The sequence below is a fragment of the Microcaecilia unicolor genome, chromosome 12, assembly GCF_901765095.1.
Source record: "Microcaecilia unicolor chromosome 12, aMicUni1.1, whole genome shotgun sequence".
Lineage (NCBI taxonomy): Eukaryota > Metazoa > Chordata > Amphibia > Gymnophiona > Siphonopidae > Microcaecilia > Microcaecilia unicolor.
In genome coordinates, this window is record NC_044042.1 from 56248870 (window position 1) to 56468841 (window position 219972).

At 42.7% G+C, this 219972-nt stretch overlaps 1 protein-coding gene across 4 annotated transcripts; it reads right to left on the bottom strand.

The window, feature by feature from the left end:
* Nucleotides 1–289: 289 nt before the first annotated feature.
* On the bottom strand, nucleotides 290–133869 carry APLP2 (amyloid beta precursor like protein 2). Of its 4 annotated transcripts, XM_030221604.1 has the most exons (17): nucleotides 133720–133868; nucleotides 85985–86158; nucleotides 83327–83456; nucleotides 74038–74150; nucleotides 59950–60122; nucleotides 55530–55732; nucleotides 53130–53297; nucleotides 33218–33354; nucleotides 24416–24490; nucleotides 18025–18183; nucleotides 16278–16406; nucleotides 13458–13557; nucleotides 12795–12968; nucleotides 6692–6774; nucleotides 6147–6221; nucleotides 4376–4531; nucleotides 290–1688 (listed from the first exon to the last, which is right to left on the bottom strand). In XM_030221604.1, the coding sequence occupies exons 1-17, from the start codon at nucleotides 133789–133791 to the stop codon at nucleotides 1587–1589; spliced, it is 2223 nt and encodes a 740-aa protein (XP_030077464.1). In that variant the 5' UTR covers nucleotides 133792–133868; the 3' UTR covers nucleotides 290–1586. The 4 variants fall into 4 exon arrangements, with proteins under 4 accessions (XP_030077464.1, XP_030077465.1, XP_030077466.1 ...); XM_030221605.1 differs by lacking the exon at nucleotides 6147–6221 and having other exon boundaries at nucleotides 133720–133869; XM_030221606.1 differs by lacking the exon at nucleotides 53130–53297.
* Between the last annotated feature and the right edge of the window lie 86103 nt (nucleotides 133870–219972).

Below are 219972 nucleotides of genomic sequence, written 5' to 3' on the forward strand. Positions count from 1 at the left end.
CACTGCTTTGTAAAGGGAGCCCAGAGCCATCAATGTTTAAAGATTTGACCAACCTAGAGATCTGCTTGTGGTAGAAGATTTCTTACATGGAAAAATCAGTGTAGTATCATTTAGGCTTGATGAGAAAAGCAACAGCAGATAAATAAATGAATGGCTAGTCAGAAATGATTCAGTACAACCTTATCAAAGAAAATACAGAGAGGCTATATCTTTAAAAAGACTGAAAAAAAAAAAGTCAAAGCAAAGATCCCCCCCCCCCCCCCCCAAAAAAAAGAAAAAACAGACTTAATGGAAGTTAAAGTGTTTATTGATGTGTTTAAACTTTTTACATTCCCCACAGACTACACAAAGGAGCTTGCAGGTTAATAATCAAATCTGTGCATAGTGGGAGAGAAATGGGGAAGAAAAAAATAACCACTCACAGAAAAATAGAAGAAAAAAAAAAAACCACAGGTTACCAGAACCTCCAGATTTAAAAAATAAAATAGCTGTGACCATTACCACCACCTATACAAGCATTACATAGACATGATTGTTAATGGAACGAACCTCATTGCCCTCCTTGTTTCTGTGAAGTGAGCAGTAATCCTTTTTCAAACATTGTTTCCCCAAAGGGCTTTCAGAGATCAAAACATGTGAACAGTTATTTCAAGACCACTAATCACAAATATCAAAGCCCACCACTCTCGACTCGAATCATCCACACTTAAGGTAAAACTAACAGCATGTGTTATTTATTGAATAGAGTTTAAATGGTACCATATTGCTTGGGCCCCAATGGCTTAGCTGCACCACACTGAGAGACACTCAAGTTTTGTTCTCAGACCTGGAAGGGCCAGCAGTGACATCTACTGGAACATGCAAGGACACTTGTCACTTATAATGGCTAAATACAGAAAGGTCAGGCTAGGTCAAAACTTGGGTAGCCTTCAATTAAGACCCATGCTGCCACAGGCTTGGGTGGGACAGCTCGGTTTGATAAAGTCTGGGGGGAGGGGCTGCCAGAACAAAATATAGCAATTGTAACAGGTGTTTTTTGTATTTACAAAAATCAACCAATTCATATTTAAAAAAGGAATACTGCTCAGTTTTTCTCTGCATTTCATAGTATATAAAAGCCAAAACCCATTTGAAGAGACACATTTCTCATTTTTACAAGACAGTTAGTACAAATGACTTTCATATACAAGCAATCAGAAATAAAAATCTTATAATATATATCTATACATCTATAGATATATATCTATATATATATATATATAGGTGGATGAGACCACAAATACAACACAACCATACTTTCAGATTAATTTAATAAAAAAAAACTACACCTCCATCAAATTTGAAATATATTCATCATTGAAGATTTATATAACCATATTTTATTCACTCATTTAAAAAGAAAATAACGCAGTAAATCTACAGTAGTAATTATAGTCTTAATTATTGATTCAAGAGTTCTGAATTTAAGATGAAGCCCTCTTGAAAGCAACAGTTGGTCAGTAGTCGATCCAATCCTATGGATCCTCTCCTTTTCTTTTGGCCCTCCTCTTCCCCCTGGGTTGGTAGTGCTGCCTTCATCACAGTTGTTAGATCTGCATTTGTTCCAGGTACTTGTATGTGGGGTTCTCATAGCCGTGGTTCTGCATCTTGTTAAGATGGCGCTCCTCCGGAGTCAGCATTGGATCAACCTAAATGAAAAAAAAAAAAAAAAAAATCATAAAACGAAAGCTGGCGAAACCAATGCACACTGGATAATAGAGCTCAGATGGCCGAGGGAAATCTAGCACCATGAGGTGGAGCTTGTATAAACCACAAAGTTATCAAGCTTATAACAATGACCAAGTACTTCCACAAAATTTGAATGAAATTGTTTAAATTACCATCCAACTTTAAAAAATCAACACTAATTAAAAAAAAAAAAAAAATTTCAAGTTTAAATTTCAGACCACAAGTAAAACTAAATTAATACAATTACTTAAACATCCCATAAAAATGACAGGCCTTGACAGATTTTCTTTGAATCTAGCAGCCAGTGGCTGACAGCTCTCATGCCCCTTCACTACTCAATGAAACGGAAAGGAGGTCTCTGAGGCCAATGCAGAAAGCAACAGACTTGCACAGCTTCTACCACAACTACAATACCATGCAATACAGAAAGTATATGCAAATATTATGCACATAGAACTTGCATGTTAATTTGGGGAGGGGCAGCCAGACACATGCACACAAAGGTTTCCCATAAGTGTGGCTTCTTGTGTGCATATTGGAACAAAAAGGAAAGTGTCGGCCCCTATCGGCACCTGTACAAAGAAGTCTTGCGAGACTGATCTCAGTCTCGCAAAACTTTCTTGGATGTAAGAATGCAAGTCTTTTAAACTTGCAAGCACTTCTTTCTGATTGCTGAAGACCACAAAACTGGTAGTTAAATCTTTAAAAACTGGCATTAAATCCTCTCGTGCTGCCTCATTACCATACACTTTGATGCAATGTGCGGTCATGTTTTCCTTGTGAGTTAACGCCCATGTTCAACCCCTCTCTGCACTGCTTGTCTATTAATGTGTGTGTACACAACTCTTAGGGGCATGGTTAGGCTTACTGCAGCCTTCTGTATCAGCCCCTCCGACACTGAAAAGCAGAGGGGGCTGGGTCCCTGCTAAGGTGTGCATCTGCAACTCCTTTAAGGCTTGATTTAGTAAGGATGTCTTACCATTCTCACTCTAGAAAGAGAACAGCTTTTCCCTTCCAACTGGCACCACATCATGTCCTGCTAAAATGCAGCTAACCTGACGCTGACAAACAGCTGTTGTGGTGACATCAAGGCAGAAAAATCCCGAGGGCCACAGCAATATTTCTGGGCATCACAACAACCTGGGGTTTGCAGAGCCCTATCATTTTATTCAAGTTCCTAACCCCTCTAGCATGCCTTGATGTTACCCATCCTAGAGCTAACCTCAACCGCTGTTCTTCGGCACTTGAAAAATTGTGCACCATTCTTCTCGGGCAAGTACTGCTCAGAAACTCACAGATATTAGTTACGTTAGATACTGTTTAGTTATAAGGAAAACAACTCCAGAACACTTATCCAAATTTACAAGAAAAAGGAAGAGTAAGAACAGTTTGAACAAACACCACAATAAAATGTAGGTGTAAAAAATACTTTACTAACATAGCTAAATATGTTCCTCTAAGCCAGAGCTTTCCCAATCTGTGGGTCACAGAACCTGCATGTTGGGTTGCAACCTAGATGGGCATGCCACAGGATACCACTGTCATGCACTACAGGGGGTAGTGCTCTTGTGTAGCGGAACAAATTGAGGTCACTTTTGCAGAAAGACTGGTGAGCACTGCTCTAAGCGAATAGTTATTTTAAAAATGGAATTTACCAATGCAACAATTAAACTGCTCGCTGAAGTTATAAAGGATTAAAAAAAAAAAAAAAAACAGCACTCTTCTGTAAGAGTACACACTTGTCTCAGTTATGAACGTTTAGGGAGTTTGCAAAATATTTTTGGTTTGTGCTACTTCTAAACAAGATTCACTAAATTATTGTGCCTTCCTTTCCTAATCTTCACTAAACTCCTAATGTCATCTACACCAATTTATTTAAATATTTATCCTAAGCCATCCAAGACTTCACACAAAAAAATAAACTAAGCTGACAATAAGTAAATGATTTCTTCCTTGCAGAATTAATCCCTTGCCACCTGCAGGTTCACTACTGTGCAATGTATAAAGTTTGTTAAATAGGTATCTACACTGCCTCTCCTCACAAATCTGAGGATCCTGGTTAGAGGGGGACTGAAACCGAATCTAGAGCCAAAATTGTAGCCCTGCTCCCTGCCCAACCCCCCCCCCCCCCCAAAAAAAAAATCTTCTGGGCTGCCCACCAACTTTGCCTTCCCCCACCCTTCACCTACCAACCAGCCAGGCCTACTTATCCCCAAGACCTGGTGGCTTCGGAGCAGGAGCGATCCTGCGTCGCTCCTGGTCCCGCCCGTTGCATAGTAAAAATTGCAGCAACAAATTCCCGCAGCAGCCTTGAGAGACTGCCATGGGAGGTAGCAGCCGCCATTTTGGCAGTGGCAGGAGCAATCTCCAGTTGCTCCCATTCATGTCATTCCCAGTTTGGTTGACCTCTACTCCTGGTGCACAAATCCTACTACTACTATAAATCACTTCTATAGCGCTACCAGTCGTACACAGCGCTTTACAATTGAACATGAAGAAAGACAGTCCCTGCTCAAAAGAGCTTACAATCTAAATCAGGACAAACAGACAGGATCAATAAGGATAAGGGAAGGACAGACAGAAGGACACAAGGATAAGATAAAAGTGACAATCCCTTCCCTATAGCTGAGCCCAAAGCCAAACTCACCTCCACAATTCCATGACTGATTGTTCCATATTGTCTCCTCCGCAGTAACACTAAGCTGATGACAATCACAGTGGCTATAGCAACTGCAATCACTAGCAGCCCAATCAAGGCACTGCTGCTGAAGCTGAACTCATCGCGCATTGCTCTTTCCGATTCCTGAACGTTGGAAAAATAAGAAAATAAAAAAAGAGAGAGATTAAATATTTAATGGCTGTTCCACTGCACAGGTAAACTCAATATGCTACTGCAAAAAAACCTTATTAGCCAGCTCAATAACTACTCTATGCCAGACTTAAGAGAGGCAGGTGGCACCTATAGATTAAGCAAGTGGCCTCTGGTCCTTGAAAGCTCATGCCTCAATAAATTGGTTAGTAAAGGGCCCTCCTGCCTCTGTCAATTTTTTGTTACCCCAGATAACAAGGCTACTCCCTTTTAAAGCGTCTATGCCAGACTAGAATGCATAGGTGAGTGTGAATCATTCTATGCTTGAGAAACATGCAGCAATATAAAGATAAAAAAAACTGCTAAACAGCCTCTATCCTCCCCCCCCCACTCCACCAACCCCCATTTCCCATGCATCAGCTTTTTCAAGGTAGGAAAGAATGATGAGAGGGGTAATTAAAAACACCCTCCTCCAAGAAGCTGAACATACCAAAGAGTATTGCAATTTGTGACATCAGCACATCAAGTGTCCATTGATCAAACATGGTCTCAACCCAGACTGGATTCTACGTCCCTCACCTTAACTGTCAATAAAAAGGGCATGAGGAAACTTGGACACTCTTATTGTTATCATGATTCTTTTAAAGTGTTGGTTTACTGAAATTTCACTGTCTTTTATTCCTATCCCTTGAACTATGAACTACAACGTGTGTCAAGTCAGCCCCCAGAACTCAGAATGCAATCCTTCACATTTTCTCTAAAGGGAAGTAGGGGGTTGCTAATGTGGAATGAAGAATATTCTAATGATATTGCAAAAGAAATCAAATGGGCAACTGAGCTGCAAGGTCTCCAATATCATCCCCAATATACAAAGTCTGAGCAAGCTTCAGCCTGTCAAGAGTTGCAACACCACCAAAAAATGACATGGTACACTTGCCACCAAACCACAAGACTTCTGATCTGCCAAAATATTAGTATGGAACATATTCTGAGATTCTGTATAGCAGTTTCAAAAAGACATTTTCATCGCACAACATGTAAACATTTTTCCTTACCTGAGTGTGAACTGAACTCTAAGCAGGCAAACAGAATTCCAAAGAAAAGCAATACTCCTTTTTATATAATCCATTTGATGAAGCAACTTTTTCCCCCAAACACTTGGCACTAAAATATTCTATTACCCTTTAGATTTATATCCTCCTCCAGTTGACAGCAACATATACCCAACACACACGATGCACATCAAACACTCCTAGGTTGCTTAAGGTCAAATTTTACTGGATACAGGGTAAAATTTAACTACCCAATCAATACCGAATGCTGTCCATATTTTGGGCTACTTTTCCACAAGACACTTTATAAAAAAAACAAAAACAAACCAAAAGACACCCAAAAACAGTTATTGGCCTCACTTACAAAAAATAAAATAAAATATATATATATATATAAATCCCCCCAAATAAAAAAGTACTGGAGCACGCTACTACCTCCATTTTACCACTCAGTGCTACATGCTCTTATAAGATCACAACACAGAGCAACAAACACATGAGAAATCCAAGCAAAGGCCAAAACCACCAATGTCCTTTTTGGACGGCTACATACATACCGGCTCTTCCACCAGTCCACTGACTCTCTCTGCATTGAAAATCATTTCCTTCACATCAAGGGTTTCATCAATTACCTGAAAACAGTCATGAAGGCATTTTACACAAAGAAACTAACCACAAAGCATAAAGAGGAAGAGTCAAGAACAGGCAGACTAGGAAAGTAAAGGACTAGGCCCTTCTCAACTGCCTCATCAGTTAAAAGTGCAGAAACCATTACTGAACCAGTCAGCCTAAATCCACAATAGCTCTTTCAATTAAGAAAACACACACACATACAAAACCTCCAAAACAAAAACCACACTTGCAAGGGCTTACAAGTCTGAATCATTCAGCACACTGAAAAGAAAGCATACAACTACTTTAATCATTTTAGCGTTTAGCTCCCATATGCTGAAGATGCTAATTCAGATAATTAAGAGTCTGCATTTTGAGAGTACAGAACTAGAATCATACCATATCATTTCATTCAGCCTACAGAGGGGGGGAAAAAAGGAAAAGAATTGCCACAAACCAAAAAACATTCCTCACAGAATAAGTTGCTTACCGCTTTCTGATTTGCCTTGCTCTTGCTGTTAATCACTTTCTCTTCAGCACCTATCAGCCCATCCAGCTTGGCAATGCCAGAACCTGCGTGTATAACACAAAGCAAAGCACAGTTTACAGTTAGGCTACACAACTGAAGGCCAAGCTTCCTTTTTTTTTTTAAAAAGAAAAAAAAAAAAGTAGCCTCTTCACTTGTGCCAGATTTTCCCTAACGTTGTTGAAGCCATAAATGGTAGCCACTGCACAATTTGGTACTATTCTATTAAAATATAAAAATATAATCAAACTGGGATTTCCAAGGATGCAAAAAATATAAACATTAATAAGATTAGGAGTAGATTAGGCCCCATCTCACAGCAGAAATAACTGCAGGCACATAAAAACACTTGAAAGCATGGGTTCTTTAATGAAACGAGACATAATAATCAGAACCTGAGTTTCCTGTAACTGGTTTCTAGCTTACACTGAATCTGAAGTAGCAAATTTACAGTATATCCTATTTGTTCCAGGAACATAGGGATTATATGATGTAGACAGGAGGAGACTGGGTGTTAAACCACTTTTGACTTATAGCTAGCCGTACTGAACACAATGCCCCTGTAATTCGCTTCAAGCTTTCAATACCTGTGGGTTCTCTCCAAATAAAAGGAATACCTGGATGGTATTAACTAAATAGTTGCTCATTTAGGATGATTTCCCAAAGCTTTGCTCCAACTATGTGGCTGATGTCATAATCCATGCTATTCTTTGGCATGCAAGTTTACTGTTGATTTTCTCGCATTAACCTTACTCCCGATGCACTCAAGGTTTTAGCATAGAAAAAGCCACTGTCGTGCTAAAAGGTAGCATTCTGGCATACAAATCCACCCAATCAGGAATTGCTCTGGTGAAAGGAAGAGAGAGAGAAATAAAGATATTCTAGAATGGCTTTTTACTTCTCTGTTAGGGTAGGGCTGAAGTAATATGGGAGCAGAAAGGTTATCTGCAGTGAACTACAGCACTTCCAACTTGGAGAACTCAATGGTCTAGATGGGCCTGGTAGGCACTCCTGCATTAAGGCTGTTCAGCCAGGACACCAGACCAGTGAGTCTTCATGCTGCTGGACTTCCTGTGCCAGGAAGGTGTCCAGAGTCATGCTCCTCTTATCACTGTCATCTTAGAAAATGGCAATGACTGACACCATGGCAGTGCCTCAGGATGCATCACTAAGGGCAGAATACAAGGTTTGTAAGCCAATCCCCACTCATACACTGACAAAAAAAAAAAAAAGGAGATTCAGCTAATCCAGCAAAACATGGCAGATCACCACAGTCCTATATATACTGTATGCTTACATTTTTGACACACTAATTTACATGACATTATTTACTGCATTGGGAATAAAAGATTTTTCAGTGCATGTACAGAGTGTTGTGCACTGCAGCTTAGCATATGGTTCTAATACATGGCTTACCATGTTTGGTCCTCTGCATCTATGGGGAAACATTAATAAATCAAGTCCTTTATGGAATGTAATTGCTGTATAAAACTCTTGACATGGCTCTGCTGTGAACTCCTCATTAGCTACATAAAATAGGCTTAGGCTAGCAGCTGGAAAGGACACATCCAGCACACTTACTTGAAACTGGAAGAATCTCTCTTCCCTCCAAAGAACTTCCCTCCCATCCAAGGCCCAGGCACAATTTAATCTCACTTCACGTTAACTCTTCCAATAAACCAAATAGCAAGTACTTTCCATAATGCACAAAGCTTTCATTCCAGTTACCACCGCCTTTCCAATCTGAACAATTTTCTTTCAAATATGAGTTGGATAAGATCTAGTAAGTCAGTAATTGCACACTGAATAACGCAGCATACTAAATGCAGAAATGGAAATATATATGGAAAAACTCATTATGTTTTATTGTTACTTATTTTGCAGAATTTTATTATTTTTTTTTACTGTTATTCAATCAAGATCAGGGGGTTTGCTTTTTCTTCTTCTCTTTCCTCCTATCCTCCCCCCCTTAGTTAGCAGTGGTTCTTTCACCCTGTAGTTTGACAAGGGCACCAGGCTGCTACATATAGTCTTATTTCTAAATCCTCAGCTATAAACTTGTTATCTCTTAACCAAAAGTGAAATTTTAATTGACTGGGCAACTAAGCTAATTTCATCCTTCAGTTAAGACTACGATCAAAATAAATCTGACTGCTGCGTTAAATCCTTGCACATACAAATTTCCAGCACGTCTAGGATGACAAAACAAATTCCAGATAGTCAGTCTCAAAAAACTCCAATAGCTCAAATTTGTAATGGCTCTCATATGGTCATTCCTGGTGTAGTGAAGGAGGACTACCAGTGAATAAAATACAGCGATATAGAAGAAGCATGCAATCTGGTCTGTAAACATTTATTCATGTTTAAAAATATGTGAAATGAGACAAGACCATGTATCGGAGTATGCTACAGTTGCCTGGTTCACTCTGTAATGCAGATCTCTCCAGAGGCAGCTGCTACTGCTTTTACAAGTTTGTCACATTTCAGCATGAATGAGTCACACAGAGACCAAAGGAAATACATGGCCGGTGAGAGCTATGATATGAAGAATGGGAGGGTTCCACTACATGGCAGCATTCCAGATTTCTGAAGCAAGTTCTTTCACATGGCAATTTGAACTGAACATGAGCTCTCTGGCTCCACAACTGGTTAGCTCCCTAGCTGAACTACTAAAATACTCACTCATCAACTTTCAGTCTGCCATTCTCCTGCTCTTACTTGGCTCTAACCAGTCAGATAACAGCAGCACTCACACAGGTCAACAGACCAGACCCACTTGCAGCTACAGAATTATACTGGCATAAGTTGTGGTTTAAAGAATGATTTATTCTGTGGCACTGAATCTCATTCAAATTCTAGATGCTGACAAGAGTTCCATCATTTTATTGCTTCCCTAAACATCTCTAACAAAGCACACTTGCTGTGAAAGTCACTGATTTTTACAGCCTTCAGAAGAGACATCTGCTGAAATGAAGTAGACCTAACGGAGCAATGCCCTTTATAATGCAGAATTAGGTCCACTGAACTCAGAGATAATTTGATGCAACATTCCCCAGACTTCCACTGTACAAGGTCAGTGAGCAAGGGATTAATATGGCTGGAGTAACACACTGAACATAGGTTGCACAAACTTCTTGCAGAGACCTGCTAATGCACTTCACTATTCTGCAGGACCACCTCCCAAATCTCTAAACTTTCCACCATTACAATCTTGTGCTATACATTATTATTATTATAACACTTCTGGTTTCTCAATTAAAACAAAACAGATTTCAACATTTTTGTGAACCAAGCCCTTATATTCTGCATCATTCATCCTTACTCCATTTCCAACACACACACTCTTGGGCCTTTCTACCCAAACCTTAGCTTAACTCTGCTGTCCCAAACTCACAGATCTAAGATACCTGTCTCCTGACCTGCAGCCAGCTGTTTGCTATGTTATTCAGAATCCCCTTTGACATAGCCACTAATTATAGAAATGTGAAACACTACTAAAACAAAGATAACACTTCTGCTACTTGTGACCCTCCACAACCTGTATGTAATACGCAAACTGCTTTGGTTGTACCACAAAAAGGTGATACATCAATGATCTAACACGTGAAATTAGTGCCCTCTTCACTGACTCCATAAATATCAGTCAGAACACTGAAGTCCATGCCTCACGTTTGTGCTTGACAGTTGACCATTCTTTGGGCATTAACAACTTGTAACTGAAGAAAGGACCCTGTGAAGTCTCAAAAGCTCCCGAAACAGTCACATTAGTCCTTAGAAAAGGTATCATAACCTGAGACTCCATGCAGCTGACCTGCACAAACTTGTTACTGTTTTTATTGTTTTTCTCCTTTGCTATTTGTTATTGTTTTCCTGTGGCAACAAGTTTCCAAAGTTTTAGGGGAACTCAAGCTTCCATACAGAAGGAAATTATAAACAAAATCCCATAATTGAGCAAAACTAAGTAGCAGTATATTAGAGAAATCTAGAAGATTCGATTCATTAAACAACTTCCTGGCAACAGGGTCATGGCAGAGAACAAGAAACCTTTCAGTCCAGCAAAACTGGCTTATCTTTAGCTCAACCACCACAAAAACCTCAAATCTTGACTAACCATGAAACAGAGATAATCAAGCAACCACAGTAACTCAAGTCTTTTGGGAACTTCTGGGGACTTAAATTTAAGTGAAAACACAAATGAACAAATGAGACACATGAAGCTACAGAAAAGAGGTACACATGAGGGTGGATATGATAGGATGCTCACAGATGCAGCAATATAAAGAACCAACCTTTTCTCACTGGAAGGTGTAAATCCGACTGCATGTCTAGCAGGAGGGAAAAGAAAAAAAAAAACAACAACAAAAAAACCCAAACAGAAAATAGAGAAAAGGAGGTTTAAGTAAAGCAAGCTTCAGTTTTTAGCCTTGTGCCTCCAGTCATTTTTTTTGTAGCACTTTCAATTAAATGGTTCCCAGCTTGCATAAACACAAACAAAAAGTCCCATTTTTGGACAAAGTAATACGAATAAGTGTTGAAGAAAAACAGAATGAGAAAAAAAGTCTTAACGAATCAGGCTCTTTGGAGGACTCAGCTCTCACTGTTCAGAAATGCTAAGATCACCTTAAGGAGTAAAGGTAAATACACTAAGCTGACAAAGGAAATCTAATGACTTTTGCCAACACTTGTGACTGCCTCCTTTCAGGGCCGTGCCGATACAGTAAGCAGGGTAAGCACCGCAGGGGGGCGCCGACCTCTGGAGGGCGCCGCCGCGGTGCTTACTTTCGCCCCTTACCTTCGCTCCGCGCTGCCGAGGCCTTTAAATCTTTTACCTCCGGTCGCAGCAGAGTCAGTGAAAGCGCTGCCGATGTCTCCCTTCCCTTTGCGCTCGTTGGTTCCCTCAGTGTCCCGCCTTCTTCTGACGTCAGAAGAAGGCGGGATACTGAGGGAACCGAGCACGAAGGGAAGGGAGACATCGGCAGCGCTTTCACCGACACTGCTGCGACCGGAGGTAAAAGATTTAAAGGCCCCAGGGCGCGGAGCTGAGGTAAGGGAAGGGCAGAGAGGCATGGATGGGAGGGCAGGGCCCAGGGAGAGGACAAATTGCTGGAAATGGAGGGGAGGGGAGAGAGGAGGATTGCTGACTATGGATGGAGGAGGGAAGGGCAGAGAGGGACAAGGATGGACATGGATGGGAGGGCAGGCCCCAGGGAGAGGACAAATTGCTGGAAATGGAGGGGAGGGGAGAGAGGAGGATTGCTGGCTATGGATGGAAGAGGGAAGGGCAGAGAGGGACAAGGATGGACATGGATGGGAGGCGGCAGTACCCAGGGAGAGAGGAGAAATTGCTGGAAATGGATATAGAGCAAGAAATGAAGAAGAAAGGAGGAAACTAAAGAAATAAATGGAAAGGAAGCCCTGGAAACGGAGTTAAGAGGACAGATAGCAGCAGAATCAGATACTGGGCCAGCATGATCGGAAAAAGAAAGTCACCAGACAACAAAGGTAGAAAAAAATCATTTTATTTTCATTTTAGCGTTTGGAATATGTCCACTTTGAAAATTTACATCTGCTATCTTATTTTGCAATGTATAGCAATTTGTTTCTAAGAATATTGCTGACAATTCCTTTCAGTGTGGCAAGTGGTGAGCGATCATTTTCATGGTTAAAAATCATAAAAAATTATGTGATCTATTTGTTGAGCAATCCCACAAAGATGCACTCCATCTTTCAGCTCCTATTTCTTTTGCATCTTGTGCCACAAGGGGGGGGGGGGGGGGGCAACTGATAGTCTGCAGCGGGGCGCCACAGACCCTAGGCACGGCCCTGCCTCCTTTGATCGGTGTGTCTCGTCTTCAACATTCTTTTAACACTTCACAGCCAGTTTGGCAAATTTTGGAGATACTGTGTTTAATGCGCAAACATTTAACTATTTAATACACTGCTGTCTCTGCATACCAATACAATCAAGGGAATAAGAGGAATTGATTAAATGACTGTCTTGGGCTCCAAGCCTTGAAAAACATTAAATTCTACAGATAATGTGTCTTCATAGTCAAATCATACATACCTTCTGGCTCCTGGAGAGCAGAGAAAGACTTCACTTGGAATGGACTGAAAGAACTGCCGTCTGTGAGGGGGATCTCCTCACTTTCCTCTGAGCTCACCTTGACATCTAATTGAGACTCGGAAATAGAGGATGTGAACTGGTCCATGTCTGTATGCTGCTCCTGAAGCAACTCATCTATATAGGAAATAAAGGGGACATGAGCAAGACAGCTTTCACAGCTCTATAAAGTACTGCTATGCAAGGGATGTGCAGACTCCTCAGATACATGCGTGTCATTAAAAAAAGGCAGAATGAAATGAAGGTTGAATTTTATTATGCTAGAACATTGCAAAGACAAGCACAGAAAAATGTTATTTGCTCATGGTGAGAAACTAGACTGATTCAACTCTTACAGCCCCAATTTTTTTTTTACCTATTAGTTTAACACCAGCTTCAGTATCAGACAATTTATACCAAGGCAATAAACCCTAAAATGGGCCTATGTTTTAGCAAGCCATATAAAAATAATATGTTCTGCTTTTTACCTTCCATTTGGAAGTGGCTGCCACCCATTTCAACTATTCTCGTCAGTACATAAGCAAGCCACCTGATAACCAGCAGCAACTAATGTTGGACACACAATCTATTGCAAAAAGACATCACTGATTTCAGATAGATACTGACCAATTTCATTCTGAATCTCCTCGGCCACATAGGGGACTTTGTATAGCAGAGAAAGGCTCTGGTTCATACGTTCTTCAATCACACGGAGATGTGTCACCACCTGCATGACAAAACAGTTTCAGGAAAGGAACCAAACTAAACTGTGGAATGGGAGATTAGTGCCTCAACTGTGGTCCCAAAAGCGGGAGACTGGTCTGACAAGGTGGCCTTGCTGTGAATAGATGAGAGGAATTAACAAGTCCATGAAGGAACCTACATCACTATGTGAACACAGATGCCATATGGACACAAGTATTCAGTTTAGAGAGATTTTGCAGGTGTGCCCAGTCAACATTTTGTTCAAACTATTATGTTTTTAAATAAAGATTTGAAAAACTCCTCTTCATGATTCAGACTACTAAGTCTATCAGAAGACGAGTGGTCTGCAACCAATAAATCTGAAAACTCCAAGTCATCCCAGAGGTGAGGTACCCTGTATAAAATTACTTCAAGCAGCAAGCAATTTATAAGCTGCATATACCGAAAAGACAGTTTACTATACCAAGACTCTACAAGACTAAATCCCACTTCTCAGTACATAATTTCTGAAACTCTGCTGCGTCCCTTGCCTTCTAGGCCAGTTCCAGCTGGGAAGCAAAGCCAATTTGGCTCCACTCCCCCAATGTCATCTTCTGGGCCCCTTTTCTGCTGGCTCATTGGAGGGCAGCAGATTACTTCCAAAGGAGCAAACTAACCTTTGAAAGCAACATGGAAGACTGGGACTGCAGATAGGAATTTTTTGGTATTTTATTTGGATCTTGCTATACTTTGATGAAGGGAGATTTTAGGTTAGGGAATGTAAAAGGGTTTGTGTGTTTACGTTGTAGATTTTATGTCATACACCACTTTGGGACTCACTGTTAGAGACAGCATCTAAACATCAAATAGACAGAAAACAGATCTTTTATACATAGCGTAGTGTCCTATGAAAGAAATATCTAAATTCACAAGTGATATTGCACCGAATCTCTTTTACCCTCTAGGTGCTACAACAATTTAACATATTCCAGTTACATTACTGGAAAGTCTATTAACCTCTGACAGCCATCTTTTGCTAACTCAGTATCACTGCAACTGTAACTTCTGAAAACTGATAACTCTGGTACTACCTGAACTATACAAAGCAGCAGCTGCACGACAATGACTAAGTAACCAGCAAAAACTTAAATCCCAGGGAGAGCCTTAGGACTTGGTACTGTCAGATGTTTAATATCAAAACGTGTTATGTTTAAGCTCCAGGGCGAGGGAAGGATTTGAAAGAAAAACCTGCTACTGCTGCTCTAATTCCTGGGAGCATTGGAGCAGTACGGAGATATTCAGTCAAAAGGGGGAGGGGCATAGGAATCAGACATGCCATCTGGGAAAAGATTAAACTGAAGTCCCACATTCTGGAGGGAAACACTGATTAATATATTTAAGCAGTTCTGTGTCAGGCCTCTAGAGGGAGTTCTATGACACAGGATACCAATGAAAACGCAGTCGCCAAACAAGTCTTTCCCACCTTTGAGCCAAGGCACACCTACATTCACAAGAATGTTGTGTAGAAAAACATACCTCATAAAGATGGCAGTGAGGGCACAGAGAGGCCTAAAATAAACAAACGATCTAGAGAAACTGAAAAATCCTACCAGGCGCCGGCAGGAATTAAAGGAAGCAGCTCAGAAGAGAAACTATGTTGTGCAATGTGTGCTGTAGAAAGTGAATCCTGGCTCCCCATAAATTCTCACATACAAAAGGCTCATATCGAGAGAAGAGGGGCATGAATGATTACACATGTGCTCAGAAAAGAACTCCTGCATGTTTAGCCACGGTTGGTGTATCTTGGTGCTGTGAGGTAGGGAGAGCACAGCTCAGAAAGTGGTGATGAATTTCTATGGTGTGGACTAGACTGCACTGGACATGTTTAACAGACCAGCAAGCACAGAAGAAAACTACCAAACACTATAAAAGTGAATAAAAGCACTTTTCTATAAACAAACCAGTGTTGGTGTGACATTCAAAAGCAGAGAATAAAGCCATTTCATTTTTACATTTATCAACTCGCCTAAGCGGCAAACTGATTCTGAAATTCAATATGTGGAAGTCAAAACTATGGAAATTTAATGTACTTTCCACACCGATGTCACTGCAGATTTCAAAGTCAGAGAAGAGATGTGTGTTCAAAATGAACGTATTGTACTTCTACAAATGGTTATGTGGATTGTGAATCTAGATGCTATTTTATTACACGACCTTCAGAAAAATAGTCACATAACACGTTTGTGCTGAAACTTCTCTAAGACTCAAGTTCCCAAAGCAGGTGTATATGACAGTCCAACCATACCCAGGTTTTGGCTCAGCTTTGAAAATCTCTTGTAAAAACCAACACACAAAAATAGCCATGACCTACCCTAATTGCAAACAGTAAACGTGCCAAGATACATGTACCCATAAAATAAAAAAAATCTTTGCACTTGCTATAAAAATGATTTTGTACTTGCAACAAATTTCTTAGACCTAACAGATGCAAAACAAGAGTCTGCTTTGGGAAATTCATTTACAGAAGCAATTTAGCCAGTAATGTAATACAACACAAAGCTGCTAAAGACTTATCTATTATGCTGTTATCTATTTGATTGTATTTTATTCTTTAGCATATGGTTATTATGTCTGCTGGTTATATTATTGTATTGTTGAATGTACTGGTGTCTGCCTGGAGCCACTCATTTGAAAGAGGCTTGTAGATTTAAATAGAACATTTTATTCAGATTTTCTGGTGCAATCTTGAAAAACACAGTATACCTGGGATTTCATTTGTGCTGCCTTCTCTGGGTCTACAACGACAACGTGCTGGTAATGGCGGATAGTGTGGAGACGGTCTTTGTTTTCTGCTCTGACATAACGCTTCAGAGCCTGCAAGATGCGATGAGGCTGGATTTAGAAGAAAAAAAAAAAGCTACTGTTTAGTTGATCTGAAAAAGTCTTACACGTGGGATCAGGAGAAAGTAAGAGTGGCTTAGAAACTCTAACCTAATCGTTTGAGGTTTTTCTAACGCCAGACCACTTACTTTGCTCTGTTTCTTTTTGGCCCCATAGTTACCAATACTCTAGTGCAGGCTTGTCCAACCTAAGACCTGTGGGCCAGAGTCCAGCTCACCAAGTGCTTTTTTTCTGGCCCTCGTAAGTTTGGCAATTCTTGTGATGTTTATAGCGAGATTCCTGCTTCCTCAACACAACTCAGTACTCTGTGGGCCTGACCCACATGGAGCCGGAAGTTCAGGTTGGTCTTGTGGTTTCAAGTCTCACAAGACTAACCTGAACTTGCAGCACCACACAACCCCAAACTGCAGGGAACTGTGCTGCAGTGGGGAAGGAGGAATCTCACTTTCTTCTACAACTGAAGCCAGGTGAGGGTAAAGAGACTGGGTGAAGCCTGGGAGGGGGGTGGGGGGGTACATGAGAGAGACTGGGTAAAGGCTTGGGGAGGGGGGGCGGTACCAGAGAGAGAGAAAGACTGGGTGAAGGCTGGGAAGGGGGACAAAGCACAATTTTTTGCCACTATTTGATGAAAACATATAGCAAAATATGACAGTGTAGGTTTTGGTCCTCCAAAAGTTACAACATATAAAATGTGGCCCCCAATAGAAAAACGTTAGAGAAGCCTGCTTCAGTACCCGAGCTCAATCCTCATCTATTTTTGACTCAATCTATTATAAGACTGCTGCAAAACAGGAGGGGCACTGTAATTGTCCTTCTTGCTACAGATTTCTTTTGGGGACAATAAAGACCTATCACAGCTAGTGTAAGCAAAATCCATAATATAAAGTATGAAACTATAGAACATGAAAAACAGCACTGCATAATCCAACTTAGAACACTATCAAAACAATGTTTCAAGGGACCACAAATTCCATTCTATTATGCAATGTGGCTAAAACACAAGAGTTTTTATAAATATCACAGCATACCAGACGTAGAGAGCTACAAAACCACAAACCCTGTTTACTGTTCATGGACTGACCTTGATCAAGAGTTCCCATTGCTCAAATTCACACTGTAAGCTTTTCCAAGGAGCACTGCAACTAAGTGAATTATTCTGCATAGCAGTATAAAAATGTTGCAAATTTTTAAATAATTTATATGGGCCAGCAGCAATTATAACAACAAGGGAGCAGTTTCCCCATTCCAAACTAAAATGATTCCGCCCACACTGAATTTTAAGCTACACTGTATATTTGTAAAACATACCCTGATCCTCCACAAACCATGCTGTTAAATTTAGAAGTACATAAGTACATGTAGGTTATCTGATGTGGATGTCTCCAAATGCCATGATGACACCTGAACTGTATGATAGATGTACCTCATTCAGTTCTTGAAGCTAAGTCATAAAATGTCAACAGCAACTTGTTCAAGGCCGCAATGTAGCTAAAATAATAGGTCCTTCCTTCCCCCACCCTCCCTCCCATCCCAACTGAAAGGCTTATTTTAACCATCAGCTTAATGTCTTTCACAGGGATTAAGAAAATGATTTTCCCCTCAAACTCACTCTTGGGGGATCAGCCTGTAGGGCAGCCAAGTAATTCTCCAGGGCAATACGGCGGCGGTCGTTCAGCATGGCTTCCACACGGGCCAGGTGAGTCTCCACCAGCTGCTGCTTCTCACTAGCTGCCTCCTTCTCCAAAGATTCGACTATTGCTTCAAAATGCTAAAGAAAATTTAAACAGCAGTTGCTGAGAAATGGTTACAGTTTTTTACAGCAGGTATACCTTAGGAAGACACTGCTCCCATTCCTAAATGAACCCAGACTGTTCCTGACATTTTTAAGATGTAAAAGCAGCATAGGGCCTTTAAAATTATGGTGCTCTAATATAGAGTATACTACAGAACAGAGGTTTTCAATCCAGTCCTCGATGTACACCCAAGCCAGTAGGAGTTTTTAAGATATCCAGATTGAATTCAATGGGGATATCTTGAAAAGCACGACTGGCTGGGTGTGCCCCGAGGACCGGGTTGAAAATCCCTGATATAGAATATCAGTGTGAGCTAATGCAAACAATTTTACAGAGTGCTTCTAGTTAATGTTGTGTGCACAATCAATTTTGACCTGGTCTGTATCTAAGGCTCAATGTGGAGCTAAAAACCTTCAACTGTGATAACATTTCATATAGTACATTTAATGCAAAATTGGTCCACCACATGATATGGTAACCAGTGAACTCTTAGAAAGAGTTAAAAGGAAAATGAATGTGACATTTATACTCTGAGCAACTAGCAATCAGTCCAAGGCAGATTGCAATAGTGGAAAACTTAAAATATTTATAAAAGCAGCAACCCCCCCCCCCCCCAAAAAAAAAAAAATATCCATGAAATAATCTGGCATCTAAAATAAAAATCAACACCCAAATGCACTGTAGAAACAAATACAGAATACAACCCAAATACACCAAAAGTAAACATCAGAATAAAAATTTCAAAGAAAAATAATTTTGTTCAACCAGTGGGGCTTTGGCATCCACATCAGCAAAGGTATGATATGTAATGGAGGGGGAGAAAATGTGTGCCCCCCCCATGGGCCGCTGCCTATGCCCCACCTTTAATCATGCAATTAAAATTTTTATCGAAAGGCAGCCCTATATTAAACCTATATTGGAAGCTAGGCACATGCAATTGGTTAATCTACGGTTTTAATGCAAATAGATTGGTTATGCTATGCCTTTAGAACCGGGAAGAGGCAGGTGTACCACAACCAAAAACACAAAATTAAGTGCACACAACAAAAGAAAATTGAAAAGAAAAAAAAAAAAAGTTGAGCTGTTTCTTAAAAAAAAAAAAAAAAAACTAAAAGAAAAACAAAGGAGAACTGTTTATTAAAAAGAAAAGAAAAAGAGCAATAAACCTTCAGACACACACACAATCTGACACGTTTCACTTAACAGCCGCTTCAGGGGTTACAACGATGTGTATCAATTGAGGAAAAAATTAGGAAGGCTTCAGCAGTCTAAGAAAATTTTTCTTAGACTGCTGAAGCCTTCCTGTTTTCTTCCTCAATTGATACACATCATTGTAACTAACCCCTGAAGCGGCTGTTAAGTGAAAAGTGTTGGGTTCTGTGTGTGTGTCTGAAGGTTTATTGCTCTCTTTACTTTAACAAACAGTTTTCATTTGTTTTTCTCTCTTTCAGTTTTTTTTATAAACATTTTTATAAACATTTAGTTCTTTAAAAAGATGTTTATAAAATTTAAATATATAAAAACATGTTTTTAAACTTACAAATAAACACAATATAAACACTTTGCTGTTTCCTACTCATAATTATCGCTAAACCTAAAAAAGCAAGCTGCAGGACATTTAAAAATCTGTAGAAATTTGAGTATGGAGGCTGCATGCTGAAAATATCTTTGACTGACACTTTGCTGTCTCCGATCCTGATAACGCCCAAACACTTCTCTTGTTCCTATCATCAAGCTTCCCACTCCCTTGCAACATCTTCTCCAAACTTCTACATTTCCTCCCCGGTACAAACTTGTTCTTACTTCTCCTACCTGCAACTCCCCCATCTTCAAAAGACTCAACTTCTCTCTAGAAAAATCTATTTCCCGAGAATTTCCCCTTCTCTCTCCACCGAAAAGCATTTCTCATTTTCGCCACTCACAGACTCCCCTCACCGGCCAAGGGAGCTCCGAAACCAACAGAGCCCGGCTCAGCATATTGAGATGAACAATTCTGAAAGTCCAGGTGGGAAATACTGGCAGAAGGAGCTAAGCAGTCACCAACGGTGAGAAACTAGCAAAAGTGGGAAGGGGGGGGGGGGGCGCAGCACTGCTTGCTAACTACATTGCAGCCTCTCATGCACACATCCCTGTGAAAAATAAGGAAATGCACAGGAAAGGAGAGATTAAAAATGGGTAAATGGGCCATTTTGTTGGGAACTAATATGTCGGGGGCCATTAAGTGGGTGGGCAGTTTTGTCAGACACTATTATGTCACAGGCTTTTTTTGATAAGTTTTTTTTTTTTTTTTTGTCTGAGCTGTTTTGACCAGGTATCCAAACAAACTTAGATACTATTCTACCTGGATACAATATTTTGCACACTCCTAGAGAATCTAAAAAAGGTGGTAGATTAGGGGTGATTTATAAAGAGTTTTTCTTGTTTGTTGTTTTTTAAAAATCTGTTAAAATTAATTTTTACTTAAAATCAGGTTTAGAGATGCTAGCCTGCCAATTGTCTGGAGATTCCTCTAACTCAATCTTTTGCTCTGATTCTTACCTACAGAACCCTCCTGGGCTTTGGGATAATATTTCTCCTCAATTCTATAAATTTGTTTTGGTTATATAAGATTTCCCTCAACACTTTTGTTTGCAGATTGTAATTTATATTTGGAACATTCTATGGATAGGGATGTAATGGAATTTCTGCAGTTTTTAGAGACATTACATTTTATTATTCCTTCTTTCCCCCCCAACACATGAGAAAAGGTCACTGGCTGGATCTGGTGGTGTTCACTATTTTCTCTTTCTTTTTTTGTTGTGAATGGATTCCAGTTCTATGGGCTGACCATTATGTATGTAATTTTACTCTGAATTTTAATTGCTCTTCTTTTCCTCATCAAGAAAATTAGTATTTCTTATATCGGGGCAAAATTAAGGCCGATTCCTTTTGGAAGCAAGTTTCTTTGTTACTACCAAGGATAAAACTGTGGATTCTTTGTTGAGCAACTGGTTTGAGAGCATTGATAAATCCAAAACAGCAAGTCTAGTTTTAGAAGTAATAACCACCCATGGTTTTCAGAGAAGTTGCAAGATTTAAAATGAGAATGTTGCTATGGTCCTGCTGATATTCAACCTAATTCTAGTCGACTTGCTTTATATTTTTCACAGGAGACAGATACAATTTATCTATCTTTGCAAGGAACATCTAGTCATCTTTTGTCAGATAAAGCAATTATTGTTCCAGATGACAATTTCTTTTGCTAGTCAATCAGACAGGATCTGGTTGTCTTTACAGAGGCTTCTGAGAATGAGGTATCTGTTATATATTATAGAAGTTAGCGACTCCTAATTGCACTTCAGATAAACTTCTGACATACCTCTTCCCAGAACCTCGAGCCTTTATCATTCACTGGTTGGCAGATTTGGTGCACTTAAATCAAGGTTTCTTTTCTGTGTCAATGGGAAATAGTGTATTAACTCTTATCCATAAAGCTACTGGTCTTTATCTTTCCTTACCAAATAGCTTTAGGTACACTGTAAGCATACTCTTATTGACTAAGGAGCCGCTCAAAGCTTACTGTGCTAGCAACATCTGATTTAAACTGGTTCTAGCCAGTCTAGCAATCACGTTATTCAGCGTCTAATGCACAAAGGGGTTCTGTGTGGTTTTTACCATTCAGAGTAGCAGCCAACAATAATCCTAAGCAAATGTATTACAAAGAGCTCATTAATATTAAAATGGGCATTCCAAGCAATGCGCGGACATTTCCAAGTGATGCACAGAAAGGAGTGCCTACCACTAATGTATAAAATTTTCCATCAGGTCTGGAGCTGTCACGTGAGGGAGACTTCTGGGGGGTGCAGTCTGTTTGCATTTTTCAAAATCAAGCACTGTCAGAGCAAAGAACAGCTGGGGGGGGGGGGGGGTGACTTTCAGTAAGAAGGAAATTTTTTTCAATAGCAAACAGTGTCTGAGAGCACAGAACAGCTTAAGGGTAGAGAAACAAGAAGAGCCAACCAGCTGGGGAAAGCCCCTGTGATGTCAGCTATGATGTCAGCTGGAAGGTGGAGAAACGAGCAGACAGCCAATCAGCTGGGGAAAGCCACAGTGATGTCAGCTGGTGGGGCTTTCAGGAAGGAGATTCCCAAGCAAAATCATCTGGGGGGGGGGGGGGTGGAGGGACGGCAAGTAAGCTGCAGGAGGAAGTTGGAGCCAGGATCAGAGCACTGCAAAGGGAAGGAGATAGGGGGACAGTGAAGCCAGCAAGTACTGCAGGGGAAAGGAAAGGGTACACCAGCCCTAACACATGCGCAGAACAGGGACACTTACCGAAAGACTGTTCTGCGCATGTGCACTTTCCCTACCAAGATGATCACTGAAATTGCGTGCAGCTCATTTGCATGTGATTTCCTTTGAGCATCGCTCGTTATTTCCAAATCGGTAAGTTCTACCGAGGACCTAAACGCACGCAGTTTTTAACGGGGCCTTTTGTGCATCAGGCACTATTAATAGAAATTTTGGTCAGTTCTCATCAAATTATATATTGCAATTTGATCTATTAAGCTCTTCCCAACATGGATTCCAAAGTTTCTATAGTACTGAAACCTTACTAATATTTTTAACATCTAAAAATCAGGATATTATGGGGTAAGGGCTCCAAGAAGTTTTGTTGCAAATTTGACATCTCAGCAGCGTCTGACACTCTAAATCATGAAATATTACTTTGTAAACTTTCTGAATTGTGGATCTCAGGTCAAGTTTTGAACTGGTTTGAAGGGTCTTTTTTTTTTTTGAAAATAGACACTACCAGGATCTTAAGGATGGTGTTTTTTCTCAGGCCTGGTGTCCATCTTGTGGAGTTCTGCAAGGATCTCCAACTTCTCCTCTTTATAATCTTTTTATGAATACTTTGGAAATGATCATTTTTAATATAGAGTTCTTCCCTATGATGACATTTTTGTTTTAGTTCCTAATGAATTTAATTCATCTTTTTCTTTTTGGTTATTAGTAATACTGTTAAGAAATTAGTCTCCAAATGTTCATCTTAAATTAAACACAGATAGGGCTTGATCCTGAAAACAGTGTCCTTCACAGATGGCATATCTTTGAAGTTTGAGACTACTTTTAGGGGATGCTTCTCAATTCCTGCATGAGCATGGATCCTCAGATCAATATCAAATCGCAAGAGAGTTTTTTTTAAACGTAGGCAATTCAAATTAGTTTGTTTTTGTTTTCTTCAAGACCATTTTAGGTTGATGGTACAGATGGTGATTTTGTCTTCTTTAGATTATTGCAACTCCTTATATTTAGGAATCTCACTTAAACTGCAAAGGAGAACATGTTTAATTCAGAATACGGCTATGATACCAGAACCAGTGGCTATGAGAGCTTGAGCGATTATACTGCATATGCAAAGGTGCATTGACATTTGTTGCTATATGAGAGCTAGAGTGCTAAACACATCCATATTGAAGAAACTCCTGAGGCAGGTCTTTGAGGCTGAAACACGATTTGTGTCGAGTCCATTGGAAGTTTAAATACAATTTTTTATATGACCTACACATCATCTAGCTCCTAATTTCTGGTGTCATCTTCACTGTGTTTTGCTTGCTTGATTTGTGCGAGGGACTTTGTTCTTCTGCTTTTGTCCATTTTATCATAATCTAAAACTTTACATCAGATACAAACTTATTTTAAAAGGGACATTTTTCACATACTGTAAATGATATACTTGTACTGGACATAAAATCTTTTGTAATTCGCCTAGAACTCTGGTTAAGCTGAATATAAATATCCATTTTGAATTAAACACAATACTTGGACTGTTTCAGATCATACTGATGCTATCAAATGAAAAAAAAGTCTTGTTTGCTTGCCATTTGATAGTTATTTGAATTTATAGCACCATGCTGGACTGTTTATTTGAAAACTAGTTTCTGAATTCCATACTTTGTTAGACCAGCACAGAAGACAAGTGGAAATAATAACAAGGCTTTCAACAGCACACAAAGCACGCACATTCATAGCCCATGCTTCCGAAAAGAAGGCAGGATTTGGCATTAAGTGAATTAAAATAATTGCTCGATATTCCAACAGGAGCAACAGGTTAGGTGACTCAATGCCATGTTGATAGAATGAAAAAGCTGGAATTAAATAATAAGAAATGTGGAGCTGCTCTAAATACTGCTCTACATAAAGTACAATGTGTAGTTCCTTGTGCCTTACCTGAATGAGCGCTTGCCTTTCAGCCTTTAGCAGGTTCTTAGACTGCTCCTCAGCCTCCTCCCACTCTTTCTTTACCTAATTAGAAAAATAAAAAGGCAAAAGATTTTATTAAACAGTTTCTAGACTGCACAATTTCTAGTTCTAGGGATATGAAGAGAAACCAGAGATAAAAAAAAAATAATGCTGCTTATAATACACTCTTGAGAATCAAAAAAGGGGATTGAACTAAGCCGAAGCTTGAAATTTATGAACCTTACCATTGGACTTTAACAATTAAAAAAAGAAATGAGTGGCTTTAGTTAGAGTGTTTGCTCAGGAATATGTTTCAGAACAAGGTATCTTCAGAGGATACTGTTATAACAGAAATCAGAATGTCCTAATAGGATGAGATACAAGATTTAATCAAAGAGCACACAAATATGAAGACTTATCTGAATTAACTACTAACAATAGGCAGGTTGTAAATAGGGATAAAAACTGATATAGTTGTAGGTATGCAAATGCAAGCCATCTGAGGAAGACAGAGAAGTTGGAGTGTATGACATAAGCATTTCAGGAGAGCTGCTGGAATGAGGACAGCCACTGGGTCACTGATACTGAAACTATGGTACCAAAAGAACTAGTGGTGGAGTGGCACTATACATTAAATATGGCACAAAATAGGATAAGAACCTAGCAGGATAAACTGCACAATGTTAATAGGTTCCTGAACTGGCAATAACAATAAAGGGAGATGTAAAATTACTTTTGTATTTAAGTGAATGCCTCATGAAGGCATGCTTGGAAGGTAACATTTCTAGATGCCAAAAATGACCACTTCATGGAGCAGCTGGCTCTCAAATAAAAAGGAAACACTGAGAACTAGACCTAAAAGTAGACTGAAGAGGTGAGACCATAATACAATCACATTTGTTATAACCACTGGAGGAAGAATATTAAATAAATCTACAGCAGCAGCATTCAACTTTTTTTTTTTTTTTTTTTTTTTAAAGGAAACTGAAAACCTAGTTGCTTACCTGTAAGCAGGTATTCTGTGACCAGGAGGATATAAATCCTCACAATACGGGTGACATCATCCAACAGAGTTCACAAAGGAAAAAAGCTTCTACAGCTTTGAAAAGACCTGAAAGCTTTTAAAATGCTCTACCATGCATGTTCAACACTTTGTCTCAAGTTGGACATCCTCCATTTTTGAATCAATTAGTTTGGAAGACAATTTTTTTTGTTTTTTTTATTTTTTTGTTACATTTGTACCCCGCGCTTTCCCACTCATGGCAGGCTCAATGCGGCTTACATGGGGCAATGGAGGGTTAAGTGACTTGCCCAGAGTCACAGGAGCTGCCTGTGCCTGAAGTGGGAATCGAACTCAGTTCCCAGGGAAGGTAGAAAGGAATGTGAGGATTTGTATCCTACTGTCCAAACAGAACATCAACTACAGGTAAGCGCACTCCCTGATAACAAGCAAGACAGCAAGTGCTTGCAACATAAAGGGGATGGATGGGACTTGATATACCGCATTTCTGTGGTTACAATCAAAGCAGTTTGCATATTATATGCAGGTACTTATTTTGTACCTGGGCAAGTGGAGGATTAAGTGACTTGCCCAGAGTCACAAGAAGTTGCAGAGTGAATTGAACCCAGTTCCTCAGGATCAAAGCCTTCTATACTAACCACTAGGCTACTCCTCCACAACAAAGGATTCCCTTGCTACTGACTGCCTTTAAATAAAAGGGGAGGGAGGACAAGATGCTGCCAGCAAACAGAAACCAACTGTCCTTTTCTGATAGCTAGTTTTTTTTTTTTTTTTTGGGGGGGGGGGGGGGGGGTAGGCAAACCTGGAAAACAAGAAAATGGGAGTTGAATTCTATACCTAAGAGATGACAAAGGATAGACTGACCAAACCTACTGTCACATCAGAATTACCTTTCTAAACAATGATGGCGTGTGACTATATGGACCAAATCTAAACTTGTAGCCCCCACAGAATTTGACTTCAAGTGGGCTACCGACACATCCTTAGCTTGGACTTTATGAGCTTTGACATTATCTTCAAAGGTCAGACTTCCCTGGGCATAAACTACAGACACTGTATTTGGATCTGTGAAGCAATTATCCCTCTCCCCTTCTCATCTATTGTAGTTCCTTTCCTTAGCATTAGGTATTTGTAATTTTAACCATTGCAAACTGCTCAGATAGTCTTACTTATGAAGCGGTATATCAAAACTTTAAACTAGTCAGATTAAGTACACTTGGCAACAGCAGCGCCCAATAGATTAAAAAAAAAAACTGCAAAAAGCTGAGTGGTTAAGGGCTTTAGCCCACTCCAAGCAGAAGACCAAGCTCATTTGCAATCTAAAATGTGTGGGATATGTTCACTGCTGGGAAGCGTGTGGCTTAAGGAAAAACGCTGGAAGGACAACTGACTGATTAAGGTGGAAATCGGACATCACTACCTTAGTAAAAAAAAAAAAAAACTTTATATGGGTCTAGAACCACTCTATTATTGAAAAGCTTGGTATACGGTGGGTAAGTTAGTAGTTTCTTCAGCTCATGGCCCTGTATTCAACAGGTATTTTAGCTCACAGGAATCTAGTGGCTCAAACATATCTGGTCCAGAGGGCAGTTACTAAAACCGTTAGTGGTCATCATAAAGCATATATGCAGTGGGTCTCACTGTCATGCCCCCTCCTTTTGCGTGACAGCTATTTGTTCAATAGTCCAAAGCTATATAATGCTGTGGTATTCATTGCTGCCTTCTGTATGTATTTCTAATGTGCTGTTCTGATTATTTGTCTGTCCATTCCTATGTTTCAGTGACCACTTTAAGATTGTAAATCACCTTGAAATCTATGTAATGGGATGTCATATCAAATTCTGAAATAAAATAAATATGTGGACAAAACTCAATACCTTGGAATATAGGCAGAAAAGGGAAATATGATAGAGACTTAAATATTTCCATGGCATAAATGCACAGGGCGCAGGCCTCTCAATTGAAAGGAAGTTCTGGAACCAGGGGGCACAGGATGAAAGTGAAAAGTAGATAGGAATAATCTAAGGAAATAAGGTAGCAAGATTCATGAACAGCCTCCCAGTGTAGGTGGTGGAAACTAGGACTGTATCAGGTATCAAAAAAGCATGGGACAAGCACAGAGGATTTCTAAAGGACGGGAAAAGAATAGTAAAGATTAGTATTTGGTATGGAAGTGAAGACTGGATAGACCATAATGGTCTTTATCTCAACCCCATGCCATCCAATTGGGTTTAACTCCCTTCACTTGGACCTCTCTCATATATGGCCTCTCCTCAACCACAGTCTCCAATCGGGTGAAGTCCCAGCTGACTGGAAGAAAACCTTGGTTCATCCTTTCCTCAAGAAACCATCCCTCAATCTGACCATAGGCCAATCTCTAATCTATCCTTTCTATCTAAAATACTAGAAAATTAGTCTTTGTGCAACTCTCACACTATGCAGAGATGAAACATCTTCTCTACCCCTGTCAATCTGGTTTCTGTTCAGACCACAGCACAGAAACCATTCTGACCGGCCACACCATATTTTATAGTGTTGAAGTGTCCTGGCTTTCTCACTAGACTTATCCTCTGCTTTCACTCTTGTAGAGCATGATCTTCTCATACGTCTTCATGACTTTGGTCTCTCTAGGATAGTACTTAAATGTTTTTTTATATCTTCTACTTCATTGATCATTCTTTCACAGTTTATCGAGATTAGCCTCCTTTATGAAGAGATTCACCCAATTAACTCGTCTTTCTTCTCCTCATTGCCTTTCAAAACTGTGCTATTTACCCCTTTTTTTGTCTTTTACCACATATCCAATATGGGGGTAACTTTAACAGGTGTATTTTATAAAGGCATTGTACAGCATCCAAATGAGATGTAAATCAATATATAAACAACTCTCTTCACTCAAAATATACACTATATAAGTGTCTCTCATGTTGTAAAATTTGAACCAATATGGAACTATTTCTAACCCAGCTTGGTTTGTCACACAATGTCAGTTGCTTATGTATAGTATATTCTGCAAAAGGAGGCATTCGATATGACAAAGCAAATTCATGGCAGAATAGAAAGCTTTTTGCTATGCCAAGAATTTTTATGCTCTAGCAGAATAATGTTTGGAGATCAGTTTTTTCATTGGTGTTCATGAAGTAGCTATGGGAGCAACTTTTGCTCAATTGGTGGCTATGCTGTATATGGAGAATTTTAAGAAGTATATCTATTTGGCTCCAGAATTTAAATACCTTGAGTTTTGGTATATATTTTTGGATAACATTTCCCTCTGGCTCAGAGTAAATACTTTGAAAGACAAATTGAAATTTACAGTGACTAACAGTCAAGCCTCCATCTCATTCTGGGTCTACAAATCCGGAAATTGTGTGGGAATGTGACGACAAAGTATCGAAAGAGCACTGATCATAATAATTTGAAGTTTTCTAGTTTTCATCCCCATCTTCTTAGTCAATACTTTAGAATTGAAAGAAATATTCAACACATAACTTCAGGGTCCAGTCTGGTCGGCTAACTAAAATATTCCTGAAGTGAGGGTATCCATCTATAATACAGAAGCAAGCTAAACACGCTATGCAAATGCACAGAGAATAGCTTTTCCAGTAGTGAACTAGAGAGGAATGTGATTGTTTGCCCTCTATTTTACAATATATGATTGGGGCTTCTACAGTTGTTAAAATACAGAAGTAGTTTTGGTCAGTGGTGTTTTAATCATCGCATCCTCTCTAATTTTCCAAGGAAGGAATTTAGGAAAGCACCTAGCTCAGGTAACCAGATTAAATATACTTGAGATGAGTGTTGGTCATTGGCCATGCACTCATTATGTTTGATGCAAACATACTATTGAAGGAGCTACATGGTAATGCCCTTTGAATGGGCATATCATAAGCAGCAGCAACACTACATGTGACCTTTGTGATGACACACCTATTCCTGCTCTCTGGTCTATGTGAGAAAGGACAACTATTCAATTGCATTTGATATTACACAGAGTGTTGCAGATGTGGGGCTCTTAGCCTGCGGTGGACATCGTAACAGATGTTTGAATTACCATGAACAGTTTTGGATCCATAGCCTTAATATAATTCACCCCAGAGGATTGACTGAGGGGGTGGAATGGCAAATGCTGATCTGATTGGTCACATTACAAAGATCTATGTTTTCATTGGCTATTTGCAGTAAAGGTTTCTATTCGAGGTCAGGAACCATATTGATCTGTTTACATGCCAATAAGTTGTTGGCACAGAAGAGTTGAATCTCAATAGAAAAGGTTCCGCAGGTTAATTTTTACAATAGAAATTTGCTGAAAAACTGTTTTTTTTGCTAATAAATTTATATTCACAGAAGTATCTCACCCTGACACAAAGCACTGCTCTAAATGTGATCATGTTAATGATAAGCCCGTACGGGATTATTTCCTTTTGAAATAATGGCAATAAGATAACATAGGACCACTGTATCCTGAAGAAATGTCTGGCACTACTGCATTTTTAAGCTAAGTACTAATTTTGAAAAAAAAAATTGTGATTTTGGAGCATTTCATCATTTTCACCTTGCATTATTGAACATAAATTTGATGGAAGATTACCGTATTTTTCGGACTATAAGACGCACCTAGGTTTTAGAGGAGGAAAACAAGAAAATTTTTTTTTTTCCTTTTTCCCTCCTCTAAAACCTAGGTGCTCCGGTGCGTCTTGTCCGAGTTCGGGATCGCCCTCCCCTACTCACGTCATGCGATGTTCCCTGGTGGTCTAGTGACGTCGGGGCAGGAAAGAGCCCCCTCTTTCCTGCCCAGTGCGCTGCTCTCCATCCTCCTGTATGCTGCCTGACGGTCTCGGTGAGATTCAAAATGGCCGCCGAGAATTGAAGTCTCGGCAGCCATTTTGAATCTCGCCGAGACAGTCAGGCAGCATACAGGAGGACGGAGAGAGCAGCGCGCTGGGCAGGAAAGAGGGGGCTCTTTCCTGCTCCGACGTCACTAGACTACCAGGGAACATCGCATGACGTGAGTAGGGGAGGGCGATCCCGAACTCGGACCTCGCTACCTTCGGACTATAAGACGCACCCCCCATTTTCCTCCCAAATTTGGGGGGAAAAAAGTGCGTCTTATAGTCCGAAAAATACGGTAGCTCCTTTATTAATATTCATATTGACAGACCTAGATTACAACCAGAATTAAAGACTGAGTAGAGTGATCTCTGACCACTAGGTATATGATAGTCAACTAAATTTCTTGTTTGAGAACTTTATATCAGCGATTCCAAAACCTGCCCCGGGAAAACCCAGCCAGTCAGGTTTTTAGGATATCCACAATGAATACTCATTTGATCAAACTGCATATACTGCCTCCTCGGTATGCAAATATCTTTCTTGCATATTCATTGTAGATATTCTGAGTACCTGACTGGCTGGTGTTCCCCAAGGACAGATTTGGGAACCCTTGACTTATAAAGTATATATTTCGAATGAGATGTTTAAATAGAATTGTTATATTTTATAAAAGTCAACATAGAGGGGCATTATCGAACGGTGCCGGCGAAATTGATCGCCGGCAATCTATTTTGGCGGCGGCGCAACAGCTGGCCGGAACCGTATTATCGAAAAAGATGGCCGGCCAACTTTTGTTTCGATAATACGGTTGGGGCCGGCCAAATGCCACAGATCGCCGGGTTTGAGATGGCCGACTTTGTTTTTCAGCGATAATGGAAACTGGAACCGGCCATCTCAAACCCGGCCAAATCCAAGGCATTTGGCCGTGGGAGGGGCCAGCATTCGTAGTGCACTGGTACTTCTGGATGTTTAGATCTTGCTGATGTTATGTTATGACTTACTTGTTCAGGAGTGCTGTATTTGTGATACTGTTTTGAGAAATGTTCAAGAAAGACTTCATACAAATGAAAAAAGTCCCTGACGTGCACTTCCCTTAATAGCCGTCTTTCTCTCCGAAAGTGCACTTCTCTTAATGGCCGTCTTTCTCCCTGAACAGGGAAATCAAAAGTTTTTGCACACTACTTTTTTGTAGTAACAGTGGGATTTGAACCAGCCACCTCTGCATTACAAGACCAGTGATGGTACCACTTGGCCACAGCTCCACTTACTTGGGTGTCTCTCCTTTTTGATTATACCCCTCCAAGTCTCTCTCAGCCACTCACAGACAGCTTAACGCACTGTGATTGGCTGAGAGAGACCTGAAGGGGTATAATCAAAAGGGAGGGTCAGCCAAGTAAGTAGAGCTGTGGCAAAGTGGTTACATCATGGCTCTTGTAATGCAGAGGTGGTTGGTTCAAATCCCACTGTTACTACTAAAAAAAACTGTGAGCAAAAACTGTTTTGATTTCCCTGTTTGGGTTGGCCATTAAGAGAAGTGGACTTTCGGAGAAAAAGACGGCCATCAAAAGAAAGACGGCTATTAAGGGAAGTGCACGTCAGGGAACGGCCATCAAGGGAAAATGAACGGCAGGGATTTTTTAAATTTGTATGAAGTCTTTCTTGAACATTTCTCAAAACAGTATCACAAAATACAGCACTCCAGAACAAGTAAGTCATAACATAACTGATCAGCAAGATCCTTTTTTTTTTTTTTTACGAGCTGGCCAACTGGCTTCCCCTCCTAAGAAGGAAATGTTTTAAAGTTTTTTTTGGGTGGGAGGGGGTTGGTGACCACTGGAGGAGAATGGGGAGGTCATCCCCGATTCCTTCCGGTGGTCATCTGGTCAGTTTGGGCATCTTTTTGACACTTGCTCGTGAAAATAAATAGACCAAGTAAAACCGGCCAAATGCTTGTGATCGCCGGTTTTCTTTTTTCCATTATCAGCTGAAGCCGGCCATCTCTTAAGCACGCCCACATCCCGCCTTCACTACCCTGCCGACACGCCCCCTTGAAGTTTAGCCGCCTTCGCGACGGAATGCCGGCGAGTGTGTTCTAAACTCGGCTTTCGATTATACCAATTTGGCCAGTTTTAGGAGATGGCCGGCCATCTCCCGATTTGTGTCGGAAGATGGCCGGCTATCACTTTTGAAAATAAGCTGGATAGACACCTTTGTGCTCTTATAAAATGTAACCATCTCTGGGAAAAGGTGACTAGAGTCACCAGAAACAAAAATGAGGTTTGAATGAATTCTGTTAAACCAAACAATCTGTAATACAACAGTCCAAACCCCATCCTTTTATGTGACAAAATAAAAGTTACAGAAATTCAAATACTGTGACTTTTACAGACTGCTTATTAGACCCATGACATGAAAACTGGCCAGTCTCAACAGTTTTTGGATCTTCTACTTTAGTCACTTTTTCCCCCAGAGACGGTCACAAATAGTTCTAAGCGGCGATGATCCCTTGTAGTCCACAAATTATCAGGTACAAATTTACACCTGCTTCAAAGAAGCACATATGTTTCTTGCATATGTTTCACACTAATGGACATCATAAATCTTCCACGTGACATCCAAATTACACATCCAAGAATGCCCAAATGAAATGTGCATGTTATGTGCACATATTCAGACATGCAATTTTATAGGATCCTTTTTCTGCATATAGAACATGATTTAAATGTAGGAAATACTTTATAAAATTAGCTCCTATCTGTAAAGAATTTCCTTGTGAAAGGAATTTGATTCCTTTTTGTGTGCTGCAGATATACATATTAACCCTTTCTCAATTAAACATGTCAACATTATTACTTTGAAAATTTTAGAAGTAATTCTCTTCATTAGACAAGAGTTTTAGGAGATTAATTCAAGATACTGAGAAAAAAAATGTTCCTTACTCTGTTCATGCGGTTGTGGTGTCTCTCCTCTAATTGCTCCTTGGCCTTCAGAAAACGGGCATGCTCATTCTCATCTGCAGGAGTCTTGAAATATACATCTACATCATCAGTGGGCACAGGAGTCGGGGGAACAGAAACTAAAAGAAAATAAGTCAGATGGGTTTTCTTTCCTTTAGACGTACATTTGTGGTCCTATATTATATCAGACATATAAACGGCAAGTGACCGACTCACCTGCAAATGCGCAGTAGAGACTTCCCTCTCTGTCCCACCCTCGTGTCTCAAGACGTGATGACGTCAGAGGGTGGAACAGAGAGGGAAACGGAGTCGGAGTCACTGCCGGACGCTGCTGCCTGGAAACGAACATCGCGCGCACCAATTTCCACCCTCCCCCCATCCCCACCGCCGCTCCCGCCCTCCTCCGCATCGGGCCCCCTGCACTGACCTGACAGCGCCTCACCTCTGTGTGAAAGCGCTGCAGGCAGCAGCAGATCGCTCTGCTGCTGCCTGCAGCGCTTCCACACGGAGGTGAGAGGTGCTGTCAGGTCAGTGCAGGGGGCCCGGCACGGAGGAGGGCGGGAGTGGCGGCAAGGAGGGTAGCTGGAAATCTCGCCCGTTTTTACGGGCTTAACGGCTAGTATGCCACTATGAGGCCACAGAAGACTACCTTGACACAGCTAATCGCAAAACGTATATCTATGTTGGTAGAATAGCGTCTCCAGTATAACAACACTATCTGGAAAGCTAAGTACTTTTGTAAAGAATTATCTCAATATCGAGCATGTGAAATGAAATGAAGAATTAAGAATTTAAAAGTGAAACTGAATTTGATAAAAAAAGAAAAAAAAGATATGAGGTTCGATGAGGATTGCGGTGGTGCCCCTTGAAATCTGCATGGCTCAGTTAGCCAAAACGGAAGCACACATGCTAATCTGATGACCCTATATATATATATATATATATATATATATATATATATATATATATAAGCCTATAAAAATTTGTATTGTATGTTATCTTGAATGATTTGAAGAAGAGCAACGTTTGAAGATACTGATTAAAAGCTCCCTTCTTTATACTTAATTATATATGCCATTTTGTTAACATTTATTTTGAGAAGTGAACATCACAGGTACATGAAAACAAGTGGAGAAATCATGTGGAGCATGGCTCAAATTCTTTCCAAATCCTGCGTGGAGGAGAGAGGGGTGGGATTGCTGCTGTTAATTCTATGGAATTCAAAAGGTTAATAAAATGAAAAGTGAGGCTACTTACTTGCAAACAGGGTGTTCTCTGTGGACAGCAGGAAACAGCAGCCATGACAATGCCAGAGCAGATATGCTTTCCCAGAGCCCACAAAAGCCTAAAAGGCTTTCTTGGGCATATACAAGTGCCCCTATTTATGTTCCCATTTCTCCTCCTCAGTCTGTTCTATAGCAGCAAAACGTTTCAACCATAAACAGAAGCTGGAATGTCGCAACATTTTCTCTCAAAAGGTTCCATTTTATACTTTGCCTCTCAAGAGGGCACAGAGCAAAAGCAGAGGAAAACAGGTCAAACATGAAAGTTTCCTCCCGCCAGGCTCTCCTTAGTATTATTTTTCGTTAGAAAACTAATACTCTGACTCTTGTTGATAGTCTCCTAACTAAGAATGTAGTTATGAGATGGCTACCATCTGTCCCAGCTCCTGAAATAGCGAATGTCTCTCTTTACCTTGTGCCAGAGCCCATTCAAGTTAGAAAGGTGTTTCTCCTTGATCTGTCTGATAAGTTTCCCATGCCCTTGGAGTCAGCTTACAGGTTCTTTTGGATCCGACGTGATTAGTTTCGTGCCAATAATGTTTGGGTTCCCAAATACTGTATTCAGATTGTCATTTAGCTTAGTTTGACTTTGTTGAAACTGATTTAATAAAAGCATGACTGCTGCTATAAATATGCAGTTGCAATAGCTTCTCTGTGAATGTGCAGTTATCTCCCTGCAACTGATTCCCAGCCTAGTCCCTTTGTCTGCAGGATAGCTCCAGCTTGTCAGGTTTCACTAGCAAGGGAGAATATGATTATGTGTGTTAGGGAGGGAGACAGCTAGATTAATAATAGCAAAGGCAGCAGTTAAACGGCTCAAAAAAAAAAAAAGAATCCAGCAGAATTTCTAATATTTCATATGCTTACTTTAAATCTTCACAAAAATTCTTAACATGTTTTCTTAATCAATATACTTGAGCTTTACTGAAGTTGCAGATTTTTTTTAAAACTAATATCCTTCCACTTTGCTTGCTCATAAAGCCCTGCAGAATACATTTACACCTTCTTACATTTGCTTGCAAATACTTACAGAATATATTCTGTACCTTTACTTTTCTGTCCACATATCACGTCTTTCCAGTGCACTAGAGAGCTAAATCAATCCAACATTCATGGAAGAGAAACTCTGTTTCCAACAGTTTAATACAGAAGTGAAAAAAAAGAGAGAGACTTACTGCATGAAGATCAAAGTGGAGTGTGACAGAGCCCGTCTGTATTAATTGTCCCAGTTCAGCAGCCACTATCAGGATGGACTACTAATTGGTTGGATGACCTCCATAGGAAATGGAAGTCAATGCTGCAGTTGATGAATACTGAACTGGTTAAAAGGGGTATTGAGTTTGCAAGGTTGAAAGAGGGGAGAGAGGCTCCTGACCGTGCCTAGCTTTGCTGAAGAGAATAGAAAAGGTTTATCCATCCTATCATGAGCCAGGATCTGTGCCTATGACCATGTTGGAGAGCTTGGAAAAAGAACTTACAGCCAAAGGAAATCTGTTGACGGGTCCTATGATCAGTGGAAGCACTGGGGGAGAGATGTCTAGCAAGATTGCTGCAGTGAGTCAAGGTGACCATTTCCTTAATGACAATGGAGCTGATACCTTAAATAAATAGTTGTGTCTTACCAGGACACATCAATAGACCAAAGCTATCCAAAATCCAGAAACAGCACAGCACCTCAAGACATCTCAAAAGCTGCCTACAACTAATTTGAGAATGGCTATCCCTTCCCTATATTGACAGCTGCCCTCATTGTAGGAAGAGGAAGGCCTGACTTGCAGAAATGGGACATAATCCTCAGGAGGAGAGTACTGGGTGCAGGGATAGCCTTTTCCTTAGCTACAAGCTTTATAGAGATTATACTATTTATTTATTTATTGCATTTGTATCCCACATTTTACCACCTCTTTGCAGGCTCAATGTGGCTTACAATACATCATGGATAGTGGAAATAAGAAAAGAATAGACATTTGGTGTTACCAAATTAGTACCTAATGTCATACTTCTTCCCCACCCAAAGATATTACATCAAGAGCAAAGAAGTTCAGAGCCCTTCACGACAAAGCTCAGATTCTAAGTAAACTGTACAAAGTAGGAGGTAGTGCATGCTTGACTCCATGTTTCCCTTTCTATATGCTCTGTAGCAAGCAAACCTGAGTTGCCTTCAACCCTGGACAGAAGGTATGGATCTCATAACAAAACAAAAAAAAGTCTCCAATGCAGAACATCCCCTCCAGCAGCAGAAGCTTGTGTGCCTTGGAAATTTAGAGGACTCCTTAGGATCCACTGGTCCCTAAAGTGACAAATGATGGCCTGGATGAGAGATGGCCTCAAGGGCTTTGATAACAAGCCTGGAAGCTTCAATTCTCCAATATCCACTCTATTCATCTTATCTGTTCCTCTGAATCCTTCCCGCTTCTCTCCCCCAATGTCCCCTCCAGAGGAAAACCAGTGGAATTCAAAGAATTCTCCCAAGTTCCCTCTTGCTCCTGCCCCAGTTTGTTTTCTCAGAAGAAAAGCTCCTGAGATGGAAAGATACCCCATATCATCAGGGAAAAGGGTCTTTCTGAATTCCATCTCTGTTCAATGACCTGGAGACAATGCAGCACCTGAGTCTAACTGCTATGTCATACTGTTCACACAAATTTATTTATTGCATTTGTATCCCACATTTTCCCACCTATTTGCAGACTCAATGTGGCTTACAATATTACATCTTGGCAGGCGCCAATCAAGAGTAAATATACAATTAGATTGCATACAAAGAAATGAGTGTAACATAATAATTATAATCAATTCAGTAAATCAGAAAAGTCAAACTATCAAGTAAGTAGTGAGGCATTGGAGTTCTTATTATTGATTATTATGGTAAGTCTTGTTAAAGAGATACGTTTTTAGTGTTTTTCGAAAGTTAATTAATGAATAGTTTTAATTGCTGCCATGCCTTCCAAAATTAAACCCATCTTTTCTCCAAGCTGAAGAGGCCTAGACGCTTCAGCCTTTTCTCATAGAGAAGTTGTCCCATCCCCCTTCTCATTTTCGTAGCCCTTCTCTGTACCTTTTCTAATTCCACTATATTTTTTTTGAGATGCAGTGACCAGAACCGATATACTCATATCACCCCTCTCCTCAGGTCACTTCACTGGCTTCCGATCAGATACCGCATTCAGTTCAAGCTTCTCCTTCTTACCTACAAATGCACTCAGTCTGCTGCCCCTCACTACCTCTCTACCCTCATCTCTCCTTACGTTCCCGCCCGAAACCTCCGTTCACAGGACAAATCCTTCCTCTCAGTACCCTTCTCCACCACCGCCAACTCCAGTCTCCGCTCATTGTGCCTCGCCTCACCCTATGCTTGGAACAAACTTCCTGAGCCCTTACGCCAAGCCCCCTCCCTGCCCATCTTCAAGTCTTTGCTTAAAGCCCACCTCTTCAATGCTGCTTTCGGCACCCAACTCTTACCTTTCAGGAAATCTAGACTGCCCCAATTTGACTGCCCCTATCGGACTGACTGTTCACTTGTCTTTTAGATTGTAAGCTCTTTGAGCAGGGACTGTCCTTCTATGTTAAATTGTACAGCGCTGCCTAACCCTAGTAGTGCTTTAGAAATGTTAAGTAGTAGTAGTATTAGAACTGAACACAATATTCAAGGTGCGGTCGCACCATGGACTGATACAAAAGCATTATAACATCCTCACTTTTGTTTTCCATTCCTTTCATAATACCTAACATTCTATTTGCTTTCTTAGCCGCCACAGCACACTGAGCAAAGGGTTTCAACATCAACGCCAAGATCCCTTTCTTGGTTGGTGACTCCAAACGTGGAACCTTGCATTACATAGCTATAATTCAAGTTACTCTTTCCTACATTCATCAGTTTGCACTTGCTCACATTAAACGTCATCTGCCATTTAGACGCCCAGGCTCCCAGTCTCGTAAGGTCCTCTTGTAATTTTTCACAATCTTCTCGCGATTTAACTTTGTGTCGTCATCAAATTTAATTACTTTACTAGTTACTCCCATCTCTAGATCATTTATAAATATGTTAAAAAGCAGCAGTCCCAGCACAGACCCTTGGGGAACCCCACTATCTACCCTTCTCCATTGAGAATACTGACCATTTAACCCACTTAAGTGGCTGCCCCCGAAATGCCCCCAATAGCCAGCTTTGAGTTCAGTGCTACCTGCGATATCCAGCAACACTAAGTTAAGTGCTGCCAAATATTTATTTACTCATACATTTTTATATCTCAATTATCCAAAAACAAGTTTTGGTTCAATATGGCTTACATCTATCCAATTAAGACGATCCTAGAACCGTCCTGTTAACCTTCAAGATCCTCCCCCCCCCCCCCCCCCCCCCCCCCGTTCTTTATGTTCAGTCAGAAATTACTTCTGTAGAGCTTCATAAGAGAGACACAAAGAACCTTGCCTCTGAAGCCTGGAGAACCTAGCACCACAATCAGAATAGTTTCTCTCTTAGAAGAGAGCCTTCTCATTTCCTACCATGGAAGTTTTGTTCATGAAAGCTTCCACCATAGCACAAAGATTCAGAATCATCTTACTACAGCCCAGAAATAGGTAGGAATCAACACCAGAGAGATCTGAAAGGCTGATGAGTCAGGAAATGGGGAAGGACAAAAGGGAATGGGGAAAGACAAAAGGATCTGAGAAGATCAGATCAGTGCTAGCTTGTAACTCCAAAAAAGCAGCTACTACTATCAAGAGGGATAAAAATATCCCACTTCTATAGTTTGTGTTCTTTATTCAGGGTGGCATGCCTTTGAAAGAAACATTGGTGTTTCCTGCCATTCATGTTACAGGCAAAGAGAGAACAGACAGAGCCATTAGCTCTAAGAAAAGAGCCCGAGAACTTCACAAAAGGAACAGAATGAGCTTGTTTCAGTAGCTTGCAGCCCCGCTGGTAACTCTGCTGTTTCCACCAGATGGTATTCCAAGTTGGGGCCTTCTATCACACAGGACAGTGTTTTCCAACCCAGTCCCCAAGACACTTAAGTAGACTGGTTTTCAGGATAGCCACAATAAATATGATAAATCTGCATAGATTTGACACCTAATGCATGCAAATATTCTCACACACATATTCATAAGTGATAAGCTCAAAACCAGACTAATTAGATGTTGCTTCCAGGTTTGGGTTTGAAACCTTGTATAGGTACTCAAGAGGTATAACTGGCCTTAACTAGTGGGACAACAGCCACAGAGACTCTACTTAGATGTCTGGATCTAAGGCAAATGCAACAGAATTAAACTGAATATTCTAAATATAAAAGCACAGGCTTTACCTGCTGTCATTCTAACAGCAGGGACCTTCTAAAAGCAGATTGCCTGGAGCTCCAGAGATGCATTTAGGTTCCGATTTCAGCCATGCTCTTACTCCAGGTGTAAATGGTAGGGCTCTACTGTATTTTGTTCCCAAATAGCACAGTTCCAGGAATCCCAGCTCAATAGACTTCTGCTGTTTCACAGACCCAACTACTCCATCAAAGCCGTGCTGTCATGTGTATTTCCGGACATTTTTTGCTATATGGGATACTGATACTGGAAAGAAATAACCTTAGCAAATCAGATCACACAGCATCATAGAATATAAAGGGCCCTGAAATTCTTGCAACTGGGTCTGCTGCTGCTAGTGAATATGCACAGATTATTATTATTATTTTTTTTTTTTTTTTGGGGGGGGGGGGGGGGGGGGGGGGGCACCCAAAAACAAAACTGCATATCTAACACCAGCAAAGAAGAAGTTTTCATTTCAAAAAAGCAACCGTTTGTCCAGTTAAATAGAAAGAAAAAAGCTCCCCGAGCTATTTACATTGGAATGTAACCTAACAGAAAAACCACAAATAAAATGACTATAAACACACCTTTTCTTTCATACCACACTTACAGATCATAGTAACATGCATCAAACCATACCACCTTAACATCAAAATTAAATACACAGTTAAAAGAAATACAGATTAGGAGGAAGTGACGTCACGGAGGTGAATGGCTGCCTAGCCTGTTAGCTCCCGCACTCCCCCAACGTTAAGCAGCACCAAAAGCGCCATTCGCAAAAAAAAAATAGACCAGCACCACATTTGGGGACGAGGTATAAATCGAGCTCCACAAAATGAGCAAAACCGCGGCGGCGGCACAGCGGGTAAGCGAAAAACCGCCGAAGAAACAAGCCGGGAAGAATCTCTCGCGCCCAGCTTCACCTGGCATGGCGGACTCGGAAGCGCCGGCTAAACACGTGGCGCCGAGTCCCGCGGCTAGAAGGGAGCATTCCCCAGCGGATTTGGCGAAATGCCTGGACGCGATTAGAGAGGAAATAAAGGCCTCCCGAGTTGAAATACTGGAACACGTCGACGCTATAAGCCTGGACCTTAGGGAGCTGGGTGGCAGAGTAGAGACCATAGAGGAAAGGCTTGATGAACAGGAAGAGCAGCACAGCTTGATGAACTCACGCATTCTAAAGCAGCAAGAACAATATGATGAACTTAAATATAAAATGGATGACCTTGAGAACAGAGGAAGAAGACACAATTTGAGGTTCCGGGGAGTCCCCGAAAGCGGAGATATGGAAGATATCCAACTGCTGGTGAGGAACCTATGTGAAAAAATTATGGGTGAGGCCTGGGACCCTAGTGCAGCAGCCATGGACAGAGCACACAGAGTGCAGGGCCAGAGACTTGAAAATAGACCCAGAGACATACTTGTGAGATTCACCTCTTATACATTTAAGGAGATGCTGTGGCAAAAAGCCCGGCAGCTTTCAACCCTGGAATACAATGAAGCCAGGATCTCAGTATTTCAAGACCTTTCGGTGTTTACACTGATGCAGAGAAGGGCTATGCGACCAGTGACTGAGGTACTGAACAAAGAAAAGATCGCTTACAGATGGGCCTTTCCATTTGCTATCTGCTTTGCGATCAAGGGGCAACAGTGCAGGATAAGGAAGGTGACAGATGCCTGGAAAAGCCTACATGAGGCTGGGTTGACAAAGTCGGAGACGGTGCCCACGGAGATGGCGGGGACAACAAAAGCACGCATGCAAAAGTGGAAGAGAGTTCCGGTGAATGAGAAGACAGCGAGACTTCAGACTTGAAAGCACAAAGAGGACTTTGGTTAAGAGTGGACTGTTCACAAGGTTTAACTTGAGGTTGAACGGAAGAGTGAATGCGTGAGAATGAAAGTTGTTTAATATGAGGTGAGCTGGTAGGGAGGAGGAGGAGGTGTTCAAATGCTGTATAATTGAATGGGGGGCACGTGTGAAGGAGGGGGACGGAACTGGGTGGGGCGTTGGCCTTCGCGGCCGCTTTCCTCTGGTTACCCATGCAATGCCAGAGGGTATTGTCTGGTGAGTGGATGTTAAAGGGGGGGGGAGGGAGGGAGGAAGAATGTCAGAGGGGAGGCTGGGGAGGGGGGGTTGGGTATACACCTTTCTTAGAACATGCTGACAGAACAGAATTGTTAAATGATGGGCTATAAATTTTTCACTTATAATATAAAGGGCTTAAATTCTCCTTATAAACGGCACGCCCTTTGGCGTGAACTGCGTCTCGCGCAACCACAAGTGGTGTTTTTACAAGAAACACACCTTTTAAAAAAGCATGAGAAACTATTGTACTCTAAATGCTATCCACAGGTGGTGTGTGCTTCAGATGCCCTAGGAGTAAAAAAAAGAGGGGTAGCCATAATGTTCCACAAAAATACTACAGTCCAGATCTTACACACTAGAAGAGATAGGGAGGGCAGATTCCTGTTTTTACATATTAGGTTGGAACAGGAGGAGTATACGCTGGTTAGCGTATACGCGCCCAATGAAAGACAGGAGCGTTTTTTCCGGCACCTTCAGAAGGAGCTGCAGGCCTTTGCCAGAGGGAAGCTGATAGTGGCCGGGGATTTTAACGCGACCATGAAGCCTGGCCTGGATAGATCGACTCCTCCTTCCCAGATAGACTGTAGAATTGCTAGAGCATTAAATAACCTTGTTGAGGGGATGGGGCTGTACGATGGGTGGCGCTTGAGGAATCCTAGAGGGAGAGACTTTACTTTTTTTTCCCAAGTGCATCACACTTACTCCAGATTGGATTACATTTTTCTTGACAAAACGTTATCGGAAGGGGGGGAAGAATCTGAGATGGGTCATATCACAATATCGGACCATGCCCCGGTCTGGCTTGCTGTTCCTTCCCTGAAGGAGGAGGAGCGAGATAAAAGATGGACATTTAACAACAACTTGCTGCAGGATCCTGAAACAGTAGCTAGTTTTATCCCCTTACTTAGAGAGTACTTTGATATCAATCTGGACTCGGGGCCTACATTGGGTACCGTGTGGGATGCATTCAAGGCAGTCTCAAGAGGACATTTCATTAAGTGTGCCAGTCAGAATGCCAAGGTACATCGCCAGAGGCTGGTACGGTGCATGGATAGACTGGCTACACTGGAAGATAAGTACAAAATTTCAGGTTCAGTAGCTGATTATCGAAAATTACAGGAGGTGAGATTGGAAATAGCGGGGCTACATGAGGATAGTTTGAAGTTTGTGAGTGCAAGGATGAAACAGGTTCACTACGCTTGCACTGACAAACCTGGACGACTGCTAGCTAACAAATTGAGACAGCTGAGAGCAGATCGACATATTTTAAGAATTAGAGATGCAGGGGGGGGCATAACGCACAAATCAGCACAGATAAGGGATTGCTTTGCCCAATACTACGAGAACCTCTATAGAGAGGATGCCACAGTACAGACGGGGGAAATAGAGGGATACTTACAGGCTAGGGGGCTAGCGGCTCTCTCTGATACACAAAGGAGAGAGTTGGAGGACCCAGTAGCGGTAAAGGAGGTGATAGAAGTAGTCAAAGCATTACCAAGGGGGAAGGTGCCGGGATTAGATGGCTTCACGAATGAGTTCTTTAAGGCATACGTGACGGAATTGGCGCCTTACCTGACGATGATAATCAATGCTGTCAGGGAGGGGGCACCGTTCCCCAGGTCTATGATGGAAGCATGGGTGGCGGTAATACCAAAACCAGGCAAGGATCATATTGAATGTGCCTCATATAGACCCATTTCGATCTTGAATACGGATGTCAAAATCCTGGCCAAGGTGCTGGCTAACCGTCTGGGGAGGGTGCTCCCCAGTTTGATCCATCCGGACCAAGTGGGATTCATAGCCAAGAGACAGGCCATGGATAATATACGCCGCACAATAGACCTTATATACACAACGCAGAAAAAAGCAAGGCCCGCAGTGCTACTCGGTCTGGATGCAGAGAAGGCGTTTGACCGGGTGCACTGGGGGTATTTGGATAGGGTCCTGCATAGAGTGGGAATTGGACAGCATTTTAGAGCCTGGATCCAGGCCTTATACTCCTTGCCGAGGGCTTGTGTGCGAGTAAACGGGGGGAATTCAGTGACATTCGCTTTGGGGCGCGGAACTAGACAGGGGTGTCCGCTGTCTCCATTACTGTTCGCCCTGGCGATGGAACCTCTGGCAGCAGCTATACGTGAGAATAACGATATTACTGGAGTGCAGGTAAGAGGGCAGGAGTATAAAATTGCGCTATTCGCAGACGATGTGCTGCTGTCACTTACCAACCCACTGGTCTCCTTGCCTAACTTAATGAAAGAAATAAGGGACTATACACGGGTCTCGGGTTACAAATTGAATGCCAGCAAGTCTATGGGCTTGGCTGTGGGGGTCCCACGGGGATTGATGGAGACATTGAAGACATCTTTTGCATTTAAATGGGAGAAGAAGGCAATATGTTACTTAGGAGTCAGGATTACGAATGACCTATCAGGCCTTTTTGAAGCTAATTACCCAGCTCTGAAGAGGGAGGTGCAAACAGACTTAGACAGATGGGCTAATATGGGATTGTCGTGGTTCGGGAGGATCGCGGCGATTAAGATGAACATCTTGCCCCGTCTTTTATATTTATTTCAGGTTCTTCCATTACAAATACCCCGAGCCTTTTTTTCTGGTCTCCAAGATAGGTTGATCCGCTTTATTTGGAATCAGAAAAGACCAAGGTTATCACGGGCTCTTCTTTACAAAAGTAGAAGGCTGGGGGGACTGGGTGTGCCAAATCTGTTCTGGTACTATTGTGCAGCACAGACCAGAGCGGCGGTGGACTGGTTTAGGAAAGATAGTTATAAATTGTGGATTGACATTGAACAGGATTTAGTGGGATCACGGAAATTAGCCCATTTAATGTGGCTACCTCAGAAATATAGGGGAAGAGTTGACATGTTCCCGCCCACAGTACAGGCCACGTTCTATTACTGGGATCTTATGTTCATAGAACGTCGACCACCGGTATCGGGCTTAGCTCCCATAGCAGAAAACCCAATGTTTGAGCCAGGTATAGGAAACAACACCTTCAGGAGATGGGCAGATCAGGGACTGGATTTGCTGGGACAGATGCATCAAGAGGAGAAAATAGTGCCTTTTGTACAGCTGGTGGACGATTTTGGGCTCAGGGAAACGGATCACTATGCTTACACACAAGTACAACACTTTTTGACAGCACAGGCATACAAAAGTAGTCTGAAGCGGGATACGCACCCACTGGAGGAAATATGTGTAGACTCTAAGATCGAACGAGGGCTGATATCCTTCTTATACGCACACTTGATGGCTACTGCCAGACCATATGTACAACATAGGAGGAGGTGGGAGCAAGAACTACATTTCACATTACCGGAGGCGGACTGGGTCACACTGGAGAAAAAGATTTTGAAATCAGCTCGAGCAGTGAATATGCAAGAGAACGCTATTAAAGTAATGTATAGATGGTATCTGACCCCGGTTCGATTGCACCACATGTATGCTAAAGTGCCTAAGGAATGTTGGAGAAACTGTGGGGGAGAGGGGACAATGGGGCACATTTGGTGGTCTTGTCCCAAAGCAAAGGCTTACTGGAAGGGGATACAAGCACGTACTCAGAAGTGGGTAGGTAAATCTGTGAGGTGGCATCCTCTAACCTTCTTATTTGGGCAGCGACCAATAGGTCTCACCTCAGATCAGTGGCTTCTGTTGAGAGGATCTCTGCATGCAGCCCGTTTGAATTTAGCACAACACTGGAAGTCACCTTTAGTACCCTCAATGGTGAGGTGGAACACTAAGGTGCGCTACATATGTGAAATGGAGAGATTGACTGCCCAGAGAGCTAAAACATTGCCTGCATGGGAAAGGGTGTGGGAACCCTTTCTAAAAAATTGTTCAGACTAATCAGTATGATGACAGAGCATTCGGGAAGGTGAGGGGGGAGGGGGTAGGGGGAGTAGAATAAGGGAAGTTATAAGTTTAAAAAATTAAAAAAACTTGGAGTAGAATTGGTGTTTATTCTAACATTGTCATTGATTGGATGGTATTACTGTTACACACTCATGTAAAGCTTGTTGGATACTGTACAATTGTATTGAGTCGTGCATTGAGTGATTATTGTATTGCTTTTGCAATGTTCAATAAAGACTTCTATAAAATCAAAAAAAAAGAAATACAGATTAGGCAAATAAGCAGTTTCAACCAGTTTAGCTAGTAAAGTATCAAGACAAACTCAATTTTGACCCAGATAATTGGAAAATGCAGCTTCAAGCACCAGCAATTCCCACCGCACAACAAGAGTTACTGTGTAAGATGGTGTCCAAGTAAAAGGACAGATTAAAAAGTGAACACAGAGAGGAAAAGAAGAAAGTGTGTCTTACCTGATAATTTTCTTTTTAGTCAGCAACACTGTTCTGAATCAATGGATGTTATCCCTTTCTACCAGCAGGAGGAAGTACAGAAAATTGAATTTTACCAGTGACATCACCAGCATAAGTTAAGATGCTCCCTGGAATAATCCAGTATGCATCTGCCCAAGCAGAAGATCCCTTTGTAACGCATCTAAATCCCCATCAACCACTGCAGCTGCAATTATAATCAAGCGAGTAAAACACCACAGAGACACTCAATACCCTGCATAAACCAGGATATAGCCATATCACAGGAATCTGTACGGCTGCCAATCACAAAATGATTTTTTTTTTTAAGCAGTGAGAAGAAAGCAGAGCACACTCAGGAACCCCGGGCTAAGGTCTTTTAAGGGCAGGACTTCAGAAGTGTCGCTGATTAAAGAGAATAAAATTATCAGGTAAGACAGTTTCTCTTTCTTATCAGCTCTACTGTTCTGAACCAATGGGATTTACCAAAGCAGATTTATTGGGCAGGGGAAAGACAAGGCCCCCTGAATGACAGCTCTGCCAAAGCACAAGCAGAATCTGGCTAGCAGGTCCAATCTGTAGTGCTTAGCAAATCAATGAAGCAATGACTAAGTAGCCACTCTGCAAATCTCAGGGGATACCACCTGGGCCTCTGCCCAGGAAGCAAAACAAGCCCTAGTAGAGTGGGTTTTGAGTCCCTAAGGCACTGGACGATTCTTGCCAATGTAAGCAGACTCAATAGCCATCTTAATCCACTTCGAGGCCACCTGGCCCTTCTGATGGCCATGGAAAAAATACAAAAAGGTAGCCTGATAGACTAAACTCGTTCATCCCAGCTTCTGAAACCTCTGACCACAATCTCTGCATCACCATGGAAGGCAAACAAACCTCCTGTTTCACATGGAATAGACACCACCACCTTCAGAAGAAAGGATGGTACCATGCACAAGGATATGCCCTGCCCTGCTTGTTGATACATGCCACCGCCATGGCGTTGTCCGATAGCACTCTGACCACTTTCCTTCCAAGAGCAGCTGAAATTCCTGCATCCTCATTGGTTAGGCCGAGAGGCTGCGGTCCTGCCTGAGGGACTAGCTCGCTTGGGGTCTTGAAAGGACCCCTGCTCAAAAGACCTACTCTGCTCCCCAAGTGGGCCTTAAGTAGCTCGCCCCCCTTGAGATCAAGGATTGCTGCACAGTCTTGCATAGCTCAGGGAGATGGAGATCCATGACTCCCCCATATCTTTCACCAACTTGTACTTTTTGGGGATCTTGCCAGGTATTTGTGACCTGAATTGGCTGCTGTTGGAAACAGGATGCTGGGCTTGATGGACCTTTGGTCTTTCTCAGTATGGCAATACTTATGTACAACTTGGCCAAGTCATCATAAGAACATAAGAATAGCCATACTGGGTCAGACCAATAGTCCATCTGGCCCAGTATCCTGTTTCCAACAGTGGCCAATCGAGGTCACAAGTACCTGGCAGAACCCCAAATAATACCAATGTTCCATGCTACCAAAGAAAAAGTGCCCCCCCTAAGGGCAGCTGCCTCAAAAGCTTCTTGGAAGCCGCATCCACACCCAGTGGTGAAGCCATAATGGCAACACTGCGCGGGAAAGCCATACCATACTATATAGAACGTCCACGCAAAAAGGCCGTCCCAGAACCCAGGCGAGAAATCTTCGAGGACTCCGACAGAATATTACTGAGATCTGCACAGCTAAGAAAATTTACTTTTCTAAGCATATTCAAGATGCAGGAACTCCACTAAGCAGCTTTTCCCCTCCATCTGTTGATCTTCCAACGGTTTATATCGCTTCTAAAAATCTTGGCCTTTTATTTCACCTCCAAAATTAAGAGACTTCAGGCTACATTCTCGCTACTGTCCAATTCTGTCCCCCTTCTGCTCTTTTATTTTGTACATCTCCTCCTTTGGCCAACTCAGTGTCATGGTCAGCATTCAACATCCCATCTCCCAAGCCTCTTTTCAAGCTATCTCATCTTAATATGACTTTTTGCGTCCTTGATGCCTTTCTATCACTCTGGCTGAGACAGCCCTCCTTAGGTTTGGTGCTAAAAGAAAGAATATTGAAGCTGTCCCACTGGAGATCAAGGGCATCAAAGATAGCCCAAAATGGGCAAAAATGCTTTTTATACCAAATTTGAACGCTTATAATTTTTCAACCACTTGAAGGAAAGTGCTGCAAATTGGAATGCCTCATAACAGCCGTGCATTTAGTACACCTACCAAAAATCAACCTGAAAGGCCAACTAGTTTAGAAACTACAGCAGCCTCAACATCGCTGTAAATTGATTTTTGCCATTTTTTTGGCAAAGTTTGAGCCTAAACCATTCAAAACGTAAGAGGACTAGGAACATGGGGTTTTGCCAGTTCATTAAGCCCTAAAAGTAGTGCAGGTTCTCCAAATATCCCCCTTGTACTACTAAACCTTCCAGTTTTACAGCTTCTGGAAGTTGGCCCAAAATGTCATTTTTGCTCAGGCAACATTTTGCAACCCTTTACTTGAGGTCCCCTAGAACCTCCAATTTTTAGTCTTTTGAACTAAAAGTTTGCAGAGCTTAGTTTTTTATCATAAAGAAACTATGTACCAAATTTCATCAAAATCTGAGATGGTGAAGTGGGGACGACCTTTAAAATTGGTCCACTCGACACAGAATGACTCAAGTGCCACTCTCCTTCATTCCCTTATACCTCATAGTCTGACCTTGGGTATAGTTCTATTACTCAAACATGCTCTTATTAAACCCATTTTTAAAAAGTCTAGTCTAGATCCACAACCACCAAATAATTACCATCCTATCTCTAATATACCTTTCTTGTCAAAGATTCTTGAGTCTGGAGTTGCTGAAGGACTACAATCTTACACTGAGTCAACAAACGCTTTAACATACCCATCAGGTTTCAGGACTGGCTACAGCACTGAAACAGTCATTATTACTGCACTCCTTGGCAAACTTCATAGTAATCTGGAGCAGGGTAGAATTGCACTATTGGTGTCTTTAGATCTCTCAGCTGCTTTCGATCTTATTGATCATACTCTCCCTCCTTCAACATCTGTTCTCCTTGGGAATTTCAGGAAAAATTCTTAAATGGTTTACTTCTTTCCTAGAATTTTGTTCCTTCACAGTTCAATCTACATCTACTTCAACTTCTCACACAATTTTTGTGACGTTCCCCTGGGCTCGGTTCTTTCGCCTTCTCTTTTCAATCTGTTTGTTAGTCCATTGGCACTATTTATTCAGACCTTCAGCATTATCACCTACTCATATTCTGATGATTTCCTTTTAGTTCATTATGCTGATTCAATGTATCAATCTGCGTCCCCGTCAGGATTGTTTGTGGGAAGTTGCAATCTGGATGGATAAGCATCATCTAGTTCTCAATCCTGATAAAATAGTAGACAGCTGGATCACTGCTTCCGCTTCTGTTCCTTCTGTAATGCCCATGGTTTTTGATAGAGAGGTTACTCCTGTCACTTCTGTCAGATACTCTGGGATAATTCTTAATTTGGCACTCTTTTACACCTCAGATCTCTCAGGTCATAAAAATTGGTTTCTATTTTCTCCACCATCTCAGAATCTATTCACAGCTTGGTAGGCTTAGCTTCACTCTGCTCTTTGTTCTACGCATGCATCAATTCTCGTTACGATTATTGCAACTCTTGTCTATGCAGGTAATACTAAAGCTAATTTGAAGCATCTCCAAACACTTCAAAATACTGCTGCCCGTATAATTTGTCACGCAAAATGTTATGATCATTACTGGCTTCCCATCGAGTATCACAAAGTACAAACTTCTAGTACTAATGCACAAAATACTCTAACACACTTTCCTATTTGACTACTTTGATCATTCCTCACACACCCTCCCATACCCTTTTGTTTACTCACTAATAGGCTCATTTTACCACACCCCTCAAAGGCTTGACAGAAAAAACAAAAAGGAAAAAAAGAACCAAACAGATGACCAGGTAAACTCCTTTCTTGCTCCTGCCCTCTAGAACTCACTTCAACACTTGTGACTTGATTCCTATTCTTCATTTTGAGCATCACTGAAAACCTATTTCTTTCAAGTTACCTTTGGACTAATGTCCATTCCAGCTGGTTTTTCCTGCAATGAGGGAAGGAAAAACTCAGTTTATGACAATATCAGCTTTTAATGGACTACTCCTTGTAAGCTGTGGTTTATTTAATCCAAATTGAATTTTGAATGAGTAACTGTTTGTAAATTTGTTTGACTGGACTTTCCTATATTTTTTGGCATTCCTTTTTATTTTTGTTTTTATAGCAACGTAAACCGTTTAGATTTGGGTTCATGAGAAGCAGTACAGCAAACTCAAACAATAAACCAACACAGCACGGAGCTACCTAACCGCCATAAATAGCAGCCCGAAGCTGGATCCCCTACTGAAAAGGCCAGGTGGAACTGATGCTCCAGATTCTTTTCATGGAGCTCCCTGAGGGCCAAGCCTCCTTGGACAGGTACAGCGATCACCTGTGTAACCACTGTAGCCAGGGCGTCAGTGAGACCCAATACTTCTCAACCTCCTGAGAGAAGGCACAGAGGAGCAAAAGCCCTAGCGATTGCAAGGGGACCATCCAGAAACTCCCAGTCTGCCTGCATCAAGCGGATGAGGGCCTTATGGAGCAGAAAATGCTTTGGGGGCCCATGGGAAGCTTAAGCATAGCCAAAGCCCCCGCAACCTCATCTAAGAGATGAGACAGCACCTCATGACAAAGAAACTAGAACCCATTGGTCTAATAATCTGCGTTTTCTAAATTTTCCTAAATCTCCTCTCATTCCAGCCCTAGAGATGTTGAAAAAATATGTTAGAGAAATATTGGGAGTCCCTGTTGAGGGTTTCCCACCCATTACCAGGTTACAATACATCTCTGGTACTGGGGGGAGAGAATTACCAAATGAACCACAAGTCGCTTTGAATCTAGCTGACTTTTTAGAGAACTCCATGGAGGTTATTACAGAGAGAACAACACTGTTGGTCACATTTGCTCTGCAACTTGACCGCAATAACATATTCAAGCATTACTTCCGCCACATGAATTCTCCCTTCCTCGGATCAAAAATACAGATTTTTCCAGATCTTTCTAGAGACACTCAAAGAAGAAAAAATTTTCTTTTGTTAAAAGAGAGAGTTCTTCGAGTTGGAGGGACTTTCATATTAAGATTTCCTTGTAAATGTTATGTTTCTTTTAATTCCACGAATTATATTTTCTTTGATCCAGGGAAATTAACTGAATTTATTACCTCTAAAGAATAATGCTGCATAATTTAGGATTGCAAGTGCTTATACCCGGCTGTGATTTCAACAGCTCCTTCAGCTCATGTTTTCTTTCTTTATATTGAGTATAAATATTACCTAGATCTTGGATCTATTATTGTGGACTAAACAATTGGAAATTTTCCTGATAACAGAAAAAATATATCAAAATAGGAAATAAGTTATCTGGATTTATGTTATATTGCATAAATGTAAATGTACATAATTTACAAATAAAAAATTAAAAAAAAAAAAAAAAAAGAACCCATTGGTCTGTTCCTCTCCAGCCTCACAACAGGGAGGGTCCACAGGGGACTGGGAGCCCAAGAGGACCTCAGAGTACTCCTCCACTCCCTCCAAAGCACCTAGACCCTCTGTAACAACCATATCCATTCCACAGTGCCAAGAATCCAAAAAGGGCCTCTCCCCCCCCCCCCCCCCACTAAGAGGATGAGTGTTAGGGCTAGGACTAGATCTCAAAAGGGAACCTATGCAGGGCTTGCTTAGCTAATTGGGTCAGGCTCTGGAGTCAAAAACCACCGCCTCAGGTCACTTAGGGTGGACAGACATGAAAAAGTCCATCACATAACCAGGGAATTTTTCTTCAAGTAATTTGAGAGAAGAGGGGGTTCTGTCAATTTGTCCTGGGACAAACTGTGTGAAAGCAATGTAACCATTTTAGCTAAGGGGGGGGGGGGGGGGGGGGGGAGGGGGAGAAAACAGCACATGTAAAATGCTCACAAAGGAAGCCAGAGAGACTGAATAAGCCACATTTCAAAACTTGCCACATAGCAGACACGTGCTAGCCTGCCCGACTGCCCTGGCCCAGGGCTCTAGCATCTGTGCTGTCCTCAGATCTCTGGGTGCAAAGGGAAATTCCTACTTATTACTTTCCAATAGCATTAGCCCCTGACAAAGAGCAGAAAGCCAGCCAGCCCAACTGAAATTTTTTTTGTTGTTGTTGGGTGGGGGAGTATATGTGCTGCAGGGAATACACCCAAACAGGGCAAATGTGCAAGAAGAGTGGGGGGATGGGGATTCACACCTCTCAGGCAAGAGCCTCGCACAGTGGCATTACGAAGTCCAACTAGGAGCTACACAGCCAAGCTCTGAGCTCAGATATGGCTACAAGACTGATCTGGGAGCAGGCTCGGCCACACTGTGTGGCCATGGCCAGCACAGCAGGGAGCCAGGCCACAGACAAAAGCACAGTCAGCACAACCTACCACCTGCTGAAGGTAGAGAAAAATACTAGATTGTTCCAGGGAGCACCTCTGCTCATGCTGGTGATGTTGCTGGCAAAATTCAGTTGTCCACCTCCACCTGCTGATAGGAAGGGATAACACCCATTTGGTTCAGAACTGGAGCAGACACTAAGAAATGTCAATTTTGGATAGAGTACAGAAGATCTAGAAAACAGATGGACACAAGAGGAAAACTGCTGAGGAAGACAACACCAGAACATGGTGAGCTACACAGCTAAAATGCCATTTGGACTGTCTAAGAGAAGACATTTAAGCATAGGACAAGACAGTGCTGGCTTGCTGTGAAAAAGCTAGTGGAGGACAGAGGAAGCAGGGGTGGGCAGAACTTACTCATTTTTTTACACACTGCCATACAATAGTCCTCTGACTCAAAATTGTTCCTGTTGCCTCCGCAGCCTCCATATATAAAGCGAACGCACTTTTTCTTGTTGAGGTCGAAGTACCAACGGGGCATCGCAGCCCGGCAAGGACCTGTCATGGCCTCCATGGAACAGACAGCTGTGTGGAGACGGGTTAGAATTATAAGCAGTAGCGAGTGCCAAGGCCTTAATTCTAAGTAATTAACCTCCTGCTCTTCCTCTTCCCTCTCCCCTATAGAATGTAACACTAAGAAAACACCCAATAAACCCCCATGTGGTTAAGCATTTTGCATGGAATATACAATCACTAGTGGTAATACGGTGTTCAATATTCCATACCCCGACATAAAAGTGAGGTTCATTCCTGTTATAGTATGTGCAAAACTAATTTAGAGACACTACCCCTCAATATTCTAACCTAGAAATAGATTAATATTATAATTCTCTTTTTTTGTCTCTCTTGACCTAAAAAAACTATCTGGCACTTTGTCAACTGAGCCAACATTCATTAGCTCATTGGCACTTCTGCAAATCAGTTTGGGCAGTATATCAAGTTTTAATAAACCATAAACTTCAATGTATTTGCCACAAAACAAATTTGCCTCTATGCTGAGCTTGCAATTCTTTTTTTAGATTTTCATCCATATTCCCATTAAGCTGTTAAGGATTCTCATCAAGGATAAAACTGGTGCAAGAAGTGCTATGCCACTTCAGCTGTTCAAGCTATTTTGGCACTTGATTTATATCAACAATACTAGAATAACTTTTCATAGAGAACAATGAATGTAATATATTTTGATCAGTTCTATGAGGAACTTAATTTCCAAATCCTTTCAACGTTGCATCACAACAGATCAGAAGTTAAAAGTGTCTCTAGATGTCAAGTCTCATCCTTTTATTGTTCTTGGTTCAAACTATTTGCTGTCAACCATCTATACATACACACACCTCATTAGCATACTTAAGATACATTATACAGAAGTTATATTGGGGAGTGGATGATGATTAAAAGGTTGAAAATAAAATCTTGCTCAACACAGGGACAACTTCTAGAAGTTTTACAGAACTATGACCAACTCTCCATGGTTTAAGACCCAATTTCCAATCAGTAGCATTCCCGTTATGTCCACCTCTGTCCCAACCACCAACAGGAAGAGATCTACCTGCAGAATACAAGGACTACTTGCAAAGAACCTGCTATCTAGAGTTGTACTTTTCCAGGTATCTCCAAATCCTAGCTCCAAACCATTTTGACAATTTTAAACGTACCACAATGTAAGACTTAAAGGAAAACACATGCAGATATCCTTAGTTCCAGCACCCGCTTGCTGCTTGACAGAACTAGAGCAAATATTTATTCAGTTAAACAGAAGACATTGGGTGATTTTCCCCTTTCAAGAACAATGTGCTTAGCATGTATGTGCCGATTTCCAGGTCAAGTAAAGGGAAGAACGACCATTAAAAAGACAAACACAAACAACCAATAAGAAGTATTTTATCCTACCTTTCGTTTAAAAACAAAAGCACACACCAGCAAACTATGCGTTTACCCGAACTGTTAAAAAAAATCTAAAGAGGCCAACATCCAAGAACAAGTTAAAGGCAGTTCAGTTTAATCTCCCTTACATAATCTGAATCGAACAAAATAGAGAACATCTTCCCATACCAGCCACAACTCTATTTCCCATTGACTTCAATGAACTAAGAATCAATAGAGCAGAGCACTGATTCCCATAGCTCTCCTGGAGAACCTCAGCCAGTCAGGTTGTTAGGATATTCACAATGAATATTCATGCGACTGATTTGTAACTCTCTCATGCATATTCATTGTGGATATCCTAAAAACTTGACTGGCTGGGGTTCCCCCCTGCACAGGTATGGGAATCAATGGAATACAGAGAATGTTCATCTGTCTAGATAAGCTGTGTTTGTCCAGGTGATCCACATCTCTGTGGATGTGGGGAAGATGTAAGACAAGGTGAGTGCACCACTATGAAGCGCTTGCTGACCACAATGCCTGATCGTGCTACCGAAAAAGCCATGTTCATGCTCTGAAGAGCATACTATCTTTCACACAACGCTCCATTAGTATTTACTTTCAGACTAAATTGGGAAATTAATGCTTTCAAAGTAAGGATTTCAGACGGATTCAGATACCCATTTGGTAATACATATAATGGCATCCTGCTTGGCACAAACATGTGGAGTTCATTTTGGCAATACATGTTAACAAGGGCTTATGCCACTGAACTAATCAACCACAGATCAACTGATCCAATGTACCAGGCGAATAGGATCAATAACAGTTTGTACGCAAATAGGCAACTACCCAGAAAGACTGAGACCCAGGAATTTTATAAGTTGCAACTACCTTTCACATCACTGACGATTTCTTTCTCAGACAGCGTCCTGTCATTGGCTTCAGTTGGGACCTCTTCATTGTAATCCTCTTCCTTATAGCTGTCATAATAGTAATCACGGTCTTCTGCAACATCCTCCTCCTCTTGTTCCTCCTCCTCCTCATCTTCAGTTGCCATGGTAAAATCATCTACATCTGCTTCTGTAGGAAACTCACTTAAGAGCCAATCAGAAAAAAATATGTTAAATCAATTCAAATCAACAGTTTATAATTTCAGTTAAGCCTAAGAATATTTGTGTAAATGAATACAAACATTTCTGCAGATAAACAATGAGGTTATTTTATAAGGGTGCCTATATTTAGGTGCCATGAATGTGCCTACTTAGCTCAATTCTATAAAGACAAAAAGTAGCAATTTTATGTACATTTGTCTCTAATCTTTTCTAGTTGGGTGCATTTACACCAGCTCTATGGCAGCAGCTGGCATAACCAACTCCCCCTTCATCATCTCCTCAGACCCTTGCTGAATTCTTTCACAAGGTTCAAAAGATAAACCTTGCTTTCTCTACCTCACCACCTCTCCCTCCACTAGTCCGTTCCCCTCTCTCTCCTCCTTTCCTGAAGTTACTATTGGGGAAACTACACTTCTCCTTTCTTCCTCAAAATGTACACCTGTTCCTCTGATCCCATTCCCACCCACCTTCTTAATGCCATCTCTCCTGCTCTTATTCCTTTTATCTGTCACATTCTCAACCTCTCACTTTCCACTGCGACTGTCCCTGCTGCCTTTAAACATGCTGTGGTCACACCTCTCCTTAAGAAGCCTTCACTCGACCCTACTTGTCCCTCTAATTACCGACCCATCTCCCTCCTTCCTTTTCTCTCCAAATTACTTGAGCGTGCTGTTCACCGCCGCTGCCTTGATTTTCTCTCCTCACATGCTATTCTTGACCCACTACAATCTGGTTTTCGCCCTCTCCACTCAACCGAAACTGCGCTTACTAAAGTCTCCAATGACCTATTACTGGCTAAATCCAGAGGTCAATATTCCATCCTCATTCTTCTTGATCTTTCCGCTGCTTTTGACACTGTCGATCACAGCATACTTCTCGATACCCTGTCCTCACTTGGATTCCAGGGCTCTGTCCTTTCCTGGTTCTCTTCCTACCTCTCCCTCCGCACCTTTAGTGTTCACTCTGGTGGATCCTCTTCTACTTCTATCCCTTTGCCTGTCGGCGTACCTCAGGGTTCTGTTCTTGGTCCCCTCCTCTTTTCTATCTACACTTCTTCCCTTGGTTCATTAATCTCATCCCATGGCTTTTCCTACCATCTCTATGCTGATGACTCCCAAATCTACCTTTCTACCCCTGATATCTCACCTTGCATCCAAACCAAAGTTTCAGCATGCTTGTCTGACATTGCTGTCTGGATGTCTCAATGCCACCTGAAATTAAATATGACCAAAACCGAGCTTCTCATTCCCCCCCCCCCCCCCAAACCCACCTCCCTGCTCCCCCCGTTTTCTATTTCTGTTGATGGCTTTCTCATTCTCCCTGTCTCCTCAGCTCGAAACCTTGGGGTCATCTTTGACTCTTCTCTCTCCTTCTCTGCTCATATCCAGCAGATTGCCAAGACCTGTCGTTTCTTTCTTTACAACATCCGTAAAATCCGCCCCTTTCTTTCCGAGCACTCTACCAAAACCCTCATCCACACTCTTGTCACCTCTCGTTTAGACTACTGCAATCTGCTTCTTGCTGGCCTCCCACTTAGTCACCTCTCCCCTCTCCGGTCGGTTCAAAACTCTGCTGCCCGTCTCGTCTTCCGCCAGGGTCACTTTACTCACACTACCCCTCTCTTCAAGACCCTTCACTGGCTCCCTATCCGTTTTCGCATCCTGTTCAAACTTCTTCTACTAACCTATAGATGTACTCACTCTGCTGCTCCCCAGTATCTCTCCACACTCGTCCTTCCCTACACCCCTTCCCGTGCACTCCGCTCCATGGATAAATCCTACTTATCTGTTCCCTTCTCCACTACTGCCAACTCCAGACTTCGCGCCTTCTGTCTCACTGCATCCTACGCCTAGAATAAACTTCCTGAGCCCCTATGTCTTGCCCCATCCTTGGCCACCTTTAAATCTAGACTGAAAGCCCACCTCTTTAACATTGCTTTTGACTCATAACCACTTGTAACCACTCGCCTCCACCTACCCTCCTCTCTTCCTTCCCGTTCACATTAATTGATTTGATTACTTTATTTATTTTTGTCTATTAGATTGTAAGCTCTTTGAGCAGGGACTGTCTTTCTTCTATGTTTGTGCAGTAACCAAATGAGCAGATACACCAGCCATAAAGCTGGCATTAATGCTTATATCCAGAATGGACAGAGAAACACAAATTAGAGTTTCACAATTTTATGCATATGACACCCCACCCACACTGCACTTATGTATGCCATGTGCAAGGCACACACAGAACACAGGGATTCAGTTACTGGTGGGTATCTGCAAGAGGAAACAGGTTACCCCCTTATTCCTACGATGCCATTGGCTCCCTAGATTATAGGGTAAAATTTAATATTTTAACAATAGCCCATAAGACATTTTATGTTGGGACACCTTCCAGTCTCACATGCAATTTGTTCCTATATCCCAGGACAAACCTTGTGCTCCTCTAATGCCTGCAGGCTAGCAGTCCCAGCTTCAGCTAGGGCTTGTTTATTTACCACTCAAGAAAGTGCCTCTTGTGGTGCACACCCACATGGTGAAATTCGCTTCCTTTAGATATTTGGGCAGAGAATCTTATAGGAATTTAAAAATCAAATTAAAAACGTTTTTTTTTTTTGGGGGGGGGGGGGGGGGGAAGCTTTAGGACTGAAGCTCCTTTGCTCCAGTTTTTCTAGCAGACTCCTAAGGGGACTTCCGTGTATGTTTCTTGGAGTGTGTTTTTTTGCTTTGTTTTTGAATTATGGCTTTCCTTTCTGTTCCTTTTTATTATGTATTGTGAACTGCCTAGACCTTTTTGATGGGGTGGTTTATCAAGTTTTTATTAAACTGTAAACTGTATTGAAAATAGATGTGTACAACATGTACTTACAAAATAGCACACAGCTGGATTACCATTCATGCATGCATGTGTTCACATACGAGCCTAAATGACTACAATACTAGCATTTATGTGCTTACTTGCAACCTAAATATACACAGCTCCTTAAAGAATACATATATGTCCAGTCCTGGTTTTACCTCATGGTATGGAGAAAAGGTGAATCTAGGAACGTTTACGTCCATGGAAAAGAAAGATTACATACTTCCTGTTTCAATCTACTTGAATAGTCTATACACAAGTTAAATGCATGTTTAGACTTGACAAGGTGACCTCCCTTCTCTGTACCTTTAAAGGTCTCCAAGATTCTTCCAAGGAACATCACTAAACAAACTCTCCCCAAAAGGAAAATCACACAATGTGACACCCATCAGCATGCCTTCTCAGGAGTAGAACCCACATTCCGGAATACACTCTCAGTAAGACTTTGCCTAACGCCTCTCTTTCTACTTCAGGAAGCAGGTGAAAGCCTGGCTCTTCTCCCAAACCTTTAATGGAAGAGGCAGTTAACTAGCTAGTTACACAGACAAGGATTAAAACTGGCAAGCCCTACTGCAGCAGGATTTGCTTACCATATTATGTATTCTCGCTGACCTCAGCTGCATGCACCTTTTCTGATTACACATGCAATTTTTCCTCAAGTTAGTCAACCTTATCTAAACTCCTTCTACTCTCTTATCTAAAGACTGATTGTAAGAAAAGTATTCTGTTCGAATGATCAGGTTATATGATCTCCTGCCTACTGAACAGGGTTCCCAACTCCATCTTTTTTTTTCTTCATTTTAGGACAGGCTGATCCAGTCCTGATTTACCCCACTTCATGTACTGATAGGTTAGATTTCACTTAAAAAAAAAAAAAAAAATTACTAGCGTCTCCACACAAATGAGGTAGAACCAGGACTGGACAAGCTTGTCTTAAGTAAAAACAACTAGCTGATAATCCTCCCACTGGAGACTGTTACACCAATAAACACCTGCAGGACATATTAATTTCCAGAGCTTAAGGGATACCAAAGGCCCAGTGATGCAATACTTCTCTAAGTGGGGCAATACTTCAATATACAGTCAGATAAAAGACTGATCCAAACAAGTTACTTCCCTTAACTACAATTTAAGCATGCAAGGAAAAAGATTAAGTCTAAATTAGATTTTGCATGAAACAAACACCAAGCTTAGGTACAAAGTGCTGACTTGGTGCATACTGCCTCTTTCCATACAGCCCAGAATTTCTGCTCTAAACCAATCCTATGATCTCCAAATAGAAGCATTAAAAAAAAAAGAATTTATAAATAGTGGTGCAAAGACTAGCAACAAGTGAACTGCCTCACCTTTTAAAACTGTCATAGTCATCTTCATTCTCATCTTCCTCCTCCTTGGAGAGAGCTTCATCTTTGATTTTAGTCTGGGGACAGCACACATATTCTGTACCATGGAACTGATCAATTCCACAAGGCAGCAGCATACCATAGCTATGTAAGACCATAACTTCTGAAATACAAGCCTTAAGGGAAGAAAAAAAGGATAAGCCATCACAGTCGGCTCTGGTGTTCATGAATACTTTTTCATATTCTCAACTAGCAATATTAAATACAGAGATAAGATTTGATCTTTAGCATGGAGAAATTAGGTCTTAACTAGTAATTTTCTTTTCATTCCAGAACCTGTGAGATAGATCTGTCCAACCACCAGCAGGTGGAGATAGAGAACTGAAAACCAAGCCAAAATCCAGTCCAGCTCCTCAGAATTTACTTAGACAAGCAGTAAGGAGAAACTCAGTAGACCTTATACAACTCGCTAACCTAACAATAACCAGATGAGCAAACGTGGATTCCTCTCATCTCTGGACAACTTGTAGAGTACAAAACATATGCAGGAAGCACCATGCAATTCGTTATTTGACCAAATTACTTCGTATCAACTAAACATCTCAAACCTCAGGTACGCCTCTGGATGGAAAATGGAAAAACCAAATTTCTGCATCCATTATGTAGCTTCCCACTATTCCAGAACTTGTGGGATATTCAAAAGCAATCCCTAGAGTAGGTGGGATCCAGGTGCTGCCACCCAAGTACTGAAGCCCCAAAACTGGCTTCTGAGCATGCTGCAATGTCCACCCTGTAGTGCTTGGCAAAGTCATCCGGGTGACCTGCAAGAGAGGTACTTCTGTAGTCGGCCCCTAAAACAGGACAAAGCCACAACATGAACTTTGAGAACCTAAAGCCAATCCTTTCTGAAGGCCTGCCTGGAGAAACACTAGAATTGGACAATTTGAGTAGAGAAGGGAGAAAGTCCACGCTTGGAACATCGGGCCCTCGAATGTCCTCCACACCCTTGCATACACCATGGATGTAGAGCGTTTCCAAGCCTGAAGCAAAGTAACAATGATCAAACCAGAATACGTTTTTGGCCTCAACTGATCCCTTTTGATGGCCAAGCCATAAGACCAAAGAGGCACGGATCCTCCATGAGCATCGGGCCATGTATGTGCAGAAGATGGAGAGAATCCCTGTCCAACAGTCAATCTCAGGTCTGCCTACTATAGCCAATTCTGGATGCGAATTATTTGACCCCAGTGCAATGTGATCCTTTTCAATACGCGGCCCAAGGCCAGAAGACACACAGTAGATAAGTCTTTGCCGGGGATGCAGTAGGGAATCTTTCCAATGGCTGAAGAACTTGGGCACTTTGGCGTTCCTTTTCATTGCCATCAATTCCAGAAGCGAGAACCCCCATCAGTCCACTATCAGCTGAAACCCCTGGCTGTATATTTACCCATTCTCCAAGGTCCAAGGAGTGCCTGCTGAGAAAGTCCGCCTTCGCATTCCAGGACCCAGACGTGTGAGCAGCCGACAAGCAGAGATTTTTCTCCATCCAACTTGTGAGGGAGGCTGCCCCTACTATTACTGGATGGAACTGAAACATCGGATTGGAGCGCCAGCAAGGAATCTACGGTGGCATGAACCTTGACCACCTTGGTTCCCTTTTGACAAGGAGAGAGGAGCAACCAGGCGGACGAGCTCCAACTGGTAATCTTCTGTAATAATAGCCAGAACTCACTGGTCTGATGTGATTCTGGCCCACTTCTCCAAAGACTCCTGGAGACATCCTTCCATCAGAGAAAAAAAAAAAAAGAAAAAAAAAAAGAGTGGAGCAGCCTCACATCATTGTGAATTTGCAAGGCATTGGGCACTCTAGCTAACTGACAGGACGTCTCATTTGCATGAAAGGAAGATTGGCATACCTGGAAGCAGGACTTCTGACCATATTGCTGACTACCAGCCTGGTACCATCTGCTGTCTAGAAATGCCCCTGAAGACAGACAACCAGAGGCTTTTGGATTATCCTCCTGCAACTCCTGTGGCTTAGTTTCCTCCAGTTCCTGAGATCTTCTCCAAACAGCCACTTGCCCTGAAAGGGCAGTTTAACTAGATGTGACTGACACTGCTTCTGTTGTCAAATGCCGCAACCAGAGCTGCAGAAGTGCCATGACAGCCAAAAAGACATACTGCGGGAGGAGTGGCCTAGTGGTTAGGGTGGTGGACTTTGGTCCTGAGGAACTGAGTTCGATTCCCACTTCAGGCACAGGCAGTTCCTTGTGACTCTGGGCAAGTCACTTAACCCTCCATTGCCCCGTGTAAGTAGCATTGAGCCTGCCATGAGTGGGAAAGTGCGGGGTACAAATATAACAAAAAAACAAATAAAAACATGTCATGAATAGCATTGCCAAGTAGGCCAATCCTGCTTCCGTCTGGGTGTTATGGTGTCTGCCTTGTGTTGCCAACTACTGATGCCACTTCAGGCATGTTCTTGCTATGAACGACCTGCACATTGTCACTTGAAGGCCCAAGGAGGCCACTTCAAAGGCTTGTTTCAGCAAGCCTTCTAGCTTCCTATCCTTCCTGTAGGCCTTTTAGGGGAATGCCCCCTTCCACCAGCAAGGTAGTCTTCTTAGTCACTGCTTTATCAAAGAAGTCCACCCTAGGAAGCTGCAATTTATCTTTCTCCTCTGGAACCAATGGGTAAAGGCAAGTCATGACTCTTCCCACGCTCAGTCCTGCATCTGGTGAGACCCATTCTGCTTTAATCAGGTCCTGAATGTATGGATGCACTGGGAAGGCCTTGAAAGGACCTCTAAAGCCTGCTCCTGATCGATGGAACTCCCGACACTAAAGCAGAAGGCTCCTCAATGGAAAGCAATCCAGTGCCTCAGAAATAAAAGTATTGTGCTCCTCTTTGTGAAAACTTAGTACTTTTGGACCATCTCCCTCCCTCAGGGGGGAGTTCTCCCTCCTCTAACGGCTCCTTCAACAATGGTTCCTCTTAATAGACCAAAGCCACACTGGGGGGGGGGGGGGGGGCGGTAAATGAGCAATTCACTCAGAACCAGAAGCTGAAAAATGTGTGCTGGAGATAGAAAATACTAAGGAGCTGGACTGGATGCCAACAGAGATATCAGCTCAATTTTCAGTTCTCTAGCTTCATCTGCTGGTTGATGGACACAGGGTCTGGAATAGTGCGAAGCTATGTTATAAAGTTATTTTTCTCCTTTAGTTTCAGAAAACAGTATTGAGAGTGATGAACAGAGATTCACTTATCTCATGTCCGAAATTGATTTTGCTCTACTAATAATTTAATATCAGAACCAAGTAATATTCCACAGATGAAGTGACCTACTGCCATGAACTGCCAGAAAAATTAGTTGAGCCGCAATTAGACAAAAATTTCATAGCTTGCATAGTCTCTAAAATGTTAAGCTAGACCACAAAACTCACATGGCAGACTTTGCAAAGATATACACAGTAAAAAAATGAAACAGTTCTTACAGAGTAGCTGGCACATTTTCTACCAATGTCATTTTTAATCTACATTTTGTACAACTGTCAGGACCAGAGAAGCCAACTAAATTACATATATGTTAGGCCACATGCTTCCACATTCCTATGCCTTTTTTTTTCTTGCACTTTATAGCTACTAAGCCACTTTTTATCCATATGTTACATAGTTCAAGCCAAGCATTATTTAAGTGAATTTCTTATTTGTTAAGATTCCAGAGAAAACTAATATGCTCTCTATTTTAATTTCATAATGACCAGTTTGTGGAACCTGGGAAAATGTGATGTGGAACTTCCTCTGAACCTAGCACACATACATCTTATCTAAACAGGTATGAACTACTTTATTAATTTCCATCCATACATCCTCAATATACATCATTTTCCCAGATATCCACAGCACCATTATTTCTTCTATTGTGTCTTTGGCTATATTTCTAGCTAGTGTTACCTTTCTCAAATCTTGAACTCCCTTCATTTAATTAACTTTTTTCATAGTCATTCTCTTTCTCACTCAAAACATATCATCAACACGAGTACAAAAAAAAATCATGTCATCCAATCTCTCGTAGTATAGAAAAGGGTCTGCCTTTCTTCTGAGATTCTTTTCTAAGGACACTTTTGTGCTCCACCCTTTGGTAGTTTGCATAACTTTGTATATGTGCTTTTGCACAAAATTTTATAGTTATCTAGTTTATATTGTATTGGCTGTTCTACGCTTTCATTTACATTCCCTACTCCATGCTTCACTGCTGGGAGCAAGCATCACATCAGAGCCCCTCTCCATAATTTTTCAAATTAACACTGAGCAACAAGTAGAGCCTTATACTGCTTCATTTTGCCTTTTGCAGTAAATTTTACATGCCCATTTACATTCTATGATTTTTGTTCACTGCTATGTATTGGGATTCTTTTCCCATATACCGTGTTTCCCCGAAAATAAGATACTGTCTTATATTAATTTTTGCTCCCAAAAATGCGCTAGGTCTTATTTTCAGGGGCTGTCTTATTTTTCGAGGAAACATCGGGGTTGGATAGGGGTTGGCCCGTCCGCCCTCCGTCGTTTCTGGAACTAACTTTAAACGCCTCCTTTCACCTTCGCAGCAAGCAGCAGCAGGGCAGGCCACTCCTTCCTTCCGTGTCCCGCCCTCGCCTGACGTAACGTCCGCGAGGGCGGGGCACAGAAGGAAGGAGAGGTCTGCCCTGCTGCTGCAAGGAGGCTTTTAAGGTTAGTTCCGGGAGTTACGGAGGGTGGGTGGAGGGGAGTCCCGGCGACCTTGGGTGGGGGGGGGGGGGGCGGCCTTGTCCGGCTCTCGGCGGCCCTGCTTTCAAACAAAAATTTACTAGGTCTTACTTTTGGGGGAGGCCTTATATCTACCAATTCAGGAAAACCTCTACTAGGTCTTATTTTCGGGGGATGTCTTACTTTCGTGGAAACAGGGTATTTATACAGTAATCACAGCAAATAAAAACCTTTACGGTCCATCCAGTCTGCCCAACAAGATAAACTCATAGCATATGTGATACTCAAATCCATGAAACTTCAAGAACCCTCAATATCCTTCCCAGTAATTCACCCCTACTATTTTGAAGTGCAAGTAGCCTGTGATAATATCTGTTCACCTACTGTTTCATCCTTGTTTTTCATGACACACATGACTATGTATGTTGAGTAATCTACAGAAGTCACCATGGTACCTGTTCCCTTCTAAGTGTGAAACCATACACAGCACCGTGTATGAGATCAAATGGTTTTGTGGCTCAAGCTTGACTAATCTTTGGAAACGTCACCTCTGTGGCTTTAAACCCCATACCTCAATTACCACACATGCTAATAGTGCTGAGTTTTGACAGCTTTTTTCTTCAGACTTTCCAGTTGTATGTGATTCAGACAATGACAGATTAACAGTCATTTGCTTTGCCAATTTTCAACAACTCTCACATACTCCATTAAATGTGCTCAGATGATAGAGATGCCTCTCTGCAAAAGGTGCTTACTAAGGGTCAGTTCCACTTAAAATGTGCTTTTATCAGTTGGAATCAAAAAAACAATCCACTTGCTACAGTGCCCTTTTAACAGATTGAGTCCTATGTTGCATCCTCGTGCCTTTTGTGTCTAAGTTTGTGCTGTATGTCCTTTGTCATAGTCCCTGTAATCCTACATTTTTGAATTAGCTTGCCTTTCACAATATTAGTTTTGCTGTAGGCCTTGTCAAGTGCATTGATACTACATAATTATCTTTTATATCCCCTTCATGCAGTTGCGCTACTACTGCCTGCATGGCATTTATGCATTCCTGAATCTTTCCCTCTGCCCAATCTCTTTTTGTAGAGTTTATTCATGAAAACTCATGTTACTTGTCTGTAGCAGGTGTCCTCCATGAAACAACTGGACAATACTATCCAAAGAGATTGAATGGGGAAAGTTTCTTCTAGCTTCCATGAGCTTTGAATCTACTGTGCATGTGTCCTCCCTTCTAGCCCTGTGTTGGCACACAGGGCCTCCCTCAGTTTTTAAACAGCTGACTTGAAAAACACTACCCTAGAAGAGCTGGAAGGATAACATAGGAAACACCTGATACAGATAAGTAACTTAATTTGCTCCAAGGCAAGCAAAATGACAAGTCCCCTCAACTAGAACTTCTTAGCTACAGCTTGCTTTAAAGGGAGGGGGAAAAATCCCAAAAGAGAGGCAAGCATTCTATTGGTGGCAACAAGCCAACGTTCCCTCTAAGCTGCAAAGCCACGCACCTTTTGGTAAGAGGCCGAGCAGTCGGCACAACTGGGACCTCTCGCACCACTCTGCCACTCTCCGGTACATACTTCCATGGCTGACTATGTACAAGAAGGAACATACTCCCAGCCACCGCGGGAGTATGCACCTTCCTGTACATACTCGTGGTTGCCAGTCCACCCCCCCCCCCAGGTCACTTCTTGCTCCAGGGCAAAGCCGGCAGCCGCGGGTATTTACAGAAAGGTCCCACAACTGCTGTATTTAGTTTGTCGCTACTGCTGCTGGTTTGGGAAAGCAACAGCAGTGGTGGGGATGTCAGGGGACCAACGCTAGATGGAAGTAGGGAAATGAAATAGGAGAGCCTGGGTGAAGGAAGGAGGTGGAACGCTGTAGGTAGATGATTAAAACAGGGACCAACGCTGGATAGAAGTGGGGAAGAGAAGAGTTAGTGAGATCCTGGGGAAATAAGAGGAAGTGAAACAGAGCTGGGGTGAAGGAAGGAGGTGGGAAGCTGTAGGCAGACAATTAAACGAGGGAAATAGAGGACTGAATAGTAAGAGAATTAAATCTAGACAGAGGCAGAAAAACTGAAGAAAGCTGAAAGGAAAAAGGAGAGAAAAATGACAAAAGGACAGGAAATCCTGGCAAGAGAGTTGAGAAGACAAGGAAAGCTGAAACCAGAGTCTGGGACCAACATAACAAAAACAACAACAACAAAAAAAGCTAAGTAGAAAAAAAAAGAATTTTATTTTCCATTTAAGATAAAGCTGTGTTAATAAACAAAAACAGAAAATAGAAATAAGGAGTAGCCTAGTTAGTGCAGTGGACTTTGATCCTGGGGAACTGAGTTCGATTCCCACTTGTGACTCTGGGCAAGTCACATAACCCTCCATTGCCCCTGGTACAAAATAAATACCTGAATATATGTAAACCGCTTTGAATGTAGTTGCAAAAACCTCAGAAAGGTGGTATATCAAGTCCCATTTCCCTTTCCATTGGACTAATTTTAGTACCTTTTTGACTAACATTCAGAGACCAAAACATCCTTCCTCAGGTCAGGACAGGATACCATTAACAGCAGTATACCTTCTTGAGTTGAGGAAGGCAGCTTTGGCCTCTGAAAGCTAGTTGAAAAGTGTATTTAGTCCAGTAAAATGGAATTATTTTCCATTTTATTAATTGTATTTGTTAATTTGCAATGCAGTGATTGTAATATGCCAGTTTTTGAAATTTACATCTGATATATTTATATTTTGCAAAGTAAGGTGGGGGGCATGCATTGCTTTCTCTTTGGCTTCTTAGGGGTTCCGTTTAATTTTTATTTCTATTTTTAGTTCATGGTCACTTATTCTATACTGGGTGAGAGGGCCTGTGTTCTGCATGTGTGAAAGAGACATGCAAGCTCATTTTCAAAGCACTTAGCCTCCCAAAGTTCCATAGAAACCTATGGAACTTAGCCTCCCAAAGTGCTTTGTAAATATGCCTAATGGTCTTCTGTTAGAATTGACTGCAGGGTCAATCTGTACTACCGGTCTACTGATGTTCTAGTGCCCACTGCAGTACTGTCTTTTCTTAGGTAGGTCCTTGTTGTGCAGCTTCTGGACGTTACTGCTATTATGGTATTTTGGAATTGCTCTGTAGGTCCTGAGTGATGTACGTAGTGTTTGTATTTCTTCACTTTATGCCTGGTATTGGGATTTATTTATTTATATTAATTAGGATTTATTTACCGCCTTTTTGAAGGAATTCACTCAAGGCGGTGCACAGTAAAAAAAAAAAAAAAAAAAAAAGAAGATCAAGCATGAGCAATAGATTACAGCAGTAAAAATATTCAAAAACAATACAAAGTATGGCATGGTATACTAATTACAATGTCAACACAATACGTAATAGAACATTATAGGTGATAGCGAAGGGTAAAGCAAAGATGTAACATATAGAAGGGTAAGAAAGTAGGAAGAGTTAGAAAGTAAGGTGATTGATTTAAAGAAAGTTGCACATGAGGTCAGAGAAATGGTTAAATGTTATCTCAGCTAGAGTACGAGTGGATAAACATATCCTGCTCCAGTATATGCAGACTGAGTACTCCTTGTGTGTGTGAGTGAGACTAACAAGTTGGTTACTTCTTCCAGTAAAGGTCTGGTTGAACAGCCAAGCTTTCACCTGCTTCCTGAAGTAGAGATAGTCTTGTGTTAAGCGCAGCCTTTCAGGCAGTGCATTCCAGAGTATGGGGGCTACTGCGGAGAAGGCTCGCTTGTGGGTATCACATCGTGTAATGTCTTTTGGAGAGGGTTTGGTTAGTGAAAGTCATTGGGAGGACCTTAGTGTCCTTGGCGGTGTGTGGAGGATCATCCTATGTTTCAGGTACTCAGGGCCATGAAGATTAGACAGTTTTAAATTTAGCCCTGTATTGTACTGGTAGCCAATGAAGGTTTTGAAAAAATGGTGTGATAAGGTCACTTGCAACCTTTTATGAGTCTTGCTGCTACAGGCCCTTTGTATTCACACCATTGCATAGTGCATTGCAGTAATCCAGTCTTGATGTTATCATGGCATGCACAACTGGGATAAGATTTACCTTCTCGATGTAAGGACAGAGGCAGCGTAGCTGTCGCAAATAGTAGAAGCAGCTCTTGAAGGTTGCTTGGATTTGGGGAATCAGAGTAAGTGTTGAATCTAACTGTATTCCAAGGTTTCTGACTTGTGATTTGAGGGGGGAAGTTCATACTTCCCAAAAGGGATTTTGATGTCAGGTAAGTAACCACTTGTGTTAGGGACCCAGAGAAGCTCAGTTTTACTTGGGATCAGGCAAACCTTGTTGTGTTTAGCCCGTTCTTGAATTGATGTTAGACAGGTAATCAGTTTATTCAAGGCTGTAGGTAAGTCAAGTTCAATGGGTATGAGTAACTGCACATCATCCGCACAGATGTAGAACTGAGTGTCCATTGACAGAATCAGCTCAGCTAGTGGTTTGAGGTAGATACTGAAGAGAATAGGTGACAGTATCAATTCTTGTGGTACCCCGCAGGTCAGTGTCCATGGTGGTGATGAGTTGCTGCCAAACATTATGGATTGTTGCCCTTCTGATAGGTAGGATCTGAACCAAGCAAGTATTGTTCCATTGATACCTGTTTTGGTCAGTTGTGCTAGCATGATATCATGATCCACGGTGTCAAAAGCTGCAGAGAAATCAAGCAATGCTAACATCGAGGCGAATCCCTTGTCTCGGTTCCTGTGAAGATCATCTAGTAGGGATACACTGACCGTTTCTGTACCAAAACCCGGTCTGAATCCAGACTGACATCGATCTAGCCAGTTTCTCTTTTCTAACCAGTTTGTTCTGAGTTTCCCTAGAAACAAGATGTTGGATACTGGCCTGTAATTTTCAAGTTTGTCCTGATCAAGGTTGTTTTCCTTCAGCAGAGGGCGAACCACTGCCCTTTTTAATGCTGTTGCTAGCTGCCCATTAGAAAGAGAGGTGTTCATAATTTTTGTGGCACCTTCTATGAGGCCCATACTTGCCTGCTGCACTATTTTTGATGGGCAGGGATCGAGGCAGCCCCTCTCATTAATAGCTCAAGGCAAATTACACTCAAGTACAGTAGGTATTTTCCTGTCCCTGGAGGGAAGTTTTGCATTTGAGGCAATGGATGGGTAAAAGACTTGTCCAAGATCTCAGTGGGATTTGAATCCTGGCTTTCCTAGTTCTCAGCCTGTGTTGTAACCATTAAGTACAGCTAAAACAGATACCTAATGTTGCTCACAAGGTCATGTAACAGAAAAATTTCACTCATATCAACTCAGTCATTTGCTCACAAAGAAAATTTTTTACTCTTTTAGAGGGAGCATTTCAACAAGCTCTTTCATTTTTGTGCCTTCCCCCATCTCCCCTCAACCCGGACATCAAAAAAGGCCTCAGAAGGCAGAGTGTGGGGGAATCAGCTGGCTTAGAACATCAAGGGCCCAAAACACTGTGGGTGGCTTGACTGGAGGCTTCGGTAGAAGGTGGTCTTGCATAAACCAAAACAAACTGTAGAGATAGCTTACCTTCTACATGTTGTTAAGTACCAATCATTCTTAAGTGAACCCTAATGGAATCGGTCTTGATGTCCGACTAAGAAATGTAACAGATGCTAAAGTAGTTTTTGTGCAGGACATAAACAAGGATCCAGGGCCTGTTAGTCACAAACCGAAAACTTCCTCTACCTGAAACTAAGACAGTCTAATGGAGTCTGAGAAGCTTGATGTGCAATCAGGCTGATTCAAGGCAGCCATTACCCTCTCAAGCGAGCTATGAAGCCTACAAACCCTTGGTGCTGGCATATAAAAATCCCTTGCACTAGAATTACCAGCATTGCAGGTTTCCCCAACTTGAAAGACCTCCTTATAAATAGACTGCCAAGAGAGGAAATCAGAACTGCCTTGGTCAAAAAGGAGCTACAAGTATCATAATTCCTTGACTCTATTTTTAGCGTTGTCTTCATTGCAAACTGAATTGGAGGTTTTCTGTATGACATTTATCTACATAAGAAGACGTCATTCGAGACTAGTTTGCTATGAATCCCTATCCTGGGATGAAACTGTCCCCAGAACTGGAAAATTACTCAAACAGATCTAATGATGTTCTTGGTGAAAAAATATTTTTGCTACACCTGACTCCAAAATAATACCAGCAGCTGTTTTCCATATCACAAGTGGCACCTTAATGAACAGCTCTAGTCTATGCGGCTCTTCCCAAGATTCTCAGCTCCCAAACTCAAAAAGAAATGCAACTCTTGGTGAGATGGGAAGGATTTTGGTATACCTGATTAATCCTGCTCTCTGTGGAAAAATACCTATTACAGGTGAGACAAACACATCAAAAAGAATTGAGTCAGGCAGACAAATGGATGACTCCCAAACTCAGGGCTGCTCATTTATCTATATGAGCTATCCATTGTTCACCAGCAGTTCTGTCAAAGAAAAATGAGAGTTGCCAGTGTTACAAAAAGGCTGGCCAGCATAGTCTCCTATTGTGGATTAACCCAAACAGTAGTGGGGTTTGAAGATACAAAGTGAGGACTAAGTAATTGCTTTACATATGGTATCCAAGAAAGCAGATTTCAAGAGAACCATGACAGTGCAGTGGCTGATTTGATAAGGTTTTATCTTACAGGAGTACCACCAACTTGTTCATAATAGAATTGGATGCAGGACTTTAGCCAATTTAGCAAAGCACTCATGGCTGCTGAAATGTCGACTTTTTTATTTTATTGGGGGGGGGGGGGGGGGAGTTTGAAGGAAATAAACAGCTACATTAATTATTCAAAGCTGTTAAATCACGGGAGGATTATGAAAAATTACAAGAGGACCTTATGAGACTGGGAGTCTAAATGGCAGATGACATTTAATGTGAGCAAGTGCAAAGTGATGCATTTGGGAAACAGGAACCCGAATTATAGCTACGTCATGCAAGGCTCCATGTTAGGAGTCACGGACCAAGAAAGGGATCTAGGTGTCGTCGTTGATAAGTTGAAATCTACTGCTCAGTGTGCTGCTGCGGCTAAGAAAGCAAATAGAATGTTAGGTATTATTAGGAAAGGAATGGAAAACAAAAATGAGGATGTTTTAATGCCTTTGTATCGCTCCATGGTGTGACCGCAACTCGAATATTGTGTTCAATTCTGGGCGCCACCATCTCAAAAAAGATATAGTGGAATTAGAAAAGGTGCAGAGAAGGGCGACAAAAATGATAAAGGGGATGGGACGACTTCCCTAAGAGGGAAGGCTAAAGCGGCTAGGGCTTTTCAGCTTGGAGAAAAGGCGGCTGAGGGGAGATATGATAGAGGTCTATAAAATGAGTAGAGTTGAATGGGTAGATGTGAAGCATCTGTTTACGCTTTCCAAAAATACTAGGACTAGGGGGCATGCGATGAAGCTACAATGTAGTAAATTTAAAACGAATCGTAGAAAAAAGTTTTCTTCACTCAACGTGTAATTAAACTGTAGAATTCATTGCCAGAGAATGTGGTAAAGGCGGTTAACTTAGCGGAGTTTTAAAAAGGTTTGGACGGCTTCCTAAAGAAAAAGTCCATAGACCATTATTAAATGGACTTGGGGAAATCCACTATTTCTGGGATAAGCAGTATAAAATGTTTTGTACTTTTTTGGGATCTTGCCAGGTATTTGTGACCTGGATTGGTCACTGTTGGAAGCAGGATGCTGGGCTTGATGGACCTTTGGTCTTTCCCAGTATGGCAATACTTATGTACTTAAGTACATAGATTGTGATGGATTCAATTGTTATTAAGTCGTGAGAGCCCTTCTGCAATCCTGTATGTGAAGGGACTTATGTGGATTCTTATAAAAATTCACTCTTTTGGGTGGGGGGGGGGGGGGAGAGGGAGAGAGGAAACATCTCATGTGTTATTACCTCATAGAAAGGAAAAGATGCCAACTACCTTTGGCAAGAACTTATGATTTAAACTACAAGGCAGTACTTGTTTTCATCACAAATATACAGCTCAAAGGTACAGCTCATAGGTAATTAAGGTTAGAAACTGACTTATTCTTCTAGCCAAGATACACTCTACTAAAAAAAAAAAATAAGGTGCCTTTCAACTGAGGCAGATTCCAACAGCTCAAAGGGCTGCTTCCAGAAAGACCAAAAGAAGCTGAGGACACAGGAGGTTTCTGCAGTGGTAGTTTGACATGTTAATTCTGTATATTGTAAAATTAGATTTTTGTGTGTGACTTATTGTGTATGTTTTATTGTAATCTGCTTAGTTGTAGACTGAATATAAATTTTTAAATAAAGCTCAGAGCTTCACAGTATTCTATCAATGGGTACATTCTATTTTATCTATCTAAAACCTGACTAAATCAAATTCCCATAACTCAGAGGTCAGAAAGCATGGGGAACTTCTGTTATAGCAAGATAAAAATATTCTGATACCAAAACGATCAAGCAAGTAACTCCATATGAGCTTGCACTGGCAAGCCAATGCAACTGAACCATCAGAGCAGTTCTATCATATTTATGAACACCAAACATTAGTCTGGTGTTGTATTTTGTAATAACTGAAGTTTGCAAGTTTGAAGAAGTTCTAAGATCAAGAGAATTACAGCAATCTGAGGAACTATTAGGGACTGGAACAAAGTTTTAAAATGGTCTTCATAAAAAAATAAACCAAACAGATTGCTCTTCTTCTACCTAAGCCTGAATAAAATCTTTTAACAAGACTATTATACGTGTGGCTCCATAGACAGGCTGGAGTTTAGACCATACCAGGGACTCAAGCAAATGTATCAATAGGGAGAGGCTCGGCACAATGTACAGAGAGACCTGCATTTTTGCCATCTCCTTGTCTGCACTTCTTCTGGAAGATATGTATCCCAATGTTGCATGCTGCTGCTGCATCCACGCAGCTACTTCAAGCACCTCAGCCACCTACTTTGTGGCTGCACTGGCCTTCCTTTGTACTGTTGCTTTTTGGACTTGGGCTGCCACCTCAAACTGTCTTGCACTTTCATCTACCAAATCTGTGGATGCCTGCCAACCACACTGACAGTTCCTGCTCTGTTTTACAGCCAAATTGTACAAAGTACTAATGTGCCAGTCGTGCATGTGCCAACGCCAGCAGTAAAACAGATCAGAACAAAAAACTGCCTTACATATAGAAGATAATACTTTATCTTGGTACAGCTTTTTCCTCAGAGAAAAAGTAACCGCAGCTGAATAAGGAACTAGTACAACATGCAAAGGACATGCTATTAAAAAAAAAATTCCCCTTTTTTGAACCCTTAAAAAAAGAACAGTTCCTCCCTATGGCCTTACAATAGATAATAGGCTTTTATTTGTGTATTCTTACCTGTTTGGCTACAGTATGCCAGTGCTGATAACTTTTACATACATTCATTGTGTCTTTGTGAAAAAAACGGCACTTCTCTGGGACAAGCAAGACATCACTTACAAATTCACCTTCTGAAAAATAAAATTGAATATTGATGGATCCAAACTGTTACAGATTCTAAATGGCAATCAGGATTTAACTTCACCCATTTCATTTTTGTACTTAATTTACCATTTGGGAACATGTCAGATTGAATAGTAAAAACTTTCTCCAGTCATCCACAAAATAAATATATAGCACAGGTACTGCAAGTTGCTCCACAATAATTGTACACATTACCTTGTCTAGAACTCCCTCTAGGAAAAATTCAGCCTGTCTCTCTGAAATCTTTAATTATGCAAGACTTCCAATGAATGTATTAAATTAAGGATTTAGCAATTTGGATGCCTATCCATTAGGGAGAAAGCCTAAGACCATCACACAAGCATTCCACACAGATGCAAATCTTTTGGCCACTAGCAACCCGGGTCAAATTTCAACCGGTTATCTTGAAGTGAATGGCTCTAATTCTGTGCTAACTCATTTGAGCCAATTTCTGTGCCTAACCTCCCACCTATCCTCCTCAAAATTTTGTGTAAAGCGAGTCCATGCCGTACAAAATTATTTATGGCCTTACAGTTTATATTTATAAAAACTGGATTAGTTATAAAAGAACATGACTAACAGTATCAGCACTAATCAACAGTGAGATAAATACAGAAAAAGGAGAAATTAGGCCTTACCTGATAATTTTCTTTCCATTAGTAGTTGTGTTCATCAACCACCAGGTGGAGATAAACTGAAAACTGAAAAACTGAGCAGAGACATCTCTCTTGGCATCAAGCAGTAAGAAAACAGAACAACCTTAAACAATTCACTAACCTAACACTAACCAGATGAGCAAACACGTGTGGGACTCATCTCTGGACAACTTGTAGAGAACAAGAGATATGCAGGAAGCACCATGCAAGGTGACAGCCCATTACTTCTCACCAACTAAACATTTAAGAAACCTCAGTCAGGCCTCTGGAATAGTAGGACTAATGGAAAGAAAAAACTCTAATTTCTCCTTCCATTACGTAGTTTCCCACTATTCCAGAACCTGTGGTAAGTTCAAAAGCACTGCCTAGAATGGGTGGGTTCTTGGCACCGCCACTCTGAAGGCTGAAGCCCAAAACTGGCTTTGGAGCACTCTGCAAAGTCCACCCTGTAGTGCTTGGTAAAGCTATGCAGCATCGACCATGTTGACACCTTGCAAATACCCTCCAGAGACAGTAAGGTAATCTCCGTCCAGGATGTCACTGCATGCCTTGTAAAATGAGCCCTCAAGGACCAAGGAGCCTGCTTCCCTGCATGCATATAAGTTGATGCAACAATAGTCCCCTTCAGTTATCTAGCAATCGTGAGTTTGGAAGCCATGAAGCCAAGCCTCTATTTGTCAAAAAGCACAAACAGTCCATCCAATTTTCTAAACTCATTCGTGACTTCCAGATTTCTAATGAGGACTACGCACATCAAGAAGCTTCAAGGAAGAATACAGATCCTCATCCTCCTCCTTGCAAAAGGACAGAAGCTCCACAGATTGGTTCAGATGAAATGACGATGTCACCGCTCCTCCAAAAAGTGAAGAAAAGGACCCCGACAAGACAGAAGCTCCGAAATCCTACATGCTGACACAACAGCCACCAAGGTACCATTCCAGTGGACAAGGCATACAAAAAGCAGGCTGCAAGCGGTCCACTCAATGAAAGGATCCAACAACATCTGGGAGAGCCGCAAGAGAGATCTTCTGTAGTCGGCCCCCGAAACAAGCCAAAGCCGCAATCTGAACTTCATGAAAACCCAAACATCAATCTTTTCTGAAGGCCCATCTGGAGAAACACTAGTATGTGTGCAATTTGAGAAAGGAAAAAGTCTGCACTCAGAACACCAGACCTCAAACGTCCTCCACACCCTCGCATACGCCATGGATGTAGAGCGTTTCCAAGCCTGAAACAAGATAGGAATGACCGAATCAGAATAATCTTTCCGTCTCAACCAATCCCTTTCAATGGCCAAGATGTAGTACCAAAGGGGCATGGATCCTCCATGAGCACCAGGACCTTACTTAAGTAGACCATGCACCTGCGCCTGGTCACTTGCCTGCCTGGTGCGAAGGTGGTTAACCTCATGTGTCACCTAGATAGGATTTTAGATAGTGCTGGGGAGGAGTTGGCTGTCAGTACATGTGGTTACCAATGACATAGGAAAATGTGGGAGAGAGGTTCTGGAAACCAAATTTAGGCTCTTAGGTAGAAAGCTCAAATCCAGAACCTCTAGGGTATCATTTTCTGAAGTGCTCCCCATTCCACGTCCAGGGCCCAAGAACCAGGCACAGCTCTGGAATCTCAGTGCATGGATGAGGCAATGGTGCAGGGAGGAGAGTTTTAAATTTGGAAGGAACTGGGAACATTCTGGGGAAGGGGAAGCCTATTCTGGAATTATGGGCTCCAACTTAACCAGGGTGGCATCAGGCTGCTGGCATCAGCATTTAAAAAGGTGATAGAGCAGCTTTTAAACTAGAACATGGGGGAAGGCAGACAATCATTCAAAAGCGAATGGTTCGGAATAAGGTACCTTTCAAAGACATCACCAAAAGAGGGAAGATAAGGTATCCTGATAGCAAGGTTGCAGTAGAGACCATTGTAGACCAGGGGTCTTTAAATAAAAATCAGACGAAAGATTGCAAATTAACACCGTCAACTGCTGAGCAAGATGTAAGTAGGAACAACAAACAGTCTGAAATGCCTATATGCGAATACCAGAAGCTTAAGAAATAAGGTGTTAGAATATATTGCAGTAAGTGAAAAATTAGATATAAAATAGGCATCTCGGAGACCTGGTGGAAGGAGGATAACCAATGGGGGCATTGCCATACCAGGGTATGTTAAGTAGTAGTAGTATATCGTAGTGATAAGGTGGACTGAATTGGTGGAGGGGTAGCATTGTATGTTAATGAGGGCCTTGAATCAAAAATTAAAAATTCTGCAGAAAACAACACACATCTTGGAATACCTATGGATTGAAATTCCATTTGTAAAGGGCAAAAGGATAGCGATAGGAGTGTACTACCGTCCACCTGGCCAGAATGAACAGACGGATGTAAAATCATTCTAGACTTAGTCCTTAGTCGAGCACATGATCTGGTGCAGGAGGTAATGGTGATGGGGCCGTTTGATAACAGTGATCATAATATGATCAGATTTGATATTGGCTTTGGGGTAACTACACACAGGAAATCCAATACGTTAGGATATAACTTTCAAAAAGGGGACTATGATAAAATGAGAAGAATGGTGGTGGGGGGGGGGGGGACCTTAGAGGAGCAGCTGCAAAGGTCAAAAATATACATCAGGCATGGATGCTGTTCAAAAATACCATCTTGGAAGCCCAGGCCAAATATATTCCATGTATTAAAATAGGAGGAAAACCAAACAACATCCAGCATGGTTAAAAAGTGAGGTAAAGGAAGCCATCAGAGCTAAAAGAAAATCCTTCAGAAAATGGAAGAAGGATCTGACTGAAAATAATAAGAAACAGCATAAGGAATGGCAAGTCAAATGCAAAGTGCAGATAAGGAAGGCAGAGACAGACTTAGAAAAACACACACACACAGTAAAAAAAAGTTTTAGGTATATATTAAAAGCAAGAAGCCAGCAAAAAAAAAAAAAAAAATCAGCAGGATCCCTAGATGACCATGGGGTAAAAGGGGCACTCAGGGAAGACAAAGCCATAGCGGAGAGTTTAAATTAAATTTTTGCTTCGGTCTTCACCAAGGAAGATTTGGGAGAGATACCAGTGCTAGAAAAGATATTCAAAAGCTATAGGTCAGAGAAACTGAATGAAATCTCTATAAACTTGAGAGATGTAATGACGCAATTTGACAAACTGAAGAGTAGCAAATCACCTAGACCGGATGGTATTCATCCCAGAGTACCAATAAAATTGAAAAATGAACTTGCAGAATTATTGCTAGTAATATGTAATCTATCTTTAAAATCAAGCATGGTACTGCAAGATTGGAGGATGACCAAAGTAACGCCGATTTTTAAAAAGGTTCCAGAGGTGATCAGGGAAATTATAGACCAGTCAGCCCAACATCTGTGCTGGGCAAAATGGTAGAGACTAAAGAACAAAATTACTGAGCATATTCAAAAGCATGGATTAATGAGCCAAAGCCAACACGGATTTAGTGAAGGGAAATCTTGCCTCACCAATCTATTACATTTCTTTGAAGGAGTGAACAAACATGTGGATAAAGGTGAGCCAGTCGATATTGAGTATCTGGATTTTCAAAAGGCATTTGACTAAGTAACACATGAAAGGCTCCAGAGGAAATTGGAGAGTCATGGGATAAGAAGTAATGTACTACTGTGGATTAAAAACAGGGTAAAAGATAGAGAGTAGGGTTAAATGGTCAGTATTCTCAATGGAGATGGGTAGATAGTGGGGTTCCCCATGGGTCTGTGCTGGGAACGTTGCTTTTTAACATATCTATAAATGATCTAGAGATGGGAGTAACTAGTGAGGTAATTAAATTTGCTGATGACACAAAGTTGTTAAATCGCAAGAGAATTGTAAAAAATTGCAACAGGACCTTATGAGACTGGGCATCCAAATGGCAGATGACGTTTAATGTGAGAAAGTGCAAAGCGATGCATGTGGGGAAACAGGAACCAACTATAGCTATGTAATACAAGGTTCCACATTGGGAGTCACTGACAAGGAAAGGGATCTAGGTGTCATCGTTGATGATACGCTGAAACCCTCTGCTCAGTGTGTGGCGGCAGTGGCAAAGAAAGCAAATAGAATGTTAGATATTAGGAAAGGAATGTAGAACAAAAATAAGGACATTATAATGCCTTTATCTCTCTCCATGGTATGACCGCAGCTTGAATACCGTGTGCAATTCTGATCACCTCATCTCAAAAAAAAGATATAGTGGCATTAGAAAAAGGTACAGAGAAGGATGATAAAAATGATAAAGGGGATGGGATGACTTCCCTATGAGGAAAGGCTAAAGTGGCTAGGGTTCTTTAGCTTGGAGAAGAGACTGCCGAGGAGAGAGATGATAGAGGTCTATAAAATAATGAGTGGAATGGAACAGGTAGACGTGAATCACTTGTTTACTCTTTCCAAAAATACTAGGACTAGGGGGCACACAATGAAGGTAAATTTAAAATGAATCGGAGAAATATTTCTTCACTCAACATGTAATTAAACTCAAATTTGTTGCCAGAAAATGTAGTAAAAACAGTTAGCTTAGCAGGGTTTAAAAAAAACGTTTGGCTAACTTCCTAAAAGAAAAGACCATAAGCTATTATTAAGCCATTATTAAAATGACTTGGGGGAAAATCCACTGCTTATTTGTAGGATAAGCAGCATAGAAAGTATTGTACTATTTTGGGGATCTTGCCAGATACTTGTGACCTGGATTGGCCACTGTTGGAAACAGGATGCTGGGCTTGATGGACCTGCGGTCTGTCCCAGTATGGCAATACTTATGTAAGATGGAGAGGACCCCCATCCAGCAGTCGAATCAGATTGGCTTACCACAGCCAACCCGGGGTTACGAGAACTATTCGACCTCAGTGCAATGAGATTCTTTTCAACATGTGGCCTACCATGGGCCAAAGAAGGAAGACATGGCTGAACTGATGAAGGATAGGAAACAGAGAGTGGGGTTAAATGGGCAGTATTCACAATGGAGAAGGGTAGTTAGTGGGGTTCCTCAGGGGTCTGTGCTAGGACCGCTGCTTTTTAATATATTTATAAATGATTTAGAGATGGGATTAACTAGCGAGGTAATTAAATTTGCTGATGACACAAAGTTATTCAAAGTCGTTAACTCGCGACAGGATTGTGAAAAATTACAAGAGGACCTTACGAGACTGGGAGACTGGGCGGCTAAATGGCAGATGACGTTTAATGTGAGCAAGTGCAAGGTGATGCATGTGGGAAAAAAGAACTCGAATTATAGCTACGTCATGCAAGGTTTCACGTTAGGAGTTACGGACCAAGAAAGGGATCTGGGTGTCGTCGTCGATAACACACTGAAACCTTCTGCTCAGTGTGCTGCTGCGGCTAGGAAAGCGAATAGAATGTTGGGTATTAGGAAAGGTATGGAAAACAGGTGTGAGGATGTTATAATGCCGTTGTATCGCTCCATGCTGCGACCGCACCTTGAGTATTATGTTCAATTCTGGTCGCCGTATCTCAAGAAAGATATAGTAGAATTGGAAAAGGTGCAGCGAAGGGCGACTAAAATGATAGCGGGGATGGGACGACTTCCCTATGAAGAAAGACTAAGGAGGCTAGGGCTATTCAGCTTGGAGAACAGACGGCTGAGGGGAGACATGATAGAGGTATATAAAATAATGAGTGGAGTGGAACAGGTGGATGTGAAGCGTCTGTTCACGCTTTCCAAAAATACTAGGACTAGGGGGCATGCGATTAAACTACAGTGTAGTAAATTTAAAACAAATCGGAGAAAATGTTTCTTCACCCAACGTGTAATTAAACTCTGGAATTCATTGCCGGAAAATGTGGTGAAGGCGGTTAGCTTAGCAGAGTTTAAAAAGGGGTTGGACGGTTTCCTAAAGGACAAGTCCATAAACCGCTACTAAACGGACTTGGAAAAATCCAAAATCCCAGGAATAACATGTATAGAATGTCCTTGGCCTGGATTGGCCGCTGTCGTGGACAAGATGCTGGGCTCGATGGACCCTTGGTCCTTTCCCAGTATGGCATTACTTATGTACTTAAGTACAGCATTGTTCCCCATTGAGCCCAGCCCTTTCCAATGGCTGAAGAGCTTCTTTTTGTCGCCATTAAATCCAGAAGAGGAGAACTCCATTGGTCCACTATCAGCTGAAACCCCTGACTGGATAGTTCCCATTCTCCCAAGTCCAAGGAGTGCCTGCTGAGAAAGTCTGCTTCCATATTCGAGGACCCCAGAACATGAGCTACCGATCAGCAAAGATTTTTCTCTACCCAACTCATGAGGGAGGCCGCCTCCACTGACAACGAACGAACGCAGGTCCCACCTTGCTTGCTGATATAAAAGTCACTGCTGTCACATTGTTAGAGAAAACTCGGACTGGGGCCCCCACCAGAAAAGGAGCCAAGTCGCGTAAAGCATTCTGCACTGCCCTGAGCTCCAAACGATTTATCTACCACAGACTCCTGCTCTATCCAGGTGCCCTGTGCCAGATGGAACTTGTAATGAGCTCCCCAACCCAACTTGCTGGCATCCACTGTCACCATCTCCCACTGTGTTATCAGAAAGGGAACTCAGATGGTCAAATTCCTGACTGACGACCACCACTGTATACTCCTCCATCTGGCAACCAGCATCCAAGAAAGATGAAGGTCATAATTCTGTGACACTGGAGACCAGAAGCTGAGAAGATATTCCTTCAACGGCCACATATGACCCCTTGCCCGTCCATGGCACCACTTCCATCACCACCACCATCACCACCAACATAGACCCCAGAATCCGGATGTAGTCCCAGACCCTGGGCCTGCCTTGACTGAGGAGGAGACAATCTGCTGAACCAGCTTTGGACTTCCTGCGCTCCATGAGGAAGATCCTCTCCCATGCTGTGTCGAATAAAATGCCACATGATATTCCAGCACTTGCAATGGAGCTAATCTGCTCTTCTCTAAATTAATTACCCAACGACTGCAGAAGATGGACAACTATCACTACCAAACTGTCTGAATAAGATGATGAATGAATGAGCCAGTCTTCGAAATAGATGTTGATTCCCTGGCGCCAAAGGCCGCCACAACCTTAGTAAATGCTCTTGGAGCTATAACGAGACCAAAGGGCAAAGTCCTGACTTGGAAGCGACCACCCTGCACTATAAAACGTAGACACCTCCGATGCGGCGGCCATATGGGTATATGCTGCAAGTACACCTCCTTGAGATCCAGGGCGGTAAGAAATTCTCCCGCTCCAACAGAGGCTGTAAGGTCATTGTGCTGGAAAAGGAGAGCTCCACAGAAAAAGGGGAGAGAAGAAAGGGAAGTAAATTCTCAGGGCACCAGAAGCAGGATTCTGAAGATCTCCACATATGATTCTGCAGACTCAGGCCACCTGCAAAGCTCAACTGGGGACCAGGAGCACAACACTCAGAACCAGAGGTTGAAAAGTGTGTCCATCCATCCAATCTGCTGGGAGCTGGACTGGATTCCAAGAGAGATGTCTCAGTTCAGTTTTCAGTTCTCTATCGCCACCTGCTGGTTGATGGACACAACTATCCCAAATGCTCTGGAATAGTGGGAAGCTATGTAGTGGAAACTGCCTTTACCTTAACATTTCACTAATCTTGCTATAATGAAAGCAATGCCATTCCCTCAATACAACTTGCCCAAACTCTGATTTTGCAGGCAGGCTGATGTAAACTCTTAAAAAGGTGAAGACATAGGATTTCAGCTCTGATTTCCACAGTATGAGAGTATATTGTCTACTTTTTTTTTTTTTTTTTTTTAATACAAGGGTCACAAAAATGGGATGGGAATAGACAAACTAAAGAATCACACTTAGGAAACCTTACTACATTTGTCAGGAACAGTGATCAAATGGAACCCTCCTGCAGCTGAACATCTGTTGGGGTAATATCATCTACAAACTGATTCTTTATAGATTTAACTATCCTTTTCTCCATGTTTTTTTAAGAACACCAGCACTCTGGAAAACAGATGTATTTTTGGATAAAGCCAGACCTCAGTAAGTGAAGGCATCAAGCATATTTCAGCACTCAAAAAATCTCATTTTTTTTTTTAAGGAGTAAAAAACCATATCAGGTTAGTCAGAATTGTCAAATCACTTGCTCTACATTTTCACATACTCCACAAAGCTCATTTCTGCATGGATCATCCCGTCGTTTGTGTCTATTTCATAGTTCACTGCCAACGCTAATAGCTGCACCAAAGGGTTTTATGCAAGTGGAAGGTTACAACTATGATGTGTGTCTGCACTGCAGTCAGTTTAAAATCAGAAGCAAGTCAGCCCTAAAAATAGCACAAACAGCAAAGAAATATACTCATGATAAATGTGCAAAATGCACAATTCTGAGGCTCTTGTAAACCAATTTCTTAGTGTACGCTATCTACACTAGGGTTCAGAGAAATTTACCAGCAGGGGTGTGAAATAAAAAAATAAAAATGTAAAGAGTCCCTGCTAATGGCCTCTGACCAAGGGTATCAGTCATGAACATACCAAGACACTTGTACGGTAGAACAATGTGGGAATGGCCCTTGCACTGCTTCTTTCCCTTCTTGCACCAGCTATCAATTCTGACAGGATGGATTGCCTCCACAATATTTGTAATCTGAAGTTCTGGATACACCTTCGAAACAAACATTTTAAAACATTAAATGAGAATTACAGGAAATTTACATTTTGCAATCATAGACCAAAAGACATTTGAGGCTATGCTCAATATTCCTTACCCGATAAGAAAACACAAACTATAGAAACTACATTCTAAAAACAAATCACCCCCCCCCCCACCCACCCAAACTTTCAAATCTGTAAAAATTACCTACAGTACCTGAATGTACACTGCTTCAATTGCCTTTGGGTTTCCAAGTGGTGTATGAAAGATTTTAAAAAATATGTTTTAAGTGCTCCTCCAAAGAAACTAGTACAAGGTGGGGGGCTGTAGCCACAGAATTATCCAACAGCAAGTTAACTCCATTATAATACATATGACCTTTAATATTAAAAAATAGTATAAAAAGATACAGTACAAGTCCAAAATCTAGACTGCTCAGGGATTGGGTCAGTCTGGATTTTCTGGATTCTCAGGCAGTACTTTTAAAATTCATATTTTGGACTTCCACTGTATTACATTTTGAATTGGATGTACTTTTAATTATGTGCCATTAACGAATCTGAGCAGAAGACACATTATTAGCAGGTGCATAAGTTATATTGCTGCCCAAGCAAAATTTTTTTGACCTATCTGCACTTTCAGAATTTCCCATCCAATGTCTCTTCCCTTTCCAGTCTCTCTCTTCACCATAGGACGGGGCCCAGGGGCCCAAGACCCCGTCCCTGAACAGTCTGGCATTGCCTCCCCCCCCCACTTGCTCTGTCACTCATCTGTTTAGAAGTCTTTCGTGCTGCCTCGCCAGCATTACTCATAGGCTGCCTCCAGCATGCACCAAACCTTTCCCCTCCAACCCTCTAAAGTAACTTCCTGCTTTCGGAAGGGCAAGATGGGTCAGAGGGGAAGGCCACGTGCATGCCGGAGACAGCCTGTAATGCTGGCGCTGCAGCACAGAAGACAGGTGAGAGTGACAGTGAGAGCAAGCGGGCAGGGCAGGGAAGGAGAGATACAGGACTGTGTGTTTTGTTTCGGGTTTTTTTTTTTTTGGGGGGGGGGGGGGGGGGGGGGTAGAACGTGTAGTCTAGATTCCACAATCCTTGGGGGTCCGGATTTCCGGCAGATTTCAGCACTTCTACTGTAGATTAACAATTAGAAGAGACCATAGTTTCACTTGGCATGTTACATACTTAAAGCAAGGGGGGGAAAAAAACCCCAGTCAGGAGGTGAATGTCCAATATCCTAACAGAACCCTACTAAGAGGCTGAGTAATCTTATAAGATGACGACAATGCGTTCAATTAAAAATCTCAGTCATAATTTACACATGGGTTTTGAAGAAGCACTTGTATAGTAGGGGCATGCAGCCCTAAATAAGTTCCTTCTGTTTATAGGAATCTTCCATGTTTCATTCACATACACCCCTTTGCCTATACCGTTTGGAAAGAGCACATACTTATTTCCAACACAGTAAATGAATTTCATTTTTTCCCGTCATGACCCAAAACATGAGAAAATGTTGACAGTTGACATTTCCCATATTATTTCAAACAAATGCACATCCCCTACGGTACAGTAATTGTTTATTGCAAATATATCCCATTCAATGTATTTAATGCCTCACCCTTAACACAGCATCCAAAGTAAAAATAGCAAATTGCTAAAGTGTCCTTTTACAAAGGCGCGCTAGCGTTTTTAGCATGCACTAATGATCAGTGTGCACTAAACACTAGAGAGGTCCACAGGAATATATAGGCGTCTCTAGCATTTATCGCATGCTAAAAGCACTAGCACGTCTTTGTAAGAGAACCCCTAGATGTGGTATCCCATTTACTATAAAAAATAATTAGGGTTGCACATCACCAAACCTGTAAAAGTGGAGTATTAGCTCAAAAATCTTTCCAAAATGATGCGAAGTTACTAAAACATACATGTGCTAAAGATCTGGCCTTTTCCAAGTATTCCCATAAAACAAAGACTCCAAACTCCAATGTAGTTCAATACTTTTCAGATTTCACTTTTTACAGTGTTTTTTTTAATACTAAATGCAATCAAACTGTTTTCCATATTCTATTTCACCTTAATCGTCCCGATTTCCTCCCATGCAATATTACTACAAGACATGCTTTACAGGTACTTCCAAATAACCAACACTTTTGTGGGACGTAAACGAAACATTTAGATTGATTTTGAGAACAAGTTGCCTAATACACTTGAAAATTGCAAGCTCTTTGTTGAACGACAAACATTTTTGTAATTTGTAAAAAGTGGTCAGCTTTAAACTTTTTAGGCAATTGCATGATTTTTGAAACTATCTAGTGTGCAAGTTTTAATAAACTAGCATCATTCTGGAAAGATTTTTGAGCTACTCCACACTTTTGCAGGTTTGGTAAGTATATTCTGGTGGGGTTTTTTTGTGCTGGAATCAGAGCATTTTTCTTTGCTAATTTATCTTTCTTCTTACCTAATAAACCCTTTGGCAACCTCACAATCTTCAATAAAACAGAATTATGGTTCTGCATGCCACTGCAATATAGCAAAGCTCACCTCCTGACAGTATTGCAGAATTTCTTCCTTTGCTCCAACACAGCTTTTGGTGCCTGATGGGTCAGGCTCCCAATTCCCAGTCTGTATATTAACATGCATATTCAACTTCCCACAAAACATGGCCACTTGTGGCTCTGCCACAGCAAACCCTGTCCCAGCATTGGCTGCTAGTGCCTAGAACAAAACAGAGGATACACCACATGCTGTATTAGTCCACACAAAAATTATGAATATATGATGAATTCTTTACTGTTACAACATTTGCAGTCTGGGATATATCTTAGGTACCAACAATACAAAATAAAAATAGTATGGATCTGCAATCTTATTAAAAGAATAAAACATTAAAAATTTCTTTCACAGGACACTGCAGAATTAAAGACAGATCTAGAGAAATGCCTTATCTAATGCTTAAGTTACATATGTAGCTCTGATACAGGACAGTTTAAAAAGGAACATATACCTGAATTTTTAAAGATATAAAGCAGGGGTGTCCAACTTCAGTCCTTGAGGGCCACAGTCTAGTTGGGTTTTCAGGATTTCCACAATGAATATACATGAAATCTATTTGCGTACAATGGCGGCAGCGCATGCAAATAGATTTCATGCATATTCATTGTGGAAATCCTAAAAACCCGACCTGGTGAGGGTCGAAGTTTTATTCTCACGCATATTCATTGTGGTAATCCTGAAAAACTCAACCTGGCGAGGGTCACGGTTGGACACCCCTGATATAAAGCTTTATTTTCTCATACATCTGGATTATCTATAACTGAGGTTCTCCACGGACAGCAGGATAAGCCAACCACATTTGACATTACCTGATGGATCTGCTCTACAAGAGCTCAGATAACTTGAGGTTTTCTGGGCATGTGCCCAGGTCCCCTCCTAGTCGCTAATGCCATGCTTGTCACCCTGCTAGTTAACTGACCACACAGCTAAAACCCCAGAAAGGTAATTCAACGTTATGAAAGGTATGGGAAATTGTATAGCTGGTTTATCCTACTGTCCACAGAGAACTCTGTTACAAGTAAGCAACCCAGCTTTCTCTATGGACAAGCTGGATAAGACCGCCACACATAGGTGAATACCAAGCTGAGGATGCAAGAATCAGCTTTGATTCTGTTGAAAATCCTTATGCCCACTTGCTGTGGCTGGTTAAAACATACAACATAAATTAAACTTAGAATTGGTCACAAGTTCTAAATCTCATAATTTTTACAAGTTCACCAAGAACATGATATCTATAACCAGAGTTAGAAAACCAAGCCTTAAGGACACTTCTTATAACAGGTTCTGTAGGTCAATGTGCCCAGAATCAACCATCAGAATAAGAGTGCTGTGCTAGTCCAGGCAGTAGTGAGCTATGAACTGAAGACCAGGTTGTAGCCTTGCAGATCTCCAAGAGAGAGATGGAGGTTCATGACTGAAGCATCTGTGGCGTGAAGTTGTGACCCTGTCAAGCAATTAAAAATGCCCTTGTTGGTCACAGAAGGAAATGCAATCACATATCCAAGATGAACGTGTTCTGTTACTGGACAACATAGTCGATTTGGGATGAAAGGTAAAAAAAAGAGCTGGGAAGAGTGACAAACATTTGGTGATCCAGGTACTAGGCAATCTCGTGTGTGTGAAGAGCAGCTTCATGCTAGGATGAATGTGGAGGTGGAAAATGTAATAAGGACAATAATCAGTTTGAAATGAAAGAAACCACCTTGGGTAAAAATTTGGGAGTGGGTCCTTAAAACCACCTTATGATAAAACTGGATGTATGAAGTACACCAGTGTTTATAGCTCACTGCAATGTAATGGCAACCAAGGGTTTTCCAGGATAGAAACTCAAAGGGAATGGAAGACATAGGTTTAAATGGAGATCACAAGAAATGCGCGAACAAGAGATCAAGGTCCCCAAGAGGTAGAAGGCTGCTCTAACAGAGACTTCAAATTGGTCAAGGCTTTGCATAAACCTGGGAGATCACACGGTGGATGCAGTTATGGAGAACTCAAGCGTACAAAGAGGAATTAAAGAACAGTCTAGTTGAAGGAGGCCATAGAAGAGATGAAGGAAACTTAAGGACCTTCCAGCATTCTGCTCTTGACATATATCCTACAAAGGGAAAATGTAGTACATTTTTTTTTTAATATAGGAAGGAAGAAGATTTACAGTACATTGAGTACTAACAGATGTGAAGACAAGAATTAAAATGGCTCATTATATAATTATAATCCATAAAACTTGCAAGTTAGTTAAAAAAAAAAAAAAAACCTTGGATTTTTTTAGCTCTACGTATAATCCCTGTTACAAAGGCCAGAGTCATGTTCCCTGCAGTAGCATAGCAAGCACAGGTTAAATATGCAATACATGAGCTTTGTCATCTTCATTCAGGTTTTCACCTCAGTGCTCTCTCAAACCTGAATTGAGAAAACAAACCACCTACTCAGCTTAAGATCTTTACTTTAGGACTAAAATGGTCTGCTCAAGCATAAAAAAGTTCTACTATGCTAAAGAGTAAACTAGAGCGCTCACAACTTAAGCAACAATACAATACAAACTACACCTACTCGCTCGTCGGAGGGAAAGGTGAGTAGTGGAGTGCCTCAAGGATCAGTGCTGGGGCCAATTCTATTCAATATATTTGTGAGTGATATTGCCGAAGGCTTACTAGATAAAGTTTGCCTTTTTGCGGATGACACTAAGATTTGCAACAGAGTGGACACCCCGGAGGGAGTGGAAAGCATGAAAAAAGATCTGCGGAAGCTAGAAGAATCGTCTAACGTTTGGCAATTAAAATTCAATGCGAAGAAATGCAAAGCGATGCACTTAGGGAGTAGAAATCCACGGGAGATGTATGTGTTAGGCGGTGAGAGTCTGATAGGTATGGACGGGGAGAGGGATCTTGGGATGATAGTATCTGAGGACCTGAAGGCGACGAAACAGTGTGACAAGGTGGTGGCTGTAGCTAGAAGATGGCTAGGCTGTATAGAGAGAGGTGTGACCAGCAGAAGAAAAAAAGGTTTTAATACCCCTGTATAAGACGTTGGTGAGGCCCCACCTGGAGTGTGTGTTCAGTTTTGGAGGCCGTATCTTGTGAAGGATGTGAAAAAAATGGAAGGGGTGCAAAGAAAAGCTACGAGAATGGTATGGGATTTGCAAGACGTATGAGGAGAGACTTGCTGACCTGAACATGTATACCCTGGAGGAAAGGAGAAACAGGGGTGATATGATACAGACATTCAAATACTTGAAAGGTATTAATCTGCAAACTAACCTTTTCCGGAGAGGGGGAGGCGGTAGAACGAGAGGACATGAAATGAAATTGAAAGGGGGCAGACAAGAAAAATGTCAGGAAGTATTTTTTCACGGAGAGAGTGGTGGATGCTTGGAATGCCCTCCCACGGGAGGTGGTAAAGAGGAAACGGTAACGGAATTCAAACATGCGTGGGATAAACATAAAGGAATCCTCCTCAGAAGAAAGGGATCCCCAGAAACTTAGCCGGCAGTGGGAGGCAGGGCTGGTGGTTGGGAGGTGGGGATAGTGCTGGGCAGACTTATATGATCTGTGCCAGAGCCGGTGGCGGGGCAGACTTATATGGTCTGTGCCCTGAAAAAGACAGGTACAAATCAAGGTAAGGTATACACAAAAAATGACACGCGAGTTTTATCTTATTGGGCAGACAGGGTGGACCCGTGCAGGTCTTTTTCTGCCGTCATCTACTATGTTAAATACATTAACACCAATGAAAATAACAATCCTTAAAAATATGTCACACAGAATGGTTTCTGGTCATTAAATACAATATTTGACAAAGGGAATCTAAGCACATAAAAGGTTTTAAATTACTTCCTTTAAGGAACAAAGTTATTCAACACCCATATCACCCCAGTGCAAAGTCACATCCCTCTTAGTTACTTATTCAATTAACTAATCACTAACTAGATTCAGCTGATTGAACACAACCAGGCTCGATTGCAGCCAGTCCTGTTGATTCTAAACCTCACTATATATTAAACCTTACCATAACAGTGAAGTAGTCAGCACAAAGTTTCTACAAGAACACTAAGTCATGATCAAAAGAAAATTTCAGAAGGGATGAAAAAAGGGTTGTTGAAATACATCAGTCTGGAAAGGGTTAACACAGCCATTTCTAAAGCTCCGGGACTATCAAACCACAGCAAAAGCCATTAACTCACAAACATAATCCCAAAACATAATCCAAAGAATTACAGGCCTCTCTAGCCTTGTTAAAGTTGTTCTTGTCATGCTTCTATTCATGACTCCACAATAAGAGACTGGGCAAAAATGGGATTCACGGGAGAACAGCAAGGCAGAAACTGCTGCTATTTAAGAGAATCCATGCTTGTCTCATTTGCAAACACACACTTGGATGATTTCCAAGCCTTTTGGGATAATGTTCTATGAACAGTCAAGTAGTCAAAAGAGGAACTCTTTGACCAACACATGTCCCAAAATGCCTGGCATAAAGCAAGTGCAGCATTCCACAGTAATAACATTGTAGTGTGATAGTGTGGGGATGCTTTGCTACCTCAGGACCAAGAAAAAAAACTTGCCATTATTGAAGAAATTATTATTACCAGGTGCTTGATATGCTGCACGGAGTCCATACATGGCAACTGCGTGGTTTACAATAAAATCAAATCTGAAGAGGAATGAGACAAAAGGGAGGGAGAGAAAGTATTGCAGATCAATCAAAGGCCTCTGTGAAGAGCAGGGTCATATCTGGGATAGGAGGTCTCTAAGCAAAGAGGGAAGAGAGTTCCAGAGGGAGGGACCCTGGAAACTCAAATAATATTTGCATGTAACAAAATGCTGGGGGCACCACAAGAAGATTTGTGCCTGAAGAGCAAAGTGGGTGGGCTGGATGATAAGGGAGAATAACCGAATGGAGATAAGGAGCAGAGGGGAGGCGTAATTTGAAAACAAGACAGAATTTTAAATTTGATCCGTGCAGATACGAGAAGCCAATGTTCGGCACACAAAAGTGAAGTAACAAGATCAAAGAAGCAAGTGGAATGATGAAATTTTACAGCAATAAATTGAATTAGTTGCAAGCGCTTAATACAGTAAAGGGGAGACCGACATAAAAAGTTGCAGTAATCCAACCAGAAAATTCTTAAGGAGAAGGTCCGGTCATCTTTCCATGAGCTGAAGCGTAACTGGGCTACTTATAGCAAGATAATGATCCAAAAAACCCACAAAAACAAGTCTACATCTGAATGGATGAGGAGAAACAAAATTAAAGTTCTGGACTGGCCTAGTCAAGATCTTGACTTGCATCTAATAGAGATGCTGTGACAAGACCTGAAATGAGTGGTTTACGCACAAAAACCTACGAGTGGTTTACGCACAAAAACCTACGAGTGGTTTACGCACAAAAACCTACAGGTGTGTCTGAATTAAAGCAGTTCTGTGAAGAGTGGGCTAAGATTCCTCAACAGAGATGTGAAAGAGACCGATACTAAATTACAGAAAGTGTCGCTGCAATTATGGCAACTTAAGGTACTGCAACAAGTTTAAGGGAGTTATCGTATTTTTCGGACTATAAGACGCACTTCCCCCCCCCCCCCCCCCCCAAATTTGGGAGGAAAATGTGGGTGCGTCTTATAGTCCAAATGTAGCGTACCTGCTTACTGTGGGGGGGAGGGCAGCCAGGGCCGGTCTTAGGCCGAGGCAAGCGTTGTGACCGCATAGGGCCTCGCGCTCAACGGGCCCCGGGAGGCGCGCCTCAACTCCGCCCAGTGCTTTTTTTTGTGAGGTCCGGTTCACCTGCCCACTCCCTTCCGTTCGTGCACCTGTGCTCATAAGTACATAAATATTGCCATACTGGGACAGACCGCAGGTCCATCAAGCCCAGCATCCTGTTTCCAACAGTGGCCAATCCAGATCACAAATACCTGGCAAGATTCCAAAAAGTACAAAACATTTTATACTGCTTATCCCAGAAATAGTGGATTTTCCCCAAGTCCATTTAATACCAGTCTATGGACTTTTCCTTCAGGAAGCCGTCCAAACCTTTTTTAAACTCCGCTAAGCTAACCGCCTTTACCACATTCTCTGGCAACGAATTCCAGAGTTTAATTACACGTTGAGTGAAGAAACATTTTCACCGATTCATTTTAAATTTACTACATTGTAGTTTCATCGCATGCCTCCTAGTCCTAGTATTTTTGGAAAGCGTGAACAGATGCTTCACATCTACCCATTCAACTCCACTCATTATTTTATAGACCTCTATCGTATCCCCCCTCATCTGCCTGTTTCTCCAAGCTGAAGAGCCCTAGCTGCTTCAGCCTTTCCGCATAAGGAAGTCGTTCCATCCCCTTTATCATTTTCGTCGCCCTTCTCTGCACCTTTTCTAATTCCACTATATCTGTTTTGAGATACGGCGACCAGAATTGAACACAATATTCGAGGTGCGGTCGTACAATGGAGCGATACAAAGGCATTATAACATCCTCATTTTTGTTTTCCATTCCTTTCCTAAAAATACTTAACATTCTATTTCCTTTCTTAGCCGCAGCAGCACACTGAGCACACGGTTTCAAAGTATCAACGACGACACCTAGAACCCTTTCTTGGTCCGTGATTCCTAATATGGAACCTTGCATGACATAGCTATAATTCGGGTTCCTCTTTCCCACATGCATCACTTTGCACTTGCTCACATTAAACGTCATCTGCTATTTAGATGCCCAGTAAGGTCCTCTTGTAGTTTTTCACAATCTTCCCGCGATTTAACAACTTTGAATAACTTTGTATCATCAGCAAATTACCTCACTAGTTACTCCCATCTCTAGGTCATATATAAATATGTTAAAAAGCAGCTGTCCCAGCACAGAGCCCTGGGGAACCCCACTAATTACCCTTCTCCATTGAGAATAATGACCATTTAACCCTATTCTCTGTTTTCTATCTTTTAACCAGTTTTTAATCCACAATAGAACACTACCTCCTATCCCAAGACTCTCCAATTTCCTCTGGAGTCTTTCATGAGGTACTTTGTCAAACGCCTTCTGAAAATCCAGATACACAATATCAACCAGCTCACCTTTATCCACATGTTTGTTCACCCCTTCAAAGAAATGTAGTAGATTTCCCTTCACTAAATCCATGTTGACTGTCTCATTAATCCATGCTTTTGAATTTTGTTCTTAATAACAGTCTCTACCATTCTGCCCGGCACCAACGTCAGACTCACCGGTCTATAATTTCCCAGATCTCCTCTGGAACCTTTTTTAAAAATCGGCGTTACATTGGCCACCCTCCAGTCTTCTGGTACCACACTCAATTTTAAGGATAAATTACATATTTCTAACAATAGCTCTGCAAGCTCATTTTTCAGTTCTATCAGTACTCTGGGATGAATACCATCCGGTCCAGATTTGCTACTCTTCAGTTTGTAGAACTGTCCCATTACATCCTCCAGGTTTACAGAGAATTCATTAAGTTTCTCCGACTCGTCCACTTCGAATACCATTTCCGACACCGGTATCACTCCCAAATCTTCCTCGGTGAAGACTGAAGCAAAGAATTCATTTAATGTCTCCGCTATGGCTTTGTCTTCCCTGAACACCCCTTTTACTCCTCGGTCATCTTGCGGTTCAACCGATTCTTTTGCCGGCTTCCTGCTTTTAATATACCTAAAAAAAAATTTTTACTATGTGTTTTTGTCTCCAACGCAATCTTTTTTTCGAAGTTCCTCTTAGCCTTCCTTATCAGTGCTTTGCATTTGACTTGACATACCTGAAGCAAAAAGTGTGGCGGACCACAAGTTGTGCAACACTCTTGTATGGGGACAGCAGTTTTGCACAACCTGTGTGGCTCTGCAGTGGAATTTGTCCTCCCCTGCCATCCATGTCCAACGATTCTCCTCTCTCCCCTCCATGTCCAGCAATTCTCCTCCCCTCCCCATGTCCAGCGATTCGTTCAAACCCCCACCCACCTGCCTGTCCACCCTTAGCTCCCCGACTTTCCATTCATGCAACCAGTTTTGAAATCTTTAATTTACCCGAAGTCGCGGCGAACCAGCAGGCAGGCTCGCCTTCTCATCACTTCTCTTCACTCTCAGCGCATCCCGCCTTCCTCTGATGTAACTTCCTTTCCGCGAGGACTGTTGCACGAACGGAAAGTCGGGGAGCTGAGGACGGGCAGGCAGGTGGGCGGGGGTTTGAACGAATCGCTGGACATGGAGGGGAGGGGAGGGCAGGGGAGAGAGGAGAATCGTTGGACATGGATGGCAGGGGAGGACAAATTCCACTGCAGAGCCACACAGGTTGTGCAAAACTGCTGTCCCCATACAAGAGTGTTGCACAACCTGTGGTCCTCCAGTAGATCTCCGCCGCACTTTTTGCTTCAAATTTTTTTTCCCTATATTCCTCCTCTAAAGCCTAGGTGCGTCTTAAAGTCCGAAAAATACGGTACTTTTTCACATGGGTGATATGGTACTAGATAACTTGTTCATTAAATAATTTAAAAACCATGTTGTGTTTACTCAGATTCCAGTTAACATTACATTTTGTTTAAAGTTCAGAACATGTGCAACACAAATAAGGCAATCGGGGGGGGGGGGGGGGGGGAGCGATCTTCACATCACTGTACATACATACATATTTTCTACATCTGCACCAACCTGTAGATTTTTTTTGTTTTGTTACTGAATTACCAGAGTTGGATTTCTTCCATCTTCCAATCAGTCATTTCACCTACACTTCATTTTCCTCTTTGTGTTACCCTTCCAATCCTTTCTTCTTCCATCTCCACATCACCCCTTAGCCTAGCCCCATTACTTTTCCATTCTTACCTCCCACCTCCAACTCCAGTTCCTTCTTTCCCAGTTTTTGCACCTCCTCTATCTCCCTTTCTTCAACATCTGCAGATCCTCCCTTTCCTTCCACTCCCCCTCCCCAAGCTTTCCCTACATCTATACCCCTGCCTCTTTGAGCTTACTTAAATGAAGAGCAAGGCACATCTATCTGCTTGAGGCTAATGTATACAGGCTGTGTCAACACAGCAAACACACTCAAAACTCACACCAGCACATCATGGCACATTGTAAGATGAGTATGTCCCAGTATATTTCCAAAATTTAGGACTAAGGCTTAAGGATAAGGTTAGTTACTGTCAAGCTTTTAGTCTGCCTATATGTACAACCTGAACTTAACTCCTGGCAGCTTGGTGCTCTTGTCCCTAAAACATGCAATGGAGCTAGAGCAGGAGCGAACTGAAACATAAATCCTACTCAGGACTACTAGGAAGTGTATTAAGGACATAATCAGCAGGTAGACGCGCTTGTTCATGAGTTTTAGAACATCTGCCGGTTCCACTACATTGGAATTCAGCACCTAGCTGGATACAGGAAAGGCCAGGGCCGGACAACAGTACCACATCAGGCCAGGTTTGCAGGCACAAATGCTGGAAGAAGGCTGCTCAGCTATATATCCCCTAGGCTTAGAGGGACCATTGCCCACGGTTGTGCACTAAGGGCCTTTCATCTGCTGGACCAAACCCAAAGCAGCAGCTAACAGGCTAGAAAAACAGTAAACTAGAAAAAGAAGAATAAGAGAGAAAAGAATCAGAAGAAAATGAATGCTCCTTTAAAAAATTATTCTGAAATTAATCAATTCCCAGGTGTTTCAGAACTTTAGATGCTTCTTAGCAAAGAGAATAAAAAGATGTTTGTTCATGTTATAATATTACCTGAAGTTTAAATTTGAAACCTGCACTTTAAAAATTTCAGTACAAATTCTTAAAAGGGGATGCACATGGTCACATATCCATATCTAGTTTGCACCGGGCCCTGCTGTCGCTCTGTCCGCCCCAAAACTATGGAGCACAGACCTGGGATATGAATTGAAGGGAGTAAATTTTGCAAAATTGATAAAAGATATCCCCAGGCAAGTTAGCGGGGCAGAGCTACAGGAGAGCCAGTATAGGATATTACATAGAGGATACATGGCACAAACACAGGCAGCAAGAGCGGGCTGTGCACCGGATGCTCAGTGTGTAAAGTGTAGACAAGGGAGAAATACACTTCTGCATGCATTTTGGAGTTGTATCAAAGTGAAAATATTCTGGAAAAGGATCCATAATTACCTTGAGACTCTCATAGGCCACAGACTAATTCCCTCATGGAGAGGGGTGTTATTAAACAAAAGGGGGGCCTATGAGCTATCAGACAAGAACATGGATCTATTACTGGGTAAGGCATATGCAGTGGGGAAAAATGTATACTGAGGCATTGGTTGCAAGAGGAACCACCCACCATCTGTACATAAGTACATAAGTAGTGCCATACTGGGAAAGACCAAAGGTCCATCTAGCCCAGCATCCTGTCACCGACAGTGGCCAATCCAGGTCAAGGGCACCTGGCACGCTCCCCAAACGTAAAAACATTCCAGACAAGTTATACCTAAAAATGCGGAATTTTTCCAAGTCCATTTAATAGCGGTCTATGGACTTGTCCTTTAGGAATCTATCTAACCCCTTTTTAAACTCCGTCAAGCTAACCGCCCGTACCACGTTCTCCGGCAACGAATTCCAGAGTCTAATTACACGTTGGGTGAAGAAACTTTTTCTCCGATTCGTTTTAAATTTACCACACTGTAGCTTCAACTCATGCCCTCTAGTCCTAGTATTTTTGGATAGCGTGAACAGTCGCTTCACATCCACCCGATCCATTCCACTCATTATTTTATACACTTCTATCATATCTCCCCTCAGCCGTCTCTTCTCCAAGCTGAAAAGCCCTAGCCTTCTCAGCCTCTCTTCATAGGAAAGTCGTCCCATCCCCACTATCATTTTCGTCGCCCTTCGCTGTATCTGGTTTTGGAGGAATAAATTTCATGAGTTGATGTTATGGGAGGCTAGAGCGGCACGCGGCATCCCAAAGAAAAGAAAAGCCTTTATTTCTATTTGGAACAGATATTTACACAGTATCTCACATAAAGCGAGAAGCGCAGTGCTCAATAATCTGCCCCTATTATAAGAGGAGCACAGTGCCAAAAGAAGCAAGCCCAATATTTTACACTCTGGTAGGAATAGCATGTGCAGAGGTAGAGGTAATTAACCATGTTGTTTAGAGAACATTTTAAGCGAGTAGAGGGGGAGGGAGGTTGGGGGGAGGGGGTATAGGAGTGGGAAGGGTAATGGTTCAATGCATAATAGAGGGACATGTGTATTATTAGATAGGAGAACAATCCTTTGAAGGAGCACATTAAGAGGACCCACCAGTAAATATTGTTGGGATAATACACTGAGTAAAACACGAGTTATAAATATTGGAGTTTCATATAAAAGTTTATTGTTAATAGTTATGCAACTGCACAGTAATTATACATGTACACATTATAGATATAGACAAGAAGGAAGGGATAGGGGAGAAAAGTTTGGAAAACATTGATGATGGACATTTCAGGTTTAGTAATATGTACTAGACTTTGCTGTTATACGATTTATATTGACTGAGATGGAATTGTATACCATGTGACCTCATCAATAAAAAATTGTTGAAACATAAAAAAATCTCAGTTCAAATTCAGTGAGCTGTACTTGCAGGAACATAACTGCCAAATATTCTAAAAGGTATGTTCATCGGTGAACCACATGACGTTGCACAGTATGGACGCGAGTGCTCTCCTGCCAGCATTTATTTATTTTTCATTAAAAGCAGTCTAATTGCTTCTTCTCAGTGCTTAATTAGAAACCTGATTTTAAACACATGGCTCACAGAACAAGAATGATAACCATCAGCAGCTCAATCTGCTTCTAAACATCTGAAAATGAGCCTAGCCTGCCTGAGAAGACTCTATAGCACTACTAGACTATGTACATAGTGATGGAATATAAAATCACTACGAGAACTTATGCAGCAGAACTAGATCACCACGTCCGAGATTAAAGCTGATCATACAGTGATGTTTACTCAACTTACCCAATTTAATGCGAGACTTGAGTTCATCGAAGAACATGTTTCAGCGCACAACGAACAGCATTTAAAAAGGTACAGCATAAGCTACATAACATTGATGCACTTCAGCATGAGATAGAAGACCTCTCAAATCAGATGCACAGGAATAATCTGCGTCTCTTGGGTGTTCCTCAAAATATGGAAGGTACCAACATTTTGTCATTCCCACAATCCTTTTTAGTTAAACATCAAACCGGAAGTCTTCTGATAGATTTTTTTTTATTAGGATTTATTAACTGCCTTTTTTGAAGAGACTAGCCGTTAAAACGGGCGAGTATTGGTATGTTTTATTTTGATGTGTAACTCCCTCCCTCCCAGCTCCAAGGCCCCATTCCCTCCCCCCTCCCCTCCCAGCTGCAAGGTCCCCCACCTTCCCTCCTTCCCTGCCAGCTCCAAGGCCCCCCTCCTCCCGTCCCTCCCTCCTAGCTCCAAGGCCCCAGTCCCTGCCCCCTCCCCTCCCAGCTCCAAGGGCCCCCCCTCCGTCCCTCCCTCCCAGCCAGCTCGAAGGCCCCCCTCTGTCCATCTCTCCCCACTCCAAGGCCCCCCTCCTTCTGACCTCCCATGTCCAGCATCCTCCCTGCTTCCCTCCCAGCTCCATGGCCCCCTCCCCTCCCATCCCTCGCAGCTCCAAGGCCCCCCTCCTTCTGAGACCTCCCATGTCCAGCATTTCTCCTGCCCTTCCCCCCCCCCAAGGTCGCCGTGTGACATAACATCGGCGAGGGCGGGACACAGGCAGGGAAAGAAGGCCGACGGGAGCTGATCTGCCTGCTGCGGTTTCGGCGCTGTAAGTTCAATGGAGAAGAGAGGGCCCGGCCCGGGTGGAGGGGGTCCGGCGGTGAACTGGGGGGGGGGGAGCGGTAGCGACCTTGGCGGTTCCCTCCTCAGCGCAGTTTCCCTCTCTGTTCCGTCATCACATCTTGATGCGGGGGCGGGACAGAGAGGGAAGTCTCTATTGCGCATTTGCAAGTGAGTCAGTCACTTGCCATTTATATGTTTGATTCACCAAGGCAGTATATAGTAGATGCAGTTTAACATAAAAAATGTACAATTTTGTTAACAGCATAATAGTAAAATGTACAAGTATAAACAAAAATACAATGATAGAAGAAAACAGCAAACAAACCTAATAGGACTACCATGAAACAGGATCAAAAATATACACATTTATAACAGCACTGAAAGTCAAACAACAGAGATGATACGATGTCAGCGTAATAGTGATGGAATATGTAATAAGCACACAATCAGAACATTCAAATATCATTGCTATAATACTAATGCTTTTCTACAATACAGCTTAACATATAGCTGAGGGCCAAATGCAGATATATAGATGGGGACAAGATGTGTGGTACAGAGTCATTTGGATAAATAAGTGAGTGTCTAAACTAAAGGCAAGTTCTTTTTACAGTTGAGATACAAGGAACTGGTCTAAGTTACAGTGTGTGTAGTAAGCTAGTCCAGGTGCAGAATGAGTGCATAGTCAGTCACCCTATGTATTAAAGGCTTGGGAGAAGAGCCAGGCTTCTACCTGCTTCCTGACGTAGAAGTAGTCTTGAGTTATACGTAGCCCCTCTGGAAGTAAATTCCAGAGCATGAGGGCTACTCCTGAGAAGGCTCGATGGTGGGTATCACATCGTACAATTTCTTTTGATCAAGGGACAGATAGTGATGATCCTTGAAGAAGATCTTAAGAAGTGTGTGCACATCACGTTCCCATGCAACTTATGCCTGGACAGAAATGCCCTAGGCAAATAATTCTTAAGGCTTAACCACACTATGGATGTCATTCAAAGCGGCCTGCTCTAAAAAAAAAAAATTGTTGCTAAATGAGGAAACCAAGATCTTTTTAACTCCGGATTTTTCCAAACTGACCGCCAAGAAAAGGAAAACATTCTTGGAACTGCCCCCCCAAACGAAAGGGCTTGAGTGCACAATATGACCTACTTTATCCAGCCACAATGCGTGTCACATTCCAGAATGCCACAAAGCATTTTTCTGAACCATCTGATTGAAATTTAGATTCACACTCAGCTCACACACACCATGATTCTGTTGCAGTACATTGTATTTCTCTGCATAATCATTACAGTAATGGCTGCTGTATGTCATTACCATCCTCTTTTCTATTTATGTCAGCAAGGGACTAATCGCTCCTCCAAAATTGGCTGCACGTGCTCCAGTTTATTGCTACTCCCGTTTTTTTATATTTCATCTTAATGCTTTTCATTGTCCTTGTGTTGAACTGGTGCAGATTATTGTTTTCTTCATGCTTGCAGATTCCCCATGTACACCAACAATGTACAATCTGCTATGGACCAAGAGATGAACTGGAAGCCTCACATTTTAATCATTATTACTCTACTTTACTATGACTAAGATGTGAATTACTATCCTCAATGTGAATGGCTTAACCCATCCTATAAAAGCTAAAAAAAATTATTTTGTACCTCAAGAAATTAGGTGCCGACATACGCATGCTTCAAGAATCACACCTGGATGCCAATGAAGCTAACAAGCTTGCCAGTAAATGGTTTGACCAGTGTTATGCGGCCCACACAACAAAACAGAAAAAATGGGGTAATCACCCTAATTCGTAAAAAGTTTCCTTTTCCAGTCTCTTCCCACACTATGGACCCTGATGGTTGTTGGTTACATCTGGAAGGTTCAATCCTGGGAAATCCTATTCTCAACATATATGCACTGAATATTGATGATCCCAACTTTTTCAATGCATTAATAACTAAGGCCCTACCTCCTTGTCAAAAGGAAAGTTAGTTGCCACCCAAAATAGCGGCACTTGATAGCTGCATGGCCAGATCTTCAAATTGTTGACTCGCCAAACTAAAAGTAAGTTCTACCCTGCACACTCTTATACACCTTAATGGATGGACCGATTTGTGGAGACTGCTTCATCCCACTTCAAAGAATTCTCTTTTTTCACTCTAGTCCACACCACAAATACACCAGACTTGATTATTTAATTGGTACCAATGATCTTCTCTCCATGCTTGAGTATGCTAAAATCCACACAATATCAATCTCTTGACCATGCTGCTTGTTACCTGTGATTTCTCCTGGTCTCCAGAGTCTGTGAAATCTTCAAAGTAGAGACTTAAGACTACTCTTCTGTCAGATGACTTTTCTAAAACTCATTTCACAGAAATCTGCAGAATTTTCAACACCCATATTGATCCCAATTTATCTTTCTCCACAATTTGGGAATCTTTTAAAGCTTGGTTGTGAGGAGAAATTAGCAGCTACTCATCACACCTTCAGAAAACTAACAATGCTACTTTGACCCAACTGGAATCTGAAATTTGTCAACTTGAATCCACCCTTTATAGTGGGACAGACTGAAGGTCCATTAAGCCCAGCACCCTGTTTCCAACAGTGGCCAATCCAGGACCCAAGTACCTGGCAAGGTCCTCAAAAAAGTAAAATACATTTTATGCTGCTTATCCTAGAAATAAGCAGTAGATTTTCCCCAAGTTCATTTTAATAATGGTCTATGGACTTTTCGTTTAAGAAGCCAGCCAAACATTTTTTAAACTCCATTAAGCTAACTGTCTTTACCACATTCTCTGGCAACAAATTCTAGAGTTTATTTATATGTTGAGTGAAGAAATATTTTTTCCGATTTGGTTTAAATTTACTACTTTGTAGCTTCATTGCATACCCCCTAGTCCTAGTGTTTTTGGAAAGAGTTAAACAAGCGATTCATGTCTACCTTTTCCACTCCACTCATAGATAATATGTCCCCTCAGCTGTCTTTTCTCCAAGCTGAAGAGCCCTAGCTGCTTCAGCCTTTCACATAAGGAAGTCATCTCACCCCCTTTATCATTTTCATCACCCTTCTCTGTACCTTTTCTAATTGCACTTTATCTAAACATATTCTACAAAGGTTCTGCTCCCTTAAACTGCAATATAACTATCTTCTCTAATATGGCCAATGCCATAAACAAAGTGCTGTGTCTATTCAGAAGCCAAAAAAGTCAGGAATTTATTAGCCTCCTATCTGAAGGGTAGAAGAGTACTGCTTGCATCGGATTCCCCTCGGGTCTATCTAATATAACTTCCTCCCGCATCCTGGACACTTTAAAATCTTTCTATACCAACTTACACACACTGCCTGGAAGGCAAATGAAAGTCTAACTTTTCTGCCAGGCAAAGTGATTGCTCAGCCAACTCAAACACTCCTTTCCCAATGCCAGATGCAAAACAAAAGTGTGTCTCTCTCTTCCATCTGAACCCTTCCTTCTACAACCTGCAACACATGGAGGGATCTAGAATCATGTTAATGTCTATATATAGAAAACAAAACATGCATTCATTACAGACTAATCACACACATACACACAGAAAGTGTGAAGAATATATACTGGAGAAAGCCTTTTATCAAGAGGAATATTTGTATTCAGGCTCTTGCACACCCAGAAGAGACTGAGAAACACAAAGCATGCAGTAATCAGATTTCCATTTCATTGGTGAATTGAACAATTGCTCCTTTGTTTATGATAAGATTTTTCCTTGTCTATGTTCCTCTGAATTCAGACTTTGGCTGTGCTTCATTTTGCTGACAAAGTTCAAAACTGGTTTGGAGGTTGCTAACTAATGCAATGGCTCCCCCCCCCCCCCCACCCATATCATGATTAGACAGGAGGGTTTGATCCACTTGTTGGGGCAGCCTTGATCTTACTGGCTTTTTAGAGCAGTTCTCTAATACTCCTAAAAGGGCTACTCTCGCCTGGTCACTTTCACTAAATGAGAAGTTATCATTGTTAGCTTATTTCAAGACAAAATGTTCTTTATTTTGTGGTCAGAATTCAAATATTTCCCCAACATGGTACATACCACTTAACTGAGGAAATATTTTGGCTTTGAAGGCCAGGATTCTTGCATTAGGGGTACTTTTTAAGGTTCCCTTGCAACTGTCTTGCTTCCTTTACAAGCATTTCACATTTGCCTTCTTTGACCCAACACAACTAGCAAAGTTCCTTCTTAAGAAATCAAAGGATGCATGTAAGGATAAGTGGGTTGGTTTGGTTTTAGGTTTGGTTTCTGTTCATGAGTCTGGTTAAGATAAAAGGATACCACATTTTATAAAGGTGCCTAGACTGAGAAGTATCTAGATGTTTCTGCGAGTTTTGCTCGGTATAACTAGCTCTCTGATGTGGGCTACGATGCTTGATTTAATTGTTGTATATGTTTGAGGGGATGGGTGGGGAAGGAGGGAGAAAAATATGTAAAATACTGTTGATTGGAGTTGAAGTTATACTTGTTTGACAGAGATGTATATGTTCTAAGGTTGGATGCAAAGTATACTGGAATTGCAAATTTCTCAATAAAAATGCTGAAACATAATTGTATATGTTTTCTCTCAATACTAGTTTTTCCTCAATAGTAAATTTGAAATGTACTTCAAAAAAAATATTTAAAAGAAAAATAAGCTGCTGGACAGGAATTTCCCTTCTCTTAGGTCTAACCAATGTCTGCCAAGTAAAATCTCCCTGAACATTATCCATTTCTGCAACATGCACAGCTGAGATTATGCTCTGCCCAAGAACAAAGCTCAATCTCCAATTACACTGTTCTACCCCCATTTGCATGAGGACAGGGTACATGTTTATAGGTATATGTTGGACATCTACTATAATAAAACTCACCCTCAACGTTCTGAGGACACTGACGTCAGTGAAGCCAAGCCCTGACTTCCTTCAAAAAGGTTCGAAGGTTCATGGTGGTGAAGCCACCAAAACCGCTCCGGGCCCCGCCCTCGAGGGTGGAGCAATGGCAGAACAACGAAGGGGTTGGCAGGGAGGGAGGCAGGGAGGTGGGGGGGGGGTCGGAAATCGCTCCGGGCCCTGCCCTCACGTCAAACGTCATGACGTTGGGGGCGGAGCAATGGCAGAACAACGAAGGGGTTGGCCGGGGGGGGGGGGGGGTTTGCGACGAAAACCTTTCTAGCGCCCGTTTCATTTGCTCAGAAACGGGCCTCTTTTACTAGTGTTTATATAAGACTGCATTACCTACAACAGTTTACAGTGCCTGTGCCCTTAAGAAAAGACAGAAGTGTCTTTGGACTATAAATTTTAATCTTCCTGCAGTGCTCTGTGATAGGCTCTTCAACAGCATGTGTCCCTGTTCCATGTGCCTTATGGGACTTTTCCCTGTGTATACTGGGCCCTCATCTCCCCTTACGTTCCCGCCCGAAACCTCCGCTCACAGGACAAATCCCTCCTCTCAGTACCCTTCTCCACCACCGCCAACTCCAGGATCCGCACATTCTGCCTCGCCTCACCCTATCCTTGGAACAAACTTCCTGACCCCCTACGCCAAGCCCCCTCCCTATCTTCAAATCCTTACTCAAAGTCCACCTCTTCAATGTTGCTTTCGGCACCTAAACTCTATACCTTTCAGGAAATCTAGACTGCCCCAATTTGATGACTCCTACTTGACTAACTGTACATTTGTCCTTTAGATTGTAAACTCTTTGAGCAGGGATTGTCCTATGTTGAATTGTACAGCGCTGCCTAACCCTAGTAGCGCTTTAGAAATGTCAAATAGTAGTAGTAGTAGTAACATAACATTGTTATGTAGCCCACCCTTTCTCTCTCCAGTGGGGTTGAGAGAGTGTCTGCAGCATGCTTTTCTAAGAACTGTAAGCTGTCTTGCTGTATGTACCTTGCTACATACTCCCCCTTCAAGCTACTATAAAACTAAGCTTTTACCAGTTAATAAATATATAGATATAACGATATCTATATATCTACAATTATACACAGTGCAATCCGCTTAAGTGCAAGGGGCTGGGACCAAAGAAATACATGCAGTTAACCGGAGCATGCACTTAACCGTTGTGACCCAAAGAAGCTTGACATCTGAAACATATGTACAGTACTGTTTATATGTACAGTATACAGTCTCCGTTAACTGACGTTAGGCTTACTTGAAGTAATCAGTCATAGTCCTCTGTACACTCTTGTGTCTGTGAGTTCCATAGACTACGTCTGCCAGACGGTAAAAAAAAGTGTCATAGCACTGACATCCAGTGGCCTCTAGATAGGCCCGCACGGTGTTGAGATTCTCCAGCGCTCTTGCAAAAGTGACAGGAGGATGTTGAATTTCGTCAGCATGTGCCTCGCTGCTCATTTTATCATCTGTTTCATCATCAGCCGTTGCCTGCGTGTAGGCGCATACCTGGACATCAGTGCTGTCAGCTGTTTGTAAATTGTAATCAACAGCTACGTAGTGATGAAACTCTTCAGTAACACAGGCTGGGATGTCAATAGCCTGTTCATCTGACGTGTTTGCAACAGCTGCATCTGTTTCGTCCCTCTCCACATCCCGCTTGCAGCAGTTCACAATGGTTGCCTGCATAACATGATTCCAGGCTTCTTTCTGCATATGTAGGGAATCCAACAGTGATAGATTATGAGCCAGTTCAACAGCATGTTTATCCTTGCCAGTCTGGTCATCCATTATGCTCATCAGACGTAGCACAAGAGCCCGATAATGTTGTTTGAAATTAGCTATTATGCCCTGATCCATAGGTTTTTGTTGTTACATTTGTACCCCGCGCTTTCCCACTCATGGCAGGCTCAATGCGGCTTACATGGGGCAATGGAGGGTTAAGTGACTTGCCCAGAGTCACAAGGAGCTGCCTGTGCCAGGAATCGAACTCAGTTCCTCAGTTTCCCAGGACCAAAGTCCACCACCCTAACCACTAGGCCACTCCGGATCACAGAGGTAGTGTTTGGTGGCAAGAAGACCACCTTGATGTTAGACAGCCTGACGTCATCACTGCGTGCAGCACAATTATCACAAAGCAACAAAATCTGACAATTTTGTGCCCGCTTTCTAGTTTCTAACTTCTTTAGCCACTGATTCCAAATTTCCCCAGTCATCCGTGAATTTGCGTTAGCCTTGTATGACACCGGAAGTCGCTTAACATTCTTGAAGCAACGGGGCTGTTTGCTCTTTCCAATGACGAGTGGTTCCAATTCACTCCCATCCATATTGCAGCAAAGGAGGATCGTCAGTCAGTCCTTCAAAGTTTTACCTCCAGTAGTTTCGGCTTGTTTGAATGCAAGTGTTCCATCAGGAATCGCTCGCCAGTAGAGACCGTTTTCGTCAGCATTGAAAATGTCATGAGGTGCAACTCGTTCAAGATGGTAGGAAGAACAGAAACAACCCAATTTTCAGCACCTCATCAGCGTCTTGTTTTTCACCATGCTGTTTCTTGAATTTTATGTTGTTCCTCTCCTTCCATCTTTCCAACCATCCAACAGTGGCTTTGAATTCAGTTAGTCCAAGACTTTCAGCTAGCTGATTAGCTTTCTCCATAAGCAGTGGACCACTGAAAGGAAACTGTCTGCTCCTGACTTGAGAAAACCACCGAAGAAGAGCATCTTCTACCGCCTCAGCTTTTCCCGCCCGTTTTCATTTCTGGTGTGGATTTGTATTGTTTTGCCAGTCTTCCAGAAGCTGGTCTTTCTGCTTCAAGATACGTGAAATTTGACTGGGATTGACATCATATTCTTTAGCAATAGATGCTTGACTTTGTTTTCTAATTTTTTTAAAGAACTTCTATTCGTTCAGCCAGTGTTAAAGTCTTACAGTTGCGCAACGACGATTGCTTATTCTGCCTGTGGCAGTTGAAGGGGCAGTAAATTTGAAATCTCGATGGTTGTCACGCGCCAACCGGCTTCCATATTCCGTGGACGCGGTTATGCGGAGTCTTTCCTGCAGAGGAGCGGTCTTAAACCATGCATATAAGTGAATCTTGCACTTATCAGTGGTGCGCTAAACCGAAGTTTGTCCCCATAGAAATTGATGGCGCCAAAAACGGGACCGAAGTACGGCATGCAGTTAAACAGAGAATGCGCTTATCCGACGTGCACTGTATATGACTAATTCATCTATCTTACAATATATAAACTTGCATTCACCATTTAAATACCGCTGGTTAAAAGCACAATTTTTATTTCACAATATAATCCCAAATAAAGTAATCATTTAAAACTACACCCGCTCCCCACAGCTGTTATACCCATACAGAATGTCCATATGTTGAAGAGGTTCTTGTTCCCAGTATTCTCCTCCACTACCAGCAAGATTTTTAGTGATTGTTCCAAACTTCAGGTTCTCCAAGTTCAACAAGTTGGCAATGCAGAACATCCATCTCATTCAAAAATTACCCAACTTGAAAATTTCAGTCCGGTATGCAGCATAGAAGAACCCCCCACTGCATAAAGCTCATTGTGTGCTACACAATCTTCATCCATACCATTCTTTTTACACAGAAAAAACCTTTAGATCTCAACACAGGCCGTGTTTCATTGGTACTTCTTCAGGAGACTGTACTTGCTTGACCTCTTACTTCACTTAGACATACCCAATGGTGCTCTGCAGCAGCGCCCACACCTGCAACACTCTCACATGTTGAACGCAATTATGAATGGATTAAGTGTTGTCTGTGGTGTAAGGTGTGGAGTGCCCTCACCTTCATGAATTTGGCAGAAGGTTCTTGTTCTTTTTGGCACTCGCATTTGGACTGGACTTATTTGTTGATTTTGGGCAGTTGGGAGGATCATTCTCATGTGCCCACCACAAACAAAATGCATTATATGTGCCATTTTTACATTGCATAAAATTATTTTGCAACATTGGACCGATGAACCTCCCCAAACCTATGACCATTGGCAGCATCAATTACATCAGGTGGCCCAATTTGAAATCAGATATCGTTCTCATCATGGTGGGACGTCTAATGTATTTAAGAGGCGATTGTGGAATTTAAAATTAGTCCTTACCTGATAATTTTCTTTTCATTAGTCCCAACAGTTCGAGGGGGGGGAAGAGGGAGCTATGTCCCTCTACTAGCAGGTGGAGATATAGTAAACCTCAGAGGTTTACTATATGTGGACATGTGCAGCCACCTCAACCTCAGTATTTGCGATGCCAAAGCAATGGAAGAAATCCAACATGAAAAACATTCTCCTGCCTCTAAAAAACCTCAATTAAAATCAGAAAGAAAAAGAACCTCGAGAATGCAACCAAGTGTGAGCCTCTAGATTGATCTGTTGGGACTAATGGAAAGAAAATGATCGGGTAAGGACTAATTTTACCTTCCACAGAGTCCCACAGATCAAGCCAAAGATGAGTGGGACGTACCAAAGCAGTCCACAACCAGGGCAGGACACTACACACCTCTGAAAACAAGTGTGCCACGTGCTGCTAGCCCAGTTCAACAACCACAGGAGCTAACTCAGGAGGCAAACAAAAATCTAGTTGCCATCCCTGAACACCCCAGAGCTAACTCAGGAGGCAAACAAAAATCTAGTTGCCATCCCTGAACACCCCAGTGCTAACACAGAAGAAAGCAACGACCCTGGAAAGGGAGAGCAACAAACCAGGGCATGTGAATCCTGAAAGCACCAGGAAAAGTAGACGTACACCCAATCTAGAACAGGGTCACAAGAAGTAAAGGACCACAGACAGAAGCCCCTACCCCAGTAAGACTAGCCAGAATCCACTCCAGTCTAAGGAGGCAGCCTCCACAGCCAAGAGATCCTCAGAGGTAGACAAAAACAAAACAAAAAAAAATAAAACACACCACCACTGGCATAGGCCCCTGCAGCATCAAGGCCCACACAGGAAAGACACACAGGACCAGGCCCCACAGTAAAAGGTGCCAAAGCAAATATGCCAGGCCATAGAATGTACTCATCCGCCATGGTGGAGTAGAAGAAAATAACCCTCAAAGACCTCCAAGAATGCGAGAGAAAAGAGCAAGACCCGAGCTGACTGCTCAGCATAGGAACCGTAAAGAGAGCAGAGCTCCCCATGGGAAGCCTGAATCCCGATCCGTGACTGAGAAGCCATCAGGAGACAGGAGTACTTCTCATTTTCCCCCCCAAACCCACCTCCCCGCTCCCCCCGTTTTCTATTTCTGTTGATGGCTCTCTCATTCTCCCTGTCTCCTCAGCTCGAAACCTTGGGGTCATCTTTGACTCTTCTCTCTCCTTCTCTGCTCATATCCAGCAGACCGCCAAGACCTGTCGTTTCTTTCTTTACAACATCCGTAAAATCCGCCCCTTTCTTTCCGAGCACTCTACCAAAACCCTCATCCACACCCTTGTCACCTCTCGTTTAGACTACTGCAATCTGCTTCTTGCTGGCCTCCCACTTAGTCACCTCTCCCCTCTCCAGTCGGTTCAAAACTCTGCTGCCCGTCTCATCTTCCGCCAGGGTCGCTTTACTCATACTACCCCTCTCCTCAAGACCCTTCACTGGCTCCCTATCCGTTTTCGCATCCTGTTCAAACTTCTTCTACTAACCTATAAATGTACTCACTCTGCTGCTCCCCAGTATCTCTCCACACTCGTCCTTCCCTACACCCCTTCCCGTGCACTCCGCTCCATGGATAAATCCTTCTTATCTGTTCCCTTCTCCAGTACTGCCAACTCCAGACTTCGCGCCTTCTGTCTCGCTGCACCCTACGCCTGGAATAAACTTCCTGAGCCCCTACGTCTTGCCCCATCCTTGGCCACCTTTAAATCTAGACTGAAAACCCACCTCTTTAACATTGCTTTTGACTCGTAACCACTTGTAACCACTCGCCTCCACCTACCCTCCTCTCTTCCTTCCCGTTCACATTAATTGATTTGATTTGCTTACTTTATTTATTTTTTGTCTATTAGATTGTAAGCTCTTTGAGCAGGGACTGTCTTTCTTCTATGTTTGTACAGCGCTGCGTATGCCTTGTAGCGCTATAGAAATGCTAAATAGTAGTAGTAGTAGTAGTAGTACTGGAAAACACAAGTCTAGAACCATCCCCCGGGGGGGGGGGGGGGTGAAGACTCCCGAGACAGACAAGACCTCGCTGTCCACACTTCAAAAGAAAAAAAAAATTGTCACATGCAGCCAACAAAGTGCAGACAATGCAGGATGTGGCAAACTGAGCAGGCAGTGTGAGAAAAATGGCAGCATGAGTTCAACATACTTACCAGCCAGGGGAAAAGCCTCCATCAGTCAGCAGAATACAAAAAGCCTAAAGATTCCCCACTGTGGAAAACCTTTTTTTTTTTTTTTTTTTTTTTTTTTTAAAGAGGCAGGAGGAGTCCAGGTATTCCTCAGAGAGACCACTGGCCCTGAGACGTTCAGAGTTGGGCGGGGGAGAGAGCCCCAAGAGATGTACCAAACTGTTCTCAAACCCCCATCTCAACTAAGCCTGAGGGAACAGGTTAGGAGATCAAACCAGAGTAGCACAGGAGATGTCCATCCACCTGCTGAGATAAGAGAATACTGAAGTTGAGGTGGCTGCACATGTCCACATATAGCAAACCTCTGAGGTTCTCTCTATCTCCACCTACTGGTAGAGGGACACAATCCACTTGTCTCTGGATTGATCTGTGGGACGCTATGGAACAAACTACTGTTCCTGACATCATCTGGTGTGCAGGATCCTGTTGATAATGACTCCAGAGGTATTTTTTTTTCAGTCATGTTATATAAGGCCGTGTGGCATATTGCTCTTACTTTGTGCTCCCTTTATCTATTTTTAAGCCAGGTCTCTCTATCTGATAAGAACCAACCTAGTTGGAGCTAACATTTTAGTTTTCATGTTACTTTGTACCCTGGAGTGTAATTTTGCTTGACCTGGTTAATTCTAATGATTTTCTGTCTACTGTTTGGCCTTTTGCTGTTGATATAAAGTTTAAAAACAAAAATTACAAGTAGAGCGAAGGAATATTTTCTCAGAATTGTTTTAAAATTTACTACCTAACAGCTTTATTGCGTGCCCTAGTCCTATTATTTTCTGAAAAAGCAGCAAACAAGCGATTCATGTCCACACATTCCATTCATTATTTTATAGACTTCTTATTGTATCTTCCCTCAGCCATCTCTTCCCCAAGATGAAGAGCCCAAGCCCCTTTAGCCTTTCCTCATAGGGAAGACGTCCCATCCCCTTTATCATTTTTGTTGCCCTTCTCTGTACCTTTTCTAATTCCCCTGTATCTTTTTTGAGATGTGGTGACAAGAATTGCACATAGTATTTGAGGTGCAGTTGCACCATGGAGCAATACAAAGGCATTATAACATTCTCATCTTTGCTTTCCATTCCTTTCCTAATACCACCTCACATTCTATTTGCTTTCTTAGCTGCTGCACACTGAGAAGAGGGTTTCAAAGTTATCATCAACAATGACACCCAGACCCTTTTCCTGGTCAGAGACTCCTAATGTAGAACCTTGCATCACATAGCTATAGTTTGGGATTCTCTTTCCCATATGTATCACTTTGCACTTGCTCACATTAAGCATTATCTGTCATTTGGCTACCTAGTCTCCCAGTCTCGTAAGGTCCTCTCTCTTGCAAATTTTTCACAATCTTCTTTTGATTTAACAACTTTGAATAACTGTGTGTCATCAGCAAATTTGATTACCTTACTAGTCATGCCTATCTCTAGTTCATTTATAAAAATGTTAAAAAGCAGCAGTCCCAGAACAAACCCCTGTGGAGCCCACTATCTACCCTTCACCATTGAGAATATTGACCATTTAACCCTACTCTGTTTTCTTGTAACCAGTTTTTAAGTACATAAGTATTGCCATATGGGGACAGACTAAAGGTCCATTAAGCCCAGCATCCTGTTTCCAACAGTGGCAAATGCAGGTCACAAGTACTTGGCAAGATCCCAAAACAGTACAATACTTTTTAAGCTGCTTATTCTAGAAATAAGCAGTGGATTTTCCCCAAGTCCATTTTAATAATGGTCTATGGACTTCTCCTTTAGGAAGCCATCCAAACCTTTTTTAAATCCCGCTAACTGCTTTTACTCCATTTCCTGAAATGAATTCCAGAGTTTAATTACACGTAGAGTCAAGAAGTATTTTCTCCGATTTGTTTTAAATTTACTATTTGTAGCTTCATTGCGTGCCCCCTAGTCCTAGTATTTTTGGAAAGAATAAAGAAGCGATTCACATCTACCCATTCCACTCCACTCAGTGGTCCACAATGAGCTGAAAGGTCTGGTGCCCCAGCTCCCATTCTCCCAAATCCAGGAGAGAGCGAATGAAAGTCCACTTGTATATTGTGCTTGCCCACTATGAAATCCTACAGGTGTCTCTCCACGCACCGATAGACACGCTGTTTGTTGATATAAACCACCACAGTGGCATTCTCCAACCTTACCTTGACCACCTTCCCCCAAAGGAGTAGCAGGAATTACAAATGGGGCCAAGAGAACTGCCCGTGTTTCAAGACGTTTGATGGACCAAGCCATCTCCTGTGGGGTTAGAGTTCCCTGAGCTACATGGCCCAGGCAATGAGTTCCCCAGCTGAGATGACTCGCATCTGTGATGACAAGCACCCACTGTGGGGGAAATCCTGTGGCACACCCCTCAGGAGGTAAACTGAGCTGTCCCCCTGTGGCAGATTCTTGCCCTGGGCTAAAAGAGGCAGAGGACTGTGGAAGTCCCGAGAGACAGGAGCCCACCAAGACAGCAGAGACAGCATATGAGCCCTCAACCAGGCATTGCTGCCACGGAACTCAGGAGCTGAAAGAAGCCCCATACTGTGGGAAAAATCAGAAGCTTCTCCACCCAGTCCTCTGGGAGGAACACCATCCCCCAGGTAGTCACTGTTGAAGTGGACTCCCAGGTACTCCAGGAACTGACAGGGAACCAGGCAAATCTTGCTCCGATTCATAATCTAGTCTAGGGTCTCCAACTGAGAGATGACTTGAGAAGTGGCCTGGCTGGCCTCCACTGCTGAGTCCGCTCATATCAGCCAGTCGTCCAGATAAAGATGCACCCTGGTTTCCTGGTGGCGCTGATGCTGATAAACAGTGACCACTACCATAAACCTTGAAAAAGGTACAAAGGGCCACAGCCTGTCCAAAGGACAAAACCCAACACTGGTAATGGTGGCCAAAATTACAGAAGCGAAGAGGACACCTGTGATGGGAGTGTGCAGATAGGCCTCTGTGAGGTCCAGGAGGGTCAAGAACTCACCTGGGCGAAGGTTTCCATACAAAAATGCTGCATCTGAGGACAGGCATTTATTCCTTTCAAGTACAGAATGGGACAGAAGGATCCACCCTTCTTGAGGACCACAAAGTAAACTAATAACGATCCAGACCATACTGTTCATGAAGCACTGGCTCCACAGTACGAAGCTCCAACAGATGCTTGAAAGTAAGGGCGACAGCCTGCTCCCTTTGCTCTGAGCCAGTTGGGAAAGATCCTCCCTCAAAGCTGACCAGGACATCTGCACCCCCTCCCCCCGTGGTGCTTGTAAGTGATAAAGAAAGGTGATCCTAATTAAATAAAAATAAAAAAGCACCCACCACAGGACAAGAACATAGGATCTTAAGGGTGATGAACGGACTATTGGGTCTTCATGTGCAATCATTTTTCTGTTTCTATGTAAAATGGAATTCATTGCTCCATCTGCGATACAATTGGTGGAGATTTACAGCAAGCTTTCAGTTCTAAACATGGATTTTCTCATGTAATTTCCTGATATTAGCACCTAAATTTAACAGGACTAGATCTACCACTTTTTTCAAATTTTATAGATGACATCTTTCCCCATTTAATCCTCCCGCCACCTTCCCTTGCTAAAATAATATTTTGAAAGTCAAGAACAGAATTCCTTCAAACTTAATATCAGCACCTTGGTTAGGAATCCATTCTCATGCATGAGGACTGTGGAAGTTGCTTCCACATTCTCTACAGCTGGTATGGGAGTAACAAGTGAAGCTTTGGAATAATCTGGGGTCTCCCTCAGAATACAGCCCAGCTCTGCTACCGAATTAATCCACTGTGGCCATTCAACTAAACAGAACGTTATTTGAATCCAACTCTAGTTTAAACCCATGAGTTACCTCACCAAAAATAGCAGGAAACAATGTTATTTTTGATGCAGGCAGCAATTTAGATCTGCTGAATAGATACCAAAACAAGGGCAATTTTGTTTTAATGAGTTTTCCCTTTTTACAGTTGTGGGCTATTTTCAGGTTCACTCTGCCTAAAGGAAAGAACTATTTGCTTTTCTAGCACAGAAGTACTTTAGAACAAAATGTACATTAATTTTCATTTAATGTCCTTGATATTAAATGGACTGGAAAAATTCCTCATTTTTAGGTATAACTTGTCTGGAATGTTTTTACGTTTGAGGAGCGTGCCAGGTGCCCTTGACCTGGATTGGCCACTGTCGGTGACAGGATGCTGGGCTAGATGGACCTTTGGTCTTTCCCAGTATGGCACTACTTATGTACTTATGTACTTATCACTTTCTAAAATCTTCTTCTTGTAACTGACCAAGAGGATGACTCATCACATTAACTATAAAACTATAAAACTATAAAAATTTGTAGCATTCGTGTGAAGTCTCCACGAATGCTACAAATGTTTCTAAGTCACTTAAATACAAATCCTTAGAATAATTTAAGTCTCCGGTTACATAAAGGATTTCAACATTTAAAGGTTAATCTGATATATTACTTTTTCTGGTTACATAAAGTTTCCAATATAAAATATCTAAACATATCCAAGGATCAAGAGTCATCAACATTAGCAAATGACTCCACACCAAAAGCACAAACTTCAAAACTATCCTATAATTTTGTTGAAGTCCTACTTGTAGGTTCTAAAAGTACCCAATTTGATTTATAAATTAAACTTGAAAAGTACAATGGAACTCGCGTTCAAAATTCCGAGTGTTACTGCCCACCCAGGTAAGGTAGCACTTTTGCCAAAAATATAGATCTCTTATCTGAACTCCTGTTGCTGAACAGCATCTACAAAGGCTAGGTCTCGAACCAATGACTTTGCTACAATGGGTTGGTTTATAGGCAGCTGCTCCAACCATTAGGCTACTGAATCTAAAATCAATTATGTCAGAATAGCCCACACGTTGAGCGGTGGGGAACACTGGCACCACAGACTACTTTCCTACAATTAGAACAAGCGTGATACAGTAGCAACCCCCATAACATGGTAAAGACACCTCAAAAATATCCTTGGTTGTAGAACTTAGCTAATAACTACTGAATGGGGTAAGGGGACTGCAAATTCATGGTTGAAAAACCAGTTGCTTACTGCAGTGTGCTGAATATAAAGCTACCTCTACTAAAAGAGCAAAACGGTCTTTTTGCCGGTTTTAAGAACTAGCTTTTGAGCCTTGTTTCCAAGACCAATGGGAAGAGAGGGAGGAAGACAGGCTAAGGAGTCTAGACTCTGGAAGCTCCAGAGATGACCTCCTGAAAGAAGACTGCCTAGTAAGCTTAACTGGAAACCAGTTGACCAACAGCAGCCTATCCAGAGCTCAGGACTGAACCATGACCATCTACCTGCTGAAGATAAGATAACACAGAAGTGAGCTGAAATATAACCCTAGCCTGCTGGCTGAGCCCTTCAGTATTTATCGCCACCTGCTGATCAATGGACCTGATCATTTCAGAACTCTGGGGTTAGTGCAAGACAGTGGTTCCCAAACCTGGTCCTAGAGGTACCCCAACCAGTGAGGTTTTCAAGATATCCACAATGAATAAGGGAGATTTGCATGCAGTGGAGGCAATGCATGCAGATCTCTCTCATGTTTATTCCATTGTTGATATCCTGAAAAACTGACTAGCTGGAACACCTCCAGGACCAGGATTGGGAACCACTGGTGTAAGGACAATATGGAAAAAGGGATTTTTTTTCCTTCTGCCAAAGCTAGGACTTAAGCAACACATATATTGCTTTAGACTTGTTTTTATCCTTCCCTGATCAGGATTCTTTTATTTTATTTATTGCATTTGTATCCCACATTATCCCAACTTTTTTGCGGGCTCAATGTGGCTTACAATTTTACACACTCAAGCTTCCTGTTCCATGGTCAGAACACCCCTATCAACACATACCCTCCCCCTCTAATGCACACCTTTCCTCACATTGACCCCATTGCGTTACCTCCACACTGTGTTCCTTCCCTCTTTTCTTTTGACTTTGAGACCAAAGCTTAGAGTCCCAGGTACAGACTTGTTCGTCTATCTTGACATTTTAAACTCTCATGAACTTCACCACTGAAAACACAACGAATTACTTCACAAACATATATGTGGTAACCAAATTATGGTAACATCTGCAGGTGTCGCCTCTATAGGTCGATGCAAATCTCTCCTGCATACAAAAAAAAAAAAAAAAAAGGGTTTCACAGAGCTGCACATCCTCTGTTGCCAAGCACATCAGGCTGAGAGAAGATGGAGGAAGCATAACACACCTGCTTAAAAACAGACCGAATGCTAGTTTCGGCACAAAACCTGGACTGAAATCCTTTTTTGCCCCGATTTTGGTTTCAACAGAAATGCATTTACAGCCATGTTTTCAATTTTGGCCAAAAATGGCCGCATTTTCAGTTTGTGTTTTGTCCCATTGTTACCTCCTCTCACACACACACACACCTGCCTGCAGTAACAGGGGTTGCCTTTCCTGCCAGACCCTCCACAAGCTCCCTTCAGGCCCCCCTTACTGTCTAGGGATGTAGCTGGGACACAATAAATTCTCAGTCATTCCTGCCCATGCTGGCTCTGCTCTGAAAATGGCTGCTGCGACCTCTTGTTTTATAACTAAATACAAAATGGGAAACACCCCAATTCTACTTTATTTTGTTATTCATGCACAGTTTGAGTAAGTATAAAAAGCCAATAATTTTTTTTCCACACATTCTCACAAAGTTTCTCTCTCAGAGGAAATGTGGAGATAGAGAGCAAACTTTTGCCTCCCTATATGTGGTCATGTGCTGCCGGAAACTCCTCAGTATGTCGATATCAAAGCTCCATCCGCAGGACTCAGCACTTAGAGAATTACACCCACGAAGGGACACTCTGCCCAGCTCACCACCGCCGAAACGGGGGAGGGGAATTAACCCAGCTCATCCCCACACAAGTGGGGGAGGGGAATCCGTCCAGCTCATCCCCGCGGAGCGGGGGAGGGACACCACACCCGCCGATGCGGGGGGATCTGGCTTATCCTGCAACCGCAACCGCGGGAGGAGCTGACTGACCCTAACACCGCCGAAGCAGGAGGGGTACAAAGCTGCCCTACAGCCGCACGAAGCGGGAGGGAGTGCCGGCAGAATTTATGTCTCAATCCAGCCCCGTAAAACGGGGGGGAGAGGAATGCAGCAGCTCACTGTAACACAAACTCGTCTCAACTCTTGAAGAATCCAAGTGAAAAAACTTGAACACGAAGTCTTTCTGAAGTAACTGAAGACTAAACTTGAACCTGAAATGCAACCAGAATAAAAACAGTACAGATATCTGGGAGGGGCTATGGATTGATCAGCTATGATTAATGGAAAGAAAATTATCAGGTATGATTATACATAATTTTACCTTCCATATCATCAAGCTGATCAATCCATAGACTGGTGGGATGTACCGAAGCAGTACTCACCCAGGGCGGGACATTGAAATCCCTGACCTCAACACTGAAGCTCCAAACCGGGCCTCCGCCCGTGCAGCCACCGTCAAACGGTAATGCTTGGAGAATGTATGAGCCGAAGCCCAAGTTGCCGCCTTGCATATCTCTTCCAAGGAGACGGATCCGGCCTCTGCCATCGAGGCCGCCTGAGCTCTCGTGGAGTGAGCCTTCAGCTGGATAGGCGGCACCTTCCTTGCGGCCACATAAGCCGCTGCAATGGTTTCCTTGACCCATCTTGCCACTGTAGGCTTAGCAGCCTGCAGACCCCTACGAGGACCTGCAAACAGGACAAACAGATGATCCGATTTCCGGAAATCATTGGTCACTTCCAAGTATCTGATGATGACTCGCCTCACATCCAGATATTTAAGAGCAGAGTACTCCTCTGGGTAGTCCTCCCTACGAAAGGAAGGGAGACAGAGCTGCTGATTCACATGGAAGCGAGAAACAATCTTGGGCAGAAAGGAAGGCACTGTGCGAATAGTCACTCCTGCCTCAGTGAACTGCAGAAAAGGCTCTCGACAAGAGAGCGCCTGGAGCTCGGAAACTCTTCTGGCTGAAGGGATAGCCACCAAAAAGACTGCTTCCACGTCAGGTCTTTCAGAGATGCCCTTGACAAGGGTTCAAAAGGCGGCTTCTGCAATACTCTTAGCACCAGGTTGATATTCCACGCAGGCACCACTGAGTGCAGAGGAGGGCGCAGGTGATTAACTCCCTGAGAAAGCGCACCACATCTGGCTGCGAAGCCAGGGAAGCACCCTTCAGGTGGCCCCTGAAGCAAGCCAGAGCCGCCACCTGGACTTTAAGGGAACTGAGCGACAGGCCTTTCTCCAGACCTTCTTGCAGGAACGCCAACACTGAAGAAATTGGAGCAGTGAAGGGAGAAAGTGAGCCTGCTTCACACCACGCTGCAAAGATACGCCAAACCCTGGCGTAAGCAGTAGAAGTAGAGCGCTTCCTCGCTCTTAGCATAGTGGCGATGACCTTGTCTGAGAAGCCCTTCTTCAATAGCCCTGTCGCTCAATAGCCAGGCCTTAAGACCAAAGGGGGAGGGATCCTCCATCACCACGGGACCCTGATGTAACAGGCCCTGCTCCACTGACAGCCGCAGAGGATCGTCGACTGAGAGCCTGATCAAGTCCGCATACCAGGGACGTCTGGGCCAATCCGGACCCACCAGGATTACCCTGCCGGGATGCTTGCCACCCGGTCTAGCACCCTGCCCAACATGGGCCAGGGCGGGAACACATAGAGGAGCTCTTGTGTCGGCCACTGTTGGAGAAGAGCATCTACTCCCAGGGATCGAGGGTCCCGTCCTCTGCTGAAAAAGCGCGGCACTTGGTAACTGGCCGATGACGCCATCAGATCTAGGCTCGGCTGGCCCCAGCGCTTCGTGATGTCCAAGAACGCCTGAGCAGATAGTTGCCACTCTCCGGGCTCCAAGGTATGGCGACTGAGAAAGACCGCCTTGACATTCGTGACCCCGGCAATGTGGGCCGCTGAAAGCTGCTCCAGGTTCGCTTCCGCCCACTGGCATAGATTCATGGCCTCCTTGGCTAGAGGGGCGCTCTTGGTACCTCCCTGACGGTAGACATAGGCCACAGCCGTGGCATTGTCCGACAGGACCCGTACTGGCTTCAAGACCAGTACTGGGATGAACTCCAAAAGCGCCAACCGAATGGCTCTGAGTTCCAGGAGGTTGATAGACCACTTTGCCTCTGCAGGAGACCAGAGCCCCTGCGCTGTCCTTCCCAAACAGTGGGCTCCCCAGCCCGACAAAGAGGCGTCCGTCGTGACAACAATCCACTCTGGGGTCACCAGAGGCATTCCTGCAGACAACTTGACTGTCTGCAGCCACCAGCTCAGCGCCTTGCGCACTGCTGGGTCCAAGGGAAGGCGCACAGCATAATCCTCCGACAACGGAGTCCAGCGCTGCAGCAGAGAGAGGATAGTGGTCTCATATGAGCCCTGGCCCAGGGCACTACTTCCATCGTGGCCGGCATAGAGCCCAACAGCTGCACATAGTCCCAAGCCCGAAGAGGAGAGGCTACTAGGAACTAGTCCACCTGAGCCTGATTGTCTGGCAGGAACACTCTGCCCACTTGGGTGTCGAATCGAACTCCCAGATACTCCAGGGACTGAGTCGGGCGCAGCTGGCTCTTCTTCTTCCAGTTGATGATCCATCCCAGGGAGCTCAAAAGAGCAACTACCTGGTCCACAGCTTTGCCGCACTCTGCATAAGAGGGGCTCGGATCAACCAGTCGTCCAGATAAGGATGGACTTGTACTCCTGCCTTTCGCAGGAAGGCCGCTATGACCACCATTACTTTGGAAAAGGTCCGCGGAGCAGTAGCCAACCCAAAAGGGAGGGCTCTGAACTGGAAGTGTCGTCCCAGGACTGCAAAACGCAGGATGAGGCCAGATGGGAATATGCAGGTACGCTTCCTTGATGTCCAAGGAAGCCAAGAACTCTCCTGCCTTCACTGCCGCTATAACAGAGCGGAGAGTCTCCATGCAAAAGTGCCGCACTTTCAAGGCCCGATTGACCCCTTTGAGGTCGAGGAAAGGCCGGACAAAACCTCCTTTCTTTGGTACCACAAAGTAAATGGAGTAACGTCCCTTGCCAATCTGATTTTCTGGCACCGGAACGACCGCACCCCGGCGGACCAGGTTGTCCAAGGTCTGCTGCACTGCCACAGCTTTGACCGGAGACTTGCAGGGAGAGAGTACAAACCCGTCTCTTAAGGGTCGGCAGAACTCTAGCTTGTAGCCGTCTCTGATGACTTCCAGCACCCAAGCGTCTGAAGTTATTGTGGTCCACTCGCCCAGAAACGAGGCCAGCCGTCCTCCAATCTGCACTGGGGCGTGGACCAAGGCCCCGTCATTGGGTACGAGACCCTGGGGGAGGACCGGAGGGAGCACCTCCGGGACGGCGGTCTCTGCGAAAGGAATGCTGCTTGGGGGAGAAATTCCTCTTGAAGGAAGAGGGGGCAGAGGAACCCGACTTGCCCGGGCGGTACCGACGGGCTTCCTGCAACCGTCCTCTGGAGGTACCGGGACGAGTACTAGCCCGAGCCCTGACCTCTGGTAATTTCTTGCCCTTAGACGTGCCGAGATCGGTCACGATTTTGTCCAGCTCGACCCCAAAGAGCAGCTTGCCTTTAAAAGGCAATCTAGCCAGGCGGGATTTAGAGGCGTGGTCAGCAGACCAATGTTTCAGCCAAAGCCACCGCCGCGCAGAGACTGTCTGAGCCATGCCTTTAGCTGAGGCTCTCAAGACATCATACAGCAAGTCTGCCAAATAGGCTAAGCCCGATTCCAGGGCCGGCCAATCAGCCCTCAAGGAAAGATCCGAGGGGGAAGCCCGCTGCACCATAGTCAGGCACGCCCTGGCCACATAGGAGCCGCAAACTGAGGCCTGCAAACTTAAAGCAGCTGCCTCAAAGGACGACCTTAAGGCCGCCTCCAATCTTCTGTCTTGGGCGGCCTTTAGGGCCGTGCCACCTTCCACCGGCAACGCCGTTTTCTTAGTCACCGCAGTGATTAAAGAATCCACGGTAGGCCACAGATAGGCCTCACGTTCACTCACAGCCACAGGATAGAGGCGGGACATAGCCCTAGCCACTTTAAGGCTCGTTTCCGGGACATCCCATTGAGCCGAAATTAAGGTGTGCATGGCATCATGCACGTGGAAGGTTCTAGGCGGGCGCTTCGTCCCCAGCATAATGGCAGAGCCAACAGGGGCTGAGGGAGAGACGTCCTCCGGAGAGGAAACTTCAAAGTGTCCATGGCCTGTACAACAGGTTGGGCAAATCCTCTGGGCTAAAAAGCCGCGCTGCAGAGGGGTCATCCGCTCCATCCGAGCGGGGATCCGTCTCCTCCAAGGAATCCGCAAAGGACCGTTGGGAGACCTCAGACACGCTGCCCTCATCTACATCGGAGGAGACAAGTCCTCCAAGGCCTGAAAATCAACCCGAGGGCGTTTACCTCTGGGAACCTCAACCTCTTTACCAGAAGAGGGAGCAGGGGCAGCGTTTTGCCTGAGGAAAGCCTGATGCAGCAGCAAAACAAACTCGGGGGAAAAACCCCCCAGACTGTGCACTTCCGCAGCCTGGGCAACAGCCCTAGACGCACTCTCAACCGGCGCTCGCAAGAGCGGGGGAGAGACATGCTGCGCATCCAAAATGGCATCCGGCGCGACACTCCACGAAGGAGCCGCGCGGGAAGAACGGCGCTTAACTTTAGCCGCTTTTGTGCCGTCGCCCAAATTAAGGGCGTTCATGGCATTAATGTCTCCAACCTCAAGGGCGGCCCATGAAGAAGCCGTCCGAGCCGCGTGGCCGGCCAAGATGGCGGAGGCGAGGAGCGGGGGATGGGCGTTTATGGCGGGAAAAACCGCCGCGCCGGAGGAAGGACCAGGACATTCATCGGTCACGAAACTGTCACCCAACAAGGGCGAATCAGGCTTTAATACCCCCGCATCCCCTCTAGAAGCGCTCCAGCGATCCGGGGAGCGACCCTTTGCGCCCTCGCCCTCCGACGCCATATGCCACGAGGAGAAGAATCGGGGAACCCCCTGCCCGCTATAAAAAGGTAAAATTACCTGCTTGCCGCTCCGAGCTGTAACGAACTGGTGTCCCAGTGAGTAGCTGCAATGAACGTTTAAATAAACGTCGAAATAAACGCCTTTAAAGACGTTTAAATTTTTTTTTTTTTTTTTTTAACGGAGCCAGCGGGAGGGGGGAGAAAAGGAGGGACCTGGCACCACCAGGTTTGCACTTGCTCAAAAGAGCCCTCAACCCCAGGCCTCAACAAAACCTAAGGATTAGGCTTGGAGGCCTAGCCAGAGCTGCTGCTGTATGTGACCACCACCTGCTGAGATAGAGAACATACTGAGGAGTTTCCGGCAGCACATGACCACATATAGGGAGGCAAAAGTTTGCTCTCTATCTCCACCTGCTGGTAGATGGACACAACCCACCAGTCTATGGATTGATCAGCTTGATGATATGGAAGTCCTTGTTAAAATGTCTCCCAGTTGCTGGAAAAAAAAACATTAATTTTCCCAGTTCCATCCCGCGACTGGACGGCAACAATCTCCTATGGGTTTAGTAGAGGGATATGGGGCTGCAAGCTCTAACAATCCCAAACTGTCGTTTTCTGTTTTATTTATTGCATTTGTAACCCACATGTTCCCACCTCTTTGTAGGCTCAATGTGGCTTACAATACATCATGAATCGTGGAGATATATAAGAAATAAACATTTAGTATTATAAAAGGATCTTGGGTAACATGATAATGCTAAGCATGCTATTAATATAACAAGCAAACAGTAAAGACGATTCTGGGTATATTTTGGCTTCTGGCAAAACCAGGTGAAGTTTCAGCTGCGGTTTTGATCGAAAGCATTTAGACTAGGGGGTCCTCAAATCAAGTCCTAGTAATCCACAACCTAGCCTTGTTTTCAGGATTTCCACAATGAACACATATGAAATCTATCTGAATTCACGCACATGCAATGGAAGCAATTAGATCTCATACATATTCATTGTGGAAATCCTAAAAACCAGGCTGGGCTGTGGACCTTGAGAACCCCCGATTTAGACTGGTGGTTTCAAATGGAACTGGAGGGGGAAAAAAGTTGTCAGCCTCTACATCTGCTAACCTCCCTTTTCACAAATTGTGTATGGATCCTAGACACATTCAAGGATAAGGCCCCATCTGAATTTACCTCTTCAGAAGACATCTTATTGATCTGTCTTGTGACAAGACTTTAAAAAACAAAATTTGAAAGCATGGAACTGAGTTTTGGACATCAATGAAAGATGAATATTTGCTGCTAAGTGCTAAACCTCAGTGAATCCTAATACCATTTCCAATATTATACCTTTACAAAGTTGGGTTTCCACGGGTTGTGTAATAAAATCAATATGCAACAGGACATGAAGATGGCCATGTCCAATCTGAAATGCCAAGGCTTTAGAAGTTGTGTGCACCTGTTGGGCACTGCACATCCCATTATAATTAAGAATTAAATAAAAATATTTCTTCTCTCAATTTAATGTGTGTTATCTTTTCAAACATCTATTAAGTTGTTGATTAGGATATTAGGACATACATGCTTAATTGTTTAGACCTAATATCTAATGGTCCCGTTTATTATGTATTTCTTTTGGTCTAGGGGCACAGTGAAAACATTACTGAGACAATAAGGGCGTCATGAACTGAGAAAGTTTGGGAACCTAACCCAATGATACAAAGCTCAAGCTTCCAAATATTAAGTTCTACGGAATAACCACAAAGATGACACTTCCTGAACACACTAATCTGATAATCTGGAGAGGATTTGGCCAGCAGAGCTGCTTGGGACAACCATGAGAACCAAGACATATATAGGCAGGTTACTATAAAGGACTGTCAGACCAATCATCAGGATACCAAATATAGTCATAAGGGGGCAATGATGCATCACTGATAATTCATGATCAATTATTATGCCCAATACTAAAAACTTAAATGGTGACCAATGACAGAGCTACTGGCAAAGAAAAGTGGTATCCAGGAAAAGATTCCAGGTCAAAGCATCTTGGTCTCCAGATCCTAATCTCCCTTTCAGCTGAGTTAAGATTATACAAATTTACTGTCCAAAGTCTAACCTTGCTAAGGCAGTCAGTTAAATTTTTGAGACAAAGTGAAGCAACTGCTTGCCCAGGGATTTGTAGTATGGAGTTTTGCCATGATTTGGGTTTCTGCCAGGAACTTGTGACCTGGCTTGGCCACTATTTGGAAAACAGGATACTGGGCCAGATGGACCATTGGTCTGATCCAGTATGGCTATTCTTATGTTAAATATCTTTGTCCAGGGGATTAAACAGCTGAAGTGTTTACCCAACCATACAACATAAAAAGGAAGAATAAAACTGGACACCCCTGAGAACTCCAGATAAGTTGCTGCAAGTTGATTTCTCCTCACCCACACCAAGAATCACCAACTGTGATTGATCCAACAGAAAACAAGATAAAACCCATTTTCCAAGGCCACCCCTGGATACCACACACCCCATAAAACTACAGAGAAGAATGGTTTAAGAAAAACATAAGAATAATTGGTCATATACCCCTTACAGAACCATAGCTAGAAGTGATCCAGAATTTCTATTCCTACTAAAAGCAAATAACTGAATTAGTCACTTTAAAGTTTATAGTGAAAAAGGATGTTAAGCCAGAGAACAATCATTTAATGAGAGCAACAAAAGGGAAATTATGTCTTACCTAATAATTTTCTTTCCTTCAGTCTGCTACACTGTTTTGCACCAGTAGATGTTATCCCCCTCCAATCAGATGGAGGTAGACAAAACAGCTCTACCAGTGACCTCAACAGTATCAGCTGGTGGTACTGCTCCTTGGAAAGATCCAGTATGCATCTCCCAAAGTAGCAGAAGGTCCCTTTTTGTAATGCACCCATGCCCAATCAACCACTGCAGCTGCAATGATAATCAAGTGAGCATATCACAGAGTGGCACTAGACTCACTACCCTGCATACTCTAGGATAATCAGTATTGATGTGAATTGTAATATGTGCAATTTGATTCTTCTCTTTTTTTTTAACACACAAAGGGAAAGTGCAGAGCACACCCAGAGTCCATGGCCCACGTCTTCTGACGGCAGGTTGTAGAACAGTGTAGCCGACTTAAAAAAGGTCTAATTCCCCTTTCCTTAGAGTCCACCTACACTGTTCTGCACAGTGAGATGTACTGAAGCAGAACGACTGGGTAAGGGAAGATACGTCCTCTCAAATGACAGCCCTGCCAAAGTCTGTAAGGACCATGGCCAACACGTCCGATCTGTAGTGTTTGACAAAGGAATGGAGAAACAACCAAGTCGTCGCTCTGCAAATCTCTTCAGGGGCCACCACCCGAGCCTCTGCCCAGGAAGTGGTCCTTCAGGCCCTGAGGTACTGGGCAATTCATGCAAATGCAGGTGTTCTTAATAGATGCTTTGATCCACCTTGCAATGGATGCCTTAGTGGCCACCTGGCCCCTCCTAGGGCAATGAAAAGAAAACAAAAGGTGATCAGGAGCAAAAACTCATTCGCCTCCTTCAGATACCAGAGCAGCAGCATCCTCCTGATGTCCAGTAGGCCCAAAGGGGAGGGGGGTAGCTGTTTTGATTACATGCTGGACTTTGAGGCGCCCAGGAGCACTGGACTACAGCTGTGTAGCCCAAAGTTCCCAGAACATTAAAACCACCCCACCTTTTTGATACGGTTATTTTTTCACCTATAATGCAGATTTCACTGGAAGCCGTTTTACAGAATTTACATAGCAATAAGATGCAAAGCATGTTAAACACCCCACTAATACATAAACTGCAATGACTAAATACCGTGCTTTACAGTATTATAACTTGATTTAATACCCCTAAATACCCATTAAGGGGCAAATAACATGCATTATAATGTAACACAGCTTAATAACTATGTCTCTAAGTCACCAGATTAAGACGGAGTTATTTCTGTGTGCCCTTGAAAGGTTTGTTATCAAAACGTTTTAACACTGCACAAGTTAGGTTTGTTACAAACATCTGGGTGGGGAAATAAATACATTTACTTTGATTTCTTTCTTAGATATGTGAATTGAGAAAGGTATTCGCTATAAGAGCAATACATGAAGGGAAAAACACTAATGTATATGGAAATGCATTATGCACTGGAGAAAAGAGCCTGAATAAAAACTAGAGTTAAAAACAAAAAAAGTAGTTATACAGTGCCTACAGCAAAGAGTGAATCAATGTTTTAGCGTTTTAAAAGAGTAAAAAATGAACAGCAAAACAGATGAAGGGGAAAAACATCCCCAATACTCAGTCACATCTTGAAAGCAGGGGATGCAATTTTAAGTGAAGATTATTAGATATCTGCTAATATGCTTCAAACTCGAGTAGGTTCAAGTACCACAGTTTTGTATTTCACATTGGCAACAGTATAAAATCCTATCAGGTGACCTAACTACCACTTAACAAGTCTCATAATTCGTATGTTGTGTAATAGAAGAAATGGAACTCCTCTAGTCACACCCAGAGTACCTGTGCTTTGTACTGGAAGGAATATGACCAACTATGTGGAAGATGATTAATTCAGGTGACCTCACTTGAGCAAACACAGCAAAGCTAATTCTGATACTAAGAAGTAGATTTCTTTCAAATGATGCCTTGAATAACTGGGTTGACTCCACCCACTAAAGCAGTAATAAAAAGGTAAATGGGAATGCTCACTTCATTAAATTGATTTTAATTGGAAACCTTATTATCTAGTGACGTACTGTACATTCTCAAGACAGGTTTCTGGGGCTTGATGGAGCATTCACCACCCCTGGATAAAGAGAGACCCAGTTATGGCTCAAAGGCAACATTAGGTTGAAAGGAAATCTTTACTAGAGATTAAAAAAAAAAAATACCCAGGAAGTTGCAAATTAAAAACCCATGGCATCATAACCCAACAGAAACTGGCTCCAATTAAGCTGGAAGTATCAGAAACAGGAAGCAACAGCAAGGTCAAGACATCAGAATAAGCTAAGTTCAGGAATTACTACTACTACTATTTAGCATTTCTATAGCACTACAAGGCGTACGCAGCGCTGCACAAACATAGGATAAAGACAGTCCCTGCTCAAAGAGCTTACAATCTAATAGACAAAAAAATAAAGTAATCAAATCAATTAATGTGTACAGGAAGGAGGAGAGGAGGGTAGGTGGAGGCAAGTGGTTACAAGTGGTTATGAGTCAAAAGCAATGTTAAAGAGGTGGGTTTTCAGTCTAGATTTAAAGGTGGCCAAGGATGGGGCAAGACGTAGGGGCTCAGGAAGTTTATTCCAGGTGTAGGGTGCAGCGAGACAGAAGGCGCGAAGTCTGGAGTTGGCAGTAGTGGAGAAGGGAACAGATAAGAAGGATTTATCCATGGAGCGGAGTGCACGGGAAGGGGTATAGGGAAGGACGAGTGTGGAGAGATACTGGGGAGCAGCAGAGTGAGTACATTTATAGGTTAGTAGAAGAAGTTTGAACAGGATGCGAAAACGGATAGGGAGCCAGTGAAGCGACTTGAGGAGAGGGGTAGTATGAGTAAAGCGACCCTGGCGGAAGACGAGACGGGCAGCAGAGTTTTGAACCGATTGGAGAGGGGAGAGGTGACTAAGTGGGAGGCCAGCAAGAAGCAGATTGCAGTAGTCTAAATGACAGGTGACAATTGCAGTAGTCTAAATGAGAGGTGACAAGAGTGTGGATGAGGGTTTTGGTAGAGTGCTCGGAAAGAAAGGGGCAGATTTTATGGATGTTGTAAAGAAAGAAATGACAGGTCTTGGCAGTCTGCTGGATATGAGCGAAGGAGAGAGAAGAGTCAAAGATGACCCCAAGGTTTCGAGCTGAGGAGACAGGGAGAATGAGAGAGCCATCAACAGAAATAGAAAACGGGGGGAGTGGGGAGGTGGGTTTGGGGGGGAAAATGAGAAGCTCGGTTTTGGTCATGTTTAATTTCAGGTGGTGTTGAGACATCCAGACAGGAATGTCAGACAAGCATTGTGATTTGTTCATAAAAGCACTTTCTACACCTAAAGTATGTTTTACATACAGATGTTCATTATAAGACTGTACAGTATAGACATTATGTAAGCAGTAGACACACTGGAAAGATACAATCCCAAGATGTAATTATGACATACAGATATTTTATAATACACACACTGCCTCAGACTCAGAACAGGTATAAGTTTGTTCAACAACATTTGCGTGCTATTAGGAATAATTCCAGAAGCCTATTTTATAAAGGTACACCACATGCCTTTATAAAGACAACATTGGGGGGGGGGGGGGGGGGGTCTCTTATGTCATCATACCAAAAGGATGTAAAGCATTGCTGAATAATTTACAAGTTCACAATTTAATAATTTACAAGTTCACTGTTGCTCCCAGGCCTAGCAGAAAAGAGTGATCACTGCAAACCAGTGACAGTAACTTCTGTAGTCACTTCTCTCAAAGAAACAAGTGGGGAAAGCTAATATGTAGGAAAATACCTAAAAGACAAATTTAAACTCATTTTCTAGAAACAATATCCTACAGTTCGGAGAATGAAAGTCTCAAAATCATTTTCATTCATGGGACACTTCTGCCCCAAACACCAGTTACCCAGGATGCTGGGTAACTGTTCTGGCATAAAAGGAATTAACAAGTTTGAAATTATCCTTGTTCCACCTTTCATTCCAAGTCACCTTTACATTTTGAAGGGATGGTAACTGGCTGCATAACCTGAAAATAATTTCCAATGGTCTAAAACAAGTCACTTTTTTTAAGTGCTCAAGGTTAGTGGCTCATCTAAGGTTATATAAAGAATTTAAGGAAGCACCATCTAAACAGTAACCTTGAACCAAGTTTTTAGTACACATGATGAGGCATATTTTCAAAGCACTTAGGCTTCCAAAGTTCCATAAGTTTCTATGAAATTTTGGAAGGCTAAGTGCTTTGAAAATATGCCTCATTGGTCTCAACACTTTAATTGCAAAAAGATGTTTAAAATACTAGTAAATTTTTGATTAAAAGTATTCTGAATAATGTTTTGAAGAGTGAAAATTTATCCTCCAGGAATTTTTCAAGGTAGAATTTCAAGGTTCATTACTTGTAATCATTCACAGAAATAAGCAGCCTAGAATTAAACAATTCTGATGTTTCCAATGTTTAAGAAAAGTGAAACAAGCAAACATGAAAACAGAAGCAATGTGGTTTCCCCATTTATATAGGGAAACTCCAGAGAAACAAAAGCAAAGCATTTTTAAAAACTACTTAAATCAACTGGAACATTTTGAGCATCACACCAACATTATGTTACCATATAAAGATTCCCACAACAAAATTACCATCATTGGCATGGTAACTTCCTCCACCTAAGTTAAGTGTCAGTCAGTAAGACCCAATAACTGTCCTTATCAGCTACTACAATGTTTTCCAAGTCGGTCCTTACCTCCTTACCAGTCAGGTTTTCAGGATATCCACAATGAATCTGCATGAAAGATTTGCATATAATTAAGACAGCATATGCTAGCTCATGCATATTCATTGTGGATATCCTGAAAAACTGACTGGCAAGGGGGTACTCCAAGACTGACTTGAAACACTGGGCTACAGAATTATTGAAAAAAAAAAATGCTTTCTGGGTCTCAGGCTTGTGCTGCTTGTTAACCTTACAAGTAAGGAGGTCACAACATGGCATAGCAAGAAATTCGGACCAAAAACCATGCCTCCTGCCTTTGCTATTCTCAAAGAGAAAATTCATTAAAAAGAAAAAAATATATTTACTTGCTAAACATACATAATACCCATACAGTACATCAATCTGCGAACATATTAATACTTACTCTGTCTTGGAAGACTTACATTGTAAAATGTTTAATAATTGTAAAACTTAATCTGGGCCACTGCTGAGAACAAACTCAGCTAGCAAACAAACACAGCCAGTTAATTCTACATGCCACCTTCTAAGGGGCATGCTGAACACAACACACAAATGACCTCTTCTCTGGTGTGACACTCTAATACAGATGTTGTTTACAAGCCATTCATAAACCATTTTCAATTATGGGCAGATTTGGGGAAGGGGAGCTGAAAGGCATAGGCACAAAATACAGCACATAATTTACAATACTAAAAAGAATTAAGTTCCACCAGTTTTAAGCACTACCATTAGTTGTGTCATTTTCTGTATACTTAAAATTTACAATTTTTTCCACTTTGCAGGTTAACTAAACCCTAAAACTTCACAGTATTCCAGTTTGACCAAAACAACTATGCTTCTCATGTCTACCCCTCTATCAAAGATAACATATGAATTCTGAATTTCACATCACAGAAACACACTTCGATTGTTACAGCACCTTGATTTATTGTTAGAACTGTGCATTTAGATCATGAATAATGCACAGATGGAAGAGAACCAGACAACCATGAAAAAAGGAAATCCGGTGTATGGCCCAAGGAATTTTCAACAGGTGCAGAAGATTAAATGTAATCAACACAGAGGTCCTAAAGGCTCCCCCTCCAATGACTCACTGCCAAGGAACCTGATCCCTTCCAAACTGAGTCCAGCAGGCTGTCATCTTCACCAGTGAAGCATACCTCCAAAGCTTACTTTTTAGCTCCATTAAACAAAAACATCTTCTTACATTACTGGTTATGCTTATTGGATAAATATTTAAAAAAATCTGAAATTCAAACAGTAGTGTGAAACTAATGCATCTTCTATGCAAGAAAGTCAGCAAAACAAGGTGCCTGCTACTGTAAAATGTAAAACAAACAAAACCCCACACACAGAGTCCCTATGGCAAGGTTGCCATACAGAATTTACTTTACAAACTTAAATAATGCCAACAGATCCAACAAATTAATATAAGTGGCACCAAAGGAGTTAAAATGCATCAGTAACCATTTGTCCAATTGGTTATTTAATTCCCCTAATATATGCAGGCTGCTCAATTCTTTTCATTATTTGTCCCCATTTGGTGATATTAAATTGAACAAATATAGTTTAGTATGAATACTAAATAGAGACAATATGGTTAAAAATTAATGTTAGCTTCTATAAAACACACTGACATTTTTAGAATATGCAAGAAAGCTTTGTACTTACTACCACTGCAGCTCCCTGTGACTAAATCACATTGCCCCAGGTACTGTATATAAATATGTAAACCACTTTGCAACCACAGCAAGGCAGTATATCAAATCTTGTCCCCTTTCCCCTATCAAGAAGCCATAGGGTATTTTGGAGATTACTATATTAAAATATAGTACAAGAATCTCTGGGGACATTCATGCATCTACAGCATCTAATTTCATATATCACATTAAATGTTATGGACTGTGGGACCTTATCCCTCACAAGGGGTCTTTTACATAGGCAAGCTAGCATTTTTGGCATGTGCTAAATGCTAGAGACCCCCATAGGAATATATGGGCATCTCTAGCATTTTCCATGTACTAAAAACATTAGAATGCCTTTGTAATAGGGGCCCATAGTTCCCACTACTTAAGGGTGTCTCTTCAGGAGATACTTCTTACTGCAGTACCACATAAGATAAATTAGATGCCAACTTGCTTATTTCTGGGTTATACTAAATCATGGGTTATATTAAATCAATTTAAAAGTTGAAATAGAAGCTTTAAAATGTTTTCCATGTAATGTAGCTTACTGAAAAACTACACTAGATCCCAGATGCATTTGTGGGTGCACTGCAATGGCAACACCACAGAACATTTTGAGGTAACTTCCCTTGCCAGTAAGAAAATTAGTCAAGCTACATTCTTAGTAAGCATGTAAATCAGTGCTATAAACACAACATTTTGACCAAAGATTCAATGGTGTAGTACAAAACCATTTTAGTCTGTTGAATCTTCTTGTGCTAGATCAAAGTTTTCAACTGTTCACCAGAGTGCTTAATATTTACTTTTAGATCACTTTATAAATGCATTTGCTACCATAAAGCACTTTGGGGTCCTTTTACTAAAGGTACACTAACTGATTTAGCACACACTAAATGCTAAGAAGCCCACAAATATAAAACTGAGCTTCTTAGCATTTAAAACACCTTAGTAAAAAGGACTCCATTGTCTTATTGCCCAATTCAATAATACAGTGAACATTATCAAGTTTATTTTGAAAACATTTTTTTTTTATTTTGCTGAAACAAATCTTCATAGCCACTGCCAATCTATACATGATATCTCATTGGTGTGAGCAAATAAATTTTAAACCACTAACCAGAAGCTAGAATGCAGTGACTCAACATTCTGGTTTTAACCACTCCCCAAAATGTGTTTATTGTATAAGACGCAGGTAGTATTCCAGATCTGTATCCAATAGCATATTTTACTATTTGGCCAAAAATGAACAATGAGCAATATTAGTTGGCCAAATACAAATAATGAACACAGAGCTTTAACATAAATAATAGAAGTAGAAACATGAAATCAGAGATCGTATTTATTTCAGTAGGATTTAACACTGTAAAGATCCATTTATTTTTTTTTAATGATTAACATAAGAACATCCTTACATCCAGGGCCTTGAAAACTGTATTTCGAGATAAGGAACTCTGTTGCATTAAAGGACACCGGTACAATACAGGGGAAAATGAAGCACTAATGCATCAAAATGCATCATGGTAAGTCCATGCCTCCTCCCCGCAAATAAGAAAAAGGCATAAACGTATCAAAAACCAAAATACGGAAACTAGTCTGTCCAGAAATCAATGCTCAGTCATTTCATAGTGTAGGTCTTGACAGGACCACAAGCTACCAGGAGTAGCTACTGTCCATCATGCGCCTCTCTATACAGGACTGCAACCTGATATACGCTATAGAAACGATCATGTTAATAGGTGAGCGGCTCTTACCTTTCCCTCACAAAGACTACTAATCTCGTTAAAAAGAGCTGAGGGAGGCAGCTGGTGTGAGGAAAGAATCCACCTCCACCCCTATTAAGTCACACCTCGAGTACCCCAGCCCCCACCGATGCCTTTCATTTAGTCTCTGCAGCAATAGTAGCCTGAAGCAATGCACCAACGGGGAGGGGGGAGGATGGCAGAGGGTGGTAAAAAGCAATGATGAGTACAAGCACCTCTGCAGCACAGGCCTCCCACCCACCCACTATTAGAAAAGGAAAGGAGTTACTTTCCTTTCATTCCCCTCCCCCCCTGCTGGAACACCCCACCGGGAGATTCCAGCGGTGGCGACGCAACCACCTCGCTAGAAAAGGTGGGTGGCAAGAAAAAAAGATAAAAAGTAATAAACCTCTAACAGCCCAACCACCTCCCCCCCCCCCCCCCCCCCCCAGCAGACAGGAGAATGGTAAATTCCGAAACTACGCATAAAAGCTTCGGGGTTCGGGCGCTCGACACCCGGGCTCAGAAAATAACTCGGGGGGGGGGGGGGGCTGCGTAGCAACGCTTAAGTCGGACAAGGAGGAAAAACGTATTATAAAAATGCACTATAAATAAACAATACTTAGCCTCCCCCCCCCCACCGGTCCGGAAGAATGGGAGGTATGATGAGAAAAGGCAATAAATCAAAATTCACCGAGTGGCGACATCATACAGACACAACGCCCTCTTCCCAATCAGGCTTAAAGGTTAAAGGCGCTTCTATAAACAACATGACATAAAAATAATGCAACCTGTCCATTCAAGGACAAGTACGACTACAGCTGCAAAAGCGTCAGTCGCCTCTTTTGGCCTTACCTCGATATACCCGGCTAGCGCCGGAACTGCAAGCGCCACAAAAAGCACGAACACAGTAGGCAACGTCCCCATGCCTCTTACGCTTTCTCGCCCTCTAAATCCCTTTACTCTTGTCTCACTGAAGACTGGCTGAGTAGCGCGGCGGCTGGCTGGTTTTACTTCGCCGGAACTGACGTAATAAAGCCCACCTTCTTCGGAGACGCAACCAGTGTTCAGTACCAATCCAAGGACTGGAAAAAGAAATCGTCTGCGGCGTTGGTTGGGGAAGGTGAGAGAGGACAGACCTCCTTGTGCCTCCTTCTCCTGTCTGGTCTGTTTAATGTCACGCCCATGGGTGGAAAACCCGCCGTGTGAGAGAAATCAGGGTAGGGTAAAGTAAGACCACAGACTTTCTCCTGTTGACTCTAATCCAGATTAACAGTGTGCATAAATGTTTTTATTATTTCACACAGCAAATGTATTTTAAGACTGAAAAAAGCGCTGTGCAAGCTATGCATGTGCAATATTTCCAAAATTAATACGTTTATTTCTACACCATACTCCCAGAAAACAACCTATACAAAAGAAAAATGTACTTTTAAATGTGAATGCGTTGTTTGCATTCATCACAAATTTGCAAGGCAGATAATTTTAGAACAGGGTGTAGGCTGGCCAGTGGGAAGGTTTGGCAGAACAGACTACAACAGAAATCTGCATCATCAGAGACAGTATAATTGCGTTCTCAGACTCATATATATTCTTAATTTTCTAATTAAAGGCTAGATGCCATCATTTTGTTTTGGCCAAACATGAATTCATTTTCCCATTTCTTCCTAAAAATTCTCTTTTCAAAGTATTTTTGTAGCAGATTAATATTTCAGTCTTACCCAATGCGTTTTTTTTCTAACGAAAAAGATGCCGGTACTCAAATGCCAGGCCACACTTCAGGGGTGAGGTGATCACTGAGGGACTTGTTGGATTATTTGTAGTAAATAATTAGCAGATTTTAGTACACACAGCTTCAGCTTTAGAAATGTTAATTTCTTTCTTCATCTCTCTCTCATTCACCCCTGAATAATTCACTGCTGAGTCACTTTAAAGTTGAAGTAACAAAACATCTGTTTACTCACAGTTTGTAGTTAGATTATAATCAGACAGGCTTATATATACATATTACTATACATTTGTATTATCAGCTCCTTCCATGTGCTTAGATGGTAATGGATGCTCACACCACCATAGATCCTCTCAGGTTAGGAGAGATCATGAGCTCCATGTGCTCCATGTGCTGCATGTGCTGCATCTAAACCCCCACAGGAAGTTGCATAGCTGTGTGACCTCTCTAAGTAATTCACATCAGAGGTCACAGAGTAATCACAGAGAAATAATAGGTGACAGGCAATGCATGTAAAATACAATAAATTCCAACAAACCCCTTCTCATGCATAACTGTCATGCAATTATTTATTCATACAAAGTCCAAGCTTTATACGCAGATTCACAAAATGTTCTCTGGGTAACGGTTTGGTCATGATGTCAGCTGTCATCTCACTGGTGTGACAATAGTGTAGACTGATGACCCCTTCTTTTGCCAACTCTCGCACGTTGTGGTATTTCGTTGCGATGTGCTTGGTGCGTGACTGAACCTTGTCATTCTGTGACAGTCGGATGCAGCTCTGATTATCTTCCATTATCTGGATTGGTCTCTGTTCAGCTATACCAAAATCCAGCATAAGTTTTTCAATCCACATCAGTTCTCTGCACGCTTCCGATACAGCCACGTATTCAGCTTCTGTAGAAGACAAACTCACAATACTTTGTTTATGACTGGCCCATGAAATTTGTACATTTCCATACATAAACACATATCCACTTGTGGATTTATAATTAGAATGATCCCCTGCCCAATCTGAATCACAGTAACATATTAGTTTTGGATTACTATTGGCTGAAATCTTTAATTTACAATCAATGGTACCCTTTAAATACCTTACCATCCTTTTAACTGCAGTCCAATCTGATTTGGTAGGTGAGCTGACCCTTCTGCTCAAAATTCCTACTGCATTTGCTATATCAGCCCTGTATGTGGTAGCTAGATATAAAAGCTTACCTATGGCTGATCTATATTGGATGTTATCTGGTAAAGGTTCTCTTACTGTTTCATCCTTCAGAAAATCAGTGATCATGGGAGTGCTTACAACTTGGGCATCTTGCATACCTAAACTTTCAATAAGCTCATTTATTTTCTGCTTCTGGCTTAGAAGATAAGAACCATCATTTTGTTTCTCAATTTCTATACCAAGATAGTATGTCACATTACCAAGTTCTTTTATCTCAACATTCTGGTTTAAACACTTTACAATGTCCTTGTACTCTTGCTCACTTTTGCTTGCAATGAGCAGATCATCAACAAAAGCTAAAATGTATGCATATTGTCCATTTCTGCACCTAGTGTACAAACATTTATCTGCTTCACCTTGCTTAAATCCTAAATTTGTCAATATTTCATGCAATTTATCATTCCAACATTTTGCACTTTGCTTTAATCCATAAAGACCTTTGTTTAATTTACACACTAGCTGTCTTTGTTTTGTATTTATGAAACCTGTTGGCTGTTCCATGTACAAGTCTTCAGTTATATCTCCGTGAAGAAACGCTGTTTTCACATCAATGTGTTTGACTTGCATGCCTTTTGAGACTGCAATTCTCAGAAGTGTTCTGATTGTCGTGTGTTTCACTACAGGTGCAAACACTTCATCAAAATCTTCTCCATATTTTTGAAGATATCCCTTTGCCACTAATCTGGCTTTATACCTTTCCACTTTTCCTTGTGCATTCCTTTTTAACTTGAATACCCATTTGCATCCTATAGCTTTCTTGCCAGGAGGTAATTTTGTAAGAATCCAAGTATTATTTTTATCCAATGCATCAATTTCTTCTTGTGCAGCTTTATGCCATTCAGCAGCTTCTTCTGCTGACATTTTCTCAATCTCATCCCATGTTAAGGGCTCTTGAGCTTCTGCTGACTTTGTTAGGTTAGACAGTCTTGGGGGTGGAACACCTTTGTTTTCCCTGGATGAGCGTCTGACAACAGGTTGGTCTGACCTTTCCGCATCCTCTAAATCTGAGAGTTCTTCTCCAATTGATTCCCCTTCTCCAACTGTACTGTCTTCTTCAATGATCCTTTCTGTGTCTGCTTCCTCTGTCTGTTCCTCGTTAGATACAGATGAGTTGCTTTCAGACATCTGCCTTGGTGTGGCATTTATATACACTGGCATGTCTATTATGGTTCTAGTTTCATATTCTGGATGATAAGGCTCATCTGGGATAATCCAGCCTTTATCAACCCTTTTGTTTTCATCAAAATATGTAACATGTCTTATGCCAACAATGCCAGTTTTCAGATTCAAAATTCTATATCCTTTGTGTCCTGGAGCATAGCCAACTAAAATGCCCCTTTCTGTTGTGGAATCCAGCTTATGCCTTCTTTGCTTTGGTACATGAGCATATGCTGTACTTCCAAATGTTCTTATGTGTGACAGGTTTGGCTTCCTACCATGCCATGTCTCATGTGGTGTGCGCTGAGCGCCTTTAGTTGGCATTCTGTTTTGTAGGTACACTGCTGTGAGAATGGCTTCCCCCCATAGTCTTTTAGGGAGATTGCTATCTGACAGCATACATCTGGTCATTTCCACAATTGACCTAAATTTTCTCTCTGCAACAGAATTTTGCTCTGGTGTATAAGCTACTGTTGTGATATGCTGAATGCCTTCTTGTTCTAGAAATGTGCGCATGCTTTGTGAAGTGAACTCACCACCATTGTCGGTCTGAAGAACCTTTGGTTTTCTTTCAAATTTATTGCTCACCATGGCTACGTATTTCTTCAGCATGTCTGTGACTTGACTTTTCTCTTTCAGCAAATAGGCCACACAATATCTAGAGAAATCATCCAAGAATATTAGCACAAATCTGTTATTTCCCAATGATGGGATATTAAACGGTCCACATAAGTCACTGTGTATTAAGTCCAGCACTTTATTACTCCTATTTCCTGTGTATGCAGGAAATGAGGGTCTTACACCTTTTTGAGTAACACAGTCTATGCATTTCTCCATTTTACCAGCATCTGTACTTATCTGAATGCCGGTGGCCAGTTGCTTACTGTAAAGATCCTGGATCACCTTAAAATCACGATGTCCCAGGCGGCAGTGCCAGATTTCCAGACTACATTTACCATCATTCTTCCTTACTTGCGCCATATGTGAGGCTTCACCTGAAATGTTCAGCTTATAAACATCATTATGCATAAAAGCTTCAGCATACACTTCATCATTTTTAGAGATTGTGCACTTACTGTTTTCAAAATGAATCGCAAATCCCTTCTTATCTAATGTAGATACACTAAGCATATTGCAAACTGCTTGGGGAATATACAAGACATCACTTACAGGAATTTCTTTAACTTCATTAGACACTTTGCATTTTAAGAATCCAATCCCTTTTGCTTGGATCTTAGCAGTCCCTGCGTTTGCAGTTTTAAGAATACCTTCCTCTGGACACATTTCCTGAAAGAAATTCTTACAATTGGTTAAATGGCATGTGCTCCCTGAATCCAAAATCCAAGTACTTTCATTTGAATTATTATTTACCATAGTCAAAGATTTTTCTGCCATTAGAAAGCCCTTGTGTTTATCTTTGTCCTTCATACATTTCCTGGTTTGAAAATTCTTTAGTTCCATTGGCTTAGGTGAGCTAGAGGGAGTGTTTTGTGTTTCCTTACACCATTTAGATACATGTCCCTCCTTTCCACATGAGTAGCAAATCAGCTTGCCCTTGGGTGGAGTTTTCCCATAGCTCCGCCTTCCTCTGTTCTTTGCCAAGAAATTTGTTTCATTTCTCTCTGACTTGCTTTGAGAACACATCTCCTCAGAATCATTTATTATGCATTCCTGCCTTAGTTTTGATGTTGTCTGTTCAAAAGATTGCCCTTCAATGGCCTCATTTACAGACCTAAAAACATCAAACTTCTTTGATAGTGAGGTAAAAAGAAATGCTCTTTTCAATGCATCACACATGGGAATTCCAGAAAGTTCTAGCTTTTGAAATGAAGACATAAGATGCATAATGTGATCATTACATTTACTTTTATCCCTTAATTTGGTTTCATTCAACTCTGCCAGCCAAATTGGTTGTTGCTTTGCATATGTAGTTGCATACATAGTTCTCAGTTTATATAAAATGTCCTTTGGTGTATCTTTTCCCTCCACTAATATGGCTTGTTTCTCTGAGAGAGCTTCCAAAAGCATGCACTTCACATAATAGTTTGCATTGTCCCATTCAGCCATATTTTCAGCTGTTCTGTCTTGGTCTAAGCATATATTCAATCTTTTTGCTCGAAGGAGACATATGAATCTTAGTTCCCACTGCTGATAATTAAACTCAGTTAATTTAGGCACCTTGAGAGAATAGAACAATAGTGAATTTCTTCCCTCAGCCATTTTCTTAGCCTTCTGTCTGCTGTGTGGGGGGAGAGAGAGACAGACTGAATCTTTCCTTTAAAACTTAAGAGAAAAAATGTGGCCTTTTTTTCTGCCTGGTAATATTTCTCTTCTTTTTCAATTCCTGGACCCTGGGCCCATAACCCTTTTGTTGGATTATTTGTAGTAAATAATTAGCAGATTTTAGTACACACAGCTTCAGCTTTAGAAATGTTAATTTCTTTCTTCATCTCTCTCTCATTCACCCCTGAATAATTCACTGCTGAGTCACTTTAAAGTTGAAGTAACAAAACATCTGTTTACTCACAGTTTGTAGTTAGATTATAATCAGACAGGCTTATATATACATATTACTATACATTTGTATTATCAGCTCCTTCCATGTGCTTAGATGGTAATGGATGCTCACACCACCATAGATCCTCTCAGGTTAGGAGAGATCATGAGCTCCATGTGCTCCATGTGCTGCATGTGCTGCATCTAAACCCCCACAGGAAGTTGCATAGCTGTGTGACCTCTCTAAGTAATTCACATCAGAGGTCACAGAGTAATCACAGAGAAATAATAGGTGACAGGCAATGCATGTAAAATACAATAAATTCCAACAGGACTGACCCCACACAATAGTCAGACCCCCTGCAACCAGTCACAGAATCCATGACAAGGCAGAATTGGTGTGTAGAGCTAGAGCTCTTTCATTAAAACTTGGGAACCATGGGTCAGTTTTAGCAGGCAATGGAAAAAGGTACCGGTACTCGGTCCCCCCTCAAAACAAGCCCAAGTCTTACCAAATCTTCTTCTTGAAAGCTAGCAGATATTTGGGGAATAACTTTGTATAGAACATTTAGGTAGTAAAATTAAAGTTTAGATCCCCCTGCGTTAACAAAAATACCCTAGTATTTAAAAGAGCCTCAGCAAACATAAAGCCTTTTCTAAAATACTAATGGGGGGGCAAAGAATCAAGTGTATTTATGTGGTGGGACACACAACACAAGAAGCCATTTTACAAAAGCAAATGTTAAACAAAAAAGGTAACATCACTTGTGGTTTTGCTTCAGGGTACTTATACCAGCTTTGAGTCAGGCATGGTGGTTGTTGCCTAACTTTTCGTTTGATCCTTATACTAGGTTTGAGTCATGCATGCTTGTTGCCTAACTTTTAGTTTGATCCTGGGCTTCCGTTCAAAGTTTGAGGAGGGAACTGCACTTAACCCTCAGGTGTTCAAACTTCATCACCACCTCAAAATGGTAGAAGTATGAGTTTTGGGCCCCCTGGTTCTGCATTTTTACAAAATCTACTACATGCACACAGAAGTGTTTCCACTTACATGCAAAAGTAGATAAATTATGTATCTATGTATGCCAATTTACATGTGTAAATGGCATGTAACTACCTAAATCTTGCAGTTGATTGCAAACACAGATGTGACCTTGTCTGACAATCAGTAGCCCATATATGCCAACATTTAGAAGCTTTTAATATTAAACTGTATTTTCCATCCACTGATCATCTGTGTAAGGTATCTGCCTAAAACTGCAATATGCCCTGAAACAGGATCTAATAAAAGTCTAAAGGCCCTATGTGCTAAGGTGTGCTAGCGTTTTTAACACATGCTAAAATTAGCGTGTGCTAAATGCTAGAGATGCCCATATATTCCTATGGGTGTCTCTAGCATTAGCGCATGCTAACCTATTGCGTAGCTTAGTTAACAGGGCCCTAAGCCCACTGTGAAACAGGGTTGCCAGCTAATGAAAATATTTCTTTTACTGACAATATTTAGGATTTTACAACATCAAGCTTGGATGCTGTTGAAAAATACCATCCTGAAAGCCCAGGCCAAAGAAGACCAAACAACAGCCGGCGTGGTTAAAAAGTGAGGTGAAGGAAGCTATTAGAGCTAAAAGAAAATCCTTCAGAAAATGGAAGAAGGAACTGACTGAAAAATAATAACAGCATAAGGAATGTCAAGTCAAATGCAAAGCACTGACTGATAAGGAAGGCAAAGAGGGACTTTGAAAAAAAAAGATTGCATTGAAGGCAAAAACACATAGTAAAAGATTTTTTAGGTATATTTAAAGCAAGAAGCTGGCAAAAGAATCGGTTGGACCACTAGATGACTGAGGGGTAAAAGTGGCAATCAGGGAAGACAAAGCCATAGTGGAGAGATTAAATGAATTCTTTGCTTCGGTCTTTTACCAAGGAAGATTTGGGAGAGGTACCAGTGCCAGAAATGATATTCAAAACTGACGAGTCGGAGAAACTGAATGAAATCTCTATAAACTTGGAGGATGTAATGGGGCAATTTGACAAACTGAAGAGTAGCAAATCTCCTAGACCAGATGGTATTCATCCCAGAGTACTGATAGAATTGAAAATGTAACTTGCAGAACTATTGTTAGTAATATGTAATTTATATTTAAAATTGAGCATGATACCAGAAGATTGGAGGGTGGCCAATGTAACGCCGATTTTTAAAAAAAGGTTCCAGAGGAGATCCGGGAAATTATAGACCGGTGAGCTTGACAACAGTGCCAGGCAAAATGGTAGAGACTATTATAAAGAACAAAATTACAGAGGATATTCAAAAGCACGGATTAATGAAACAAAGCCAACATGGATTTAAGGGAAATCTTGCCTCACCAATCTATTACATTTCTTTAAAGGGGTTAACAAACATGTGGATAAAGGCGAGCCAGTTGATATTGTGTATCTGAATTTTCAAAAGGTGTTTGACAAAGTACCTTATAAATGATCTAGAGATGGGAGTAATTAGTGAAGGAATTAAATTTGCTGACAATACAAAGTTATTCAAAGTTGTTAAATCGCGAGAGAATTGTGAAAAATTACAAGAGGACCTTACGAGATTGGGCATCTAAATGACAGATAACGTTTAATGTGAGTAAGTGCAAAGTGATGCATGTGGGAAAGAGGAACCCGAAATATAGCTACGTCATGCAAGGTTCCACGTTAGAAGTCACCGACCAAGAAAAGGATCTAGGCGTCGTCATTGATATGTTGACACCTTCTGCTCAGTGTGCTGCGGTGGCTAAGAAAGCAAATAGAATGTTAGGTATTATTAGGAAAGGAATGGAAAACAAAAATGAGGTCTTTATAATGCCTTTGTATCGCTCCATGGTGCGACCACACCTCAAATATTGCGTTCAATTCTGGTCACTGCATCTCAAAGAAGATATGGTGGAATTAGAAAAGGTGCAGAGAAAGGCAACAAAAATTATAAAGGGGATGGGACGATTTCCCTATAAGGAAAGGCTGAAGCGGCTAGGGCTCTTCAGCTTGGAGAAAAGACAGCTGAGAAGAGATATGATAGAGGTCTATAAAATAATGAATGGAGTGGAACAGGTAGATGTGAATCATCTGTTTAATCGTTCCAAAAATACTAGGACTAGGGGGGCATGCGATGAAGCTACAAAGTAGTAAATTTAAAACAAATCAGAGAAAATGTTTCTTCACTCAACATGTAATTAAACTCTGTAATTTGTTGCCAGAGAATGTGATAAAGGTGGTTAACTTAGTGGGGTTTAAAAAAGGTTTGGACGGCTTCTTAAAGGAAAAATGCATAGACCATTATTAAAATGGACTTGGGGAAAAATCCACTGCTTATTTGTGGGATAAGCAGCATAAAATGTGTTGTACTTTTGGGGATCTTGCCAGGTATTTGTGACCTGGATTAGCCACTGTTGGAAACAGAATGCTGGGCTTGATGGACCTTTGGTTTGTCCCAGTATGGCAATACTTATGTACTTATATACTTATAACTTAAATTTTGTTATGGACACACACTTTACTATTACCATTTGTCCACATCCAAACGTACAGGAGAACAGGACACCATAAAAATGACTATTTTATAAAGACCACATGAAAACTATCTTTATGCATACAATATTTAAACATTTCTACTACCAACACCACTTAATCTCTGACTATTAAATTCAGGAGAATTAAAGATGTAAAATAATATCATCATCTATCCAAAAGTGAAAGTGTCAACCCAAAAGTATTAAAATATAAAAATCCAGTGCTTCAAAACTGCGCTGTAGACGCACCAGCGTTTTTAGCTTGCGCTAATGCTAGAGACACCCATCTATTCTTATGGGTGTCTCTAGCATTAGGAAGCGCTAATTTTTAGTGTGCACTAAAATCACTAGCGCACCTTAGTAAATAGGGCCCAATATTATTAAAACAGTACTTTAGAGCTATAATCTTCATTATATCACATATAACTTCAGCATGGAGGACTCTCTGCTCATTGCACTTACATTCAAACATTGAGCACTGGGGATTCTTATCTCACTGCACCGGTTTTGTTTGTGTATATATACATGAATACATTGTGTGTTTGTATTTTTTATGTGTGTGGATTTGATTTGTTTTTGCTTTTGTGTGTTCTCTTTGCATTTGTTTGCATCTGGGTGTCTCTGTTTTGTGTGTGTATGTGTTTTGTCTGTACATGTTTGTATGTCTGTTTTGTTTGTGTGGATGTCTGTGTTTTGTGTTTGTATGTGTTTCTGTGTGCATCTGTATGTCTACATTTTGTTTTTGTGTGTCCATGGTTTATTTGTGTGTGTGTGGATTTGGGTTTATTTGTGTGCTGTGGGTATATCTTGGTGCATTGGTGTGTTTGTGGTATATGTATGTGTATGGGCTGCACGTCTGTTGTTTTTTTGTGTATCTGTGACTGGGGGAGTAGAAAAGAGGAGAGAGGCAATTTGAATGGAGCAATTCTCTGACTGCTGTGTTTCATTGTATCAAATTTTCTATGCTGCAGATGCTAGAACTGCACCCACAGAAATGTACTGGGCCAGTTTTTGAGACTTTATTTCTCTGGAATCCCTAGTCCAATCTGACTGTTCCTTAGCATCCCTTCATGCCGGCCCAGAATGACTAGTGGGTTGTGCACACCTTCCAGCAGGTGGAGAGAGCAAATAAGAGCCCAGCTCAGCCCCTGAAAGCCTCAATATTCTCAGCCTCCAGCAGGTGAAAGACATGGTGAACCCTCCAGTCTCATACTTTTCCTATCTGTCTTGTTAAAAAAAAAGGGGGAGTAGTTTTTTCTTCATCTATGTGCCACATGGTTATTATTTGCTAGCAGAGGCTGAGACCTGCAAACTGAGGTGGCCGAGTCCCTCCTTCTCTCTCTCCCCGAGCTTTCCCTGGGTACAGTAGGTCCTCATGTGGTCTTTGCTTTAGTACTGGCCTTCAAATTTGATCAATAGGAGGGCGAGGGAGGCAGAATCCAGTCTGCTTTAAATGCTTTGCTCCAGGCTCATGACATATGGAGGATTCGTGCATATCCATCCATTCCACAGGCCGCAAACAAGCTCCTAGTCCTAATGAGGAAAAAGGCCAAGTAACAGCCAGTGATACAAGCAGCAGAGGCAGTGCCTCACAGGCAGGATGCGGCTCTGGCCTACTATGTAGATCTCCCGGGCTCAGGAAGTGCTGAGCCACTGGCTTGGAAGAGGTGAGAACAGACTGGTCCTCCCGTCCAGCTCCTCATTACTCATAGGGTCCGTGGCTGGCCATCATCTTCCATAATCCTTGCTGGTATGAGGAAGAGGTGAGCAGGCACTGCCCCTCGGATGGGGAGGGAGCAAGCAGATGGTCCAGGAGAACTATATCTCCTACAGCAAGGCTTGTCCGGCTCCTTCCTCATGGTTGACTTACTGACTCTGGGCCAGATGCACTAAACTAAACGAGCCTTTAACGACCCTTTAACGAACAAGTTTTAAACCGTGGCATGCACTAAAGGCCTTTTTCCGACGGCGGTAGCAGCTAACGAAAACGGAATGTAGATGAGCAAATTTTGCTGTGCTGTGTACTGGAAACTCCTCCTGTCTGAAGAGCAGCAACCGCTACGGCTTGCCCCAGGGGAGGCGGGGAGGCCCCGGGTGCACTCAGCTTGCCTCCCAAGTTGCCGGAGTAGGAGGAAGAAAGCCACTGTGCCCGTGGTGATCGTCAGGCATCAGTGATTACTGATGCAGAGAGAGCAAAGAAGGATGGCGTTGAAACGTATTCACAAGGTAATAAGCTGTCTTTTTTTTTCTTTATCTGTATTATAAAGATATGTGGCTCACTATTTTCATGGTTACGTTTGGCACTGTGACTGAGTATGGCAAGGTGTGGTGGTATTATCTTAGGGACCTGTTTACTAAGCTATGCTGTAGGTGCGCTATCATTTTTAGCTGCTAAGAGACTCCCATATATTCCTATAGGTGTCTCTAGCGTTAGCGCGCGCTAAAAACGCTAGCGCACCTTAGTAAATAGGGTCCTTAAAGTTTTAACTTTAACATGCTGGCACTACTCAGGCCTCTAACATCGTGGGAAGACGTTTGTGAATTTTTTAAGGTTGAGGTGTAGTGTAAACAGTTTTTTAACTTCATTATACTCGGCCGGAGTTGAAGCAAATATTTAGGTTTATATTCTAATGACCAGTGATGGGCCTAAAGTTAATTCTGAATTAAATTTCTTTTTCTTTTCTTTTTTTTATCAATTGAGTGCAATACATTTGTATAAATTGTATAGTTTTAATCATTTTTCACTATATTTCACAGAATTGGGAGTGGGGTGCATGGTTAGAATATAAATTGTACAGGAAAAAAATTTCAGACACGTAAAAATGTGACTTTTGCCATATCTTATAATTTGATATCAGGCTTCATGTGCTAATCTGAAACTTGCAATCCTTTGTGAAATTAGTTTCTGTCCTCAATCTTGTGAGCAGTAACACTAGTCATCAAGGCCTCTGCAGCAATTATTTTCCATTTGTCTTGTCAAATAGGTTAAATTCTTAAAATTTGGGTGGAAGCTTGAGGCCTCTTAAAAGTAAATATCAGTGGGGAAATATATATGGAGGTGAGGACCAGTTAAAAACTGGATCATTAGAATCTGCCAGATCCAGTATTAAATCACATTTAGCTTTTTATTTTCTACTCCCCACCTTGCTTTACATTAATTTGCATCACAGCAGCTCATTCATGCCAAATGTAAATAAACTTTCAAGCAAAAGGTTTGTTATGCAAAAGTGATGCCATGCTTTGGTATGTGTGGAGAGGAGGGTCATTGTCCTCCTCCTCCTCCTCCTCCCCCACTACTTTTGGAAATGACTTGGGCTAGAAGATTTTTCACAAATTTGAAAATATATTATTATTATTATTATTATATAGCTATTTTTGGTGTCAAAACTGTTGGGCTACTGTTGGGCACGAATCAGGCTGGAAAGTTTTTGGCCACCTGGCAAGTCTGTTTGTCAGAAAATAGAGGTCCACTGTAAAGCAAGGGTTGTATTCCCTAGAAGCCAGAGGGAAGGAAGGAGCTGGGTGGAAGGGAGGGCCAATTCCCAGAAGCAAGAGGGAAGAGGTGGCTTCCCTGGGAGGGAGCCTGCCCAAAGGAAGAGGGATTTCCTCGGGAGTTTTGTGAGGCAGGTGGAATCCAAGGAGAGGCAGAAGGCTGGTAGTGAGAATGAAGGGAACAGTAATCCCTGTTAGCTGACTGGAGTGTGGACCCACAGCTTTCCCCCCAGGAGTCTGGTAAAACAGGGTGGGAAGACAGCTGTGCAGCAGGCTATATTATGTGCTTGGAGTAGGACTTGAAAAGGTGTCAGCCCTTCTCAAGAGAGGTCAAACACTTAACTGTCTGAGCTGGAGAGAGAGCGATGGTGCTGGGAGGCAGAAGCAGGGCTAATTGGGGGAAGGCCACGTGGCTGCTAGGTTGTTCCTAGGATGTGAAAAGGAACTGGGAAGGAAAGGGTTAGGGACTAGGGATCTAGAAGTCCTTCCTTGTAAACTAGGTCTGATTATTGCACTTACATTGTGCTGGTTGGAAGCAAATAGACAGGAAAGAGCAAGGAAGCTGTCTGTCAAGTTAGTTTGTCCATGTGTGAATCCCTCAGCAGCCAGAAGATTTGGAAAGGGGGAGATTGGGAACCCTGTGTGTAATTGTAAAGGGGAAGATGAGCCTGTTCTTAAGATGCCCCAATAAGTGTTGTGCCCCTATGTTAAAGGATGCAAAGGTTGTTCTATTTTAGTTGGGTCCTGTGCCTGGAGATAATAAAGATTTTTAATTGCTTTAAAGAAGTGTGGACTCTCAGGTCTGTTGTGAACTTGTGTAGAGGAATATGGAGATTTGCAGCACCAGAGCCCGTGCCCCCTGCCCCCTGACAATAGGTTAGTCGCTCCTGTGGTAAATTAAGGGGCAGCAATAGCCTGCCTTTTACTGCACCTTAGCAACTACCCTTCTTAACTACATGTAAACTGACTAATGTTTTATTAACACTAATTAGGAAAATCAGTAAGAACTGTAAGCGCAAAGAATTTGAATGTCTAAAAAATGTGATAGTGGAAGGAGAGAGGATAGGATGGGCAATAAAGTGCTGTGACAAAAGTCAAGAGCCAGTTGGATGCCTTGCTAACAGGTGCAAGGAATGGTCCTGTTTCTGTAAGTGGGCATCGTGTACAAAATAGTTTGTTAATATTGGGAGTTAGAGTTTAAAAAAATGGCAAAAAAAACATATTTTATTTTATTTTAGCTTTTGCTGTTGCGTCACCCTTAATTTAATTTACCTTATTTTGAAAGCAGAAATATTCAGCTTTGCATTCCGGTTGTCACAGAATGAAAAACTGTGCATGAGGTCACTCTAATCAGAATAGGAAAGTCCCAGTAATTTTTCAAAAAGTACAAAGACTAGGGGACACTCAGTGAAGTTACATGGAAATACTTTTAAAACAAATAAGGGGAAATATTTTTTCACTCAATAAATAGTTAAACTCTGGAACTCGTTGCCAGAGGATGTGGTTACAGCGGTTAGCATATCTGGGTTTAAAAAGGTTTGGACAAGTTCTTGGATGGAGGATCTGCTATTGAGACAGACAGGGGGAAGCCACTGCATATCCTGGGATCGTTAGCATGGAATGTTGCTACTATTTGGGTTTCTGCCAGGTACTTCTGACTTGGACTGGCCACTGCTGGAAGCAGATGGACCATTGGTCTGACCCAGTATGCCTATTCTTATGTTATGTTTTTTAACATATGGAAAAGGTTTTACTTATCTCTGTGGATGGAATACTGATTTATCTTCGTTTTAACTCTGCTTAATGTACTCCTCTGATTGTTAGTCCTCTGCCCTGCAATAGCACATACGTACACCAGATCAGTATTATATCCACCTTCAGTTCACTATGGGGCCCTTTTACTAAAGTTGCAGTAACAGAATATTTAATGCAAAAAATTAACAACATGCAGTAACTGTAAAGCCTTTGCAGTGAATGCAGGGTGTGTTTTAAGCATGTACCCTGCATCTACTACATAGGTCAAAACTTATTGCACTACATTACATGCAGTTGCAGATAGTGTGGGAGCAACTGTGCTACTTGCCCCTGCATGTGACATCGTGCATTGTCAGCTGTAAATAAATAAGAGTTCTGCAACAGTAGCACTTGACTCTCTCCCCCCCCCCCCCCCACACACATTCTGCATCTCTCCCCAATCCCCCTAGTCACACATGCTAAACCTCCTCCCAATATCCTACCCCACATCCCTAACCTGATCACATAATGACCCCCCCCACCTCAATCACAAAATTCAGTTCCCCTGCACCCTCAATCATATAAAGAACCCCCTGCACCCCCAATAACAATAATCAGTCCCCCTGTATCCTGATCATATAACCGCCCCCACACTCTCTGATGAAGACATAATGAAGACCCTCCCCCATCAACCCAGCCCCCATGACACACTAACCAAGGCCTCTTCTAGAAACATCCTTCCCTTTGCCAATATAACAAGGTCCTCCCCACAGCCTACCCACCCCCCACACCCCTTGATTTCCACAGCCTACCCTCCTCCCTCATCCCTTGATTCCCTACAGGACTTACCTTGGTGGTCAGTGATCAGGGCCAAGTGGTGTGCTGGTAAATTTTTAACAACAGGCTCTCTCTCAGGTCCACCTCGGTGCCCTCCCGTCCACCACTGCACCCCCCCCCCCATCCACCTCTGCGCCCCCCAAAATTGCAGAGCTGGCTATAGCCAGTGGGTGGGTGGGGGGGGGGGGGGGCAATGCATTACTCTCTCCAGGAAAAAAAAATTAAATGATCCCAGGTTCCAATCTAATTCATGTTTAATGTGGGATAAAATGCCATAAATAAGTAAATAAATATAAACTTTTAATGTTGAGCACCTGATTCTCAAAGTGAACATATTCCAAACGCTATAATGAAAATAAAATGATTTTTTTCTACCTTTGTTGTCTGATGACTGTTTTTCTGATCATGCTGGCCCAGTATCCGATTCTGCTGCTATCTGTCCTCTTAACTCCGTTTCCAGGGCTTCCTTTCCATTTATTTCTTTCCTCCTTTCTTCTTCATTTCTGGTCCTCAGCTTCTGCCTATTTTCTTCATCCATGTGCAGTTTTTCTCCTCTCTTCCTTTTCCCTCATCTCATCTCCTTCCTCACTCTTCTCTCCCCTCCATCCATGTCCAGCATTTCTTCTCTCTCCCCTCCTCTCCCCTGCCCTGCATGCACCCAGATGTCCAGCAGTGACCCTTCTCTCCCCTGCATGCACCCATGTCCAGCAGTGTACCCTCCTCTCCCCTGCCCTGCATGCACCCATGTCCAGCAGTGACCCTCCTTTCCCCTGCCCTGCATGCACCCATGTCCAGCAGTGTACCCTCCTCTCCCCTGCATGCACCCATGTCCAGCAGTGACCCTCCTTTCCCCTGCCCTGCATGCACCCATGTCCAGCAGTGTACCCTCCTCTCCCCTGCATGCACCCATGTCCAGCAGTGACCCTCCTTTCCCCTGCCCTGCATGCACCCATACCCAGCGACCCTCCTCTGCCCTGCCCTGCATGCACCCAGATGTCCAGCAGTGACCCTTCTCTCCCCTGCATGCACCCATGTCCAGCAGTGACCCTCCTCTCCCCTGCCCTGCATGCACCCATGTCCAGCAGTGTACCCTCCTCTCCCCTGCCTTGCATGCACCCAGATGTCCAGCAGTGACCCTTCTCTCCCCTGCATGCACCCATGTCCAGCAGTGACCCTCCTTTCCCCTGCCCTGCATGCACCCATACCCAGCGACCCTCCTCTGCCCTGCCCTGCATACACCCAGATGTCCAGCAGTGACCCTCCTCTCCCCTGCATGCACCCATGTCCAGCAGTGACCCTCCTTTCCCCTGCCCTGCATGCACCCATGTCCAGCAGTGTACCCTCCTCTCCCCTGCCCTGCATGCACCCATACCCAGCGACTCCCTTTTTCCCCCTGCCACCCCCTCCCAAGTTGTATCGCGAATTCTTCTCCTCCCTCCCGATCCGGTCCCTCACCGCCCACTTGTTTTTTGAATTCTTTGGAGCAGGCACTCTTGCCTGCCCGCTTCCAGCGCTGACTGTCCTCCCTTGCCGATTCGCTATTCAAAATGGCTGCCGAGACTTCAGCCGCCTCTGGAAGTCTCGGCGGCCATTTTTAAAGCGCGAATCGGCAAGGGAGTACAGTCAGCGCTGGAAGCAGGCAGGCAAGACTGCCTGTCCCGAAGAATTCAAAAAACAAGCAGGCGGTGAGGCGGATCCGGAGGGAGGGAGGGAGGAGAGCCAGAGCCGGCTCGCTATTTTCAACAACCGGCTCGCAAGCACACCACTGTCAGGGCCGGTCCTAGGGTCTCTGGCGCCCCCCTGCAGACTATGAGTTGGTGCCCGCGCGCCCCCCCTCCCCCCCAGCATCTCCTTTCTCTCTTCTCCCACCCTGCCCCTGTCCAGCGATTCTCCTTCGCCCCATCCCCCACCGCCCTTGGTGCTTTAAATCTTTAATTGACCTCTGTTCCAGCAGCCGCGTCATTTGAAAGCCCTGCCCCGTCTCTAGCCTTCCCTCCCTTCGTGAGTTCGTTCCGCAGTCCCACCCTCGAGGAAATGACGTCAGAAGGCGGGACTGTGGAACGAACTCACGAAGGGAGGGAAGGCTAGAGACGGGACAGGGCTTTCAATTGATGCGGCTGCTGGAACGGAGATAAATTAAAGAGTTAAAGCACCAAGGGCGGTGCGGTATGGCGCCGCAGTGGCACCCTTGAAGGCAGGCGCCCCCCTGCAGTGCTTACCCTGCTTACCGGGTTTGACCGGCCCTGTCAGTGGTTTCAGGGTCAGCACCTAATTGCAAAATAGCTCTGATGATCCCTAGCGGTAGTCTTGCAGTACTACTCCTAGGGGTCATCCTTCCTTAAATGGGGTAGCTATATATGGAAGGATGACCCCCTAGCAAAAGTATTGTGAGACTACTGCTAGGGGTCATCAGCGCCATTTTGCAATCAAGCGCTGACCCAGCAGGCAGTGAAGGGGGATTGCAGCCACCTGGGACGACTGACCACCAAAGCAGACCCCCAGGGTGAGTCCAGGGGGGATCGCGAAGTAGGAGGGTAGGCCATGGGGGGTTGGATTGTGCTGGCAAATGGCAGGAGTTTCTTGGAGGGGGTGTTGTTATTGTATTGTGGGAGCTGGGTTATTGGGGAGAGAGTCTTCATTATGTGATTGGAGGGTGCGGAAGATCCTCATTATGTGACTGGGGCACTGGGAAACTGAATGCTGTGATCAGGTAGTGCGGGGTAAGAATAGGGTGTTGTTGGGTGGTTCGTGAGTATGACTGGGGGATCAGGGCCGGAATGTAGGGGGAGGGGGAGATCACTGCAGCACCTCCACTGACAGCCCACTTTGTAACCAAACTGCTGGCAGCACAGCTGCATATACTGCCTCGTTTCAAGGTGGTGGTAAGTTTGGCTGCACTATCGGCAGTCATGACAGCACACAGTACTGAGCCCCGCGCTAGCTGCCACAGCCAGCCACACCTCTGCCCATCCATGTCTTGCCCAGATACCACCCACTCTCGCATTAGGCAGCTAAGATGATGATGCTTAGTAAAAGGGCCCTTCAGTTGACATTATTTATTTATTTATTGCATTTGTATCCCACATTTTCCCACCTCTTTGCAGGCTCAATGTGGCTTACAATACATCATGAGTGGTGGAAATATATTAGAAAATAGACATTTAGTGTTACAGAAGGATCTTGGGTAACATGATAATGAAAACGAAAAACATGATAGTAGTATAACAAGTAGATACTATAAGACAATTCTGAATATATGTGGAGGAGTTGTGTATATTCACATTGGATTATCTTTGTGGCAAGCCTTGTTAAAGAGATGGGTCTTCAGTAGTTTGCGGAAGTTCGTTAGTTCGTAGATCTTTTTTAAGTTGTGCGGTAGTGCGTTCCATAACTGTGCACTCAAGTAGGTAAAGTTTGATGCATGTATTAATTTGTATTTTAGACCTTTGCAGTTAGGGAAGTGTAGATCTAGGAATGTGTGGGATGATCATTTGGCATTCCTGGGTGGTAGGTCTATCAGGTATCGGGAAAAGGTATCTTGCAAAGATACCTCACAAACAGGGAAGATAGGGTTTCTGGATAGTGAGGTTGCACAACAGACCGTGGTTGGCCAGGTGCCCTTAAATACAACTAAAGATCAGACAAAAGATGGCAAATCAATAGTGTCAGGGACTAAGCATCATGCAAATAGGAACAACAAACATACTCTGAAATGTCTATATGCAAATGCTAGGAGTCTAAGAAATAAGATGGGAGAGTTGGAATATATTGCACTAAATGAAAAATTGGATATAATAGGCATTACTGAGACCTGGTGGAAGGAGGATAACCAGTGGGACACTGTCATACCGGGGTACAAAGTATATCGTAGTGATAGGGTGGACCGGACTGGTGGAGGGGTAGCATTGTATATTAACGAGAGCCTTGAATCAGATAGATTACAAATTCAGCAGGACACAAATCACACCTTTGAATCATTGTGGATTGAAATTCCATGTATAAAAGGGGAAAAAAACGGTGATAGGAGTGTACTACCGTCCGCCTCGCCAGGATGAGCAGGTAGACGCAGAAATGATAAAAGAAATCAGAGACGCGAACAAAATGGGCAATGTGATAATAATGGGTGACTTCAATTATCCAAATATAGACTGGGTAAATGTAACATCGGGACACGCTACAGAGGTACAATTCCTTGATGAAATCAAGGACAGCTTTATGGAGCAGCTGGTGCAGGAGCCGACGAGAGAAGGAAAAATTCTAGACTTGGTCCTTAGTGGAGCGCATGATCTGGTGAGGGACGTTATGGTACTGGGGCCGCTTGATAACAGTGATCATAATATGATCAGTTTTGATATTGACCTTGAAGTAACTGTACACAGAAAGTCAAATACGTTAGCGTTTAGCTTTAAAAAAGCAGACTATGATAAAATGAGAAGAACGGTAAAAAAAAAACGTAGGGGGGCAACTGAGAGAGTAAAAACAGTACAACAGGCGTGGACGCTGTTCAAAAATACCATCCTGGAGGCCCAGGTCATACATATTCCATGAATTAGAAAAGAAAGAAGGAAGTCCAAAAGACATCCGGCCTGGTTGAAAAGTGAGGTGAAGGAAGCTATTAGGGCTAAAAGAAACGCCTTCAGAAAATGGAAGAAGGAACCGTCTGAAAATAACAAGAAGCAGCATAAGGAGTGTCAAAGCAAATGCAAGGTGCAGATAAAGAAGGCCAAGAGGGATTATGAAAAAAAAGATAGCATTAGAGGCAAAAAAACATAGTAAAAAATTTTTTTGGTATATTAAAAGCAGGAAGCCGGCAAAAGAATCGGTTGGGCTGCTGGATGACCGAGGGGTAAAAGGGGCGATCAAGGAAGACAAAGACGTAGCGGAGAGACTGAATGAATTCTTTGCTTCGGTCTTCACCGAGGAAGATTTGGGTGGGATACCGGTGTCAGAAATGGTATTTCAAGCGGACGAGTCTGAGAAACTTACTGACTTCACGGTAAACCTGGAGGACGTAATGGGGCAGTTCAACAAACTGAAGAGTAGCAAATCTCCTGGACCGGATGGTATTCATCCTAGAGTACTGATAGAACTGAAAAATGAGCTTGCGGAGCTACTGCTAGTGATATGCAACTTCTCCTTAAAATCGAATGTGGTACCGAAGATTGGAGGGTGGCCAATGTAACGCCAATTTTTAAAAAAGACTCCAGGGGAGATCCGAGAAATTATAGACTGGTGAGTCTGACGTCGGTGCCGGGGAAAATGGTAGAGGCTATTATTAAAAACAAAATTACAGAGCACATCCGAGGACATAGATTACTGAGACCGAGTCAGCACGGCTTTTGTGTGGGGAAATCTTGCCTGACCAATTTACTTCAATTCTTTGAAGGAGTAAACAAACATGTGGACAAAGGGGAACCGGTTGATATTGTATATCTGGATTTTCAAAAGGCGTTTGACAAGGTACCTCATGAAAGGCTACAGAGGAAATTGGAGGGTCACGGGATAGGAGGAAATGTCCTATTGTGGATTAAAAACTGGTTGAAGGATAGGAAACAGAGAGTGGGGTTAAATGGGCAGTATTCACAATGGAGAAGGGTAGTTAGTGGGGTTCCTCAGGGGTCTGTGCTAGGACCGCTGCTTTTTAATATATTTATAAATGATTTAGAGATGGGAGTAACTAGCGAGGTAATTAAATTTGCTGATGACACAAAGTTATTCAAAGTTGTTAAATCGCGACAGGATTGTGAAATGACACAAAGTTATTCAAAGTTGTTAAATCGCGACAGGATTGTGAAAAATTACAAGAGGACCTTACGAGACTGGGAGACTGGGCGGCTAAATGGCCGATGACGTTTAATGTGAGCAAGTGCAAGGTGATGCATGTGGGGAAAAAAGAACCCGAATTATAGCTACGTCATGCAAGGTTCCACGTTAGGAGTTACTGACCAAGAAAGGAATCTGGGTGTCGTCGTCGATAATACACTGAAACCTTCTGCTCAGTGTGCTGCTGCGGCTAGGAAAGCGAATAGAATGTTGGGTATTATTAGGAAAGGTATGGAAAAGAGGTGTGAGGATGTTATAATGCTGTTGTATCACTCCATGGTGCGACCGCACCTTGAGTATTGTGTTCAATTCTGGTCGCCGCATCTCAAGAAAGATATAGTAGAATTGGAAAAGGTGCAGTGAAGGGCGACTAAAATGATAGCGGGGATGGGACGACTTCCCTATGAAGAAAGATTAAGGAGGCTAGGGCTATTCAGCTTGGAGAAGAGATGGCTGAGGGGAGACATGATAGAGGTATATAAAATAATGAGTGGAGTGGAACAGGTGGATGTGAAGCGTCTGTTCACGCTTTCTGAAAATACTAGGACTAGGGGGCATGCGATCAAACTACAGTGTAGTAAATTTAAAACAAATCGGAGAAAATGTTTCTTCACCCAACGTATAATTAAACTCTGGAATTCGGCTGGGAGTTATAGGTACCTGTTGAAACCATCTATCGCCCAGCTATTGGTAGAAAATGGATTTAAAATCCTGTATAGATGGTACTACACTCTGGTGCGACTCCATAGATTTTACCCAAGCCTCACGACAGATTGTTGGAGAGAGTGTGGGGGGACAGGTACATTTTGGCACATCTGGTGGGAGTGTCCCCAGGTACAGGGGTTTTGGCTTGAAATTTTAGTGAAGCTACAAGATATGTTAAAGATAGTTTACCCGGGTCATGCTATGTATTGTTTACTGAATGTACGACCTGAAAAGAGTCCGATACACTGTCATAAACTAGCTATCCAGTTTCTGGGTGCAGCTAAGCTGGCTCTAGCTAAAGCTTGGAGACAGAAGGAGGTTCCCAAACTTCAGGTGGTAGAAGATAGATTACACCACATATACCAAATGTCGAAGCTGACAGCTATCCGAAAAGGTCATTTACAAAAATTTAAAAAAATTTGGAATCCATATGAACGATGGAAAATGGATTTAAAGATGTTCACTGATGTTCTGACCCAGGGGGATGGGAGAGGGGGGACAATGGGGATAACAAACCTACTTGCTGTAACAATTGAGAAACGTTATTGTTGTATAACAGTTCTGGCTTTGTTTTTTTTGTTGCAAGAATGAAGCAAATAGTTGTACCTGTTTATCATGAATAAAAAGAAATTTAAAAAAAACAAAACTCGAATTCGTTGCCGGAGAAAGTGGTGAAGGCGGTTAGCTTAGCAGAGTTTAAAAAGGGATTGGACGGTTTCCTAAAGGACAAGTCCATAAACCGCTACTAAATGGACTTGGGAAAAATCCACAATTCCAGGAATAACATGTATAGAATGTTTGTACGTTTGGGAAGCTTGCCAGGTGCCCTTGGCCTGGATTGGCCGCTGTCGTGGACAGGATGCTGGGCTTGATGGACCCTTGGTCTTTTCCCAGTATGGCATTACTTATGTACTTAGGTCTGACATGTAGGCTGGTGCTTATCTGTGAATGATTTTGTGAACTAGGGAGCAAATTTTGAACGTAATGCGTTCTTTAATTGGGAGCCAGTGTAGTTTTTCTCGTAGGGGCTTAGCACTTTCATATTTTGTTTTGCCGAATATGAGTCTAGCTGCAGTGTTCTGGGCTGTTTGAACTTTCTTGATTATCTGCTCTTTACAGCCGGCGTAGATAGCGTTGCAGTAATCTAGATGACTGAGCACCATTGATTGTACCATGTTACGGAAAACAGTCCTTGGGAAGAAAAGTCTTACTCTTTTTAATTTCCACATTGAGTAGAACATCTTCTTGGTAGTGTTTTTTGTGTGGCTCTCGAGTGTAAGGTGTCGATCGATGGTAACTCCAAGAATTTTTAGGGTGTCCGAGATTGGAAAGTTTAGGTTTGGTGTGTTAATGGCTGTGAATTTGTTCTTGTTATGTTGAGAGGTGAGAATTAGACTATAGAATACAAATATGTAGACAAAATATCAAATATAATAATAATTGTAGTAATGTTGGATGACACCACATTTAAATATTTATTTATTTTATTGCATTTGTATCCCACATTTTCCCACCTATTTGCGGGCTCAGTGTGGCTTACAATACATTGTAAATAATGGAAATACGATTTGTTACAAATCAGTTATGGATTACATTGTGAGAAGTTAAGCGAAGACAAAGTCAAAGTATCGTTAGGGAATAGGACAAGGAAAAGAACAATGGAATAGTGGAAAAAGACAACGGGGAATTGATAGGGTAATAAAACAGTAGCAAAAGAACATTCGGTATAACATTTTCTGTGAGTAAAGGTATAAACAGCCCAGAACACTGCAGCTACCACTCGCCTCCACCTACCCTCCTCTCTTCCTTCCCGTTCACATTAATTGATTTGATTTGCTTACTTTATTTTTTTTTGTCTATTAGATTGTAAGCTCTTTGAGCAGGGACTGTCTTTCTTCTGTGTTTGTGCAGCGCTGCGTACGCCTTGTAGCGCTATAGAAATGCTGAATAGTAGTAGTAGTAGGATATAAAAGGAAAAGATTTTATTTAGCTGTGAACAAATATTTGTTCCACCAGTGAAAACGCAGTAACCATTTATTCACCCTATTCCATACCGAACCCCGCCATTTGACTCTCCTGTTGTAGTCTGAAGTGGGACTCTGATCTAATGGCTTTTGTTGGTCAGTTTCTCCATCCCTTGTCTTTTCTGTGAATTCATCCCAACACTGTCATCCTATGTTTTACCTTTCTTTTATTGTAATTTTTTCTGAACTACTGTAAGCCACATTGTGCCTGCGCTTGTGGGAAAATGTGGGATAGAAATGCGCTAAAATAAATAAATAAATAAATCCTAGCACAACTTTCATAAAACTCAACTTTGGTTATTTATTGCAAAGAAATTATCATTAAAGATCTATGACAGTGGAAATGGCTACTTGAGAAAGAACAAAGAAAACCACAGATATCAAAATTAAAAAAAAAAACAGATCTGGGTGCTCTTAACTGCAAAACATTCAAATAAAACCCCAATAGTTAACTATTAAGAGTGTATTTTTCAGAACTATCACAATTTTCATTTACCAAGAGACCTTACTGGTAAAAATAAGACTGGTTTGTTGAAATCATTCCAAAAGCCTATGTTTCAATCCGGTGATTAAATGTCAGTCTGAAACACTGGCCTTTGTGATGAGTTAAGCCTTTTTGATTTATTGTACAATTTTAATGGAAGATAGATCAATCACAGACTGTTTAACATAACAGGGATACATACCGTGCTGGGATTAATGCATCCCTAAATCATAAATGCTGGACACTGGGGGAATAATTTTATAAGAGGACACCAGTGTGAATATTTCCCCCCAAAAGGTAACCTTTAGTAGAGGCAGCCTAGGCTGCTTTATAAAATAGGCACCCAGAACCAGTACCAAAATCATGGAAATTCATATGTACACCTGTTCCAAAGATGGTGTAAATTTGTGTGTGTATTCTAAGGATGTACACACTTATTTTGTAAAATAAGTAGTTACATCAAAACTCTACCTCTGTTCTGCTGAAATTTACACCCCCAAGAATGCCTATGTATGATCCACATAAAAGTACAGTGAAACCTCGGTTTTCGTTGACTTCGGATTTCGCCATTTTGGGTTTTCATCGAATTTGTTTGCGAAAAATTTGTCTCGGTTTTTGTCTGTTGCCTCGGATTTCGTCAGCGTGCCCATGCTGCTAATTTTGTGTTCTCCTGCGGCGTTCTTCTGGGGCGTTGTTTCTCGTTGTGTGATCACTGCCTGCTCTCTTGGTTCAGTGCCTCTGCATAAATGACTGTGGCTTGAAGATAAGAATTTCGTCGTTGTGCCCACACTGTTGACTTTGGTTCAGTGCCTCTGCATAAATGATTGTGGCTTGAAGATAAGAATTTTGTCGTTGTGCCCACACTGTTGATTTTGGTTCAGTGCCTCTGCATAAATGACTGTGGCTTGAAGATAAGAATTTCATCGTTGTGCCCACACTGTTGAAGATGTGGAATAGTTATTATTAATTTGGATCAATCAAAAACAGTTAGATGGCGATTCTGTTTCTGAGGCCATCTTATGTGAAAAGGCAAGACTATTGTATGCCGATCTCATTAAGAAAATGCCTGGGACGAGTGCTAGTTCACTAATATTGGGGCTCATTTTCAAAGCACTTAGCCTTCCAAAGTTCCATAGAAACCTATGTAACTTTGGAAGGCTAAGTGCTTTGAAAATATGCAAGGTCAGCAGAGGCTGGTTCGAAAAATTCAAGAGGCGCACTGGCATACACAGTGTTACTAGGCACAGCGAAGTGCAAGTTCGGACAAGTCTGGTGCTGAAAAATTTGTGTCCGAATTCAAAGATTACATACAGGCTGAAGGATTCATCCCCCAACAAGTCTTCAGCTGTGATGAAACTGGCCTGTTTTGGAAGAAAATGCCAAAGAGAACGTTTATTACACAGGAGAAAAAGGCACTGCCAGGACATAAGCCTATGAAAGATAGGCTAACTCTTTTGTTATGTGGTAATGCTAGTGGTGATTGTAAAGTGAAGCCCTTACTGATGTACCATTCAGAAACTCCTAGGCCAAGATGCACAAAAGTCCATAACGAATCGGTACGGAACGGCTATGCACGAAGGATAGGGAATGCAAATGAGCTGTTCATTGCAGCTCACTTGCATTCACTAACCCTTCATTAAACCATCACAAAATCGGCCCATAGAGCATGCGCAGAGCAGCCAAGCGTTATGCTGGCTGCTCTGCGCATGTTAAGGACGTAAGAATAAAAAAAAACCAAACACGTCCTTTATGGACGTCCTTGCCCCCCGCCCGCCCAAGGTCACCACTGCTCCCCGCTCCCCCCTGCATTAAAGTCATAGCTTTAGGCTGCCCCGGCCCCCCCTCCCTTCCTCCCTTCCTCTCTTTCTCCTCAGCTCCGCCTCCCGCCATCCTCTGCCCCGTGCCCCGCCGGCCCCCCTGAGGTCGTCGCCGCCGCTCCCCCCCTCCAGCGGGCCCTCCTCCACCTTACCGGGCCCTCGCAGCGCCTCTCACCTCTGTGTGAAGGCGCTGCATGGGCAAGAACAGTTGATCACCTCTTCGCCGAGTCTTCGGACATCCCTCCTTTCCTCCTGGGCCCGCCCTCGTCAGATGAGGGCCCGGTAAGAAACTGTACACAAAAGCATTGTTTCAAAGGTGCTTTGAGGTGACATCAGATACAGAATTGTCCTTAAGAGAGTTCTGGAAAAGCCATTTCAACATTCTTAACTACATTAGCCTCATAGATAAGGCTTGGCAGGGAGTGACATCCAGGACGATGAACTGTGGATGGAAGAAATTATGGCCAGGATGTGTGCATGAGAGAGATTTAGAAGGGTTAGAGCCTTCACCTGATGACCCTACACATGTGGTGCAGTCAATTGTTTATTTGGGGAAGTCCATGGGTTTGGAGGTGAGTGGTGAGGATGTGGAAGAATTGGTGGATGACCACAGTGAAGAACTCACCACTGAAGTGCTGCAAGACCTTCATCTAGAAATGCAACAGACAGCAGATGAAGAAGTTGCTTCGGATAAAGAGGAAGAGACAGGGGATAATGTGCCTTCTTCAGAGATTAAGGACATCTTCTCCATGTGGAGTAAAGTACAGGTGTTTGTGGAGAAAAATCACCCAGACAAAGCTGTTGCAGGCCATGTCTGCAACTTGTTTAATGATAATGTCTTGCCCCATTTTAGGCAAATCTTAAAGAGGCGGCAGAAACAAATTTCTTTGGACAGCTTTCTTGTGAGACATGGGTCCACTGACTCTGAAGCTGGTCCTAGTGCCCAAAGACCAAGAAGGGAAGTGACCCCAGATAGTGCCTTGATACCTAGGGTCCTTATGGAGGGGGATTCCCCTTCCAAACAATAATAATCTGCACCTCTCTCTCCGTCTTCCATACGCCAAGAAGAGTCTTCAGAAAGGTAAATGCCATGTTAAATGTTCATTTATTCTTTACATTAGTCGTTTGTATTCATTTTTAAAAAATTTCTTATTGCCTCGGTTTTTGTTGGTTTCGGATTTCGCCGATTATTTTCGGATAGATTATCGACGAAAACCGAGGTTTTACTGTATACTCAAACTTTTGATGCAGATCAATTTTATTCGTTTATACTCATGTACATCTTTATAAAAGCCTTTTGCCACATGCATCGAAGGATTTACACACAGAAAATGCTTTCTAAAATTATCATAAGATCATTAAAACAAGAGATCTTAATTAGGGATGCACTTTTCATTTTACTAGAAAACAAATGTGTAATAACAACAAAACTCTGTTTTCTTTTATCCTGTTAGAAAATTAAACAAAATATAGCCCTCGAGTTTTTGAAAACTGAAGCGCCTCTGCCTTCTCTCTAGGCTCCCTCCCTTATCCCAGACTCTGCTTACCCCTTCTATGAGGTTGATATAGTGCTATCACTATATCACCTATCAGGTCCTGTTTTCAAAATGGTGCTGACAGGCCTTGAATCAATGTAGAAAAGGAACACAATTACTGAACACAGGCAATGTGGATAGCATGAGTGTGTAAAACCGTCTTCCATATTTCCTCATGAGACACACCTAAAGGTCACACAGTCTTCTCATGAAGGTCCCTGTGCAAGGCTAGGAACCACACCTACGTGCAGATGTACTGTGCCAACACTTACCGCAGTAGGCTAAATGGCTGTAGAAGTACAGGGGGCAGCTAGCCTCATAATCATGTTTGGTAATTCTCTGGGTTTGACCAGGAGAATCTGGAATTTCAATTAAACCTTCAGAGACACCTGAGTAATTCTCCATGTATCATCCCCTACTCCTGATCCTAGCACAATGCTTTAAAGGGGGTGGGAACAACAGGAGGGGTGGGGCTGGATTAGAAAGTTGAGTGGCTCTTCTCTTTTCTACTCTTCTTTGTCTACTCCAACCTCATCCCCTCCATTCCTATTCCTTGAATGACAGGTAGGGAAGAGAGAACAATAGGAGGGAAGGGAGGAGTAAGGAAATAGGGATTTTTCTCTGCTTTGTCTGCCCCTACCCAAAGGAGTGCTTGTGGTTGCAATCTATTATTTGTGTTTCTTTAGTTGTAAACTGTAATTTCTCTTGTTTTGCAACTGTAGAAAGTATTCCTTCTTCTCCTTACTCTGTTCCCGTGAGGATCTCCTAAATTTCACCCCATTGATGACGTCTTAAGCCCTAGAGAGTGCTCCTTCCTTTTCTTGCTATGTTCCTATGCTATTATCCCAAATTCCACCCCTTTGCTGACTTCTTTGATGACATACACAGTGCCTCAGGATAGAACTGTACCTAGCTCTGGTGCATTACCACGGGTGTGCCCCTAAGGAGTGCGCATAAGAAGCAGGCACACTCCTATGTGCGTTCCTTCATGTACGATTGAAGAGTACATATCATGTACACCCTTCTCCTCACTGTGAACTGGCTTTTAATTACTCCTTTTTTGACTGCAGTGAATTATTGCCTCCTTATACTTACTGTCTTCCTCCTGACACTTTAATATTCATCTCCATGTTCTGGGGCCATCCTTTGGGCGTCTTAAAGTACCGTCATGTCCAAGATATCTGACAAAGATCCTGTACATTGATGAAACCCCTTCCTCCACCTTAAATATGGCCTGCTCAATCTTCCCGCTGAACTCCCTAATGTTCAGCGCTATGAGTGTGCCTATATTTGCATCTCATTAGCATTGAGCATAAGGGAGTTCTTCGGCGCTGTTCGGAACAGTGTCGGAGTTTTGAGCGACCATTGGCCTATCAGCTCTTAAGTTCCTCCAACCCATTCAGAATACTGCCATCAAGATAGTCTGCAGTACAAAACAAATGGGACCATGTCACACCACTTTTGTAAGAACAGTACTGGTTACCTATCATACCTAGAATTAACTTTAAGATTCTGTTATTAGCCCATCAGGCATTCTATGCTGGCCTGCTGCTCTATTTGAATTCTTTCTTGCGTTTTTCAGAATTTGCTTATGGTTGTTTCCTCTGCACAAGCATACAAAAAAAGGAAATCCAACAGTAAGGACAGAACAAAACACAAAAAAGGTGGAAGACAACCCAAAACAGACCAAAAACAAGGGAATTAGAGCACCAGAAAAGTTTAATAGGACCCTACACGGTCCGTGTTTCGGCCAGCAGGCCTTCCTCAGGGGTCCTGAGTCTGACGTTTATAGGTATTCCTCCAAGATATTCGTGAGACAAAACTGAAAAAGCTAAAAAACTGGTGACATCAAGGGGAATGCCACTGATAAGAGCACATGGAGTTAAGCAACAGCCATAAGAACAACCCGTTAGTTAGGCTGGACTGTGTCTGTGGGCTTTTGTGTTCTTATGGCTGTTGCTTAACCAGGGGCGTATCTGAACTGCGGCGGTAGGGGGGGCCAGGGCCAGAGAGGGGGGGCACATTATAGCCCCCCCCCCCCGCCGCCGCCGCCGCCGCCGCCATTGCCGATCCCCCTCCCCCCAGCCGCTGCCATTGCTAACCCTCCCCCTCCGTTGCTCGCTTACCTTCGCTGGCGGGGGACCCCAACCCCCGCCAGCCGAGGTCCGCGTCCTCCTGCCGCTGCCGGCTGCCTTTGGTCCTTTCATTCTTCCATTGAAGCTGGCGCCGACGAAAAAGTTTCTTTTGAATCTGACGTCGCTGCACGTTGCACGTTGTACGTGCAGGACGTCAGACTCAGAAACAATTTCTGAGTCTGACGTCCTGCACGTACAACGTGCAGCGACGTCAGACTCAAAAGAAACTTTCGTCGGCGCCAGCTTCAATGGAAGAATTAAAGGACCAAAGGCAGCCGGCAGCGGCAGGAGGACGCGGACCTCGGCTGGCGGGGGTTGGGGTCCCCCGCCAGCGAAGGTAGGCGAGCAACGGAGGGGGAGGGTTGGCAGCGGTAGGGGGGTCCAGGGCGAAATCTGCGGGGGCCCAGGCCCCTGAGGCCCCACGCAGATACGCCCCTGTGCTTAACTCCATGTGCTCTTATCAGTGGCATTCCCCTTGATGTCACCAGTTTTTTAGCTTTTTCAGTTTTGTCTCACGAATATCTTGGAGGAATACCTATAAACGTCAGACTCAGGACCCCTGAGGAAGGCCTGCTGGCCGAAACACGGACCGTGTAGGGTCCTTTTAAACTTTTCTGGCGCTCTAACTCCCTTGTTTTGGGTTGTCTTCCGCCTTTTTTGTGTTTTGTTTCCTCTGCACACCATCTTAGGTTATGAGCAAATATGTCTGTCAGCCATTATCCATGTTCCTTCTATTATTTAGAACTCCGTGCCTTTAACACTTTTCATGGAAAGTAATTATATTAAATTTAAGAAGTCTTTGGATATCATTTACTGACTTACTCTGGTTTGTATGTAATCACTCCTGCCGACTAAAATTTATGCTTTCTGTTTCTCTGTACAAACCCCCCAGATTTTTGTAAATTGCCATGATATTTTTTTCTGTGCATAGTGGTATATCAAAAAACATGGATCAAATAAAATAAATCATTAAAGGACCCTTTTACTAAAGCTTAGCCTGCACTAAGTGCAGCAAGTCATCTTTTATACCCATGGGCCACATGGTACTTAGTGCACACTAATGTCCATTAGCATGTGCTAAGCTTTAGTAAAAGGGTCCTGTGAGGGAGTGGATGGGATAGTGAGGAGCAGGCCCTCACTGGTGCAGTTCAGCCACCTTACAACAAGTGGCATTAGTCTGCTGAGGCTGAGTCAGAAGGGCAGAGCTCAGACCAGGCTGGAATTAGATGCATTGGGGTTGAACAGATCAGGGAGGCCTCAGGTACAGAGGACTCCCAGGGTGTTCCTGTTGGCTGCAGTACCAGAGGAAGAGGTACCAGCCATCATCAAAGATTGTTACCCTGTAATTGGCAAAAGCAGAGACTTCAGTGAGGTAGGGTAAGTCTCTTTGAAACATCAATGTTGAGAGGAAGTGACTGGATATTTGAACTGTGGAAGCTGCGTCTGGGACAAGCTGTAGGTACCCAAGAAGGATATATTGAAGCGTGGAACCTGTCAGGGACAAGGTTCAAGGATTGTGGTTGAAAGACTTTATTGACAGTCCAAAACCTGTGAGGAAACAGGCCTGTTTATTTCCCTTTTGTACAGTATTAAATCTTTCCTTTTGACATTGCACTGTCCCCTGTCTGTATTTTATAAGGATTCCATGCCTTTTGGTTGTTCACGCTACCACAGGCCCCTAAATAAATAAATGGGATCCTGAGAGTGTAGTGTGACCTTGAACTTTGGAGAATATATGGAGTCATTTCCCAGGAAACGGGCATCATGTCAAGTCATCACCATTAAACAAGGTTTGCTTCAGTAAACTTGTACTTCTTGAAACATCAGCTTTTGTGTGAGGAATGAGTCATTGGGGTGATGTTCAGTCCTGTTTTTTAAGGGCCCTGAAGCTTTGCTTTCTTGTTCAGAACAAACCTCTGGATCTGTACCAAGGAGTGTCATTTCTAGCAGGTTTGGAGCATCTCCCTGTTTATAATGATGACACAGGAAGTAGATTACACGCATAAAAAGTGAGTGATCTCCAAGAAATAAAGTTCTGCCCTGCAGGTAAAGATGTGCCCACATCTGATCAGACACAAGTATGTTACCAAGTGCAATGACTGGCCAGCTTAGTGCAGCAAAAGAGGAAATCTATTGCACCCTGCTAGGATTCAGATTTGACTCATAATGACACAGTCAGCCACGTGTTGTGTAAATTACTTGTGCTAACAAGACCTTACACCAGACTAGTAATTTTATGCATGATGTTTCCTCTTTGGTTATTTTTTGATTTGGTTACTCAGCACAGAAGCAACAGTGCATGTTGACTGATAACTGATAAGGTTCAATAATTCTGTTCTTTGAAAATGGGGCATGACGATATAATCACATTGGGTCAATGTTATTTGGGTCAATGTTATTGTCTTATGGAATCATTAACATGTTAAGAGACCCTGACTTTAATCAATCCTTTTGAACTCGTCAGGAAACAGAATTCCTGTTACAAAATTGAATGGATCTCAACTGGAAGTCTTCCATCAAAGACATGTGTGGTAGCCTAGTGGTTAATGCAGTGGACTTTGATCCTGGGGAACTGAGTTCAATTCCCACTGCAGCTCCTTGTGACTCTGGGCAAGTCACTTAACCCTCCATTGCCCCTGGTACAAAATAAGTACCTGAATATATGTAACCGCTTTGAATTTAGTTGCAAAAACCTCAGAAAGGCGGTATATCAAGTCCCATTTCCCTTTTCACAAAATGACTTTTCAGTGATACCCTTTTCTGGTTAAAATTTTTATGGACACACCTCAAAAGTCTTTATGCTGATTTGTCAATACTTTTATCCAGGTGCTTGAAAGGAAATAAAGGAAGGTTTGACTGAAGAAAGAACCACAAGCACTTTCCTAGAAGAATGGAAGTATGCTTCGGTTATTATGCATGTTGTCAAACCATGTCTGCAGATGTCTACTACAAGAAATGGAAGTAGTAGAATGGGGACAGCCAGAAATCGTGATGGATGTTTATGTTTAAGATTTTGCTTGTAAACTGTTTATGTCGGGCTATACTAGTTGTACATCGCCTTGGGTGAATCTCTTCATAAAGGCAGTTAATAAATCCTAATAAGTAAATACAATTTATTCAAAATGACTAGGCAATATAGATCATTCCGGTCAGAAATCGAGTCCAAATATCCCACTTTTATTTCTACCAAATTTGTGTGTTCCAGTAATGATTATTGACTTTCTGCCACTCTTTGTGCATGTGCCATCCATCAGTGACAATTCAGCAGCAGAGAGACACAGCATATCATTCAGCCCTACAAATTTGCTTTTACCTGTCTATACATTAATGAAGAGGCATCAGGAGAGGGGCCTACACAGTTGTTCAAGGTGCTTGTGAGGAAGTGTATAAACACCTGGTCCTCTTTAAACACATTCCTCCACTGGGCCACCTTAACAGAGTCAGAACTGGGAAACTCAGCCAGGAGGGTGTGGTCCAGACAGGGAAGGAAAATCAGTGGAGTTGGGGGGAGGGAGACATCCAAGCTGAAAAGTTTTTATGTGCACATCCCTTTTTGCTGTTACTTACTACAAAATTGTGATGTGACATTTTGAAGAAGTGGCCCATTTCTAACAAAAAAGGAAAATAAAATACAGCTGGTCATTTGGAAACCCACTCTTTTACTCTTTCCTTTTCTTGTTTTAGACCAAAAATTTTTTTAAAGCATTTTATTGGCTTTGGGGTATACCAGGATATACTAAATTAAGGGACTCTTTTACTAAAATGCAGTTAGCAGTTAATGTGCAATATACTCCTGCATTACGTACGGTATACGTCACCCAAAGTTAGGTGTGCAGTTTTGGGCGCAGATCACAGACCTGTGCATAAACGAATTGGCTAAATAGGAGATAATCAATTATTGGCATTAAACGCTAATTGGCAGTCATTAGTAGTTATTCACAGATTTGCCCTATAACCCCTATTCTATAACCTGCACATTTAACTTATCTCACATGCAGCTCCAAAGGGGGTGTGGCCAGGTCAGGGACATTTCCAAGATTTAGGTGCACAATTAAAGAATACTTGTATTTCTACGCCTAACTGACAGTAGTTGGGTACACCAGCCTTTGCCTGTGGTAAGTGCTTGTGTCCAAAGTTAAACGTGAAATTGCACAGTTTCATGCCGAACTGTCTTTATAGAATTCTTACTTAGTGTGCATCATCCTGGTGCCTAACTTTGGGCGACCTTTACTAAGTGTGCTCTAACAGGTACTGCATAGCCACTGTAACCGGAAGCGCACTGCGATGCCTGCTAAGCTACGCTTGTCTAACATAGATCACGCTATGTAAGATGGAGTGAAAACTAGGGGGGAAATGGACTTGCTGGGGGTGTGATCAACACAGTGGTAATAACGTCGGACAGTAACCTTTGTTAACTGTTACCATACCTGGTTTGTGGAAACCAAGGAGGTTTTATGACAGGAGACGGCATAACGTTAGAAAGTTGAAGCAGTCTCCCCTCGCAGCTGCAATATTGCATGACCCCCAAACATTTGCAGACGCTATTGAAAACAATAGCAAACTTGTGAGATTATGACTGCCCATGTGTGTGTGGGGTTTTTTTTTTTTTAATATGACAGATGTTTTATTTGAAAGTTTCCCATATGTAACCCAAGGGTTTGGTTTTTTTTTTTTTCCAGCCCTGGCTTTGCCTGAGCCTTAGGGCAAAGTTGTGAGGACTCCTTTGGCTCCAAAAACAAGTCTGCCGCTCCGGAGTGCCCACCACCCATGGTGGGACCACAGATCACCTCCAGGAACCCCCCCCCCCAGGTAACAAAAAACAAGCAAAACAAAAAAACAACATTGGGTTACAAATGGGAAACTTTAAAATAAATAAAAAAGCTGTCAAATTAAAAAAAACCCCACACATAGGCAGTCAAACCTACAAGTTTGCTATTGTTTTCAATAGCGTCTTTGTTTGGGGTCACACAATATGGCTGCAAGCTCCGCCCACTGGCTTCAGCCCAAAGAATGGGCCAGATAGGCTTATGCCCTGTCCTGTCATAAAATCTCCTTGGTGGCAACACCACCTAGAAAGGAGGTGATAACTGAACCCATGTTATTGATTGTAAGCATAGCATGCATTAGGGAGGTCAAGAGATGATGTACGCAGGACTGTTTTAACTCTGAGTAAACTTTTGTGGATGGGATCCCCTCCCCCCTTCTGGTCCAGGGCTATAGTTTCTTTAGACCTCTGCCAGCTAAGCCACTTCCTGCGGAAAAAAATGCAATATAAAGCGGTTCTGCCCCTCAGAAACAGAAAGTCCATGTCAGAAGCTCACCTAGACAGCAGCTCCACTCCTTTTATATGTTTCCCCCCCACCTTGAAACAGTGGGCCTTGTGGGGGGGGGGGGGGGTGAGGGCAGGGGAGTAGGGAAGCTGCTGAACCAGGGGAAGGGAGGGGAGGAGAAGAATATGCTGGACCAGATTGCATAAACGCTAAGGGTGGTCCACCCCAAAGGGTGAGATTGAGGGCCAATGAGTGAGATTGTTCTCACTGTGCATTTGGGTTATAAATTTGGGTGATGAAGGGACTGAGGCCCAATGAAGAGCTGCTGCCTGCTACTCTTACTGACAAGTAATGCCTTCACATGCACCTAAAAATTAATTTCTTTATCATGGGTGAGGTTACATATTTTAAACTTAATTATTTCAAGCACCTACCAACTAAACCACATATACATCTATGGAAATAATTCAACTATATTTAAAATTTTTAAATACGGTTTCTAATAATTTCTCATAATTGTAAGAGTCTCATAATTTAAACCTGATCAGACACAAGTCTGTTGCAAAGACAACCACCTCAACACACAGATCATTCAAGATGTTCTAAAACCTTGTCTGATGTTATGACAAACTAAAATTATATTAAAGTTTTGATGTCACCTTAGTAAGCCCAACACACAATCCCTCCACTGCAAAACACTAGGCACAAATTTATAAAAAACAAACAAACACTTAGACCTTTACCATACCATAACAGCATTAACTCCCATGATTCAAAGAGCAACAGCCTTATCCATCAAAAGGCAGTATTGTAAATATGACATTGGGCCTAAAACACAAATGCACCACCTAGGGAGAAAACAGCACCAACATCCGGATTAAGTTTCTTTACCACCTTAATTGCATCACTGTCTTGGTGGTTTAAGTGTCACTGAATATTGGCATCCAGCCAGCTCAGTAGGATTTAACTAGACAGGAGCTGTTAATGCAGACTAGGCCCAGATGCATCAACCAAACGTAAAAAAAGCAAAATCGTAAAAGCCATTACCGATTTAAAAAAAACGAACAATGCTCCAAAAAAACAAGTCGCACAAGTTCGGTGCGGTATTGTAAAGAACCATGCATCAATCCCCGTTGGTAATCGGCTCCTAAAGCATGCGCAGAGTAGCCAAGCGTTATGCTGGCTGCTCTGCGCATGCCAGAAACGTAAAAAAAAAAAAGAAAACACAAACACATGGCTCCCCGCTTTCCCCTGCATGTCTCCACAAACATTAAAAAAGGATCGGGAGGGGGCAAAGGCGCTCATCAGCAGCGTCCTGTATGGATGGCCTTGCCTTCCCCCCCCCCCCCCCCGAGGTCCCCGCTGCTCCGTTTGTGAAATAAAAGCTGTTAAAAATCAAACTTTTGCAGTTGCTGGGCCCCCCCTCCCTTCCTGACTCTCTCTTCTTCTGTCAGCAATGCTCCGCCTCCCACCATCCTCCGCCTCCGTGCCCCCCCCCCCCGAGTTCGTCGCCGCCGCTCCCCCCCTCCACCGGACCCCCCCTCTGCCATAATGGCCGGTGCAGTGCCTCTCACCTGTGTGTGAAGGCGCTGCATGGGATGGATCAGCTGTTCCTCAATCGTTTGTCTCCTCGACGTCTCTCTCCTTCTTCCTGTGCCCGCCCTCCTCTGACGTCTAGATAACTGACGTCAGAGGAGGGTGGGCACAGGAGGGGAGATTCAAGATGGCCGCTTAGAGCAAACACATAGAAGCGGAGCTCTCGGCGAGTTAATCCTAGCTTTCGCTATGCCTAAGCGAAGGGGCAAATCGGCCAGCGCTGTGTCTTCTGGCCGACAAGCAGTCCCAGTGACCGGACCTATGGACTCATTCGTCCAGAATTGGCAAGGAATACGATCTGTGAGCGGCACGCTGACGCCGGCTGGAGCAGTTGGAAGCCTGGATTCAGGCTAGAAACAACATTGAGCTCAGATCAGAGGACCCCACCCCTGCAACCGCAGCGTGCGAGCACCCCCAGGACGGCGTCTACCATGGAAGATCCTGATAGACCTGAGACACGGGAACAACTTGGATTTGACTCGGAGAGCCTCGCAATTGCGGAGGCTGGAATCGCTGCGAGACAAACAACTTTATTAGCGGGGGAATCCTTGGCTGCGAGAACTGAGATAAGTACTTCTTTGAACATTAATCTACCTATGCAAATGTTTGCTTCCTTAGAAAAACCATCTGAAGTAACTCTTGATTCATTGTGGGCCTTGATTGCCTCATTTGGTAAGGCATTATGTCCTCAAATTAATCAGCTGGAATCGAAAATTCAAACTCTAACGGAAGATATGAGTAAAATAAAAACTGAAGTTAAATTGTTGGATGAGAAAATAAAGAATATCGACCAAAGGGGAAAAAAAAACTCAAGATATTCAATCGATGACGGTTAAAGATTTGACGAATTTACGTAGGAAAATTGAAGTATTAGAAAATAATCAAAGAAGTAAAAACCTTAGGTTTACTAATTTTCCAAGAATAAAAACAATGTCACCAAAAGAAATGTTATTAAAATATATTAAAGATATACTTCAAATTCCAGCAGAAGCAATACCACCTTTTCTACAAATATATTATCTGCCGGTGAAAACACCAGAAGATCAGATCTCAGAATCACCTTTGGATGTGTCAGCATTGTTAGAGTCTTCGGACTCCGAAAAAGTTATTTCCTCTACTTTAATTGACACGGTGGTTCTGGCACCCGACAAGGCGTGGGTGATGAGACTTTTCTTCAAAAATAGAAATAAAGACTTTTATGGACTAAAAGTAAGAATATTCCCAGATGTGACAAGAGAGACCCAAAAAAGAAGGCGTCAATTTCTTCTAAGTAGACCTGGAGTACAGCAGATGGGTGCATCCTTTTTTTTGCATTACCCATGCAAATGCATAGTTAGATATCAATCTATTAAATATGTTTTCTTCAAACCTAAACATCTCACTGAATTCTTAGCAACCAAGAGAATTGAAAGAGAGACTCAAGTGTCCTGAGAGAGAAATACTCCTTGCAGCTCTACAGTGTTTGCTCATTTTTCTTTGTTAATATTATTATTTGGACGACTACTCCAAGTCGTAAATCTTGAATTGTATTTGTGGACTTTAGTGGTTTAAATATAAATTGAGAGAAGGATTACGGTCCATTCCCTCTCTTTTCTTATTCTTTCTTTTTTGTTAACTGTTTTCTTAATTAACCACTTTCTGGACAAGTGTGTATTGCTTGGTATGTAATATTAAAAATTATAAATAAATAAATTAAAAAAAAAAAAGAGGAGGGCGGGCACAGGAAGAAGGAGAGAGACGTCGGAGGAGACAGAAACGATCGAGGAACAGCTGATCCATCCCGTGCAGTGCCTTCACACACAGGTGAGAGGCGCTGCACCGGCCATTATGGCGGAGGGGGGATCCGGTGGAGGGGGGGAGCAGCGGTGATGAACTCGGGGGCAGGGCCGGAGGCGGAGGATGGCGGGAGGCGGAGCATTGCCGACAGAAGAAGAGAGAGACAGGAAGGGAGGGGGGGCCCAGCAACTGCAAAAGTTTGATTTTTAACAGCTTTTATTTCACAAACGGAGCAGCGGGGACCTCGGAGGGGGGGGGGGCAAGGCAAGGCCGTCCACACAGGACGCTCCTGATGAGCGCCTTTGCCCCCTCCTGATCCTTTGTTAATGTTTGTGGAGACATTTTTTTATGCGGGGGAAAGCGGGGAGCTCACTTTTCTTTTTAAACTACTACTACACATGATTTTTATGGTGCAGGGGGCAGCGGGGAGATGACAGCTCAGGCCTTAACGACAGGTCTGAGCTGACGTTAAATTTCTGACGGTAAATGGTTCGTTGCACTCATCGGTATGGTTAGTGCATTCTGAATTGACCACATTTCAATGGTAGTTTCTTGTTTGCATTCCGTTTTCATTAGCTGCTAGCCTTGTCGGAAAATGTCCTTTAATGCATGCTACGGTTTAAAATTTCCTCCTTAAAGGGTCGTTAAAGTTTTGTGCATCTGGGCCTAAAAGAAAAAGATCCGTTGATATTGTGCTTTATCTGTACATCCACTCAAGCTTTTTAGATCGTAATATTTGATTCACAATTTAGGTAGTCACCAATACTCCACTCACTCGGGGCCAAAGTTTCTTTTCTCTAACACCTGTTTTAATGCTCATTTGACATCATTAAACTGAATAAGAATTAACAAAAATCCCCACTATATGTTAAGCTTTATGGAAAGGGGATGGATTTGTGGAACAGCCTCCCAGCGGAGGTGGTGGAGATGAGGACTGTATCTAAATTCAAGAAAGCCTGGGATAAGCACTGTAGATCTCAGAGGGAGAGGAAAGGACAGTAGAGTTTAGCAGTTAGTAAGGATGAGCAGACTGGATAGGCCATATGGTCTTTATCTGCTGTCATTTTCTATATTTCTATTGTCATAAAGAGCCCTTTTTTCTCCCCCTGTGCTTCCCCACCTCATAACATGTAATCATACGTACCAATCTGCTGAATCACAAATGAGTGAGATATTTTTATTACATCAGTAGTTACAGTGAGGTTTCTGAGTTTTTATTTTGATTCCATTATTTCCTCCTGCTTCTTTGTACTTTTCAACTCGGTCATAACCAGGGCTGAGATCTGGTACCCCGAGCTATGTTTTCTTAATATTTTTGGGCCAAATATATAAAAGATTTATGCTTCTAACTTTGGGGGTCTTTTACTAATGATTAGCGTAAGTTATCTGTCATAGAACCCATTTTATTCCTATGGACCCTGCTGCAGACAACATGCACTGATCTTTAGTAAAAGACCCCCTTTGAGAGTTATGCTTATAAATTGGCCAATTTGGGGTCAATATTCAAAGCGATTTAACTGGCCAGAAATGGCTCCTGGCTGGTTAAATCGCTTGTTTGGGGGTAAACTATCATTTTCAGCAGCATTTAACCAGTTAGTGCCGCTGAAAATGCCAGGTTAGTGCCCAGGGGCGTAGCCAGACTTCGGCGGGAGGGGAGTCCAGAGCTCGAGGTGAGGGGGCACATTTTAGCCGACCCCCCACCGCCATTGCTGACTTTGCCCCCCCCCCCCCCCCCGCCGCCGACCCTCTCGACCCCCCCCTCCTGCCACCAACCCGCCATCGCCTACCTTTGCTGGTGGGGGACCCCAACCCCTGCCAGCCGAGGTCTTCTTCTTCTCGCAAAAGCTTCCTTCTGTTTCTGACATCCTGCACCTTGTATTAGAGCAGTTCTTGCTGTAGTTTTTGTCAAAAATTGGCATTCCATCTTATATAATGGAGTAATGTCTATTTTTTTAGGCAAACTATAATTTTTCAAACTTTTGCATAATGCAAATTTATCAGCCAGTCTAGAGGACAAATCCTGTGGACACAGGCATATTAGCTTCATAATTAATTCAGATTTTGCTTTGGTATGAGTCCCAGTGCCCTGTCTGGTTGGAAGATGAGTAAGGTAAAAGTGCTGTTATCTGAACTCCAAAACGACCCTACCAGTTAAGGTAAATGCAGTTGAATAATTCATTTATATGATAGGAACTGTAAACTTGTGAACTACATTTCCCATGATGTAGAACTTCTGTTACCCATTTCCCAGAGGGAGGCCAGGCCTGGTTTTACACTTACATTCTAAAGTAGTGTGATATTTGTATTCTGTGATCCTGCCCATTGAAATCAGCGTTGTAGCGCCTATAATGCAACAGAATGAGGTTGTCAGAAGTCTAGACCGGCCTAAAATCTCCCTCTTCAAACTGGTAACTTGGCAGCCCTGCATGATGCAAAAGCCATAACAAATAAAAGTAAAATGATCTTATAACACTAGGGTTGCCACTTCAGCCCAATTCAACTGAGCAGTCTGAATCAGCCTGGTTTTTTCTTGTTTTATGCGTGGACTCTTTATTGAGATGTTGTTAACTTTTTCAGGAATAAAGTAACTTGCAAAATGTAACATAAGCTGTGTTATTCATTTTTCATCATAATGAGCTGTTTTGCAGTTCGTTATTATTTAAGGCACACCAGGGTGAAAGTTCTGACTTTAAGCCCAAACAACACTCTTTATTGCTGTAATACAGCTTACTGTTTAGAACCCTAAATTCATAGGGGGTAATATTCAGCTGGTGGCGGTCAGCGTTTTTTAAATGCTGACCGCTGTCACTGAAATTATGTCTGGATTTTCAATTCTGGGCATGTCTAGGTACTGGAATTACATATCTGAGTATGTGCAGCTGGCACTGGATAAGTGCTAATATTCAGCCATCAACTATGACACCAATACGACTTCTATTTAAGCTTCCTATATGCCTCATTAAGGGCTAAAGGCCAAATTCTAGATATGGTGCCTGAAAAATCTGTGTGGAAAACATTTCCACCTAAGCATATTCTATAAGCAGCAATATATAGAATATGCTTAGTTGATATCCCAGAACCTAAAACTATATGCCTCCATTTCCTGTAGCGAAAATGTGGCGTAAATCCCGGCATGTAGATTTAGGTACAGAGGGCCGTATTCTATAACAGTGTGTGTAAATTTTGGAATGCCCAGAAAACGCCCATTTCCCAGCCCATAGCCACACCCCTTTATGCCTGCGCATTAGAATTTAGGCACAGTGTGTTACAGAATACGCTTAGCAAGTTGTGTATGTAAATTCTATTACCAATTATTGTTCATTATTGCTTGGCTGCAGTACCTGAGGGCATAGGAGCCAATTCTGGGGGTGCTTGAGGACCCCCAATATTGAGCAAACTCTTTCACTATGTATAGGGAGGGGTAATTTCCATTGAGATTAGCACCCCCAATCAATTTCAAAAGTTGGCTCATATGCCTGAGGGGAGTTCCAGGGAAGAAGAGTGGCCCTAGCTCAGACGCTTGTACTGTGTGTTGTAAGAAGCCTTAAGTCTAGGCCTCCAGAGATAGCAGTGATTTCAGAAATTTTGTGAGAAGTAACTGAAGACTGCCAAGGTCGGCCAATTATCTCTTGGCTGTTGGAACTGTGAAGCCATGTCTGGGACGGAACTATGATTATGCTACATATTGAAGTATTTAGCTACGTCGGGGACAGGCTACAGAAACTGCGACTGCTTGAAAAGACTTTATTAGAAGCACCAAGCCTGTGAGGTAACGGCTGATTATTTCCCTTGTCTATATAAATAAAGTGCTATGTCACATTTTGTGAGGTCCTGTAGCTAGCCACTAAATCCACGCTACCCCAGCCTGTTTTTACTGCAGCTTAGTAAAAGGGCCCCTTTGAATATTGACCCAGACTGTTTAGAACCCTAAAGTTATGAGTTAATTCAGCTTGAACTGACTTGTCTGAAGCAGTGGCGTAGCCAGACCTAATATTTTGCGTGGGCCTAGAGCTAATATGGGTGGGCACTGTGTATATAGGTATGAGTAGTGTTTCTTGCTACAAAATAATGCATTACAATGCACTTGATGATGGATTTCTAAGTAGTATGCCCAGCATCAACATATGGAAACACCAATATTTTAAAATATGGTTTACATTATTGCACATCTTGAACTTGACCAGGCGTAAGTCTACTATAATGGCAAACATCTCAACACACATGACAGGATCCTACAGTATAATTTCAGAAATGATATCCTTCAAATTTTGCTTCCCTACCCCTCCATCCAATCCTGTAGCCCGGCATCAGCCCCTCTGTTCTGTACTCTACCCCCCCTCCACCAATAGCCCAGCATCAGCCCTTCCCTTCCCCATCATCCATCCCATAGCCCAGTGTCAGCCCACCACCCTGAAGCACACCAGCATTAAATATATAACCTTTTTTTTTTTTAATGTCCTGGGCACTGCAGAGTCCACCCCCACCCCGGAACCTGCCTACATTAAATATCAATGTTTTTTTACATTTTAAACCTGGGCACTGCAGAGACCATCCCCACACCAAAACCCAACATTATTGGTGGGGGTGGGCTCTATACTGCCTAGGGAAAAAAGATGAAATATACCTTTTTTTCTCCTAGGCAGTGAAGAGCCCACCATTTACACTCTTACACAAAAAAACAACACACCATTCAGACAAAAACTGAAATGGAGACCCCCCCCCCCCTTCTCTCCACCCAAGAAAGACAGTCTCTAAAAGCAGGGCAATAACAGAAATTATTTTTTTTTCTCCTGTACTCTGCAAAGTACAAAACTAAACATTTTTTTTCTTTTACAAAATGTACATTTCACAAAGCAGGCACATCTCAATCTTTAAAAAAAATATTAAATAAAAATAATTTTTTTTCTTTTCTACCTTTGTTGTCTGAGCACTTTATTTTTCTGATTGGGTTGGTCCCACTTTATTCCACTTTCCATGTGTCAGTCTTCTAAATTCTTTTCCATTTCTTCTCTTCTCTCTTGTCCTTTTCCTTTCCTATTCAATCACCAAGTCCCACTCATCTTCTGCTCTGTTCCCCTTCCCCCCACACCCCTAGCCACATCCATCTTCTGCTTCTTCTCCCTCCCTCCACCCACACCTTCTAGTCTCATCCATCTTCTGCTCCCTCTCTCTCCTCCACATAGTTCCATTCATCTTCTGCTCCCTCTCCCTTCCCTCACACCCCCTAGTCCCAACCATCTTCTGCTCCTTTTCCATCTCTCTCTTACTCTCTCTCCCCCTCCCCCCCCCCGGTGGTTTCATTTTTTTTAACCCTTTGCCGGCTGGTCTCGCCCCCGTCTCTCCTTCCAGCAAACCCCCCGCTGCCGCCACAGCACTGAAGTCTTTCAGTTCTTTCTATCCCTCCAGCCCTGTGCTGCCCGGTATCATCCCCTCCCCCTAGTCTTCCAATCCCTCGAGTCGCCGGCAGCTTCACTGAGAAAGCAGTACAAACACTGCTTTAGACCTGTCCCTGGAAGGCCCTTCTCTCTCCTACAACTTCCCGCCTACACAGGAACAGGAAGTTGAAGGAGAAAGAAAGACTTCTGGGGGCAGGTCTAAAGCAGCGTGTGTACTGCTTTCTCGCTGATGCTATTGGCGGATCGGGGGTTGGAAGGCTCGGGGGGGGGGGGGGCGATACCTGGTGCCGCAATGCTGGAAGGAGAGAAAGAAAGATGAATGCATTTTGGAGAGCTGCTCTTTCCTGTCGGCTGTGGGGCTATGGCAGAACTCAAAGGGTGGCTGTGCACTGATTGAAGGAGCAGGGAAAACTAGGTGGGCCTAAGCTGAGATTGGGTAGGCCTGGGCCCACCCAGGCCCACCCTATCTTCGCCCCTGGTCTGAAGTTACAAGATATTTCAGTGGGATTTGAACCTTGGTTTCCTTGGGCCGTAGCCTATTGTATTAACCACTAGGAAATTTCTCCAAACCAGATGAAAAAGGTTTTGCAACATAGGAAGTTTGTGCCTGTGATTCTATGTAAAGAGGCTGAATGAACATATAGGGCATCAGCTATATGTATGTGAAGGAGATGATGTGAGTAGATTTAACAGACGGTGGTCATGTGTATGTTATTCAGCAGCTGTAAGACTGATGGAAGTTATACGAGATTGTATTAGCAATGCAGCTAATACTGTGTATCTCCCTTTAATCTATTTTAAGAATAATTGTCAATAAATATTGGCCTAGTTTATCTATTGAACACAAAACCAGAGAATTACCTTCTGCTGATGTTCTGTAAATGGGAATGAACAGTTGTAGATAGGCTAGTACATATGGAATTCAGAATGAGAGGTGAGATTTAGTACGCAGAAAAGTTGTTTCCCTTGTTTTAAATATGCACAATGCAACAATATTTTGAGCTGTGATATTTTTAGACAACTATTTCCCGACAAAAGATTTGACATTATCATTATAGCCAGTAATTCAGATTTTGTTCTGCAATTTATGCACCAATCTGTCTGTGTTCTAAAAGCTATGTGGGACAGACAGCTCAATCTTTACAAATGAGATTATGTGAAAATAAAAGCTCAGCCAGAGCAGTAGTGCCTAAGATACCTGCAGACAAAAGGAATGTAGTCACTTTATCTGGTTAGATTGTTCTTTTATTGGTCTGGCTTTTCTCACTTGGTTTTGTTGATGATACTGTGGGTTGTCTCTACCACTTCCCATTCCTTTTGTTTGGGATAACTGGCCATCTCCTCTTCTGCATCAACATCACTTTCTGTGGGTGTATCCCTTATTTCCCCATGCTGTTACTCCTATGCAAACTCTCACAGACCTGCCTATTCTAGTAGGCCTTTTAAACTGCAGATCCCTACATTCTAAAACATTTCTAAAACGTGACTTAATTGAAACTTTCGGTTCCATGCTATTCTGCCCTACTGAGACATGGATAAAAAAAGGCGAATAATCTAATATAGTTCTTTGCCTTCAGGATATGATGTTCTTTCCTCTTTGAGGACTTCTAGACAAGGTGGGGGATTAGCTGTCATCTACTCTGAGTTAAAAATGACTGAAGTTCCATCACCATTCCCATACACAGAATTTCTAATTTTAAAATAGATGCCCCTCTCCATTATATCTTTTATTATTCTACTGCCCCCCATAATTAACGATAGAGAAGCTGGAGATATGTCTTCAGTTCATTGCCAAAGCCTCAATTTGTTTCCCAAATCTTTTAGTCTTGGGGGATTTTAACATTCCCGTAGATAACCCCTGCCATCATTGAGCTAGTAACTTTCTTATGTTCCTAACCTTTTTTAATGGATATCATTTCCTACCCATCAAGTTGGGCTTACCCTAGACCTGGTTATCACTGTACAAGATTCACCTGTTCATCCGACTGATTTTTCATCCACTTCACTCTTGGACAGATCATGTTGCTATGTATTTTAAGGTATCCTTACCTTCTCATACACCTAAATCAACTAATGCTGGTTATTGGTCCAGACACCTTACACTAATAGGCTATCTCCATCCATTTTCTCTGTCCCTGCAAATTTTTTGACATTAACCTTAGATAAGCAGACAGATCTTTGGCATTCTGTTCTTTCTGATGTATTAAATGAAATTGCCCCACCTACATTTTATAACGATCATTCATCTCATATGAATGCGTGGTATCATTCTGGACTTTGCTTATTGAAAAGGCAATATCATCAGGTAGAGCGAAAATGGAAGAAATCTAACAGCTTGAAGGATCTACAAAAGTGTAAAATGTTGCACCATGATTATAACTTTTGTCTTAAAAAAGCAAAAAGAGCATATTTCTCAAATCAATTAGCAAAATCTTTAAATCCAGCAAAGGAACTTTACTCGAGTGTGCGCCAAATATCGAATCCTCAAACTGATTCTACTAGTTCTATGCCTTCAGCTCAGGCTCTCTCTCTCTCTTTACTGCTAAGATTTATTTTTTTACTTTCTTTTTTATTACTTTGCAACTTTACTTACAAGCATCCACTTGTTCAAGAACATACAATCAGAAAAGTGTTAATACAAAAATATTAAAAAGGAAAACATCCTCATACACCTGGCGATCACATTAGATCACAAATCTTGAGATAGGGGAGGATAGGAGAAAAAAAGGTGGAAAATTAACATACCAACAAGCTTCTAAAAAGGCATTAGTATGATGGCTGCAGATTAGCTATACTAAATGACAGCAAAACAATGCCACTGATTAAACACCCAACATCTTCCTTACTCCTGCCTCTAGATCCAACTCTCTCTCCCTTTCTCTCCTCTTATCTATCCCTAGGTCCATTATCTCTCTTCCCTCTCTCTCACCCCACCATCCAACACCTCTCTTTTTCTTCCTTCCCTCCACCCTCTCTACTTCAGGTCCATTATTTCGCTTTCTCTCTCTGAGCCCAATATATCTCCTTCTCATCTCCCTCCATTCTCCCTCAATTTGGCTTCGCTCCTTAATTCCTCCTCCCCCCCATGCACAGTCCAGCTTCTCTCCTTTCTCTTTTAGTCCAGCCCACAGACCTCTCCCCCCCTGCCCCGCCACTCCAGGTTCTCTCTCCTTCCCTTCCCAGCCACCCCAGTTTCTCACACAATCCCCCCCTCCCATGGCCACCCAAGGTTCTCTCTCCCTCCCCCTCCCCACGGCCACCCAGGGTTCTTCCTCTCTCCTTCCTCCCCATGGCCACCTGCGGTTCTCTTCCTCTCCCTTCCCCCCCTCCCCACGGCCACCTGAGGTTTTCTCTTCTCCTCTCCTCTCCCCCTCTTTGCCCATTCAAAGGAGAAGACAGAGATCAAACAAAGAATATTGAAAGGAAGAACAACATAAAACCTGGAAGCACAAGCACATAGACTTTTATGACAAAGAAACCCAGAAGTGTGTAGCATGCCAAAAAGTACTATTATGCTAACCAGATTAATCTGTATTATAGAGGCTGACCAGTTATGGTGCTGAAACCAGACAAAAATCCTTTTTCTGCCCACTTTCGTCCAAAAGGTTATTTAATTTTTGGCCATGTTTTTGGTTTCAGCCGAAAATGACCACGTGCTTTTGATGGAAGCCCCTCCTCCCAGAACTTCCCTCTGAGTGCCTCCCCCTCCCACTCATAGACCTCCTGGGCCTATCTTAAAATCCCTGGTGATGTAGACACCATCTATAGGGGTGTAGTTGGGGCAAGAGCACTCTCCAGTCATTCCTGCTCATACTGGCTCTGCTCTCAAAATGGCTGCCATGACTGGGGCATCACTCCTGCCCTGACTATACCACTAGATTATCAGTGACTGTAAGATTGTCTGGGTGGGAGGCAGGCAGGCAGAGACTACTTGTATTTTTTTTTTGTACTATGATTGCAAGTAATGCAGTTATGATCTTGCACAACATGATAAATAGAGTGATTCAAATAAATGCTTTTGATACAAAATTGTAGCAAGAATGTAAGTCTATAAATTTGGAATGCTAAGCTCCTTAGGAATTAGTCTCTCTGTGGAAATATGAAATCAGCTGTCACTCAAGTGTGGCACAAAGTCAGCCACTGTAAAAGCACCGTGGCTTTTAGTTTCAGTTTTCATTAGCTGCAACCCATGTGGAGGTTATTTTGCTTGGAATTAAAATACAGTCTTTCATTATTTAAATTATATTCTGGGCTGGATACTGTGGGTTTAGCAGAGGTATGCAGATTGAAAACTCTGATAATCCCCAGGGCCCATGCTGGTTCACATTCACACAACCAAACGGTTAGAATTTTATATTATGATGAGGGGCCCAATATGGTAGTTTGCCTTGGTCCTACGAAAGAACTAATCTGGGCCCTGATCAACAGTGTTCCATGCAGGGTTGGCCTAGTTGCTCCCGGTCAGGCATTGCAGCCAACTTTTCAAAATTATTGGAGGTGCTAAAACCAACGGAAATTATCTCTCCCTAGGCATAGTCAAGGAATGTGTTCAATATTGGGGGTGCTCGAGCACCCACCGCAACTACAGAGCTGGCTGCTATGCGATCAGGTGCTTTGCTGCTTTGGTCAAATGGAGCTCAGGATTCTACAGAAACCACATTCATAGCCATGAGGGAGGGACATCCTAGTCATCACACAACATATTCACTTAGGGGCCCTTTGACTAAGCAGCGGTAAGCCCACCATGGGCTTAACCACACGGCAATCCAAAACTACTGGTGGCCCAACACTGGCACCAGTGGTAGTTCCATCCCTGGCATGCAGAATTTCCAGTGCTACTGGAAATATCTGAAAAATATTTCCGTAGGGGGTTACCTGGCAGTAATTGGGCAGGGTCGTATGCTGGCCAGTTACTGCCGGGTTAGCACAGGAGCCCTTACTGCCACCTCAATGGACAGTAAGTGCTCCCCAGTGTTTAAAGTACTAGGTCAAAGTATTTAAGTAAAAGTACAGATAAATGCATATTTTGTTACTTAAGTAAAAGTAAAAAGTACATGAAAATTGTACTAAAAATTTACTCAAGTAAAAGTAAAAAAGTGTCTAATATTATACTTTTGAGTAAAATGTAAGAAGTACTGTGACTACAATATGTGTTTGTTTATTAAATACTGGAACGAATGAAACGGGCACTAGCAAGGTTTTCCTGGGAGTGTGTATGTTTGAGAGAGAGAGCCAGAGTGAATGTGCGGGTGTGTGACAGAGTGAGACTGTCTGTGTGACAGTGTGTGTGTGAGAATGAGAGTGTGTGACAGGGCCCCCTCCCCTGTTCCTAATGCCCCTCACCCCGTTCCCTCCCCTCCTTTTCCTCCTCCTTCCCACTCTTTGGGTTCCTTAAGGCTTTCAAAAGTCTATGTACCCCCGTGGCCCTAACGCCCAGTATCCGGATACCCCATCGCTTTCCTCCTCACCCCTCCCCCAAGATGTAATACTTTCACGTCCTTCATTTTTTTTTTAAGTGTCCTATCTACCCTGTGTCAAAATGCCCAGCATTCAGATTGTGTTCCTCTCATAAATTTTCATTTGTTTCATTCATTCAGAACTTGCCCCCCCCCAACACTTTTGGTTCCTTCAGTCTTTTAAAACTTTCCTATCTACCCTGTGTCCTTATGGCCAGCATTCAGATTGTTTTCCTTTCCCAAATGTTCATGTCTTTCAGTCCTTCAGAACTCCCCCCTCCCCCCATTTAACACTTTCGGTTCCTTCAGTCTTTTAAAACTCTCCTATCAACCCTGTGTCCTAATGGCCAGCACTCAGATTGTTTTGCTTTGCCAAATTATCTGTCACTGATGTCACTGACGTCTTCTTGTGTGCCTGCCTAGCAGACCACTTCCGGCAGGCACGGTCCAGGCACATCCTGTTGGAGGTGAGAATTATTATATAGGATAGGATGATACACTGCTAATGGCAATTGTATCACAGCAGTGAACACAGTAAATTAACATATTCCCATATAATTAAACATATAATTAAAAAAAATACAAAAACAAATGATAAACAACAATTATCTAACCATGGTTTCCTTTTTCTACTGGGGGTCACTGCCCTTCCTTATCCATCCATTCCTTCTTGTAGCCCAACATCAACACTGCCCTGCCCTCCCCCTCCCCCATAGTCTAGCATGGCGGCATCTTCCCTCCCTTCCCAATCCGGCAATCCCCCACCCAGAAGCCCACCAGCATTACAAATAAAACTTAATTTTTTTTTTTACTTTGGCTGGGGTAGAGACAGACAGAGCTAAGGGAAGCTGCAGTTGTAGCAGAGGCTGCCGACTCTTGAGCAGCGGAAACAAGGCAGGGGAGAAGGGCCCACCCGTAGCTACCCGCCTGTTCAAAACTTTTTTTTTTTGTCCAATGCGAAGTCGCAATATTGAAGATCAAGATAGGCAGTTTCCACTCTCCAGCATTGTAAGGATGGAGCCACAGTGGTTGATGCAAATAACCTGGGACAGAAGAAACAGACAACCTGAGGCGGGATGTGGCAGAGAGAAGGCCCCATAGTCTGTCAGAGGTTTGCCTGTCTTCGCTGCTATATCCTGTAGTCCGCAGGAGATTGTCTGTGTTAATGGCTGTGGCTGACAACTAAGGAAGGGAAGGCAAGTTTTAAAGACTGCATGAGAGGAGGGAGAGTAATGCTACTGCTAGACGCACAGAATGAGGAAAGGAAAAATGGCAAGAGAGAGACATCTTAACTGCTGTAGCTGCTGGAGACTGAAGGCAAATTTTAAGGACCCCATGGGGGTAAAGCGGGAGGGAAGATGTCAGAGCCGTGTGAAAAGGATGAGGGGGAGGAAAATTTAGAACTCCAGCCTTTTACTTGAAACGCAGCATGTAATGAGGTAAAAGTACTTAAAACTGGCTGAGTTAGTACTTTGTTACAAGTAAAAGTGCTCATGCTTGTCTTGTACTCGGTAACAAGTAAAAGTAATGAAATGTTTACTTAAGAATTGTAATGCGTAACTTTTACTTAGTTAATATACCACATTGGTGTCCCCCCCCCCCCCCCCCCCCCCCCCCGCATGGCCACGCGGTAAGTGCAATCTTGCTGCATGGCCATTTCTTTTTTTTGGCCTTTTTATCCACTGTGGTAAAAAGGGCCTCAGTATGCGGCTCTTTTGCCCAGGGGCGTAGCTACGGGTGGGCCTGGGTGGGCCCAGGCCCACCCAATCACAACACAGGCCCACCAAGTCCCTCTCTGACCCACCAATCGCTGCCTGTCTTTTTAGGTGCTGGTTAGACTGCACAACAGCATGCAGCCATGTGGAAGCCTCCATTACAGCGGCAGCAAGCAAAGAGCTCTCCTGCCTGCCTTTGTGAGGAAGACGAGAGGATAGGAAGGGAAGGGTATGACCGATACTGGGCTATAAGGATGGATGGGGGGTAGGGCCAATGGTGGGCTACAAGGATGGAGTGATGGGGAAGGGTATGGTTGATGTCAAGCTACAGGACAAATTCACATTTTTGGTCCTTTATTCTGCAATTAATGATGGTTGATCTGTGTTCTGTATGTGACCAAGGTAAGAGATTCTGCTGGCATGTGGTGTTTGTGGGGATCTATATCAGTCTGGCTTTTCCAATGGGACACGTATTGCTATTGCCTTTTTAAAGGTGCTGTTATTGGTATTTGAGTGTTCAGAACTGGTGGTTTTAAGGTTTGCAACATAGGTTCCGAATATGTATGTGGTTTATGTTGCTGTAGGACAGACTGTTTATTAAAAATTATTTGGGATCCCAAAAAACACTACTCACACCTATATATACATAGTGCCCACCCATAGTAGCTTTGGGCCCACCCAAAATGTCAGGTCTGGCTACGCCACTGCTTTTGCCGCAGCTTAGCAAAAGGGCCCCTCAGTGTCACAGGTCTCTAGTCCAATATGAGGTCATGAAAATTAATGGATCTCTTCTCCCAACTCTATTACACAGACCCCTCTTCTCATATCACCTGGATGACAGACAGTACTGAATACTTCCTCTGCTTGAAAATTTGTGCAGAGCACCGTTGGCTGAAAATGTTTAGCATTAAGCATAATTAACAATTATGCCAGTCATCTAGTTTGGCATTCAGCCTACAATGCCATGCACACAGCTGCTTCAGTAATACAACTGAGGCATGTATCAATTTATCATGCAACCCAACTCTTTATTTCAGCCCAGAGCCACTGCTAAAAATTAATCATGATGGAAAAAAATGTCATGTCCTCCCAACTACATAAGCTCCAACAACAGCTGCTGGAATTATTAATGTAATCTGTGCCAAAGAACAAGATTTTTTCTTCATTGCAGAATTGTACTTATGAATTATCTCCCACCCACCATACAGTGGCTCAATAAAGCATACACAGAAACAGAACTGCTCAGGCTGGGAAGCCTGTACAGAAATTAATTACAATATTATTACAGGCCAAGATAAGAAAGCACAGCTAAATTAAAAGAGGATGTCTCCTTTACTGAAAATCCTGGCTTCTGGATTATGGGGCTCAACGGCTCATCTCTGCTGTTCTTGAGATTTTCTGTTGAATACAGCATTTACGTCTCTCCAAGCTCAAAAACACACACTCCAGATTTAATTCACTTGAGGAAACTATATTAATCGTTCTTCAATAAATCTTGGTTTATTGTGTAAAGAAGTGTTGCTCTGATCTCTTTGCACATTAAAACGGCAAATAGCCTTTTTATTTCTTTAGTAAGAAATAACTGCTAATAGAGAAACAATGGACCTACTCAAAAAGGTATTTTTTCCACTCTATGCCTGCAGAAAAGCTGTTTATTGAATGAGGCCCAATCGGTGGTAATCTGAGTATGACTAGCTTTTCAGGGCAACATGTAGCATCAACTAAATTAATCCTTCTACAAAAGACACTGTACAGACTGAATAGCAGAAAGATACAGAAATATTTACCATTGTATTGGGTACCACAGGCTTAATTAAAAGCAATTTCCAAGCACACCTTGATAGGTTGCCTATTCAAGTTACATCTTATGAACTCCAGAAGGGAGCTCTTTGTAGCAGTATGTAAGTACTATGGTGAGCATTAGCGGTACATTTGAGAGCCTGAGATCATACGTCACATACCCTGGATAAAGCTATTATTGTTCTGACCTAAGGGAGAAGGTTCTGGCCTTCAAAAGATGGTCAAAAAATGTATTTAGTCCAATAAAAAATGGTATAATCTTATTTTATTTTTTTTGTATTTTGTTTTATTTCTCTTTATTCCACATGCCCTGTCTTAAGAATGGGGTTCATTACTGTCATGGTATGTGCAAAACTAACCCATTTGGACACATTATCCCTGTGGGAAACAGCACTACCAGTACCAAAGGTTAAGGTGTGTTTTGTAGAAGTGAGTGTCTGTTGTGAAGGGTCACTTCTGTCTGTGCATCTGTTCATATGCATATGTTTGCACATGCACAAACATATGTGTAGGGACCCAAAATAGGAATGCAGCAGCAGTGGGGTGGTGGGGAGTCCAGGTCTCAAAGAATGGAGGAGCTGGTGTTCATGGTGGCTGAAGCCATGTGTTTGTGGGGAGCTTGAGCTTCACCATTCAAAGATGTAGAGAAGCTGGTGGCAGTGGCCATTGAAGCTGCATTGTGGCAGGAAGGCCAGCCCTCAGTATATGAAGAATGAAGGGAGTCAGTGACTGGCAGAGTAAGTGATAGGAAGTTAGGAGCGAGGAGGAAAGGTGAAAGAATAAAGGACAGAACATTGGGGGAAAATGAAGAACATATTTTTGAGGTGGAGATGGGGCAGGAAGGAGAAGAAGGAAAAAGAATATGGAGCAGTGGAGTGGGGCCCCTACTTTTGTACCCTCCCCCCCCATGCTATGAAAATCCCCACATCTATACATATACACCTATCGCTTCCATCCAGCCACAGAAAATCCCAGAAAATGTCCATGTACATACAGCCCCTTACATATATTTATCCCACAGACCACACACACACACCCCCCTACACATTTTCCATAGATACAGACACACCACACCAATACACATTTGATAGAAATCCCTACGCACCCACAGGAACCAACTTTTCAAAATTATTGGGGGTGCCAAGCCCAATGGAAATAACCCCTCCCTGGACACATTCAATATTGGGGGTGCTCAAGCACCCACAGAGTCGGCTCCTATGTACTCACCACACACACACACATATATATGTCGCACTCCGTGTGTACTTTTCAGTTTCATAGTGCAGTAGAACTATGCTAGCTGAGAGACTGACGGCATACTTTGGTCAAAGTGGATTCCCGACTTCTTGATGCAGATTTTGAAATGTGATCATGTTGAAGGAGGAATACTTTGAAGTTCATTTTTGTATTAAATATTTGGATTACATAGAGTTAAAAGAGTGTTTGAATTCACACAGACCACTTTTTAAAAACAATGGACTGATGATGAAAAGGTGCAAGAGGCTTGTTCTTATAATGTTATATATTATTTATTTATTGCATTTTTATCCCACATTTTCCCACATCTTTGCAGGCTCAATGTGGTTTACAATACATCATGAATAGTGAAAATATATTAGAGAATAGACATTTAGTGTTACAGAAGGATCATTGGGCAACATGATAGTGATGAAACATGATAGTAGTATAACAAGCAGATATTATAAGACAGTTCTGAATATATGTAGAGGAGTTGTGTATATTCACATTGGTTGATCTTTGTGGTATGCCTTGTTAAAGAGATGGGTCTTCAGCAATTTGCAGAAATTCATTAGTTCGTCAATCGTTTTTAAGTTGCACGGTAATGTATTCCATAACTGTGTGCTCAAGTAGGTAAAGTTTGTTGCGTGCATTAGTTTGTATTTTAAGCCTTTGCAGTTAGGGAAGTGCAGATTAAGGAATGTGCGGGATGATCTTTTGGCATTCCTGGGTGGTAGGTCTATCAGGTCTGACATGTAGGCTGGTGCTTCTCCGTGAATGATTTTGTAGACTAGGGAGCATATTTTGAACGTGATGCATTCTTTAAATGGGAGCCAATGTAGTTTTTCTCGTAAAGGTTTGACACTTTCATATTTTGTTTTACTGAATATGAGTCTAGCTGCAGTGTTCTGGGATGTCTGAAGTTTCTTGATTATTCGCTCTTTACAGCCGGCGTAGAGCGCATTGCAGTAGTCTAGGTGACTGAGTACCATTGATTGTACCAGGTTACGGAAAACAGTCCTTGGGAAGAAAGGTCTTACTCTTTTTAATTTACACATTGAGTGGAACATCTTATTGGTTGTGTTTTTCGCGTGGCTCTCGAGTGTTAGGTGTCGATAATTAAATATAATATTTAATTAGCAATAATCACACCTTGGGTTAACCTCATTGGCCACTGCATAAAGTTATCTGTTACATAATATTTAATATGTAATTTAGAAGTCTGCATTAGCTCACTGTAGCCGCTAGCGCAGCTTCGTAAACGGGGGAGGAGGGGGGTATTTTTTCTGACTGCTCATTAGAGTATGTTGTATTTTTGAGTCCCAAGAGTGAGGAGTATACTACTTTGTTTCTTGGATGTATAAATAGCATTTACATGTGCAAATGCTTAGAAATCAGATCGGACACAGCATAAGGGTACTTGGAGTGACAAGAGGCTATGCTCCTAAAGAAGCACTAGCAAAACAGGGGCTTGCTGTAGAGCGTATCCAGCAGTCCACGCCTTAACGAGATAAGTACCTTGTGCTTTAAATATTGATATTGATTGGGATAATTGCAACAGCAGAAATATTTAATAATATAACATAAAAAATTAAAAGCCAGAGGTTTTTTGACTTATGAAGTAGCTCGCCAGAAGTTCATATTCAAGAAATTGATTTTCAAGCAGTGAATTCTGTGCAGCGAAACATTCATATTGATGAAATCAGAGGTGAATGCGGAGCATCTGAAGTCTTTTCCTCTGCAAATATAACGCAGCATAACTGCACCTAGGAGAGTATTACTTGCTTTAATTGTTATTAGAACCTTATTCTTCAGCAAGTACCAGGTGAAGACTGAACATACATGTGTGTGGTGTGCTGGGGGCATGGTTTGGGCAGGACAATGGTCTACATATGCATTTTTTAATGTTTTCAATGAGAATACAGGCCAAGCCATTTCCGGTGACCAGCATTGAATATCCAGTTTACTTTTGGCCAGTTCAAACTTAACCAGCCAAGCCAAGATTCAGCACTGGCCGGTAAATTGTGAGCCCATTAGGGATGGAGAAAGTACCTGCATATAATAAATGTAAATTGCTTTGGTTGTACCACAGAAAGGCGGTACATCAAATCAAATCCATAACCCTTTAAGTTTGAACCAGTCAAAGATAGGCCTGGTATTCATGCAGCCAAATATGGCCACCAAACTTACTCTGAAAAAAGGCAGATAGCCGGTTAGATCCTGCGATAAAACCAGCATTTGGAACATGGCTGCTGCTCCTGCTGTGTGTGCTGCCAAATACATATGCAGTCTTGCATGTCTTTATAGTAGTTTACAAAAGGTTACACATTCATAGGAGCCTTTTGAAAAGTACCACTGGAATTGAGTACATCCCAGCCTGGATGTCTGAATGCCAATCTCAGCATTCTATGTAAAATGGGCCTTCACATATCCTGCAGCTTCACAGGCAACTATTAAACAGTCCAATTCCAAATGGAAGAAATTCCTAATTTTTATGCCAAGCTCATGAATATAGAATTTTTTGTTAAGTATTTTAAAGCCTGTGGTGAATGAGATATCATTTGTACCCTGCTGACATGTATCATATTTCTGTTATATGATTATTTAACTGTGCGGTTTTAGTGTAACACTTTATCATATTATTCCTATTAGGATTCAATTTGCCTGTCTCTAAGCTATCTCATATTTAGGCTTATGTTTGATCATTTCACTATTGTTATGCTGTTAACGAGTTATTCCTGCTGTATACTGCCTTGGGTGAACCTCTTCATAGCGGCGGTTGATAAATCCCACTAAATAAATATCTAAAATGTAGAAACTTGGCACATACTGTTGCACAGGGGAACACCAATGCTGATTGCTTTTCTTTTCTTTTTTTTCTCAAAAGATTTCTCCCTCCACTATTAATGTGGAAACAATACTGCTGTGTAGGGGAACACCAGTGCTGGTTGCTTTTCTTTTTTTTTTCTCAAAGGATTTCTCCCTCCACTATTAATGTGGAAACATTTACTTCCAAAGCTGAAAATCGGTGCACTGCACAGGAAGACAGGCAAAAATCAATCAGCATAATTTAGCACATGCAGAGTGAACCTTGTCACCTGTGGAGGAGCTGCAGACTGTTTACACCTCAGCCACAGGGTATGAAAACAGAGTGATAATGAAATGAAGGCTACAGAAATAAATTGCAATTTGTAAATCACTCCAAGTTGTCAGTCAACCACATGCCTTTACTTTAATTGCATTTAACATTTGCTTTCAGTAAGGCAGAATTGATATTTAGCAGAAGGAAGGAGGAAATGTGATTGCTCATACCTACATTTTCTTGTTTGTCAATGTTTTTGCTTTATTCTGAGGATGCCTTTTGTTCATTGCAAAGGGAAATATATAATGTTTGGCTTTGCTTGCCCTAGATGGTATCACCTGGCTCCAGGACAACCAATTCTGGGTTTCAATTCACTTTGCAAAGCTTTCTGGATGGTTCTTAAAAATAACTTTAACATATGAGTTGATAGAGTGCTACTAAGTCACTATGAGCTACCCTACCCCTTTAGGATATATATTTTCCTATTCCTAATCTTGACACCTCTGATATACATTTCTCTCAGCCAGGATGCCCGTCTTCCTTACCTGTGTTCTCAGGTGCCAATGATCAAAAGTAAATACGGGTGCTAGAGGTCATTAGTACCGTACTAGCACCCGCATTTACCCGTTCAGAATGATCAGAGGGGTCTAGCGCAGCAATGAGCGTGCCAGGCCTTAGCACAGATACCATGCAAATATAATTTATTTATTTATTTCGATTTTGCTCACACCTTTTTCAGTGGTAGCGCAAGGTGAGTTACCATTCAGGTACACTGGATATTTCTCTGTCCCAGGAGAGCTCACAATCTAACTTTGTACCTGAGGAAATGGAGGGTTAAGTGACTTGCCCAAGATCACAAGGAGCGGCAGTGGGATTTGAACTGGCCACCTGTGGATTGCAAGACTGGTGCTCTAGCCACTAGGCCACTCCTCCTCAAGCTCATTTAAATGAAGTAATTTTGTATTCCTCCCTATTGGTCAGAAAAGAGCACCTGAAACAAAGGTGCCTTACCACTGTAAAAAATAACACCAGGTCCCAGCAGGCATTGGGGTGTTGGAGGAATTTAAAGCAGCCATGCGTTAAAAAAAAAACAAAAAACAAAGCACACATTGGCATCTGTTACTTGCATCTAAATATAAGCATCCAGAAAACAAAAATGCTTATATTAGGCTGCAGAAAACAGATGCCAATGTGTGATTCACTTTCAGGTTTTACCAGGCGCATGCACACAGGAACTGAGCTTACCAATGAACTCTTCTGTGCTGTTCCAGCAATATTTTTATGGCGCTATACCGAATAGCGCTGGAGTTTTGATCATCGGCCCTTCAGGTAGCAAAGTTACTTTAATTAGATCATTGCTTGTCCCTTCAGTCATCATTTTTGCCTTTCTGCTACTTTAAATGAAGCAGTGTAGAATAACACCTCATACTCCAGGAAGGGCCTTGCTCACCAAACATCTGAACAGCTGTAAGAGTTATTTGCTCATCTTTACAGTTTATCCCCTTTTTCAAATAAGCACGCTCTACTCACCCCTGCCTTAGGCTCTATCAATCCTCTAGGTTCTAGAACAATCCCCAAACCAGTCAGATTCTGGCTAAACAAACTCTTTCCCATTAAACTTATGCTCTGCAAGACTATTATTGAGTCAAATATGCACTAACCTAGTGTTATTTGCCATCTGTCAACTCAAGTTTCCTAGACTACCCACCGCCACCACCACTTATTCTTTTGTAGCCTGTGTGTTAAATCAACATCAACACACAGTTTTGTGTTGTTTGAGCTAAGAAATATAATAGCAAGCATGCCCAATTCCTAGTATCATAAACTAATGTTTATGATACTAGCCATTTGAGTCATGTTACTGGACACAAACCTCTGCTAAAAGCTGTAAAAATAGAGATCATTCCAATTTCAAAACTGGCACTCCATTTCACTCCTCCAGCACTGTGTCATTCCGGAAAATGTATTTTGTTTAATTTCCCCACAATTAACTTTATTTTATCTCTATGTCCTAGTTGCTCACTTGCGAAGTATGGAATTGCAAAAACTCCAGCTTCTTTTAGGGATGATGTAGAAGTCTACAAAATAATGAGTGGAATGGAGCGGACAGATGTGAAGCGTTTGTTTACACTTTCTAACAATAATAGAACCAGGGGACATAAGATGAAGCTAGAATGTGGTAGATTTAAAACAAATAGGAGAAAGTTTTCCTTTACTCAGCGCGTAGTTAGACTCTGGAACTCGTTGCCGGAAAATGTAGTGACAACAGTTGGCATTGCTGAGTTTAAAGGGAGGTTGGACAGATTCCTGAAGGAAAAGTCCATTGAACATTATTAATTTAAATTTTTGTTTTTGGGTTTTTGCCGGGTTCTTGAGACCTGGATTGGCCAATGTCGGAGACAGGATGCTGGGCTTGATGGATCCTTGGTCTTTTCCCAGTATGGTGGTGCTTATGTTCTTATTCCAAACACCACAGTTTTTGGCTACATTTGTTGTTGTGGTATGTAGAGTGACCATTTTATTATCATACAAAGAAAATTGGATAGCAAGCCAGTCTGTGCCATACCACAGTCCTTTTTAGCATTTTTTTCATTTGCTGGGATGGGAGATAACTATCTCTCCATACTCTTCTTGAGGAGTAGCCTAATGGTTAGAGTAGTGGGTTGAGCCCGGTTCAAATCCCACTGCAGCAACTTGGGATCTTGGGCAAATCACCTAACCTTCCATTGCATTAGGAGACCTTTTACTAAAGTGCACTGAAATCTGGGGTTAACATGTTCTAACACAGGACTTTGCCATACACCAAGCCCAGATTTTACACAGCACTTAATTGGGCTTTTTTTTCTCTCTCTCTATTTGCAGGTCCAGTGCTAAAAAAATTAACGCAAAATATTAACACAAGAGAACTTAAATAGGAGGCACTAAGTGCTCCTATGTTAAGCCTGCATTATCCAGTTAGTACATGCTAATAGAACACACTAGCAGGAATGACCACTCTCCAACCATGATGTGCCCTCTCAAAAATATATATATTTACTAGTAAAAAAGGCCCGTTTCTGGAACGAATGAAACGGGCGCTAGCAAGGTTTTCCTGGGAGTGTGTATGTTTGAGAGAGAGAGCCAGAGTGAATGTGCGGGTGTGTGACAGAGTGAGACTGTCTGTGTGACAGTGTGTGTGTGAGAATGAGAGTGTGTGACAGGGCCCCCTCCCCTGTTCCTAATGCCCCTCACCCCGTTCCCTCCCCTCCTTTTCCTCCTCCTTCCCACACTTTGGGTTCCTTAAGGCTTTCAAAAGTCTATGTACCCCCGTGGCCCTAATGCCCAGTATCCGGATACCCCACTGCTTTCCTCCTCACCCCTCCCCCAAGATGTAATACTTTCACGTCCTTCATTTAAAAAAAAAAAAGTGTCCTATCTACCCTGTGTACAAATGCCTGGCATTCAGATTGTGTTCCTGTCCTAAATTTTCATTTCTTTCATTCAGAACTCCCCCCCCCCCCCCTGAACACTTTTGGTTCCTTCAGTCTTTTAAAACTCTCCTATGCACCATGTGTGCTAATGGCCAGCATTGAGATTGTTTTCCTGTCCCAAATTTGCATGTCTTTCAGTCATTCACAACTCCCCCCCCCCCCCTTCTCCAGTTTAACACTTTCGTTTCCTTCAGTCTTTAAAAACTCTCCTATCTACCCTGTGTCCTAATGGCCAGCATTCAGATTGTTTTCCTTTCCCAAATGTTCATGTCTTTTAGTCATTCAGAACTCCCCCCTCCCCCCATTTAACACTTCGGTTCCTTCAGTCTTTTAAAACTCTCCTATCAACCCTGTGTCCTAATGGCCAGCACTCAGATTGTTTTGCTTTGCCAAATTGTCTGTCACTGAGGTCAGTGCGTGCCTGCCTAGCAGACCACTTCCGGCAGGCACGGTCCCAAGCACATCCTGTTGGAGGTGAGAATTATTATATAGGATATATATAAAATAGTTAACATGAGATTAGTATGCAAAAACAGAGATATTACTGCAAAACACTTTAATGCATTCTGCAGTAAGCCTTGTCTCAAGCACTAACCACGCATTAGGGCTTAACACCATGTGAGGGAGTGAGTGGTATAGTGAAGAGCACTTCCTCACTGATATTGCAATTAAGCCACCTTACAGCAGGGAGTGCTAGCTCACTGATGCTAGGAGTAAGCCACCTTAGGGTAGGTGGGACAACCCTGTTATCAAGGGGGTGGGACTCAGGCAGGAAGGAGTTTAAATGAACTGAGGTTGAATAGATCGAAGAGGCCCTGAATGCAGAGGACTCCAAGGGTATGGCAACCAGGGCTGCAGTACCCAGGAAGAGCCTGGGGAAGACGAGTGGTCTTAGAAGAGAGTGCTACCCTGTCAGTGACAGAAGTAGAAGCACATTTGAGGTAAGATAAGTTAATCTTACAACCTGGTTGATAGTGTGTTTTGGGAAGTCAGGGCCAAGTAAGTGCCCAGTGTGGAATACTGAAAGTGGAACACCGGGGATCCCAGGAAGAGACAAGATGGTTGGGTTGGCTGGTGGAGTGGTGGCCAAGCATATGCAATGAGCCTATAGGAGTAGGGTTACCATATGTCTGGGTTTCCACCAGGGTGCATTGAGGTGGGTTCAGGGAGGGCACCCTGACTCAGAACTAGAGGGGAGGTGAGGTGGATGAATGGATGGAGTTGTGTGGGTGGGTGGGTGGGTGGGTGGAGGGAGGGAGGGAGGGAGGGGGCTGTAAAAAAAAGAGATGGATAAGAGTGTGGGTTGCAGGGAGGGGGGGTCTGGAAAAAAAGATTGCTAAGGGGGACATACAGCACATGGATAAAAGGGGATGGAGAGGAATGGGGAACATTCTGCTCATAGATGGAAAGGAAAGGGGAACATGCTTCTCATGGATGTTTGCTTTTTTGGAAATGTACATGTTTTCTAATTTTGTATTTAACAGAGTATGGATGAAAATGCATTTATGTTACTTTTACCAGTATTTTCACTGCTAATAGAATCTGGCTTTCTTTAGGGGTGTAAAGGTGACTGTGTGGCAGGGTGCAGTGCAGCAGGGTGGGGCTGGGAGGTGGGCCATGAGCAGGGCAGCTTTTTATTTTTTGTGTCCTCTTTTTTTTTTTTTGGCTCTGCAAATATGGTAATTCTATACAGGAGCAGGCCAAAAGAGAGAGAGCTTAGGAATATAAGAAGCAACTTTGTATGTCAAGTATCCCTGATCTCTGGAGAAAAGAGGCTACATATATGTGGCTGTGTTTACTAATGACCCCTTTTACAAAGGTGTGCTAGCATTTTTAGTGCAAAGACGCCCATTATATTCCTATGGGCATCTTAGTGTTTAGTGCACGTGAATTTTTAGTGCACGCTAAAAATGCTAACGTGCCTTTGTAAAAGACCCTGTAAGGGCCTAGACCTGTCCGTGGAATCATGATACCACACACCCTTTATTAAAAGGGGCCCTTAGATTGTAAGGCCTTTGGAGACAAGAAAACATTTGATCTAACCAGTGGTGTTCTGGTAAATTTTTAACAACAGGCTCTCTCCATGGTCTACCTCGGCGCCCCCCCCCATCCACCTCGGCGCCCCCCCCCAAAAAAATTGCAGAGCTAGCTATACCCCGGGGGGGGGGGGGGTGGCCAACACATTACTCTCTCCAGGAAAAAAAAATTAAATTATCCCAGGTTCCAACCTAATTCATGTTTAATATGGGATAAAATGCCATAAATAAGTAAATAAATATAAACTTTTAACGTTCAGCACCTGATTCTCAAAGTGGACATATTCCAAACACTATAATGAAAATAAAATTATTTTTTTTCTACCTTTGTTGTCTGGTGACTTTGTTTCTCTGATCATGCTGGTCCAGTATCTGATCCTGCTGCTCTCTATCTGTTCCCTTGACTCCGTTTCCAGGGCTTCCTTTCCATTTATTTATTTTCTTTCCTCCTTTCTTCTTCATTTCTGGTCCTCTGCAGACTTGACTGTACAGTGGATCCAACTTCTGCCTATTTTCTCCATCCATGTGCAATTTCTCTCCTCACTTCCTTTTCCCTCATCTAATCTCCTTCCTTTATCTTCCCTCCATGTCCAGCATTTCTTCTCTCTCTCTCCCTTCCCTCCCCTCCATCCATGTCCTGAAACTCTCCTCTTTCCCCTGCCCCTCTCTATCCATCCATACCCAGCAATTCTCTTCTCTCCCCTGCCCCCCTCTACCCACCCATGCCCAGCAGGTCTCTCCCCTGCCCCCCTCTACGCACCCATGCCCAGCAAGCCTCTCCCCTGCCGCCCTCTACCCACCCATGCCCAGCAAGTCTCTCCCCTGCCCCCCTCTACCCACCCATGCCCAGCAAGTCTCTCCCCTGCCCCCCTCTACCCATCCAGCAATTCTCCTCCCTCCCCTGCCGCTCCAAAGCATGTCCAAAGATGTCCTTCGCTCCCACCCTCCCCTCCCTCTCCCCTCCGTCTTTTTTTAATTACCTCCGTCGAAGCGCGCGCCATTTAAAGCCCTGCTGCATGCTGGCCGTCTCCAGGCTTCCCCTGCTTGATTCGGATGATGTTTGTGCCGTAGTCCCGCCTTCACGAAAAAAGGAAATGACGTCAGAATGAAGGCGGGACTAAGGCACGAACATCATCCGAATCAAGCAGGGGAAGCCTGGAGACGGCCAGCACGCAGCAGGGCTTTAAATGGTGCGCGCTTCGACAGAGGTAATTAAAAAAAGACGGAGGGGAGTGGGAGGGGAGGGTGGGAGCGAAGGACATCTTTGGACATGCTTCGGAGCGGCAGGGGAGGTAAGCATGGCCTGTGATGGTGCCCTCCTGCCATGCTTATCTCCCGCAATGGAGCCGGCTCGCCCCCAACAACAACCGGCTAGCAAGAGCTGTCAAAATTTAACAAGCGGCTCTTGCGAGCCGGTGCGAGCCGGCTCCAGCACACCACTGGATCTAACTCACCTTGATCTAAAACTGAGAAAGGTGTGTGCTAAATTCAAAATACCTTCTTTCCCACCTTTTGTAGCTTAATTTCTGAAGGAAAATACAGCTTATAACATTACTGTCTTTGTGTTTGGGTTCAGTCCACACCAAATTTTCAGTATCTGTTGGGGAAAGGGGGATGGGCATGAGGATTCTGATAGGGTTATTTTTGTGATCCACCAAATTTTCAAGAGATATAATGATGGGGTATATTGTTGTGGTATCTATATATTTCATGAGTAGAGAGGTGTGGTAGCCACTTTTAAAGGTAATCACTAGAAATAAAACATGGAAAAGAAAATAAGATGATATCTTTTTTATTGGACATAATACATTTCTTGATTAGCTTTCGAAGGTTGCCCTTCTTCGTCAGATTGGAAATAAGCAAATGTTGGTAGATGACAGTATATATAAGTGAAACATCAAAGCATTTCAGTGACAGTCTAACAGGATGGGGGTGGATAGGTGAGAGACAGGAAGAGTCAGGTGGATGAGAGGCATGGAGATAGGAGACTGACAAAGCAGTACAATTTTATGGTTTATAATGGGCTAGAAAACCTAGATCTTTGTTAAGTCCTGTCTGATGGGTGTCAAAATATTTAATAATTCTGACTTCAAAGGTCTTACGTTCCTGTATTGTTTTAAAGTTCCCTTTCAGGATTCTTACCATGAAATCCCTGGTACAGTGTTCTGGTTTTGTAAAGTGCTGCCCCACACAGGTGACACCCTGATTGGTTCTAGCATTTTTCATATGGTGGCTATGTAAATTAAATCTCTTCTTTAGCATCTGACTTGTTTCTCCAATGTAGCAGCCTTCGTTGCATTTTTTACACTGAATGATATATACCACATTGGAAGATGAGCACGTGAAAGATTCCTTAATGTTGAATATTTTTCCTTTGTGAATGACCGTGGGGTCCTGTGAAATGTTTTGGCATAGTTTGCAGCTGGATATATTGCAAGGATGTGTGCCATTCTCTTCTTTTTTAGTCTGTGTTGGGAGCTTACTTCTAATTACCTTGTGTTTTAAGTTGGGTGGCTGTCGGAAGACCAGCACTGGTGGGGATGGGAATATCTCTTTCAGTAATTCATCCTCCTGGAGTAGAGGGATCTTTTATGATTTTTCTTAATTTTTCCAGCTCTGGGTTGTATGTCACTATAAGGGAGATTCTGTCTGTGGCTTTTTTTTCTTTGTACTGTAGCAGATTTTCCCTGGGTGTTTTGAGGGAGGAGGCAATATTCTTGGAGATTATTTTGGGGTTGTAGCCTTTCTGTTCGAAGGATGCAGTCAGGATTTCAAGGTGTCTGTCTCTGTCCCCTGGGTCAGAGCAAATATGGTGGTATCTTGTGGCTTGGCTGTAAATAATGGATCTTTTTTTGTATGTATTTAGATTGTAAGCTCTTTTGAGCAGGGACTGTCTGTTTGTATCAGGTGTTCAGCGCTGCGTGCGTCTAGTAGCGCTATACAAATGTTAATAATAATAATATGTGAAGGGTGGAAGCTGGAGTTTTGGACACCACAGTGTCAATCAGCGATGGCTATATACAAACATCCACACACAAGAAACCCACTGACAAATGCAGCTACCTCCACAACTCCGAAGGCATGGAGTTTGGTCCTAAGTAAATTGGACAGAGTTTAACATTTTCCAGAGATCAAGCCCCTTGTTTGTGCTACTCCCAACTGGGGCTATATGCTTCAAAGGCTTCTCCCTGTTTGCCTCTCCATAGTGGTGATAGGGTGGGATGATGGGGGGAAAGGGTGGGTAGGGACAGATTGGCAAATTTTTCTTTTATGGCCTGGCCATTTCTGATTATTGACAATTGACTTTAATGTTAAGTTGTACAAGATAATGTTCAGATTGCGGTCATGTTTCTAATAAAAATATTTTTGCTGACCATCACACAGTCAACTTGAAAATCTGCTAAATCAGGAATTGATTCCAATATATATATAAATATATTTCCCTTTTTTGTGCAGGATCTTTACTCCAGCCCTGAGCTGAAGGAAAGATTCTCTAGTCAGGAGCAGCAAGGTCATCTGAAGTGAAGTGAAACACTTCACCTCAGTGGACCTTAATCTAAAAAATTCCTTTGTAGCTCAAATGGGTCCAGTAGCCACCCACGCCTGAGGGTATCTGGTCACAGCACCCCTTGCCCAGCCACCCCCAATCACTGGGGTCAGTTATTGCTATTTTTCAAGATAGTAGCAAAGGGAAAGGAAACTGTTGAATGCCTCCCTGGGACCACATAATTATAAAAGAATGCTTTAATTTACCTGCATTTTTTTTAGAGATGGAGGTATGAGCATCTACACCAGATTTATGGCACCTAAAATATATGCACGTATTTGTCCTGCTGCTACACTAGTATTCTATAATGGAAAGTAAGGGACAGGCTCCAATTAGGTGTTTCCATGGTGCCTAAAATCGGTGTGTCTGTATAGGATTGCCGTCTTTTGTAAAGGTTTTTTCCTCCCCAGTAAAAGTGTTTAATTCACATAAAAGGCATATTATAAACAAGTATACACAGTGACAAGAAAATGTGTACTTTTATGTGACTTGGTATGGGAGTGTTTGAGGGTGGTGCATGGCCAGAGTCACAACTTACATGTTGGGGCCAATATTCAGAAAACACTGAGCTCCAAAATGTATGCTCCTATGTTAGCCTCCTTAGTTTGTGCCCTATTTTCAGCCAAACTTAGGAGCATAACTTTTCAGCTGAAAATTTCTCAGTTTAGGAGCTTAAATGTTATGGTCATAAATTTAGGCCTAGATTTATGAGTCTAGTACTGAAAATTAGATCTGAATTCCTAACTTAATCTACCCTTATTGCCACCTACTTTTGATGGTCCCAAATGTAAGAGTTCAGTGAAATTTTGAGTAAAATGTTATGCATTCAGCCATAGTAAATTTTCAGAGGCCAATTAGGAGCATAACTCTCAAAGGTGGTGTTCTATTGTGGATTAAAATCTGGTTAAAGGATAGCAAACAGAGAGCAGGGTTAAATGATCAGTATTCTCAATGGAGAAGGGTTGATAGTGGGGTTCCGCAGGGGTCTGGGTTGGGACTGCTGCATTTTCACATATTTATAAATGATCTAGATATGGGAATAACTAGTGAGGAAATTAAATTTGCCGATGCACAAACTTATTCAAAATTGTTAAATCTCAAGAGGATTTTGAAAAATTGCAAGAGACCCTTACGAGACCGGGAGACTGGGCATCTAAATGGCAGATGAGGTTTAATGTGAGCAAGTGCAAAATGATGCATGTGGGAAAGAGGAACCCGAACTAAAGTTACAGGTTCTGCATTAGGAGTCACCGACCAGGAAAAGGATCTAGGAGTCATTGTTGATGATAATTTGAAACTCTCTGTTGAGTGTGCTGCGGCAGCAAAGAAAGCACTACTACTACTATTTATCATTTCTAAAGCACTACTAGACATACGCAGCACTGTACACTTTAACATGAAGAGACAGTCCCTACTTGACAGAACTTACAATCTAATTAGGACAGACAACCAGGACAAACAAGAGATAAGGGAATATTAAAGTGAGGATGATAAAATAAGGGTTCTGAACAAGTGAATAAGGGTTAGGAGTTAAAAGCGGCATCAAAAAGGTGGGCTTTTAGCTTAGATTTGAAGACGGCCAGAGATGGAGCTTGACGTACCGGCTCAGGAAGTCTATTCCAGGCATATGGTGCAGCAAGATAAAAGGAACGGAGTCTGGAGTTAGCAGTGGAGGAGAAGGGTGCAGATAAGAGAGATTTACCCAGTGAACGGAGTTCCCGGGGAGGAATGTAGGGAGAGATGAGAGTGGAGAGGTACTGAGGAGCTGCAGAGTGAATGCACTTATAGGTCAGTAAGAGGAGTTTGAACTGTATGCGGAAACGGATAGGAAGCCAGTGAAGTGATTTGAGGAGGGGGCTAATATGAGCATAACGACACTGGCAGAATATTAGTCGTGCAGCAGAATTTTGAACAGATTGAAGAGGAGAAGAATGGCTAAGTGGGAGACCTGTGAGAAGCAAGTTGCAATAGTCTAAGCGAGAGGTGATGAGTGTGGATGAGGGTTCTGGTAGTGTGCTCAGAAAGGAAAGGGTGAATTTTGGTGATATTATAGAGAAAGAAACGACAGGTTTTAGCAGTCTGCTGAATATGTGCAGAGAAAGAGAGGGAGGAGTAGAAGATGACCCCAAGTTACGAGCTGATGAGACAGGAAGGATGAGAATGTTATCCACAGAAATAGAGAATGGGGGAGGAGGAGAGGTTGGTTTAGTTTCAGTTGCAGGGCCGTGCCAACCCAGTAAGCGGGGTAAGCACCGCAGGGGGGCGCCTGCCTTCAAGGGCGCCGCGCCGGCCGCGGCGCTGCCGTCGAGTTGTATTTAAAAATTTAAAAAATAAACCTTACCGCGTTGGCGCCTATGCGCATGCGCTGCTGCCTTCCCTTCCCGCACGGAGTCCGATGCAACAGCTGACTCCAAGTCTGAGCCTGCCCTGCGCCGCTGCCAGACCAACGAGACGAGTCAGTGACTGCCGTGCCTGCAACCTGCCCTGCTGCTGCCATGCAGCAGGCAGAGGTGAAGCCCCCAGTCACTCAGCTCATCTCATTCAGGAATATTTTTCTTATTTAGCTTGCGTGTGCGCGCGCGCCTGTTGTCCTAGTCAAGAAAAGGCGAGGGCAGCCGGAGACTTCAGCCAGTAAACGTTCCTGGGTGTTTTTGAGCCACTTGGTCTTCAGCAGCAATGGGATAACAAACCTGGGGCATCGCCTTACTGCTCCTGGCGCTGGATGTGTACTCCCGGGCAAAAGGAGTGAAGCTTCAACCTCATATGTAAGTTTTAAAGCAACAAACGCATACTCACGACCGTCCGTTTGTTTTGCGTCGGACGCTAAAGTGCTTGCAAAAGTGCAAAGGCTAAATGTAAATGTTGTGCTCTGTTTAAAAGTGTCGCGGCACCTTAACCAATGCCGCCCCCATCCCTGTCTTCTGTCATGGTTCTAGTTTTAGAATGATTGAACTGGATCGGTTCTACCCTGCAATCCATTGTCTGCTTTTAATTTGAACTGCTGTCAGTGATCCTCCCCCCCCCCCTTATCCTTCTGTCAAGGGGCAGAGAAGCTGCCCATTCCTTGGAAAGGATGGCTGCAGATTGATAAAAGCAGCATCTTTGCTTGTGACTTTAGTGAGAGAGGCGCTGTCACGACAAGGTCAGGTTTACTTGAATTATGAGGGACCGTTCGGCAAATATTTGCAGGGAAGATTAACAAGGCCTCCCCTCCCCCCAGCCGGAATTTTTTTCTAACCCACAGTAAAGTGATAACAGCGGCAAATCATTGGGTGAGCGGTTCTCAGGTGGAGCTGAATATAAGTATTTAAACATAATTGTGTTGGCGAGTGAGTCATCTGCACTGATCATATTTAATTCCTTACAAACGGTAGTTTTGAAAAGACTGGTGCCCCGGCAGAGAAGAGAGAAAGGAGATGCCACATGGGGGGGGGGGGGGGGGGCGCCAACTGATAGTCTGCAGGGGGGCACCAGAGACCCTAGGCACAGCCCTGTTCAGATGGCGCCGAGACATCCAGGCAGCAACGTCAGACAGGCAGGCTGATACTTTGGCCTGGATTTCCGCTGAGGTTTCTGATGTGGAGAGGTAGATCTGGGAGTCATCAGCGTAAAGATGATACTGAAAACCATGGGATGAGATCAGAGTACCAAGGGAAGAAGTATAGATGGAGAAAAGAAGAGGTCCCAGGACAGATACCTGAGGTACACCAACTGACAGTGGAATAGAAGTAGAGGAGGATCCACTAGAGTATACACTAAAGGTACGCTGGGAGAGATAAGAAGAAAACCAGGAAAGAACAGAGCCCTGAAATCCAAGTGAGGACAGCGTATCAAGGAGTAGGCTGTGATCAACAGTGTCAAAAACAGCAGATACATCGAGAAGGATGAGGATAGAATAGAGACCTTTGGATCTGGCCAGGAACAGATCATTGGAGACTTTAGCAAGCACTGTTTCAATTGAATAAAGGGGGCGAAAGCCAGATTGAAGTGGATCAAGAATAGCTTGAGATGAAAGAAAGTCAAGGCAACGGCGGTGAACAACACGTTCAAGTATCTTGGATAGGAAAGGGAGGAGGGAGATGGGGCGATAGTTGGAAGGACAGCTAGGGTCCAATGAAGGTTTTTTAAGGCGTGGTGTGACTACGGCATGTTTGAAGGCATCAGGAACAGACACAGTGGACAGTGAAAGATTGAGGATGTGACAGATAAAAGGGATGACAGTAGGAGAGATAGTGTTAAGTAGATGGGTGGGAATAGGATCAGAGGAACAGGTAGTTAGTTTCGAGGAGGAAATAAGATGTGTAGTTTCCTTTTCAGTGATTTCAGAAAAGGAGGCAGGGGTTGGAGGGTTGAGAGAATGGACTAAGGGAAGGAGAGGTGGAAGTGACCTGGTTGAGAATTCAAGTTTAATCTTGTGAACCTTATCATGAAAGAACTCAGCCAGAGTCCTGGGGGGAAAGTGAAGGGGGGGGGGGGGGGTTGGAGGTGAAGGCACTTTGAGGAGAGAGTTCAGTGTGGCAAAGAGACGTCGAGGGTTTGAGCCAAGAGAATTTGTCAACAGGATGTAATAGTCCTGTTTGACAAGTAAAAGAGCAGACTGGAAGGAGGTCAGCAAGAATTTGAAATGTATGAAGTCAGCATGGGCACGGGATTTAAACCAAAGGCGTTCTGCAGAGCGGGCACAGGAACGTAGGTAGCGGATTCTAGAGGTGAGCCAAGGCTGGGGTTTGGTACATTTTACAGAACGGGGAATGGGAGGAGCGAGAGTATCCAGAGCAGAGGAGAGAATAGTATTATAGGAAGAGACAGCCTCATTGACAGACTTACTTGGATAACATAGTGGTAAAGAATGTAACAAATCAGAGAAAATATTTCTTCACTCAATATGTAATTATACTCTGGAATTTGTTGCCAGAGAATGTGGAAAAAGCGGTTAACTTAGCTGGGTTTAAAAAAAGGTTTGGCTTTCTTCCTAAAAGAAAAGTCCACAAGCCATTATTAAAATAGACTTGGGAAAATTCACTGCTTATTTGTACGATAAGCAGCATAAAATGTATTGTACTGTTTTATTGTACTGTTTTGCGATCTTGCCAGGAACTTGTGACCTGGATTGGCCACTGTTGGAAACAGGATACTGGGCTTGATGGATGGGACCTGAAAAACAAACAAACAAATATGGGAGCACTTACCACCTCCTATTTAGGAGGTGCTAAGTACTCTCATGTTGTCCACATTATCCATGTGCTAATCAGAGAGCACTAGCTGGATTACATTTCCACACCCATTCCCTGCCCATGCCATGCCCCCTCCCCAAAAAAATATTTAAAAAAGAATAGTGCACAATTATTAAATACTAAGAGGCAAACTACTGCAAAATGTTTTAACACATCTTGCAGTAAGCTTTTTTTCCTGCATTAAACGCACGTTAGTGCTTAATACGGTTTAGTAAAAGGGCCCCAAAGTTAGAAGAATAAATCCTTTGAATATTGGGCCAGTTGTTTATAAAATACATGAATACTTGTGAACATGTATACCTGCTTCAGGCATAAATGTTTATGTTTTCTTTCTAGCTGTGATTTCTATGGGTTGGCAATGCAGTTTTACAAAGGCAGCCTTCAACCTAGGAGACTTGTTATAGAATGGCCCTCTTTTTGGTAAGGAATGCTTATTTGCCCAGGTAGAACAAAGACTTTGTGCAAGGGTTGAGTGTTCTTTTAAAGAACAAACAAGACCAACCAAAGAACAAAGATTATGTAGAATTATCACAAATTTGGAACATTACATGCCTGAAGTAGTTCTAGTTCTGTATTGCACAGCAGTTACTGGCAAGTAGATTATTAACGTGCCTCGTTAATACTGATTCAAGGGAACATACTCTTCTCTGCTAGACTGAACTGGCTGAGTTCATAGATTAAATTCTTAAAATCAGTTCTGTTTCCCAAGAGGACATATCAAAAGTCTATTTCTATTCCTTTTAGTCTACCAGGCTTTATGGCTTCTTAAAATAGCCACTCAACCATCCACTGTGAGAAAAGAAACACCAAGAGGCCAATGTACTAACCTACAAAAACCTTGGGGGCTAGTGGCTGCATTTTACAAAATGTAACTAAGGATGTTAATGAGTGATTCATTTGCATTCATAACTAAGAAGCCAGGGCTGGCTCAAGAGATTCAAGTGCCCTGAGCCAACTTTTGCATTGGTGCCTCCCATCCCCCTGCATGCGATCCAGCAGCTCCCCCTCTGTCTCAACTGCCCCCTCCTACTGCTGGTGATAAAGGGTGCCAAAATTCCAATTCCTGATCCAGCATCTCTCCTTCCCCACCCCACCCCCATCCACAGGGGGAGGGAAGAGAAGAGAATATGCCAGATTTTGATGCCCTTTATTACTGGCATCCTGAGCCAGTGCCTCATCTGGTCCATAGGCTGAGCTGGTCCTTTAGGGGACCCTTTTACAAAAGCTTAGTGTGTGCTAACAGAATTAGAGTGCACTAATTACTAGAGTGTGCAAATTCCATTGGTGTGTGCTAAACTTTAGTAAAAGAGCCCCTTTCAAATATCAATGCCATGAAAATTTAGAGATGCTACTGACCTTGAATCTCTGATCTAGAGGCCCTTGTTCTTCCCTACAGTCTTGGAGGCTGAATATTTAAAGCAATGCATCTTTACCAAGGACCTACTGCGGAGGTATGGGTAAATGGGCAGGCCTCGGAAACATTCAGGATTGCCAGGGGTACCCGACAGGGATGTCCCCTCTCGCCCCTTCTTTTTGTGTTGGTGCTTGACCCCCTTATTAGAGACATTCAGAGTATGGAGGAGGTGAGAGGGGTACAGATACAGCAAACTTCTTTTAAGATATCGGCTTTTGCTGATGATCTCTTAACTATAATACAGGACCCCCAGGTGTCCTTGCTGTCCCTATTGGACATTTTTGCTGAATTTGGGGATTATTCTGGATTTCGTCTTAATCTAGACAAATCTGAGGTTATGACACTTCACATGAGAGAGGAACAATGGGAAAGTTTATGTTGTCCACTTAAAAGAGTGTGGGGGGGGGGGGGGTACGTTCACATACCTAGGGATCCAGCTTACTAAAGACCCCAAGCAGCTATATAGAGCTAATGTAGAATACTTGCTAGAAGACACCAGGAGAACATTGGGAAGATGGGCAGGACTACCGATATCATTGGTGGGCCGCATCTCCTTGTTTAATATGGTGCTTTTCCCTAAATGGCTATACTTCTTACAAACAATACCATTATACCTCAAACACCAGGAAGTGAGATCTTTGCAAAAACTGCTCTCCAAATTTTTGTGGGCTGGGAAAAGACCTCAGATACGGTTTTCACAATTAGTGGGGCCTTGGAGAAGTAGGGGGTTGGGAGTGCCGGACATTAATCGCTATAACGTAGCATGTTTATTGCGCCATTTAGGGGACTGGTACCTTTAGAGGGAGGACTATACCCCGCTAGAGATAGAAAAAGCAAGGTGTAGCCCCTTAAACCTGATGTATGTTTTACATGGGGCACTGAAGGATCTGCCTACAAGGCTGCGGACTAGTGTTTTAGTGTGGCCCTTAAAAGCCATATGGAAGGACCTGGCTAGGCTGTGGTCCTTCGATTCTAGATGTAGCAGGTTACTACCCCTTCTAGGGAACGAGGCGTTTCGCCCGGGAGAGGAAAATCCTATATTGAGATCCTGGGGAGAGGGGGGAAATATACTTTTACACCATTGGTTGGAGCCTAGTGGTAGCCTCAAAACAATGGCTGAGTTACAACTAGACGCAGCAGACTGGGGGGTATGTTTTGCATATGAACAGCTTAGACACTATATAGCCTCACTACCCCGAGCAGCACTTGGTGTTGATTTGACCACTAAGATGGGGGAGTTATTCGAGATGGTATCAGAGGATCCTATTTCGATCTCCTTACTGCATAAAAGGCTACTACTGGCTCGACCACAGGGAGATCTCACACAAGTGGCAGCAAAGTGGACAGCAGACATACAAAGAGGGATCACCCCGAGAGACTTGTTGAAGGGTTGGAGAGGAGTTTTGAAATGGACGTAAAACGCAAACCTTCGAGAATGCCAGGTCAGAGTGATATATAGGGCATACACCTCTCAGTCTCGGATGTGTCAAATGGGGTATATAGAATCGGCCCAATGTAGACGCTGTGGTGCGCCATATAATAACTTTTACCATGCTCTCTGGAAATGCTCAGCTATAACAGCTTTCTGGACTAGGATAGTTAAGTTTTTAGAAAGGATAGGAGGGAAGACGGTTAAACAGCTGCCTACATGTATTCTGTTGGGCTGTCATCCTCCAGTGGAGGGGGGTACGAGATATCAGAATGTAATGGCCCATAAGGCTTTTTTGGTGGGCATGAAGTGCATACTTGTTAATTGGACACAAGAATTGAACCCCTCTTTTTGGCAATGGAGGAATTGCTTACATGACTTACTTATGATGGAGCTCCAGGACTCTCTGCTTAACCTTAAGACACAAAGCAACTTTTACCTTACCTGGGAAGGATATATTAACACATTGTCTCATAGGGCGAGGAGTCATATTATCAATAAACTTGGAGCATTGTCTAAGCTTCCCTCGGCGACTAATGGAAACTGAATGGGAATAGGGATTTTTCTTATTACCTCTTAGGAATTGGGAAAGAACAGTAGAGCAGACCTGGGAGGGTGGAGGGAGGGTTTTGGAGGGGGGGTAGTAGGGATGGGAAGCTCATTTGGAGGTACATTAGCCTTTTTTCCAGTCTGTTAAAGACATCTTCTGGGGAGGGGTAGGAGGGCCATCAGAACACAGGCCCCTGGCTCTCTTACGGAGGGGAGTAAGACCCCACATTTTTGCTTGTTTTTAGTTCAATGCTTTTGATTGGGCAATGTAAAGCTGATATCTGAAAGTGGTTATACTTCGGGGGTTAATGCATTTGAATATATGTTGTCAATTGGTAGAAGGAAAGAGCATGGGGGAAAGGAGTTGTTGATAAATTGTTGTTAATAGACCCTGTTGAATAAAATGTTAACTATCAGTAACATAAAAGGGGGGGGGGGGGGGGGGGGATAAAGTTAAAAGATTAATGAAGATGAGTAATATTGCACAATTATCGTACTTAGTGTATGTTGGATGATTGTACTGATACTTACACTATGTAAACACTATTTTTGTGCTTCATTAATAAAAACTGTTGAAACCTAAAGCAATGCATGTTCCCACCCCTTTTCTCCCCTTCCAAATAGGTGCTGGCCTGGTGTGCACGACTGTCCCTTTCACTGTTTGGCAATTTCTGAGTTGTAGAGTTTGTGTTTTTTTTGCAGTTAACAGGTTCACACAGCCTTTTTTGTGAGATTTTTTTTTATTTTTTGCAAATTTTGACAATAATGAGCTGCATTGCATGATTTGCATCACAGTAGCTCACTGCTGTTTGATTTACATGAACTGTAATGTGTAGTCATCTAGATGCAAAAGTTGCTACCAACTTGGCCATTTTTGCAAAACGGTTTCTCATCTTAAATCACAGAAAAACGCTAGTATTTTTATGCATTTGTTGCACTTTTTAACATCTAAATCCCCTTTTGTGTAAATTGTTTTTGGTTTAGTATACCAGGCTTCAAATGTCAAAACACAGATCAGCTGAGTTAAAATCTGGTTACATTTGGCATTACTGCTTATTTGGAAGGATCACTTCATCTGTTTTTCCACCCAGCCTTACGTATCTCACATATGCAAACAGATGTATTGTATATGGAGCAGAAAAGGAACAACAAGGAGCAGTGAGTTGCAGGGTAGCAGGAGCCAGGTTCTATCACCACAATATAGGAACCAGCTCAGACCACTGGAGAAAAAGAATGGTGACAGAGAGCCTGGGCTGCTGCTGGAAGATAATGAAGCAGGGAAGACCAAAGGCGCCATCCAGCAGATAAGAAGCAGGGAGAGAGAAAAGGTAGAAAGTATCCAAGTCAAAAGGCACAAAGCGAAAGAGTGTCCAATGAGAGTAAAAAGGTGACATGGGAGGGGTGGAAATGAAGAGGAAGAGAGTATGGGACACTCTCTCTCTCTGTCTTCAAGAACCCTTGTATATTCCCCACACACCCTATCACACCACAGATTGACACTTAGAGGCATCCCATAGATAAAAACCTACACACTACACCATTCACCCTCCTCTACTTCTTCTACAACCACATACAGTGGGGGAAATAAGTATTTGATCCCTTGCTGATTTTGTAAGTTTGCCCACTGACAAAGACATGAGCAGCCCATAATTGAAGGGTAGGTTATTGGTAACAGTGAGAGATAGCACATCACAAATTAAATCCGGAAAATCACATTGTGGAAAGTATATGAATTTATTTGCATTCTGCAGAGGGAAATAAGTATTTGATCCCCCACCAACCAGTAAGAGATCTGGCCCCTACAGACCAGGTAGATGCTCCAAATCAACTCGTTACCTGCATGACAGACAGCTGTCGGCAATGGTCACCTGTATGAAAGACACCTGTCCACAGACTCAGTGAATCAGTCAGACTCTAACCTCTACAAAATGGCCAAGAGCAAGGAGCTGTCTAAGGATGTCAGGGACAAGATCATACACCTGCACAAGGCTGGAATGGGCTACAAAACCATCAGTAAGACGCTGGGCGAGAAGGAGACAACTGTTGGTGCCATAGTAAGAAAATGGAAGAAGTACAAAATGACTGTCAATCGACAAAGATCTGGGGCTCCACGCAAAATCTCACCTCGTGGGGTATCCTTGATCATGAGGAAGGTTAGAAATCAGCCTACAACTACAAGGGGGGAACTTGTCAATGATCTCAAGGCAGCTGGGACCACTGTCACCACGAAAACCATTGGTAACACATTACGACATAACGGATTGCAATCCTGCAGTGCCCGCAAGGTCCCCCTGCTCCAGAAGGCACATGTGACGGCCCGTCTGAAGTTTGCCAGTGAACACCTGGATGATGCCGAGAGTGATTGGGAGAAGGTGCTGTGGTCAGATGAGACAAAAATTGAGCTCTTTGGCATGAACTCAACTCGCCGTGTTTGGAGGAAGAGAAATGCTGCCTATGACCCAAAGAACACCGTCCCCACTGTCAAGCATGGAGGTGGAAATGTTATGTTTTGGGGGTGTTTCTCTGCTAAGGGCACAGGACTACTTCACCGCATCAATGGGAGAATGGATGGGGCCATGTACCGTACAATTCTGAGTGACAACCTCCTTCCCTCCGCCAGGGCCTTAAAAATGGGTCGTGGCTGGGTCTTCCAGCACGACAATGACCCAAAACATACAGCCAAGGCAACAAAGGAGTGGCTCAGGAAGAAGCACATTAGGGTCATGGAGTGGCCTAGCCAGTCACCAGACCTTAATCCCATTGAAAACTTATGGAGGGAGCTGAAGCTGCGAGTTGCCAAGCGACAGCCCAGAACTCTTAATGATTTAGAGATGATCTGCAAAGAGGAGTGGACCAAAATTCCTCCTGACATGTGTGCAAACCTCATCATCAACTACAGAAGACGTCTGACAGCTGTGCTTGCCAACAAGGGTTTTGCCACCAAGTATTAGGTCTTGTTTGCCAGAGGGATTAAATACTTATTTCCCTCTGCAGAATGCAAATAAATTCATATACTTTCCACAATGTGATTTTCCGGATTTAATTTGTGATGTGCTATCTCTCACTGTTACCAATAACCTACCCTTCAATTATGGGCTGCTCATGTCTTTGTCAGTGGGCAAACTTACAAAATCAGCAAGGGATCAAATACTTATTTCCCCCACTGTAGTAACATAGTAAATGACGGCAGATAAAGACCTGTATGATCCATCCAGTCTGCCCAACAAGATAAAACTCATTTTACATGGAATGTGATACTTTATATGTATACCCGAGTTTGATTTGTCCTTGCCATTCTCAGGGCACAGACCATAGAAGTCTGCCCAGCACTCTTCTTGTACTAAAAGTTATGAAGCTAATGTCGAAACCCCTTAAAATTTACACTCAAGCCCATCCATATCTATTCAGTCACGATCAAGGCGTAGACCGTAGAAGTCTGCCCAGCACCGGTTTCGCTTCCCAATTACCGGCGTTGCCACCCAATGTCTGCTAAGATTCTGTGGATCTATCTATCTATCTATCTACTTATCATTTCTATAGCGCTACAAGGCATACGCAGCGCTGTACACCATACACAGAAGACAGACCCGATCAATTCCTTCTAAACAGGATTCCTTTGTGTTTATCCCATGCATGTTTGAATACCATTACTGTTTTCATCACCACCTCCCGCGGGAGTGCATTCCATGTTTCCACCACCGTCTCCGTGAAAAAATACTTCCTGACATTACTCCTGAGTCTGTCCCCCTTCAGCCTCAATTCATGTCCTCTAGTTCTACCGCCTTCTCTGGAAAAGGTTTCTTTGCGGATTAATACCTTTCAAATATTTGAACGTCTGTATCATGTCACCCCTGTTTCTCCTTTCCTCCAAGGTATGCATGTTGAGGTCGGCAAGTCTCTCCTCATATGGTTTGCAACGCAAACCCCATACCATTTTTGTAGCTTTTCTTTGCACCACTTCCATAGCTGCTACCAGCCCAATGAGATACTCTGAGGCTCATTTTCAAAGCACTTAGCCTCCCAAAGTTCCATAGAAACCTATGGAACTTAGCCTCCCAAAGTGCTTTGAAAATATGCCTCTCTGTGTGTTCCAAATGGGTTTCCCAGACAGAAATGCCTGACTCTTAAGCAAGCAAAGGAAAATGTGTTCATTGAATTACACCAAACATGTATACTTGTGTAAAATAAAACAAGTTTTAAGTTCAAAGTTCTAATTTCAATTAAAATAATGCCAAAGCAGAGCAGTTCTACCAAACTGAAATTAAATGACCCAGTTAAAAAAAAAAAGCCTTTCATTTGATTGAATTTTATTTTCTGTTGGGTCCTGTGATTTTTAACATTTTCCTTGAGGAGAACCAAATGAAAAATATTTAGACACCGCTATGACTAATGGATGTACCATGTAATTACAGAAACACAGTGCAGGAAATTTCCCATAATAACCAAATCAGGGCCAGTGCAAGAGTATTAGGTGCCCGCCCCTTACCTGCACTTTCAGCCTTGTGCCTCCTCCTCCTCTATCTCGGTTATTTTTCAGGTCTCTAATTCTACTTCACCGCTCCCCCTCTCCAAAAAGATTCAGATAAATAATCTCAACAATCATGATTATCTTAACATCAACAGTCTGAGAACAATCCTGTGAAAATTAATAGACACTACTACTACTACTACTACTACTATTTAGCATTTCTATAGCGCTACAAGGCATACGCAGCGCTGCACAAACATAGAAGAAAGACAGTCCCTGCTCAAAGAGCTTACAATCTAATAGACAAAAAATAAATAAAGTAAGCAAATCAAATCAATTAATGTGAACGGGAAGGAAGAGAGGAGGGTAGGTGGAGGCGAGTGGTTATAAGTGGTTACGAGTCAAAAGCAATGTTAAAGAGGTGGGCTTTCAGTCTAGATTTAAAGGTGGCCAAGGATGGGGCAAGACGTAGGGGCTCAGGAAGTTTATTCCAGGCGTAGGGTGCAGCGAGACAGAAGGCGCGAAGTCTGGAGTTGGCAGTAGTGGAGAAGGGAACAGATAAGAAGGATTTATCCATGGAGCGGAGTGCACGGGAAGGGGTGTAGGGAAGGACGAGTGTGGAGAGATACTGGGGAGCAGCAGAGTGAGTACATTTATAGGTTAGTAGAAGAAGTTTGAACAGGATGCGAAAACGGATAGGGAGCCAGTGAAGGGTCTTGAGGAGAGGGGTAGTATGAGTAAAGCGACCCTGGCGGAAGATGAGACGGGCAGCAGAGTTTTGAACCGACTGGAGAGGGGAGAGGTGACTAAGTGGGAGGCCAGCAAGAAGCAGATTGCAGTACTCTAGACGAGAGGTGACAAGGGTGTGGATGAGGGTTTTGGTAGAGTGCTCGGAAAGAAAGGGGCGGATTTTACGGATGTTGTAAAGAAAGAAACGACAGGTCTTGGCGGTCTGCTGGATATGATCAGAGAAGGAGAGAGAAGAGTCAAAGATGACCCCAAGGTTTCGAGCTGAGGAGACAGGGAGAATGAGAGAGCCATCGCAGACTTTAGTTACATGGGTTATTTGAAAATTGCCCACATCTGTATAGGTAAAAAGTACACAGTGATGGTTCTTTCAGTCTTCGTGACTGCACACTGCAGCTGCTCTTTGTCCACCCCCTCCCCCAGAAACTGCCTCCCTAAGTAACTGCTATCCTGAACCACATGCTGATAATGCTTATACAGTCTCATATAACATTTTAATAAAAGGCTTACCTGCATCCTATGTGTGACGTGCACAGGTGCATTACAAAACAGCTGCAAATCCCTCAAACAAGATCAAGCCTTAAACCTCTTCTGCTTGCAATAAATTAGATCAGTAATGGTATCTCTCACAAAGAAAGCAACTGAAACAAATCACTAGATAAAAGTAATTAATTCTAGATGTCTGGAAGAAGGAAGAAAAAAATAACAAAAGTCAGGTTGCATTAGAGCTCCATAGGTCAAACCTTTCTCATGTGAGTACACAGCACAATGGAACCTGATGCAAACCAGCAATAGCAAGTTAATGGGCCCTTTTATTAAGCTGCAGCAAAAAGTGGCCTTAGCACGCCCATGCATGGTTTTTCTCACACGCTAAGCTAAGGGCATTTTTGCCTCAGCTGTACAATGGCCAGTTTTCCCTTTTTTGTATTAATGGCGGGGACTACACAATCCTGAGTGATGTAGAACGAGTAGAAGTAAATCGATTTTTTACTCGTTCCAAAAGTACAAACACTAGGGGTACTCAAGGAAGTTACATAGAAATACTTTAAAAACAAATAGGAGGAAATATTTTTTCACTCAATGAATAGTTAACTTCTGGAACTCTTTGCTGGAGGATGTAGTAACAGCGGTTAGCGTATCTGGGTTTAAAAAAGGTTTGAACAAATTAGGAAAAGTCCATAGTCTGCTATTGAGGCAGACATGGGAAGCAACTGTTTGCTCTGGGATTTGTAGTATGGAGTGTTACTACGATGTAGCTTTCTGCCAGGTACTTGTGACCTGGCTTGGACACTGTTTGGAAAAGAGGATCAGGGCCGTGCCTAGGGTCTCTGGCGCCCCCCCTGCAGCCTATCAGTTGGCGGCGGCGCCCCCCCCCCCCTCGTGAAAATGATCGCTCACCACTTGCCACACTGACAGGAATTGTCAGCAATATTCTTAGAAACAAATTGCTATACATTGCAAAATAAGATAGCAGATGTAAATTCTCAAAGTGGACATATTCCAAACACTAAAATGAAAATAAAATGATTTTTTTTCTACCTTTGTTGTCTGGTGACTTTCTTTTTCTGATCATGCTGGCCCAGTATCTGATTCTGCTGCTATCTATCCTCTTAACTCCGTTTCCAGGGCTTCCTTTCCATTTATTTCTTTCCTTTCCTCCTTTCTTCTTCATTTCTGGTCCTCAGCTTCTGCCTATTTTCTTCATTCATGTGCAGTTTTTCTCCTCTCTTCCTTTTCCCTCATGTCATCTCCTTCATCTCTCTTCCCTCCCCTCTATGTCCAGCAATTTCTCCTCTCTCCTTGAGCCCTGCCTTCCCATCCATGCTTCTCTGTCCCCTGCCCCCTCCATTCATCCTATTCCAGCAATTCCCCTCTCTCCCTGAGCCCTGCCCTCCCAATCCATGCCCATCCATGCTCCTCTGTCCCCTGCCCCCTCCATTCATCCTTTTCCAGCAATTCCCCTCTCTCCCTGAGCCCTGCCCTCCCAATCCATGCCCATCCATGCTTCTCTGTCCCCTGCCCCTCCATTCATCCTTTTCCAGCAATTCCCTTCTCTCCCTGAGCCCTGCCCTCCCAATCCATGCCCATCCATGCTCCTCTGTCCCCTGCCCCCTCCATTAATCCCTATCCAGCAATTCCCCTCTCTCCCTTCCATGATCCCCCCCCCCTCGCATCCATGCTCCTCTCTCTCCTCTCGCTCCCATGTCCCAGCCTGGCCCGCCCTCTTCTTCCCCCCCTCCCTTTGCATCCATGCTCTCGTTTCTCCCCTGCCTTCCCACTCCCATTGTTCAACTGCCCGCCCTCTTCTCTCCCCCCCAACATCCCTTTTCTTTTTTTTTCTTTTTAAATTTACCTCCGTGGCGGTTCCGGCAGCGCAGCGTCAGGGAAGGAGGCGGCGCTCCCAACGTCTAGCCTTCCCTTCGCTGTGTTCCGCCTTCTTCTGACGTCATCCTTGACGTCAGAAGAAGGCGGAACACAGCGAAGGGAAGGCTAGACGTCGGGAGCGCCGCCTCCTTCCCTGACGCCGCGCTGCCGGAACCTCCACCACGGAGGTAAATTTAAAAAGAAAAAAAAAGAAAAGAAAAGGGATGTTGCGGGAGGGCGAGCGAGGTGAGCATGGTGCAGCGGCGCCCCCCAGAGGGAAGCGCCCCCCTGCCATGCTTACCTCGCTTACCGTGTTGGCACGGCCCTGAAGAGGATACATGGGCTGCATGGACCATTGGTCTGACTCAGTATGGCTACTCTTATGTTCTTATGACTGTTCTAAGCGCTGAAGGAATCCAGATAAATGCACCACTATTGGTTCTTGAAACACTGGTTGAAGTTCTTGCACTATTTTGGGACTGCATGATTGTGAAATTAAAAACTAGGTGGCGAGGCTGATGAACTGTTTGAAAACCTCTATAGGTCTTTGACCTGGAGCTCTTTGAGGCCTTTTCCTCCACCCGATATATGATATATGTGTTACTTGCAGTGATATTTTGAGGATATTTTTCTTTGAGACTGATATTGTAATATGCTAATTTATTTATTTATTTATCTTATTTATAGCCCGCCTTTATCCAAAGCGATAACATACATAACCACATGAGCACTTACCACCACCCCGGTAAGGACTCATGCACTAATAATTAGCACAGAAATGCCCCCTCCAAACAAAAATGAAACATTTTTATCCATGCACTAAATTGGCACTTACTGCAGGATGTCTGAGTGTGTCCCATAGTACACCATTTTAAACTGCGTTAGGTGTACATAAGCATCTAACACAGCTTAGTAAAATGGCTCCTAACAGACCTCAATCACAGCAGCATCATGGGCCCTCCAAAATAGTTCTTGATAAAACCTGATTCCAGGACTCCATTTTCTAAGACTGTGAAACATCGATCAATTTTGGATTGGTGTTCATTGAATGGGCTGGGCTTCAGCATAATTTACAAAAACAATGAAGCTTTGGTAGTCATGCTAATGGCCTCAAGTCAAGGCTTACAAGTCTCCAATCAAAAAGTTGGCTTACCTCAGCCAGGTCACAGTCGCTAGACATAGGTCATGGAGGCATATGATAGGACTTCAACTCTTCCTTCCCTGGGCCTCCCTAACCCCACTGGCCCTATCTTTTATACTCCCTCTTTCCTGTACCTTCGGCTCCACCTCCTCCATCTCACTTCCTCCCTGGGTGGACTAATAGGTTTAAAGTGGCTTAGGGACTATCCCTAAGGGTGAGGGGCAGTATTTTGTATAACCTCCTCACACTGGGATTTCAAAGATAAAGAGGTGTCCAAATAAACTCCAAGTATCTTGGAGATGTTATCTACTTTCAACATTAGACCATCAGGAAGGAATAGTTCTTTAGGAATAGAATTTTCAGTACAGTTTAACCAAAGTAGTTTTGTTTATCTTTGTTAAGTTTAAAGCCATGTGCAGTTTGACATCTCAATTCTCTTTGCATATAAAGAGATCTAAGGGTTGAATTCAAATTACATTGAATAGGTATTAGCAGAAACATGTCATCCAACACATGAAAAGAATTTGGAACCAAGAGAAGAAAAACTTTAGCAAACTGAAGTCATATATATAATTAAATAAATAAATAAATAACACTGGAGAGAAAGGGGAACACTAAGGGACTCAACAAGGTGGTTTCCAGTTGACTGATAAATTATTAAATACAACAAATCAGTACCCTGTTCAATAAAATCTCTATACATTTTTAAAGGACCATCAGAAGGTGGATAGAGCCCAACATTTAGTTGTATCTCTTGACTCTAATATTCACACCTATTTTCCTCATTAATCCCATCATGATAATGATATTTTCAAAGATTATAGATTTTCAATGTACGTTCAAAATGACTACTTATATCACATTTTTATTTTTCCTTTTTCTTGTAACTTAAACATCCAATTGATCAATTACCCCCATCCGACATAGCACTATATGTCGCTAGTCCAGCTGCATCAAGGAATTCGAGGTCTTGTTTTTGAGGTCACCAGAACTCATGCAATTAAACAACATTTAAGACCACAATTAGTGCTTACAATTTTTCTGATAAACTATTAGTCATTTTGACCCTATAGTTCATAAGATATTTGCTACTAAACTGAATGTTGTTGATTGTGCCCACCGCTGTGGCAGTGTAAAAGTAATCTGCTAAGTCCCTTGTATATTCTGTACACAGACTGCAGTTATGAAACTACACTGTGAATTTATCTGAAATTTTGGAAACAACTTGAGGTTTAGCTATTCTGTCCTGCTTATGCCTAATATTATGTCATTTATTACTTTTGATGGTTTTTTTAAATTTGCTTATTATGTTTATTAATTAGTAAATCACTAAAACAGAATAGAACAGCATAAAGACAGAGATAAAAGCAAACAGTGGTAGTATTCAATAATACCAACTAATACAAAAATAGCAAAGCAGCTGCTCAAGATTTTATATGTTGTATTATTCAACTCCCTCTAACCCCCTGCCCCCCACGCCTATCCCTTCCACCTCCAAGAACCATAATAAGACCCCAAGCGCCCTGTTTACTAAGGTGCACTAGCATTTTTAGCATGCACTAAAATTACTGTAGCACGAGCTAAACGCTAGAGACACCCATATATTCCTACGGGTGTCTCTACCGTTTAGCGCATGTTAAAAACTCTAGTGCACCTATAGTGCAGGTTAGTAAACATGGCCTCAAGTCTGTTGCTATCAGCACTACAGAAGCTTATCACTGTATAGTCCTCTCTGTTGATGATGTTATTTTAATTATTTTATTTTTATGCAATTTATTATTAGTGTTTTATTGTAAACCATAGAGAAATTTAATCACGGGTGGGTACAAGTCTAATAAATAAAACAAAAATATTCGTAACAAGCCCTAAACAACTAACATAAACTATGCTATGTTATAAATAAAAAATATTCAGTAAATAATTACACAAGCTCATTATGTTGTTATGAACTGGTTCACTGGGTATAATGCTATATATAAGTGGCAAATTACATTTCCATACATTATAAACCTAACAAATGCTGAAACATCATGTCTATAGCAGTCAAAGTAAATATTTCACTATAAACTGACTAGAGTTATGTGTAACATAGTAGGGACCCCTTTTACAAAACTGCGGCAAAAGGGGGCCTGCGCTGGCATTAGCGTGTGTTTTTGATGCCCGCTGAGGCGAGGCCCCCTTTTACCGCTGCGGGTAAAAGGCTAGGTCTTTCTTTTAGGCAGGAAATGCCTAAAAGACAAGTAAAGTGCTTGCTGCATGGCCATTTTTTTTTTGGGGGGGGGGGGCCCTTACCACCACCTATCAAGATGGCAGGAAGGGCTCCCGTGCTAACCCAGTGGTAACCAGGCAGTGCCAGCACTGACCAATTACCATCGGATATGACAGTGCGCTGGGGGTGGGAAGTATCGCTGAGCTGCTACGGTAGCCTGGCGGTACTTCCTGTTTAGCGAGCAGTAAGCTGCTTTAGGCTTACTGCCGCTTTGTAAAAGGGGCCCTAGGTGAGAGCAGAAGGACTGATATCTAAAAGCTTTTCAGAATCTAAGTCCATAACCGTTGCCAAAATGGAGTTGAGGAGTGGCCTAGTGGTTAGGGTGGTGGACTTTGGTCCTGGGGAACTGAGTTCAATTCCCACTTCAGGCATAG

Bases quoted from the DNA above. Each gene is read 5' to 3' on its own strand.
- APLP2 (XM_030221604.1), bottom strand. From the start codon at position 133,791: ATGGGGACGTTGCCTACTGTGTTCGTGCTTTTTGTGGCGCTTGCAGTT. The intron at 86,159-133,719 runs GTAAGGCCAAAA...GTTTTGTTCTAG, and splicing joins CGCTAGCCGGGTATATCGAG to GCACTAGCAGCCAATGCTGG. The intron at 6,222-6,691 runs GTAAGCAACTTA...GACTGTTTTCAG, and splicing joins GCAAGGCAAATCAGAAAGCG to GTAATTGATGAAACCCTTGA.